The 288,358-nt window shown below is 41.5% G+C and overlaps 9 protein-coding genes across 11 annotated transcripts in view; 8 read left to right on the plus strand and 1 right to left on the minus strand.

The window, feature by feature from the left end:
- Positions 1 to 7,944: 7,944 nt before the first annotated feature.
- On the plus strand, positions 7,945 to 13,598 carry rdm1 (RAD52 motif containing 1). Its single transcript, XM_072674554.1, has 7 exons — positions 7,945 to 8,258; positions 9,626 to 9,805; positions 9,998 to 10,123; positions 10,393 to 10,555; positions 11,707 to 11,805; positions 12,205 to 12,284; positions 12,503 to 13,598. The coding sequence occupies exons 1-7, from the start codon at positions 8,154 to 8,156 to the stop codon at positions 12,590 to 12,592; spliced, it is 843 nt and encodes a 280-aa protein (XP_072530655.1). The 5' UTR covers positions 7,945 to 8,153; the 3' UTR covers positions 12,593 to 13,598.
- Positions 13,599 to 19,770: 6,172 nt separating this feature from the next.
- Positions 19,771 to 22,352, plus strand: ifnphi3 (interferon phi 3). Its single transcript, XM_072674400.1, has 5 exons — positions 19,771 to 19,896; positions 19,975 to 20,058; positions 20,873 to 21,022; positions 22,085 to 22,183; positions 22,263 to 22,352. The coding sequence occupies exons 1-5, from the start codon at positions 19,771 to 19,773 to the stop codon at positions 22,350 to 22,352; spliced, it is 549 nt and encodes a 182-aa protein (XP_072530501.1).
- A 1,844-nt stretch (positions 22,353 to 24,196) lies between these two features.
- LOC140551031 (interferon alpha-1-like) lies at positions 24,197 to 27,070 on the plus strand. Its single transcript, XM_072674401.1, has 6 exons — positions 24,197 to 24,265; positions 26,068 to 26,205; positions 26,323 to 26,409; positions 26,524 to 26,670; positions 26,757 to 26,858; positions 26,969 to 27,070. The coding sequence occupies exons 1-6, from the start codon at positions 24,197 to 24,199 to the stop codon at positions 27,068 to 27,070; spliced, it is 645 nt and encodes a 214-aa protein (XP_072530502.1).
- Positions 27,071 to 29,075: 2,005 nt separating this feature from the next.
- On the plus strand, positions 29,076 to 30,089 carry LOC140551032 (interferon alpha-2-like). Its single transcript, XM_072674402.1, has 5 exons — positions 29,076 to 29,213; positions 29,297 to 29,371; positions 29,457 to 29,609; positions 29,791 to 29,886; positions 30,000 to 30,089. Exons 1-5 carry the CDS (start codon positions 29,076 to 29,078, stop codon positions 30,087 to 30,089), a joined length of 552 nt encoding a protein of 183 aa, XP_072530503.1.
- Positions 30,090 to 31,042: 953 nt separating this feature from the next.
- Positions 31,043 to 32,033, plus strand: LOC140551035 (interferon alpha-1-like). The gene is made up of 5 exons (XM_072674403.1): positions 31,043 to 31,168; positions 31,286 to 31,372; positions 31,487 to 31,633; positions 31,732 to 31,821; positions 31,932 to 32,033. Exons 1-5 carry the CDS (start codon positions 31,043 to 31,045, stop codon positions 32,031 to 32,033), a joined length of 552 nt encoding a protein of 183 aa, XP_072530504.1.
- Positions 32,034 to 81,904: 49,871 nt separating this feature from the next.
- ifnphi1 (interferon phi 1) lies at positions 81,905 to 85,273 on the minus strand. Of its 2 annotated transcripts, XM_072675187.1 has the most exons (6): positions 85,191 to 85,273; positions 84,630 to 84,717; positions 83,416 to 83,484; positions 83,064 to 83,216; positions 82,771 to 82,854; positions 81,905 to 82,155 (listed from the first exon to the last, which is right to left on the minus strand). In XM_072675187.1, exons 2-6 carry the CDS (start codon positions 84,684 to 84,686, stop codon positions 82,069 to 82,071), a joined length of 450 nt encoding a protein of 149 aa, XP_072531288.1. In that variant the 5' UTR covers positions 84,687 to 84,717; positions 85,191 to 85,273; the 3' UTR covers positions 81,905 to 82,068. The 2 variants fall into 2 exon arrangements, with proteins under 2 accessions (XP_072531288.1, XP_072531287.1); XM_072675186.1 differs by lacking the exon at positions 85,191 to 85,273 and having other exon boundaries at positions 84,630 to 84,780.
- A 16,644-nt stretch (positions 85,274 to 101,917) lies between these two features.
- On the plus strand, positions 101,918 to 142,050 carry arhgap27l (Rho GTPase activating protein 27, like). 2 transcript variants are annotated; one of them, XM_072675184.1, is made up of 18 exons: positions 101,918 to 102,231; positions 111,383 to 112,296; positions 128,474 to 128,899; positions 128,995 to 129,204; positions 130,466 to 130,546; positions 130,714 to 130,830; positions 130,999 to 131,088; positions 133,103 to 133,170; positions 133,879 to 133,966; positions 134,474 to 134,575; positions 134,758 to 134,856; positions 135,075 to 135,159; positions 136,357 to 136,479; positions 137,920 to 138,018; positions 138,147 to 138,224; positions 138,518 to 138,652; positions 139,268 to 139,373; positions 139,688 to 142,050. In XM_072675184.1, the coding sequence occupies exons 2-18, from the start codon at positions 111,433 to 111,435 to the stop codon at positions 139,863 to 139,865; spliced, it is 2,949 nt and encodes a 982-aa protein (XP_072531285.1). In that variant the 5' UTR covers positions 101,918 to 102,231; positions 111,383 to 111,432; the 3' UTR covers positions 139,866 to 142,050. The 2 variants fall into 2 exon arrangements, with proteins under 2 accessions (XP_072531285.1, XP_072531286.1); XM_072675185.1 differs by having other exon boundaries at positions 131,002 to 131,088.
- Positions 142,051 to 150,135: 8,085 nt separating this feature from the next.
- wnk4b (WNK lysine deficient protein kinase 4b) lies at positions 150,136 to 230,677 on the plus strand. The gene is made up of 22 exons (XM_072675188.1): positions 150,136 to 150,309; positions 151,808 to 152,618; positions 184,827 to 184,999; positions 186,036 to 186,256; positions 188,178 to 188,335; positions 204,069 to 204,157; positions 205,407 to 205,626; positions 205,802 to 206,216; positions 208,250 to 208,455; positions 209,122 to 209,195; positions 210,610 to 210,736; positions 210,883 to 210,999; positions 212,555 to 212,728; positions 214,670 to 214,724; positions 214,861 to 214,989; positions 215,547 to 215,675; positions 220,199 to 221,088; positions 222,979 to 223,078; positions 226,173 to 226,683; positions 227,167 to 227,372; positions 227,909 to 228,003; positions 228,228 to 230,677. The coding sequence occupies exons 2-22, from the start codon at positions 151,917 to 151,919 to the stop codon at positions 228,228 to 228,230; spliced, it is 4,794 nt and encodes a 1,597-aa protein (XP_072531289.1). The 5' UTR covers positions 150,136 to 150,309; positions 151,808 to 151,916; the 3' UTR covers positions 228,231 to 230,677.
- A 14,552-nt stretch (positions 230,678 to 245,229) lies between these two features.
- Positions 245,230 to 288,358, plus strand: part of tanc2a (tetratricopeptide repeat, ankyrin repeat and coiled-coil containing 2a) — a 160,363-nt gene continuing 117,234 nt past the window's right edge. Inside the window, exons 1-2 of the mRNA XM_072675189.1 lie at positions 245,230 to 245,529; positions 284,728 to 284,845. The gene's annotated coding sequence lies outside the window, so the exon portion shown is untranslated. The remainder of the gene's footprint in view (positions 245,530 to 284,727; positions 284,846 to 288,358) is intronic.

Consider the following 288,358-nt stretch of genomic DNA (forward strand, 5'->3'; position numbering starts at 1 on the left):
TGCTGCTGTAAACGTTACTTCTGAAACATGATTCTAGACACAACCTGCTGATTCCACCTGCCTCAAACACCTGTCATTTAACCCCCATAGCCAGGAATCCAGCACCATCCACTGGCCGCTTGCAGCACATTGCACACGGAAATCATTCCTATGTTCTGAGAGCGTATTCAAGTCGGCCTGAGCAACAATGAACTACATTTTGAGACTTGATTTTTTTAGATTGTTGGTGCATTCTGGTGAGATGTTAGAGTTAGAAGGTGGTTAGAGAAGAGATGCATAACTTTAACAGATTAGCATTATAAGGCCTTAACGGTGCTGAGATAAACAAGCACTGAGCTCTGAGAGAAACACGCATGCAGACTAATGTTAGACTGGAATTGACACCAGTAGTGATGTAGTGGTGAGTCTGGTTATGTGCATAAAATACAGACAAATAACACATCCTAGATCTGAATGAATGAAATATTCTCACTGAATACTTCTGTTCTTATGTTCTGTACAAAGTTGAATGTCATGAAAACAAAATCACACAAAAATCATAAATGGAAATTAAATTTATTAACCAGTAGCCTGGATTTGGAGTCACACACAAAATTAAAGTGGAAAGACACACTACAGGCTGATCCAACTTTGATTTAATGTCCTTAAAACAAGTCAAAATGAGGCTCAGTATTGTGTGTGGCCTCCACGTGCCTACAACGCCTGGGCATGCTCCTGATGAGGTGGCAGATGGTCTCCTGAGGGATCTCCTCCCAGACCTGGACTAAAGCATCCGCCAACTCCTGGACAGTCTGTGGTGCAACTAACGTTGGTGGATGGAGCGAGACATGATGTCCCAGATGTGCTCAATCGGATTCTGGTCTGGGGAACTGGCAGGCCAGTCCATAGCTTCAATGCCTTCATCTTGCAGGAACTGCTGACACATTCCAGCCACATGAGGTCTAGCATTGTCCTGCATTAGGAGGAACCCAGGGCCAACCACACCAGAATATGGTCTCACAAGGGATCTGAGGATCTCATTTCAGTACCTAATGGCAGTCAAGTGCGGCCCTCCAAAGAAATGCCACCCCACACCATTACTGACCCACTGCCAAACCGGTCATGCTGAAGGATGTTGCAGGCAGAGCATGCACAGCTTGTTTTATTGCCTTAGAAAAGCACTGCCAATATAACAGGACGCTGTGGAGGAGCCATGCAGTCATGAGTCTAAAGCCACCACCATGCCCAAGCCTTGCAGCACTGGGAGCACTGGGATGTGGAGCAGTGGACCTGAGAGCTTGAGCTCCAGACCATTCCTCTGGGGTAAGCCTGAGTTGCATTTTTCATCTAGAACTAATCATCCTGACCTCACTAATGCTCTCATAGCTGAATGCCATCAAATCCTCACAGAAACATTCCCAGGTCTAGAGTTAGGCCTTTGCAGAAGAGTAGAGGTTGTGACCCTTGATTTGAAAAGCACCCCTGGAGCAGCAGGTGTCATGGTGTGTGTGCTGCGCCACACTTCACATTTTAGTAGCTCATTTCAGTGTGAGAAACTGGCGCCACCTGGTGATCCAGCTCAGCAGCGTCTATCAAAATCTCATATCCAGAATAACAGTGACAGTTTCCGACCTTTATGTTTTAATATTTTACAGTTATGTCCAAGAGTTGGTGATGCCTAACTGCCTTTCAAGATCTCCAAGTAGTAAATTATTGATTTGAATTCATATGTTTTCTTTTTATCTTCTTTTCTTGGTACGTTCAAAATTTCAGATGTGGGAATTTGAGTGTAGTCTACACTGTTGAGCTGTGCTCTTGCAATGCCAATCAGAACAATATCGGCACCATGTCCCAGACCAGATCAGGAAGCTCATTCTGGACTATTACAACTGTTTCAGTCTGAGAGTCACATCTGGAACAACAACATCTGCGGTTCATCGGGTGGAGAAGGGCATTATCACGATATGAACCATTTCAGTGATTTTGTTTGCGATGGCTATGAATATGCTAGTGTAGTCATCGGAGGTGGAGTGTAGAGATCCGCTCACCTAGACATCACTCAGCACCTTCTGCACATCACTGTGACCAGGATGCACAACTTCCTGAAGGTGTGTAGGAGAGCGCCTAACTCCAGACCCAGCCGTCACCTCTGGATCCGATCCAAGTGGATCCTCAAGACCATGATCGTGGGCATAAGGGACGTGCCACTGAAGTACCAGGTTGCAGTTGGATCCTTCAAGGCCTGGAATGTCTCAGCTGAGGATTAGCTGAGGTTTCTGCCTGTTTCACACAGTTTAAGACTTTGAGAAGTTTCTTAGTTATGGTTTCTTCCAGGACTAGAGTCAGCACTGAGCAGCTCGCTGAGGTCCAGGGTGGACCGATATGCCTGAGCCCCAGTGACAGTGTGGCCATCAGTGAGCCTTTTACGGATCTGTTCTGGGTTACAAAGGGCAAAACCCTTAGATCCGTCTTCATTATGGTCAACGCCTACATCAAAGTAGCGCTGCCCCCAGAGAAGAAGGCTTCTCTGCCCGAGGGGGCACTTTTCACACTCAGCTCTGCTATTGTGGACGCTGTGCTGAAGCAGGTGAGACTCTTCACTGATCAGCCGGAATTTTCCCTCCAAAACTGGTGGGTTTCTACTTTATTAAGTAGTATCATCACTGTGACCAGGATGCACAACTTCCTGAAGGTGTGTAGGAGAGTGCCTATCCAAATCCAAATGGATCCTCAAGACCATGATCGTGGGCATGAGGGACGCACTACCAAAGTCCAACATCAGTGACCCAAAAGGACGGATGCTATGGAGTCTGCATAAAGGACGTCTTTAAGAAGGTCCTGACTGAGCTTCAGGTCAACAAAGACCCAGTCACACAGGTGTCCAGAGAGGATGGTCCAGCAGATGCTTCTTCTCCAGCTGAGATTCCAGAGGTGAGATTCAAGGTACTGTTTGTATTCTGATTCTGAGACAGATCTTGAACCGGTACAGTAGTCTGATTGGTCAGTGAGGCATCTTTCTGCTTCTTCTGTGGAAAGATAATGTTATATCTTTAAAGATGCAGCAATTTCATTCAAAGTCTTTTGGTGTCATCTCCAACAGCGACACTTTCCTAACTTTATCTTTTCATCTTTTACAGTTATGTCCAAGAGTTGGTGATGCCTAACTGTCTTTCAAGATCTCCAAGTAGTAAATTATTGATTTTAATTCATATATATATATTTTTTTTCTTAGCATCTTGTCTTGGTACATTCAAACTTTCATGTGTGAATTTGAGTGTGGTCTACACTGTTGATCCGTGCTCTTGCAATGCCAATCAGATCAATATCAGCACCATGTCCCAGACCAGATCAGGGAGCTCATTCTGGACTATCACATCTGTCACATCTGGAACAACATCTGCGGTTCATCGGGTGGAGAAGGGCATTATCACAGGATTAACCATTTCAGTGATTTTGTTTGTGATGGGTCAGGTCAGGGAGGGTCGATGGGTCTGGTCAGGGAGCTCATTCTGGACTATTACAACTGTTTCAGTCTGAGAGTCACATCTGGAACAACATCTGCAGTTCATTGGGTGGAGAAGGGCATCATCACAGGATTTATAATTTCAGTGATTTCGTTTGCGATGGCTATGAATATGCTGGTGAAGTCAGCAGAGGTGGAGTGTAGAGGTCCGCTCACCAGGTCAGGTGTGCGACAGCCCCCCATCAGAGCCTATATGGAGAATCTGATGGTGACCACAACATCAGTACCAGGCTGCAGATGGATCCTTCAAGGCCTGGAATGTCTCATCACCTGGGCCGGATGGACTTTAAGCCGGCTAAGTCCCGATCCGTGGTACTGAAGAGGGGGGCGGTCACTGACAATTTCCGCTTCTCCCTTTGAGGTGTCCAGAAACCTTCTGTCAGCGAAAAAGTTTTTGACTGCACCCTAAGGGACATTTCCCGATGTTAATTATCATAAATTCTCTGCCCGAGGGGGCACTTTTCACACTCAGCTCTGCTGTTGTGGACGCCGTGCTGAAGCAGGTGAGACTCTTCTGAATTTTCTCTCCAAAACTGGTGGGTTTCTACTTTACTAATGAGAAACACATATGCTGACCAATCAGGATAGAGCATCTCTGAGGCAGCTCTATTCACTGAACCAAGCTGGAGATCATGTGAAGGTGATGTCACTGAACCCTGTAGACAACCCATAATATGAAGAGCTCGTTTCTTGTGTCGTTGCTTTTCTAGATGGTCTCCGCTCTCGTGGACGTCCATTACTGAGCCGCTGTGACCAGGATGCACAACTTCCTGAAGGTGTGTAGGAGAGCGCCTAACTCCAGACCCAGCCGTCGCCTCTGGATCAGATCCAAATGGATCCTCAAGACCATGATCGTGGGCATAAGGGACGTGCTACCGAAGTCCAACATCAGTGACCCAAAAGGACGGATGCTCTGGAGTCTGCTGAGTTGGGAGGAACACCTGGAGCTGCTGTTTAGGAGGCAGCTCGTTACATCTCCGGGCCTGGACAATCTCTGCAACATCATTGTTAAGGACGTCTTTAAGAAGGGCTTCAGGTTAACAAAGACCCAGTCAGACAGGTGTCCAGAGAGGATGGTCCAGCAGATGCTTCTTCTCCTGGTCTGATTGGTCAGTAAGGCATCTTTCTGCTCCTTCTGTGGAAAGATCTTCTCCCAGTGTGAAGTAAAATAGAAGAAAATAAAAGGGTGGTTCTGAGATACCTCAATCAAATGTGAGGCTTGAGTCGTTTCTGGCTCCTTCCCATCACCTGCCCACTCTCCCACTCTCTGTCTCTCTCTCTATATATATATATCTATCTATCTATCTCGCTCTCTCTCTCTATATATATATATATCTCTCTCTCTCCCACTCTCTCTATATATCTCTATCTCTCCCACTCTCTCTATATCTATCTCTCCCTCTATATATATATATATCTCCCTCTCTCTATATATATGTCCCACTGTCTTTCTCTCTCTCTATATATATATCTCCCACTCTTTCTCTCGCTCTCTCCCTCTATATATATATATATATATCCCTCTCTCTATATATATGTCCCACTCATGTCTTTCTCTCTCTATATATATCTATCTCTCCCTCTCTTTCTATATATCTCCCACTCTTTCTCTCGCTCTCTCCCTCTATATATCTCTCTCTATATATATCTCTATCTCTCCCTCTCTCTATTTATATATCTCCCACTCTCTCTCTCTCCCTCTCTGTCTCTCTCTCTCCAGCTCCTGCTAACTGTGGAGTTGTGTATCCCACTCTCTCCAGGAGAAAGTCAAACTCTCAGTTCTTGCCACTCCGACTAAACCAGTTGATCCACAGCACAGCGACAGTCCCTTACTGGTAGCAGACAGTGAACCTGCTCTCCAACCACACTGAAGCCCAGGCCAACCCGGCTGCTACTCTCTCTGAGCTCTTCTGGTATATACATATACATATACATATATATATATATATATATATATACCACTTCTGGAATAACTGCGCTTTTAACTCCAAAATCCTCTGAGCTAAACTACTTTCCTGCTGTACTTCTGCCGTTTATCAGCCCTCTCCCTGAAGCCCCGCCCTTCATTCTCAGGAACCAATCGAATACACTCAAAGCATGGGATCCTGCTAAACTATCCAATCAGAAAGAAGATCTTGGAAAACTGACAGATTCACATAAAGTTTTATGGCACTGAGCACATGTTTACCCTGTCCGTTTCAACCAAACTCTGGACCTTCTTTTTTCTCCTTTTTCAACGATAGACTTCCTTTAACCATTACCTGAACACACACACTATTAAAACATCAGCTTTCCCACCTTTGACAACTATTTTTTTTTTTTTACAAAAGAGCCACAAAGATTTTATTAGCACTATAGCTGAATCAAACTGTAAAAAATAATAATTTCACAAAGAAAAGAAAACATATCATTACTGCTTTTTTTTATTGACCTTTTTTCCCAAGGGGCTACATATAAAAATAGAAGACTTTTTACTAGGAGAAAAATCAGCCGAAAAAAATCTACTGATTTTTAAAGCTTGAACATGGCCGATGAAACTACAGATTTTTACACCATCGTAACAAAACAGCAACGTTTGAGGACGATGAAGGTATTTGCTAAATTTGGTGAATCCACAGTGTCTCTCTGGATAACTGCATGGTAGGGGGGCTCATTGCGGTCTCCAGTGAAACCATATAACTGTCCATGTCTGTACTACTGATCTGATTACTGTCAATAAACCATGGTCAGATTCAAGTGAATCTATCAATCAATTGAATTCAATTGCAATTGATTATTTTGGGTTCTGCAGTAATCACAGAAAAACACACCCACAAATGTTTCATTTTAGAAGGTCTCTCATGTGCGCTTGTGTTTATCCTATAAAGATAATGTTATATATTTAAAGATGATATTTTTGATGTTATCTCCAACAGCGACAGTTTCCTAACTTTATCTTTTAATCTTTTACAGTTATGTCCAAGAGTTGGTGATGCCTAACTGCCTTTCAAGGTCAGGATCTGTTCTGGGTTACAAAGGGCAAAACCCTTAGATCCGTCCTCACTATGATCAACACCTACATCAAAGTAGTGCTGCCCCCAGAGAAGAAGGCTTCTCTGCCCGAGGGGGCACTTTTCACACTCAGCTCTGCTATTGTGGACGCCGTGCTGAAGCAGGTGAGACTCTTCACTGATCAGCCGGAATTTTCCCTCCAAAACTGGTGGGTTTCTACTTTATTAATGAGAAACACATAAGAAGACCAATCAGGATAGAGCATCTTTGAGGCAGCTCTATTCACTGAACCAAGCTGGAGATCATGTGAAGGTGATGTCTCTGAACCCTGAAGACAACCCATGATATGAAGAGCTCTGGTCATGACCGTCCTCCTGCTGAAAGTAAGGACATCACTCAGCACCTTCTGCACATCACTGTGACCAGGATGCACAACTTCCTGAAGGTGTGTAGGAGAGCGCCTAACTCCAGACCCAGCCGTCACCTCTGGATCCGATCCAAATGGATCCTCAGGACCATGATCGTGGGCATGAGGGACGTGCTACCAAAGTACAACATCAGTGACCCAAAAGGACGGATGCTCTGGAGTCTGCTGAGTTGGGGAGCCTTGATAGAGGTCCGGGGAGCTACAGACGGGTGGGGAGTTATTTGGCAGCACCAAATTGGGAGAGAAAAAAACAACAACAAATATATAGAGCTGATATCATAACTGTTTGAAAATAATAGTTTATATAAAAATTCGAATTTTTAATAGAAAAAAATCAGCTGAATTATCAACACGCCATGGGGTAATTGTTATGACCTGGAAGACTAGCTTTTCAGTCTCCTCGACCATTACAGGCTAGTTTAGACCATCTACATTTTTCAGCAGGGTAAATCAAAATTACACAAAATACCCTCTCAGATTAAAATACTTTTCATATTTGGTGAAAATTAACACTATAAAGGCAAAGTCTAACTAATGTGTTCTGAGATCTGAGCAAATTACTTGGAGGACAACCCCCCCTCCCCCTGCAAACATTATCCCCACAAACCTCTGCCCTGTAAATATTTAATAACATCTAACACACACACACACACACACACACACACACACACACACACACACACACACACACCTCCACATATCCATCTACCCATCTACCCTACAGCAGATTTACAGATGTACTTCACCCATTTAAACACTAGGTGTCAGTAACGCGCAGCAGTAGGAGTTGTTTAGCTTCGTTTTGGCCATTGCAGCGTTTTCTGCCCAGAGGTTCGCCTATTTTGCTTCAACTTGACAACATAAAGCAACAGTATTGCTCCTTAATGCAGTTTTGACTCTTTTTCCCGCATGTGATTATAAAAAATACAGAAAATGTGTAGTAAACGCTGGAACGATTCGATACGTTCTGCGCATGCGCACACGCTCTCTCTCGCTCCCTTTCCCTACGTACGTGTGACGTATGTTACGCGTGGGAAATCCCGTTTGTTTACGGAAGTCTCTGAGCGGAGAGATTCTCAGTGCTTTTTCTGGCCTTTTTAATAATAATAACACTGATTTATTCATTTACCTTTTTTAATTTATACCAAGGCACCGCGATTCACACGGATGCAGCTCTGTAATTCTGGTAAACTGTGAAAATAAGGCTGTGACAGAAAGTAAGGCTGGGGCTGAATGGCCGGCGAGGTGGAGGTGGTTGAGTTCAGGGTTCCGGTCGAAAATAACAAAACGATTTTTATCTGGGACATTCATGCATCCTTTACAGAAGCTTTTATTTATGTAAGTAGCCGGACTCTGCTCCTGAAATGTGATGGTAAAGGTTGGATTAACCCCATTGTTTCCACCTCGCTTCCAGCACAGCACTCAATACAAGCGGAGGGCCAGCTGAGCCTGGTGGGGTTTCCAAACAGTCACGTGTATCATATTTTAGACCTCTGCAACATCAGTGTGATCATAAAATAATCGTAGGATATGATAACTTATCTTAAATAAGAAAAAAAATGCATTTATAATTACATAAATAATAAAATCACATGATCACCTGGTGGGTTAACCGTACACTGCTTGCACCAGAAAAATGCACATATTTCTAAAAGTATAAAACCTTAAATATTACTTAAGTAAACTTTTAAAAGTAACTTTAAAATCCAGTTTTGGGTCCAGTGTAGTCGGGTTGAGCGAGCATCACTCTGAGCCCTCTCCACCAGTTAGCTTGAAGATGCTTTAAGGAGACTGGGCCCTGAGCTACACTTGGGTTGAAGTAGATGCAGTAGTAGCTACCTTAGTAGGTGTTTATAGGTCCACTACAATTCAATTAATGTAGGATTTATTCAATTAAAATTGTATATTGTTCTTATTATCATAAGGACTCTTTTTTTTTTAATTTCATTCATGTGTGAATGGCCATCAGGCTTGCTCTGTCTATCTTTCTATCTATCTGAAAGTATTCCATTTGAAAAGCATGATAAAAGTACTTACTTTTATATAAGCTTTAATATAAAACAAAAAGCTGTGGATTAATTATTTTACTTCAATAACCAAGTTCTGTGAAATTGTGGTTCTGAACGTGAACAGCTAACTCAGTCATCATGTGTCTGCAGCCACACAGATCTCCTTAACAGATGCTTGTCATCAAAATAAATTAAAAACTGCTAAAACTAAAAGTAATAAAGTACTTTTTATATATTTTTTAATTTAAAAGTAATCAAATTTGACTTACTCGAGAACTATAGATTGAATACTATATTTAAAGCAAATATTTAAATAGTACACCGACTTTCTACTACCAAAAACTTATTTTCAGGACTACAGGACTGAACCTAAATGTAGGCTTGATTTCATGGTAGCTTTGACTATTAGGCAAGTTCAGCAAAAATCCTTTGTTAAATATCAATATTTTAGCCCATTCCGTCTAAATTAGTGACCAACTAGCGCTAAATGTATTTAATACTAATTAACAGGATGTTTAGATCTAAAATTGCTATAATAGCCACAGGATTAAACAGGGGTTCATCCAAGCTAATTGTGCATGTGATCTAGACGCAATAAGCACTAGTTTACAAAAATGACATTTTTTGCTCAGATAAAGTTCATATGACCAAAGTATGGCATTTAATCCAAATGTTGACTTTCTCTGTGTTCACCAGGAGGCCCTGTGGAAGGTGTACTCAGCTTTTGGAGCACTCTACCTAGTGAAGGTGTGTCCCAATGCTGCAGTGGCCACCCCAGGCTTCTATGCAATTGTCAAGTTTTACTCCTCTGCTCATGCATCCAAAGCCCTGAAAGCTACAGACAGACAGTGTCTCTTCCAGAACTCTCCCCTCAAAGTAAGCTCCACCATTTATTAGTTGTGTGTGTGTGAGAGGTCAGCAAAGGCTCTCCTAGAGGAAGCCCAGTATTCTCAGTTCCCAGTTTATCTAATTCGTAAATCAGGTGAGCTGCTGGGGTCACCAGTGGTTACAGTGTATTCTTCTAACTTCTAGCCAACACCACCATATTCTTCCTTTTCCACTTTCCAGGTGAAACTCAGCACGAAACAGACCCCAAACTTCCTCTTTAGAGGTCAATCTCTCAGTTTTGCTAAATGCCAGGACTTGGCCAATCACTACCTGGGCTTCAACGGCTGGTCCACTCGCATTGTCACTGTACGTACATTAATTTCCATTTTAAAGAAATACATTTTTATAAATATGTGTCTTATATGTATATTTTTACTGGAGAATTCCATTTGTCTCATTATGGAATGCTTCTTTAAGGCTTTGCATATTCAGGTTGATGATTGCAAAGAAAATGTAGCAGATTCTTCAGATTCTCTGAAAATCAGAGGCAGAAACAGGGTTTTTATACCATTTCAGCTTCAATAGGACGACTTGTCTTCTAATTGAGGCTTATTTTCTTCCCTCTCCACCTCCAGCTGAAGGACATCTCAAAATGCGCCGATGCTGGCTGGAGCTTGGATGCAGGCAGTCAAGGAGAGCTGCTGAAATACGGCTGTGTTGTGGAGCTGACTTTCCCACAGTACGGAGTGACATGTCGTGGAGTTGGTGTCGCTGAGGATGTTGTAGACCTGGAGAAAGGTGAAGTAGAAAATAAGAATAATGTGACGAAACGGTCACTATTTTGCTTGTAACAGCTTATTTTTTTTATATAAAAATAGAAATTATTAAACCCCCTTTTGCAAATAATGTTTTTAAGAAACGAACCAATCAAACAACACTAATTTAAATATCTTAACACAACTAATAGAACAAAAAGCACCCTTCTGCCAATATGACCCAGACACCAGCTTCTGGCAGCGTTTCTGAGCAATCTTACCCCATTCCTTACAGGCAGTGGCCTCCAGTTCACTAATACCACCTTCTTCAAATCCTACTCATGATTTTCTGTGGTGTTCAAGTCAGGCAGCTGTGACGACCACTCCAGAATCTTTCAGGACTTCTTCTGGAACCAGTTCTTCTGAATACCTCGAAGTCCACCAAGGCTTGGTTTCAGAAGAAGTCCTGGAAGATTCTGGAGTGGCCATCACAGTCGCCTGACTTTAAAACCACTGAGGATCTCGGGACTTGTGGTGGGAGCGGCTGCAGCAGCGAACCCAGGAATATTGGAGCTGGACTGAACTGGAGGCCACTGCTAATGAGGAATGGTTTAGGATGCTGGTGTATCACATTTGCAGCAGGTCAGAACAGCAGAATTGTGCTTTACTAAGTATTAAAGACACTTGTTATTGAGGCGGTTGAACAATTTTGAGACTGTGGTTGGGGGCATATTGTGTTGAATTTGGTTTATTGCAAACAGCTGAAATCTACTAAATCTGCTTTGCAATGGGAGTTGAATAATATAAATAAATAAATAAATCCCCCCATGTGCAATTAAGAGTCTTTTGCTGTAAATAATATTGTTTATTGCTTTTTTAATTCTTATTTATATTGTGTATATAGTGTAAATTATTTATCTAAATTTTTGTAACTGAGTGCTTGCTATCCCTTTCTGCTGTTACACTGGGAATTTCCCCATTGCGGGACTAATAAAGGACTATCTTATCTTATCTTATCTTATAAATATATATTTATATATAAATATAAATATAAATATATATATATATATATATATATATATATATATATATATATATATATATATATAATCAGTGTTCCTCCAAGGGATTGAGGGATTTGTGTGTTTTATCCTCTACATGTAACATTTTGGTCTGTTTTGTATATGTTTTCAGGTCAAGAGGAAAAACTCTGGAAAAGGGGGAAGCTAATGAAATGGGCCAGAAACAAGGCAGTAGTTGGAGCCTTTGAGAAAGTGCTTCTGGTCGTTTTTGGTACATATCACAATGACATTCATAGAAGTTTCATTCACAGTGTATATTTAAACATATTAAGTAATGTGTTAAGTGGTATTTAGTGGTTGTTGAAGTTGAAGCAACTTGTTGTTGCTTCCAAAGAATGTTTTCGGAAGTCCTTCAGCACACAAATGAGTGCTGTGAAAAAGGGAAAAGGACAGTGTGTTGGGAAACCCCACAGGATAAAATGACCTTTACATCATGTTACTTTTGCGTGGGGAATCCCGTGAGCATAAAATTACCTGTACATAACTTTATATAATTTTACATGGCCATATTCTGGCATAACTCTGTATTATTTAGTGTTACTCTGGACAGTTAAAGTAATGGTTTATCAAAAAAAAAGGGTTTCTTTAAAGCCTGCTGAATTTTCTACAGGCAGTGGAAAAGTAGCAGTGGAATGTAGATTTAATCAAGAGGAAGTTCTACCAGATGACAATGTTGAGGGAGCCATCCAGGTAAATGCATATTTTTAGGAATTTTGTGAAATACGATTTTATGGAATTTATTGCACATTATTACATACATTCGTAGCACACATTTAATAACCCAAACTCAAACTAATGTTTTATAATCCTATTTATTCCATTTTTTATAGCCCATTATTTAACACAAACTTTGTATCTTTTTTATGGTTGGATAATAAGAGTCTTTTCTCTGTGTATGTCTCTCTCAGGTGAATGACATCTCATGGACCGATTTTGAAGCTGATGTTGGGGAAGAGGAAGATTTGCCGTGGGATTTCACTGTGGATCTCTCCCATTAGCTTTCACTGGCCGTATTCCCGGTTGTTCTTAAGGTGCTTAAGGTCAAAGTTGCACTCCTTTAGGAACAGCACTATGGACCAAATTTAAACCTCTGTAGCTGGACATCCAGTATAGTTAATTCATTTAAATTTCCATCCAGAATATTTGAGATGTTTTGAGGTGGTCTCCTTTCAGACAGATGTTTAAAAAACCCCAGTAACAGCGAGAAAATCCCCAAATGTGCTGCACATTTTAGTAAACTGATCAGAACAGCTCACTGTTTCTGATAATGACCAGCAGATGTCAATCTTCACCATTGTGTTACTGACATTGTATCTCTTCTGGAGTGAAGTAAGGTGCTTTTTCATCTTCTTTCATATATATATATATATATATATATATATATATATATATATATATATATATATATTTGTAAGTTTAAAATAAAGCAAGTCGAAGTTTCACCTGATAAAGACCATATTTAATGAGTGCTGCCTGTTTTTTTCTCTCCTCTTCCTTCAGAGGTAGACAATATGTCCAAATGTTTGTGGACACTCTTTATAATGAATGCATTTGGCCCTTAAGTCGCACCCATAGCTGACGCAGATGTGCACACACACAGAGCTTGTCTAGTCCCTGTAGAGAAAAATTGTGCTTTACTATAACTGCCAATAGATTAATAGGAGACTCTGGAGTCTCATGAATCTACTGGCACCATGCCTAATGCCAGGCGTGGTCTAGAGGGGTGTAAAGCCCTGCAGAATTGAGCTGTTGAGCTGTGGAGGAACTGTGTTCTCTGCTATGACAGATGATGGTGCTCCATCCAATGCTTTTGGCATTTTGAGTTGGGAAGTTGGGGGATCATCAACCAACATCCTGACTTCACTAACAGTCTTCACTGCAATCAAGTCCTCCCAGCATATCAGAAGAATCAGTGAATAAACGGGTGTCCCAATACTTTTTTCCCTGTAGTGTCTATAGGTTGCACCTAGTTTTGAGCTGTATTTAAATAGTAGTTTAAATAAAGAGTATTATTGTGTACATTATATGTGTTCTTCTAACTGTTCTTTTACCCAACATCTCAATAACTAGATAAGAGCAGTCTGTGTGGCATATTGTTGGCAAGTTAATTGTAATTGTATTGTTTTGGATGACTGCTAGTCTAATAACGGAGTGTTCATGGGGAATTCCTGAGGTGCTGATTTACCTGTACCTGTTAATGACAATGTGTCTGTGTTTATCAGTGAGGCATGTGTGTGTGTGTGTGTGTGTTCTAGTGATGAAGAATGACTAATGAACATTTGTGAGTGAGCAAGTGAATCATGAATCAGAGTCTACTGACATCCCGATTTACCCTGCGGGTGTTTTAAGAGTAGAGCACGGTTTATACACAGGTGTGTCTATGAATGTGTGTGTGTGTGTTTGTGAGAGTGAGAGTATGACACTCTAGGCTGCCAGTCACTCTTTGAATTAAGAGAACATGTGGTTATGTGCTCTCTCTCTCTCTCTCTCTCTCTCATTCTCTCACTCTCTCGGTCAGTTTCATGCATACTTCTTTAATCCAACTTGCTCTGTCTCTTCTATCACTTTCATATGAAAGTAAGTGGTCTCGGCCGAACACCTGACCTGAAGGGGAAGTAAAATTACCGCTGTAGCCACCAACCTGTTAGTGCCACGTGCATCGCCATCAAGCTCTCTCACAAACAGAACACTGCATGTCTAAACCTAGCATTGGTGAAAGCTTGTAGACACCCTTTATCCAACGTTACTTCTAAAAATGAAGGGGACGAATGGAATGGGGCAAAAAGTCATCTGGCCAATTTTCTCGTATTTTCCCTGACTGCATGTAATGGGACAATGGGGTTGTTGTCCAGCTCTTACTACCTTTAGAGCTATAAGATGGATGTAACTGGCAACTCCCAATCTGATTGCATTGGTGCATCTTCTCAAGAACATTCTTCTCATTCTACTGGCAAAGCTTTCCTATGGAGATTATAGACTGATCTGCCGTAACATTAGCACCACTGACACTGGTTTCAAAAAGGTTTCAAAAATAAAACGCTTATAAAGCCCACAGTGCTTTATAAGACCCACTACACTCTACAAAATAAAGGTGCTGCAAAAGGTTCTTTGAGCGATGCCATAGAAGAACCCTCTTTTGGTTCCATAATGAAGCATGTGATCTTTAAATTGATCAAGAACCTTTGGTCAAGAGAGTTTTTTGGGCCTTTTAAAGGTTTAAAGGTTCTTCACACTCCCTCATCTCAAACGGTTGGGTTCTTTATGGACCAAAAATGGTTCTTCTATGGCAACACATCATAGAACCATTTGTAGCACCTTTATTTTGAAGAGTGTAGGCCCTAGCAAACGTCAGGGGTTTCGTTGGCAAATGCCCAAAGTAAGGTGAGATATAGCAATGGCGGGTTGAGATAACTACACAAAGCAGTAAAGAGGCCCAATGAAACTATCTGGTGTGCCCTGACCATGGGTCTGATAAGCATAGGGCTGGAAAACTGTTGATGCTGCTTGAGCAGAGGGAGGGACACAAAGGCCTAGTGATCTGGGCTTGAGAAGAACAAGTTTGGCTGATTGGCTTATAAGACACTCTTTGGTGTGTTATCAGTGGTCTATCCTGTGTCTTTGATTACCTTCACAAACTGTTATTCATAAAGTCATCCTTGAAATGAGATAGAGGTGTTACCTAATTGTCCTAGGAAACTGTATAAATTGTGAGGCTGTGAAGTCATTGTATGGTACATTCATCAGAAGACAGAGAGACTCTTCCAGAACTGTCTTCAATAAAGCTGAACCAGTGCTTCTCCTGCACCAAAACTTCTTCACTATCAATAACTAATACTTTACTATCAATTGTTACCCCATTTTCTACCCAATTTGGAAGCTCAATTAACCAATGTACATTTGTGTGAATTGCCCCTATCACTAGCAATGTCATCAACATTAGGAGGGTCTACGTCTACGTCCCCTCAGGCTAATGACCTGGGATTCTAACCAGTGATCCTTAGATCATAGTGGCAGCACCGTAGACTGGTGGACCACTCAGAACCTTGCGATTTTTTAAAGTATATTTGTTATATTTATTATAAATAATGCTGAAGCAAATAGACGATTAGTCCCAACAAGTGCAGAACTAAGGAAGCAAACACCAGACAGAATATTTTGGCTGCTGGACTTCTTTTGAGATAAGGTGTAAATGTACTAGTTAATTTAGATTTTCTTGCTGAATCACTCTGCTCTTTTTTATTGGGGCACCACTGACAGCTGAAGTCATCTACGGTCTTCATCCACGGTGGGATCTGTCACGGGGTGGGATCTACATATTAGTCAGCAGGTGAACCGTCAGTTCTTAAGGATTATGTGTTGGAGCAGGAAAATGCTAGATAACTAGACAATTGGCTCAGATATTACTGGACATCTTCAGTTTACCGGTCTTTTAGAGTCCATGCCTTGAAAGGTACAGGGGCGACAGGCAAGTGTATTGATCTACCATAACATCTCCATAAAACCGCCTCCCTAATGTCCCCAGAACAACTCTGAATCTTCGAGCTGTGGCCTGAATGTGACCTGTGGTACACTATACGCATAAAAGTGTTGGGACATCTGCTCTTTCCACAGCCAACATGCTGTGGAAAGTGGGCTCGGTGGCTTCCTGAAAGGGCCTTATTATTGCTGCCCATATGGGGCCACTGTTTAACGCTGCTTGGTCCCGTCACTGACCCTGGTGTGCATCGATATCCTGATCAGGCTACCTATACACCTAGGTCATTGTTTCTTCTAAAATCAAAGGTATTAAAAAGAGCTTCTCCTGCTTTGGTTGGAGTAACTGCCTCACTAAGAGCATTAGTCAGATCAGGATGTTGGATGATCACCACCCTACCTTATCCCCACCTCATCCTAAAAGTATTGGATGGAGCTCCATGAAACATTTTCACTGCTCCACAGCTCAATGGTAAGCCCCTCTAGTCCTCACCTGGCATTAGGCATTATGGTGCCAATAGGTTCTAGTTTATCTGCTCCAGGGCGTCCTATTCTATTGGCAGTACTCAGCTGTTTGTGTGCATTAGCACATGTGTGTCAGCAATGGGTGCAACTTAAAGCAGCTCAATACAATCATTAAAAGGGGTGTCCAAAAACATTTGGACATATAATGTACCTGGCAGACAAGACTCCATTCTCTCTCTCTCTCTCTCTCTCTCTCTCTCTCTCTCTCCCTCCCTCTCGCTCTCTCTCTCTCTCTCTCTCCCTCTCTCTCTCTCTCTCTCTCTCTCTCTCTCTCTCCCTCTCTCTTTCTCTCCCTCTCTCTGTCTCTCTCTCTCTCTTTCTCTCTCTCTCTCTCTCTCTCTCTCTCTCTTTCTCTCTGTTGGTTTCATGCATAGTGTTTTTTTTTAACCCATCCAACTTGCTCTGTCTGTTCTATCACTTTCATGTGAAAGTGGCGGTCTCAACCTAACACCTGACCTCAAGGGAAAATCAAAAGATTAAATCGTACATCTTCATCAAAGTGTGCTGATGAATTTCAGTAAATACCCAGGTATCAATATTCTTTCCAATGTGCAAATATACATTTTTAACACAAGACAAACAACCCTTCCAAAAAAGAATGCAAATAAACGTATACAGGATGCCACATGGCCTGGAATATCTGGAAAAACATAGGCCATATGGCCAGAAGAATCTGGAAAAACAGGACATTTAAATGCCACATGACCTGGATAATCTAAAAAAACTGGAAAATTAGAGGCCACATGACCTGGACAACCTGAAAATTAGAACCCTTTTGCTAAAAATGTCCTGAAAATACCAAACGAGCCTCTTTAGCCATTGATGCCTTATTTATCAAAGTTTGTAATGCTGTCCTGTTATGTGGATAGATACACCACCACCATGTTTGACAGTGTTTAATGCTTATAAATTGATGCATACATCACATTAGAGTCACATTAATTATATTACATGTTTTTAGCATTGATGAACACTGTGGATAAGATTTGCGTATAGTGCTAGTTGTTGAATAGTACATTCAGTAACAATTCGTGTAAAACCAGTTGATACCAAGAGACGTTTATTATGCCTGTTGTGTAAATTATTTCAGGTATAGAATTCATGGAAAATGTTTATTTTTTATATAAAAAGGAGTGGGAGCCCTGCTTTAGCTTGGTCTAGACAGGAATGATCCAGTCTGTAATTTGCTGATTTTTCAGACAAATACAAATACAAGCATCTGTCGGAAAAACGTCTGTGACTAAAAAAGAGCTCTTATTGTCGGCCCACCAGGCCCGAGGTATTCTGAGAGGTGATGTTTTGATTTAGAGGAGCATTAGCTATTAGCCCTGAGGGGTAAACCAAAACTCAGGTGACTCAACCACTGTTACTCATGCATGCCAAGTTCTTTGCCTTGGAATCCATTTATTTTATTATATAAGGAGGTGGGTGTGTTGTGTTTTTGTGTACGGTTGGCTCCTGGTAAGCCCATAATATCCAGGAGATTTAATCAGAGTTCACCTAGATTAACAGTTTTAACTCTGAAGGTAGCATGTGACACAGTCTTATGACCCTGCATGAACCTACATGAACCTAAATGAGCTGAATTTACTGATAGGAGTGTGACAATGTTTGTGTTTAAGGTGCACCCATTGCTGACACAGATGTGCAAATGCTCACACACAGCTTGTCCCTGTAGAGAAGAAGTACTGCCAATAGAATAGGACTCTCTGGAGCAGATAAACATAACCTTTTTGGCAACATAGTGTCTAATGCCAGATGTGGGCTAGAGGGTTATAAAGCCCCTCAAGAACTGAGCTGTGGAGCAGTGGAACTGTGTTCTCTGTGTGGTGGCGATCATCCAAATTTCTGACCTATGCTATTATTGCTGTAGTAAATCAGGTCCTCACAGCGATGTTCCTCCAGAATCTAGTGAAGAGCCTTCTTCCCTGGACAGTAGAGACAGTTACTCCAACAAAAGCAGGATCAGCTCTTTTTAATACCTTTGATTTAAGAAGAAACAGTAAATGAGCATTATGAGTATTGTGAGAAATTGTTTGAACAGAATTGTAACATTAGAATTTAATATAGGTTAATGAAACTCCTATGTTCTTTTTTAATGGTGAGTTTGATCTTTTCTTAATGTGTAGCTAACTGTATGTCCTTCTTTAGATGAGATAAGATACTTTTATTGTCATTGCACAGTGTACAACGAAATTGAGAAGCAATCCAACAGTGCTTACACGTACTATATGTAAAAATATAAATACATGATACATTTTAAAGAGTAAAAAATATGTATATATATATATATATAAACAAAAAGTAAAAATAAAAGCAGAAGTTCTATACATATACACTCAATTATTACACATTAATACACAAATAATTTAAAAAATGTATAAGAATAAGACAAACATTTTATTACGGGAAATGCTAGTGAGGTAGCAATGAGGTATTCCACATGTCCGGAGTCATTTAAAGAAAATATTGCACTGATTATATTGCACAGTCTATCTAAAAACAGTAGTGCTGTCATGATAATGAAGTGTTGTTCAATCACATTTTAATAAAACCTTTAAAAAAAATGAACAACACACAGATCAAACAGATCAACAGAGTTATTACACACTAACCAGCTGTAACATGAAAATCACCTTCCTAATATTGTGTATGTTACCATTGTGCCATCCAAACAGCTCTGGCTTGTCAAGGCATGGGCTCCACTAGACCTCTGATGGCTTCCTGTGGTATCTTGCACCACGATATTAGCAGCAGATCCTTTAAGTCCTGTCAGTTATGAGTAAGGTCTCGGCTGGCTTCAATGATCCCTGGGCGCCCGTTACTCTGTCACTGGGTCACCAGTTGTCTTTTCTTGGAGCACTTTTGGTAGGTATTGACCACTGCATACTGGGAACACCGGACAAGACTTGCCTGACGATTTGGAGATGTTCATCATTTGAGTCAGAGAGATCATTCAACTTGGGCTACAAATGTGTTGATTCCTTTTCTGATTCAGGAAATAAATCTTGAGACAAAGGCTATTACAAAAGTTACAAAAGCTACAGGGATCTCAACAGGCTTTAATGGTAGTCTTGAATGAGTATTGCTCATAATGAATGACTCATCGAGACACCTTAACTTAAGTTTGCGAGGTGTTCTCTGTCTCGGATCATTTATCCTCAGGAGAAGATGAAGCATGGCTCACCAGCGTTTCATCTGGCTGAGCACACTTCTGTGCATGGCACAGGTCTACTCCATGCCCACAAAGTGCGAGCTCCAGCGGAGACTCGTAGAGACTTGTCACCATCTCCTGGAGAGCATGGTAAGCTAAGGTTTAGTTTGATTTGGCTGTATTGGGTTACAAGCTTTGTGTTGCAACAGTTCTTTTTTATTTATTCAGGGGGGTGCATTTCCTTTTCGGTGCTTTAAGGACTATGTATTGGTCCCATTTCCCAAAGATGCGTTTGAGTCCAGCAAGCAAGAGGTAAAGTTTAGCTATTTACTGTTTACACTGGTTTACATTCTTACTACATTCTTACTCTATCCAGTGCTGCAAGGCTTGCCTGCATAATGGCTGCATAATTACATTGCTTTTATAGGCCTATTACCCGCTAATGGAATCTAATGAAATCTGATTAAACTCAATTTTATTCACAGCTTGAAAGATTCATCTATTAGGAGGACCATGTATATCTATGTAGAAGCTGGGGATATATTTATGTGTAGGCTGCATTTCATGCTTGACAGAGCTAAATGTCCAACACTGAACAATCACGGTGTCAAATTGACACATACAATGCTGAGTGAATTCGTAAGGTGTGTCAATCTAAGTAAACCATGTGTGGAAATCCAACTGGGCCCAAAAGAAACATTTTCGGAGCATCAGCATTATTTACCATCAGAGTTTTTGCTGTGCTGTTCCCACACTGGTACCGAGAGCGGTAAACATTTTGCTAGTGTAATGAACTGCAGGATTTGGTTGGGAATATACAGACTAGTTGTTACTGCATGAATAGGTACAACAGATAAGTCCAAACAAGTCCCCAGCATCATTTCTGTCAGAATGGTGCCAGAATTGCCTTTCCTGGTAAGAAAGTTCTGCAAGCCATGCATTATTTTTCTGTGTCTACTTGTCTGTATCTCTGTCTGATCTATTTCTGGATGTGTTATATTATATCATTTGCTCTTTTTGAAACATGCAACAGAAACATATAGGTCATTCATGATTATTAATTATGCGTCATGTTGTTGTTATTGATGATGTTACTGTAACCTTCACTATTATTTCTACAAAACAGACCATTGCAATGGAGAAGTCTATTTACATAACGCTCGAGTACATCGACTCCATGTTGAACAATGATGGACTCCCTGACCAGTGGACTGCCCAGGAGGAACTGGACTATTTTCAACACATCGTGTTTCGCCTGATTGAGGAGAACAAATGCGTAAGGATGTTTGTTCTCCAACAACACTTTTGTCTGTTGTCTCAGACCAAGGGCGGGGAACTCCAGTTCTGGAGGGCCTGATTCCTGCTCAAACACACCTGATTCAACTTAGCTGTTAATAGCCAGGTTTGGCAGGTGTGTTCAAACAGGGGAATCAGCTAACTCTGCTGGACTCCGTCCCTCAGTTCCCCATCCCTACCCTAGGCCCTTATTCATCACAGTTGTACATCGTTGAAATATCATTGTAGACTGAGTACATATACTTCACTGACAGTAAGCTCTCATATACATTTCACCATGGTCTCAGACCTTAATTAGCTTGTTCGGACTGTGGCTTGTTTAAAGTAATTTTTAGGAAAGGCCAGGTGATGCACATTTCAAAGCTTTCTGATACTATGACTCCTCAAATTGTGCCCCAACAATCAGCAGCTATCCAACTGCCTAGTACTCTAAATATTAGAATAATCTACCCACAAGCAAATGAAGCCTATAAAAAGACATTAAAGCACAGCTGGTAGTTGTTTCCTTAGTAGATAATGTAATTAAGAAAGTTGAGGTCTGAAAGACCACCAAAACAGTCTAAGAGAACTGAATTTCGGATTTAACCCCTATTTGATTGCAAAAGACCTTCAGGAAGATTTAGCAGACTCTGAAATGGTGGCGCACTTTTCTACTTTACAGTTATCACCATTTAAGTACCCAGTGTAGTCGAAGGTACATATGACCTTCTACTATAATAATATCTGTGTCTTAAAAAAATAATCATACTATTAAATAATAATATTTCACAGTATTTTCTGTCCAGTTTTATTGCTTCCTCCTCTTCAAACTTTGCCAAGAAGAAAACAAATCACCAAATCACAAATCACCCTACTCATGGTCTAAGTTCTGGCCCAAAATCATCTGCTGTCTTTATCTGTCCTTCACAACTTTAATAAATAAGGGCCAGTATTTCCAATGTTTACACTGACTAAGATGTATCCTACTGCAGAATGTTTTAACTGCAGTGCAGTTAACTACTGATATTTCTTAACTACTTCTGTTTTTGTTCCACAATTTCAGGTCATGAGCAAAACGCAGGACTCTCTGGATGACTTCCTTAACCGAGAAGCCTCCCTCAGAGCATACTTTCAGAAAATAACAGCTGTTTTAATAGAAAAGGTAGGTTATATATGAAGCTTTAGCCACTTTTATTTACTTGGTGGAGGACAGTCTTGCTAACTGGCATTTGTCCCCTCAGGACTTCCAGTACTGCGCTTGGGAGTTTGCAAGGATCAAAATTTTGCGTGCCCTACAGTTTATACTGAATGATGGCTACAGGACAACATAGGAAATTGGGTGCCTCTATGCATAATGATTGCCATGATTTATTAATGTTTGAATATTTATTTATTTATAATGTTTTTCCTACATTTGTAATAAAATAAAATAAAACAACAACACCTTTGCCTTTTTTAAACATAAACTTTATGGATAAAAGTATTGGGACACAGATCATTCAATATTTCTTTCTAAATCAAGGGTATTTAAAAAAAAGAGGTTTTCCTGCCTTTGTTGGAGTAACTGTCTTTACTGTCCAAAGACGAAGGCTTTCTACAAGATGTTGGAGAAGCACTGCTGTGAGGAATCAACATGTAGCTCTTGCCACATTGAAAGTTCATTGTGTCAAGACTAGATTTATTTGTCAGGAAACACCTAGACAAAGACCAGGACTTCTAAAACAATATGCTTTGGATTAAAATCTTCTGGATCAGGAGGTCTGGATCAGTGACAAGCTGTGCTAGAAGGCAGTAATCTCAAGACATGTCTTCTGATGCTGTTGTGTGTTTGGATCAGCCAGAACCACATTTTAAAATTATAATAGTCTGGTGGTGCTGCTATGCCGGGTATCTTTTTCAGGACAGAAAAATACCAATCCAAATGTGCATTGTCGTGCTGCAGTAGAAAGTACTAGAACCTTTTTTATACAACATACATGCCTTTTTAGTTTTAGGTTATTCTTACTATTATTACAACTGTTTTGAAGACAGACAGACATCCATCCCTGATGGAGAACGACGGCATTCCACAGTACTGGGATTCTGAAAAGCTGGAGAACTTTGAGAGCCTCGTTTATCAACAAATCTAAAGTTTTAACTGTGAGAGTAGGAGAACATCATAAATGATATATAGAGTTCTGGGCAGGAGGTAAATAAGAAATGGAGGAAAAAGGCACATTTTTAGTAATTAATTCCCAAACTTTCACTTCACACCAGTTTATCTGAAGTTTCTTTACCCCGTTAAACCGTTAGGAAATGATTCTATTTTTACATCATATTAAACTATTCATATGAAATGAATTGCGGTTGGTGGTTTACTCGCAGGCATCAGTGAATCTACTTCGGTTTCTATTGGCTCATTCTTAAGAAGCAGGGAAATACCACAATCAAAATAGAAAGCTGCGCCTGAGATTTCGCAATCAGTATCGTAATAATGACGCAATTACTACACATTTCACACTGCAAAAAATATGCATTTTACTGTATTATACAATGTCTTAAAAAACTCTACGTCGATTTAAATTCTGAATGAGAATAAAACAAGTCTACATTTCCAAGTGTTTTACACTAATGTGTTCATGAAGCTTCCAAAATAAGAAAAATATGTCAGCAGAAGGAGTAAAGTACAGAATTCAATCATGCTAAAATCAACATTCAGACAGAATATAGGATCTTCAGATACACACTGATATCATATCAATATCATTATATTGATATTCATATCAATATATTTTCTTACCCAGAGGTATTCATACGTATTGAGGGTTTAAACCACAAACCTGCATAAACAATAAAAAGAGGCAGGCTGGTGCCACTCATCATTCTTACTGGTTCAGTGGAGGAACGAGTTCATTTACTACTTCTCCATCATCTCCAACATCTCCTGCTTCAGCAATGGATGCACTGAAGGTCTTAAGCATCGTCGTCCTTGTGGTGCTGCAAGATGCTGATTGATGCTGATGTTGCTGTGGAAGTGTAAATCTGTGTGTAGGAGCTTCATGGAGGAGAGGATGAATGAACGAATGCATGAATGAATGAATCCACTGAATCACAATCAGTAGACCACATCAGTATCTACACCATAAAAACATCAGTTCACTCTTTATAGGTTGAGGGAGATACATCCCAGAATGCAATGGGAAGCAGCTCAGCAAATGGTCTGAAGTCCTATTTTGAGAAGCTGGAGGAAGAACTGAAAAGCAAGGTGAGTTCAGTTCATACACTTCATGATTATCTATCAACAATATCAAAAGTGAAGGTCAATATCATCGTTGACATGAAGATTAATACAGGAATGTTGATTTGATTTCTGTAAAGGAATTGAGCGAGTGCTCCTGGGAAATGGTGAGAGATGAGGTGCAACACGTCCTGATTAAGTTCCAGACTTTTCTCCAGAGCAGAAAGTAGAAACATCTCCTCAACAGCTTCCCTCACGACATTTCCTGTTGTTTCTCAGGATTAAAAATTTTTATTTATTTATTTATTAACGTAAATATTTATTTATTTAATTAATTATTTAAATATTTGTACTTGTTATTTATTTAAAGCATTTTCAATTGATCTTTCATTTTTTAACGTTTTGATAAAATCGTTATGTCATGTATAATTGAGGAGCTGATCTCTTGATATTTCAGTGTCTTTCAAATATTGACCTAATAATTAAAAAAAACGCCATTGTCATTAGTTATGTGCTGCACTTTTTGGACGCATAACATAAACAATACATGTTAAACAAAGGTCAGTTTAAATACAGTGACATCACTATATAATACGTGTAAAAACAGTAAATACTGTAATCTGTTTAAACAATGAAGGCAGGGTGTCCAGATGAAAAAAAGAACAGGAAGGTTAGGCAAAGAAAGTTATTTATATATTGTTACTGCATGAAGCTATGCATTTTTTTTTTTATCTACTATTATTTAAGCCTTCATTTTAATTTTTTTGATTCAGTGTTGATTGTAAGAGTGGGAAATGCTTAAGTATATGATTGTTGGAACATTTGTACTTTGTCTTTACCCATTATTAAAATTGAACAATAAAAATCCCTGAATAATTCAAATTTAATTCAATTGCATTTAAAAGGAGAAATTAAAATGGAACAAAGTGATTCAAACAAAGTAGAAACATCTCCTCAACAGCTTCCCTCACGACATTTCCTGTTGTTTCTCAGGATTAAAAATGTTTATTTATTTATTTATTAACGTAAATATTTATTTATTTATTTAAATAATTATTTTAATATTTGTACTTGTTATTTATTTAAAGCATTTTTAATTGATTTTTAATTTTTTAACGTTTTAATAAAATCGTTGTGTCATGTATAATTGAGGAGCTGATCTCTTGATATTTCAGTGTCTTTCAAATATTGACCTAATAATTAAAAAAAAAACGCCATTGTCATTAGTTATGTGCTGCAATTTTTGGACGCATAACATAAACAATACATATTAAACAAAGGTCAGTTTAAATACAGTGACATCACTATATAAAACGTGTAAAAACAGTAAATACTGTAATCTTTTTATAACTGACTTCCTGTTCAGGTGGGTAGATATAGATAGATAGATAGATAGATAGAAAGTTAGATAGATAGATAGATAGATAGATAGATAGATAGATAGAGAGATAGACAGATAGATAGATAGATAGATAGATAGATAGATAGATAGATAGATAGATAGATAGATAGATAGATAAATAGATAGATAGAAGAAGGAACCAGCAGTGGAAACGGAAATATGATGCAAAAAGGTAAATGGCCGAATTGAAGGGGTTTCTGCTCTAATTGCTATTTTCACTTATAAAACGTGCTTTTCGTTTTTCAAACACACATAGATCCACACTACAAAAGCCACAGCATGGGCATCACAATCAATAGACCTTCTGAAGATCCTCCTATCAGTCCTGAACGTAGGTAGCTCCTGCGGTTATCATTAGAGTTCAGGTTCTTGCTGATAATATAGCTCATATTTAACCCCACTGTGATCTCTTCTCTCCCATCTCCAGTCCGGTTTCATGATGGCATTCCAGTGTTTGTTTTGGGTCAGCACTCTTCTCTGCACTGCCCAGGTCTGGTCAATGCCCATAAAATGTCAGCTTCAGCGGAGGCTCGTGGAAACAACCCACAACCTGCTCGAGACAATGGTATGTAGACATTTAGAAGTGCTCACGGGAGACTGATGCAACATCTCACACAGTTTAAATGTGATAGTGTCCTCAATTGTGGTCAATTAGTTATTGACCCTCTTTCTCCTCTGACAGGCTGGTCCATTTCCTTCCCAATGTTTGGACGACAGATTTGAAATAAGTTTGCCCACCTGGGCTCTGCAGTCCAACGACTCTAAACAGGTGAGTTCTTCCTGCTCAGGTCTTTTACTCATGTTTGAATGGTACTCTGCAAAGGCACATCTTTAGGTTTTAGGAGCAATTTGATAGACAGGTCGTATTTGTGATGCATTGCAGGATGTGGGGCTCACAAAGGCCGTGTACAAGACCCTAATGGACGTGAGCTCCCTGATGGAGAACGACGGCATTCCACAGTACTGGGATTCTGAAAAGCTGGAGAACTTTGAGAGCCTCGTTTATCGACAAATCAACGAGAACAAATGTGTAAGAACATTCACTGCCCTGTTCAAAGTGTGTGAAATGAAGTTGTGTGTTGGATGAAAGTCGGACTGTATTGAGTTAAATGTAAGCTGTTGTTGCAGAATTTGGTCGTGGATGAAGATGGCTTTCCTGCGAGAGACGCTGCTCTTACACACTATTTTCAGAAACTCGCAGCACTTTTGAAGGAGAAGGTTTGAGCTCTTTCTAACGCTGAAGAAAATGTTCTGATCCACAAATGAATGATGTGTGTATTTCTCTATAAATGAGACTGAGGTTATTTGTGTGTGTCTTTTCTTCGCAGGAGTTCAGTGTGTGTGCGTGGGAAAGAGTTCGTCATGAACTTCTGCGCGCTCTACAGATCATTCTGGTGGAGAATTCCAACATCTGGTCAACATCAGTCTAACCTGTGGACAGAAATGATTTTTAATACCATGCTTAGAACAGACGTTTTTTTACAAAGATAATTGTGTGTTATTTATTTATTTATTTATTTATTTATTTATGTGTTTATTTATGCATATTTGTTCTCCAATGTTCTATTTGACATAATAAAAAGCGATTTCATTTCAACTCTGTGTTCTGAGTGTGTTTTAACAACTTATCTAAAACATATCATAGAAACATCTTTATACTTACACATAAAACTTAGTCCTTAGATAAACATCAGATTCAAGCTGTAGTCATTGGATTTAGCTCTTTAATGTCTCTAACCACGCATGTCCTTCTACAATTCAGACACTTAGATAGCTCAATCACTCTGAAGTAAAAATATGGAAAAACAAAGCACATCTCCATAGATTCTGGGTGGCACATCTGTCTAACTGCACAACAACCAAGAAATTATAAGATCAGTTCTAACTGTAAGAAGAAGAGAACATCACAATGCAGATTTTTAAAGATCTGTGCAGGAGGGAAAAATCTGTCATTTTTATTACTTTAAATACGTTTTATTAATACTTGATTCATTTATATAATAAGTAAATATATTATTAAGTAAATTTATTATTTTGAACTGAAACCAATTAAATATTTTGAAATTAATTAAGTTTTAATTATGTGTTGATTAATTGAAATCAATTATTTAGCTGAATAATGGGCCTAAACAAGAAGGTGTGTTATGGTTTTTGTGTGTTTCACACAAATGAAGGCAGGGTGTCCAGATGAAAAAAAGAACAGGAAGGTTAGGTAAAGAAAGTTATTTATATATTGTTACTGCATGAAGCTATGCATTTTTTTTTATTTATCTACTATTATTTAAGCCTTCATTTTAATTTTGTGATTCAGTGTTGATTGTAAGAGTGGGAAATGCTTAAGTATATGTTTGTTGGAACAATTGTACTTTGTTTTTAACCATTATAAAAATCCCTGAATAATTCCAATTTAATTCAATTGCATTTAAAAGGAGAAATTAAAATGGAACAAAGTGATTCATTACAGTTTTAAAATGTCAAATTCCTGGAGAATTTAAAAGCTTTTGATTTTATTTTTTTCTATTAAGGCACTGACTGAACCATCCATGTGAAATGTATTCTCCCTAAAATATGCTAATATATATTCATGTAGGGACCACTTCCACACATTTGTCAGACATTACGAAAAATTGAAGAGTTGTACTTTATTAGTTAAAGCATATACTGTAAATAGAAACCTCTGTAACTGCATTTTTGCTCCATGTTTTCACATTTAACCGAGTAAAAGTTTCAGTTCCCAAACTTTCACTTCACACCAGTTTATCTGAAGTTTCTTTACCCCGTTAAACCGTTAGGAAATGATTCTATTTTTGCAACATCATATTCAACTATTCAAATGAAATGAATTGCGGTTGGTGCTTTATTCGCAGGCATCAGTGAATCTACTTCGGTTTCTATTGGCTCATTCTTAAGAGGCAGGGAAATACCGTGGGTGGAGTCAAAATAGCTGCGCCTGAGATTTCAGTGTCGTAATAATGACACAATACTGCCAAGCTATGCATTTTACTGTCTAATACAATGTTTAAAAAAACTCTACGTCGATTTAATTTTAATGTGAACAGATTCTGAATGAGATTGAAATAAGTCTACATTTCCAACTGTCTTCACATGAAAGTGTTCAGGAACATTCCATAATAAGGAAAGTATTTAAGTAGAAGGAGTAACTTACAGAATTCGATCATGTTAAAAATCAACACTCAGGCAGAATACAGGATCTTCAGATACACACTGAGTAAAAATCATTTTTCATTCTGGACCACAAATGCATATTTCCCCTCCTTACCCAGAGGTTTTCATACGTATTGAGGGTTTAAACCACAAACCTGCATAAACAATAAAAAGAGGCAGGCTGGTGCCACTCATCATTCTTACTGGTTCAGTGGAGGAACGAGTTCATTTACTACTTCTCCATCATCTCCAACATCTCCTGCTTCAGCAATGGATGCACTGAAGGTCTTAAGCATCGTGGTCCTATTGGTGCTGCAAGCGCTGGATGCTGCAGTGATCCCATGCGCCTGGACGCAGTTCAGACTGAGAGTCATGAATGAGGAGAGCATCGAGCTGCTGAAGAACATGGTGAGAAACCTTCACGTGGCAGAATTAAATACCTTGCAGATCTGAAAGCATCTACTTAGAGCTTCTTGCTTTCTCATCTGTAGGGTGATGTGATGCCGCTGAAGTGTTTGGAGAAAGGAGGGCGAGCGTTCCCAGATGACACATTCATCAAAGTACAGGTAAATAATAAAAATCAGGAAAGAGGAAAATAACTTCACGCGAGACACATAACAGTACATCAGTGTGATTCTTGCTGTGGTTCAGGATGAAGATCTGGTCGTGGTTGCTCTTGAAACTTTGAGGGGTGTGGAAAGAATCTTCAAAAATGAGCCAACATCTGTGACGTGGGACCGGGAAAAACTAGGACTCTTCAGGAATGTCATATCTTACAGACAAGTGGAGAATCTGCAGAAATGTGTAAGGAACGAGTGTGTGACTGATTGATGCTGATGTTGCTGTGGAAGTGTAAATCTGTGTGTAGGAGCTTCATGGAGGAGAGGATGAATGAACGAATGCATGAATGAATGAATCCACTGAATCACAATCAGTAGACCACATCAGTATCTACACCATAAAAACATCAGTTCACTCTTCATAGGTTGAGGGACATACATCCCAGAATGCAATGGGAAGCAGCTCAGCAAATGGTCTGAAGTCCTATTTTGAGAAGCTGGAGGAAGAACTGAAAAGCAAGGTGAGTTCAGTTCATACACTTCATGATTATCTATCAACAATATCAAAAGTGAAGGTCAATATCATCGTTTACATGAAGATTAATACAGGAATGTTGATTTGATTTCTGTAAAGGAATTGAGCGAGTGCTCCTGGGAGATGGTGAGAGATGAGGTGCAACACGTCCTGATTAAGTTCCAGACTTTTCTCCAGAGCAGAAAGTAGAAACATCTCCTCAACAGCTTCCCTCACGACATTTCCTGTTGTTTCTCAGGATTAAAAATGTTCATTTATTTATTTATTAACGTAAATATTTATTTATTTAATTAATTATTTAAATATTTGTACTTGTTATTTATTTAAAGCATTTTCAATTGATTTTTAATTTTTTAACGTTTTAATAAAATCGTTATGTCATGTATAATTGAGGAGCTGATCTCTTGATATTTCAGTGTCTTTCAAATATTGACCTAATAATAAAAAAAAAACCGCCATTGTCATTAGTTATGTGCTGCAATTTTTGGACGCATAACATAAACAATACATATTAAACAAAGGTCAGTTTAAATACAGTGACATCACTATATAAAACGTGTAAAAACAGTAAATAATGTAATCTGTTTATAACAGACTTCCTGTTCAGGTGGGTAGATATAGATAGATAGATAGATAGATAGATAGATAGATAGATAGACAGATAGATAGATAGATAGATAGATAGATAGAGAGATAGACAGATAGATAGATAGATAGATAGATAGACAGATAGATAGATAGACAGATAGATAGATAGATAGATAGATAGATAGATAGAGAGACAGATAGATAGATAGATAGATAGATAGATAGATAGATAGATAGATAGATAGAAGAAGGAAACAGGAGTGGAAACGGAAATATGATGCAAAAAGGGAAATGGCCGAATTGAAGGGGTTTCTGCTCTAATTGCTATTTTCACTTATAAAACGTGCTTTTCGTTTTTCAAACACACATAGATCCACACTACAAAAGCCACAGCATGGGCATCACAATCAATAGACCTTCTGAAGATCCTCCTATCAGTCCTGAACGTAGGTAGCTCCTGCGGTTATCATTAGAGTTCAGGTTCTTGCTGATAATATAGCTCATATTTAACCCCACTGTGATCTCTTCTCTCCCATCTCCAGTCCGGTTTCATGATGGCATTCCAGTGTTTGTTTTGGGTCAGCACTCTTCTCTGCACTGCCCAGGTCTGGTCAATGCCCATAAAATGTCAGCTTCAGCGGAGGCTCGTGGAAACAACCCACAACCTGCTCGAGACAATGGTATGTAGACATTTAGAAGTGCTCACGGGAGACTGATGCAACATCTCACACAGTTTAAATGTGATAGTGTCCTCAATTGTGGTCAATTAGTTATTGACCCTCTTTCTCCTCTGACAGGCTGGTTCATTTCCTTCCCAATGTTTGGACGACAGATTTGAAATAAGTTTGCCCACCTGGGCTCTGCAGTCCAACGACTCTAAACAGGTGAGTTCTTCCTGCTCAGGTCTTTTACTCATGTTTGAATGGTACTCTGCAAAGGCACATCTTTAGGTTTTAGGAGCAATTTGATAGACAGGTCGTATTTGTGATGCATTGCAGGATGTGGGGCTCACAAAGGCCGTGTACAAGACCCTAATGGACGTGAGCTCCCTGATGGAGAACGACGGCATTCCACAGTACTGGGATTCTGAAAAGCTGGAGAACTTTGAGAGCCTCGTTTATCGACAAATCAACGAGAACAAATGTGTAAGAACATTCACTGCCCTGTTCAAAGTGTGTGAAATGAAGTTGTGTGTTGGATGAAAGTCGGACTGTATTGAGTTAAATGTAAGCTGTTGTTGCAGAATTTGGTCGTGGATGAAGATGGCTTTCCTGCGAGAGACGCTGCTCTTACACACTATTTTCAGAAACTCGCAGCACTTTTGAAGGAGAAGGTTTGAGCTCTTTCTAACGCTGAAGAAAATGTTCTGATCCACAAATGAATGATGTGTGTATTTCTCTATAAATGAGACTGAGGTTATTTGTGTGTGTCTTTTCTTCGCAGGAGTTTAGTGTGTGTGCGTGGGAAAGAGTTCGTCATGAACTTCTGCGCGCTCTACAGATCATTCTGGTGGAGAATTCCAACATCTGGTCAACATCAGTCTAACCTGTGGACAGAAATGATTTTTAATACCATGCTTAGAACAGACATTTTTTTACAAAGATAATTGTGTGTTATTTATTTATTTATTTATTTATTTATTTATGTGTTTATTTATGCATATATGTTCTCCAATGTTCTATTTGACATAATAAAAAGCGATTTCATTTCAAATCTGTGTTCTGAGTGTGTTTTAACAACTTATCTAAAACATATCATAGAAACATCTTTATACTTACACATAAAACTTAGTCCTTAGATAAACATCAGATTCAAGCTGTAGTCATTGGATTTAGCTCTTTAATGTCTCTAACCACGCATGTCCTCCTACAATTCAGACACTAAGATATCTGAATCACTCTGAAGTAAAAATATGGAAAAACAAAGCACATCTCCATAGATTCTGGGTGGCACATCTGTCTAACTGCACAACAACCAAGAAATTATAAGATCAGTTCTAACTGTAAGAAGAAGAGAACATCACAATGCAGATTTTTAAAGATCTGTGCAGGAGGGAAAAATCTGTCATTTTTAATACTTTAAATACGTTTTATTAATACTTGATTCATTTATATAATAAGTAAATATATTATTAAGTAAATGTATTATTTTGAACTAAAACAGAAATTAGTTAAGTTTTATTTACAAATTTGGCTTTTCGTTATTATTCCTAAATATCTGGACTTTTAATTGTGTGTGTTGATTAATTGAAATCAATTATTTAGTTGAATAATGGGCCTAAACAAGAAGGTGTGTTATGGTTTTTGTGTGTTTCACACAAATGTCCAGATGAAAAAAAGAACAGGAAGGTTAGGTAAAGAAAGTTATTTATATATTGTTACTGCATGAAGCTATGCATTTTTTTTATTTCTCCACTAGTATTTAAGCCTTCATTTTAATTTTGTGATTCAGTGTTGATTGTAAGAGTGGGAAATGCTTAAGTATATGTTTGTTGGAATATTTGTACTTTGTCTTTACCCATTATTAAAATTGAACAATAAAAATCCCTGAATTATTCAAATTTAATTCAATTGCATTTAAAAGGAGAAATTAAAATCGAACAAAGTGATTCATTACAGTTCTAAAATGTCAAATTCCTGGAGAATTTAAAAGCTTTTGATTTTAATTTTTTCTATTAAGGCACTGACTGAACCATCCATGTGAAATGTATTCTCCCTAAAATATGCTAATATATATTCATGTAGGGACCACTTCCACACATTTGTCAGACATTACGAAAAATGGAAGAGTTGTACTTTATTAGTTAAAGCATATACTGTCAATAGAAACCTCTGTAACTGCATTTTTGCTCCATGTTTTCACATTTAACCGAGTAAAAGTTTCAGTTCCCAAACTTTCACTTCACACCAGTTTATCTGAAGTTTCTTTACCCCGTTAAACCGTTAGGAAATGATTCTATTTTTGCAACATCATATTCAACTATTCAAATGAAATGAATTGCGGTTGGTGCTTTATTCGCAGGCATCAGTGAATCTACTTCGGTTTCTATTGGCTCATTCTTAAGAGGCAGGGAAATACCGTGGGTGGAGTCAAAATAGAAAGCTGCGCCTGAGATTTCAGTGTCGTAATAATGACATAATACTGCCAAGCTATGCATTTTACTGTCTAATACAATGTTTAAAAAAACTCTACGTCGATTTAATTTTAATGTGAACAGATTCTGAATGAGATTGAAATAAGTCTACATTTCCAACTGTCTTCACATAAAAGTGTTCAGGAACATTCCATAATAAGGAAAGTATTTAAGTAGAAGGAGTAACTTACAGAATTCGATCATGTTAAAAATCAACACTCAGGCAGAATACAGGATCTTCAGATACACACTGAGTAAAAATCATTTTTCATTCTGGACCACAAATGCATATTTCCCCTCCTTACCCAGAGGTTTTCATACGAATTGAGGGTTTAAACCACAAACCTGCATAAACAATAAAAAGAGGCAGGCTGGTGCCACTCATCATTCTTACTGGTTCAGTGGAGGAACGAGTTCATTTACTACTTCTCCATCATCTCCAACATCTCCTGCTTCAGCAATGGATGCACTGAAGGTCTTAAGCATCGTCGTCCTTGTGGTGCTGCAAGCGCTGGATGCTGCAGTGATCCCATGCGCCTGGACGCAGTTCAGACTGAGAGTCATGAATGAGGAGAGCATCGAGCTGCTGAAGAACATGGTGAGAAACCTTCACGTGGCAGAATTAAATACCTTGCAGATCTGAAAGCATCTACTTAGAGCTTCTTGCTTTCTCATCTGTAGGGTGATGTGATGCCGCTGAAGTGTTTGGAGAAAGGAGGGCGAGCGTTCCCAGATGACACATTCATCAAAGTACAGGTAAATAATAAAAATCAGGAAAGAGGAAAATAACTTCACGCGAGACACATAACAGTACATCAGTGTGATTCTTGCTGTGGTTCAGGATGAAGATCTGGTCGTGGTTGCTCTTAAAACTTTGAGGGGTGTGGAAAGAATCTTCAAAAATGAGCCAACATCTGTGACGTGGGACCGGGAAAAACTAGGACTCTTCAGGAATGTCATATCTTACAGACAAGTGGAGAATCTGCAGAAATGTGTAAGGAACGAGTGTGTGACTGATTGATGCTGATGTTGCTGTGGAAGTGTAAATCTGTGTGTAGGAGCTTCATGGAGGAGAGGATGAATGAACGAATGCATGAATGAATGAATCCACTGAATCACAATCAGTAGACCACATCAGTATCTACACCATAAAAACATCAGTTCACTCTTTATAGGTTGAGGGACATACATCCCAGAATGCAATGGGAAGCAGCTCAGCAAATGGTCTGAAGTCCTATTTTGAGAAGCTGGAGGAAGAACTGAAAAGCAAGGTGAGTTCAGTTCATACACTTCATGATTATCTATCAACAATATCAAAAGTGAAGGTCAATATCATCGTTTACATGAAGATTAATACAGGAATGTTGATTTGATTTCTGTAAAGGAATTGAGCGAGTGCTCCTGGGAGATGGTGAGAGATGAGGTGCAACACGTCCTGATTAAGTTCCAGACTTTTCTCCAGAGCAGAAAGTAGAAACATCTCCTCAACAGCTTCCCTCACGACATTTCCTGTTATTTCTAAGGCTTAAAAATGTTTATTTATTTATGTATTAACTTAAATATTTATTTATTTAAATAATTATTTAAATATTTGTACTTGTTATTTATTTAAAGCATTTCCAATTGATTTTCAATATTTTAACGTTTTAATAAAATCGTTATGTCATGTATAATTGAGGAGCTGATCTCTTGATATTTCAGTGTCTTTCCAATATTGACCTAATAATTAAAAAAAACGTCATTGTCATTAGTTATGTGCTGCACTTTTTGGACGCATAACATAAACAATACATGTTAAACAAAGGTCAGTTTAAATACAGTGACATCACTATATAATACGTGTAAAAACAGTAAATACTGTAATCTGTTTAAACAATGAAGGCAGGGTGTCCAGATGAAAAAAAGAACAGGAAGGTTAGGTAAAGAAAGTTATTTATATATTGTTACTGCATGAAGCTATGCATTTTTTTAAATTTATCTACTATTATTTAAGCCTTCATTTTTATTTTGTGATTCAGTGTTGATTGTAAGAGTGGGAAATGCTTAAGTATATGTTTGTTGGAACATTTGTACTTTGTCTTTACCCATTATTAAAATTGAACAATAAAAATCCCTGAATAATTCAAATTTAATTCAATTGCATTTAAAAGGAGAAATTAAAATGGAACAAAGTGATTCAAACAAAGTAGAAACATCTCCTCAACAGCTTCCCTCACGACATTACCTGTTGTTTCTCAGGATTAAAAATGTTTATTTATTTATTTATTAACGTACATATTTATTTATTTATTTAAATAATTATTTTAATATTTGTACTTGTTATTTATTTAAAGCATTTTTAATTGATTTTTAATTTTTTAACGTTTTAATAAAATCGTTATGTCATGTATAATTGAGGAGCTGATCTCTTGATATTTCAGTGTCTTTCAAATATTGACCTAATAATTAAAAAAAAACGCCATTGTCATTAGTTATGTGCTGCAATTTTTGGACGCATAACATAAACAATATATATTAAACAAAGGTCAGTTTAAATACAGTGACATCACTATATAAAACGTGTAAAAACAGTAAATACTGTAATCTGTTTATAACTGACTTCCTGTTCAGGTGGGTAGATATAGATAGATAGATAGATAGAAAGACAGATAGATAGATAGATAGATAGACAGAGAGACAGATAGATGGTAAGATAGACAGATAGATAGATAGAAGAAGGAACCAGCAGTGGAAACGGAAATATGATGCAAAAAGGGAAATGGCCGAATTGAAGGGGTTTCTGCTCTAATTGCTATTTTCACTTATAAAACGTGCTTTTCGTTTTTCAAACACACATAGATCCACACTACAAAAGCCACAGCATGGGCATCACAATCAATAGACCTTCTGAAGATCCTCCTATCAGTCCTGAACGTAGGTAGCTCCTGCGGTTATCATTAGAGTTCAGGTTCTTGCTGATAATATTGCTCATATTTAACCCCACTTTGATCTCTTCTCTCCCATCTCCAGTCCGGTTTCATGATGGCATTCCAGTGTTTGTTTTGGGTCAGCACTCTTCTCTGCACTGCCCAGGTCTGGTCAATGCCCATAAAATGTCAGCTTCAGCGGAGGCTCGTGGAAACAACCCACAACCTGCTCGAGACAATGGTATGTAGACATTTAGAAGTGCTCACGGGAGACTGATGCAACATCTCACACAGTTTAAATGTGATAGTGTCCTCAGTTGTGGTCAATTAGTTATTGACCCTCTTTCTCCTCTGACAGGCTGGTCCATTTCCTTCCCAATGTTTGGACGACAGATTTGAAATAAGTTTGCCCACCTGGGCTCTGCAGTCCAACGACTCTAAACAGGTGAGTTCTTCCTGCTCAGGTCTTTTACTCATGTTTGAATGGTACTCTGCAAAGGCACATCTTTAGGTTTTAGGAGCAATTTGATAGACAGGTCGTATTTGTGATGCATTGCAGGATGTGGGGCTCACAAAGGCCGTGTACAAGACCCTAATGGACGTGAGCTCCCTGATGGAGAACGACGGCATTCCACAGTACTGGGATTCTGAAAAGCTGGAGAACTTTGAGAGCCTCGTTTATCGACAAATCAACGAGAACAAATGTGTAAGAACATTCACTGCCCTGTTCAAAGTGTGTGAAATGAAGTTGTGTGTTGGATGAAAGTCGGACTGTATTGAGCTAAATGTAAGCTGTTGTTGCAGAATTTGGTCGTGGATGAAGATGGCTTTCCTGCGAGAGACGCTGCTCTTACACACTATTTTCAGAAACTCGCAGCACTTTTGAAGGAGAAGGTTTGAGCTCTTTCTAACGCTGAAGAAAATGTTCTGATCCACAAATGAATGATGTGTGTATTTCTCTATAAATGAGACTGAGTTTATGTGTGTGTGTCTTGTGTTCGCAGGAGTTCAGTGTGTGTGCGTGGGAAAGAGTTCGTCATGAACTTCTGCGCGCTCTACAGATCATTCTGGTGGAGAATTCCAACATCTGGTCAACATCAGTCTAACCTGTGGACAGAAATGATTTTTAATACCATGATTAGAACAGACGTTTTTTTACAAAGATAATTGTGTGTTATTTATTTATTTATTTATTTATTTATTTATTTACGTGTTTATTTATGCAAATTTGTTCTCCAATGTTCTATTTGACATAATAAAAAGCGATTTCATTTCAAATCTGTGTTCTGAGTGTGTTTTAACAACTTATCTAAAACATATCATAGAAACATCTTTATACTTACACATAAAACTTAGTCCTTAGATAAACATCAGATTCAAGCTGTAGTCATTGGATTTAGCTCTTTAATGTCTCTAACCACGCATGTCCTCCTACAATTCAGACACTTAGATAGCTCAATCACTCTGAAGTAAAAATATGGAAAAACAAAGCACATCTCCATAGATTCTGGGTGGCACATCTGTCTAACTGCACAACAACCAAGAAATTATAAGATCAGTTCTAACTGTAAGAAGAAGAGAACATCACAATGCAGATTTTTAAAGATCTGTGCAGGAGGGAAAAATCTGTCATTTTTATTACTTTAAATACGTTTTATTAATACTTGATACATTTATATAATAAGTAAATATATTATTAAGTAAATGTATTATTTTGAACTAAAACAAATTTAAATTAGTAGAAATTAGTTAAGTTTTATTTACAAATTTGGCTTTTCGTTATTATTCCTAAATATCTGGACTTTTAATTGCGTGTGTTGATTAATTGAAATCAATTATTTAGCTGAATAATGGGCCTAAACAAGAAGGTGTGTTATGGTTTTTGTGTGTTTCACACAAATGTCCAGATGAAAAAAAGAACAGGAAGGTTAGGTAAAGAAAGTTATTTATATATTGTTACTGCATGAAGCTATGCATTTTTTTTATTTCTCCACTATTATTTAAGCCTTCATTTTAATTTTGTGATTCAGTGTTGATTGTAAGAGTGGGAAATGCTTAAGTATATGTTTGTTGGAACAATTGTACTTTGTCTTTACCCATTATTAAAATTGAACAATAAAAATCCCTGAATTATTCAAATTTAATTCAATTGCATTTAAAAGGAGAAATTAAAATCGAACAAAGTGATTCATTACAGTTTTAAAATGTCAAATTCTTGGAGAATTTAAAAGCTTTTGATTTTTAATTCTTTCTATTAAGGCACTGACTGAACCATCCATGTGAAATGTATTCTCCCTAAAATATGCTAATATATATTCATGTAGGGACCAGTTCCACACATTGGTCAGACATTACGAAAAATTGAAGAGTTGTACTTTATTAGTTAAAGCATATACTGTAAATAGAAACCTCTTTAACTGCATTTTTGCTCCATGTTTTCACATTTAACCGAGTAAAAGTTTCAGTTCCCAAACTTTCACTTCACACCAGTTTATCTGAAGTTTCTTTACCCCGTTAAACCGTTAGGAAATGATTCTATTTTTGCAACATCATATTCAACTATTCAAATGAAATGAATTGCGGTTGGTGCTTTATTCGCAGGCATCAGTGAATCTACTTCGGTTTCTATTGGCTCATTCTTAAGAGGCAGGGAAATACCCTGGGTGGAGTCAAACTAGAAAGCTGCGCCTGAGATTTCGCAATCAGTGTCGTAATAATGACATAATACTGCCAAGCTATGCATTTTACTGTCTAATACAATGTTTAAAAAAACTCTACGTTGATTTAATTTTAATGTGAACAGATTCTGAATGAGATTGAAATAAGTCTACATTTCCAACTGTCTTCACATGAAAGTGTTCAGGAACATTCCATAAAAAGGAAAGTATTTAAGTAGAAGGAGTAACTTACAGAATTCGATCATGTTAAAAATCAACACTCAGGCAGAATACAGGATCTTCAGATACACACTGAGTAAAAATCATTTTTCATTCTGGACCACAAATGCATATTTCCCCTCCTTACCCAGAGGTTTTCATACGTATTGAGGGTTTAAACCACAAACCTGCATAAACAATAAAAAGAGGCAGGCTGGTGCCACTCATCATTCTTACTGGTTCAGTGGAGGAACGAGTTCATTTACTACTTCTCCATCATCTCCAACATCTCCTGCTTCAGCAATGGATGCACTGAAGGTCTTAAGCATCGTCGTCCTTGTGGTGCTGCAAGCGCTGGATGCTGCAGTGATCCCATGCGCCTGGACGCAGTTCAGACTGAGAGTCATGAATGAGGAGAGCATCGAGCTGCTGAAGAACATGGTGAGAAACCTTCACGTGGCAGAATTAAATACCTTGTAGATCTGAAAGCATCTACTTAGAGCTTCTTGCTTTCTCATCTGTAGGGTGATGTGATGCCGCTGAAGTGTTTGGAGAAAGGAGTGCGAGCGTTCCCAGATGACACATTCATCAAAGTACAGGTAAGTAATAAAAATCAGGAAAGAGGAAAATAACTTCACGCGAGACACATAACAGTACATCAGTGTGATTCTTGCTGTGGTTCAGGATGAAGATCTGGTCGTGGTTGCTCTTGAAACTTTGAGGGGTGTGGAAAGAATCTTCAAAAATGAGCCAACATCTGTGACGTGGGACCGGGAAAAACTAGGACTCTTCAGGAATGTCATATCTTACAGACAAGTGGAGAATCTGCAGAAATGTGTAAGGAACGAGTGTGTGACTGATTGATGCTGATGTTGCTGTGGAAGTGTAAATCTGTGTGTAGGAGCTTCATGGAGGAGAGGATGAATGAACGAATGCATGAATGAATGAATCCACTGAATCACAATCAGTAGACCACATCAGTATCTACACCATAAAAACATCAGTTCACTCTTTATAGGTTGAGGGACATACATCCCAGAATGCAATGGGAAGCAGCTCAGCAAATGGTCTGAAGTCCTATTTTGAGAAGCTGGAGGAAGAACTGAAAAGCAAGGTGAGTTCAGTTCATACACTTCATGATTATCTATCAACAATATCAAAAGTGAAGGTCAATATCATCGTTTACATGAAGATTAATACAGGAATGTTGATTTGATTTCTGTAAAGGAATTGAGCGAGTGCTCCTGGGAGATGGTGAGAGATGAGGTGCAACACGTCCTGATTAAGTTCCAGACTTTTCTCCAGAGCAGAAAGTAGAAACATCTCCTCAACAGCTTCCCTCACGACATTTCCTGTTGTTTCTCAGGATTAAAAATGTTCATTTATTTATTTATTAACGTAAATATTTATTTATTTAAATAATTATTTAAATATTTGTACTTGTTATTTATTTAAAGCATTTTCAATTGATTTTTAATTTTTTAACGTTTTAATAAAATCGTTATGTCATGTATAATTGAGGAGCTGATCTCTTGATATTTCAGTGTCTTTCAAATATTGACCTAATAATTAAAAAAAAACGCCATTGTCATTAGTTATGTGCTGCAATTTTTGGACGCATAACATAAACAATACATATTAAACAAAGGTCAGTTTAAATACAGTGACATCACTATATAAAACGTGTAAAAACAGTAAATAATGTAATCTGTTTATAACTGACTTCCTGTTCAGGTGGGTAGATATATATAGATAGATAGATAGATAGATAGAGAGATAGACAGATAGATAGATAGATAGATAGATAGATAGATAGATAGATAGACAGAGAGACAGATAGATGGTAAGATAGATAGATAGATAGATAGACAGATAGATGGTAAGATAGATAGATAGATAGATAGATAGATAGATAGATAGATAGATAGAAGAAGGAAACAGGAGTGGAAACGGAAATATGATGCAAAAAGGGAAATGGCCGAATTGAAGGGGTTTCTGCTCTAATTGCTATTTTCACTTATAAAACGTGCTTTTCGTTTTTCAAACACACATAGATCCACACTACAAAAGCCACAGCATGGGCATCACAATCAATAGACCTTCTGAAGATCCTCCTATCAGTCCTGAACGTAGGTAGCTCCTGCGGTTATCATTAGAGTTCAGGTTCTTGCTGATAATATAGCTCATATTTAACCCCACTGTGATCTCTTCTCTCCCATCTCCAGTCCGGTTTCATGATGGCATTCCAGTGTTTGTTTTGGGTCAGCACTCTTCTCTGCACTGCCCAGGTCTGGTCAATGCCCATAAAATGTCAGCTTCAGCGGAGGCTCGTGGAAACAACCCACAACCTGCTCGAGACAATGGTATGTAGACATTTAGAAGTGCTCACGGGAGACTGATGCAACATCTCACACAGTTTAAATGTGATAGTGTCCTCAGTTGTGGTCAATTAGTTATTGACCCTCTTTCTCCTCTGACAGGCTGGTCCATTTCCTTCCCAATGTTTGGACGACAGATTTGAAATAAGTTTGCCCACCTGGGCTCTGCAGTCCAACGACTCTAAACAGGTGAGTTCTTCCTGCTCAGGTCTTTTACTCATGTTTGAATGGTACTCTGCAAAGGCACATCTTTAGGTTTTAGGAGCAATTTGATAGACAGGTCGTATTTGTGATGCATTGCAGGATGTGGGGCTCACAAAGGCCGTGTACAAGACCCTAATGGACGTGAGCTCCCTGATGGAGAACGACGGCATTCCACAGTACTGGGATTCTGAAAAGCTGGAGAACTTTGAGAGCCTCGTTTATCGACAAATCAACGAGAACAAATGTGTAAGAACATTCACTGCCCTGTTCAAAGTGTGTGAAATGAAGTTGTGTGTTGGATGAAAGTCGGACTGTATTGAGCTAAATGTAAGCTGTTGTTGCAGAATTTGGTCGTGGATGAAGATGGCTTTCCTGCGAGAGACGCTGCTCTTACACACTATTTTCAGAAACTCGCAGCACTTTTGAAGGAGAAGGTTTGAGCTCTTTCTAACGCTGAAGAAAATGTTCTGATCCACAAATGAATGATGTGTGTATTTCTCTATAAATGAGACTGAGGTTATTTGTGTGTGTCTTTTGTTCGCAGGAGTTCAGTGTGTGTGCGTGGGAAAGAGTTCGTCATGAACTTCTGCGCGCTCTACAGATCATTCTGGTGGAGAATTCCAACATCTGGTCAACATCAGTCTAACCTGTGGACAGAAATGATTTTTAATACCATGATTAGAACAGACGTTTTTTTTACAAAGATAATTGTGTGTTATTTATTTATTTATTTATTTATTTATTTATTTATTTATTTATGCATATATGTTCTCCAATGTTCTATTTGACATAATAAAAAGCGATTTCATTTCAAATCTGTGTTCTGAGTGTGTTTTAACAACTTATCTAAAACATATCATAGAAACATCTTTATACTTACACATAAAACTTAGTCCTTAGATAAACATCAGATTCAAGCTGTAGTCATTGGATTTAGCTCTTTAATGTCTCTAACCACGCATGTCCTTCTACAATTCAGACACTAAGATATCTCAATCACTCTGAAGTAAAAATATGGAAAAACAAAGCACATCTCCATAGATTCTGGGTGGCACATCTGTCTAACTGCACAACAACCAAGAAATTATAAGATCAGTTCTAACTGTAAGAAGAAGAGAACATCACAATGCAGATTTTTAAAGATCTGTGCAGGAGGGAAAAATCTGTCATTTTTATTACTTTAAATACGTTTTATTAATACTTGATTCATTTATATAATAAGTAAATATATTATTAAGTAAATTTATTATTTTGAACTAAAACAAATTTAAATTAGTAGAAATTAGTTAAGTTTTATTTACAAATTTGGCTTTTCGTTATTATTCCTAAATATCTGGACTTTTAATTGTGTGTGTTGAATAATTGAAATCAATTATTTAGCTGAATAATGGGCCTAAACAAGAAGGTGTGTTATGGTTTTTGTGTGTTTCACACAAATGTCCAGATGAAAAAAAGAACAGGAAGGTTAGGTAAAGAAAGTTATTTATATATTGTTACTGCATGAAGCTATGCATTTTTTTTATTTCTCCACTATTATTTAAGCCTTCATTTTAATTTTGTGATTCAGTGTTGATTGTAAGAGTGGGAAATGCTTAAGTATATGTTTGTTGGAACAATTGTACTTTGTCTTTACCCATTATTAAAATTGAACAATAAAAATCCCTGAATTATTCAAATTTAATTCAATTGCATTTAAAAGGAGAAATTAAAATGGAACAAAGTGATTCATTACAGTTTTAAAATGTCAAATTCTTGGAGAATTTAAAAGCTTTTGATTTTTAATTCTTTCTATTAAGGCACTGACTGAACCATCCATGTGAAATGTATTCTCCCTAAAATATGCTAATATATATTCATGTAGGGACCAGTTCCACACATTGGTCAGACATTACGAAAAATTGAAGAGTTGTACTTTATTAGTTAAAGCATATACTGTAAATAGAAACCTCTTTAACTGCATTTTTGCTCCATGTTTTCACATTTAACCGAGTAAAAGTTTCAGTTCCCAAACTTTCACTTCACACCAGTTTATCTGAAGTTTCTTTACCCCGTTAAACCGTTAGGAAATGATTCTATTTTTGCAACATCATATTCAACTATTCAAATGAAATGAATTGCGGTTGGTGCTTTATTCGCAGGCATCAGTGAATCTACTTCGGTTTCTATTGGCTCATTCTTAAGAGGCAGGGAAATACCCTGGGTGGAGTCAAACTAGAAAGCTGCGCCTGAGATTTCGCAATCAGTGTCGTAATAATGACATAATACTGCCAAGCTATGCATTTTACTGTCTAATACAATGTTTAAAAAAACTCTACGTCGATTTAATTTTAATGTGAACAGATTCTGAATGAGATTGAAATAAGTCTACATTTCCAACTGTCTTCACATGAAAGTGTTCAGGAACATTCCATAATAAGGAAAGTATTTAAGTAGAAGGAGTAACTTACAGAATTCGATCATGTTAAAAATCAACACTCAGGCAGAATACAGGATCTTCAGATACACACTGAGTAAAAATCATTTTTCATTCTGGACCACAAATGCATATTTCCCCTCCTTACCCAGAGGTTTTCATACGTATTGAGGGTTTAAACCACAAACCTGCATAAACAATAAAAAGAGGCAGGCTGGTGCCACTCATCATTCTTACTGGTTCAGTGGAGGAACGAGTTCATTTACTACTTCTCCATCATCTCCAACATCTCCTGCTTCAGCAATGGATGCACTGAAGGTCTTAAGCATCGTCGTCCTTGTGTTGCTGCAAGCGCTGGATGCTGCAGTGATCCCATGCGCCTGGACGCAGTTCAGACTGAGAGTCATGAATGAGGAGAGCATCGAGCTGCTGAAGAACATGGTGAGAAACCTTCACGTGGCAGAATTAAATACCTTGTAGATCTGAAAGCATCCACTAAGGGCTTCTTGCCTTCTCATCTGTAGGGTGATGTGATGCCGCTGAAGTGTTTGGAGAAAGGAGGGCGAGCGTTCCCAGATGACACATTCATCAAAGTACAGGTAAATAATACCAATCACGAAGGAGGAAAATAACTTCACGCGAGACACATAACAGTACATCAGTGTGATTCTTGCTGTGGTTCAGGATGAAGATCTGGTCGTGGTTGCTCTTGAAACTTTGAGGGGTGTGGAAAGAATCTTCAAAAATGAGCCAACATCTGTGACGTGGGACCGGGAAAAACTAGGACTCTTCAGGAATGTCATATCTTACAGACAAGTGGAGAATCTGCAGAAATGTGTAAGGAACGAGTGTGTGACTGATTGATGCTGATGTTGCTGTGGAAGTGTAAATCTGTGTGTAGGAGCTTCATGGAGGAGAGGATGAATGAACGAATGCATGAATGAATGAATCCACTGAATCACAATCAGTAGACCACATCAGTATCTACACCATAAAAACATCAGTTCACTCTTTATAGGTTGAGGGAGATACATCCCAGAATGCAATGGGAAGCAGCTCAGCAAATGGTCTGAAGTCCTATTTTGAGAAGCTGGAGGAAGAACTGAAAAGCAAGGTGAGTTCAGTTCATACACTTCATGATTATCTATCAACAATATCAAAAGTGAAGGTCAATATCATCGTTTACATGAAGATTAATACAGGAATGTTGATTTGATTTCTATAAAGGAATTGAGCGAGTGCTCCTGGGAGATGGTGAGAGATGAGGTGCAACACGTCCTGATTAAGTTCCAGACTTTTCTCCAGAGCAGAAAGTAGAAACATCTCCTCAACAGCTTCCCTCACGACATTTCCTGTTGTTTCTCAGGATTAAAAATGTTCATTTATTTATTTATTAACTTAAATATTTATTTATTTAAATAATTATTTAAATATTTGTACTTGTTATTTATTTAAAGCATTTTCAATTGATCTTTTATTTTTTAACGTTTTAATAAAATCGTTATGTCATGTATAATTGAGGAGCTGATCTCTTGATATTTCAGTGTCTTTCAAATATTGACCTAATAATTAAAAAAAACGCCATTGTCATTAGTTATGTGCTGCAGTTTTTGGACGCATAACATAAACAATACATGTTAAACAAAGGTCAGTTTAAATACAATGACATCACTATATAAAACGTGTAAAAACAGTAAATAATGTAATTTGTTTCTAACTGACTTCCTGTTCAGGTGGGTAGATATAGATAGATAGATAGATAGATAGATAGACAGATAGATGGTAAGATAGATAGATAGATAGATAGATAGATAGATAGATAGATAGAAGAAGGAAACAGGAGTGGAAACGGAAATATGATGCAAAAAGGGAAATGGCCGAATTGAAGGGGTTTCTGCTCTAATTGCTATTTTCACTTATAAAACGTGCTTTTCGTTTTTCAAACACACATAGATCCACACTACAAAAGCCACAGCATGGGCATCACAATCAATAGACCTTCTGAAGATCCTCCTATCAGTCCTGAACGTAGGTAGCTCCTGCGGTTATCATTAGAGTTCAGGTTCTTGCTGATAATATAGCTCATATTTAACCCCACTGTGATCTCTTCTCTCCCATCTCCAGTCCGGTTTCATGATGGCATTCCAGTGTTTGTTTTGGGTCAGCACTCTTCTCTGCACTGCCCAGGTCTGGTCAATGCCCATAAAATGTCAGCTTCAGCGGAGGCTCGTGGAAACAACCCACAACCTGCTCGAGACAATGGTATGTAGACATTTAGAAGTGCTCACGGGAGACTGATGCAACATCTCACACAGTTTAAATGTGATAGTGTCCTCAATTGTGGTCAATTAGTTATTGACCCTCTTTCTCCTCTGACAGGCTGGTCCATTTCCTTCCCAATGTTTGGACGACAGATTTGAAATAAGTTTGCCCACCTGGGCTCTGCAGTCCAACGACTCTAAACAGGTGAGTTCTTCCTGCTCAGGTCTTTTACTCATGTTTGAATGGTACTCTGCAAAGGCACATCTTTAGGTTTTAGGAGCAATTTGATAGACAGGTCGTATTTGGGATGCATTGCAGGATGTGGGGCTCACAAAGGCCGTGTACAAGACCCTAATGGACGTGAGCTCCCTGATGGAGAACGACGGCATTCCACAGTACTGGGATTCTGAAAAGCTGGAGAACTTTGAGAGCCTCGTTTATCGACAAATCAACGAGAACAAATGTGTAAGAACATTCACTGCCCTGTTCAAAGTGTGTGAAATGAAGTTGTGTGTTGGATGAAAGTCGGACTGTATTGAGTTAAATGTAAGCTGTTGTTGCAGAATTTGGTCGTGGATGAAGATGGCTTTCCTGCGAGAGACGCTGCTCTTACACACTATTTTCAGAAACTCGCAGCACTTTTGAAGGAGAAGGTTTGAGCTCTTTCTAACGCTGAATAAAATGTTCTGATCCACAAATGAATGATGTGTGTATTTCTCTATAAATGAGACTGAGGTTATTTGTGTGTGTCTTTTGTTCGCAGGAGTTCAGTGTGTGTGCTTGGGAAAGAGTTCGTCATGAACTTCTGCGCGCTCTACAGATCATTCTGGTGGAGAATTCCAACATCTGGTCAACATCAGTCTAACCTGTGGACAGAAATGATTTTTAATACCATGATTAGAACAGACGTTTTTTTACAAAGATAATTGTGTGTTATTTATTTATTTATTTATTTATTTATTTATTTATGCATATATGTTCTCCAATGTTCTATTTGACATAATAAAAAGCGATTTCATTTCAAATCTGTGTTCTGAGTGTGTTTTAACAACTTATCTAAAACATATCATAGAAACATCTTTATACTTACACATAAAACTTAGTCCTTAGATAAACATCAGATTCAAGCTGTAGTCATTGGATTTAGCTCTTTAATGTCTCTAACCACGCATGTCCTTCTACAATTCAGACACTAAGATATCTCAATCACTCTGAAGTAAAAATATGGAAAAACAAAGCACATCTCCATAGATTCTGGGTGGCACATCTGTCTAACTGCACAACAACCAAGAAATTATAAGATCAGTTCTAACTGTAAGAAGAAGAGAACATCACAATGCAGATTTTTAAAGATCTGTGCAGGAGGGAAAAATCTGTCATTTTTATTACTTTAAATACGTTTTATTAATACTTGATTCATTTATATAATAAGTAAATATATTATTAAGTAAATTTATTATTTTGAACTAAAACAAATTTAAATTAGTAGAAATTAGTTAAGTTTTATTTACAAATTTGGCTTTTCGTTATTATTCCTAAATATCTGGACTTTTAATTGTGTGTGTTGAATAATTGAAATCAATTATTTAGCTGAATAATGGGCCTAAACAAGAAGGTGTGTTATGGTTTTTGTGTGTTTCACACAAATGTCCAGATGAAAAAAAGAACAGGAAGGTTAGGTAAAGAAAGTTATTTATATATTGTTACTGCATGAAGCTATGCATTTTTTTTATTTCTCCACTATTATTTAAGCCTTCATTTTAATTTTGTGATTCAGTGTTGATTGTAAGAGTGGGAAATGCTTAAGTATATGTTTGTTGGAACAATTGTACTTTGTCTTTACCCATTATTAAAATTGAACAATAAAAATCCCTGAATTATTCAAATTTAATTCAATTGCATTTAAAAGGAGAAATTAAAATGGAACAAAGTGATTCATTACAGTTCTAAAATGTCAAATTCTTGGAGAATTTAAAAGCTTTTGATTTTTAATTCTTTCTATTAAGGCACTGACTGAACCATCCATGTGAAATGTATTCTCCCTAAAATATGCTAATATATATTCATGTAGGGACCACTTCCACACATTGGTCAGACATTACGAAAAATTGAAGAGTTGTACTTTATTAGTTAAAGCATATACTGTAAATAGAAACCTCTGTAACTGCATTTTTGCTCCATGTTTTCACATTTAACCGAGTAAAAGTTTCAGTTCCCAAACTTTCACTTCACACCAGTTTATCTGAAGTTTCTTTACCCCGTTAAACCGTTAGGAAATGATTCTATTTTTGCAACATCATATTCAACTATTCAAATGAAATGAATTGCGGTTGGTGCTTTATTCGCAGGCATCAGTGAATCTACTTCGGTTTCTATTGGCTCATTCTTAAGAGGCAGGGAAATACCCTGGGTGGAGTCAAACTAGAAAGCTGCGCCTGGGATTTCGCAATCAGTGTCGTAATAATGACACAATACTGCCAAGCTATGCATTTTACTGTCTAATACAATGTTTAAAAAAAACTCTACGTCGATTTAATTTTAATGTGAACAGATTCTGAATGAGATTGAAATAAGTCTACATTTCCAACTGTCTTCACATGAAAGTGTTCAGGAACATTCCATAATAAGGAAAGTATTTAAGTAGAAGGAGTAACTTACAGAATTCGATCATGTTAAAAATCAACACTCAGGCAGAATACAGGATCTTCAGATACACACTGAGTAAAAATCATTTTTCATTCTGGACCACAAATGCATATTTCCCCTCCTTACCCAGAGGTTTTCATACGTATTGAGGGTTTAAACCACAAACCTGCATAAACAATAAAAAGAGGCAGGCTGGTGCCACTCATCATTCTTACTGGTTCAGTGGAGGAACGAGTTCATTTACTACTTCTCCATCATCTCCAACATCTCCTGCTTCAGCAATGGATGCACTGAAGGTCTTAAGCATCGTCGTCCTTGTGGTGCTGCAAGCGCTGGATGCTGCAGTGATCCCATGCGCCTGGACGCAGTTCAGACTGAGAGTCATGAATGAGGAGAGCATCGAGCTGCTGAAGAACATGGTGAGAAACCTTCACGTGGCAGAATTAAATACCTTGTAGATCTGAAAGCATCCACTAAGAGCTTCTTGCCTTCTCATCTGTAGGGTGATGTGATGCCGCTGAAGTGTTTGGAGAAAGGAGGGCGAGCGTTCCCAGATGACACATTCATCAAAGTACAGGTAAATAATACAAATCAGGAAAGAGGAAAATAACTTCACGCGAGACACATAACAGTACATCAGTGTGATTCTTGCTGTGGTTCAGGATGAAGATCTGGTCGTGGTTGCTCTTGAAACTTTGAGGGGTGTGGAAAGAATCTTCAAAAATGAGCCAACATCTGTGACGTGGGACCGGGAAAAACTAGGACTCTTCAGGAATGTCATATCTTACAGACAAGTGGAGAATCTGCAGAAATGTGTAAGGAACGAGTGTGTGACTGATTGATGCTGATGTTGCTGTGGAAGTGTAAATCTGAGTGTAGGAGCTTCATGGAGGAGAGGATGAATGAACGAATGCATGAATGAATGAATCCACTGAATCACAATCAGTAGACCACATCAGTATCTACACCATAAAAACATCAGTTCACTCTTTATAGATTGAGGGACATACATCCCAGAATGCAATGGGAAGCAGCTCAGCAAATGGTCTGAAGTCCTATTTTGAGAAGCTGGAGGAAGAACTGAAAAGCAAGGTGAGTTCAGTTCATACACTTCATGATTATCTATCAACAATATCAAAAGTGAAGGTCAATATCATCGTTTACATGAAGATTAATACAGGAATGTTGATTTGATTTCTGTAAAGGAATTGAGCGAGTGCTCCTGGGAGATGGTGAGAGATGAGGTGCAACACGTCCTGATTAAGTTCCAGACTTTTCTCCAGAGCAGAAAGTAGAAACATCTCCTCAACAGCTTCCCTCACGACATTTCCTGTTATTTCTAAGGCTTAAAAATGTTTATTTATTTATGTATTAACTTAAATATTTATTTATTTAAATAATTATTTAAATATTTGTACTTGTTATTTATTTAAAGCATTTCCAATTGATTTTCAATATTTTAACGTTTTAATAAAATCGTTATGTCATGTATAATTGAGGAGCTGATCTCTTGATATTTCAGTGTCTTTCAAATATTGACCTAATAATTAAAAAAAACGTCATTGTCATTAGTTATGTGCTGCACTTTTTGGACGCATAACATAAACAATACATGTTAAACAAAGGTCAGTTTAAATACAGTGACATCACTATATAATACGTGTAAAAACAGTAAATACTGTAATCTGTTTAAACAATGAAGGCAGGGTGTCCAGATGAAAAAAAGAACAGGAAGGTTAGGTAAAGAAAGTTATTTATATATTGTTACTGCATGAAGCTATGCATTTTTTTTAATTTATCTACTATTATTTAAGCCTTCATTTTTATTTTGTGATTCAGTGTTGATTGTAAGAGTGGGAAATGCTTAAGTATATGTTTGTTGGAACATTTGTACTTTGTCTTTACCCATTATTAAAATTGAACAATAAAAATCCCTGAATAATTCAAATTTAATTCAATTGCATTTAAAAGGAGAAATTAAAATGGAACAAAGTGATTCAAACAAAGTAGAAACATCTCCTCAACAGCTTCCCTCACGACATTACCTGTTGTTTCTCAGGATTAAAAATGTTTATTTATTTATTTATTAACGTACATATTTATTTATTTATTTAAATAATTATTTTAATATTTGTACTTGTTATTTATTTAAAGCATTTTTAATTGATTTTTAATTTTTTAACGTTTTAATAAAATCGTTATGTCATGTATAATTGAGGAGCTGATCTCTTGATATTTCAGTGTCTTTCAAATATTGACCTAATAATTAAAAAAAAACGCCATTGTCATTAGTTATGTGCTGCAATTTTTGGACGCATAACATAAACAATATATATTAAACAAAGGTCAGTTTAAATACAGTGACATCACTATATAAAACGTGTAAAAACAGTAAATACTGTAATCTGTTTATAACTGACTTCCTATTCAGGTGGGTAGATATATATATATATAGATAGATAGATAGATAGAAAGACAGATAGATAGATAGATAGATAGACAGAGAGACAGATAGATGGTAAGATAGATAGATAGATAGATAGAAGAAGGAAACAGGAGTGGAAACGGAAATATGATGCAAAAAGGGAAATGGCCGAATTGAAGGGGTTTCTGCTCTAATTGCTATTTTCACTTATAAAACGTGCTTTTCGTTTTTCAAACACACATAGATCCACACTACAAAAGCCACAGCATGGGCATCACAATCAATAGACCTTCTGAAGATCCTCCTATCAGTCCTGAACGTAGGTAGCTCCTGCGGTTATCATTAGAGTTCAGGTTCTTGCTGATAATATTGCTCATATTTAACCCCACTTTGATCTCTTCTCTCCCATCTCCAGTCCGGTTTCATGATGGCATTCCAGTGTTTGTTTTGGGTCAGCACTCTTCTCTGCACTGCCCAGGTCTGGTCAATGCCCATAAAATGTCAGCTTCAGCGGAGGCTCGTGGAAACAACCCACAACCTGCTCGAGACAATGGTATGTAGACATTTAGAAGTGCTCACGGGAGACTGATGCAACATCTCACACAGTTTAAATGTGATAGTGTCCTCAGTTGTGGTCAATTAGTTATTGACCCTCTTTCTCCTCTGACAGGCTGGTCCATTTCCTTCCCAATGTTTGGACGACAGATTTGAAATAAGTTTGCCCACCTGGGCTCTGCAGTCCAACGACTCTAAACAGGTGAGTTCTTCCTGCTCAGGTCTTTTACTCATGTTTGAATGGTACTCTGCAAAGGCACATCTTTAGGTTTTAGGAGCAATTTGATAGACAGGTCGTATTTGTGATGCATTGCAGGATGTGGGGCTCACAAAGGCCGTGTACAAGACCCTAATGGACGTGAGCTCCCTGATGGAGAACGACGGCATTCCACAGTACTGGGATTCTGAAAAGCTGGAGAACTTTGAGAGCCTCGTTTATCGACAAATCAACGAGAACAAATGTGTAAGAACATTCACTGCCCTGTTCAAAGTGTGTGAAATGAAGTTGTGTGTTGGATGAAAGTCGGACTGTATTGAGCTAAATGTAAGCTGTTGTTGCAGAATTTGGTCGTGGATGAAGATGGCTTTCCTGCGAGAGACGCTGCTCTTACACACTATTTTCAGAAACTCGCAGCACTTTTGAAGGAGAAGGTTTGAGCTCTTTCTAACGCTGAAGAAAATGTTCTGATCCACAAATGAATGATGTGTGTATTTCTCTATAAATGAGACTGAGTTTATGTGTGTGTGTCTTTTGTTCGCAGGAGTTCAGTGTGTGTGCGTGGGAAAGAGTTCGTCATGAACTTCTGCGCGCTCTACAGATCATTCTGGTGGAGAATTCCAACATCTGGTCAACATCAGTCTAACCTGTGGACAGAAATGATTTTTAATACCATGATTAGAACAGACGTTTTTTTACAAAGATAATTGTGTGTTATTTATTTATTTATTTATTTATTTATTTATTTATGCATATATGTTCTCCAATGTTCTATTTGACATAATAAAAAGCGATTTCATTTCAAATCTGTGTTCTGAGTGTGTTTTAACAACTTATCTAAAACATATCATAGAAACATCTTTATACTTACACATAAAACTTAGTCCTTAGATAAACATCAGATTCAAGCTGTAGTCATTGGATTTAGCTCTTTAATGTCTCTAACCACGCATGTCCTTCTACAATTCAGACACTAAGATATCTCAATCACTCTGAAGTAAAAATATGGAAAAACAAAGCACATCTCCATAGATTCTGGGTGGCACATCTGTCTAACTGCACAACAACCAAGAAATTATAAGATCAGTTCTAACTGTAAGAAGAAGAGAACATCACAATGCAGATTTTTAAAGATCTGTGCAGGAGGGAAAAATCTGTCATTTTTATTACTTTAAATACGTTTTATTAATACTTGATTCATTTATATAATAAGTAAATATATTATTAAGTAAATTTATTATTTTGAACTAAAACAAATTTAAATTAGTAGAAATTAGTTAAGTTTTATTTACAAATTTGGCTTTTCGTTATTATTCCTAAATATCTGGACTTTTAATTGTGTGTGTTGAATAATTGAAATCAATTATTTAGCTGAATAATGGGCCTAAACAAGAAGGTGTGTTATGGTTTTTGTGTGTTTCACACAAATGTCCAGATGAAAAAAAGAACAGGAAGGTTAGGTAAAGAAAGTTATTTATATATTGTTACTGCATGAAGCTATGCATTTTTTTTATTTCTCCACTATTATTTAAGCCTTCATTTTAATTTTGTGATTCAGTGTTGATTGTAAGAGTGGGAAATGCTTAAGTATATGTTTGTTGGAACAATTGTACTTTGTCTTTACCCATTATTAAAATTGAACAATAAAAATCTCTGAATTATTCAAATTTAATTCAATTGCATTTAAAAGGAGAAATTAAAATGGAACAAAGTGATTCATTACAGTTTTAAAATGTCAAATTCTTGGAGAATTTAAAAGCTTTTGATTTTTAATTCTTTCTATTAAGGCACTGACTGAACCATCCATGTGAAATGTATTCTCCCTAAAATATGCTAATATATATTCATGTAGGGACCAGTTCCACACATTGGTCAGACATTACGAAAAATTGAAGAGTTGTACTTTATTAGTTAAAGCATATACTGTAAATAGAAACCTCTTTAACTGCATTTTTGCTCCATGTTTTCACATTTAACCGAGTAAAAGTTTCAGTTCCCAAACTTTCACTTCACACCAGTTTATCTGAAGTTTCTTTACCCCGTTAAACCGTTAGGAAATGATTCTATTTTTGCAACATCATATTCAACTATTCAAATGAAATGAATTGCGGTTGGTGCTTTATTCGCAGGCATCAGTGAATCTACTTCGGTTTCTATTGGCTCATTCTTAAGAGGCAGGGAAATACCCTGGGTGGAGTCAAACTAGAAAGCTGCGCCTGAGATTTCGCAATCAGTGTCGTAATAATGACATAATACTGCCAAGCTATGCATTTTACTGTCTAATACAATGTTTAAAAAAACTCTACGTCGATTTAATTTTAATGTGAACAGATTCTGAATGAGATTGAAATAAGTCTACATTTCCAACTGTCTTCACATGAAAGTGTTCAGGAACATTCCATAATAAGGAAAGTATTTAAGTAGAAGGAGTAACTTACAGAATTCGATCATGTTAAAAATCAACACTCAGGCAGAATACAGGATCTTCAGATACACACTGAGTAAAAATCATTTTTCATTCTGGACCACAAATGCATATTTCCCCTCCTTACCCAGAGGTTTTCATACGTATTGAGGGTTTAAACCACAAACCTGCATAAACAATAAAAAGAGGCAGGCTGGTGCCACTCATCATTCTTACTGGTTCAGTGGAGGAACGAGTTCATTTACTACTTCTCCATCATCTCCAACATCTCCTGCTTCAGCAATGGATGCACTGAAGGTCTTAAGCATCGTCGTCCTTGTGGTGCTGCAAGCGCTGGATGCTGCAGTGATCCCATGCGCCTGGACGCAGTTCAGACTGAGAGTCATGAATGAGGAGAGCATCGAGCTGCTGAAGAACATGGTGAGAAACCTTCACGTGGCAGAATTAAATACCTTGTAGATCTGAAAGCATCCACTAAGGGCTTCTTGCCTTCTCATCTGTAGGGTGATGTGATGCCGCTGAAGTGTTTGGAGAAAGGAGGGCGAGCGTTCCCAGATGACACATTCATCAAAGTACAGGTAAATAATACCAATCACGAAGGAGGAAAATAACTTCACGCGAGACACATAACAGTACATCAGTGTGATTCTTGCTGTGGTTCAGGATGAAGATCTGGTCGTGGTTGCTCTTGAAACTTTGAGGGGTGTGGAAAGAATCTTCAAAAATGAGCCAACATCTGTGACGTGGGACCGGGAAAAACTAGGACTCTTCAGGAATGTCATATCTTACAGACAAGTGGAGAATCTGCAGAAATGTGTAAGGAACGAGTGTGTGACTGATTGATGCTGATGTTGCTGTGGAAGTGTAAATCTGTGTGTAGGAGCTTCATGGAGGAGAGGATGAATGAACGAATGCATGAATGAATGAATCCACTGAATCACAATCAGTAGACCACATCAGTATCTACACCATAAAAACATCAGTTCACTCTTTATAGGTTGAGGGAGATACATCCCAGAATGCAATGGGAAGCAGCTCAGCAAATGGTCTGAAGTCCTATTTTGAGAAGCTGGAGGAAGAACTGAAAAGCAAGGTGAGTTCAGTTCATACACTTCATGATTATCTATCAACAATATCAAAAGTGAAGGTCAATATCATCGTTTACATGAAGATTAATACAGGAATGTTGATTTGATTTCTATAAAGGAATTGAGCGAGTGCTCCTGGGAGATGGTGAGAGATGAGGTGCAACACGTCCTGATTAAGTTCCAGACTTTTCTCCAGAGCAGAAAGTAGAAACATCTCCTCAACAGCTTCCCTCACGACATTTCCTGTTGTTTCTCAGGATTAAAAATGTTCATTTATTTATTTATTAACTTAAATATTTATTTATTTAAATAATTATTTAAATATTTGTACTTGTTATTTATTTAAAGCATTTTCAATTGATCTTTTATTTTTTAACGTTTTAATAAAATCGCTATGTCATGTATAATTGAGGAGCTGATCTCTTGATATTTCAGTGTCTTTCAAATATTGACCTAATAATTAAAAAAAACGCCATTGTCATTAGTTATGTGCTGCAGTTTTTGGACGCATAACATAAACAATACATGTTAAACAAAGGTCAGTTTAAATACAATGACATCACTATATAAAACGTGTAAAAACAGTAAATAATGTAATTTGTTTCTAACTGACTTCCTGTTCAGGTGGGTAGATATAGATAGATAGATAGATAGATAGATAGACAGATAGATGGTAAGATAGATAGATAGATAGATAGATAGATAGGTAGATAGATAGATAGATAGATAGATAGAAGAAGGAAACAGGAGTGGAAATGGAAATATGATGCAAAAAGGGAAATGGCCGAATTGAAGGGGTTTCTGCTCTAATTGCTATTTTCACTTATAAAACGTGCTTTTCGTTTTTCAAACACACATAGATCCACACTACAAAAGCCACAGCATGGGCATCACAATCAATAGACCTTCTGAAGATCCTCCTATCAGTCCTGAACGTAGGTAGCTCCTGCGGTTATCATTAGAGTTCAGGTTCTTGCTGATAATATAGCTCATATTTAACCCCACTGTGATCTCTTCTCTCCCATCTCCAGTCCGGTTTCATGATGGCATTCCAGTGTTTGTTTTGGGTCAGCACTCTTCTCTGCACTGCCCAGGTCTGGTCAATGCCCATAAAATGTCAGCTTCAGCGGAGGCTCGTGGAAACAACCCACAACCTGCTCGAGACAATGGTATGTAGACATTTAGAAGTGCTCACGGGAGACTGATGCAACATCTCACACAGTTTAAATGTGATAGTGTCCTCAGTTGTGGTCAATTAGTTATTGACCCTCTTTCTCCTCTGACAGGCTGGTCCATTTCCTTCCCAATGTTTGGACGACAGATTTGAAATAAGTTTGCCCACCTGGGCTCTGCAGTCCAACGACTCTAAACAGGTGAGTTCTTCCTGCTCAGGTCTTTTACTCATGTTTGAATGGTACTCTGCAAAGGCACATCTTTAGGTTTTAGGAGCAATTTGATAGACAGGTCGTATTTGGGATGCATTGCAGGATGTGGGGCTCACAAAGGCCGTGTACAAGACCCTAATGGACGTGAGCTCCCTGATGGAGAACGACGGCATTCCACAGTACTGGGATTCTGAAAAGCTGGAGAACTTTGAGAGCCTCGTTTATCGACAAATCAACGAGAACAAATGTGTAAGAACATTCACTGCCCTGTTCAAAGTGTGTGAAATGAAGTTGTGTGTTGGATGAAAGTCGGACTGTATTGAGCTAAATGTAAGCTGTTGTTGCAGAATTTGGTCGTGGATGAAGATGGCTTTCCTGCGAGAGACGCTGCTCTTACACACTATTTTCAGAAACTCGCAGCACTTTTGAAGGAGAAGGTTTGAGCTCTTTCTAACGCTGAAGAAAATGTTCTGATCCACAAATGAATGATGTGTGTATTTCTCTATAAATGAGACTGAGGTTATTTGTGTGTGTCTTTTGTTCGCAGGAGTTCAGTGTGTGTGCGTGGGAAAGAGTTCGTCATGAACTTCTGCGCGCTCTACAGATCATTCTGGTGGAGAATTCCAACATCTGGTCAACATCAGTCTAACCTGTGGACAGAAATGATTTTTAATACCATGCTTAGAACAGACGTTTTTTTACAAAGATAATTGTGTGTTATTTATTTATTTATTTATTTATTTATTTATGTGTTTATTTATGCATATTTGTTCTCCAATGTTCTATTTGACATAATAAAAAGCGATTTCATTTCAACTCTGTGTTCTGAGTGTGTTTTAACAACTTATCTAAAACATATCATAGAAACATCTTTATACTTACACATAAAACTTAGTCCTTAGATAAACATCAGATTCAAGCTGTAGTCATTGGATTTAGCTCTTTAATGTCTCTAACCACGCATGTCCTCCTACAATTCAGACACTTAGATAGCTCAATCACTCTGAAGTAAAAATATGGAAAAACAAAGCACATCTCCATAGATTCTGGGTGGCACATCTGTCTAACTGCACAACAACCAAGAAATTATAAGATCAGTTCTAACTGTAAGAAGAAGAGAACATCACAATGCAGATTTTTAAAGATCTGTGCAGGAGGGAAAAATCTGTCATTTTTATTACTTTAAATACGTTTTATTAATACTTGATTCATTTATATAATAAGTAAATATATTATTAAGTAAATTTATTATTTTGAACTGAAACCAATTAAATATTTTGAAATTAATTAAGTTTTAATTATGTGTTGATTAATTGAAATCAATTATTTAGCTGAATAATGGGCCTAAACAAGAAGGTGTGTTATGGTTTTTGTGTGTTTCACACAAATGAAGGCAGGGTGTCCAGATGAAAAAAAGAACAGGAAGGTTAGGTAAAGAAAGTTATTTATATATTGTTACTGCATGAAGCTATGCATTTTTTTTTATTTATCTACTATTATTTAAGCCTTCATTTTAATTTTGTGATTCAGTGTTGATTGTAAGAGTGGGAAATGTTTAAGTATATGTTTGTTGGAACAATTGTACTTTGTTTTTAACCATTATAAAAATCCCTGAATAATTCCAATTTAATTCAATTGCATTTAAAAGGAGAAATTAAAATGGAACAAAGTGATTCATTACAGTTTTAAAATGTCAAATTCCTGGAGAATTTAAAAGCTTTTGATTTTAATTTTTTCTATTAAGGCACTGACTGAACCATCCATGTGAAATGTATTCTCCCTAAAATATGCTAATATATATTCATGTAGGGACCACTTCCACACATTTGTCAGACATTACGAAAAATTGAAGAGTTGTACTTTATTAGTTAAAGCATATACTGTAAATAGAAACCTCTGTAACTGCATTTTTGCTCCATGTTTTCACATTTAACCGAGTAAAAGTTTCAGTTCCCAAACTTTCACTTCACACCAGTTTATCTGAAGTTTCTTTACCCCGTTAAACCGTTAGGAAATGATTCTATTTTTGCAACATCATATTCAACTATTCAAATGAAATGAATTGCGGTTGGTGCTTTATTCGCAGGCATCAGTGAATCTACTTCGGTTTCTATTGGCTCATTCTTAAGAGGCAGGGAAATACCGTGGGTGGAGTCAAAATAGCTGCGCCTGAGATTTCAGTGTCGTAATAATGACACAATACTGCCAAGCTATGCATTTTACTGTCTAATACAATGTTTAAAAAAACTCTACGTCGATTTAATTTTAATGTGAACAGATTCTGAATGAGATTGAAATAAGTCTACATTTCCAACTTTCTTCACATGAAAGTGTTCATGAACATTCCATAATAAGGAAAGTATTTAAGTAGAAGGAGTAACTTACAGAATTCGATCATGTTAAAAATCAACACTCAGGCAGAATACAGGATCTTCAGATACACACTGAGTAAAAATCATTTTTCATTCTGGACCACAAATGCATATTTCCCCTCCTTACCCAGAGGTTTTCATACGTATTGAGGGTTTAAACCACAAACCTGCATAAACAATAAAAAGAGGCAGGCTGGTGCCACTCATCATTCTTACTGGTTCAGTGGAGGAACGAGTTCATTTACTACTTCTCCATCATCTCCAACATCTCCTGCTTCAGCAATGGATGCACTGAAGGTCTTAAGCATCGTCGTCCTTGTGGTGCTGCAAGCGCTGGATGCTGCAGTGATCCCATGCGCCTGGACGCAGTTCAGACTGAGAGTCATGAATGAGGAGAGCATCGAGCTGCTGAAGAACATGGTGAGAAACCTTCACGTGGCAGAATTAAATACCTTGTAGATCTGAAAGCATCCACTAAGGGCTTCTTGCCTTCTCATCTGTAGGGTGATGTGATGCCGCTGAAGTGTTTGGAGAAAGGAGGGCGAGCGTTCCCAGATGACACATTCATCAAAGTACAGGTAAATAATACCAATCACGAAGGAGGAAAATAACTTCACGCGAGACACATAACAGTACATCAGTGTGATTCTTGCTGTGGTTCAGGATGAAGATCTGGTCGTGGTTGCTCTTGAAACTTTGAGGGGTGTGGAAAGAATCTTCAAAAATGAGCCAACATCTGTGACGTGGGACCGGGAAAAACTAGGACTCTTCAGGAATGTCATATCTTACAGACAAGTGGAGAATCTGCAGAAATGTGTAAGGAACGAGTGTGTGACTGATTGATGCTGATGTTGCTGTGGAAGTGTAAATCTGTGTGTAGGAGCTTCATGGAGGAGAGGATGAATGAACGAATGCATGAATGAATGAATCCACTGAATCACAATCAGTAGACCACATCAGTATCTACACCATAAAAACATCAGTTCACTCTTTATAGGTTGAGGGACATACATCCCAGAATGCAATGGGAAGCAGCTCAGCAAATGGTCTGAAGTCCTATTTTGAGAAGCTGGAGGAAGAACTGAAAAGCAAGGTGAGTTCAGTTCATACACTTCATGATTATCTATCAACAATATCAAAAGTGAAGGTCAATATCATCGTTTACATGAAGATTAATACAGGAATGTTGATTTGATTTCTGTAAAGGAATTGAGCGAGTGCTCCTGGGAGATGGTGAGAGATGAGGTGCAACACGTCCTGATTAAGTTCCAGACTTTTCTCCAGAGCAGAAAGTAGAAACATCTCCTCAACAGCTTCCCTCACGACATTTCCTGTTGTTTCTCAGGATTAAAAATGTTCATTTATTTATTTATTAACTTAAATATTTATTTATTTAAATAATTATTTAAATATTTGTACTTGTTATTTATTTAAAGCATTTTCAATTGATCTTTTATTTTTTAACGTTTTAATAAAATCGTTATGTCATGTATAATTGAGGAGCTGATCTCTTGATATTTCAGTGTCTTTCAAATATTGACCTAATAATTAAAAAAAACGCCATTGTCATTAGTTATGTGCTGCAGTTTTTGGACGCATAGCATAAACAATACATGTTAAACAAAGGTCAGTTTAAATACAGTGACATCACTATATAAAACGTGTAAAAACAGTAAATAATGTAATTTGTTTCTAACTGACTTCCTGTTCAGGTGGGTAGATATAGATAGATAGATAGATAGATAGATAGACAGATAGATGGTAAGATAGATAGATAGATAGATAGATAGAAGAAGGAATCAGGAGTGGAAACGGAAATATGATGCAAAAAGGGAAATGGCCGAATTGAAGGGGTTTCTGCTCTAATTGCTATTTTCACTTATAAAACGTGCTTTTCGTTTTTCAAACACACATAGATCCACACTACAAAAGCCACAGCATGGGCATCACAATCAATAGACCTTCTGAAGATCCTCCTATCAGTCCTGAACGTAGGTAGCTCCTGCGGTTATCATTAGAGTTCAGGTTCTTGCTGATAATATAGCTCATATTTAACCCCACTGTGATCTCTTCTCTCCCATCTCCAGTCCGGTTTCATGATGGCATTCCAGTGTTTGTTTTGGGTCAGCACTCTTCTCTGCACTGCCCAGGTCTGGTCAATGCCCATAAAATGTCAGCTTCAGCGGAGGCTCGTGGAAACAACCCACAACCTGCTCGAGACAATGGTATGTAGACATTTAGAAGTGCTCACGGGAGACTGATGCAACATCTCACACAGTTTAAATGTGATAGTGTCCTCAGTTGTGGTCAATTAGTTATTGACCCTCTTTCTCCTCTGACAGGCTGGTCCATTTCCTTCCCAATGTTTGGACGACAGATTTGAAATAAGTTTGCCCACCTGGGCTCTGCAGTCCAACGACTCTAAACAGGTGAGTTCTTCCTGCTCAGGTCTTTTACTCATGTTTGAATGGTACTCTGCAAAGGCACATCTTTAGGTTTTAGGAGCAATTTGATAGACAGGTCGTATTTGTGATGCATTGCAGGATGTGGGGCTCACAAAGGCCGTGTACAAGACCCTAATGGACGTGAGCTCCCTGATGGAGAACGACGGCATTCCACAGTACTGGGATTCTGAAAAGCTGGAGAACTTTGAGAGCCTCGTTTATCGACAAATCAACGAGAACAAATGTGTAAGAACATTCACTGCCCTGTTCAAAGTGTGTGAAATGAAGTTGTGTGTTGGATGAAAGTCGGACTGTATTGAGCTAAATGTAAGCTGTTGTTGCAGAATTTGGTCGTGGATGAAGATGGCTTTCCTGCGAGAGACGCTGCTCTTACACACTATTTTCAGAAACTCGCAGCACTTTTGAAGGAGAAGGTTTGAGCTCTTTCTAACGCTGAAGAAAATGTTCTGATCCACAAATGAATGATGTGTGTATTTCTCTATAAATGAGACTGAGGTTATTTGTGTGTGTCTTTTGTTCGCAGGAGTTCAGTGTGTGTGCGTGGGAAAGAGTTCGTCATGAACTTCTGCGCGCTCTACAGATCATTCTGGTGGAGAATTCCAACATCTGGTCAACATCAGTCTAACCTGTGGACAGAAATGATTTTTAATACCATGCTTAGAACAGACGTTTTTTTACAAAGATAATTGTGTGTTATTTATTTATTTATTTATTTATTTATTTATGTGTTTATTTATGCATATTTGTTCTCCAATGTTCTATTTGACATAATAAAAAGCGATTTCATTTCAACTCTGTGTTCTGAGTGTGTTTTAACAACTTATCTAAAACATATCATAGAAACATCTTTATACTTACACATAAAACTTAGTCCTTAGATAAACATCAGATTCAAGCTGTAGTCATTGGATTTAGCTCTTTAATGTCTCTAACCACGCATGTCCTCCTACAATTCAGACACTTAGATAGCTCAATCACTCTGAAGTAAAAATATGGAAAAACAAAGCACATCTCCATAGATTCTGGGTGGCACATCTGTCTAACTGCACAACAACCAAGAAATTATAAGATCAGTTCTAACTGTAAGAAGAAGAGAACATCACAATGCAGATTTTTAAAGATCTGTGCAGGAGGGAAAAATCTGTCATTTTTATTACTTTAAATACGTTTTATTAATACTTGATTCATTTATATAATAAGTAAATATATTATTAAGTAAATTTATTATTTTGAACTGAAACCAATTAAATATTTTGAAATTAATTAAGTTTTAATTATGTGTTGATTAATTGAAATCAATTATTTAGCTGAATAATGGGCCTAAACAAGAAGGTGTGTTATGGTTTTTGTGTGTTTCACACAAATGAAGGCAGGGTGTCCAGATGAAAAAAAGAACAGGAAGGTTAGGTAAAGAAAGTTATTTATATATTGTTACTGCATGAAGCTATGCATTTTTTTTTATTTATCTACTATTATTTAAGCCTTCATTTTAATTTTGTGATTCAGTGTTGATTGTAAGAGTGGGAAATGTTTAAGTATATGTTTGTTGGAACAATTGTACTTTGTTTTTAACCATTATAAAAATCCCTGAATAATTCCAATTTAATTCAATTGCATTTAAAAGGAGAAATTAAAATGGAACAAAGTGATTCATTACAGTTTTAAAATGTCAAATTCCTGGAGAATTTAAAAGCTTTTGATTTTAATTTTTTCTATTAAGGCACTGACTGAACCATCCATGTGAAATGTATTCTCCCTAAAATATGCTAATATATATTCATGTAGGGACCACTTCCACACATTTGTCAGACATTACGAAAAATTGAAGAGTTGTACTTTATTAGTTAAAGCATATACTGTAAATAGAAACCTCTGTAACTGCATTTTTGCTCCATGTTTTCACATTTAACCGAGTAAAAGTTTCAGTTCCCAAACTTTCACTTCACACCAGTTTATCTGAAGTTTCTTTACCCCGTTAAACCGTTAGGAAATGATTCTATTTTTGCAACATCATATTCAACTATTCAAATGAAATGAATTGCGGTTGGTGCTTTATTCGCAGGCATCAGTGAATCTACTTCGGTTTCTATTGGCTCATTCTTAAGAGGCAGGGAAATACCGTGGGTGGAGTCAAAATAGCTGCGCCTGAGATTTCAGTGTCGTAATAATGACACAATACTGCCAAGCTATGCATTTTACTGTCTAATACAATGTTTAAAAAAACTCTACGTCGATTTAATTTTAATGTGAACAGATTCTGAATGAGATTGAAATAAGTCTACATTTCCAACTTTCTTCACATGAAAGTGTTCATGAACATTCCATAATAAGGAAAGTATTTAAGTAGAAGGAGTAACTTACAGAATTCGATCATGTTAAAAATCAACACTCAGGCAGAATACAGGATCTTCAGATACACACTGAGTAAAAATCATTTTTCATTCTGGACCACAAATGCATATTTCCCCTCCTTACCCAGAGGTTTTCATACGTATTGAGGGTTTAAACCACAAACCTGCATAAACAATAAAAAGAGGCAGGCTGGTGCCACTCATCATTCTTACTGGTTCAGTGGAGGAACGAGTTCATTTACTACTTCTCCATCATCTCCAACATCTCCTGCTTCAGCAATGGATGCACTGAAGGTCTTAAGCATCGTCGTCCTTGTGGTGCTGCAAGCGCTGGATGCTGCAGTGATCCCATGCGCCTGGACGCAGTTCAGACTGAGAGTCATGAATGAGGAGAGCATCGAGCTGCTGAAGAACATGGTGAGAAACCTTCACGTGGCAGAATTAAATACCTTGTAGATCTGAAAGCATCCACTAAGGGCTTCTTGCCTTCTCATCTGTAGGGTGATGTGATGCCGCTGAAGTGTTTGGAGAAAGGAGGGCGAGCGTTCCCAGATGACACATTCATCAAAGTACAGGTAAATAATACCAATCACGAAGGAGGAAAATAACTTCACGCGAGACACATAACAGTACATCAGTGTGATTCTTGCTGTGGTTCAGGATGAAGATCTGGTCGTGGTTGCTCTTGAAACTTTGAGGGGTGTGGAAAGAATCTTCAAAAATGAGCCAACATCTGTGACGTGGGACCGGGAAAAACTAGGACTCTTCAGGAATGTCATATCTTACAGACAAGTGGAGAATCTGCAGAAATGTGTAAGGAACGAGTGTGTGACTGATTGATGCTGATGTTGCTGTGGAAGTGTAAATCTGTGTGTAGGAGCTTCATGGAGGAGAGGATGAATGAACGAATGCATGAATGAATGAATCCACTGAATCACAATCAGTAGACCACATCAGTATCTACACCATAAAAACATCAGTTCACTCTTTATAGGTTGAGGGACATACATCCCAGAATGCAATGGGAAGCAGCTCAGCAAATGGTCTGAAGTCCTATTTTGAGAAGCTGGAGGAAGAACTGAAAAGCAAGGTGAGTTCAGTTCATACACTTCATGATTATCTATCAACAATATCAAAAGTGAAGGTCAATATCATCGTTTACATGAAGATTAATACAGGAATGTTGATTTGATTTCTGTAAAGGAATTGAGCGAGTGCTCCTGGGAGATGGTGAGAGATGAGGTGCAACACGTCCTGATTAAGTTCCAGACTTTTCTCCAGAGCAGAAAGTAGAAACATCTCCTCAACAGCTTCCCTCACGACATTTCCTGTTGTTTCTCAGGATTAAAAATGTTCATTTATTTATTTATTAACTTAAATATTTATTTATTTAAATAATTATTTAAATATTTGTACTTGTTATTTATTTAAAGCATTTTCAATTGATCTTTTATTTTTTAACGTTTTAATAAAATCGTTATGTCATGTATAATTGAGGAGCTGATCTCTTGATATTTCAGTGTCTTTCAAATATTGACCTAATAATTAAAAAAAACGCCATTGTCATTAGTTATGTGCTGCAGTTTTTGGACGCATAGCATAAACAATACATGTTAAACAAAGGTCAGTTTAAATACAGTGACATCACTATATAAAACGTGTAAAAACAGTAAATAATGTAATTTGTTTCTAACTGACTTCCTGTTCAGGTGGGTAGATATAGATAGATAGATAGATAGATAGATAGACAGATAGATGGTAAGATAGATAGATAGATAGATAGATAGAAGAAGGAATCAGGAGTGGAAACGGAAATATGATGCAAAAAGGGAAATGGCCGAATTGAAGGGGTTTCTGCTCTAATTGCTATTTTCACTTATAAAACGTGCTTTTCGTTTTTCAAACACACATAGATCCACACTACAAAAGCCACAGCATGGGCATCACAATCAATAGACCTTCTGAAGATCCTCCTATCAGTCCTGAACGTAGGTAGCTCCTGCGGTTATCATTAGAGTTCAGGTTCTTGCTGATAATATAGCTCATATTTAACCCCACTGTGATCTCTTCTCTCCCATCTCCAGTCCGGTTTCATGATGGCATTCCAGTGTTTGTTTTGGGTCAGCACTCTTCTCTGCACTGCCCAGGTCTGGTCAATGCCCATAAAATGTCAGCTTCAGCGGAGGCTCGTGGAAACAACCCACAACCTGCTCGAGACAATGGTATGTAGACATTTAGAAGTGCTCACGGGAGACTGATGCAACATCTCACACAGTTTAAATGTGATAGTGTCCTCAGTTGTGGTCAATTAGTTATTGACCCTCTTTCTCCTCTGACAGGCTGGTCCATTTCCTTCCCAATGTTTGGACGACAGATTTGAAATAAGTTTGCCCACCTGGGCTCTGCAGTCCAACGACTCTAAACAGGTGAGTTCTTCCTGCTCAGGTCTTTTACTCATGTTTGAATGGTACTCTGCAAAGGCACATCTTTAGGTTTTAGGAGCAATTTGATAGACAGGTCGTATTTGTGATGCATTGCAGGATGTGGGGCTCACAAAGGCCGTGTACAAGACCCTAATGGACGTGAGCTCCCTGATGGAGAACGACGGCATTCCACAGTACTGGGATTCTGAAAAGCTGGAGAACTTTGAGAGCCTCGTTTATCGACAAATCAACGAGAACAAATGTGTAAGAACATTCACTGCCCTGTTCAAAGTGTGTGAAATGAAGTTGTGTGTTGGATGAAAGTCGGACTGTATTGAGCTAAATGTAAGCTGTTGTTGCAGAATTTGGTCGTGGATGAAGATGGCTTTCCTGCGAGAGACGCTGCTCTTACACACTATTTTCAGAAACTCGCAGCACTTTTGAAGGAGAAGGTTTGAGCTCTTTCTAACGCTGAAGAAAATGTTCTGATCCACAAATGAATGATGTGTGTATTTCTCTATAAATGAGACTGAGGTTATTTGTGTGTGTCTTTTGTTCGCAGGAGTTCAGTGTGTGTGCGTGGGAAAGAGTTCGTCATGAACTTCTGCGCGCTCTACAGATCATTCTGGTGGAGAATTCCAACATCTGGTCAACATCAGTCTAACCTGTGGACAGAAATGATTTTTAATACCATGATTAGAACAGACGTTTTTTTACAAAGATAATTGTGTGTTATTTATTTATTTATTTATTTATTTATTTATTTATTTATTTATTTATGCATATATGTTCTCCAATGTTCTATTTGACATAATAAAAAGCGATTTCATTTCAAATCTGTGTTCTGAGTGTGTTTTAACAACTTATCTAAAACATATCATAGAAACATCTTTATACTTACACATAAAACTTAGTCCTTAGATAAACATCAGATTCAAGCTGTAGTCATTGGATTTAGCTCTTTAATGTCTCTAACCACGCATGTCCTTCTACAATTCAGACACTAAGATATCTCAATCACTCTGAAGTAAAAATATGGAAAAACAAAGCACATCTCCATAGATTCTGGGTGGCACATCTGTCTAACTGCACAACAACCAAGAAATTATAAGATCAGTTCTAACTGTAAGAAGAAGAGAACATCACAATGCAGATTTTTAAAGATCTGTGCAGGAGGGAAAAATCTGTCATTTTTATTACTTTAAATACGTTTTATTAATACTTGATTCATTTATATAATAAGTAAATATATTATTAAGTAAATTTATTATTTTGAACTAAAACAAATTTAAATTAGTAGAAATTAGTTAAGTTTTATTTACAAATTTGGCTTTTCGTTATTATTCCTAAATATCTGGACTTTTAATTGTGTGTGTTGAATAATTGAAATCAATTATTTAGCTGAATAATGGGCCTAAACAAGAAGGTGTGTTATGGTTTTTGTGTGTTTCACACAAATGTCCAGATGAAAAAAAGAACAGGAAGGTTAGGTAAAGAAAGTTATTTATATATTGTTACTGCATGAAGCTATGCATTTTTTTTATTTCTCCACTATTATTTAAGCCTTCATTTTAATTTTGTGATTCAGTGTTGATTGTAAGAGTGGGAAATGCTTAAGTATATGTTTGTTGGAACAATTGTACTTTGTCTTTACCCATTATTAAAATTGAACAATAAAAATCCCTGAATTATTCAAATTTAATTCAATTGCATTTAAAAGGAGAAATTAAAATGGAACAAAGTGATTCATTACAGTTTTAAAATGTCAAATTCTTGGAGAATTTAAAAGCTTTTGATTTTTAATTCTTTCTATTAAGGCACTGACTGAACCATCCATGTGAAATGTATTCTCCCTAAAATATGCTAATATATATTCATGTAGGGACCAGTTCCACACATTGGTCAGACATTACGAAAAATTGAAGAGTTGTACTTTATTAGTTAAAGCATATACTGTAAATAGAAACCTCTTTAACTGCATTTTTGCTCCATGTTTTCACATTTAACCGAGTAAAAGTTTCAGTTCCCAAACTTTCACTTCACACCAGTTTATCTGAAGTTTCTTTACCCCGTTAAACCGTTAGGAAATGATTCTATTTTTGCAACATCATATTCAACTATTCAAATGAAATGAATTGCGGTTGGTGCTTTATTCGCAGGCATCAGTGAATCTACTTCGGTTTCTATTGGCTCATTCTTAAGAGGCAGGGAAATACCCTGGGTGGAGTCAAACTAGAAAGCTGCGCCTGAGATTTCGCAATCAGTGTCGTAATAATGACATAATACTGCCAAGCTATGAATTTTACTGTCTAATACAATGTTTAAAAAAACTCTACGTCGATTTAATTTTAATGTGAACAGATTCTGAATGAGATTGAAATAAGTCTACATTTCCAACTGTCTTCACATGAAAGTGTTCAGGAACATTCCATAATAAGGAAAGTATTTAAGTAGAAGGAGTAACTTACAGAATTCGATCATGTTAAAAATCAACACTCAGGCAGAATACAGGATCTTCAGATACACACTGAGTAAAAATCATTTTTCATTCTGGACCACAAATGCATATTTCCCCTCCTTACCCAGAGGTTTTCATACGTATTGAGGGTTTAAACCACAAACCTGCATAAACAATAAAAAGAGGCAGGCTGGTGCCACTCATCATTCTTACTGGTTCAGTGGAGGAACGAGTTCATTTACTACTTCTCCATCATCTCCAACATCTCCTGCTTCAGCAATGGATGCACTGAAGGTCTTAAGCATCGTCGTCCTTGTGGTGCTGCAAGCGCTGGATGCTGCAGTGATCCCATGCGCCTGGACGCAGTTCAGACTGAGAGTCATGAATGAGGAGAGCATCGAGCTGCTGAAGAACATGGTGAGAAACCTTCACGTGGCAGAATTAAATACCTTGTAGATCTGAAAGCATCCACTAAGGGCTTCTTGCCTTCTCATCTGTAGGGTGATGTGATGCCGCTGAAGTGTTTGGAGAAAGGAGGGCGAGCGTTCCCAGATGACACATTCATCAAAGTACAGGTAAATAATACCAATCACGAAGGAGGAAAATAACTTCACGCGAGACACATAACAGTACATCAGTGTGATTCTTGCTGTGGTTCAGGATGAAGATCTGGTCGTGGTTGCTCTTGAAACTTTGAGGGGTGTGGAAAGAATCTTCAAAAATGAGCCAACATCTGTGACGTGGGACCGGGAAAAACTAGGACTCTTCAGGAATGTCATATCTTACAGACAAGTGGAGAATCTGCAGAAATGTGTAAGGAACGAGTGTGTGACTGATTGATGCTGATGTTGCTGTGGAAGTGTAAATCTGTGTGTAGGAGCTTCATGGAGGAGAGGATGAATGAACGAATGCATGAATGAATGAATCCACTGAATCACAATCAGTAGACCACATCAGTATCTACACCATAAAAACATCAGTTCACTCTTTATAGGTTGAGGGAGATACATCCCAGAATGCAATGGGAAGCAGCTCAGCAAATGGTCTGAAGTCCTATTTTGAGAAGCTGGAGGAAGAACTGAAAAGCAAGGTGAGTTCAGTTCATACACTTCATGATTATCTATCAACAATATCAAAAGTGAAGGTCAATATCATCGTTTACATGAAGATTAATACAGGAATGTTGATTTGATTTCTGTAAAGGAATTGAGCGAGTGCTCCTGGGAGATGGTGAGAGATGAGGTGCAACACGTCCTGATTAAGTTCCAGACTTTTCTCCAGAGCAGAAAGTAGAAACATCTCCTCAACAGCTTCCCTCACGACATTTCCTGTTGTTTCTCAGGATTAAAAATGTTCATTTATTTATTTATTAACTTAAATATTTATTTATTTAAATAATTATTTAAATATTTGTACTTGTTATTTATTTAAAGCATTTTCAATTGATCTTTTATTTTTTAACGTTTTAATAAAATCGTTATGTCATGTATAATTGAGGAGCTGATCTCTTGATATTTCAGTGTCTTTCAAATATTGACCTAATAATTAAAAAAAACGCCATTGTCATTAGTTATGTGCTGCAGTTTTTGGACGCATAACATAAACAATACATGTTAAACAAAGGTCAGTTTAAATACAATGACATCACTATATAAAACGTGTAAAAACAGTAAATGATGTAATTTGTTTCTAACTGACTTCCTGTTCAGGTGGGTAGATATAGATAGATAGATAGATAGATAGATAGACAGATAGATGGTAAGATAGATAGATAGATAGATAGATAGATAGATAGATAGATAGATAGAAGAAGGAAACAGGAGTGGAAACGGAAATATGATGCAAAAAGGGAAATGGCCGAATTGAAGGGGTTTCTGCTCTAATTGCTATTTTCACTTATAAAACGTGCTTTTCGTTTTTCAAACACACATAGATCCACACTACAAAAGCCACAGCATGGGCATCACAATCAATAGACCTTCTGAAGATCCTCCTATCAGTCCTGAACGTAGGTAGCTCCTGCGGTTATCATTAGAGTTCAGGTTCTTGCTGATAATATAGCTCATATTTAACCCCACTGTGATCTCTTCTCTCCCATCTCCAGTCCGGTTTCATGATGGCATTCCAGTGTTTGTTTTGGGTCAGCACTCTTCTCTGCACTGCCCAGGTCTGGTCAATGCCCATAAAATGTCAGCTTCAGCGGAGGCTCGTGGAAACAACCCACAACCTGCTCGAGACAATGGTATGTAGACATTTAGAAGTGCTCACGGGAGACTGATGCAACATCTCACACAGTTTAAATGTGATAGTGTCCTCAGTTGTGGTCAATTAGTTATTGACCCTCTTTCTCCTCTGACAGGCTGGTCCATTTCCTTCCCAATGTTTGGACGACAGATTTGAAATAAGTTTGCCCACCTGGGCTCTGCAGTCCAACGACTCTAAACAGGTGAGTTCTTCCTGCTCAGGTCTTTTACTCATGTTTGAATGGTACTCTGCAAAGGCACATCTTTAGGTTTTAGGAGCAATTTGATAGACAGGTCGTATTTGGGATGCATTGCAGGATGTGGGGCTCACAAAGGCCGTGTACAAGACCCTAATGGACGTGAGCTCCCTGATGGAGAACGACGGCATTCCACAGTACTGGGATTCTGAAAAGCTGGAGAACTTTGAGAGCCTCGTTTATCGACAAATCAACGAGAACAAATGTGTAAGAACATTCACTGCCCTGTTCAAAGTGTGTGAAATGAAGTTGTGTGTTGGATGAAAGTCGGACTGTATTGAGCTAAATGTAAGCTGTTGTTGCAGAATTTGGTCGTGGATGAAGATGGCTTTCCTGCGAGAGACGCTGCTCTTACACACTATTTTCAGAAACTCGCAGCACTTTTGAAGGAGAAGGTTTGAGCTCTTTCTAACGCTGAAGAAAATGTTCTGATCCACAAATGAATGATGTGTGTATTTCTCTATAAATGAGACTGAGGTTATTTGTGTGTGTCTTTTGTTCGCAGGAGTTCAGTGTGTGTGCGTGGGAAAGAGTTCGTCATGAACTTCTGCGCGCTCTACAGATCATTCTGGTGGAGAATTCCAACATCTGGTCAACATCAGTCTAACCTGTGGACAGAAATGATTTTTAATACCATGATTAGAACAGACGTTTTTTTACAAAGATAATTGTGTGTTATTTATTTATTTATTTATTTATTTATTTATTTATTTATTTATTTATGCATATATGTTCTCCAATGTTCTATTTGACATAATAAAAAGCGATTTCATTTCAAATCTGTGTTCTGAGTGTGTTTTAACAACTTATCTAAAACATATCATAGAAACATCTTTATACTTACACATAAAACTTAGTCCTTAGATAAACATCAGATTCAAGCTGTAGTCATTGGATTTAGCTCTTTAATGTCTCTAACCACGCATGTCCTTCTACAATTCAGACACTAAGATATCTCAATCACTCTGAAGTAAAAATATGGAAAAACAAAGCACATCTCCATAGATTCTGGGTGGCACATCTGTCTAACTGCACAACAACCAAGAAATTATAAGATCAGTTCTAACTGTAAGAAGAAGAGAACATCACAATGCAGATTTTTAAAGATCTGTGCAGGAGGGAAAAATCTGTCATTTTTATTACTTTAAATACGTTTTATTAATACTTGATTCATTTATATAATAAGTAAATATATTATTAAGTAAATTTATTATTTTGAACTAAAACAAATTTAAATTAGTAGAAATTAGTTAAGTTTTATTTACAAATTTGGCTTTTCGTTATTATTCCTAAATATCTGGACTTTTAATTGTGTGTGTTGAATAATTGAAATCAATTATTTAGCTGAATAATGGGCCTAAACAAGAAGGTGTGTTATGGTTTTTGTGTGTTTCACACAAATGTCCAGATGAAAAAAAGAACAGGAAGGTTAGGTAAAGAAAGTTATTTATATATTGTTACTGCATGAAGCTATGCATTTTTTTTATTTCTCCACTATTATTTAAGCCTTCATTTTAATTTTGTGATTCAGTGTTGATTGTAAGAGTGGGAAATGCTTAAGTATATGTTTGTTGGAACAATTGTACTTTGTCTTTACCCATTATTAAAATTGAACAATAAAAATCCCTGAATTATTCAAATTTAATTCAATTGCATTTAAAAGGAGAAATTAAAATGGAACAAAGTGATTCATTACAGTTTTAAAATGTCAAATTCTTGGAGAATTTAAAAGCTTTTGATTTTTAATTCTTTCTATTAAGGCACTGACTGAACCATCCATGTGAAATGTATTCTCCCTAAAATATGCTAATATATATTCATGTAGGGACCAGTTCCACACATTGGTCAGACATTACGAAAAATGGAAGAGTTGTACTTTATTAGTTAAAGCATATACTGTAAATAGAAACCTCTTTAACTGCATTTTTGCTCCATGTTTTCACATTTAACCGAGTAAAAGTTTCAGTTCCCAAACTTTCACTTCACACCAGTTTATCTGAAGTTTCTTTACCCCGTTAAACCGTTAGGAAATGATTCTATTTTTGCAACATCATATTCAACTATTCAAATGAAATGAATTGCGGTTGGTGCTTTATTCGCAGGCATCAGTGAATCTACTTCGGTTTCTATTGGCTCATTCTTAAGAGGCAGGGAAATACCCTGGGTGGAGTCAAACTAGAAAGCTGCGCCTGGGATTTCGCAATCAGTGTCGTAATAATGACATAATACTGCCAAGCTATGCATTTTACTGTCTAATACAATGTTTAAAAAAACTCTACGTCGATTTAATTTTAATGTGAACAGATTCTGAATGAGATTGAAATAAGTCTACATTTCCAACTGTCTTCACATGAAAGTGTTCAGGAACATTCCATAATAAGGAAAGTATTTAAGTAGAAGGAGTAACTTACAGAATTCGATCATGTTAAAAATCAACACTCAGGCAGAATACAGGATCTTCAGATACACACTGAGTAAAAATCATTTTTCATTCTGGACCACAAATGCATATTTCCCCTCCTTACCCAGAGGTTTTCATACGTATTGAGGGTTTAAACCACAAACCTGCATAAACAATAAAAAGAGGCAGGCTGGTGCCACTCATCATTCTTACTGGTTCAGTGGAGGAACGAGTTCATTTACTACTTCTCCATCATCTCCAACATCTCCTGCTTCAGCAATGGATGCACTGAAGGTCTTAAGCATCGTCGTCCTTGTGTTGCTGCAAGCGCTGGATGCTGCAGTGATCCCATGCGCCTGGACGCAGTTCAGACTGAGAGTCATGAATGAGGAGAGCATCGAGCTGCTGAAGAACATGGTGAGAAACCTTCACGTGGCAGAATTAAATACCTTGTAGATCTGAAAGCATCCACTAAGGGCTTCTTGCCTTCTCATCTGTAGGGTGATGTGATGCCGCTGAAGTGTTTGGAGAAAGGAGGGCGAGCGTTCCCAGATGACACATTCATCAAAGTACAGGTAAATAATACCAATCACGAAGGAGGAAAATAACTTCACGCGAGACACATAACAGTACATCAGTGTGATTCTTGCTGTGGTTCAGGATGAAGATCTGGTCGTGGTTGCTCTTGAAACTTTGAGGGGTGTGGAAAGAATCTTCAAAAATGAGCCAACATCTGTGACGTGGGACCGGGAAAAACTAGGACTCTTCAGGAATGTCATATCTTACAGACAAGTGGAGAATCTGCAGAAATGTGTAAGGAACGAGTGTGTGACTGATTGATGCTGATGTTGCTGTGGAAGTGTAAATCTGTGTGTAGGAGCTTCATGGAGGAGAGGATGAATGAACGAATGCATGAATGAATGAATCCACTGAATCACAATCAGTAGACCACATCAGTATCTACACCATAAAAACATCAGTTCACTCTTTATAGGTTGAGGGAGATACATCCCAGAATGCAATGGGAAGCAGCTCAGCAAATGGTCTGAAGTCCTATTTTGAGAAGCTGGAGGAAGAACTGAAAAGCAAGGTGAGTTCAGTTCATACACTTCATGATTATCTATCAACAATATCAAAAGTGAAGGTCAATATCATCGTTTACATGAAGATTAATACAGGAATGTTGATTTGATTTCTATAAAGGAATTGAGCGAGTGCTCCTGGGAGATGGTGAGAGATGAGGTGCAACACGTCCTGATTAAGTTCCAGACTTTTCTCCAGAGCAGAAAGTAGAAACATCTCCTCAACAGCTTCCCTCACGACATTTCCTGTTGTTTCTCAGGATTAAAAATGTTCATTTATTTATTTATTAACTTAAATATTTATTTATTTAAATAATTATTTAAATATTTGTACTTGTTATTTATTTAAAGCATTTTCAATTGATCTTTTATTTTTTAACGTTTTAATAAAATCGTTATGTCATGTATAATTGAGGAGCTGATCTCTTGATATTTCAGTGTCTTTCAAATATTGACCTAATAATTAAAAAAAACGCCATTGTCATTAGTTATGTGCTGCAGTTTTTGGACGCATAACATAAACAATACATGTTAAACAAAGGTCAGTTTAAATACAATGACATCACTATATAAAACGTGTAAAAACAGTAAATAATGTAATTTGTTTCTAACTGACTTCCTGTTCAGGTGGGTAGATATAGATAGATAGATAGATAGATAGATAGACAGATAGATGGTAAGATAGATAGATAGATAGATAGATAGATAGATAGAAGAAGGAAACAGGAGTGGAAACGGAAATATGATGCAAAAAGGGAAATGGCCGAATTGAAGGGGTTTCTGCTCTAATTGCTATTTTCACTTATAAAACGTGCTTTTCGTTTTTCAAACACACATAGATCCACACTACAAAAGCCACAGCATGGGCATCACAATCAATAGACCTTCTGAAGATCCTCCTATCAGTCCTGAACGTAGGTAGCTCCTGCGGTTATCATTAGAGTTCAGGTTCTTGCTGATAATATAGCTCATATTTAACCCCACTGTGATCTCTTCTCTCCCATCTCCAGTCCGGTTTCATGATGGCATTCCAGTGTTTGTTTTGGGTCAGCACTCTTCTCTGCACTGCCCAGGTCTGGTCAATGCCCATAAAATGTCAGCTTCAGCGGAGGCTCGTGGAAACAACCCACAACCTGCTCGAGACAATGGTATGTAGACATTTAGAAGTGCTCACGGGAGACTGATGCAACATCTCACACAGTTTAAATGTGATAGTGTCCTCAATTGTGGTCAATTAGTTATTGACCCTCTTTCTCCTCTGACAGGCTGGTCCATTTCCTTCCCAATGTTTGGACGACAGATTTGAAATAAGTTTGCCCACCTGGGCTCTGCAGTCCAACGACTCTAAACAGGTGAGTTCTTCCTGCTCAGGTCTTTTACTCATGTTTGAATGGTACTCTGCAAAGGCACATCTTTAGGTTTTAGGAGCAATTTGATAGACAGGTCGTATTTGGGATGCATTGCAGGATGTGGGGCTCACAAAGGCCGTGTACAAGACCCTAATGGACGTGAGCTCCCTGATGGAGAACGACGGCATTCCACAGTACTGGGATTCTGAAAAGCTGGAGAACTTTGAGAGCCTCGTTTATCGACAAATCAACGAGAACAAATGTGTAAGAACATTCACTGCCCTGTTCAAAGTGTGTGAAATGAAGTTGTGTGTTGGATGAAAGTCGGACTGTATTGAGCTAAATGTAAGCTGTTGTTGCAGAATTTGGTCGTGGATGAAGATGGCTTTCCTGCGAGAGACGCTGCTCTTACACACTATTTTCAGAAACTCGCAGCACTTTTGAAGGAGAAGGTTTGAGCTCTTTCTAACGCTGAAGAAAATGTTCTGATCCACAAATGAACGATGTGTGTATTTCTCTATAAATGAGACTGAGGTTATTTGTGTGTGTCTTTTGTTCGCAGGAGTTCAGTGTGTGTGCGTGGGAAAGAGTTCGTCATGAACTTCTGCGCGCTCTACAGATCATTCTGGTGGAGAATTCCAACATCTGGTCAACATCAGTCTAACCTGTGGACAGAAATGATTTTTAATACCATGCTTAGAACAGACGTTTTTTACAAAGATAATTGTGTGTTATTTATTTATTTATTTATTTATTTATGTGTTTATTTATGCATATATGTTCTCCAATGTTCTATTTGACATAATAAAAAGCGATTTCATTTTAAATCTGTGTTCTGAGTGTGTTTTAACAACTTATCTAAAACATATCATAGAAACATCTTTATACTTACACATAAATCTTAGTACTTAGATTAACATCAGATTCAAGCTGTAATCATTGGATTTAGCTCTTTAATGTCTCTAACCACGCATGTCCTCCTACAATTCAGACACTTAGATAGCTCAATCACTCTGAAGTAAAAATATGGAAAAACAAAGCACATCTCCATTGATTCTGGGTGGCACATCTGTCTAACTGCACAGCAACGAAGAAATTAAAAGATCAGTTCTAACTGTAAGAAGAAGAGAACATCAAAAAATGTTCATTTTTAAAGTTCTGTGCAGGACGTAAAATAAGCTATTTGTATTACTTCATATACGTTTTTATTAATACTTTATTCATGTATATAAGTAAATATATTAATTTGAACTGAAACACATTACAATTATTTGAAATTAATTAAGTTTTTTTTCCAAAATGGCATTTCGTTATTATTCCTAGAAAATCTGCACTTGTGAATTGTGTATGTTGACTAATTGAAATAAATTATTTAACTGAATAATGGGCCTCAACAAGAAGGTGTATTATGTTTTTTGTGTGTTTCCCTCAAATGAAGGCAGGGTGTCCAGGTGAGGAGAGAACATGAAGATTAGAAGTCCAAAAACAGACACATTTTAATCTCATTCAGAATCTGTTCACATTAGAATAGTTTTTAAAGACATTGTTTTATACTATATAATGCATTGTTAGAGTGCATTGTCATTATTACGTCACTTATTACGATATCTCTGGAGCAACTTTCCCTTTTGACTTCACTTGAGTTCACGGTAATTCCCTGCCTCTGAAGAATGAACCGTTTCACGTTCAGCCAGTAGAAATCGAAGGAGATTCACTGATGCCAGTGAATGAAGAACCAGCCACAACTCATGTCATTTTCCAACGTTAGTATTATCGAGAACTGATAGAACGTCGTCATTAAAAGTGGAGCCAAAATACAGTGAAAAAAGTGTTTGCTTACTGTATATGATTCAACTAATGAAGTACAAGAGTGATGTTGTTTTTGATCATTGGTGGGTGATTTCATTTTCATAATAAAATAAATATAAACATGAATTAATAACATACAACATACATGCAACATACAATACCAATATTCCGTATTTGGTTATAGTTAAATATTTTATTAACAGTTAAGTAAAGTAACATTTTCCAAAAAAGGATTTTATATATTTTTTTCTATTTTCCACCTGAACAATATGCAAGCAAATAGATAATCAATAATGCATGGTTGTATATTTGCAGAAACATGATGCATGATGCAAAGAAATGCATGGGTTCAAGTAAGAACCAAGTAACAACCTTCAATAACCATTGTTGCTTAATCTTCATATTCCCTCTCCATTTGAACATCCTGTCTTCCGTTGTATGATAACACAGCAACCTTAAAAACTTCTTCTTGTTTAGGCCCTTCTCTCAATATACAAATTTAATGACGCATAACAGCACACAATTAAAAGTCAAGCAAGTTACAATTTATGAGTATATTTTTACAATTTATGAGTATTTACATTTTATTCAAAAGTTATCTAAAAGTGTACTTGAATTTGAACAACATGACAATTATGTCTTAATACAAAGTTGGCTTAATTTTATCCTCCTATTTAAAATACTCCAACTAAACCAGTGTTCATACAAGGGCGTCAGCATCATCTGGACTCATCCTCTGGATCTAGTGATTGTTGTGCAGTTAGGTTGTTGTGCTACCTACAAGCCATGGGACTGTATACATTTTCATGTGTCTTAAGTTTAGGTGGTCATGAGTGATTAGACGTACTTAACATCAGCATCTACTGATTACAGTTTGGATCTGATTTTGGCCTGCCATCTATTTTTCACTAGAGTAGACAAGACAAAACACATTATTGTGCCACAAAAACAGCCGTTATAAGCATTGTTTGAAGAAGCTTTTCTGTCCCAGGAATAGATTATTATCTATATATGTTGCTGGTGTTCTCCACGCACTCACAAATATCAAAAACACACAACGGAAATACAGCATTTTTACCAAAGTGCTGTAAAATCTTGAAGATTTAACTTTGCAGACTTCCTTCCAAGCACGAACATGTGAAGAAGATCTGAGCTGTCTGAACACAACAGTTTAGAGTCGTTGGACTGCAGAGCCCAGGTGGGCAATCTTATTTCAAACCTGGCCTCCAAACATTGGGAAGGAAATGGACCAGCCAATCAGAGGACAAAGAGGGACAATAACTAATTGACCACAATAGAGGACAGAATCTAATCTAAACTGCGTAAGATCAGTCTCCCTTCAGCCCTTTTATCCATCTTCATGCCATGCTATTGAGCAAGTTGTGGGTTGTTATCACGAGCCTCCACTAAATCTGATTTTATGGCCATTGACCAGACCTGGGCAGTGCAGAGAAGAGTGTGGATCCATTTGAATTTATCAATATCTACTTTTAGAAGGAAGAAATATGCTCAAGCTGTCAGTGTTGCATCATGGTTTAAAGATGTGTGACATCATCACTTTCATGTCTTGTATTACTTGCATTACTCGTACATTTTGGCCTTGGTAACTCCCTTTGTTTCTTAGGAATGACTGGTTTGATTTTACTGAATGGGGCCACAACGTCTTATGGTTATCTGGTGGAAAGTGAAAGAGATTCACTGGTGCCACCAAGGGAGACCACAGACTGCAATTTCCACTTTTAGTTTGAGGACTTTCCAGCACTTCCAGCTCAAACTTTATATTAGACGTTTGTAAATAATATGTATATTATAGTTCTTGTGCAATATAGTCTGTGTATTGCTTGTATTCTGTATACTGTAAACATGGGATGTAGAATACTGTCTGTAAATTATATATACATTTTCTATATAATGTTTAAATGAAAGATAACTCTTTACGTGTCAGCATACTCGACCAATAAAGCTGATTCAGATTCTGATTAGCAACAGAAACAGAAGTCAGGGAATTAAGTAAATGGATGATTTTGGTTGTGACATTTCTAATAAAACAAATACAGACTAGAACACTAAATGCAGTGTAATAAAAACATGTAATGTCTTCATAACATATCTTCATATTAAACAGTTATTGGCATTATTTAATGATAGATTAAACTGTATTGATGACCTAAAGAACTAAAAATGTGAGATTAGAGAATTAAACTTATTTTCTCTGACAGTTTGAAGTACACATCACTTCAGATCAATATTCAGACTGTTACAAACTATTTTACTTTTTCCCAGAACTTTACAACCCCCTCACTGTGTCCCAGAACTTTACAACCCCCCTTAATGTGTCTAATGACTTTACAACCCCCTTACTGTGTCCAAGAACTTAACTGGTCAAAAAAGCAGTAACCAACATAATTTTTTTACCCCCTTACAGTGTCCCAGAACTTTACAATCCCCTTATTGTTTCCCAGAACTTTACAAACCTTTATACTGTGCCCAGGAACTCCATGCTTTAAATGTATTTTTGCACAATTAAACTTTAAAAACAAACAGTAAAACATAGATTATGCTTTTGTTGACTTACTTTTAAGGATTTAACGGAAAAAAAGAATTTTTGCTGATCAAAAAAATGCTTTTTTGACAGATTGAAGGTTTTCAAAAAAACTAAACAAAAATTTATTAAGGACTGAGAGTTAATGACTCAAATGTGTAAAAGTAATTTTAGCAATATTACTTTTCTTTCAGAAACATACTTGAGTGGGAGAAAAGTATTATACTTTGAAAATAGGTTTTACCTCCCTCTAGCCCCAATTTGACAAGAATCAAGTCAAGTCAAGTCAAGTGTTGCAGATCTGATGTCTATGAACAGCATTCATTGAGATGCATTGAGTGGCCATTGAGATGCTAAGTAATATAAGGCTATTCGTGTCTTTCTGGTATAACAGTCTACTTGTGTACACAATCTAACAAAATAAAAAATGAAGGAAAAAAGAGACAGTTTATGTTCTTTAAGTTTTATTTTTTAAATTTATTTTATTTTATCAATATGATAAACATTTTTGTCATTTTTTATCTCAAAAGAGTCAGAGAGCAATAACAAACTTGTAAAAAACTAAAGTTCAACAAAACAACCTGTTTTGTAAAGCATTACAATCCAATACAAAATAAATACATACAATAAATAGTTTTTAAATAAATTAAATAAATAAATAAACAAAGCAACAAAATACTAATGTAAAATGATCACAAAGAGCAACAACAGTAACAATACTGCTAGATTAAGCATTATGAAAAGGTCAGACAAACATCAAAAAGACACTGACATTCACACAAATAAAGGCATGATAATAATGAAACATAAATGGCAATAAAAATGGTGCAGATTTATGATGTAAACTTTTTTTTACATTTTTAATTTGCATTTTAACACATTGGTCCATTATGTCTTTGAGCCCCTCCGCAATCTCTACACATGGCCAGCAATGATGCCCATCCTTGTTAGGTGTAACAGCACTGCTCTCCTGATTTTCTCCCAAGATTCACGACTGTAATTCTGCCAATGAAACATATAAACAAAACACAGATGTTAAGTATCTCAACTTTGCTTTCAAGTAAAATAATTTAACAGTATATATCATCACTCACTTCTAAATTAACGAAAAAATCACTAATTACTGAGAACTGGATCTACTACATTTGCTGGAAAGACTCTTGTTTTTACTGAAATGTGTTTAATATATTCATCCAAGTAAATATGCATAATATGTTTATATCCAAAATACTACAACAGGTTGAAAGATGGTCACTGTAGGTGGAAGTTCTAAAAAATTAAACAATATATTTATAAGCTATCCGCTCCTCTAATTAGTGCATTCAGCTAGTTTAGGGTGGACCCAGTGAGATGCTCTGGAGCAGACAGACACTACACAGCACTGGGCTACAGAACAGTTAAACTGTGTTCTCTTAAGTAATGGAGCTCCATCGAGTACAAGTGGGATGAGCTGAAGTGCATAAGCAATTCGCAGCACTACTCCAGCATCTAGATTAAAGCTTTAAAAAAGTTCAGGTCTACACTTGAACATACAGTGTATTTTCTTCTCTTTCCTTCTCTTTCCTAGTTTGCATCATCACCTCTTTACACAATAAATCACCAAATAAAAGCACTTACGTTCTTTCTGAGCATTTGCCTCAGCTCCCTGAAGTGTCTTCGGACTTTAAGTGGCCTTCTTCTTGTGTTCGGGTAGGCTGCTGCCTGTTGGAGATAAGGGAATTAACATTAAAGTTACATCAGATCACATCATTTCAGTGGAAGTTTTGTCATGTTGTGATCTTAATAAGGTACAGGAGCAGCCTAATTTGGCTGCAACATAAACAAATTCATCACATGACTGCTAAATTCACTTTGTGGGTATATATTAAAGTATATATATTAAAGCACATGCATAATTAAAGAACACTTACACAGCTTTCAAGTTCTTTCAGCTGCCGGGTTTGGAGAATGTTCAGAAAATTATCCAACGCCCCAGTGTCCCATCTCGCTGCGGCATAGTCATCATCGAAGAGCTTGACAATCTGCTCTGTGACCTCAGCCATTAACCTCAGCTGGTCTGCATCCTGTAGGCACATGATATATTTTGTGAATATGATATATATTGTAAGATCAAAGAAACATGCAGTTTACTCAAAGTGGCTTTCTTTCAATGCATTGCTACCATAGGATTACCATCAGTAGTAATATATATATATATATATATTATAATAAGTTATATATATATGTTATTATAAGTTAACAGTTTGTAATATTGCAGATTACCGTGACATTTTCCATTTTCTTGTAAATCCTCTCTGGAAAGGGTACAATCTCTGAAGAAAACTTTCCTCCCTAAAAAAGACACATAAAAATGGTTATACAATACGTCTTTTTAATCAGGTACATATTCAACTTACTTAAAAGCATATGTCTGCTCTACACCTACTGAACAAGGGCCAATGTTCTTACAGTCCCAATCAGAATTAACTGTCCAGGTGAACTTGTAGTACCACAACAGAAACATTTGAATAACATATATATTTGGACCTAGTACCAAAAAAGCTGAATAGCACTTTCAGCATTTCCTAACTTGTGCTTTATTATGTTGTTGTTATCACCATTCTGAAAGAAACATCTTAAGATAAAAATGCCAAGCTCAAGGTTCAAGTTCTAGCAACCAATGTCAAACTCAAGGGTTCCCAAAACCACACATTGTGCACATTTTTAAACTTGTTGGAGTAAAGAATGCTTAAAATATCAAACATAATATTACTACTACCTGTCTAATACTGAGTAGGTCCCCCATGTGCTGCCAGATCTGACCATTCAAAGCATTGAGAGAACCCCTGGTCAAATTCCATTGACGTCATAAGACCACTACCTTACACAGTGCTAACCTCAAGATGATTTCGTTTGTTATAGTCTTAAAAACGAAGAAGCTGGATGGTTCTTTGAGTGATGCCATAGAAGAACCACTTTTGGTTCCATAACGAACCATGTTTGTAATGGAGATGTGTGTAGGGTGTGTAGAACCTTTCAACTGGTAAAAAAGTTTTTATCTCAGGTGAAGCTTCTTTAAACCCTTAAAAATCAAAAAACAGCTCGATTTATCTAAATTGTTACGTCAGTCTAATTCCATCTGATCCAAAATATGGATTATTACCATGCAAGGAGGAACACATTACTAGAAGCTTTGCTCCATCCCTTTAAAAATAAAAGTAACAGCTGGTAAAGGCCATATATCGCCATGACAAAATTGCTTTCAACAGTACTCCAACTACCATCACACCATAATTCTGCCAATTGAACACTGTGCTGCAAATGCCACCTAATGTTGATAGTAAGATGCCAACTGTCTCCACGCTGTCTGAATATGGAACATGAGCAGCTACTGTTCACGTCTGCAATTAAATTAACCTCAAGGACTCTCCCCAAAAACTACCACACGACTGTCAATCAACATGTTAAGCAGAAACTTTTTTATTTGCATTACTCACCATTTGTCTCAGCAGTGAGAGAGCCTCCCCATTGACAATTCCATACTGGCTGGTCATCCACTTGCAGTCGTAGCCATGGCTTTGAGCACTGCAAAAGACCAAGACAAGGTAAGTCCACATTTGCACATCGTTCATCTTCTTTGAGCTCATGCTCTTCTTCGCTAGAGACTTTTTGGAGCGACATGTTGCTGTGCTCTGGATTTATGCGAGAGTATGGAAAGGGAAAACGAAGTAAGGAGAAAATTCCCACTGTAGTTTTTGCTTTCACTTTCCGTAAGGATCTCACAACTCGTTTTCTTCAGTTATTCGGACCAGTCACACTAAACTGACGCCGTGGACTACAGTATTACGCACAGCAATATGTAAAATCAAAAAAAGCAATTATATTATGTGAGTATTCAGTACTTATATGCAGTATATACACGTGAATCTACTCTATACAGTATAACCACGTGGGCAATTCTGTTTGAGCATTTAAAGCGAACGAGACTTTTAAATATGCTTTAAGAAAACATGAACTGGAGCTCAATCGACAGCACTCGGTTTAACATGTAGGCTTACCTGATATCCGTATGCCATAGGTTATTAGATATATTACGTGCTTTGTCGTTTGCGTTTTGAATAGAAAGCGAAAGCAAGGTGGAGTGACGTAATGCACTGATGCAATGTTATGATTTCTCAACAGCAGCACTCATCACTTTCTCTCTCTCTCTTTCTCTCTCTCTCTCTCTCTCTCTCTATATATATATATATATATATATATATATACAAATGTTTGTGGACACCCCTTCAAATGAATGCATTCAGCTACTTATAGCTGAATACCAAGATATATTGATAACAAGACAACAATATAGAAATAAAACCCCTACAAAAAGTGGTGGTTATACATCACTGTGTTCATAAAAACACATCCAAAGCTCTCCTCATGGAAGTCTAATATTAATTTATAGTTATAGTGAAATATCACAGTTGTTCTTTACATTGTGTCTAAAGTTCCCAATGAATAAATCAGTAGAAATTAAATAAATATGTTACATTGGCCTTTACTGAAGGTAAAGATAAAGGTAAAGGTGATCTTGCCATTGTGGAGATACAAGCAAGATTGGCACTGGGCACGGACACTTTCTTCTGACAGTGCTTTCTATACAGATTATACAAGCAGTGTGTGCGCAATTAAACATGTGTCAGCCAACTTTTAAAGTCAATACTATGATCATGCTGTCAACTGGAACAGCATTAGACCGTTTGCCAGGCACTACCTATGCAATGCATTACTGTGTACGATTACATCAACTGAATGAGCTCAATTTTGTCTTTCAGTTCTGCTTTTGGTAATAAGTGCATTGATGTAGGCTACTATTTTATTAATGTGAACATTCCCCATCATTTTCTGTTTATAATGAAATGCCTCAGATTGGAAAGGGTTATAGGAGAAAGGCATTTTGAGGGCTTACGTTAATTCACATTACATACAGAGCTTGTTCTGTGATTGCTTGTCTTTCTCAGGCTGTAGCCTGTTGGGCCTTCATAGAAGCCACAGTGACGCTTTGATACATTACGTAAAACACTTGAATGAAACGGTTAACAGTTGGACCAGTTGGACCAGTTGCAGAGGTTATTATGATTGTCTTCAGATCATCAACTGACAAATATTTGTTTAAGATGTGTGTCCTAAAGCTACCCCAAGATAAACCTTGCAGCCAAGGTGCATTGTATATATATATATATATATATATATATATATATATATAAAATATGGTAAACAATACTAAATATATAAGTGAAAAGTCACAGTGAGAATATCAGCAATTTTTAAGTGACAGTAAGAGTTGTGTATAAAGTAATATGTGGAAGGTACATTGCAGCATTGATGATTGTGTACACAGTCGATTAATGTTCCCTTAAAAACTCAATGGATAGTTCTTTAGCAATTTAAAAAAATTTTGGAAATGTTTACTGCACACGAAACCCACAAGCCCAGTAGATGGCGCTGCAACTCTATCCACAAAGCTCAGAGACGAGTTGACACATGCTTCAAAATAAAAGTCCCAACGGGGTTCTTTGGAGGGTGCCACTGTTGGATCATTAAACCCCCGACGGATGGGTGTTTACTATATATTTACTTGTAAATGACATGTAGGCGTGAATGAACCTTTTACAGTTTGAGGAACCACTACATGGCGTGAAGGTTCCAGGAATGATCTACACTTACTATGTTAAAGTTATTCTAACTTTTGAAGCGTCCATACTGCAAACTCTCAAGTAACACAGGGACCCAAAATGGTTCTTCTATGGCTTTCGTGATTGCTGAATTCAAGATCAAGATCTACTGAAAAAAAGGTCGTTGTTTACTCAGACCTCCTGGAAATTCACCTTTCTTCAGTATTCACTTTTTCATCAGACGACCTTTTTTAAACTAATCCAGCTAATACAGAACGTCTGGAGATGTTAGTTAGAGTAATAAAGTGTGGTGGGACACTTTGGAAGAAGGGCCGATGATCACTGTTGTTGCAGGTCACTATTGCCAGGTAGAGTTCTTCCTAAGAGAGGTGGGATATTAAGCCGCTCATCTGCACGTCCTACTGCAGTTGGACTTGATGGTCAGGAATCTTACCAATATCTGCTACATATATTTAAAGATGCCTAATTTACTGATTTTATTATTGTTTACATAACTCAAAGTTGGCATGTTTTTGTGTAAACAACCCAAAACCCAATTTTACCTTATTTGAGAACTAAGAATATTTTAAAGCTCTGAAAAAACAATTTACTCTCACACATCTCCATTACAAACATGGTTCTTTAAGGAACCAAAAGTGGTTCTTCTGTTGTATGGCCCAAATAATCATGTGAATAAATTTTTTAATAATGTAGGTGTGGTGGTCTCATGTACATGTATAATTCAAATAAATAGCACCATAAACTGCTAGAAATTAGAATTTAGGCATTTATTATATTTTCACATAAACAGTTCAGAACCATATGAATGTAACAGAGAATAGAAAAATAAATAAATCTAATAAATACATAAATTAATTACATAAATTACATATTACATTACATTACATAAATAACACAATTTAAGTAAGCTCATATCCCAAATCATTTTAAACACAAAATAAAAACAAAACATATAATTTTATACAATCTGAATATCTTAAATAAGTTAATTATTCTTAATTCATCTGCAATAAATAGCAACGTATATTAATACGCGTAAAGACAACTAAATGCTTTATAAAAATATAAAAACTAATATTTAGTCTGCAATAAATATCACAATAGAAGCTGAATAACTGACGTAGACAATTTCATTTTTTACAAAGAAGAGCTTGTGATCCTTCATGAAATTAAGAGGTTGTAAGAGATCTATTTTAAAGGCTGGGGTCCTGTTTAGTCTTGGTGGCCAGGATGTCGAGTCTGCTTAGATGTTGAAGCACCATTCCAGCCACGTCTTTCCAGCCATTCGCGCTATACTCCTGCAATAATAAAAGGTTGTAGAAACATGTCGCATTGAATAGATATTATATCTATTTTGAGATATTATATCTTATTATGAGTGCCCAAGAGATACGTTTAATCAAGTGTGTTTACGAGGGAAAATCATCACACTACACTACCCTGGAGCCCTCCAGGACCGAGTATGTATACTATTGCCCTAGAGTGCAGCAATAACATCAATATTATTATTATTATTATTATTATTATTATTATTATAACGATAATAACAATAAGAATTAGTCGAATTATAAAAAGTGAAAAGTTATGACGTTATGAATTATGATTTTTTTTATTTCTATTTTTCTAAGAAATGAACTTTAAATATTTTTAAATATTGCAGGATAAAACATTAAATGTGGCCTATTTTACGTAACTTTTCTACGTTACGTAAATACTGAATATGTTCAATTAAGAAACATGCAGGAACATATATTTTTAATTAGTCATGTTAATAATAAAACCAAACATATTGTAGTTTTGCTAACTTGCTATTAAAGGTTCAATTCATTAAGATATCAGTCAGAGCACCCATTTTCAGGCTGTCTGGAACTGATCTAGTACAACGTTCATTGTTTGAATGCTCACCGTGTGTTTAAGGTGGGAAATTAGACTTTTGAAGTGCATTTCCATCTTCTTCGTGATCTTCTTGTTCACTTCACTGACGACTATTTTTGTTTCCTATAGAAGAAACCATAAAAGTTAGAATCCTTTGAGGGACCCTTTCCATCTGCCACTGTATCCCTTGACTGTAGTGACTTACACATCTCTCCAGCTCCGCAATCTGACGATGGATGTCGAGAATGAAAGTCTGCAGCTTCTGTTGGTCGCAGTCTGCCTTCTCGTATTTGCCATGATAGAGCCTCATCACGTTTTTCAGAGTGCGCAGGATAAACACTATGTGGTCCTTGGCCTGGAAAGAAGTCATGCGGATTGGCATAAATAATGATCCTCAGTATCTTCATGTAGTTGTGCTTTACTAATCAAAGCTATTGTTTAGGTTATCTTTGCGATATCAGGGATTCAGTGTTTAAAGATTCTTCAAAATCAGGTACGTAAAATGACGTAACATTCTGATGTAAATGTTAAGCGTATTAAAAACTGAACTCACTATTATTTAAATGTATATTTAATAATTATATTGAATAATATTTATATTGTAATAATATTTAATAAATATTATTTTAAACAAAAAAAATGATTTATAATTATTACAAAATTCTGATTTTTACGGGGTACATTTTTCTGTCCCACTTTACCAGGAGCATCTTGTTACACCAGTATAGCATATGTTATAGCATATTGCCACATATATTACATATTATAATAGCATATACTATTACACATGGTCACATTAGATCATTTCTAAAATCAAATACCTATATATTACGTTATCAATCAGTATACCAGCAAATACAATAGGTTGATTTGACGTGTTGTTTCTGACAGCAGGGCACCTTTAAGAACACGGCTAATAAACACGTGCTTCCTTGTAGCCCTTTCCTTACCTGTAGCTGATTGACCTGGTTATAGAGCTTGTTTGGGAACTCCAGAGTAAGATTTGCGTGATGATGATGCGTGGTAGCTCTGCACTGAAATTCAAATTAAATACAAATGTCACCATCCACGTCAAAAAGCAACAAATCTACTGTAGGTCATTCTCTAAAACATGGTGTTCGTTGCCTATAGGTGTTCCAATGCACTAAGTAGCAATGACTGCAGCAATGGCAGACAGGTCGTATTCTTTTATAGTGTCGTACTCACCGCTTGCTTCAGATTCCCAATGGACCTGTTGCTTAAATCGTGGAAACTGCTCTTCATCCACGTGCATCCATTCACTGTGTTCCAGCAGCAGAACATCAGAAAAAAACAGGTTTTTATGGCTTCCATTTCTTAGTACCAAAAAACAGCAAACTAATAAAGAAATACGACTGGAGTCAACAGGAATAATAAAGAATGAAGAATGATCAGGTGTCCAAGGTGTTCGTTCACTTTATGGCTCAGTGTGGAGCACCTGCATTTAAACCAGGTTAGATTGAAAAGCGAAAGTTGTGAGTCACGTTCATCTAGCTTTGTATTTCGATTGAATGTCAGGTTTGCTCTTTCGTAGAAAAATTCACTGGGAAAAATCCCACTTTTCACTTCTTTTTAATCACTTTCCAGATGCTGCTTCATCTGTGACGTTATTTTAGCAACGTAGAAACAAGAAATCATATGTAAAGGCCTATTTGGGGCCCATGAGCGATTTAGTGTCCCCTATTCCCCCACCCCAAGCACACTATTTTGCCTGGAAGACATGAAAACTTGAAGAACGCATTGGACGCAATAAAACAAAAGATTTATCCCAATGTTACGATCAGAAAATTAACTTTAATATGTACTCCAATGAAAATACTTAAGTAGACACGTCTTTGTGTCCAGTTATGGACCATACCCTTTTATAACGCAACCTTTATAACAAAACGTAATTTTATAATATCATTTTATAATATATGGATATATATATGTGTGTACTTTTAATTAGTTTTGACCACCTGTATGGCTTTTATTCACTCCTGATTTGTCTGATTCTTTTTCTGATTCTGTTTACCGTGTGTAGACACACGTCCCGACTTTTTATGGAATTTGAAATAACTTACTTTTTAGGTGAATTAATTTCCTGAATGACTTTTACTGATTCATTTTCATTTCTTGCTGAAACTGCGTTTCGTTTCGACCAAAATCTACGTATGTAAACACACGTCCCGAATGTACCTCCTTATATATCTAAAAGCAGCACTGGATCTGAACCGCAACTAATTAAACGATTCAAGTTCAATGTACAATATTTATTACGTTCATCTACATTATTAGGTATTTCTCTTTCCAGTTGACCCCCTGTTGGTAGGTCTTACCTGGTGAGGCGCAGCGAGGAGAGGAGAGGCAGAAGAGGCACAGAGGAGTGAAGTAGCCCATCGCTTTCGCTTCTCTTAGTGAGCAGTGTGGCTAGGTTCGCTAAAAACTCATGTCCCTTCCACCCCCAGGAACGAAAGACTGACTGGACTATTAGCAGTATCAGCAGATAATAAAATATTCAGGCTTAAATTCAGCGTTTCAGAGCTTAGCCCCCACAGCACTTCTCCTTTTGTGTTCCCAGAACAGGATTTACAACTGAAATCCATTTTTTATTTAAACAATGTCTGATCTTCTTCTTTCGAAGCTGCTTTGGTTCAGCAGCTCTAGGAAAGCATGTTCCCAGGAGAACATAAGGAGAGGTATGCAGTGTTGGCACGGTTGGTGTCTGTGTTCAGTGTACACTAAGACCGCCATAGTTTGACTATTCACACATAAATGTTCCCTGTGCAAATGTTCATTATAAAGCTGCTTATCTGAGCAGTAAGTGTTTATGTCCTCAGTAAAACACTGATATTACTACTACTACTCATACAACTAAGGAAACAAGGAAACTAAAATACAGCACAACTGCCAATACGCATTAGAGCTATTTTCTTCAGTGCATACTTTTTGGCACTATTGGGAAAAGCCCTTTTTAACTCTTCATTGCATAATCAGTGCATTTATGTTTTGGATGATACTTGTGGGGTTTTCGGCAGGCGTGCATTCCAGGATATAATAATACATTTTAATTTACCATGGTCCTTTTATTTCTTTCATTTGCAATTGTGGGCAATCTCTCCAGACCGCCCATCCTTTACCAAAATGTCCAAACTTAAAATTCCACATTTATATGTGTATTTTTTTTTTAAATATCTATCTACTGTAGTTCCTTAAATAGTGCGGACATGAGTAGACATACTTACTGCCCTCTAAGATTTCTTCCTTTTAAAAAACTTTAGAGGAGAAGTAAAAACCGTATAAATATAACAATAAATAAAATATAAATAATACATCATTTAAATCTGTCAGTGGTTACATTGCATCTACATTTCATGATGAATGATCCCATTGAATTGCTCTAATATGATATTATCATTATTTTTATTATCATTATTGATGTTGTTTTTGTATATTGTTATTGCTATATATTATTGCTGAACACACTCATTTGTGGACATATTTATTTCTGATCACATTTACATCACTATTAAATCATTCCTAAATAAGTAGCATTATGCAGCAAAATTAAATAGTAGAAAAACACATGATCATGATTATCAGCACAATCTGAGTGAATTACTGCATAACATACTTATAAGACACATCAAAACATTGAAGGTAAGCCATTACTATTTATAATCGTATAAATCAGACACAAGAATGTAGTCAGCGTTTGCATTTGCATTTGATATGTCTTGGTTGTCTTCTTGATTTGGTGGATACACACATTCTGCGCATGACTGTCAGAATGACGTGGCGCACGCTCTCCCATGCGCATTCACTGAAATCCTGCAGAGAGCAAACGAATAAAAAAGGTCAACAGCGTGAACAACAGCCAGTGAATTACTATTTACTATTCAGGGGTCCTTCAGTTGCTATCATACTGTATCAGGGCGTCCTAGAGAAATTTTTACCTTCTCTTCCAGAAATTGGTCCAACGTGGTCCAGAAAGTTCTCCACTTCTCCACCTCCTCACCACCACCAGCAGCAGCAGCAGCAGCCTGGAACTAAAGGAGACGTACAGAATAGAGTGAACCCCGTGTTTATAAATCAGATGCTGGGATATCCTAAACTAGCTGGTTTATGTGGTGGACTTACACATTGGCTCTGCTGGCCCAGTAGGTCTTGCAAATGCTGTAGCTCCTGACGTTTCCATCTGGCGGCGTTTGAGTTTTTCTGGAAGAGCTCGGAAGCGAATCGAAAGAGGGTTTTCATCTCCAACGTCCGATTCGTCTGCCCACGGAAACACAAGAACAAGGACATGCATGAGTGAATCAAACTGGCGTGACTGGCGAAGTAGTTGAATGGTAGAAGATGGTGATAGGGAATCACTGGAGATATAACAACCTGTGCCAGAATGGACTGACCAAAACAAGAGGAATAGCATGGACCAAGCTTCCAGTCTTCGCAACAAAATAAGCTTAAAGTAAAAGTAAGAGTATTTCTCTCCTATTTTTGGAATTTTTTAGGCAAATTATGATGTTATATATCTACACATCTACGGCACTTTTCTTTCCCACAATTTAATGTGGTTTCAAATAAAAAAAAGTGCTGCATCAGCACAATTGCTTTCTTAAAGGCCAATAGTATATATACGAAGTGTATTAATGGAGTACGTTGTATTTCTTTGATGCCATTTATTATGTGAATATGTAAATTTCATAATTGTAATAGTATTTTGCATTATAAGTTATAAGCACGTGTAGTAATATTGCTTTTTTTTCATATATGCTGTATTATGTACATATTATATATAATATTTGTATATATATATATATATATATATATATATATATATATATATATATATATATATATATACATCAGATCCATAGCATCAGATCCTTTAAGTCCTGTAAGTTGTGAGATGCGGCCTCCATGGATCACTTGCTGTCTAATACCTAACAACCCTAGATGCCACTGTAGATGAAGATAATTAATGTTTTCACTTCATCTATCAGTGGTACTAATATTATGGCTGACCGGTGTTTACCGTGGCTGTCACGCAAAAACGTATTTAATTGAAGTCTACATGACATGTATTATTTTGTTATTTCAGAGCATTTCTTGGTTTCTTGGTTTCTTGAACCCTTGTAAGAATCTATACGTATTACATAGATTTACGTGTAAAGTTTACTTTAGCAACCGTTACATGTTTAACGTAAAAACGACAAATGTGCCTGCCTTTGAGCTGTTTCGTTTGCCCGGACAAGCTTACAGCACCAACCCTAGGAAAAACTGAAATTACGACCACAACCGGAGCATTAAACGTTTTAGCCACCGCGCGCATTAACATCGTTATGATTTCACCATAACGGACACGCATGGAAACGCACTTCAGTAGTAATGGCACCGAAAGAGAGGGACAACTGACATACAGTATTTTACACTGATAGAATATATATTAAAAGTTAATTCCACAGGAAATGTCGCGCACGTGGCAGGGGGTTTTCCTTTTCTGCCCCACCTACCTCGCTGGGGGTCTTGGGTATGATCACCTTCAAGCTCTCCGCTTCGCTCAAGCACTTCCTTGGGTTCAGTTCCCCCTGGAACAAGATCAACATCACAATGTATTATTGCAGTACACACATACATACATTTATATTGCCTATTATACATTGAATTGCAACGAAAAGTGTATTAATGCGTTAAAGGTTTAAATGTATTGGGCTGTGAAAGGACCCAGCCTGTTAACCAAATACACCAATATAAATGAACCAGTATGAATTGTCACGCTTCTCCACGCTGATATTAAATGACACTAAACCTGGTCACGCTCAGAACGAATCTGTTAATGTTCTTAGTTGTTCTGACAGATCTTACCAGCCCACAGAGTTTCTGGACGATTTCAGACATTTGATTGTGCATCCTTTCCTCAGTGCATTTTGCGCATGCAAATACATAAGGGTTTAGCAAAACGAGGCCCAGCAAATAGCCCACACTGGCCATGTCTGCTCTTCTCACCAAGGTCGAGAAATACAGAAGTGAGCTCGTGGCAAGGACTATATAAGACTAAAAGGCCAGAAGAAGCTGTGTGATTTGCATGCCGCTACCCACCGGGAACCCCGTCCCTGATGGAGTCGGAAATTCTGGGATGAGAAAATGAAAGAAGGTCTAAAAGCATGTTAATTGGTGCGTGTTGAGCTGGGTGTCTAAAACTGAATATGCAATATGCATAACGTGTCTACCTACATCACTGTCACATGATAGCATAATGATGAAATGACATCATTGTAATAATTCAGGACATTCTGAATTACTGACTGACAAACAGTCTTGAATCACAAGGAAGCGACGTGCAAAAATGATAATAGTGAGTTAAGCTGCCTGTGTTTCTCGTTGTGTGTCCTGCTGTGTATAGGCTAAGCATTTATTTGTGTGTGTTTGTTGTGCTAAGAAAGTGTGTGGATGTAAGAACTTCCCCCGGCTTTTACAGCCCACTGCACTTTCCACTTTCAAACGCAAGTGAAAGATGCTAGACAAACAGCAAAAGCAGTGATGAAATTCGAGTGAATTAGAATTCTCTTAACGTGTGTGTGTGTGTGTGTGTGTAAACTCTGACTTGACGATGTGTGTATTCAAATATTTTTGAAACGCATTAAACGCATTTAAAATAAAATTATAATTTTAATTATTATTTACTATTACTTATATTACTTATTTGGGCTCGATGGTTTAGCTGGTCTGTCAGCAGTATTACCAAGCTTGTTGACCAGCATGGACAGCATGATCACACTAGTCCACCAGTACTAGTCAAACAGTATGACCAGCTTGATAACCTGTTTGGTCAAGTTGGTTATACTGGTGGACCTGTTCGATTATGATGATCTTGGTGGTCATGCTGGTCAACAAGCTTGGTAATACTGGACCAGCTAACCCATCGAAATATAATGAAACCATATGTTATGCTTGTCTGCTGGTCAAGAGCTAAGCTGCTCACGCAGTTCAACCAGCTGCCCTACCTTGACCTTGACCTGGTCCTGATTTTTCAGCCTGTTCAGGAGTCATTTTGGGCAGTGTTGTTCTAATTACTGGTGTAATTGTGTATTTAGTAGTAGTTGATCTATGACCCTAATGACGAAATGAAGATGACTTCACGGTGGCTACGGTTGTGTTACACTTTCGAGTATGATGACGTAATGTAACTCACATAAACAACTCACCTTAGCCGTGCATTCCCATGCATGTGTTGAATCATCATTGAAGAATTCGAAGGTGATAAGGTGAGCATGTGTTGTTACAGTGTGTGGCTAGATAGTGAAAGTGCGACGTTTTCACTTTCGACTAAATGGGTGATGTAACGTAACTCACTACATAAACAATGCAGTTAAATGTTACAGTGTGACAGTATAAACATTTAGTCATCGTCGAGACATTTATGACGACGTGGAGCTAAGTCTTGCCTCATCATTACTAGGACTGATTGGCCTGATGTCGTGGGGGCCTGGATCTTGAAAGTGAAGGGGTTTTCCCTTTTGACTGGACTGACCAGCGTATGAAGCTTAAGTCCTAAACAATGTGACGTATATTCAGTCTTACGTCAGGCCTTTATAACGAAAGGCAGCTACACGTACTCGCAATTTTTCATGGACGAATGGACCTTAATGACCTTTTATACGCTGGACATTAACCTACACTCTCAATCTTTAGGCTGGCAAAAATGTTGGGATTTATCTGCAAAGTAGACATGATTGAGCCTAGCCTCTTATAAATAAAGGTTTTTCATAAGGTTCTGAGTTTTGAGTGATGCCATGGAAAAGCACTTTTGGTTGATTAAAGAACCATGTTTAATATGTGTGTCTATAAAGGTTCTTCACACCCACACCATCTCTGTTACAAACATGGTTCTTCTATGATATTACTAAAAGGATCCCGTGAAGCACATTTCTTTTTAGATGAACTTTACTGACCATGATGGACGTTTGGACTTCGGACATGGGTGGTGTTGCTCTTCAAAAATCAATACACATAAGCAAAGAAAGGCTGGCTACGCAGTTCAGTATATGGGTCTTATGGAGTTTCATACACACGTGCACACAGGGCCAATTAAAGTAAGCCAGGTTTTAATTTAAAGCTCCATTAGTGGATCCATTAAATTCATTAATTACTTTCTGAACGTAACGCCAAGATCAATGTATGCCATTTAACGTCGCCACCGATAGGGGTCAGCAGTGTTCCTTAAGCTGCAAATGGACCGAGCAGACCCACAGAGCATACCTATATAACAACGCTGCAGGCTAGAACACCAGGAGGCGGAGCGGGACACCCGTCAATCATTTTCGCCTGTAGCCACTCGCCTTCGCCGTTCTCCAAAAAGTAGGCGGTGCCTGAGTTTGAAAAAAACGGTTGAAAAGTGTGTTATTTAATAGTAGATAAAGTAGATAAAGTAGATAAAGTAGTTCTTATATATTATAGTAACATTTGACTACCAACCTGTGGATTTTCCAAACTGCTGTGTTGACAGTCAAAGTATTTTTTAATGCCTTGTTTAAGCAATCTCGAGGGAAATTATACATTTTATAAGTTGATTTCATGGCAACCTACTCAAATGAAGGCCTGCTGTCCAATGTGTAAGGGCGTTATGGTTGCGAAGTTTTTTAACCAAGAACCCACCAACATATTTATTTATTTATTTGGCATGTTTTTCATTTGGCAGACTCTTCTTTGCATTGGCATTATGTTAAATTAAGCTGCTAAATAGTACTTAAATAGTGGCAGTTTGTCCCTGTAAAGGATATAACAAGATCTATGTGTTACATCTATGTGTAATTTGACCAGGGGTGCCTAAACTCATATTTTTTGCATAAGAATATTTATATATTATTCTACAGTCACAAGGTTGGAAGATCAAAGCCCACCATGATCTGATCTACAAACTTTACCACCTATATACCACCTATATTTACATATATATATATATATATATATATAGCCTCACAACTTTCAGGACTTAAATGATCTGCTTCCAAGATATTGGTGTTGCTAACGTAAGGGGGATCTACACAAAATTAGGCAGGTAGTTTTAATGTAATGGCTTATATCCCATGTAGGGGTCTCAGCATTCTCAGAAACATTTCACTTTATACTATAAAGCCTGCATTTTAAAGACGTTTAAAACTATTTCACAGGCATGTTCAAGTCAAATTCATTGGAGGTTGACTGTCAAACTAATGCAACACAGATACTTATGTCTAGAAATAGGAACTCTGCATCTCCAAAATGGTAACTTTATTATAAAAAAATATTCTTTTTAATTTTAATCTAAAGTAACACAATTGGTTTCAAAGACACATTAGACTGTTTCCCTTGGTTCATTCGTCATGAAAATCTTACAAAATGTGAAGACCAGCTGATGTTGAAAAAAATTATTTATTTTCAAATTTGAATCCATACACACGAAAGCACTGGCCTTCACTAGAGAGAGAGCTCCGGGTGAGGATGTGTGAATCCTGGTCAGGAAATGAGATAGCCAGAGCAGGGGAAGAGCTCTGTGGCTGCCCTCAGTGGACAGGAAGGAGGCAGCTTCCTTCCAGGGGATGAAGAGAAAGAGAGATGGAGAAGGACAGGCAGTCAAGTCAGTCAGTTATACTCAGGTGTTGTACCCTTCCTGAGCTTTCTCAGGTGTTCAGTGATACTCCTCAAACTAAGACGCCAAAAAGAAAGAAAGAAAGGAATTCCTTGAGAAGAGGAAACCCTTTCAGTAAACGTTTCTCTGAAGACTCATTTTTGCAATTTTTTGTGGTTCTACGCCAAATTGGATTGCATGTCCAAGTTGAGAATCATTCACAAACCTTTATATTTAAAAGCTTGAGGCATCAGCTGTTGGCTCCTTCTTGAGCCAGTCTAGTCTTCATTCCTAACTCGGGTTGGGTGTTAGATTCCCTAAGCATTTATTCCCATACAACTACAGACTAGTTTTATATGCCTATACTAAGAGTGACAGCAACTGTAGCCACCTCTAGAATTAATGCTACACCTTTGCAACTGGATAAATTCTCAACTGAGGAGTCGACCAATGATCAACCATTTGGAGTACATCAGCAATCACTTGGCAATACCCTGGTATCCACCTGAGACACCATAGCAACCACTAAGTAACACCCTAACAAGCACTTATCAACCCCATAACAACCAACTAGCAAATCACTACACCCAAAACACCATAGCAACCACCAACTTTAAAACTGTAAATTGTTCGGTGGATAGTGTTTCCTAAACACCAAAAACCAACTAGATTCCAGTTCCCACAGTTTGAGTTTTCAATACACCTTGGCTCGCAACTCTCAGCTATGGCTCAAAGTGGACTGACAAAGTGGAGTGCTTGTGGGGGAGCTGGCTCCATATCTCTATAACTAGGGGCAATGTCTGATTGGAGTGGATGTTGGAGAGCAATGATAACAGAAGATCTCAAATAACTGGTCTTATACCCCAGCTTGCCATCAGCTTTGCAAATAACTAATATACCTCAACAATGATTGAGGTAGGTGTAGATACCTTACATCCATTCAATGATTTTAAATGTTTCCCTGTCAGTTTCTGCCTAACCTATGAGAACATATAAAAACACACTCTTTTCCTGTCCTGGAGGGCCAGTACCCAGCACTGTTTGTGACTTTCCTGGTGATTAAACTCATCAGTTAATTATCTAGTTCAGTTGGAGGTTTAGAGCAGGGGACTCATCAGACTGTGCTGGACATTGGCCCTATAAGACCAGAAACGACCGCTGGCATGGAAGAATCACTTTTGGTTGCCAAAAGAACCTTATTCCAATGAATGGTTCCTCAAAGGCACTCTGTATATGAGATGTGCGAAAGTGAAGAACCTGTTTTAAAGAACTTCCCCATGATAAAAAGGTCCCACTCCAATTCAAGGCACTTCCTAAATGTTCTAACCAGGCAAACCAGGAAGCATTTACTCACCCTTATTTATTTTAACCCCTATAGCCTTTTACTACCTGAACAAATCACAAACTGATCTGGTGTGTTCAGAACTTTGAATGGAAATCCACAGTGCTGCTCTCAGCCAGAACAACATTTCCACTTGTTTTCCCTCAACGAGATGCAACACACTCCGACCAAAAGCCAACCAAACACAGGGAGTACAGAGTCCATTTGGAGCGGCACATTTTCTTTCACTCCACCCTGTCAACACATTCCTGACTCTGGCAGCGCGGGTGGAGTGTGTTTTTTTGGCCCTCACCCATTCTATGGGTTTAGTGGTAAAGACACTCCTCCTCTGAGTTCGGCCTCTATAGGAGGCCACCTCGATCCCGTCCAATTCCAGTTTTCTTGAGCCGCAGAGGAATCACTGCAGAGTTTGTGCAACTGCAGGGAGAGGAAAAGCCACTGGAGCCCGAATGGGCGTGATTCAACCACCAGTGGGCTATTATTAGAAAGCACATGGGGACTCTTGGCATTGGTTAAAGGTTCAGTAGCTGACAGTGATAGAAGCGTCAGTCCTTAGACAGGGAGGGAGCATCTAATTATGCTGAGATCTGGCAGTAATTAATGTGCTTTGTCTTTTGCTTAAACTATGAAGTGTCTTTTCTTACTAAATACAATAATCAGCCGACATTATCTTCATCAACGTAGCCCACGTAGCCCACCTCACTGAAGCGTGTAGTCAGCTATTGGTTGGAGAATTGGATAATCAATATCCCAATGTTACAAAACACTGACAAAAATGTATCCATCTATCTTCACATACATCTTCATCCTGATCAGGAATTGTTGAGTGCAAGGTGGAATACCGCCATGGACAGGACACGCCCATGTATTCACACCTAGGGACAATTTAACATTGACAATTCAACTCCCATGTCTGTCTTTGTAAGGTGAGAAGAAACCCAAGTGGACACAGGGAGAACACACCACATTCCTCAAACCGAAAATGGAGCAAGGATCAAACCCACAACCCACAACACGCAACATTAAGCTCATAGCTAATCAAAGCCAAGCAGACTGAATTTACCATCTAATGCATAGTAATGCATATTAACTTCAATACCTATGTCCTTTAAACAAGGCCCTTAACTCTCTCTGCTTCAGGGGTGCTGTAGCTTGGTGGACCGCGCGCTTTCACCCCAGTTTTCTAGGCTGGGATATAAAAAGATAAAAGGTTGTTGTACGGTTTTGCTGCCTTAAACTTATTGCACAAGTAGGATGACAAAAATGTGCTTTACTGGTACTTTACTGATACTATATGGACAGAATTACTGGGACACCTGCTCATTCATCGTTTCTTCCGAAATCAAGGGCACTAAAAAATATATCCTTTTTTGTTGTTGAAGTAACTGTCTCTACTATCTACTAGTTTTAGAGGAGCACTGCTGTGAGGATTTGATTGCATTCAGCAACAAGAGCATTAGTGAGGTCAGGATGTTGAATGATGATCACCTGATGATCACCACCCCACCTTATCTTCAACTTCCCAGCTCATCCCAGAAGTATTGGATGGAGCACCACCCATCATTCAAGAGCTCAATGCTGGGGGGCTTTATACCCCTCTAGCCCACACTTGGCATTAGGAGGCAGCACGGTGCCAATAAGTTAATGTCCTATTCTATTCCTATGATTAGAAGGGGTGTCCACATACGTGTATATATATATATATCAGGTTAGTCATGCACTGTTTATTATATATATAATCAGTGCATGACTAACCTGCCAGTCACATGTTTAGACGGGAGGATAATGCATCACCCAGCCCAAAACAATTCATGGGTATTGCCAGATCAATGCCAAGTTTCCTTCATAAACGTGTGGCCATTGTGTTTTCTCTGGTTAGGATGGATTTCCTGTTCTGAGTAAAGCTGGTAATGTTCTCATAGCAAAAGTGAGCGTTGCTTGGCACCACTTTTTGCATTGCAAACACCTCTTTGTTTATAACTTTTTTATGATATTTACAGTAAACTGAAGCCGTAAACCTGCTGTAGGAACAAACATCTTCAGAACTGCTAAAACAGATCTACTAACATACCTGTTGATCTCTTCTTTAAAGCACAGCTTAGGTAGAAATACACAGTTCTCAAAGCTTTGACAATACTACCAGCCTCAGTCTCTCTCTCTCTCTCTCTCTCTCTCTCTCTCTCTCTCTCTCTCTCTCTCTCTCTCTCTCTTTCTCTCTCTCATGTGTGTTCTGGAACAGGAAATGAGTGCAGACAGAGGAGGCAAGCAAGCTGAAACCGGCACAAAGCTCCAGTGCGCACACACACACACACACACACACACTCTCATACTTGCATATACGCTTTCACACTGGCCCTGTGCTGCTTCTGCCAGCACTGGAACTTTGAGCCCCAGGTGGACAGACAACGCTGTGGAGCTAAAGCGAAGGTGGGAAAAGCCATAAAAAGACATAGTGTGAAAGAGAAGAGAAAAGGACGGGCTACACATGTGTGGTATTCCCTGGAATTGCTGAAAAGAGAGATTGAGGAAGAAAGTGAGGGAGCGACAGCACATGAGAGACATCTAGTTAGGATGGTGCTGCATTCCTCTTCCACCAGGTAAGCTTTTTTTTTTATTTTCACCCAAACTTCCTCTTTTTTGTTTCTGTTCTGTAGTTTTGTGTGATTTGTCATTAGTATCCCCGCAGCTCCGAGTCCCTCAAGATGTTTTTGGGTTGTTTTTCAGCTTTAGTTTACTTGAATTGCTGACAAGCTGAAAAAAGACCTTTCCTCTCTACTCTAGCGTTGAGTGGTTTAGCAGGCGGACAGATGTTCCTCCTGCAGTGCACTCTTAAAAATGAAGATCCTTCAGAGGATTCTTTGAGCAATGCCTGGGAAGAACCACTTTTGCCTCCATAAAGAAGAACTAAGGGAAGCTTCTTTAGACCTTTGAAAGGCTCTTCGCCCTCTACCAGCACCAGTTCATGAGAAAAGCTGACGCTTGCAAGCCACAAACTTTGCTCAAAGGATCTGGAGCTTTGTAGATAAAGCACAACAAGTGGGAGCAGCTACTGCACTTAGTACATCATCATAGCTCTGGGTGTTTTGAGCAGGAACCAAGCAGAAACACATTTTCATGCTCTTCGAAGTCTTTATCTAAAGCCTACACTGAAACGACACCTTTTTAATTATTGCTGCAGCCATATCAGTGTTTCTGTAGTAAACCGGTTTGCAGTTCGGCTCATTGTTTAACCTGGGACATCATGGCACAGCATATGTTACAGTTCTACCAGAATCTTCAAATCCATTCTTTTCCATTCTTAAACAACTTTAAAAAGCCTATGGCCCATCGACGGGCCGAAAGTCTTATTACAAACTACAATTACAAGAGAATAGCCTCACCAGTTTGTACAGAAGACCCTGTAGTTACTGAGTAATACAGCTTTGCGTGTAATAAGCCTTGCTGCGTTAAGGGATTAAAAAAAACAGCCTTAACATTTTGTGAATATTTCATGGACTAATATTTATCTAAAATTACTCATAATTAATCAGTATTAAGCAATTACTATCAACTATTACTGTTAACCATTTGTTTTGTCTTCTCCTGGGTAGTTACGATAGATCTGGTTTTGCTATAACATCATGTTGTGTGAATAATACAAAGAAATCTCATTTAATCTCATGAATCTCAAGTTAAGTTATGTTATATGTGAACTTTAAAGGTGTAGCGATTCACAAATTCAGAATTCAACTCGATACGATAACACAGTGTCTCAATTTGACCCTTTTTTTTTTTACCAATACTGAAAAAATAAGAGGTGCTCAAAAATGTATCTTATTTTAGTATGTGGACAAAAGTACAATATTTGGAAAAAGGAGTGCTTCATAGCATTTAGGCCTTATGTGCCTGATGTCCCAATGATTCTATTTTTGCAATTCAATACTATATTATACATCCTATTGGTACTGCTCTAGTAAATGTCCACTGCGCTGAACATTTAAATCTAAAAAAAATCTAATATATAAAAATAAAAAGCTTTTGACAGTTTGACAGTTTCCTAATTTGTGTTCTGAACATTGTTGTAGCTGTAGTAGTAGTTGTTGTTGTTGTGGCTGCTGTAAATGTTCCCATTTTTCTGGATTAGTGAAGTTAGAAGATGATCTACCTGGCTGTTTGTGGAAACATCTTCAAAGCATGCATTCCACATGACTGTCAGAGGGGTTGTTTTTATGATAGCAGGGATTTTGAAATGTCAGTGTTGTTATGATGTCACATGTTTGTCATACTGGTCTATGAACACCTTTATGGTCGGTATCAGCAGCGTACTTTTTTTTAAAAACAGAAGGTGAAGAGGTAGTCTTGCGGTTCTGGGGGCTTAAGTTCAGCGGAATTTGGTGAATTCCTTGTCTAACCACACCTACTAATCTTAGTTAAAGACTGCGAAAGAAACCACAGAAGAAATCACCAAAGTGTGCTCCCCTGCTGAACGTTTTTTTTTTTTTCTAGATTTTAGTTTTTTTAAAAGAACCAAATTTAACACCCTTTTGTTTTGATGGCTCTTGATTTATGCAGACTAAACAGTCTTCATTTTGACGAGTGTTTTGGCATATTGGCCTTGTTTTGATGTGCATGTGTTGGGTTGGTGTCTGGGCGGTGGGCTGTTTCAGTTCGTTTCCCGTGAAACGTGGTGGCGTGTGGACTGAAAGAGCGGCCAATGATTGCTTGTACTGCATTCCTGAGTGTATGCTGCTGAGGTGGGTGTGGAGCAAGAGCGTAACACCGCAGGCTGCTCCAGCCATGCAAAGGCACTTCACATTCCATAGACGTCCCCTTCCATCTCCTTCTTGTGTCCTCATTAACATCTACAGGCTTCTCTTAATCATCTAGACATTATACAAATATATATGGTTTACATTGTTCCCCTAGTTTTTGAGTTTTCTGCCAAAAGAAGGTTTGATAACATCTACAGCATCTCAACCAGCAGTGATGTTCTTGTGATGTTGACCAGTTGAGAAGAAAAGATGGGATCAGGTAGAACTAGATCTAGTCACTGTTCTAATTAAAACTCCTTCTCAGGTGACGCTGTCCAAGCAGGTAGGGATGGCTCCTCCCTAGTCCTTTGTTCTAGGGAACACCACTGCTGCTGGTTTGAGCTGATTAAAGAAGCCAAGAAGTTGAAAAAAGAAACCTTGGGGAAAAAATCCTGGAAAGAATCAAATCTATCCACCTCTAGATCAGATTTTATTGCAGGGAAAGTGTCAGCCAAAGCCATGGTATCTGGCACTAAGACATTAGCAGCAGATCCTTGACGTCCTGTAAGCTGTGAGGTGGAAGCCTTGGGCGCCCATGACCCTGTCGCACTTTGGTAGGTGCAGACCACTGCATACTGAGAACACCCCACAGGACCTGCCTGATGTTTTGGAGATGCTCTTACCCAGTCATCTAGCTTTCACAGTTTAGCCCTTGGCTTAACTAAAAGTGGCTCAACTTCCAGACCTGACTGTTCACTTGCTGTCTAATATGTTGATCCCACCCATTGTAACCAAATCCTCCATGTAATTCACTACCCTTCAACCTTTATGGCTGATCAGTGTAGTCACACTTGTTGTCAACACCTGTTCCTAGTGGTTAATCTATGCAAAGTGCTTTTGCCCATGATTGTAGCTAGATAACCGTATGCCAGAAACGTCCGAAACCACAAGAGCTTATTACTTAACAGCTCAGCACGGCTTTACAGCATTCATCTGACGCTCTTATCCAGGGTGACTTACATGTGAATCATGTTACACAGGCAGGAGAATGTAGGGTTAGGAGTCTTGCTCAAGGACTCTTATTGGTGTAGTGTGGTGTGCTTCCCTGGCCAGAGAACTGAACCCTAGTCTGCCACAGGGGAGGCGATGTTGTCCACTACACTAAACCACCAGTCAGTTTTGATTTAGGCATGCAAATTGATTTCATTTAATTGATTTCAATGAAGCTTTCATTTGCTAGTATGGACCACGCCCAACAGAGCTGGAAGGGAGAGGCGAACGCTAAAAAGGCTTTTGGGGCTGGAGATCAGGGCGGCTTTAAGGTATGTGCGTGAAGCCGAGCCCACCATATAGCTAAAGTGGTACAGGGTGGTATAGGGTACATATAGTGGAGGAATTCAGGGCATGGTCCTTCTCCCACTATATGTACCCTATACCACCCTGTACCACTTTAGCTATATGGTGGAGGAATTCAGGGCATGGTCCTTCTCCCACAATTTGGTTGTAATTCCATTTACTCATTAGCTACATTAGCCTTGTAGCGCCAGTGCAAAACTAAAGAAGCATGATTTGGCGGATAGACTGCGTTTGGCATATCTGTCATATATTAGACACTCCTTTAAGAGCATATTGCTGCTGTCCAATAAAAACCACGTATCTCCATTTTCGTCTCCGTTTTTGCTTCTGTACCTGGTGTACAAACTTCTGGATGAATGGACCAATAGAAATGCTCTAAATGACTTGTACTAAACTCTTATTTTAGATTGACTTCCATTCAAAGTTAAGAACTTAGTTGCCCTATTTTGGAGATGGACATGTTTTTCATTGGACAGCAACGATATACTCCTTCGTACTCAAGGTTTTAGCTCACAATCCAGCACCCGGCTCTGTCATTCTGAAACCTTGGCCCGGGCTAAATTTGGAAGCTGGTCTGGATCATGCAAAAGTGGTTCAGTTGTTCTAGGCTAAGCTAAAACTTGCAGTTCCCATTTTATCCCTTCTAGAGTGGACATCCTGCCGAAGTATCAGACACACCATGGCGAGGTCACAGAGAGGAAAACAAGGAGGTTTCCGTGTTTAAACAGCAGCTGAATGGAAACGGCCTCCTCCAATTGTTCTCCAACTGTAGCTTTTTCTGCAGGAGGGTGTTCCCTCTCTTCCCCCTTCCAACACCACCACCACCTCTGCCTGCGGCACGCACAGATACCAAGACTATGTTTTTTTTTTTTGAGTACCTGCTCCAACATGATGAATCACGGCCAAGGACGGCATGGGTGTCATTCCTGTCGTGCTGCTCTTCTCCAACAGTAAGAATCACCCGATAGCTTCCAACAGTGGCCAAACAGGTTCTGACAGTTCTCGGCATATATTCAGGTCTATGTGGGTGCACACATACACACACACACAAACACACACACAGACAAGACTTCAGTCAAGTATAGTAAGGTGCAGTAACTTCATATTGGTAGAGCATGCTGTGGAGGAACCAGAAGATCTCTCTGAATGACACATTTCCTATGGAAGACCACAGGGCTGCCATTCCACCCAGTTCATTTCCACCCCCCTGGTTAGCAGAGGAACTGTGGCTTGGCTGTTGTTTGCTCTCGATTCCCTCCCTCTGGAGACTCAGTCTGTGCTCAGGATTGGATCTTCATGTCTACTCACCCCGCACTGCAGTGTCATGCAGACATGTTGAGGCAGGTTGTGGGAAAGAGGCCAGGGCTGTTTTTGCAGTGATGTTTAGTGCAGATCAATGCTGAGTAAATGAGTCTGGAAAGATCTTCAAAAAGGAGGAGAGAACTTACAGACTTAACTACACTATATGTCCAAATGTTTGTGGACACCTCTTCTAATTAACGCATTCAGCTACTTTAAGTCAGACCTATTGCAGCACATAAACAGCTTGTCTAGCCCCTGTAGAGAAGCACTGCCAATAGACCAGAACTCTAGGAAGCAGATAAATCAAACATGAAGCTATTGGCATCATGCCTAATGCCAGGTTTGGGTTAGGGGGGTATAAGGCCTTCAAAGCTTTGAGCTGAGTAGCAGTGTGACTGCAGTGTGTTCTCTAGAAGGAGGATTTGTGCTTCATCCAATACTTTTGGGATGATGAGATGGGGAGTTGGGGATGAGGTGGGGTGGTGATCATCCGTCATACTGACCTTACTGAATGCAATCAAATCCTCACAGCAATGCTTCTCCAAAATCTGGTACAAAGCTTTTCTCCCTGGACAGTAGAGACAGTTACTCCAGCAAAAGTAGAAAAAACTCTGTTTAGTACCCTTGATTTCGGATGAAACAATGAATGAGCAGGCGTCCCAATACTTTTGTCCTTTTTGTGTATGACTTTTGGTATGACTGGTTATTTATTTAGTAGTTTTGCGCTTCTTCTGTGGCAGTGACGGATGTATACACTATATATACTGCAAATATGGTGCCTGAAATGTGAGGACTGGAGACATTTAGTAGCTGGAGGCCCAACACCATGATGATGAATCTTAGGAGGATCGTGTTTTATTAGCACAATCTTTGGAACTAGTTCAACACCCCATAATGGTTCAGCAATGGTTCAGGTCTATTTGTTTTTACCCAGTTTGGTACTGCCAATTAACTGCCACCTGTTCACACCTCCCCCTAGCACTAGCAATGCTCCCAACATGCTGAGGCATCGCAGGGCAGCCGACATGCTCTGAAAAATACACAGGGTCCCCAGCACCTGCTAACAGACACCTGTGTCGGCCTACATCCCTTTAAGAGTGATGAGGGCAGAGATGAGGGCTCCATCTACCCATCTGGACAGAACATGGCAAACTGTGCTCTTTCTGACTCTAGCTGCTGATGGCAAAAACAGCATAGCTCAGGACTCGAACTTGTGACCTTTGGGCCATAGTGGTAGAGCATTAGACTGCTAAGCCACTCTGTGCCCCTCATATTTATAAAAATGCTTTAAGGCTTATTTACAAAAACAGTTTGTTTGATTTTAAGGGATAAAGAAAGACTGGTCATGCTAAAAAAAAGTCTATTATTAAAAACACAGATGTTGTATGCAGGCCTCAGGGAGAAAAACCTCAAACTCAAGAGCAGTGTAGGGCCTTTAAATCGCACCCATGAAGCAAATGCAGTAGCATTACGGCTTTGCCTTCTCAGTTCCCACAAAATTGGAGGTGAGCAACCATTGAGGTGGCGACTGAAACCCCATTTGTAGGAATAAACACAATGGGCCCTCAGCGATGTTTCCGTTCGCACTTTCCTCTAGCTGACCAAAGTCTATTTTTCATAACCTAATCACTGTCTACGTCACTTGATTTTGGGGTTTTGCAGCGACCTGCTAAACAGACTTCCTCTGCCTGTTTCATCTGACGCTGTTGCGCAAAAAGAAGTGCAGGAAACCGCTCTGCTGCCCTCAGCAGCACCAAAACATGGCACAGGAAGAAAATACCCTTCTGCAATCATCTAAGGCCAGCCTGCTCAGCTTCTCTAATAGCGGTTTTGAAGAACGGGATTTGGCTCGACACACGTGTTCCTTGACCAGCGTGAAAAGGGAAACTGGAGACCGAAACAAAGCGCTAACCACAGTCCAGCGCAGTCGGCAAATGTGTAACAGGAAGCTCCTGCTTCTCCAGACCTTGGCCCAGGACTCGTCAAACGAGGCCAGCTACGTCTGTAGTCCTTGCAGCCTCCCCTTAACCCGAGCGTAGCACCAAGTTCTCTCTGAAGTCAGCGTTTGAAGATGAGTGACATCAAAGTTCATGTCCAATTGCAATCAGTTCTCCAGGGAGCTCTTATTTAGCTTTTATCTTTCCGCTTGGGGCGAAACCACATAACAGACCAGTATGGATTCGTGGAGATGGAATCAGGATGTTTCTGACTGCTTTAGCAGACCAGCGTAGCCCCCGCCAACCTTTCTGAGGGTACTCCTGAGACATTTTTGGTTCTTAACTTTGGTTCAGTTTTTACCTGACCAGAGTTAAGACTGAATATGCAAATGAGCTCTGTTCTCATTGGTTCAAACCTGTATTTATAGCTCAGGCTCAAACACTTTTGCGAACTTCAGCATGAACTACAAGCTCTATTCTAAACATGAAACCAATGTTGTGGTTTTTTGAATAACTAAGGCCTTTCACCAAGATTTACCAAGATATGGGGGAAGCGAGACAGTGAGACCATGAGACAGTAGGAGGATGACAGACGTGTGCAGTGCAGTTATCTCCTCCAGTAGGTGAAGAGCCAGAGGATGATAAGAAGATAAACAGGCAATCTCTCACTCAGTTTTTGTTATCATAAAAGAGCTAGTGGATCTCATAAGATCATACTATATGGCCAATAGTTTGTGGACACCAACTCATCCACTGATTCTTTAAATCAGAAGTATTGATTGCACTGATTGTCGCAAGAGCGTTAGCAATCGGTACTGATGCTGGATGATCATGGTCTGGATAAACAACACTCTAGCATGTCCAAAAGGTACTGGATGGAGCTCCGTTACTCCAGAGAATTCCTCTCCACTGCGTTCTCCACGGCTTTATACCCCTCTAGCAGACAGTCTTGGAGATTGTGACCTTAAATTAATGTCAGGCTACTCCAGAGCATCCTGCATTCGTCTATGCATCATGACATTTAAAAATATATATCATATTTAGAATTTAGCAGATGTTCTTTGCTAAATGCCATGATGAATGGACCAGTAGAAATGCGTTCAGAAGGTTCAGAAGGTTCAGAAAGTGGCCATTTTGGAGATATGAGGCTGTTTCACAACTTCATATAATAGAATAATATAATTAAAACAGCTACTTCTATACACAAATGTATATATACACAGTAGTGGAGTTTCTGATTGAGCTTAAATTCATACTTAGGCAAATGTATACTGTAGATATGGAACTTCGAAAACTAAAAAAAAACTAAAAAAAAAATACATATATATATATATATATATATATATATATATATATATATATATATATATATAAGACTTTATAAAAGTCTTTTCCTGAGAAATTAGTAAACACTCAGCCACTCACTGAGAGTTGTTTAGGAAAACAGAGCCAGACTTGTACAGCATGGCAGCAGGTACCTCCCCTGATAGCCTAACTGCCTGCCATGAATTCTTTGAAGTTAAACATTAACTGTGGACTCAAGGTGTGTGTTGAAGCAATGATGAAGTGTTAGTGTTTACTCAAATGTTCTTTCCAAGTGTGTGGGAAAGGAGATCACATGACTCACATGACACAAAATAGCCACTTAGAAGCCACTCAAAACTGCTGACGTGATCAACAATCAATTAAAACAGTGTTTTGTCCAGTCCTAGATGTTTGCATTCAATTAGATGTAGCGAAAGTACAAATGTTCCTTTGAAGGATCTGCATTCATGATGAAAGTAATAATGAGTCATGACAATGCACTGTAATTAACCTGTGCATGACACTCCCACATTCCTTGTGTATGCATCACTGTTCAAAGTAATTAGTGATTGACTTTGTGAATATTGTGAATGAGGTTGCAGTGAGTGTGAAGTTAAGTAAGGATCAAAAGGCTAACTGATCTTATTAAATGTCTAATAAATAGCAGTGACTGACAGAAATGTGAAAAATCTAGATTTGAGTTGTTTTTGGACCAACAGATACCTGGTCTTCATTTCAGTAATATTATTAATAAGTAAATAAATAAATAAATCTCCTAGGCTAAGTTTAAAAATCACCCTATAAAATTATTTCCTGCTGTATCTTCACTCTATAACTAATAGACGAGGAGTCCAGTCCAGAGCCGACGTGCTCCTCAGACTTTAAGAATATTTTTGAGTCCATATTGGATCTGAAACTGGCCGATTTAATAAATATCCACTCCAGCCTTTGGTGTATCCCACACAACTAGGAAATGACACCCCCCCAAGCAACAGCAAGGTCAAGCAGAGGCCACAGGTGCACTGGTCTTATAACTCAAAGTGAAGAATATTAGCTAAAGTTGCTCTTGTGTACCCGGACCTTCTCTAATGCTCTCCTAATTTGTTTTTGACCCTCAGGAGGCTATTGCTTGAGCCGTGACTCCACCGTGACCTCTGCAGGTGTTGAGATGGGTGAGGTGGGTAAGATGACGTCGTCATGCAGCATGGGTCTGGTGCTGGTGGAGTTTGAGTACGAGTACATGGGCCGAGATGGCTGCAAGGTGTGCATCAAGCCCAACGAACGGTACACCCTCTTGTCCAAGACTAATGACCACTGGTGGCACGTGCGCAAGGATGAGCATGCCAAACCTTTCTACATCCCGGCAAAGTATGTGAAGGAGTTGCCCCTCACACTCCCTTCACCCCTGGATTTTGTGGACCCTCCAGTGCCCGAGGCAAGGCCGCCCGTGCCTGATCTGGCAGAGAAGGCCAAGCCCAATGAAGTGACCATCAGGTTGCGCTCACCAGGGAACTGCCGCAAGACAGAGAACCGTATGTCCACATTCGGCGTCCCGTTGGACATCCATGATCCTCCGTCATACTTGCACGGCAGTTTGGCAGACTCCCTTGTATCCCTTCACCCTGTCCCTGCAGCCCCTGCTTCAGATGCTGCCCAGCAGAAGAAGAGGCTCAGCCTTGCACCCAACTTGCTGTTTGGTTCCCGAGGAGCCCAGGTAGAAGACGCGTCCCAGAAGTCTCGAGTGCCCAGCTTCAGCCCAGCCGACCCGGTTCTTCGCCAGGCCAAACCTGTGGAGCCCCCAACAATCAAGAATGTGGTAGACACCAGGCATCTGGAACTGCCACCCAAACCGGAGCCGCTAATAGAGCCAGACGAGGAGTCCAGTCCAGAGCCGACGTGCTCCTCAGACTCTGAGAATATTTATGAGTCCATATTGGATCTGAAACTGGATGATTTGATAAAAACGGAACATCTTCCTACTGCTGTGCCTGAGCCTGCGGCCAGCGTACCTTCATCAGCACCACAGGCCAAGGTAAGCACTAAAGCACCCACAAATTCACAGTGTGGTGAGATCATAGGGTTGTTTTCGCAATACTGGTCTTTGCAGAAGACACCACCATGCCTCTCTTAAAATGAACAGCTAAGAAATGAATGAATGAATGAATGAATGTTTAATTCTATGCTGGGAGCATCCAGACCCTCCTTAGATGTTCCAGAAGGTGTATTAACAAATTAAGGCCTCCACCTGATCCAACGGCATTCGCTTTATCCAGTAAAGCCACGTCATGCAGGCCAGTCTGACACATTGAGGGTTCCCAGTGGATGGTCATGCATTGCAATCCCAACATGTAGCCCATGAAAATCTGTCCATATAGTCGTCCACAGCTCTAGTGAGATCACTGATTTCTCTTGCAAGGGTAAAGAGCAGTACTCATCCATGCATACTGGGAGTGTAAGACAATATTGATCATCAATGCAGTTGCTGAGATAACTAAACAATCTTAAGCTTTTACTCTTAATCTTAACATTTACATTTTTCAGCAGAAAGTTTTCTCAACAATTCATTTTTGTCAGTGTCAGTATCAAACCTCAGAATCACAGAATTGATTATTAATGAATAGTTAAGATGTAAAGATTGTTGTCAGACAGTGGTTCATTTAGTGTTGTGTTTGAACCCTAACTGCTGTCTTCAGACCCCACTTAAAAAGTCAACTTTTTACACTGATTTTTGCACATTATTTTTATACTATGACCGTTTTTAAAAAATCATATCACGCTTGCTTACAATATCGCATCAAATATAAATCATAATGCCTATATTGGGATATATATCATATTGTCAGGTTCTTGCTAATACACAGCTGTAATGTATACTGAGCAGCCTTTCATCCTGGGATTGTAGGTTTCTTGGAGATGGTGGAGATGTTGGTATTCTATGAAACAGCTCCTCACTCATCTGTGTTCAGGTTGTGATGAGAGGCCTTCTTTATAGGGTACACTACTCAAAGTATAAGACCCTTGAGGAACTTTTGGAGGTTCTTCAAGGGAACCTTTAAAACGGTGCTTTGAGGAACCTTTAAGAAAATGTTTTAGAAGAAAAAGGTACATTGGAGGTTCCTTGAAGCACCTTCAGAGGTTTCTCCACAACTGAAGAACCTCCAAAAGTTCCTTAAGGATCTTATACTTCTAACAACAGCTTAGAAGTAGTCAATTACGAGATCTGAGATCACCCACTTTCTCTCTCAGTTTACACTGGAGTTGTTGTTGGATATACCTCACAGACTGGCTGATTGAATACTGCCTCTTAACCTGCTGATCACTGGACAAACAGAATACCAACCAGTGTTTTATAAGCACTGGAATCAAAAAGAATTAGGGCACTGTGTTTTTTGGTTGCTGAAACCACTGGGAGGCGCTGTTTGCACAGCTCCCAAATGCACCTTCTAAAGGGTTGGGTTGTGGCCCTAAGGGCTCAGCACTTACTCTGGTACACGCCTGGTTGTATGACATCTACACTGACCACAAATGGAATTGAATCCAGTTGAGAACAAACAGGGATGAGGGACGAGGGGGGTGGAAGGTTATTACACAGTCTATGATGTTTTCAGCTGTTCCGATGGGTTGCTTATTTAGCTTAGTCACAAAGTTCAGGTCACCTGCTGAATACACAGGGTTGGATGACAGGAATAAAACTGAAACAATGGAGATGGAGGGAGAGTATAGGAGAGTTTGAGTGTGGGCTGGAAACGTGACTTGAGGACAGGATATTACAGCCTTTCCTCCAGCAAGGGCAGGATATGATGAGCTCAAACGAGATCAAACAAAAGCAGTGTGTGTGTGTGTGTGTGTGTGAGAGAGAGAGAGAGAGAGTCTCTGAGGATGTGCATTCAGAGTAAATACTCTTCACTTTTTTATGCTAATGCAGAATTTATCTTTACGATAACAACCATAAAACACCCAACCACTCAACCACAAGTCTGTGCAGAAAAAACCCCAATGTTCAGGGTAGCATTAGCAGCCAGGCACACACCTGTGTGTTCTTCAAGCTAGCATTAGCAGCCAGCCACACACCTGTGTGTTCTTCAAGCTAGCATTAGCAGCCAGCCACACATCTCTGTGTTCTTCAGGGTAGCATTAGCAGCCAGTCACACACCTCTATGTTCTTCAGGGTAGCATTAGCAGCCAGCCACACACCTGTGTGTTCTTCAGGGTAGCATTAGCAGCCAGCCACACACCTCTGTGTTCTTCAGGGTAGCATTAGCAGCCAGCCACACACCTGTGTGTTCTTCAAGCTAGCATTAGCAGCCAGCCACACACCTGTGTGTTCTTCAGGGTAGCATTAGCAGCCAGCCACACACCTATGTGTTCTTCAGGGTAGCATTAGCAGCCAGCCACACACCTGTGTGTTCTTCAGGGTAGCATTAGCAGCCAGCCACACACCTGTGTATTCTTCAGGGTAGCATTAGCAGCCAGCCACACACCTGTGTGTTCTTCAAGCTAGCATTAGCAGCCAGCCACACACCTGTGTATTCTTCAGGGTAGCATTAGCAGCCAGCCACACACCTGTGTGTTCTTCAGGGTAGCATTAGCAGCCAGCCACACACCTCTGTGTTCTTCAGGGTAGCATTAGCAGCCAGGCACACACCTGTGTGTTCTTCAAGCTAGCATTAGCAGCCAGCCACACACCTCTGTATTCTTCAGGGTAGCATTAGCAGCCAGCCACACACCTGTGTGTTCTTCAAGCTAGCATTAGCAGCCAGCCACACACCTGTGTATTCTTCAGGGTAGCATTAGCAGCCAGCCACACACCTGTGTATTCTTCAGGGTAGCATTAGCAGCCAGCCACACACCTGTGTGTTCTTCAGGGTAGCATTAGCAGCCAGCCACACACCTCTGTGTTCTTCAGGGTAGCATTAGCAGCCAGGCACACACCTGTGTGTTCTTCAGGGTAGCATTAGCAGCCAGCCACACACCTGTGTGTTCTTCAAGCTAGCATTAGCAGCCAGCCACACACCTGTGTGTTCTTCAGGGTAGCATTAGCAGCCAGCCACACACCTCTGTGTTCTTCAGGGTAGCATTAGCAGCCAGCCACACGCCTCTGTGTTCTTCAAGCTAGCATTAGCAGCCAGCCACACACCTGTGTGTTCTTCAAGCTAGCATTAGCAGCCAGCCACACACCTCTGTGTTCTTCAGGGTAGCATTAGCAGCCAGCCACACGCCTCTGTGTTCTTCAAGCTAGCATTAGCAGCCAGCCACACACCTGTGTGTTCTTCAGGGTAGCATTAGCAGCCAGCCACACACCTGTGTATTCTTCAGGGTAGCATTAGCAGCCAGCCACACACCTCTGTGTTCTTCAGGGTAGCATTAGCAGCCAGCCACACACCTGTGTGTTCTTCAGGGTAGCATTAGCAGCCACCATTAGCAAGCTAGTGCATGCCACTGCAACAAAAAAGGCCTTCGAACAACAACGAAGCCGTTCACCTACATAGCCGTTACACTATATGTCCAGATGTTTGTGGACACCCCTTCTAATGAAGGCATTCAGCTACTTTAAGATGTGCAAATTCACACACACACAGCTTGTCTCGTAGAGAAGTACTGCCAAAAGAATAGGACTCAGATATATAAATAAACCTATTGGCACCATGCTGCCTAATGCCAGGCGTGGGCTAAAGGGATATAGGGCACCCCAGCGTTAATCTGTGGAGCAGTGGAAGAACTGTGTCCTCTGGAATGATGGCTGGTGCGCCATCCAACACAACTTAAGGAAGAGTTAGTTGGGAGTTAAAGTTAATGGAGGTGGTGGTCATCCAACATCCTGCCTAACTGGATCCCAGTAACAACATATGTACAACCCACTCAGAGCCCATGCCAACCTAAAATCCACCTTGCCCACGTTCCACCCATTCATGAGCATGTCACACTCACATAACGAGGTGTCCGACATCATTCACTGCCAGAGGAATGTGTCGAGTCCTCAGCTCGACACATGACTGTGCCGCCCAAAATCGCTTAAGAGCGCCATCTACCAACCCAGAGAGGGCACAGCCAATTGTGCACTCTCAGACTCCGACTGCTGATGGCAAAGCAGCATGGCTTAAGATTCGAGCGCATTAGACAGCGTATTAGACAGAGTATTTTCCATTTCCATAAAGTCCTAGACCTTTTCCGAAGCCTAGAAGGCCTAGAAGAGTTCTCCTTCTCCTTTGATAGGTACGATTAAGGACCCACTTGGCTTTGTGATCTACAGTAAGTGAAGGGTGTTCACTGCAGTGTGGTAACCATTAGCACTCTGGCCTTTCTGCTCAGTTACTTCCTACCCTGTTTGGAAACTCTAGCCCTTAGCTAAACCTCACAAAGCTTGACTGTGTGCAGCACTGAGGCAAAGAGAAAAGTGGGGCGTTTAACTTCATAACTCTTCTCTAAAACCAGGGATTATTATGCACTACTAAACACCATCAGATACCTGCCAAACTTTAGGAAGGACAATGTTCTGCTGAGGGAGGAAAGCTTTCAGAGCACCCGCATCCGATTACCGAGTAATTGTGAGTGTTTTTGCTTCTCAGCGTTTGACACCAAATCCGCACATACAGAGTCACCAGGGCATGAAGATCCACATGCCTCACAGTTCGCTGACTGTGATTTAATACGGAAGATGAACGAGGAAATGGCCCTCTAGATGCTCTCCAAGATAACCGACAATCACGTCTAATTACGAAGGCCATTGTTTGTGTTTACGTTTGTATGCGGCTTCATTTCAGTAGATTGCCTTCAAACCTGAGGTATTTTCAGGAGAAGAACTGAGGACCGTGAGCCACAACATTAGTACCACTGACATTGTTTATCTTCTTCTACAGTGGCTACATCTGTCAAGGATGGGATCTACATATTAGGCAGCAAGTGACCAGCCAGTTCTTGAAAGTGATGAAGGTGTTAAAAGTAGGGTAAATGGTCAAGCATAAGAATCTGACCCACTTTGAGAAGAACCAATGGCTAGACAACTGGGTCAGAACATCTCCAAAACATTATGCAGGTCTTATGGGTTTTTTTTAGTATGCAAGTGGTCACTACCTACCAATAGTGCTTCCAGGAAAGACAGTTGGTTAACTGGTGACAGGGTCATGGGCACCTAAGGCTCACTGATGCTCATAGAGGTCCCACCTCACAACTTGCAGGACTTAAAGAATCGTCTTGGTGGTGCCAGATACCACAGGACGCCTTCAGAGGTCTTGTAGACTCCATGCCTTGAATGGTCAGATCTGTTGTGGCGTTACTAATGTTATGGCTGATCAGTGCATACTATCAATAATCTAAGCTGAATTTAATCATGTGGAGACAGACGCCCAAGCTTTTCTAATTGATAGCTGACTCTGTACTGCTTCCCTCAGGCCACCAGTGTTTACAGAATACAGGAGGAGTCTTTTCCTACAGTGTTCCAAACCTCACCCATCTGCTTGTATCCCAAACAAGTGTAAACCAATATGCAGGCCAACACAACACACACTAGTATCTCTTTCGCTTTCTGGTTTACTGGGGCTAAATGTGACCATGCTACACCTAACAGACACAGGAACGAACAGCAACTGCTTGGGATCTATCACCAGTCTGAGCTCAGTGGTTGGAGTGCTGGGTTATTGAGCATAAGGTTGAGGGTTTGATAGCCACATCTACTAAGCTACTACTGTTGGGTCCTTGAGCAAGACTCTTAACCCCCCCATACTCCAGGACTGCATGGCTGACCCTGCACTCTCACCCCAGAGAAAATGTTGTTGTATTGGGACGTAACTGTCTCTACTGTCCAGGGAGGCCTCTAGGGGTGTTGTAGCATGGCTGACCCTGTGCTCTGACCTTGGCTTTCTAAGCTGGGATCTGTAAAGAGATAAGTTCAGTAAATAACTCTAAGTTCCTTAAAACCTTTCTGAGCTAGTGCATTTTTGAGCCGGTTCAAGTGTTTTTGAGCTAGCATCTGTTGTACAGATACAGCACAATGCAATAATGTTACCGTCAGCTCTAGAGCAGCATTTACCAGTTTAAATACTCAGCACACCTTCTGATGATGAACTGGTCCTGTTAAATATAGACGGAAACCAGGTAGATAACATTGCTGAGACCACTAACATTGTATGATAACATTTCCTGCTGGAAGAAATCATAGAACCCATTAAAACCATGGCATTAAAACCTACTAATTCTGATTCCTAATTGGAACTGGCTTCGTAGATGTTTAGATCCCATTCCACCAGTGGTTTCCAACCCTGGTCCTGCACATTTCAGGGGTTTTCTGGTCTAGTACACCACCTTCAGCTCCTTCAAGGACTTGTTAATTAGCTGTTAGCTTGATCAAGTGTGTTGGGAATAGGGTAAACACTAACATGTGCAGGGTACTAGTACAGGGTGTGTAGTAGAGGTAGTGTGTATTAGTACAGGGTGTGTAGTAGAGGTAGTGTGTATCAGTACAGGGTGTGTAGTAGAGGTAGTGCATTAGTGTAGTGTATATTATTAGTACAGTGTGTGTAGTAGAGGTAGTGCATTAGTGTAGTGTGTATTAGTACAGGGTGTGTAGTAGAGGTAGTGTGTATTAGTACAGGGTGTGTAGTAGAGGTAGTGCATTAGTGTAGTGTATATTATTAGTACAGTGTGTGTAGTAGAGGTAGTGCATTGGTGTAGTGTGTATTAGTACAGTGTGTGTAGTAGAGGTAGTGTGTATTAGTACAGTGTGTGTAGTAGAGGTAGTGCATTAGTGTAGTGTATATTATTAGTACAGTGTGTGTAGTAGAGGTAGTGCATTGGTGTAGTGTGTATTAGTACAGTGTGTGTAGTAGAGGTAGTGCATTGGTGTAGTGTGTATTAGTACAGTGTGTGTAGTAGAGGTAGTGCATTGGTGTAGTGTGTATTAGTACAGTGTGTGTATTAGTAGAGTAGTGTGTATTAGTACATGGTGTGTAGTAGAGGTAGTGCATTAGTGTAGTGTATATTATTAGTACAGTGTGTGTAGTAGAGGTAGTGCATTGGTGTAGTGTGTATTAGTACAGTGTGTGTAGTAGAGGTAGTGCATTGGTGTAGTGTGTATTAGTACAGTGTGTGTAGTAGAGGTAGTGCATTGGTGTAGTGTGTATTAGTACAGTGTGTGTAGTAGAGGTAGTGCATTGGTGTAGTGTGTATTAGTACAGTGTGTGTAGTAGAGGTAGTGTGTATTAGTACAGTGTGTGTATTAGTACAGTGTGTGTGTATTAGTAGAGTAGTGTGTGTGTTGTGAGACGAGCCATGAAGGGTTAAGGGCGCGCACTCAGCCACGCCCTCTACATGCACTGTTTAGCTCTCGCGCTGCCTCAGGTGGGTCTGTCAGAGAGGGAGCGAGAGCTGAACAGGAGCTGAGAGGCGCTTCTGTCCCAACAAACGCATGGAAGTGATTGAGTTTCAGCGCTGAGGAGCCTCTGACCCAACACAGGTAGCTTACAAACTTTGCTCAAATTTCTCTTTTTTTATTTTATCAAACACAACGTCGAGGTAAGTCAGTAGGTTTGGCTCGACCGGAGCAGCGATTAAAAGGGTTAGTGTTGCACTTCTTGCGGCTCTGAAGCCTGAGGGACATGTTTGGACTGACCCTGACCGCAAGTATTACCTGTGGTTTAACTATTCTACCTACAGACAGTCTCTAAAAACCATAGCTGAAGTGCATGGCTTATTAAATCTGCCCTATCTCCAATATTTAAAATAAAAATATGCTAAGTATTTTATTTTAAATAAGTATTGACTGAATCACAGACTATATCTACAGTCTGTGTCTGCTGTTTGCTCTTTTTTTTTTTTTTTTTTAACTCTCCGTTCCACCTTAAATGGCAGTGCAGTTGCGTTGTGGCCAAGGAGCTGCCTATGGGCGCCGCACTGGAGCTGCTGCCGTATTTAAGGTGGAACGGAAAATTGGGACAAACTGGTGGATAAGAGCCCAAACTCATCTTTTTTGAGTATCTAAATGTATCTAATGTATCTAATCCTAATATTCTCAAACTGAATATTATATTTAAGGAGGAATTTTAGTGGTTGCGATGTAAACAGTCGTTCAGAGTGGGTGTGGGTGAAATTTACCAGGTGAAATTTCTTGGTGGTGGTGGTGGTGGTGGAAATAGGAACCAGGGGTTGTACACCACCAGTGAGGGTACCAGCACTGAAGCTAGTGGTCTTCTGAGTTTAATATGTAATGATGATGGTGGTAAATCTGAAGGGACTATTTTGCCGTACAGCACCCTGCGTGTACTTTTCCACCATAACTAGATTTTAAAAATAAAAAGTTTTATTTTAGGCCTAATTTAATACTGAAACAGGCTCATTTATATGCTCTGTATTAGTGAAGTTTTTTGGGGGGACTATTTTGTGGTACTACCCCACGCATGTATCCCTCCACCCAGAATGGTTTTCGTGATCTGCTTTAGGCCGAAACCTTCCCAAACCTATTAGCTGTGAACTACATCTGGTTGCCAACATTACTGGTCGTTCATTGGTGGGGTCGTTCCATCAGCCGAACTACAACTGCTTGTAACCTAGTGAATATTTATGCTCTGTTTGGAGTGCAGGCTTGTGTTTTAGAGGTGAGAGCGAAATGAGTGCCTGCATTGTTCCAAGAGCAAAGTCCTCATATTGATTTGCTCAGTTTTCTCCGATGACCTTTTGCTCCTCAGTCATCTTTTCTTTTCTCTGCCCACGCATACACCCGCATTAAAATCTCCTATTGATTGCACTGTACCTTAGATGAGTCAAGGCGGCCTATTTCCGATTCACTAAGGGTTATTTTGGGGGTTGAAGGCTGCTAGTGTAGTCAGTGCAGGAGGTCAGAAAGCCACTGGGTTTTGTTTGTAGGTGCTGATACTTCCTTCAAGAGTTGCTGGGATTTGAATGAATTGGTCCTTTACATATTTATAGAACCTGATTATCTGTGTTTTCTTGAGGAAAGTCAGCCAGGCAATATGAATGCCCCACGTGATTATAAGTACTATTAGTTTCATTACCACCTTACTTGTATAACATCAGCTTCATAGGCCCTAAGATAGAACCCTGTGGAACTCCACAAGATATGCTCAACCAAACGATTACCAAGTAGGGCTGGGCAATATGAGCATATTTCATCATATTGTGATGACATGATGACTTTTCTAAGCATGTGGAGGAGACTTTTAGTGCTTAATTAACACTGATCAGCTGCAGATTTCATTACAAACAGTGTAATTAGGCTGAAGAGCAGCAGGTGTTGAGGAGAAATCACTGTATTCAGTACAGGAGAGGATCTGAATAGTTGTTTATAAGGATCTGTCGCTTCTGATGTTTTTAGTCTTAAGATTACATGTAAAAATGACATGGAAAAAGTCTTTAAATATTGTGATGTAGGATTTTTACCATATCGCCCAGCCCTGTGATTCACACTAGTTTGTGCGTTAGGATTAGGGACTGGGCTGTATGGGGTAAATATCTCAGTGTCACACACAAAAAAAATGGTACACAATATAAACACTTGCTGTGTCTATGTCTCCGTTGCAAATTGAAAGTGCTAGTCCAGAGTTGTTAGCACACAGGTACACAAGCCCATATTAGCTCCTTCCTGGTTCCTGTTACTTCAGGAAGATGTGGCCAGGGCAAATGGCCTAATTATGGCCTAGAAAGGGGTCAAAATACAGCGGTGTTGTGTCCTCAAGACTTCTCGCAATCTGCTATCGGAAATCATTGACAGAACGTGACAATCAGAGATCAAAACAGTGGCCTTGCCAAGTTATGCAGTCTGGGTTTTTGTGGATGTGCAACATGGAACCCTTTAAGGTTTCACAGTGAGAGGATATTGCTAGATATGACCGTGTTCAGGCCTGCTTTAATATTAGCTACACTCAGACATTTGAATCAGCACTTTACTGGGAGTGGACTAGTATACTAAGGCCAGTAGGCCACTATACAACCTGGCTAGGCCACCAAGTGGTGAAGAGGGCATTAAACTAGTACACTGAGGGATGTAAGTTTGGTAGGTTTAGGCTAATACTCCAATGGGGGCCAGATGGTCAGTTGAACTGGACTGTGAATTAGACTAGTACACTGAGGGATATTGAAGGGGACCCTAAGGTAGGTTACTGCCAGTTTGGTCTGAACTGTTCCAGGGCAGTTGGTGACCAACGGGCAGTAATTGAACAGGTGTCTATGTGTTAATCGTCTCAAAGGTGCATTAGAAGGAATGCTCTGCATGTTTGGGGTCTGAAATTTGCAGCCGATATCGCTACCATCAATGGAAGCTTATACTCAACCAATTAATATGCATGTTTGTAGAAAATACACTATATAGACAAAAGTATTTGGACACCAACTTTATTCAGTCTGAAAGTGTATTAAAAGAGTTTATCCTGATTTTTTTTTTTTTATTCTTTGGACTGTCTACTCTAGCCCATGTCTGGTATTAGGCATGGTGCCAGTAGCTTCATAGGTTGGTCTGTTCCAGAGAGTCCTATTCTATTGTCTGTGTGGACATGTTGCAGATCTGCTACCAACACTGGGCCGTACACGCTTGAAAATAAAGGCACTACTTTTGGACCCACCAGGAACTATTTCTGGAAATAAGACCTGTGTGTAAACCCTTAAAGGTTTAAATGGATGCAAAGGTTCTTAACTAATTTGAAGGTTCACATTCGCATCTCTCTGGTTCTCCAGTGGCATCACCCAAAGAACCCCTTTGTGGCAATTCCTTTGCTATCTGCGTGTTAGCTTTTCAGCTTAAGCACAAAAACTAAAAAAAGCTAACTTCAGACACTACCAAGTCTTCGCTGCTCGACTACATTTGCAATAAGGAAGGGAAGGTGTGCAAATGTGACTTTACAGCTATTCTTTAAGTTCTACAGTGCTTATATTGTACCTGCCATGACCAGATGAGGCCTCAAATGAAACGAGACGACTATGAGATTCGTGGGAGAGCGAGGGTGTGTCTGATCATCGCTGTCGAGCTGCAATTTGAATAACAAAGCCACTGCCGTAGTGCTGAACTAGTCCCACTTCTCTGCTGTTCAAGTGTGCAGTACAGGCCTGCCTAAAAGGGAAAGCTAGGCTTTCTGCTTCCTCCTGCTGTGTTGGGGGACATATTCTGTTCAGAAAGTTCCAAAGAAACAGTCAGAATCCAGGTTTTGGTGTTTCAGGGAAAGCGTTTTCGTTTTGCGACCATTTCAGTTTCTGTCCTGTGTTTGAAAAGTCCCGAGCAGCATGTTTGTTTATGTCCAAATCCTCATTACTCCTCCTAAAGAGGAAATTGCTGTTGAACCGTGTGCCCTCCACCCACTAATAGCATCTGCTGTGTGCCCCTGTGGGCCACGGTTGTGTACGAGCGTGCGTGTCTGTGTAATGCTCAGGGGAACCCCCTAATAGCATCCCCATTGAAAATGGGATACCCTTCTTGGCCTGGCAGAGTCATGCCCCCCCCCCCCCCCCCCCCCCCCACACACACACACACAGAAACAGAAATGCAGTTTCACCTTGTGGACCTCACTTACGGCCAGTGAACGTGATGTTCTGCAGAAATGAAAAGTGAGAAAGGACCTGAACTTCTGTTTTTCAGCCCACGCCAGCTCTCGGTGGAGAATAGCTGTGGTTGAAACACTTCATGCTCTTTCGATTTGACTTTCAGATAATTTTTCTTTGATCCACTTTTCTCATGTATTTGGCTCTTCTGGCCACAAATGGCAGTGGACAACGTGATCCTTAGCGCCTTCCGCAGGTTCGTTCCCAGGCTGGTGACCCTCTTGAGGTTTCCAAAGGTAAGCGTTAAGGTGAGCGCAGGGGCGCACTGAGGTCAGGAGAGGTTGTAGGAACGTCTCCGCAGGCAGACAGTGTTCCATTAGTGTTTACGCAGTGGGACACTGTCTCGTCTCAGACTCTGTAAGGCTTGCTGGCTATTCTCTGCTGGCATTTAAGAGTGCAACACGAATGCATAAATGTGGTGATATTAATAGTATATGTTTAGTCGTACTTTCAGCGCTGTATGACTCTAACTTTGATTTTGCTTGAATTTAGATATTTTTTCCCAGTTGCTGAAGACTGTGGCTCCTGGTATGAGCATAATTGACATAAAAAAGAATTAATATGAAGACAAATTTACAGAAAGTCTAAATGTTTTAGGTTTTAATTAATTTATTTATTTATTGCAGTATAAGTCTCGTCGACTATTGCTTGATGCTGAAAATACTGTTTTTAAGTTCATCAATAATAACAGGGCAGAAGATCTGCTCTGTAATTCTATTATTATGATGCTCATGTAAAGTTATTTATTACGACAGTAGGCTAAAATGGAAAAAAATGACATTAATGACATCACAGAGTTATATTTAAAAATTTTTGAAGAGAATTTTATATTCTCACAATATTTAAATTTTAATTGAATGAATACAGATGACTGCATATCAATATTGTTATATGATCAGTTTAACTTTTTCTTTATTATCAGTGTATTAATACGGGTTAACACTGTTAAGGCCAAGTCTCTGGTGCAGAATAGGTAGGACGTGATACGGTGCAAGGACAATTGAAAAAACACGAGACCGGTTGGGTTAATTGGCATTTCCAAATTGGGAGAAAATGTTAAAAATTCGACAAATAAAATGAAAATAAAATATGTGCGTCAAAACCTCGCAAATAAATATCGCCCAGCCCTGGTGGAACTAATCATTCAAAGCCAGTGCCTGATTTAACCCATTCTGCTGTGGCTAAACACAGTCAAATCCTCATAGCAATGTTCTTAAGTCAGTACTGCAGCAAAGGTGGATGAACCTTCTAATAACACCTCTAATTTCAGAGTCTGCAAACTTTTGGACACTGCATTATTAATTTTTTTTAAATCAGACTTTTAATGCTGTAGTTTAGGCTGGCAGGGCTGATCAGCGAGTGTTCGGAGCTAGCTGGTCTTTTTTTGGCTTTAAATGGCTTCGTGTTTGGACAGCATGCCACACACACACACACACACACACACACACACACACACACACACACACACAGTGGAAAGTTCATCCCTCCACTCTGCACTGTTTGGCTCTCAGCTTCCTGTCCCCTGAGAGCAGCCAGGCTTTTGGAAAACACATCAGCTGGACGTTTCCCCATTTTGTGGGGGCCCTTCTAACGAGGTGATATGGCTGCAGTACTTTCGCTCTGACCAATCACGCTCACTGGATGATGGAGCTTTGAGAGCTGATGGAGAAGATAAGCACCACTGCCGGATCTGCTACACCCAGTGGCTGGAGGCATCAAAACACTGTGTTAGGACTATGATGGAACCCTTTGCTTGCTTTAATGGCCCCTGTTTTAGACAGAACCGTCTATAAACTTGTCCCGCCGATTTGAAGAACCGTATAAGCGTCCAAAAGTGTTGTAAAAAACCCCTGAAGATCCGTGGCACATGTGCATCTAAAGGGACCAGTCAGTCAGTAACTCACTGTCAGATACAGTGATTCTTGTAGGGAGGCCTAGTGATGGATGGTAAAGCAAATCCAGGGTCTAAAGACCTATAATCTGTGAAGGCATCTTGAACTGATGCACTATGTGGAGATACACTTCAAATACTGACAAGTGCAGTGAACACACACACACACACACACACACACACACACACTGGAGAGCAAGCAAAAGTGCTCTGAGCGGTAGGCAGCATGCTTGCTCAGGAGCCCATCAGTGGCAGCTTGGTGAACCTGGGTACCTACAACCCTACAACCCAGTTATCGATAACCCAGTACTCCCAGCTGAGCCACCACTGCCCCATATATGCTTTATGCTGTATAGGCCACTATATACTCATATACTGCATATATAATCCAAAGAAATGTAGGAATGCTGCCTAGAACCTTACACATGCCCTAAAGTTAGAGGACAGTGCTGTCTATGTGGGTGAGATGTCGGATAGTGGGATAGGAAGTTGGGATGAGGTGTAAACACAGTCATTCTGAGTGGGTTTATGTTCTAGACAACTAAACTTATAAGAATGTAATAGAACCAGGGCCTAATGCATCTATAGGCTGCATTACATACAAGATATTGCATTAAATAGATACATATATTACATAAATTAAAAAAAAAAAATTATTTAGTTTATGGCGTAGACGGTGATATATAGCAAAATAGTCCTTAAGGAAGTGTTTTATTCCTTCAGTTTTACCTCTATTTTACAATCAACATCACATATAATAGTCAGAAGACACGTGTAGTCGGGTCAGGGGTGGGTTTGGCTAGTCAATAAATGGCTGCATTTGAGTTGTGGTCATGGTGACCTCCGGTTTCCATTCCCCACCACCACCGTGGTTATAAAGTTGGTCGGTTTCTCTGCAGTGAGCCATTCACATAAAAAAACACCCACCCTGAATAACTGACTTCCCAGCCACTGAATTATGCAGAAATTTGGAGAAATCTGTAGAAATTCCCCTTTTAAAACTTTTACGAATGGACTTATTGAATATATACGCTACATGGACAAAAGTATTGGGACACCTGTTCATTCATTGTGTTGGTGAGGTCAGGATGTTTGATGATAGGGTGCCGATTTCATCGCTGAGTCCCCAACTCGCCATCTCAAACGTATAGGATGGAGCACCACCGTCACTGCTCCACAGCTTAGAGCTGGGGGGCTTTCTACCCCTGTAGCCCACACCTGGCATTAGGCATCATGGTGCCAGTAGGTTCCTGTTAGTAATTTCCTTTGGGATTAAGCGTGGTTTACACGCTTACATAAAGCAGCTGAAAGTGATTCACAGTGTATGTGAATAAATCTAAAGACCAAGACGTAGGTGGAGAGGGGTTGGTGGGTTTACATGGCGCGAGCTGAAAGTTTGAACAGAGGCTGAACTGTGTCTGAGGCTGAACTCCGGAGGGATATCTGATTTCCTTCTGTCTCTTTTGTTGCTGCTGAATAAAGGGGAAAGGCTCAGGCCGGGGTGATGTGTCCGCCTTGCCGCTTTTTTGTCCTGCCCAGGTTTACGCAGCCTTTTGTTTGAGCTGGTGATGGGAGTACTAGTGCTAGTATAATAGTCCCACAGAGAGCAGGAACTGTGCTGAGGTCATGAATCTGCCAGTGTGCTTGATGTTACACAAGGGCCACATTCAGAGGTTGTGTTTTTCTCCTTGAAATAATGCATTTTCATTTTAGGCTGCGGTTTAGATAGCGGTCAAACTAACAAGTCTGACAAGTCCTGATTTGGAAAGTATGTTAGCCTGGGTGACAAGTCTCAGCACAGCCTTAGCCTGCCAAGAGTGTTGGTGTTTTTAGTGGTGTCTTGTTGCCTATAATGCCGTGTTGTTTTCTGGAGGAAGCTTCTTTAGTTTAACACTGGAGCTTAGATTTGCTGTGAGGCTAATGTAGCTAGCTAACAAGTAATGGGAGCACCATGTAAACTGCATTACATTTTTAAATAATCTCAAATATACTTGCTTTTGTGTCTTTTTAAACACCTGTATAATAAAAGTTGTCTTGAACGTTGCCTGAACTTTTCCCGGATTTGGTTCAGTACACAGTTTCTAGTCTTCTAGCTATGTGGCTAATGTACCATTTGTAGCCTGATTAGTATTAACCTTAATTCAGTCCTGCAACACCTTTCCATCTACTAAATTTACCTGTAATCGATTTAATTCACAAAGATTTGGGCATGTCCAAATGTTTGTGGACACACCTTCTAGCGAATGCATTCAGTCACTTTAAGTGCAAATGCACACGCACAGCTTGTGTAGTCCCTGTAGAGAAGTATTGCCAATGCAATTGGTCTCTCTGGAGCAGATGAACCTATTGGCACCATGCTGCCTAATGCCAGGCGTGGGCTAGAGGGGTATAAAGCCCCTCAGTATTAAGCTGTGGAGCAGTGGAACTCATGACCTGCTGTCAGTGGATGAGTTGAGGATGAGGTGGGGTGGTGGTCATCATAATCATCCAACCTCCCAACATGATGAAACCTACCCGAGCTAGTATTGGAAGATCTCCAACCCTACAGGGTTTATCACACCCAATCCTGATAATAAAGGCCAGATGTGTGGAACCTATACTCTTCTGAATGGTACCTCTCCAGGACCAGGATTGAACCCTCCCCCTGCTTTAGGACTGCCTTAAGGACTGCCTGCCTTGTCCCCCAGTACACCCTTAAATTGCTAGTGGTATAGGTATAGGCCTTAAATTCCTTTTATGCCAACCATTTATTAATGTTCTCATTTCTTTCTCTTTTCTGAAGCCAGAGAATGACAATCCCACCACGGCGGTATACGCGAACGTCACTGACCTGAAGAAGACCACACGCTCAGCTCCTTCGTCTTCCTCCACCTGCTCCTCCCCCGGTCTGTCTCTCAGCCCGGCTCCAGACTCTGCCACGCCCACTGACCCAGCCGGGTGGGAGGTGCACACTGACCAAGGCAGCGGTAAGGCCTTTTACTACCACCCTGCCACTCAGCAGAGCAGCTGGGCAGACCCCCGGAGCCCGCCTCCTACCACTGGAATGGAGGCCTCTGCCCTGCCCGCCCCCGTCGCCACCTCTCCGGCTCTCTCGCAGAGCTCTGAGTGGGAGCAGCTGCTGGACGAGACCACGGGCAGGCACTACTACTACAACCATGCCCTCAAACAGACCACATGGGTAGCGCCAGAGCCTCAGACTGATGGGCCGGTAAGACACTCTAAATAGGCTGTATCCGGCTTGATGATGTACTATTTACAACTTACTGCATTTGTAACACCTTCTTTTTCCATACCTCTCTCCAGCCGCCGTTACCTGAGGAGGACTACCCCACCAATAACCATGAGCCTCAGACTGCACCACATCCCCCCAGGGACACTCAACCCCCCCAGGGCAAAATCCATGCTTTGCCCCATGTTACTCTGGACCCGGGGACCCCTGTACCTGCAGGGTGGAGCTGTGCCACGGAGCCTGGTGGTAAAACTGTCTTTACCAGCGATCTCACGCACCAGCAGGTAAACCTGTTCTCACAAACACACACACACACACATACACACACACACACACACACACTCTCTCTCACTCACTAAGACTAACAAGGTAACACTGTAACTGACTTGACAGTTAGGCCTGCTGATTTCAGTAGAATTGCAGTAGATAGTAAACAGACCTCTACTTGATTAACATGCATTCCAACTAACTGAGCCATTCAACTGATCCTGGATTATGTAGGCAGGGTGAAGTTGTGTAACCCAGGGTTACACAACTTCACCACTACCTGCAATACATGGCAGTTCTATAAAAGAACTGTAAATGGAAAAAAGATACTGTTTACAAATGGAAAGTGATGGGATGACTAACAGATATTCAAATATATTTAATCATGTATAAACAAATCAGTATTGTATATTAATTTACTATGATTTTCTTAAGACACTTTCTGATTCATGTAAACTATTTAAAAATGGCATTTTAAAAGTTTAAGCCACATAAAATGTCAGCATTTACACCTTCCAGCATCCCTGTTAATATCTGTGGAATGTCTGTAAATATTCATTTGCTTTCTGCTCAAATTTTGGTCAACACTTTCTCACTAAGGTGACAGACTTTTCTATACCTTTTAAATGGCACCACCTATTGGTCAGTTCTGGTGTTACCAGAAAGAAACCAGGAAATAAGGACTTAATGTTTTGACACATGAAATAATAATTTTTAATTATTTATTTAAATAGACATTATTATGAATGTATATGTTAACATTATTCTAATATATATATATATATATATATATATATATATATATATATATATTGTTTAAATACTTATTTTTATTTATTATATATTTTTATCTCAATAGTGTCTCAGTGCTCAGACTACTTGCTGCCATTTTACTGCTTATATAGTCAAAACAGCCACATTCGCTTCAGTTCGAATTTGTTTTTAAATATTATTTTTTATGAGACGCTTTTCACAGCGAAAGTTGTTACGAAGCAGCTTTACGGTGATCCGGGTCCGAGTCTCTCTTTTTGCAAGCCAAGCCAAGGTGACAGTGGCAAGACTCAAAAGTCAAACCCATCCTTCTCTGGTCGACAGGGGATGGCACAACAGACTAACAAGCATAACTGGACAGAAAGCTAATGAGCTAATGAAGAGCTTTGGCTCCTGTGACAGCAGCTCCTGAGCTCATGTCCATGCTTGTGAATGCTTGTGAAACAGTCTCAGTAAATCAATGAAGGGAATAACACCCACATGAACAAACTTTTCTTTCTTCCCCAGTGGATCCAATCAAAAGATGACAAAGGCAAGACATATTACTACTCCAAAGATGGCTCCAAGTCTCAGTGGACTCTTCCAGAGGTGTGTATGCACATGCTCAGTAGGAGCCTTTTGCTTAAAACTCCATTGGACATTCATTTCTTCCATTGGACAGATTGTTCTTTGAGCTTATTACCACCTCTAAACCTCCTTAACGACCTGAGATCCACTCTGGAAACTGTGGGTAAACTCTGATACTCTGTCTGAAGGCTCCGGTCCCACCTGGACAGCCGCCTCTGGGGAACGGCGTGGAGCCTGACGCCCATCCAGTCATGAAGAACTGGAGACACACCATGGGCCAGTTCAGTGCATCACATGAGGACACGGTGAGCAAGCAGCTACTTATTAAAATTTCTACGCCAATGAGGATCTTGGACGGCCTGCTGCTGTGTGAGCAACTATTACAAACAGGTGGAACGAAGCATGTAGTGGTTTGCTGAAGCGCTGGGGCATTTCCGCCATCTCATCCCTCTGCTCTTCCTTTTTTCTTACAGCAGAAGTTCTTCCCAAGCCACCGGAGGATTGCTTCAGATTACGCTAGCGATGCGTCAAGTGCAGGAAATTCACCGGAGATTCAGCATCAGGCAAGCAGCAGCCTCTTCCTTCCACTTATTCACCACAGCATGAGGCAAATTAATCGATCCATTAAACCGACACTGTATGGCCAAATGTTTGTGGACACCCCTTTTAATGATTACATTCAGCTACTTTAAGTTGCGCCTATACACACACACACAGCTGTGTCTAGTCACTGTACAGAAGTACTGCCAATAAAATTGGATTCAGATAAACATGAACCTATCTGCACCATGCGGCCTAATGCCATGCGTGGGCTGGAGGGGTATAAAGCCCCCCAGCATTGAGCTGCTGTGGAAGAACTGTGTTAACTGGAATGTTTGACGGTGCTCCACCAAACTCCACTTTTAGGATGTTGAGTTGGGGAGTCGGGATGAGATGGGGTGGTGATCATCCAACATCCTGACCTCACTGACGCTCTCGTCACTAAATGCAATCAAATCCTCACAGCAGTGCTCCTCCAAAGTGTAGTAGAAAGCATTCCCTGGACAGTAGACACAGGTGTCCCAATACTTTTGTCCAAATAGTGTAGTTCATTTGCCACCATCAGTACTTACTCCTTCAGTGCCATTATCTAGAACTCTTCTGTTCTGTTAGCTTTTTTGGCATAGCTCTGAAGTGAACTCTGTTGGGATTCTGAGAGTGGTGTCCCAAAACTGTTGTGTTTTCCCTAAAAGGACAAGTCGAAGCCGGGGAGGAACCTGCCCAGCACAGACGTTCACCACCACCACCACCACCACCACCATGTGCGTGCAGGTCCACGGGCCTGAGTGTAGAGTTAGAATAAACAGAACCGACACAGTTCTAATCCTGTCATCCCAATAGTCTGGGGTTGTGACCCAATTGGATCCATATTTGTTTTTTTAGGCTTCCATTAGTTGTATGTACTTACTGTGCAAAACCTTTAGAAACCTGAATGAAAAAGTACATAAAAAGCTGTTGTTTATCTGCTCAGTAAGACACTGATATCAGAACAAACACTCCTACAGAAAGTGGTGGAGGTTCTCCATCACGGTGTTCATCATTAGAACATCTCCAAAGTTCTCCTCTCTCATGGAGTCTAGTATTATTTAGAGTTCTCCTCAGATCAACACCTGGTTTGGTGGTAAATCAGGGCTTAATGATGGTAAATCAGGTGAGCTGCTGCTGCTGCTGCTGCTGATGGAGTTGAACTCATCCTCCACGCTGTGCTGGCTGGCTGGACTGGGGGGCGTCCAGGAGAACCCTGGAGGAACCAAGCTCTGTTCTTTAGACTAGCTCACCGACAAGATCTCACTACTTTCTTTCTTCAGAATGAGAAGCTCTTGTTTCTCCTTTTTACTGGATTTATGTCCAGCTGCATCTGATCTGATGAGATCTGGAGCTTCTACAGTAAAAACTCTCTCACTGCTGAGAGACTTATAAGAGATTTATAATAATGGGATCAGGGGGCTAAAACTTTCGCACAGTGCTGTATATTTTTTCAGTTAGTGTCTGAAACGTAAAGTGGAATAATTTTTCTACTGTGCTTTGTAAGGAAGTCGGATCCGTTTTGGTCACAGCCTGGATGTTTGTAGTGTTCTGTTCTAGAGTTTATGGGAGGTTTTTAATACTCATATTGACACGACTAACAAAACCTGACTCACTGAACTGACTCATGTGCTTCTAATTAACCACTGAACCACTGTTTCCAGTAAACTACTGCTACTAAAACTAACTGGGGTAACAATGGTGGATTGCTTCCAAACGTAGAGGGTTTTATGAGTCAGTCCGGCCTAAAAAGGTTCATTTTTTTCGGTCACTGTTACTTGGAATAGTTTTAGCCTGAACAAATAGTGGGTGTACTTATCATTGGCTTCATGAAAACCTAGCTTCAGCTGCATGATCTAACATGGTGGATGGCACTGGAACACCACTAAGATTCACCTACAGGTGTAGTGTGGAGTTGGGTGGCCTTGACTGTTCTGTAAGTCTCGTATCCCCTATTCTATTGGTGGAGTGTGTTCAATATTTTGACCTCTGGACCTTTCTTTCCTCTTCCAGGCCTCATTGCTAGAGAAAGCTGGCATTCTCAACAAGACCAAAATAGCAGATAATGGAAAGAAACTAAGGTAGAGTAAACCTGTCCAAAATGGCAAATCAGGCAGGATAGTTCAATTGTATATGAGTGCATCGAGCCAAAACATTATGACCACTCATATGAAGTGAAGAACATTGATTATCTATTATTATTATTATGATGAGCGTCGAGGTCCGGAATACATGTTGGAAATTTTTGTCAGTTCAGCCCAGAAGTGATAGCCTCTGTTGCCCTCAGCATCAACAAGCCTCGGGCTGTTGGGTGCCCAGATCTCATCAACGCATGAGGGCAATGTAAAGACTGTCCCCTCTAGGCTGAACCTATAAAAGGACAGCAGTGGCACAAGTCATAGAAATGTTCAGTGATGGTTTAATGATGGTCATAGAAGGACCCTGTCAGAACAGAGTGAATATATCTGATTGGCTGATCAGCTCTTTGTCGTTTTCTTATTTTATTTAATGTTTTAACCAATATAATGAATCTAATAATTTTGCAAGCATATAAATAATTAATACTATAGATATACCTTTTTTTTTTTTTACCTATTTATATGTATAAATCAAATGTCACATCAAGTTCAAATGTTTTTATTTATTTATTTATTATATTTGAATTATTTTATATATATATATATAAAATATTTATTTATTTAGGTGTATGTGTTTTGTTCTTTTTTTATTCTTTTTTTTAAATGTATTTATTGTTCAGTATTTAACCTTGCACATGTTTATATACACAGGAAGAACTGGGCACAGTCATGGACTGTTCTTCACGGAGGCATTCTCACTTTCCACAAAGACCCTAAAACCACACCTGGTGGAAATGTGGTAAAATCACTGATTCCTTTTTTGTATTGATGTTTTATCCACACTGTACATCACTGAACACTGAAGCAATGCTTCAGTTGCCCAAATTGTCTTTTTTACATTTTAATCGGTCAGCCAGGAAATGTTTGGTGTCAGAATTTCGCTTCTTAACTGATGCCTGGAGCTACAAGGCAAACGTTGCTAAAAAAAAAACAAAAAAAAAAACACTAGAAGCCAATAGTCAGCCTCTCAGCCTGCATGCAGGCCTTCATTTAGGTCAAGCTGTCTTGTCTGTGGGGTTTGGGAAATAGAATTACTTGCTTACATTTGTACTTCACAGTAAATCATAATGTGGGTTTTCTGGGTGACAATTTTGGGTATTTGTTTGGCCGAGTTGGCCTGATGGCTCCAGTGCACATTCTTTAAGCCAGACATGTCTTGGCTGATCAACCTCATCTAGGGAAAATTAAAAATGGTACAAATCCCATTTAGGGAAACGCTGCCTGATTCTCCTGTTTTTGATTCTAGACAAAGACCAATCAGATCGTCCCAGAGTACACAGTGGAGCTGAAGGGTGCCATGATCTACAAGGCCTCTAAAGAGAAGTCCAGCAAGAAGAATGTTCTAGAGGTGTGCTATTACAGCAAAGTGCACTAAAGGTCTTGGTGCTGACGTCACCCTGAACTGTGACTTTTGTAGAAGTTTCATCTGGTTGTAACTGGGTTTAGTTTTATTGTAATTAATTGTACTGGAAGTAATTTTACTGAATTACTTTTTTTACAAGTATAACATCAGTCCTGTTTCCCGTGCAGCTAAAGACTCGCCATGGCTCAGAGTATTTAATACAGTACGACACTGACAGCATCATCCATGACTGGTACAAAATCATTCAGGACACCATCAAACACCTGGTGAGTGAGCACCCTCTATGGCCACTACGTTCAGTAGCTGTTTAGGACTCTTGTACAGGACCATGTATCAGAATGTAGTGATTTTGAAGATGGATACACTTAAATTGGCACTTTTGGAAATCTGCATAATTGTGTGTGTGTGTGTGTGTGTGTGTGTGTGTGTGTGTGTGTGTGTGTGTGTGTGTGTGTGTGTGTGTGTGTTTTGTGGGTGCACGCAGGATCATGACCATTACTCAGAGGAAGAGGAAGATGAGGTAATGGAGAAATCCCCACAGCCTGCAGACAGAGACAGGAAGAGCACCGGTGAGTATTAACACACTGTCTCATACCCTCAAGAAAACACTCACACATCCTCATCACTTAAATATGCACAAAGTAATGAGATTGATCACTGATGTCCGCAGCTGTGCTAATAGAGAGTCTCCATGGCAACCTAAATCCTCTGACCAAGCAAACACGGATCTATCAGATCCGAAGTTAAACTGATGATAAACTGGATGTCTAGGTCTGACTCAGCCCAACAAAAAGGAATTGTGCTGCATAGTAACCCATTGTTCTTCAGATGATGATAATATTAATAATAATTTGCAATTATAAATTCAGCTCTGTCATAATTTTGCAGAAATCAGAAATGACATTAGATTATTGCTGTTTGTGTTAAATTATTGGGCTATATAATAATATTATTCCATTAGATTATATTAGCTTACATAAAAATATTCCAACAAATGATCCTGGAATTTGGATATTACTGAAAAAAGCACAAAACGCATCTAAACCAGTTGTAAAATCTGATTGAGTCATTTTAAAAGCCTAATCTAATGTTATTCTGTGTTCAGCTGTAATGTACAGGTTAATGAACTACTCTGCTCAGCAAAAATGAATGTAACCATTAATTGAACACTGGCGTATTTGAATATATGGTGTTTTGTGGGAGTTTAAATATGGATGTCCATGTCCAAGCTGTGTATTACAGTGATTTCATCATGGTTATGTAGTGTTGAGTTTGAAAAAGATGGTAAATATGACAATAATTTTAAAATATTATAATCAGTTTAGTTATAATGACACACAATATACTTTTCTGAGCATACTGTTGATATCTGTGCTTAAAGAGACTTGAATTGTACTAAATAAATATCATGAAAATATCTTTAACTATGGTGATATAATAGTTTCATTATGTCGCCCATCTTACATCTTACATCTAACATGAAAAGAGGTGATGGGGAGAGTTGGATACAGTTTCACTGGCTATTCCTTTCCCTCACTTACCAGAGCCTGTGCACAATTTGAGTGGTTAGTAGTGATTAAAGTAGGTGAGACTGAACTATGTTCATTATAGAAAGTTCACTGGTGTAGTTAAGGCACCACAATACATTAAGAAAACTATATCTTCTATATTTAAATTTCATGATGCTTCACTGAGCTAATTACAGTAGGGTTTCCGGTTTTACTCTAGAACCGTTCTAAGTGTGTGTCGTTTGTGTTCTCACCCAGCTGTGAGGCAGAGTTCCACAACCGCTGCAGACACGGAGCAGGGCCGCGTCCGCACCAAGCTGCGCAAGTTCCTGCAGAGACGACCCACACTCCAGTCTGTCAAAGACAAGGGCTACATCAAAGGTGATTTATCTTCAAAATCAGCTGTTTTTAGTTCATGTCAATAAACGTAATTTCTATAAAGTACATTTCATACAGAAAAATGCAGCTCAGAGTGCTTCACACGAACATTAACAACAGAACCATATAGTAAAACAATAAATAGCAGCAATAGTTATATAATTGTTCAAATTAGGGATATCCCAATGCGATCCAGTGGATTGGGATCAGAGCCTATCCAGGCATATTTTGATTCAGAGCGCCACCTGGTGGCCTCAGTGTGCCATTAACAGTCAACGGAAGGTAAATAAATAAAGGAGCTGAGGTTCTGCAGTGTGGAGCTATTTTACAGTGGACCATTACCACAGACCATAATATCTGACCCTTTATACAACTCTTACTGAAATGCTCTGTTTTACCAGCGGTAGAACCGCAGAACCGCTCACTCGCCTTTCTGTTTATAAACCACCACTGAAGAACCCATTCAGAACCAAGTGGAGACTAAAGCTAATGCTAACACACATACACACACACTATAGAAACCCCGGTCTCACACACAGCACATTCACCCACTATAAACCAGTTATTACACACCAGTAGACCAATAACCACAGATATCAGTCCAGAGTGTGTACCACTACACACTTACACACACACACACAGAGGAAGTGATTAGACTGCAGTGTTGTAAAGGAGCTTGGATCTGATTGGTCAGGGAGGAGAGTCAGACTGGATTAGAAGATATTAAACACTATAAAACAGTGATTTTAAGAAACTAAATGATAAGAAACTAAATCAGTTAGTCCAGAATGTCTAATTATAGAAACTAATACTAAAAATAAAGGGATTTTACTGAACGGATTAGCCAGCAGCTCGTCTGATCTAAACTGCATGGCTGGATTATTTATACAAACGCAAAGATCGGATCAGAATAACTGAATTATTCTGTAACTCAGTATTAAGAGACTTTGATTGAATCAGGGGGCAAAATAACTTGATCGGGACATCCCTAGTTAAAATAATATATTACACTAAGCAGTAAGTTGTAAAAAAAAAATAAACAACTGAAAGTGTCTAAAATAGTAATTATTAAATAATAAATCCAAATAGGAAACTGATGTACATAAATACTTAAACAGACAGACATACAGACAGAGCTGGAAAATACTAAGCTAAATAAAACCGTTTTACCTGCTTTTTAAAACTAGTAACAGATGATCCCTGATGCCTAATTTAAACTCTTCTCTTAGGATGAGCATTTAAATATAGACTATGGTGCTCCAACTGCTCAAACACTCGGCTACCCCACAAGAAGCACCACCAAGCAGTTCACAGTGTGACGGAATTCAATTATTTTTCTTCTGATTCATTCGATTCAGCATTTGCTGCTGATATTACCCTGATCTGAGACCAAACACACTATCTATAATTTCTCTGTATCTCTTGCTCCCCTTTTGCTCCTAGATAACGTCTTTGGCTGTCACTTGGACACGTTGTGTCATCGGGAGAACACCACCGTCCCCAAATTTGTGGAGAAATGCATAAAGGCTGTGGAGAGGAGAGGTAGGCTGCTGTGGCCTTGTTCTTGGGTTGCTGTTCTTAAATGAGGACGATGGAACCAGTAAGAGAAACTCTATACTCTCTAACATGAGCATTACTCTGAGGTGTCCTGTGTGCTCTGATTTCGGCAGGTTTGAACATTGACGGCATCTATAGAGTGAGCGGGAACCTGGCAGTCATCCAGAAGCTTCGGTACAAAGCTGATCACGGTAAACAACAATCCACTGATCCATATGTTGTCAATATTCACAGACATACCACGGAGCATATCGTTACTCTCACAGAGAAACCTTGTATCTGCAAAACAGGAGAAGGTGATAAAACTTCTTAACCTTTAATGGAAAAGATTTTGGAGCATTTCTATTCCGATTCACATGATATTAAAAAGTGAAAATGGCAAAAATGGAGATTCAAGGTTACCCCAGTCAGGAAACCCTAATGACCTATTTACCCCATCTTCAAACTCTTCCATATTGTATCATTTGGTCTCTGCTTTCTTCAGAGGAGGATCTGGATCTGGATGATGGTCAGTGGGAAGAGATTCACGTCATCACTGGAGCACTGAAACTCTTCTTCAGAGAGCTTCCTGAGCCTCTCTTCCCATACAGCTTCTTCGATAAGTTCATCGCTGCCATCAGTGAGTGAAGCAGGCCTGCAGTATCTGCTGCTGCTTTCGATCTTTTAAGGATGTGCTGGGAGAATGACTGAGAGCATTTAGCATTTTGAGCACCTCAGATTAAAAACAAGGTTGGATTACATTAGAGGATAGTCTAACAAATAGTCTAATCATTTAACACCCATAAAAACATAAATCAGTAGGTGGCAGTTCGGAAATCCAGCCACAACATGGGCTCCGTAATCATTTGGAGATCTAAAAGGAAGCTGTTTACCTCATTGCTCAAATTGGCAAAGGTGCAGTTGTTCATGTTTACGTCAGTGGTGCTCACTTGGAGCTTCCCAAAGAGTCAAGACTAGGGTTTGCTTTAACATGTTGTGAGGGGATGGTGTACATGGTACAGTTTTTACAGTATAATGGTAGATAATCTTTGCATAGTGTAGCTTTGTAATACACAAATTGCTCAATTACTCTTTAATTACAGGCAAGCATCTATGAGGCATTTACAATGGACCATCTAAGTAGTTATCGAAGATCCTTCCAATTAGCTTTTTGACCAGTGTTTTAAATTATGAGGTAAACACACAGTCTAAGATGCATAGGAAGTTTTATCCCCTTTGCGTTTTTGTTTTGCAGAAATTACTGACTATAGTCAGAAGGTGTCTTACATGCAGGACCTGGTGAGAGCCTTGCCTTTGCCTAACCACAACACCATGGAAGCGCTTTTTAAGCACCTACGCAAGTAAGCCAGTTCTCCTGCTCTGATTCCCAATCCAGTCTGTGAGCTTACTCCGACTGCCAACACGTCTGAACCCAAGAGTGGTGAAATAACCTTAAAGGAGGAGGGTTCTGCAAAAGGTTCTTTGAGTAATGCCATAGAAGAGCCTCTTTTGGTTCCTTAAAAAAAACCATGTTTGTAATAGAGCTGTGCAAAAGAGGTTCTTCTATGGCATCGCTCAAATAACCTCTTGTAGCACCTTTATTTTTAAGATTGTAGTTGCCCTAAATCCCTACTGTCTAAATATGTCCTGGTCCTCCTCCTCCTCTGTCTTGCAGGGTGATCGAACATGGAGATGCGAACCGTATGTCTGTCCAGAGCACGGCCATAGTGTTCGGCCCTACCCTGCTCCGGCCTGAGGAAGAGTCGGGCAACATCACAGTGCACATGGTCTTCCAGAACCAGATTGTGGAGCTCATCCTCAACGAGTTCACCGAAGTCTTCCGCCCCAGATGAGCCCTTCGGCCTGAGTGTCACGCCATCAGCCTCTGACCCCTAAGCCCTGGAGTCTGAAACTGGTGACCACTGCTGGGTGTTCAGGCACAACTGAATTCTGAAAACCTGTTGCTGAATGTAAGGGTACACGAGGGAGCTCATCGGAGTATGAAAAAAATGGATTCGGTCACTCTTCGCATCCTACACCAGCAAGATTGGAGTGTTAGGGCTGCACGATACCTCATTTGTGAACAATTATTGCAATATTGGCCTTTTCCATAGTAACATATCCTTCTGATGCATGGACCAGTAGAACTGCTCCAAAATGACTCCAACAAAAGAACCCTAATACTTGGTTACCCATCCACTAATTACAGCATCAGCTGGTCAGGTAATCCAGTCCACGTCAGCCGTTTAATCCACTCCTTCACAAACTGGGAGCCCATTTACTGGTTCCATCATGCCTGTTGAGTCAGAAATGCACACATTTGGACCTGTGCAGCTTGCAGTGGTCATTGTGAAGGAATATGGGACCGTCCGCATTGTGTTCAGCTTGGGCCGAAAAGGTCTAAAATGGACAGGAATAGAAAACACTGGTGTAATTCTTACCTGATCACATTGCCACTATTAGTAAGACAAGATAATCCATACCCAATAAGAGTGCCCAATTTAATATATTGATTTTGGCTGATTTGTGTTTATTTCTTGTATTATTACAATTTTTTAAATACTAGTTTTACCCATGAAATGCCAAATAATATTACTTACATTTGGGTTAAAAAGCAAATAAATATTGCCCCAAAAGTAGTTAGTAAAGAAAATGGAAATAAATATATACATTTCCATTTAAGAAATAAATTATTTGTGCATGGTTACCAAGGATTAGAGAAGAAATGATGCTGGTTTCCTATTTTCTGGATCAGGCAGCCCTAAAAAGTGACAGGTGCCATTTATCTATTTGCAGCTTCACCAACATGCTTGGCTTTTATTCCAGCTACAGTGAGCTGCAAGCAGTGCTTCTTGCCAAGTCACCAGTTTACAGCAACCTTTCTTTATGTCCAAGCTGCGGCGTTTACAGTTTCAGACTGCTGGGGGCCGAGAAGCCAGCAGCCAGAATGCGGACACTCAGGCTAGAGATGTTTAGCACCACCGGAGGAGGTTGAAGGAGGGCACCTGGATGCACAGCACTCATGGGCTTCTTGGCTGACCAGCCTTGACTTCTGAAATGGGACCTTTGGGACTTGTAAAGAGAAGTCCTATGCACCACTATGAGGGTTCTTTAGTGGGCTCTCTTAAAAACAAGAGTGGTTTTATGTGCCAAAACCAGTTGAAGACAAATACGTAGGCCTTCTGTTATTTAACCCATCCCAGTAAGCGATGACTTGTAGGTGACTCAGGGGAGCCGTTCTGAACCTGCATGCAGGAGAAGAATGCTGCAGTTGTGAATCATAAACATGATCTCATTACAATCCCGTGTCCTGTGGAAGCTTTAGCTCTTAGTTAGGCTGAACAGTCATTCAGTCAGTGGCCGTCTGCAGAGGTGTTTGCCATAATTCTGTTCATCTTGTGTCCGTGCCGGTTTGCTGCCATACCTCATTAGGACACTCTCTGTTGATCAAAAAGCCATGATGAACGCCTGTCATTTAATATGCGTGACATCTGGGTGGCCCAACTGAGACCAGAAAGTTTTGTCCTCAGGTTCCGCACTGGCCTAACATATGGATTCCTCCCGGGGTCCCACCAGGGTCGGTGATGGGACCAGGAGAGGTTAAACATGGGCCGCATCTGGGTTGTACACTGCATATGGGGCTTAGATGGGATCCATGTGAGATTAAGGTAGGCTGTAACTGTGAGCGCTCATTTGGGAAGCCCACCTGGGTCCCAATAAAAATGCATGTACAAACCCTCTCCGAGCCCATGCCCACCTGGAGCCCCACATGAGCATTAAAAGCATGCTAACCATGGAAATACACCAAACATTAGCTATTCCAAATATTGTACCTCCATTGTAAACAACAGCGTCCATCCATAACTTCGAACATCCATATTACTGCTTATTATGGATGAATGTTAAGTAAATATCCATAGATCTTGTACATATGTTGCTGTTTATAGGAAGAGAGGTTATACATTTCATAAATAAAGGCTCTGTAAATAGACTACAGTAGATTTACTTTACAAATAAATATTCAATATAATAATTTAATCATTTTAAAAGCGTTGCTATGGTTTTATCACTGGTATTCTGTTGTAAAGGGACCTTCATCATCAGAAATCTTTCTTGCTGTGTGAAACCCCCCTAAAAAAAAGCCAGATCCAAGTAATTACACTCGTTTTCGTTGTGTTGTTAGGTCTGTTCTGTTCCTTCACTGACTACAATTAACAAACTATTGACTAAACACTGATTTAGTCCATACATGCTTTTATTACCTCTGTTCAATCTGTTTTTACTTTTAATAAACCTTTTAGTTTACCTTTTAGTTTTAACTAATAAGTATCTTTAAAAATGGCGTAGCCTTTCTAGTGCCTGGTTCACACAACAAGATAATCAGGCCGATTTCGAGGCCAATTTACTCGTCCAGACCATCGATAAACGATGATTATCCTGTGTCGTATTTCGGAATCACGATCAATTAGTCCTTAAACCTCATCCCAGAGAAAATCTAAAGACCTATAATCCAGTCTTCTGTCCTCTGAGCTTCTCCCAGAGCAGTCAGGGACGCCCTGATCGTGTATCGTAATCGTAAGGCCTGAGTCATGGGACCTATCTGGGTTAAACACTGCATATAGCTAGTCCTGATCTTCTCCCAGAGCAGTCGGGGCCACCCTGCTCCGAAAAATACGACACGTTTAGTATTTACGACTCAGTATCATGTAATTTGGGGCAGATGACGATTCTCTTGTGGGAGAGAATCGGGGCTTTGACCCCATTTCTAAGAGACGGTCAACCAATGAGAGCCAGGCTAAGCAGAACTCGTCAACGTGTGCTGAAGAAGTTAGCTAGCTAGCTAGCTAGCTAACCTATAGCTAGTGCTATATGTAACCTGCAATGTGGTACAATGTGTAGCTAGCTAGCCATATAGCTACGTATTCACCTCCAGCTCGCGTTGGAGTTTTTCTTGGCTTTTATCCTGAGCAGAAAGCACGCCCCACTAGCATAGCAATGGGTTCGCTGTCATCCGCCATGTTTGCGAGAGACTCCCGACTCCAAACATTTGTGAAAATGTCGTTATTTGTGGGTTCTCACGATTTCAACATCGGTAAGGGTTTTTAAAAACCTGTAGTGTGGACATGGGTAAGGGAAATCTTGACGGCTACGGGGACCTAGCACTCTACCACAGAGACAAGACAGACACAGGCCTGGAGGAACTCAAACCGGCCTTAATTCCCACAGAACCCGTCACCAACACCCACATAACTGACGGACATGCCTATGTCCAGCAGGGCTCTAAGGGCAGTACTGAGCAGTGTGATAGCTAAGTTCTGTAGTCCTGTAGAGGTTCTCAGCCCTGAAGCATGTTGTCCTATTCGACTTCAGGTGGCCACAGTGGTCACAGGTTCAATGCCCTGGACCGGAAGGAGGTGGGGGATGTGGGCAGCGAAGTGAGGTGCCCTTCGGCAGGACACGACCCATAATTGCCTCGCAGCGGCACAGGGGTTGAGGTTGCTGCCCGCCGACTGTTTTTTCCAGTCTAGTGGTCACTACACTCTTCAAAATAAAGGTGCTTCAAAGGGTTCCTTGAGTAATGCCACAGTAGAAGCATTTTTGGGTCTATACAGAACCAAAGAACCAAAACTGGCTCTTCTATGGTGTCGCTCAAGGAACCTTGTGAAGCACTATAGTCTTGATTTGGATGAAAACCATGTACTGAACTGTGGACTAATTGTCTGTGCTACCACCAGCTGACCTGCAGGTGGCAGTGTGTGAACAGCTGGTGGATTTGCTGTGGGTGTCCTTACAGGACATATGCATCCATACATACGTTGATAACTCTACAGAACACAGTGTGCCAGTCTGCACTGTCACATGTATGATTCTGCACCATGCGCCCATAAGAACACACACACACACACACACACACACACATACGTACCTCTCTGGGAAGCTTATCAAATCCCCCAGCCCTTCAGTGCTGCATGTTTCTATTTAATCACTCTATCGTCACACCAGGCTTTCCTAGAAATCAGTTCTGCAGCCTTGGTTCTGTTGCATAACTCGCACGGGAGAGGCTGGCGAAGCACTGCAAGAACCTTCATTTCCAAGACGTCTCCATGTCCTCCCTGGCATGTCCTCATTACCGCTGTGTTTAGACACAGTCATAAAAGTCTGTTTACAGCGTTTACAGCTTCCCTGCCCTTGTCTTTATCTTTGCCCTGGAATGTGTTTAGAAGGTGCTGCAGCAGGTCTCCCTGGCTTTAACCCACAACTGACTGAAAAATCCCCTCTCCAGTTCACGCTCTCTGACCTCTGGTCAAAACACCTGTGTTGTCGGCTGTTTCTGCAACTAGGGGCAGTTTTGTCTGTCCACAGGCTGAGATAAACAGTGAGAATGACTTTACCATAGCTTATCCTTACTGCGCCATTGCTGTATGTATGTGAGACATTTTGACTATTTTTCTGACGTTTTGACCAAAGAAATGTCTTTACTGGGACATGTCCTTTAGCACGACTATGTCCCAGTAAGGACATTAAGTCTTATTACACATGATTACCAAAGATGTTGTTACTGTGATGTCCTAGTGCTAAACGACATGTCCCAGTAAGAACATATATTCTTTTTTATACATTATTACCAAAGATGTCTTTACTGTGGCACTGATGAGCTAAAGGACATGTCCTGGTAAGAACATATAGTCTTTTTTATACATTATTACCAAATATGTCTTTACTGTGGCACTGATGAGCTAAAGGACATGTTGCAGTTGGGACATTTGTACTACTTTTCTGACAATTTGACCAAAAATGTCTTCACTGGGACATGTCCTTTAGCACGACAATGTCCCAGTAAGGACATTAAGTCTTATTATACATTAATACCAAAGATGTTGTTACTGTGATGTCCTAGTGCTAAAGGACATGTCCCAGTAAGAACATTTAGTCTTTTTTTTGACATTATGACCAAACTTATCTTGACTAATTGAACATACCCTAAGGAAATGTCACAGTAAGGATATTTAGTCTTTTCTACACATTATTATCAAAGATGTCTTTACTGTGACACTGTTAAGCTAAAGGACATTGCAGTAAGGACATTTTCCCTACTTTTCAGACATTTCAGCCAAAAATGTCCACACCCTAAGGACATGTCACAGTAAGGACATTTAGTCATGTTTTTTTTTTTTTTTTTTTTTTTTTTTTACACATTATTACCAAAGATGTCTTTACTGTGACACTGTTGAGCTAAAGGACATGTCCCGGAAGGGACATTTTCACTACTTTTCACACTTTGGCTACTTCCAGCATGACGATGCACCACGTCACCCAGCATATCACCTCAAATTGGTTTCATGAACATGATATTGAGTTCCTCTGTGATCTGACCTTCCCAGTCATCAGATCTGAACCAACAGATCACGGTTGGGATGTGAAAGATTTGGAGATGCAATCATGCCAACATGGACCAGAAACTCAAAAACTCCATGCCATGCAGAACTGAGGGGGTTTCGAGAGCGTGCGGAGGCCCAAACCCGTATTGGAATCATTTTGCTAATACCTGTGTGCCTGATAAAGTGCTAGGTGGGTGTAAATTGCTGCACATAGGCTACTGACTACCACTGCTTCCAAAAAAGTAGACTTGTTTGGCTTTTATTTTTTTATTTGATTATTTTAGGTCGTCTAGTCAGCATTTGTATGCTTTTACTGAAAGCATATATTCAAAAAAAATCCACACCTGGGACCTAAAAGTGCCTGAAATTGCAAAAACAACACAAAAAACACCCAAAAGTCCAGATTTTAAAAAATCCTCTCATGCTAAACCAAGACCTGTTTATCCCCTGCCAGCTCCAAAAGGCTCCCCAGGGGCTGTAATGCTAGTGTGACAAACGTCTGCTTAGATGCCGTTTTGTAGGAACCTGGCTAATCACACGTTTCCAGAATTAGCCTCAAAGAAAAGTACAGCTCGCGGGCTCTATCTCTGACCACAGACAGACAGCTGAGCTGATCCCAGATCAGCACAAGAGGGCACCTAACATTAGCCATGCTTATAGGTCTTCTGCAGGGCATGCTAGTCTCTGGGCCTGGGCAGGGAGATAACCCGGTAAGGCTAGCTAGCAGATGCCCCCTTTTCCCCTGGAAGCCCCTTTCCCTCGTGGCCTCCGTGTGACCCACTGTTTGCGCGAGCTGCACGGCAGTGGAAATAAAGGCGATTCTGCAGAAGCGGTAAGGGGCGTCGCATCTGCACGTGCAGAAGCAGAGAGGCCCAGCAGCTCGCGGCCGATCAATGTGTTGACTCACTGATAAACGGTACACACACACACATGCGCGCGCACGGTGCACGCAGCGCACACACACACACACGCACGCTTTTCAGCTCTTGTAAGGGGACGTTCAGAGTCTCGCGCGCTGCACGCACTGCAACTGCAACACGCAGGACAGATTTTAAAGGGGAAGTCCAGCGAATTTTCCAAATTTCGGCAGAATTCAGTGGGTGAGGTGTGAACTCAGAGTGGGGTTCACTGTCGAGACACCTGCCTTCCTACTCAGGTTTCATACCACACATTACAGTGGTGGTCAATGGAACCAGGCATCATCAACAGGTCCATCAGCATGGCTGTTAAGAAGGTTGACCAGCATGTCAGTGCTGTGCCACCAGTATGACCAGCTTGACCAAACTGATCAACCAGCTGGTGTCAAGCCCAAATGAAAACTGGCCATAGGGTGTGTTTTCAACCACCTTGACCACCAAAGAGCATCAGTTCAGGTCATTATCCTAATTTAACACCAATCATCTAACACCATTCGACCCTTCAACCCATCCACAGTAGTGAAGCTCAGCCCAGCTGCTCATGTGCTCTTTCCACGACTTCTTCCAGCTTCTCGCATCCACCTCCATCCCGTCTCCTCGCCGTCTTCCATCACTGATTGCCGTTCTCTTCTCAGAGCCTGATCCGCACCAGCAAAGCTGTAGTTTTAGCACCTTCAGAAGACGGCTCTGGACAGCCCTCACAGAAAACCTAGCTAACTAGCTAGCTTAGCAGCAAAGTGGAGCTCCAGCAGAGACAATATAACTGAGGGGTGCGGCCACTGGTTGAAATATATACGGGAGTTCTCATAACGCTCAACATGCCGTTGGTTTATGTATAAAGTCCCGCCCTCCAACAAAAGAGCTAATCAGCTTGCTGGGTTACACTGAGCCCACCTCGACGTGGAGACCTGCGCTAGCGCAGTAGCCAGAACAAGAAGAAAAATCAGGGTTTTTGTGGATTTCAGAGCCGAACGCTACAACAAACTATTCAGGATTTCGGTTAGATCGGCAGTGTTCAGTATTTTCGAGCCTCGTCTTGTGTGACTGGAAATAACTGCCGGGCGGTGTTGCAAAGCTGGCCTCTGAGTGAACAGATGGGCCTATAGGGCCCTTCACAACAGAACTGTGTTTACTCTGGAAATCAAATGGTTTCCAGGTTCAGGTTCATGAAATCTGAGATCAAACCAGTAATTAAAGTAATGTAATTAAGTTACGGTAAGATACAGTAGTAGTAGTAACACTGTAACACACAGTAAAGCGTATGATGATGCCTGATAAATAATGAGATGGGAACGTTAGGTAAAATCTTTGACGTAGACCCCGTCATCAGAGGCAGGGGCAGGGGGCAGAGCCAACACCTGGGCAGAGGTTGGGACCAAATTGATGGAGGTGGGAAGGAAGGAGGCTGGTGATTGGCTAAAGAAAGGCGAGGCTACATTAGAGTCTCCTGGTAGAGCTTTCATTATCATTATAAGATATGGGGATAAACACAGTGCTCTCCGGCTTATGAACCTTACTGAGCAGAATCAATCTCTCACAGATGTCTAGATAATAAAGGCTACAGGACCGTCATTAAGAGTCAAAAGTTATTAACTTATTAACCGGACTGGATTCATGTTGCCAAAACAATGAGCAGAGTTAATGTCCAACCCTGTACTTACAAGTGCCATGTGACTGTTAAAGGTATAAGATCTGTGAGGAACTGTTGGAGGTTCTTCAGTTTAAGGCTGTGGAGGAACCTTCAGGAAAAGGTTTTTAGAAGATAACGGGTTCTTGAAGGTTCCTTAAAGCAGCTTGAGTGGTTCCTCCACAGGTTCAAACCTCCAAAGGTTCCTCAAGGATCTTATACTTCTAACAGTGTCCTTGATCTTGTCAGTCAGGAACCAGTGCATTGCCTCATTGGCTCTGAGGCGCAGAGGGTCCAGAGCCTACCCGAGATCATTGGGCTTAGTCTATTACTATCTAGAGCGAGGTGTTCTAGCCTGAAGACTAAAATCCCCTTCTGATGATGTACATGTGGACATAACTATGTCCAATCTAATGAAAGAGCTCAGCTACTTACAGTAGCACTCATCGCTGACACAGATGAGCCAATGCACACACACACAGCTACTTGTCTAGTCCCTGTAGAGAAGAAGTACTGCCAATAGAATAGGACTCTATTGAGCAGAGAACCCTATGAAGCTATTGGCTCCATGCTGCCTAATGCCAGGCGTGGGCTAGAGGGCTGTAGAGCCACAGCATTGAGCTGTGGAGGAACTGTGGAATGATGCATGGTGGAGCTCCATCCAATACTTTCTGTCATGCAAAAACCTAGTATATGCATTTTTATTGGTTGTTGATTTTTTTCTGATGTGATTATCTGTCTTTTTTATATTGTGTAAGATTTCACAACAAACGGACCAATAGAAATGCTCCGAAATGACCTGGACCTTTTTTTTTCTTCTCCAGTAAAAGTTACCATTTTGTAGATACGAGGTTTCTGCCTGACAGTGACTACATTAAGAAGCATCCAGATGGTTCTCTGTGTCATCAGAGGTCTATGTAGGACCATTCCTTACAGCTTGAGGGGCTTTATGTAACCCCCTTCTTATCTCAAGATTTCCAATCACCATACAGAGCTCTTTGTGTCATTGCAGTAACCGCATGGCTCTCTATGGCTCTCCATCCCAATCTCAATCAACTGCTTTGACCTACTCAGTGATCCGCAGGTTGCCCAGCTTAGCGGCGTCCTCAGCTGACGTTTGTGTGCTGGTGAACACAGTCTGGCTACAGGCCAGAGCTTACAGCTACATGATGTACAGACTGAACTCGAGTGGCCTGCTTGTGTAGAACACACACAGTGTCGGTTGTTGAGCTATATTAGTCAGGCGTGGGTAACGTCATCTCTCTATTGGTAAAGGAGGGTCTTTATTTTCCAGCAGGGAGCTGGAGAGTTACTGAGAGCCCTTTATTTACTCTACCTGTCTTACACCTGTACTCCCACATTCTGGGTTTTATATGTAACGCTAATGATGGTTACATTTGGGCAGATCTACAGAGAATAAGCTTTATTTGGGGACTATTTTGCCTTGCACCCTTCATGCACCCTTCATGTCTCCTTCCACCATTGATTTCCCCATGCAATTTTCCTAATGTTTATGGACACCCCCCTGCACACATTGCTGACACATGTGTAGATGTGCACATGCAAACAAATACAGCTTGTCTAGTCACTGCAGAGAAGTACTGCCAATAGAATAGGACTCTCTGATGAGCAGATGGCAGCTATTGGCTCCATGCTGCCTAATAATGCCAGGCGTGGGCTAGAGGCGTATAAAGCCCCCCAGCGTTGAACTGACTGTGGAGCTGCGGACGAGCTGTGTTCTCTGGAATGATGGATGGTGCTTCATTCAGTACTTTTGGGATGAGTTAGGGGATCATCCTGGCCTTCCTTCCTAAAATTTAGGAGAATTTCATTTTAATTAAATTTTTAAATGAGCAGGTGTCCCAATACTTTTGCCCAGTCAGTGCAGTACGTTAGTGAATGGATTCCACTGTAAATTGTGTAGAGTAAGGAAGAGGTAAACAACTTCAGAGAGAGAGAGAGAGAGAGTGTGTGTGTGTGTTCAATGTGATGCTCGCTCGACCTTTGATGTTTTTACTAGTCTTGCCTTGGCTAGCTGAGTGTCCTGCAGCTTGTTGTCCATCCCACAGCAGCTCACACCATTGGAGAGGTGCCTCACTCGGAAGGGGGAGGTGTACACACGCAACACACACATATACACACACGCTCTCTCTCTCGCTCACACACACACACACACACATACACACGCACGCGCGCTGTCAGTGTCAGACAATCCACAGCTAAGAGAGAGAGAGAGAGAGAGAGAGAGAGAGAGAGAGAGAGAGAGAGCACGGCTTAACCAGAGGAGTCCACTGGAGAGGCGATCATGTAGGCGAGGTGCTCGCTGGACAACGACCATTAACCTGGAAACTGGAGTCACTGGGATTCGTTAATGGTGAGCGCGCGCTTCGTTCAGACGTTTCGACTCTGAAAGCAGGACAGTAGCAGGAGAGGTCGCTTTGCTGGTGGAGGTATCAAGCTACAGTCCTCTTTAGAGGTGCTTTACCTCTCCGGAGTCCCTCAGAAACAGCTGGTGGCGCTTCTGACGTGTAGCTCGACGTGTAGTTCATGCAGATACGCGTTACGAGGAAGCCTGTGCGCCTTTAGCGATGGTTTATTAAGGCAAATCTATGGAAAGTGCTCAAATACTTCTGATGTTTTCCTTTACTCGTATTGTAGCTGTGGCATATGCTGCTCCTGAGATACTTCCCTCAGGAATAGGGCTTTATAAACATTGCATAAAGCTTTGAACATTATATTGTACTTTATAGTAAACCTATCCATAGTAGATTACTGAGGGCAGCCACCTGAATTGCTGAATTGCTGGCCATCGTTTAAATCGACACCTGATAGATTTAGGTCGCTTATATAAATGAACCGAGTCTATAAACTGTTTATAAACACATTTGCACGTTAATGTTTTGCATATTAGCCTTATTCGTCACTTTAGGATTACTTTTCTCCTCAAAAACAAGCTTTTATACGCTGTTTATTGCCCCGTTTGTTGGTTATTGTTTCTATTTTAACTTTAGTCTTCTTTATGATCATGATTTTTTCCTCAGAAATGATCATTTATATGGTTAAACTACGTTCATGTACATTGTTTATATGCCCAAAAAGCTGTAAGATCTTCAATATTTAATTTTAGCACTCTTGAGAGCTACATTTTCTTCAGAAATGATCATTTATATGGTTACACTTAGTATATGTACATTGTTTAGATGCCAAACATGCTGGATAGTCTTCTATATTTAATTTGAGCACTTTTCATAGTTACATTTTCCTCAGAAATGATCATTTATATGGTTAAACTTAGTATATGTACATTGTTTATAAGCCAAAAATGCTGGATAGTCTTCTATATTTAATTTTAGCACTCTTCATAGTTACTTTTTCCTCAGAAATGATCATTTATATGGTTAAACTAAGTACATGTACATTGTTTATAAGCCAAATCTGCTGTAAGATCTTCAATATTTAATTTTAGCACTCTTGAGAGCTACATTTTCCTCAGAAATGATCATTTTTATGGTTAAACTAAGTGTATGTACATTGTTTATATGCCGAAAATGCTGGATAGTCTTCTATATTTAATTTTAGCACTCTTCATAGTTACTTTTTCCTCAGAAATGATCATTAATATGGTTAAACCACGTATATGTACATTGTTTATAAGCCAAATCTGCTGTAAGATCTTCCATATTTAATTTTAGCACTCTTCATAGTTACTTTTTCCTCAGAAATGATCATTTATGTGTCGTCTCTGCTGTTTCCCCAGCCTGTAATGTATCTGGATGTAAATGGCCCCTTTAGATTCATGACCTAAATGGTAGCTTAAAGTAGCTAAATGTTTCCTACTGATGTTTTATGACTTTTACTCCCTCATTCCGCAGGAGTTCGCATTGCTCCCAAGCTGACTTCACCTTCAGCCAGGCTGTGATTATGGACTAGCTCGAGCTTGTGTGGTAAAGCTCAGTCTGAGGTGCAAAGCTTCCCAGCATCATGTCCCAGGCGCAGGTGGACCTCGCCGGGCTCGGCTTCCCCCCGTTCCCCCCGGCCCGGGACGCGGCGGCGGACTCCTTAAACTCTTTCTTCCCTGCTCGCCTCCCTCCTAGGCGGCGGAGGCACTCGGCGAGTTCGCGGAGAGGCACCGGCTACCGGCGGGGCAAAGCCGCCGGAGAGAGCCCTGCGGCCGGCCAGCTCAGCAAGACGCTCTCGTGGTCCGCCGACAACATCTTCAGCGAGGAAAGTAAGAAGGAGCACGAGCCGCTCGCGAGCTCCAGTTCCAGTTCGAACTTGCATTCGAATTCGAATTCCAGCTCCACGTCTAATTCGAATTCCAATTCGAATTCCAATTCGAATTCCAATTCGAATTCCAATTCCAATTTGAACGCAAACTCAAAGTCGAGTCAGAACTCGTCCAGCCCTGGCGCCGAGTCTCCCAAGGCAAGCACAAGGGCGCCTGAGGACGGCAGCACGGACTCCGAGGAGGGCAGGAGGAGCAGCAGCAGGAAGAAGGAGGAGGCGTTGGAGACAGAGCGGGAGCGCGAGAGGGAGGAAGAGGTGGAGACAAAGGCCGTGGCCACTTCACCGGACGGCCGCTTCCTCAAGTTTAACGTGGAGATCGGACGCGGCTCGTTCAAGACTGTCTACAAGGGGCTGGACACGGAGACCACCGTGGAGGTGGCCTGGTGCGAGCTGCAGGTAAGAGGCCAACCAGTATGGACGAGGTCAGCAGCAACACTGACCTCTTTGCTATAATCCCCTGCAGTGATGTCACTACTTTTTTCGGTGGGGGGCTTCACTGGACCCTCATATAGATACTGACGTGGTTGTACACTCATGACTCACGGCCTGACCTGTAGTCTGTCCTGCAGAAAAAAGCTGGTCCAAAAAGATGGTCTAAGCTGGTTTTTGAGATCCACCAGTATCGACCAAGCTGGCCAAGCTGGTCATACGGGTGGACCAGTATGTTCATGCTGGTCAGCAGAAACTTGGTCGTGCTAGTCATGCTGGTCGAACCCCTGGTCGACCAGCTTGGTCATACTGGGTGACTCATGTCTTGATGCTGGTCATACTGGTCATCAAGCTTGGTCATATTGGTTGACTCACTTGTTCAGGTTGGTCATGCTGGTAGATCAGCTAATCCTGCTCCACCATCTCACCCTTCATCAGTGGTCAGGCTGGATATTTCTCTGTGCCAGTCCTCTCTCAACTGAGCATGGACACTGATCTGTACAACACAGCTGTTTTACCTGCATCAGTGTGTCGGATTACAGCTGGACATCGATCCATTGAACTCCTCTAGGCCACCTTCAGAAGCATGGCTAGACCTCCATACTCTATAGCGTTGTGTTTTCCCTAGGCTTGAGTCACTATGGCAGCTGATTACTTCTGCTCCAACACAACTGTTGTCCAAGGCCAACTGTCCTCAATGACCCCGTTTACAGTGTCTTGACCTCCTTCTGGACGTGGTGTACACCTCGACACTTGGCGTTGCAAGTATCTGGATTGTATCCTGAATACGAGCTTGCAACCACATGCAACAGACATTAGTCTTACTGAAATCAGATTGCTGTGTGGGACGGAATATGCAAATTAGCTCGTTGCACTGCAATTATTGCTGGTGTTCGGGTTGGAATGGGAGGGGTCTTGGTTGAGACCGTGCTATGACAGGGCTCAAATGCGACTCAGATCAGACCACCTCCTGATCTGGTCTAAATGAGTCTTGGGTGTGTTCACACTTGCGGTTTTGTGAGGTTCGGCCACATCCAGATATAATCTTGATCCTAGGAGTAAACAGGGTCAGTGTGTGTATGGGATCTGTCAGGTTTGGCTTTAGATATGCTCATTAAGACTCCATTCGGACATTGACGGCATAATTATCCTACAGAAGGCCACCAGTGGTATACCAGTATGCTCCTGTTGATGCTGATAAATGTAATAAATATATGATATTTATGATATTTAGTCCAGAATACACAAAATAAAATTGGATTAAATGAAGTGAGTGAGTTTTTCCTCACATATGGCAGGAATAATAGACTGGAATCTTATCAGATGGGACCGTTACATCAGTACAGTCATTGCTGGTGCACTGACTGTGAAAAGGAAGTCAGGTGTTAGATAGGCCGCTGTTAATTTATTGGTAATATGCTAAGCCAAGATAAGGAGGTGGGTCCATATGCCTGTTGTGTATCTGACTCCACGCCTGACTCAGCTCATGACAAATAGCCGATGAGCTAAATCTGATCGAAGGGAGCGAAGGGAGCCTCAAGCCAGTGTTGGTATAGTGTTCCTAATGAAGTGCTCAGTGACTGTATGAATCAATACATGAATAGAAGATGGCATGGTCTGTAGTTAGTCTGGAGGGTGGATTAGATGGTATCCACCATGTCTGTGATATGCTGTCTTCCTGGGATAACTGAGATTTACTGGCTTCTGATCTGTATGTGGAAGAAAAAGCAGAAAATACCCCGTTTTTTTGATCATGGCACAATATCCCCCGGATAATCCTCATAGGCTTGACCTTTAGTTTGAGCCATGGGTCAGGCGAACGTACAAGCTTACAGCTCCAATTCTCTGGCCTGATCCCCGCTAATCTCTGTTTTCATTGACGACGGGCAGCGCCAAGCATCAGAGCCTGGGGTTTGAAGGCCTTTCTGCCATTGGCAAAGGCAGTGATAGGCTGTAGATATTTGGAGTTCGGGCTAAGGGTGGAGTTTGCATGACCCTGTTGCAAAAGTATTGAAACAGGACACCAAGCCATGACATGAACATGAGACGTCCATGGAAGGGGAACCCTGGTGACAAAAACTAGTCCTTCTGTGCAGCCTTTGACAACGTCACAAAAGCATGGACTTCAAGGAGCACCTTTAGGGCTCAGAGCTAGACCTGGGACGGGGCCTAGGCGTCTGTTTTCTAGATTATTGCCCAGAGCACTTATTAAGGCTCTGCTCTCAGGTCTAGGGGAGCCGGGTAGGGTTGTATTCCGCTGATCCGCCGTGAGCCAGAAGGTGCTATGATTTAGCATCTCTGACCATGTGCTTCATATTAGCTGCTCTGTGATGCAGTGTTGCCATCGGTATCATGTGTTGGTATTTCTCCATTCTGTCCTGGAGCCCAGCCTGCGCTGACAGCTCCTGTGGAGCGTGCTCAGTTATAGCTACATCCCCGGCTTCTCCAACCTGTGCAACATGAGCCTCCTCCAAACCTCCCAGAGGCTCTTCTGGGTCGCAGTAAACAGCTAAAATAGGCTGGTGTTTGAGGTCACAGTGGGTAAAAGTGTGAAGTGTGACAATCTGTCAGGGTCAGGGTTGTTTCTCTAAGACACTGGAGACTGAATGTCTTTTGCAGCTTTTATAATGTTCTTTAATTATATCAGAACATTATGACCACCTAGTTAGTGGCTTCTGAGATGCTGAGATTACCCTTCTTGCACATTGACTGCCTCCCAATGGGCAAACAGATGGTGCAGAGCAGTCAACATGCCTCTGTGGACCAGCTAACCTCTGTAATGAACACCTTCCATCATCACTATTGTCATCCGAGCCAAGGGTGGTTACTCCCACTATTAGGTAGGTGGTCATCATATTCTGACATGACTGTAAATAGATAATTATATAATAAATTCTTTGGGGAAAGGGGATCTTTGCACACCTCCAGAGTTTAGTCTTAGAAGCATCACAGCATTTTCTTATTTTTACCATTGAAATCATCCCATTGAAACACATTCAACGATGTTGAGGCCTGGACTCTGTGGCGTTCAGACCATTGTTATGGGGGCAGCATCAGCTTGATCAGAAGTTCTTTATCTTAGTCTGTCTGTTTCCTTTCCTCAGTAAATACTTCTTGATTAGGCCTGCAGTGTTCAACGTCTTCTCTGTCTTAAAGATGAAAGCTTTAAATGTTGTTTATTTGACAGCACGGTTGTTAGGGATCTTCAATTTAATTTTTTTCTTTTTTTATCTATCCATTCTTCTTAATCTTAACCTGACAGTACTGTGTGATTACACTTCACCAGTTACAAAGCTGGTTTCCATTTCCATCCAATGTGCATTCTATATTAACCCTTTAAGCAGCCTATGGGCTGCCGGCGGGCTGATTATCAAAGAATAGCCCCCACCAGTTTCCACCAGCAGTAGTACACCTTAGTGTTAGTGTTATAAGCCTTGCAGTGTTAAGGGATTACCATTTTTTCCAGGTTATTTTGATGTCAAAACTGGAGAAAAACATAGAGTTGGTCTTTCTTTTCTTTCCTCTCTTTCAGTATTTGCACCACATTAACATATTAATATATCAGTGGATGCCAATAACTTCTCTTCCACTTATGAACACATAGAAGTCTGGATTAGACATTTAAACACATTTTCTGTACAATTTCTGAGCTCGTTTCATAATAAACCATATGAACAAACTGTATGAAAAGCCATTCCGAGACATAAGTGCCTTGAGTGATCCATGAGAGTGAATGAATGGGAACAGGAGGCCTTGTAGCTTTCAGTTATCCTCAACATGTACCCATTTACCTAAAACTGTTTAGCCTACATGGGATTATTAATAGGCAGACACATTCCTGAGTGGCGCTTTTGGCTGGTCCTTTGCTCATTTCAGAGTGTGGCATTTGCTCTCCATGGACTCCCCGTTGAGCTAATCTCCTCAAAAGAGAAGGATGTTTATTTTACCCACAATGCTGTGGTTAATTAGCTCGGTAAATTGTTGGCCAGCAATAAAGAGCTTCCATGGTGATTGTGCCTCGTGGCCCCTCCCCAGGCCAGATTCCCTTCTACGAAAGCGAGGCAAAGGCAGCCCGGAGCTTAGCGGATTTAATGGGATTGACCGAAAGGCTCTGCTCAGTGGTGGACACACGGCCACTGACGTGTAGTGGAGATCAAAGATAAAGAAAGCTTTGGCCCTTGATGCTCAACCCTGCTGTTGCCATGCCTGACACCAAGGCCTTTCCTGCACTCTTTAAAAAAGGCTTCTTCAAGGGTTCTGTAATAAACAGTGACACCCAGGAACCATTTGGGTGCTTAAATGCTTCTGTGCCTGGTTAAAGGGTTCTTCCCATTCCTTGAAAAAGGGATGTAGATGGTTATGTTTAAGGCCTTAAAAGTGGTCCTATGTAGCACCAAAAATGGTTTCACTATGGTTACGAGTCAAAACCCCTTTTAATAAGCATGCAACAAATAAAACAGAGCCAACTTCAGCAAGAGCTGATCTCATTAAGTCCTTTCAGCCTGCTCTAGTCCCTTATATTGCATATCAAAATTAGCATCACCTTTTCCGAAAATATCAGAAAGTATCCTTCTGCAGATTAGCAAGTGGCCACCATTCCAGCTTGTTATTTCCATTAATAACAAGAAGCCTCACTGATTTTGATGCATTTGCTTGATGTGAAGAACTTATCGATCCAAAGTGCACTCTGGAAGAAAAAAAACATAGCGCATCCAACAAGAAACAAAGTCTTGTGCATTTTTCATACAGCATTAACAACAAATCACAGATCTGTTGATGTATTTTACGGTGTGCAGCATGAATGAACATGCATATTCAAACCGCTAACAAATATTTCAACATTTTACCTCTTGGTGGAATGGCCACTAGGGGGCCTGCGGAAAAAAGTCACCTTAAAATTACAATAAAAATAAGAATTAGACAAAAGTTTCTAATACGTGTACTATAATTGTACTAATACAATTAAGTTTCTAATAATTCTAATACGTGATAGCAAAGTAGAAATATAAACACTCTAACTAACTCATACTCATACTAACTAACTGGGGTACAGCTAATAACATTACATCACATAGTGAGAAAAATGGCCACTCTCAATATGTGATTTATGTTATTAGCTGTACTGCACTTAGAATGTTTATATTTCTATTCTGTCATCACTTATTAGAACTATTAGGCAGACATTTTTGTCAAATTTTTCTTTTTATTGTTATTTTAAGTTGACTTTTTTCCGCAGGCCCCCTAGTGGCTGTTTCTCCCTAGATTTGTTTCAGGACTAGAATCGTGAAACGTAGACTTCCGAGAACACATTCCTGTGAAGATGATTTCTGCTCATCCTTTTTTAACACATTCATTAAGTGCGAGCCATGGTGTCCGTGTCCACTTTTCGTCTGCGCTGGGGATGAGGGGTGGAGGGGTTAGCATGCCAAACGGTTCTGGCATGCCGTTGTCATGTCTGCAGCCATTGTTTAAAGCCTGAGCGCATGACAGGCCTGAACACCAGCCCCTCGGTGAGGGTCACAGGCTGCTGGTGGAATGGAGAGTTCCACTAGTTATAGTTCCACTAGTTATAGACATGAGTGGTGACCGCCTGTCCCTGGGGATGAGGCGGCACTGGGAGCGAGGGACGGAAATAGATATGTGCGTTTATGTCTGAGCTTGTGCAGCAAATAGTCTCCAGAGAACATATTTGCTTAGATTTAGCACTTTTACCATCATCAACTTATATACATATAGACCTCAGAAGACATCTGTAGGGTCATAGGTGGGTTTGGATAGTAAATACTATGGCTGTATTTGTGTTGTTGACATTGCGACCTCTATCCATTCTCTAAAAATGCAAAGAAATTTACAAGTCTACAATGAAGTCTCTACGATAAAGTATTTCGTCCCAAATCCACTCTGAATGACTACATCTCAACTTCTTCTTTATTTATTGACCTTCTGTCCAAAACATCTGGCTGTGTCAGTAACGTCTATGCCAAAAGCCTCCAGCTTCTTAATGGTGGAAAGTTGCTGGCAAGTTTTGTGACATTTGGACAACCACTCCCTTTAGACTTGAGCCACAGGTTGCAGAAAGAGCTTCTAATGCTTAATGAAGTACTTCAGAAACAAAAAGTTCACATGGCTAACAGTGAGCTACTGTTCTATTATGGAATGCCAATTATCCAACAGTCCAGCACTAGATTTTCTTAGTTGTTGATGAATAATTACATAGAAAGTATACATATTGCATACATTAACGTAAATATTGCTCATTTTAAAATTGTATATAGGGCTTAATGATAATTTACATAAGTGTCATTCCCTTAGGATGCAGAAATGTAGAAAAGCTCCCTTCTTATAGGATTGCTTCAAAGGAAAAAGACTAACATGGCTAACAGTGAGTTGTTGTTGCTTTATGGGATGCTAAGGAAGTGCAGCACTACATTTAGTCAGCTGTTAATAAATAATTACATAAAAACATGCCCATATTGCTCATTTTAAAATGCGTATGAGGCTTAAAGATAATTTACATAATTGTTAAACATGCATAAGTTGAACTTGCAAAATAAATAGTCTCTTTTAATTTTGCTTTGTGCCCCAAAACCCACAAGATATACCATATTGTGATATTTGTGTACTGATATCTCTTTACTAAGGCTGCAAAAATTAATAAAAGCTTTTAGAAACCAGTTGAAGATAATCTAGTTCTGACCTGCATTTGCTATTAGCAATGTTAGCATTTTTAGGCCTTGTGCTCTGACGTAGAAGACTAAGCTAATGCATCTTTTATCAGAGCTGGAGGAGAGACTCATAAACACTTCCAGTTGTCTTATTGTGATCCTGCCTGGACGTTGAGCACCTTGTTAGAGATTGTGAATCAAAAGTTTGAACTGTTTATTATTTATCTGCTCTTCAGTCATGCCTTTCTTCAGTCCTAGTGGTCAATAGCAGAAGGTCAATAGTGGTCGGTCACGCTGTGTAACGTGGAAAGATGTCATCAGCATTGTGATAAAAGAGGATTAGTAACATAGGTGTGCAGGGCAGGAGTGGGTCGGCCCTACCTGGGCACACACTTTCTGAATGGTTTCCATCTTATCTTGCATTACAGCCAATAAGGACACACATATTAGCCCAAAACCCTGTGGACTACTCTGTGGACAGCCACAGTGCTGACTGGAGCTTTTGCCCCATGTCACCTATTGTTATCCACCAGCCTACTTTCTCATTCTGGTCCAAGTCTTTTAATTGAGCTGGTTCTCACACTGAGCAAAAACAGTAAGAGAACTCCCTGTGCTTGAGTCTTCCTTGGAAACGTGAACATGTGCAACAAGAGCAGCTGAGGATGTGTTGTGAAAGTGCTCACAGATGGCCCTCAGGAGCGTCTAACTGATGTGTGTAATAGGCAGGCTGTCAGGAAGGCTGAAAGACTTCCTTGCCTGTTCTGCATTTCTGTTTCCAATGACCTCTTGACCTTAGGAATTAACTCAGGATGTAGTTTCTGAATGCCTATGTTGACATCCAGGGGGTCGAAGATCTTACCACTAAGAATTAAGATTGTCAGCATGTGTTTACCTTAAATTAGTGATTCAGTTCATCTTCACAGCTGGAAAACACGATTTCTGGTGGTGATGAGATGCATATGTTCTCAAATACCTGCTTATTATCATGTGGAACAATAAACACTTGGTTTATATGTATTGTGGAGGGTACTTTGAAATGTAGGCTTTTTAAAGATGACATGGTGTACCCCTTTTTTTAATTAGTCAGTCGAAATACCTCATGGATCCAGCACCAAGAGCACCCTTCGCCCAGTCTAAGCAAGTAGCTAGCTAGCTAACATTTACTTCACCTTGAGTTCACATCTCTTCATTTTTATTGTAGCCCAAAAAAAAACCTCACCTCACAACCTGACAATTTTGACCTTTTTTGGAAAACCCTGCAAAGGTAGTGGGTGGAGCTATTCAGGTGGATTCTAATGAAGCGGCTTGTGATGTTGAAAGCTGATCCAAATCTGAACGATGCGTTGAATGCCCTATTTTCTGACCTGGGCAGCCCAAAATACACTGGGTTGACTGGGTTGTCGTATTTCACAGTGTGTGGCTTTCACAATTTTCTGTGTGCCCCCTTTTAAAATTAAATAATTGTATTCTTTGTAAATCAAAGCTTTTTTCTAAATGACTTTGGTTCAGGTTCTGAGCAGAGCACTTCTGCTAATGCCTTAATACTGAAAAATGCACCCTTTGGATGTATTCTCAAAGTCTGAGTAAGGGTGATTTTGTTTTCATTATCCAAAGCTTAGCTGGCTGAACCTCAGAGCTGCAACTGAGATGCTAAGAGGCTTGTTACATGACTGCTTGGTACACCCAACCATACTTACTGCAGCTTTGTTGGTGAACACCTTAAAGCTAATACACTAATTAATATCCGTAGTGGTTATTTTTTTATTTGAGTGCTTATTTGTTTCTTTTTAAATATGTTTTAATGACTATTTCAAAATACACTACATGGTGCAGATGCACACACACAGCTTGTTGAGTCCCTGTAGAAAAGTATTGCCAATAGAATAGGACTCTCTGGAGCAGATAAACATGACCATATTATCACCATGCTGCTGCCTAATGCCAGGTGTGGGCTAGAGGGGTATAAAGCCCTCCCCCAGCATTGAGCTGTGGAGCAGTGAAAGAGCTGGAATGACTCCATCCAATACTTTTGAGATAAGTTAGGGAGTTGGGGATGATGAGGTGGGGTGGTGATCATCTATCATCCTGACCTCATTAACATTCTTGTTGCTGAATCTAGTAACAAAGCCTTCTTCCCTGAACAGTGGAGACAGTTACTCCAACACAAGCAGGCTATTTTTGTAATCCTCTTGATTCCGGAAGAAACAATGAATGAGCTGGTGTCCCAATACTTTTGTCCCGTCCGTTATTTGATCCTTCACACTGGTGCAGTGCTACTGTACGTTCTGTAGGGGTTTGATCTTGTCACTTCCGGTCATTTTAGCACTGAACGTGCTTCCTCTGAACTGATCATGTTTCACATCCTGTGGACTGAATGCCTGAATGCCCAACTACACTTTTGACCTTGAAACTTTCATGAATTACTACAGCAACGCCATAGAACCATAAAGAACCATGTTGTAATTGAGATGTGGCCTTTACAAACAAGTTGTTCATCAGTGGCATTGCTCAACCATTTTAGTCTGGTGTTGCAAATGCATTGGCTACATCCTGCAGTGGTACCTGCCAGGGAGGTCCTCAAGACTGCAGCATCTGAGAAACCTCATACTATATAATCACTCAACGAGTCGACACCACTTACCCTGAAGAACCAGATATAACTATAACTCATTAAATCTGTGACTCTCTCTCCTCTCAATCCAGGCCTACAGACCAGCAAGCAAGTCCTTAAAGACCTTTTGTTTGGTGAGATGCTGTAAGAACCCACCTACAGTAAAACTGCACAAACAACATTGTTGCAACCTGTACCTTTTCAGAGCGATCCCCATCTAATCACTAGCTGTACACCGCCTGAATAGGAGGCCAGCTGTGAGAAAAATGCACCATGATTACAGACGTACAGGACTCACCCCAGGTACTCTGTAATGCCTTTAGGCTATTTTGCGTCGATTAAGAGCTAAGTCTGGTAACGTGACCCGAAGGTGCATACAAACACGGGCACACTGTTGAAAAACTGGTTGAGGAGAACTCTTAGCTAGTCTCAGCCACGACCGGGAACACATCTCCAGCCTTAAATCAAACAGGTGTCATTACACGTCAAGACAAATGCATTGTTTAACAGGCACTGCAAGTTTTAATGGCTCGTCTCTTGCCATGTTCCTCTATTAAAATATGCCTGACATTTCACTGTGTATTCCTCTGCTGCGGGTGACATTCCCCAGACACCCCACGTAGATGACAGCAGATCCAGCAGAACTAGTAATGGAAGAACAAGCTCCCTGATGTCGTAGACACACTATTATTATTACCGGCTTGTATGAGTTTCGGCTTTCGGCTTCACACGTGCCATATGCCTGTATATTATTCGATTATTAGAAGAGCCCTTCGAGCTTCAAGTACGGCTCAGCTCGACCCGCCATCCCCTCAAAAAACTACGGAAGACAAGCGTGCAGGCTTTATTCTGTCCTGGCACCAAAGTGGTGGGACGAGCTTCCCCTGGGAGTCCAACGCTCGCTGTCTTCAAACGCAGACTGAAGACCCTCCTCTTCTGAGAGCACTTGGGCGAATGGCAGAGTGGTCTCCTTATTGACTTGTCATTAATAGAGTCTAAACCTAGAGGTATCTTTGAATTTTTAGCCTATTCAAACTAGCTGAGGTCATTTTTGAGTAAATAGCCTCTGCTAAATGCCTTAAATGTAAAAAAAAAAAAAGTAAGAATGTAAGACAAGAAAGCTATAATATGACATCTTAACCAATAAGAGATGTCCCAGATATTTAAATATTTAAATAAAGTTGCAAGGCAATTCATAAATGCTGATTCTGATATTCTAATATGTCCAATCTCATATATTGTACATATTCTGCAGCTCTGGTTGAACAGGACAGCTTGTAAATGGCATGTACCAGCATGCTGAGCATGCTACCTCAGTTGCAGTGTGTCATTTTCTCAATGTATTCAGCTGTGATCTGTACTAAAGGTAAGATTCTTTACGTCTGTCCAGAGAGTCTCTCTTTGCTGATACAGTTAGAGCACCTGGAACGAGGACATATCACTCCAGGATGCTGTGTTGGTGTTGTTTTGTACCTGGCAAAGCTGTATAGTCCCCCCGAGCCCCCCTGTTGGTGTGTATTTCACTGAGGGAGAATGTAAGAATGGGATTTTCAGAGCTGCCTTCAGATCAGCCTGTCTGCTGCCCTGTTTTCTACCTGTCTGAACAGGCCAGTGCTTTGGAGGACAGGTGTTCGCTGTATGCAAGTAACCCGCTGATATGTGATCAGCTCGTCTTTATGAGATGACAAAGGTTAATCACTGCGCTGTCATGCTCATGCACACTGCTTCATTTAGCGTGGCTTAAAAGCTCTTCATGACCTCACCGCCTCTTCCCACCACACCCATCTCCCACTCGCCCAACACACCCTTGCTTGATAGCTCGGCTGACGTGCTTTCTTCTGAAATAGTATTTTAGACTAATTTCATTCGTTTACGCTTTCAGACCAGCCTGAATGTTTGTCATGTCAACAGTGCTTGATGTGTGTGAGTGGCTCAGCAAAGGTCACAAGGCTGAAAAGGACGAGGCCCCTATGGGTCAAATATCTTTTGAATCACTGAACCACACTGTTCCTCCCACCCCACCACCTGGTATTGTGCTCTTGGTATCCACCACATCGCCGCTGAAGCAAAATCATTGGCACGTTTCCTGTAATCTTATCTGTCTTGGTAGCAGCATAGTGCTTCCGAGATGTGTTTTGATTTTGATATGATGGTAACATATTATACATTGTAGATAAATTGGGATTTGACAACAAGACATGCAAGATATTTCTATCGTAACGATGAATAACATAGATAATCAGAAAAAGCAAAGGGCCCAAAACCTTTTTAATACTGATTTTTCTGTAGAACTGCAGCATTGAACCTCCCATTTTAAATTTAGCATTCTGCTGATATCAACTTGATACCTATACCCATTCATACTAATGGTGGCAGATTAGTGGATGTGGGTATCGAACCCACAACCCTGTGAACAATAACCCAGCACTCTAACCACTGGCCAGATCCTATGAATTATTTTTTACCTCCCATATTAAATTTACCATTCTTCTGATATCAACTTGATACCTATACCCATTCATACCATTGGTGGCAGATTAGTGGATGTGGGTATCGAACCCATAACCCTGTGATTAATAACCAAGCACTCTAGCCACTGAACGGATCAGATTATTATTTTTTCCTCTCATATCCATCCCAGCATTTTCTGCTGATGTCTGTCTGATATCCATATGCATCCATACCAACAGTGGCAGCTTGGTGGACCTGGGTATGGAACCCACAACCCTCTAAATAATAACATAGCACTCTAACCACTGAATGAATATGATTCATTACCAGCTTGTTTTCAGCTGATACTCATACCTTTTCATACCAATAGTGGCCGCATAGCAGATGTGGGTATCGAACCCACAACCCTGTACACAACAAACACAGCAATCTAACCAGTCATGTGACCCACATTGCATAGCCATTGGTCTCAGTTTATGACAGTAAACAAAGCAAGTGTTTGAGTTCTAGCCCGGCTCGTTAGATATCCAACAAAGCAGCGTACACTAGACTGGGCATTGTGGAAGATCTGGAATTGTCCAGGTGGGCCAGTCTTATAAGGACCGTCATTTTTCCCAACCCCAAAGTTATATCGCCTATATAATATTCAGATGGTAATCTTAGCTGTTGCGATGCAGTTGGTACAATCCAATGCTATCATAATTGAAAGTGTCTAAAGCATTCTTTAAAGGTAAAAAAATATGTAAGGTAGTCATGAGGGCTGGAGGAGGAGATACATAATCTATTGATCTGCTGATCTGTTGACAGATCATCTATTGATCTGCTGATCTAGTGATGGATTAGCTCTTGGTCTGTTGTTTTGTTAGTAGATCATTTATTTATCTGTTTATCTAGACCTTAATTACTGGTCAGTTTCTGGTCATGTATCCACTCCCAACCTTAGCATTGGCATTGGTACCTGATATATATACGTGCCAGCACCACACACACATACACACACACACACTACTATACCAGCGTTACTCTACTGTGCTGAGGGTGCTCCTACCACCCAAATAATATTTGGTCAGTTGTGGTAGCACCGTTGCAGGATCCCTCCACTTGGGTGGTCTATTGATTTTGAAGACTTGAGTCTTGAGGGTTGGAGGAGGAGATACAAATCACTGATAAACACTGGGTTGTTTATTTCATGACAATGATATTGATGTAGGTGTGTGTCTGTACAGTAACTTGGCTGGGTGGTTATCTATAGTGGTTGGGTCATTTGATCTGACTCTAGATGTTACTAATTAAAGCTTTCCTGATAACACTTCTGAACTCAGCTTGACACGTGATTCTGTTACAATCTGCTGTATTTACCTCGATGTATCAGCAGCTGCTGTCCGGTCTTATCATTTACAGTAACAACTGGTGTGTATTAGAAAGCCAAATGACAACATCCTGGTGCTGTCAGCATCCAGTGAGTAACTCTCACATGCAGCCAGAAATGATGAGACAATACACTCAGTACACTCAGTCAAGGGTTAAGGGCCCTGCTCAAGGACCCAACAGTGGCAGCTTAGCAGACCTGGGTAGTGAACCCACAACCCTGGTAATAATAACACAGCATTGTGACTCTAACTCTCATATCCAGTCCAGGATTTCCCACAGATATCTCGACATGATGTACATACTTACCAACAGTGGCAGCTTTAGTGGATCTGGATAGCGAACCCACAACCCTGTGAACAATAACCCAGCACTCTAACCCCTGGCCAGATCCGATGAATTATTTTTTACCTCCCATATTAAATTTAGCATTCTGCTGATATCAACTTGACACCCATACCTATTCATACCAGTGGTGGCAGATTAGTGGATGTGGGTATCGAACCTATAACCCTGTGATTAATAACCAAGCACTCTAGCCACTGAACGGATCAGATTATTATTTTTTCCTCTCATATCCATCCCAGCATTTTCTGCTGATGTCTGTCTGATATCCATACGCATCCATACCAACAGTGGTAGCTTGGTGGACCTGGGTATGGAACCCACAACCCTCTAAATGACAACATAGCACTCTAACCACTGAATGAATATGATTCATTACCAGCTTATTTTCAGCTGATATTCATAACTTTTCATACCAATAGTGGCCGCATAGCAGATGTGGGTATCGAACCCACAAACCTGTACACAACAACCCAGCAATCTAACCAGTCATGTGACCCTCATTGCATAGTCATTGGTGTCAGTTTATGATAGTAAACAAAGCAAGTGTTTGAGTTCTAGTCCGGCTCGTTAGATATCCAACATCAAATCAGCAAGCACCCGTTTAATCAGCCTGGCCATAACGTGAAGGCAGTGTGTGCACAGCAGAGACAGTCAGTGCCCTTAAATTAACCAGCTTGAGCTTGAAGTGTAGCTCAAGATAACGCTGAGCTGAGACCTGACTGAGCTTCACTGTTGGTAAAGGAACACTGCAATCAGAACTGTGGCTCAGAATCACATGTCTTTATTAACCTTTGTTCATTATGAGCAAGTCAAACTAGTCAAACTATGGTGTTTTTTCAGGAAAGCTCATCATCATCATCAGAACCTTAGAGCCACTGTGATCGTAAGGCTGATGGAGACGCGATACTCATGACTGATGAGCACATGTCTTAATGGATGATGTTTTAAGTTAAAGGAATTAACCCTTATCAGCAGAATTTCCACTCTGGTCATAGTTTAAGGTCACATTATATGTAAATGATGTAGCAGTGATTCTTTCATCACACCCATTGATGAATATCATCTCAGCGCTGTCATGCGAAAACCTTGTGTCTCCAAACTTTACAGGAGAAGGAAAAAAACCCTCTGAACTTTCAATGGAGGCCAATGTAAAAAAAAAAAAAAGATTTTATTCCAAGTCATTTTGGAGCATTTCTATTGGCCCATTCATCAAGAAATTTTAATACGATGTAAAGAAACTCAAAATGTGAAGAAAATCTAAATTGGCAAAGGAAAAAAAAGTGTTTCCATGACCCAGTGATTAATATATATATATTTTATTTTATTTTATATATGTTTCCCTTTAAGGAATAGTTGATATTATTTATCAATGATCCTACATGGACTTAATCACTTAGGATCTGTTTGGCATCTTTATTTGCTCATTTAGTTTTAGATATTTAGAGATGCTAGAGATTTTTGAGTTTTGCACAGACAAAAAATGTGGTTTAGAAAACAAAATACACATAAACTGTAAAATTAGGTTTATTATATATATAATATATAGCTGTTAAATATCTGTTAATAATTATATATATACTTATTAATAAACAGAATTTTTAACAGAAGGCTTTTTTCCTTCTCCTGTAAAGTTGCATTTTGGAGACACACGGTTCTTGCATGACAGCACTGAGATGATATTCATCAATGGGTGTGATGAAAGAATCACTGCTACATCATTTACATATAATGTGACCTTAAACTACCACCAGAGTGGAAATTCTGCTGATAAGGGTTAATTCCTTTAACTTAAAACATTATCCATTAAAACATTAATACACATAAACATTACAATTCTGTTGATTATATATATATATATATATATATATATATATATATATATATATATATATATATATATATATATATATATGATTAATAATAAACTGCATTTTAAATTTTATGTGTATTTTGTGTTCTAAACCACATATTTTTATCTGTGCAAAACTCACACATCTATAATGTCTGTGTCTTTTCAGGATGTCTAACTAATGGATATTTGTTGGATATAATGTATATAATTTCTCAATAGATTTTTGAGGCAAGTATACTAAGATTTTGTTGTGTATTTACCAAGGTGAGATTGGTGACAGTCAAAGTCCAGTGTTTGTTAGCAACATTAGCCTAGCATCTTCCATTGTGAGCTGATTTTGTCTGACGGACTGCCTCTGGGGTCAGTGAAAGATCATTTCAATTGCACATGTGATGCAGCTCATGACTGGCTCTCTAAAGAGTCAATGACTTGACCATAGAAAATGTAAAGCCATGACCCCCGGGGCTGCGAATGCCACCTCAGATTAAGGAAGCAACCACTCAGGCTAACCGATTGTGTGACGTCGGTGGCCACAGGTTTTCATTCATGCTCCATTAGTGGTAACCCACTGGAAGACACTTAAGAGTTTTCATCCATCCAGATGGAGAACATATGGGTTTCATATGGGTATCGTTTCCAGGGGGTTGATTATTGCATTTTGCTTGTTCCTTGTTCTATACACTCTTTGTCGCGTTGTACAGAATTGTCCTTTTGCTTGACCTGAATAACACAATTCTGGGGAATACAGGGATTAAACAGAGAAAAAGATCTCCGCACTGTGAGATCTGTGTCTTTTCTGATTCTCCATACGTCAGGAACCAAGGAAGGATTTCGTCAGCAACTGTCTGTCAACCCTGCTGGTGTTTGGGGTTTGATAAATCGCATGGCTTCCTCTTTTTCTGTTGTAAATACGCTGTGACTCACAGGACAGTTGCTTCCTGCACGGCCGGAACACGTTGTAGTAGGTGACGGATGGCTGTGTTAAGAGTCATTAGTGAAATTGTGTCCAAATCATTACCAGGAAGTGCCTCTTCGGGCCTATAATGCATTGATTTCTACCCAGGGTCTATTATGTAATGGCCCAGGGTGTTTCGACACGGATTACTCTGTGTGTTCAGAAATAAGTCAAGTAGACCTTCATCCACGACTGTAAAGAAGTTCTGCACGTTCACTGAAATGTTCTTCAGAGCATAATACACTACATAGACAAAAGTATTGGGACATCTGCCCGTTGTTCATCTGCCCGTTTATCCTGCTTTTGTTGGAGTAGCTATCTCTGCTGTCCAGGGAAGAAGGAAGAGATAATGTATGACTAAAAATATCTAAGAAAAGATCTGTTTTGAAAGGATTTTGATGTCCAATCAAAAACATGTATCTCCATTTTATCCCTTTTTTAGTTTTCTCCAAGGTTTGAACCCTGTAGCTGCTCGGTACACTGTGTAAATAATTCTGGATGAACAGACCAATAGAAAAGCTCTAAATTACCTGGAGTAAACTTTACATTTTACATTGACCTCCATTCGAAGTTAAGAAGTTAAGTTTTGCCTTCTCCTGTAAAGTCACCATTTTGGAGATACGTGTTTTCCATTGGACAGCGACGATATACACTAAATTATACATAATATAGAAAAGAAGAATTAACAGTAGAGAAGAATTAACATCGACAATGCTAGACCAGGAACAGAGCAAACACAGGGGTATTAGAGCACAAGACACAAACAGGATAAGTAGAGGGCGGGGCTAGGCGGGACTAGGGCGGAGACCAGAACACAAAACAGAGCCATGTGCTGCAGATCACATGGGAAAACCAAAACACATCATAGATACAGAGACCAGGAAGAGAAATAATAAGAGCAAGACGGAGACACCTATTACATATAGATCCTCAGAAAAATGCTAGATGCTGCTGCTAATAAGAATGCATAGGCTACAAGCTAAGACGGCCCAGTTAGCATCAGAGATAATACTGCACTCACTGGTGCTTTATTTTGCATGAAGAAACAAGTGTCTTTGTATGGTTTTGAACGGGTGGGTTAATAGGTAATAAATAAAAACAAATTAGGAGACACACTTGATACACAAATTAATATTTAAAAATGTAAAAGACCACAGCGTCTATTTAGATGTCAATGACATGCCTGGAATGGTTTTTTTCTTCTCCAAAAATGAAACGTCCTTCGACAAGGAGAAGGAAGTAGCTCAGGGCATCTGCAGAATCAAGCCTTCTTGTCCCGGCACCTGTAACCTTTTAAACCACTGGTACAACCCATAAAGATTTATGGTTGTCCGACAGTAAAGGCTAATGTGATTCAGCGCTCTCTTCTCCCAGAGGGAGTTCTAACTCTTTTGGAGACCAACCTGGTAAAACTTGCTGTAAAGTGAGGCAAAGTCTGAAGTTTGGTTTGGTTCCATCAGGAAGTGATAGGATCTTGTTCAGTGTCACAGCTAACTGGCCTATACTACACTCACAAAGTAACGACGCTACGGTGAGTTCTTTGAGTGATGCCTTGGAAGAACCACTTTTAATAACTACATCTTAAAAAGAGATATATGTGTGTGAAGCACAGTTTAAAGGTTTAAGGGAGTTAATGTAAAGGTTTTTTACTCATTTAAAGGCCAAAATAGAGGCCTGCGACTGGTCATTTTGCAGGTGCCTGTCAAAGTAGGCGGTTCTTGGCCTTGTTTAAGTGGTGAAAAGTTCCAGAGTCTTGACAATAGTCAAGAGGAAACCAGGCTCGCAAGACCAGAACTGTGTTCTCTGGAATGATGGTGGTGCTCCACTCAATCCTTTTAGGATGAGGTGGGGTGGGGTGGGATGGTGATCATCTGACATATATACATAAACAAATATATATATATTATGTATTTGACTTCTTTGCTTCCTCCTTACTGATTTGGAAGTTCGGCCTTGTGCTGTGTTGAATCCCCAGCTTTAAGGTCAATTCTAGAGGAGACAAAAACCCCAATCCAGACATTTCCATGACGTGAATACATCCATCAGCCAAACCATTAACAGCACTGACAGGTAAAGTGAACAGCATTGATTATCTGGATTATCGTTGATATCTGTCAAAGGGGGATGGGCAGCAAGGAACAGTCCGTTCTTGAAGGTGATGAAGGTGTTGAAAGCATCTCCAGCAGAACATCTCCAAAACATCAGACAGGCCTTGTGGGTTGCTTCCGGTATGCGGTGGTCAGTACCTACTGAAAGTTCTCTAAGAAAGGAAAACCAGACAAGCAGGGTCATGGGTTTTTTAAGGCTCATTGATGCTCATGGAAGCCCCACCTCACAGCTTAAATGACTAACGTCTCAGTGCCAGACTCCACAGGACACCTTCAGAGGGGGTCTCGACGGGTCAGAGCAGTTTTGGCGGCATAAGTGAAACCTATATTATGCAATATTAGGCAGGTGGTTATAATGTTATGGCTGATCTGTGTATATTTGATCAGTTTATGGCTTTTCAGCTGGTTTGACTTTGATTAAACAATGACAAAAACATGGTCCTATGAAATGAAATGGACCAATTAGTGCCAAATAATCAGGATTCTCTTCGCTCTTAGCTTGTGTGTATTAATATTAACAGCATTATCTAACGTTATGTGGAAGATCTACCGCAATCCGTGCAACGTTTCAAAGTACAGACTTGTGCTGTGTTTTATCCCCTTGTCTTTATCTGATATGCAGGAGTGTGCCGTAATCCGGTGCCTCAAGGCTGCCAGAGGCTCTCCTTAAATCTCAGGACAGAGAACATCTGGGCGCAAACAGGCGGCCAGGCTTCTCTCTGTATTTGAAAGCTTTATGGAGGAGAGGCTGCCTCACTGAAACATTTTCCACAGTTACAGCGCCACCGCCAACCTCCCCCTCCCCCTCCGGAGGCAGCGAGCGTATTTGCCCACGGCACATAACAGGGTGATTCATACGGCAGGCCCCGAGCAGTGCTTTCTTATCACCATGCAGCACAGCACATCTGCTGGGAGACGCCGAAGGTTGGGGACAGCTCTTTTTTATCGCAGGCAAGCAAAAGAAAACATGACGTTAAATGATGGATGTTTTCTTTAACATGAAGCGATAGAAAATAGCCGAGATGATCAGAGATTATAGATAGCTGGTGCTGCTGGTGGGCTTTTGTCCCGTTTCACTGGAAAATAAACACTGCACATTTCGTAGGCGTTTAAATGTTAGCATAGACGCTATTAAAACTTCCCTTTTTTTAAAAAGGATCAAAAGGGTTGCATAAGGCTAGAGATATACTTGCCGTTAACTACATGTTCACGTACACAAGCTGGCTGCTTTGTGTATCTTGTGTCCGCTTGGTTCCTGGGTTGTGCACATCCTCCGAAATGAATGCGTAAGCACACACAAAGCGCTAGGTAGTGGAAAGTTTTGAAGAAAGGCTTTTAGCAGCAATTACCCACATCTGACAAACATGCTAGTCAGAACAGCTGACCAGAGATCAGTATTATTCAGTGTTCTCTGATCTGCCCTCTAGTGGAAACCTCCAGTAACACAAATAGCTCATAGGTAAGTATGTGGACAGTGTTGCTCGCTATGCAATTAGTTGCCTATGTGAACCCATGGCCAACCAGCAAGTATATCAGCTTTTTTTGCTGGTGTTTAATTAAATCCATCCTTCCCTCTACCAGTGAAACGTTCCCAGTGCCACTGGCTGCAACACAAACCCAAAGCTTGAGTCATTTACCCCCATGCTTAACAGTTGGCGAGGTGTTCTTTTCATGAAATTGTGCACCTTTTTTCTCCAAACATAACATTGCTCATCGCAACCAAAAGGTTCAGGCATGTGAAATAACTTTCCAAAAGTCATCAGGCTTGTTTAAACCTGTCTTCGAAAACTTTTGATGCTGTATTTTGTGGTGAGGACTCAGGATCGAGTTTCTTCTGCTGACTCTACCATTATGGTCATATTTGTGCAGGTGTTGCTGCACAGTAGAACAGTGCATCACCCCTCCAGAGTCCGCCACATCTTTCTGAAGGTCTTTCACAATCAAACTTGGGTTTTGGGTCCCACTGAGAGTCATCTGAACATGAGATCAAGGCCTTAACATGGCCTTCAGACTGAGTATTTCACTCGACTTATAACTATTCTCTACTCTAAAACTCTGTTTCTTCGTAAATCGAAATGTTCAATGTGGTCTGAGACTTTTACTCACCACAGTAGTGCTCTTTTATCCCTCCATGCAGCCAGCTCTTTGAGACATCCCATAAATCTACATTTCGTAAGTGATCAGGGAGAGGAGAGGGGAAGGAAGCCGCTGGCGAGTCTTAAAGACTGTGAAATCTAGATCGATTCCTCTGTTACATAACTGAGAGATCATCCATCCTTCTTCTGGTCCCCCTGAGCAGACAGGCCTTTTTTCTGACAGAAGATTTAGAGCCAGAGAGCAAAGTGTGCTCGGAGTCGTGAGGTTAATGGGAACAGAGAGAAAGAGGAGTCTCTCATGTTTTTAAGACCAAGTACAAGAACATGGCTTTGGGTTTTGGCCCTCTGGCCGCCTATTGAGTATTAGATTCCTTGCTCCACATCCAGCCAGAGATGAGCTATTTTGATCATAGTTTATCAGCATAGTTGATATTGTCATGGCGATGCTCTACAGCTTTATTAAAAAATAGTAATTACTGTGATATTACCTCATACTCAACCACACTGTTAAACGCACCTTAAGATCCTTAAGGAACCTTTTGGAAGGTTTTTCAATTTCAGACTGTGGAGGAACCTCTCAAGGTGCTTTGAGGAAACTTTTGGAAGAAAAAGGTTCTTTAAAGGTTCCTCAAAGCACCTTAACTTCAAACTACAGAACTTCAAAGGGATCTCATACTTTTTACAGTGCGTGGCTATAATATAATGAAGCTCATGAAGCCGAGTGAGGCCAAAGTCACATAAACAACGTCAGTGGGTGATTAATGTACAGTGTCTGGCGGCCTCATTTTGCACATCTTTATTATAGTGAAATGGCTCAAGTGGTCTTTTTGGCAGGGGGCATGTGATTTGAGCTGCTAATATAAAACCGTAGGCTAACGTTGAAGCCTGACGCCATCAGTTAGACATGCTTTGCCTCAGTTGAATCCGCCAACCCCAGCCCGTGGCTCAGAGCATACATACAGAACCCAGGTTAGATGTTTTTAGATGTTTTCTCAGTTTAAATATCATGATTTGCTGGTAGAACATGTCATCAGCATAGATAAGGTGGTAGGAGAGAGGAAGGGAACTATAGGCTGGATTTCAGGTGGCTTCTGCTTTGAGCTAGAAGCCAGAAGAGCTAGGTAATGGGGTGGTCAGGGACTCTGAAGGTGGTGATGGGAATTTAAATAACATTAGATTTGAAAATAGAGGCATGTTCCTCATTCCAAATGTGAAATAACGTGAACTTCCCCTCAACACGGTATCTGGAAAAAATTAATATAGCCATCTCTCATGATCCCAAAGATCACTGGTTGTACCACAAATAAAAAAATAAGGGTTCAGAGACACAAGCTATCGTCGGGCTTCTCGTCTTACGTCCTGCCTCCAGAAGATGTTTCTCCGAACCTAAGGGTTAACCTTATTAACGTGTTTTTCTATAATAACATCAGAACGTCATACAGCTGATTATACCTTATATATGAAGAGAGGGCTAAATGCAAATCCAATTAGCCTGTTAGCCTGTTAGCCCATGTTGTGGCAAGTAGCTTGCAAATAGCAAACTGCATCATGCTAACTGGAAGCTTCTATGTAAAGCCTATTCTCGCTGTTTATCGCATTGCCTGCTTTAGCTACGCTCTATGAGATAAAAGTGCTTTATGAACTAGCCGGTTGATTTCCTCTGAGAAAGCAGCAAATTAGCCTCTGACTCACTCTCTGCCTAATCTTGTAAAGATAACTTTTTTAATTTCACCAATCAGGCTAATGCCGTTGAGACTTTCCATCTTACTCAGTCGTGACTGCCATGTCTGGGGAACAGATTGTAACCACAAAGGGAAGGCAGCAGAAGGACAGGCCATTAGAGAGTGTATGATGCCGAGGTAGGTTACATTATGTCGACATTCCAGTGTAATTTAATGATCTAATGTACTCATTAATGATCAGTAAATTTGTGAACCCAATAACGCTTGACAGATCAGTTTTATTGGCTGAAAACACATCACTGGAATTCTTGGAACCAACGGCCAAATAGCCCTGTAGGTCCTCAGTTTTATTTAGTCACGATCTTCAAATAACCTGTAGGTCCTCAGTTTTATTTAGTCACGATCTTCAAATAACCTGTAGGTCATCAGTTTTTTTCAGCCATGATCTCAAACTAACCTGTAGGTCCTCAGATTTATTCAGTCAGGTCTCAAACTAACCTGTAGGTCCTCAGATTTATTCAGTCAGGATCTCAGACTAACCTGTAGGTCCTCAGTTTTATTCAGTCAGGATCTCAAACTAACCTGTAGGTCCTCAGATTTATTCAGTCATGATCTCAAACTAACCTGTAGGTCCTCAGATTTATTCAGTCAGGATCTCAAACTAACCTGTAGGTCCTTAGTTTTATTCAGTCAGGTCTCAAACTAACCTGTAGGTCCTCAGTTTAATTCAGTCAGGATCTCAAACTAACCTGTAGATCCTCAGTTTTATTCAGTCATGGTCTCAAACTAACCTGTAGGTCCTCAGTTTTATTCAGTCATGGTCTCAAACTAACCTGTAGGTCCTCAGTTTAATTCAGTCAGGATCTCAAACTAACCTGTAGATCCTCAGTTTTATTCAGTCATGGTCTCAAACTAACCTGTAGGTCCTCAGTTTTATTCAGTCATGGTCTCAAACTAACCTGTAGGTCCTCAGTTTTATTCAGCCATGTTCTCAAACTAACCTGTAGGTCCTCAGTTTTATTCAGCCATGTTCTCAAACTAACCTGTAGGATCTCGATTTTTTAGTCACAATATCAAATTAACCTTCTCATGGAGATGTTATTATACACATTTTGAGGGTCAGTGCTGTACTTTTTGTCCTCATCCTGGTCACTTCTCCCAGCCCACATTCTAACATATGTGCCATAATGTGTCAAAAATGGCTTTTTGGCTCTACAACATGGTAAACATTAGCTCTACAGTATTCAAGGGCTTCTCTAGCAATACTGTGATATAGACTAATACTGTTGATATTGCATTCTGCCCATAGTTACCTCAGTTTATGCACATGCATACATCTGATCCATAGCTATTGTATCTGTCATTAGGTACGTTTCCATCGACTTTTTGTGCAAATTACAAGCGATACAATGCAAATAAGTTAAAAACAGTGTTTGTGATTTTTGTTTCCCAGACGCTTGTTTCCATCAAACTGACTTTTTTGCATTAAAAGCAATTTACAGTTACTTTCTGCAAAATAAAAGTATTGCAAAGTATTGAAAGTATATATTGCATCGGCAAATATGATCTCCAAACCAAAGAGTTTACATGTTTTTAATGCTAATTTTCATGTCGTTTAAAAAGTCGAAGAAAATTCCCAGTAAAACTGGATTATGCTGGTTCCCAAATGAGGGAAATAGGTAATAACTATATTATAAAATTTATTTTATGTTTTGCGTAATATTCGCTAAAATGCATAAGTCTGAGGGAGTGAAAAGCATTTCGACTCAGATTTTATTTATTTGTTTATTTATTTATTTTTGTCATAGTAACATTGTGGGTGCTATAATACTTGGGACATGGTATCTGTACTGCTGTCAAAATTTCGGTATCATGGCAGCCCTACAGCTGACCTCAGCTTGTATAAAAGGGCAATCAGCCCAGGAGTTCTTACACTGATGGCATTCGGCCCCTTTGCCAAATACTCATGGATCTTGCTGAGCCACAAGTGGGCTAATAATACACTCCTCCACGTCCTGGAAAACAGCATCGCAGCCCACTGCATTTCTGCAGGCCTGACCCATGTGATCTAAGGACATTGTTGCCACTGGGTAGACTGCAGATGTCCTTGGGTGTCTTCTGCTCGCAAAGTACATTCAAGTAAATACAGAAATACATGCTGCTCCGCCCTGCTCGGGTGGATGTAGCCTTCTAAACTGATACAGCACTGTTAAGCAAGGGTTACACTGGAATTCAGCAGGTTTGTTTACATACAGCACTGTTATCTCTCTGTATACAGCACTGCTACAGGAAGTGAACAGGATCGGTTCTGATAGAGTGTATCAGCTGAGGCTCAGTTGTCACTTCTACCCATCAGCCCTCCGCCCGCTCTCATCTGTAAAGTGCTGTGGCCTCGAGCAGACACTGTTTGTTCCTGATAAGACATTGGCCTCCTCAATAATTCCCTCCCCGACCCCAATTCACACTAACACACACATATGAAGTACTATTCCTACACACGAACTGAAGCTTATTGCGTATTCGGCCGTGTCGAATCATCACATGCTGTGAATAATAAATCTGATTAAACTTCCATTATTCCAACATTTTTCAACCTCCTCTCTGACAACACCACTGACCTGTCTCCTGTCTTTAGAAGCTTTCTTATTGTGTAATTGAAGCCAGTACACAGTTATTGAATATCTGAGCAAAGTGCAACACATTCACAGCTGGACAGAAATCCTGGATCTCCAAAACATCAACAGCAACCTTCACAGAAGAAGGAAAAACTTCTTCATTTTCTATGAAAGTCAATGTAAAAAGAATTTATTTCATGAAATTTGGACATGATGGAAGAAGCCGTCACATTACTATATTCACATTATGTCAAAAAGTCAAAAATGGACGTACAAGGTTTTTGTTCCGACAGCAATGATATGTTTTCTTTATTGTTTTTCTTTATTTCCTATAAAGGCCTAAAAAATTTAATAAAAATATTTATTTATATATAATTTATATAATATACAATTTATATAATATATTTATACATTTTAAACAAAAGATAATTGAAAAAAATACAAAATATATAGGCCTACAAATTATTAACACATTTTTTTCTGTATATCCCAAGAATAATAATATATGTTATATAAATTTATAAAGGTGCACGTATGTCACTGTACAGTGTACACTGTACAGCGAAATGTGTCCTCCACATTTAACCCATCTGTGGTAGTGAACACACACACACACACACACACACACACACACACACACACACACACACACGTGAACTAGGGGCAGTGAGTACACACACACATCCAGAGCGGTGGGCAGCCAACTCCAGCACCCGGGGAGCAGAGAGGGTAAAGGGCCTTGCTCAAGGGCCCAACAGTGGCAGCTTGCCAAGCCCGGTTATCGATAGCCCGGCGCTCTAACCGCTGAGCCACCACTGCCCCACTGACACATACATATATGTGTGTGTGTGTGTGTATACATAATATATATTGTTATAATATAACAATACTATAAATAATAGTTGTATATATATGTATTTATTTATGTATTTACTTATTTATTTAAAAGATGCATAAATATGCCTACCAAAACAAATACATTTAATTAAGGTTTTCTATACATATGAATAATATATATATTTCTTGTATATGCTCACTTCTTATATAGAACTATATATATATTATATTATATTTTTTATATATATATATAGTTTTTCTTTAAAAGCTCATTCCTTTAAAAGCTCCTCATTGTCATTCAGGTGAATCAGCTTAGTCACTGTTTTGAGTTAACAGTTGTGTTATATAGCCACACTGTTTATTCATAGAATTCAGCATTTATTTATTATCTATTGTATTCCATACTTCAGTACAAAAGGATACCTGTGCAAAACGCTGGAGTTCCTTTAAGCTCTGTGGGAGTAAACCGAACTCAGTACATTAACTAAGTGGAGTTACGGCTGGTGAAGGTGCTGTAGAGGACACATATGCTACACATACGTTTCTGATGTGTTTGTTTCTCACGTTTATTCTCTTACCATACTCCCACGCTCCGTCAGTACCGTGTGGCAACCCACACTATGACATCAGAACGCATTGAAATACCTTCGCCAGGCCTCGCCAGCCTGTAACCGCCATCATAAACTACAATTACAGGTTATAAATCTCTGGGTCTGCTCTGTTTTGACACAACTTTTGAACACCATGGGCAAACGTTCAGAACACACAAGACCGTTCGTCCTTCTTCTCATCTACACTTGCATCTTTTGGCCCTGCCGTAGCATTAGCATTCTCCAGCAGAGCCTCCTCCTCCTCCACAGAATGCAGCAAAACGCTACAGCTTCTTATATAAAAGGCCTTGTTTTATAATCCCGGCTCAAGCTGCCAGCCCACATTTCATGCACATGAGGTGGATATTCTATAAACCCTGCTGGAGAAAAACAGCCTGGGTATCTCAAACTGGTCAAGCTGGTCAACTGGTTGACAAGCTTAGCTCTTGATCTTTAGTTTGAGGTTAGCTGGTCTTCAAACATTAGCAACCTGATCAAGCTAGTCAACCAGTATGACCAAACTTGTTCACCAGCATGGTCAGCTTGACCTAGTTGGTCAACCAGACCAGGCTGGTCGAACAGGATGACCAAGTTTTTATGCTGGTTGACCAACGTAGTCATGCTGTTTACCAAGCTGGCCATGTTGGTTGACTACCTTGGTCAGGTTGGTCAGCAAGGTGGCCTTCATGCAGCTTGACAAGCATGACGACACTGGAAGACCAGCATAACCAGCTTAACCTGACCATGCTAATAGACTTGTTAGCCAGCTTTACCAAACCCGTCAACCAGTATGACCCACTTGGCAGCCATCCTGGTCAGGTAAATGAAGCTGATAGACCAGCAAGTCTAGTCATTAAACTCTCAAACATATGATATACAGGTCAAGAGCTAAGCTGATTATCCAGAACCAGCTGGTTTACCAGTATAGGGTATATGTTGTCTCTTGGATGACCAGCTTTTCAACCACCCTGACCATTGAAAATTAACTTGGGATGTCTGAAACCAGCTACCAGCAGAAGCTGGTGTTGAGCTGAATGTTTCAGCAGGGTAGTAATGAAGTATGGGCCTAGTCCTTCAGTTCGGTTGATTAGAACATTTGTAGGTATGCTAGTATAACCTACTTGTCAGTACAGGTACATCTGCATGGTGTACTTTCCCTCTGAGGAGGAATTTCTCCCAGCTGTGATTGGCCCTGCTTCTTTCTCTGGCACCAGAGAGCTGGAGGATATTAAATTCTGCAGTGAAAACGTCTTATCAAAGCATGGCCTGTGAGTTAGTACGAATTTCACAGCCTCCCTCTCTCTACTGCGCTTTTACAAAACAATGCTTCCCAGTCTTGTGGACTGAGTCTGTCCAGGAGGCGCTGAGTGGGACTCTTTCAGGGGTGAGGTCAGCACTGCATTGCCGTGCTGAATTGGCAGCTAAGCGCAAGGCTGAGAACCTGTGGCCAACACTGAGCTCCTGTCTGCCAGTAGTTATAGTGATAGAGACTGGATGGAGAGAAGCCATTGCAGACAGCCTGTCTGTGCAGATTGAGAAAGCATTACTTAGCATGAATTTCCATGCAAAGACTCCAACAAGTGTTCTCTACTTTACCCCGTATTACTGTTTGTCATGGATCGTTTTTTAATTATATAATATTAGATTATATGGATGAGCGATATGGCATGAGCATAATATATGCTTTGCTATTATGAGGTGTAATAAGCTGGATAAAATAATATCATCATTATAAAAATGGTATAAAATGATTAAGCCGTCTTAATAATGCAAGCAATCAATATACTCAGAAAAGCATATTTTAATGCAATTTATCATGTAAACGTTACTATCAGTTATTTTAAGTTTGATCCAGTTCCAATCCTTTGTTTTTACCACTGGTTATTTTAAGTTTGATGCAGTTCCAATCCTTTGTTTTTTACCACTGATTAATTTAAGTCTAATCCAGTTCTGTTCCTTTGTTTTTACCACTGGTTAATTTAAGTCTGATCCAGTTCCAGTCCTTTGTTTTTACCACTGGTTAATTTAAGTCTAATCCAGTTTCGATCCTTTGTTTTTTACCACTGGTTATTTTAAGTCTGATCCAGTTCCGATCCTTTGTTTTTACCACTGGTTCATTTAAGTCGGATCCAGTTCCGATCCTTCGTTTTTACCACTGTTTTATATGCCTAATCCAGTTCCGATCCTTTGTTTTTACCACTGTTTTATATGCCTGATCCAGTTCCGTTCCTTTGTTTTTACCACTGGTTATTTTAAGTCTGATCCAGTTCCAGTCCTTTGTTTTTACCACTGTACCACCTTTTTTCCTGCCAAACTACTTGGAGAAATACACTCCCACCATGTCATTACTCTTGAATTATGGCTGGTCTCTGTACTGTACTCTGTCCTCAGATCCCACTGTTCTGACTGGATGAAAGTCAACTTTTCCTTTGATCAGATCTTATGCAGATGATGCTGTGTTGTTTAAACTGTCAGTAGAATAATAAGTCTTTCTTACAGTATCTCAGCATATTGAATCGTAACTCCTGTATCATGATACATATCGTATCGACAGGTTCTTACTAGTACACAGCCCTAATGGCTCGTAACATCAGGCCTCAGTGACCAGAGTTAGCTAACACTGGCACGTGTACCTCAAGGTTAATGATTGTGCGTTGAAGAAAAAATAAATCGATTAAATGAATGAGTTCTGGAACATCCTGATACTGAGCACTTTATCATCACATTAAAGTCTCTGCTGAGTCCAACCCTGGAGATAAAAGCCCACTCTCACTCTCCTGTTATTGTACGGTCGTCTCTATGAAGACCCCTTTGATGTAACTGGAAAGATGCACTTTACTATAAATACCTTCTTAAGCACTTTTCTCTCAAACCTAAATCCTCACTGGACCGACAGTAGCCGGTGGATTGAGATCAAAGATCCACAGTAAATCAAAGTGAGACATCTAATAAAATGGGCTCAGCCTTGTGGACTAGAGCGTCCATGCTGTGAAGTCAGCTGTTATTTGATTGCTGATAGCTGGGAAAACAGAGAGAGAGAGAGCGAAAGAGAGAGAGAGAGGTAGAAGGTAAGAAACATGGCCGTTCAGCTGTCATTCCAGCACTTCAGGAGAAAGGCCTCTGGAAATAGTGCAGACATGGTCAAGCAAGTGTTGCCCACCAGCAGCAAGGCCAGTACCAACAACCCTGAGTAGTGAGGATGTGGGGTCATACGTGCACCTAATCTTCACGCTTCACAACTGGTTTTCCTTCAAATTCAGTACATTTTCGTCCCAAATATGTTCGTAAACAAGCCCACTCACACACTCACACACACACGTACACACACAGCCTGCATGATCCTGCAGTTTCCAGCCACCACCCGCTGACTTGGTTACGCAAACAGGGTGTTCTCACCCTTCATTCTGCTTTGGGTGACTATGTCTGTCTGTCTGTAAACAAGCCATGGCCATTAGCTGCTACGCTATGTGGCCAAATGTTTGTGGACACCCCTTCTAATGATTGCATTTAGCTGCAGCAATCGCTGACACAAATACTGATACACACACATACATACAGCTTGTCCAGTCCCTGGAGAGAAGTACTGTCAATAGAGTAGGACTCTCTGGAGCAGATATACACAATGAACCTGTTGGCACCATGGCGAAGGCCAGGTGTGGGCTATAGTGGGGTGTAAAGTGGGGCTGTGGGGTTCTCTGGAATGATGGATGATGGTGCTCTATCCAGTACTTTTGGGGCCTTGATTTAGGGCCCATCCTTTTGGGCCTTGATTTAGGAAGAAATAACAAATTAACAGATGTCCCAATACTTCTGTCTACATGTGTCTGGTTATCTTATGCTTATCCCATCGAATTCAGAAGAAACACTAGGTGAGCTGGGGTCTACAAATGGCTTGATGTGTAGATCCGTGTATGGAGAACAGTGGCTGGTACTGAAATAGGCACTACTCCAACTGCTGGAGACGAAATGCTGCAATCCTTCTCCGGACTATTAGGAAAACTCTGCATTCAGGGAAGAAAATTGGGTTTTCATATTTAAATGACTGCAGCCAGGAGGCCCAAACCCAAAGGATCCATTAGGAGCATAAGAGAGAACAGAGAAACGTCAGTGTTTCCATTCCCTGCCAGAAACTTCTGGGTTGTGTTGGAGCTCTATGTGTGTCAGGCTTTGAGGTTTGGCAGGGCCTCAGTCCCACTCTAATGGTCTAATGGTGCACATTCCACACTCCAACACTTCCTAAACACTTTCTTCTTTTCCAGACCATTAAGAAGGAGTGAGCAGTCGCTGTTATGGAGCGTAATGGAGTTAGTACATTTGTTCATTGGTTTATGGTGTGCATTGTCATGAAACAGCCCAAATAAATGACCATTCACAGCAAATTGCTCTCCATCTCCATTGCCGTCAAACACAGTTTGTCTACTCCCTCACGGGAAGTGCTGCCAATAGAATAGGACTCTCTGCAGCAAATAAACATGAATCTATTGGCACCATAATGCCTAAAGCCAGGCGTGGGCTATAGAGGGGTACAAAGCTCCCTAGCAGCATTGAGCTGTGGAGCAGTGGAAAAACTGTGTCTTTGTTGGGGAGTTGGGGATGAGGTCCCATCCTAACTAATGCTCTTGTCGCTGAATACAATCAAATCCTAACAGCAATGCTCATCCAATGCCCCAATGCTCCAATTTAAACAAGAGAAACTCATCTTCTTGTTTAAAACCCTTGATTTCTGAAGAAACAATGAATGAATGAGCAGGTGTCCCAATACTTTTGTCCAAATTCCATCAGTGTATTTCACCTGTATTTCAGCATGGGTAGCTGAACTACTTTCCATCTGTTGTGTTCACAACTTCGCTCTACTCCAAAAGCCTGATGTCACCACCAACAGTAAACCACTCCACGGGACAAAATGTCCGAGTCGGCACCTATAAAGTAACAAGTTTCCTAAAGTCATTCGAGGTCAAATTAGGATTCATAAACTCAGACTTCATTAAATTCCATTTAGTCACTTGAAGAAAACACGAGCAGAGCTTAGCACATTATTAAAAGACTAAATTAAACACGTGTGTAAACCTTTGGCCAAGCTCAGGGTGTTCTTAGGACATGCAGTCCCAGCCGGAAAGCTCGGACATACCTACCTGCTCATAGAGGGGCCTTTCATTTTTGTCTTAAATGAATTAGCTGGGGGAAAGATTTCACTGAGTAACTTTTTAATAAGGGGGTTTTAATCGAGGGAGTGTCCTGGCTAGTGTGCAGGAATAGGAAATGACTAAATTGGGGAGGAAAATACTAAATTTTCTGCTCTACATCCAACTAAACTGGGCTAAAGATATTGTTTCTTACAATAACATCAAATACACTAAATGGGTAAAAGTATTGGGACACCTCCACATTCCATCTACAGGAGCATTTATAGCATCTAATTTTAAACCCATAGGAATTAATCAGTCAGTGAGTCAGTTGGAGGCTTTTCTGCACTCTGCTCTGAGCTCAGCACTCGGCCCTGACCCCGCTCTGTAACTTTACGTGGTCTGACAGACACTCGGTGGACGCTGAGCTGCTCTCTGTGAGCTGTTCCTCCTAAACTCTTCCACTGTTCAATAATAACACCACTCACAGCTGATGGAGGAAGATCTAGGAGGGAGGAGATTTCACCAGCTGACTTGTAGTTGTTGGTGCAGCGGTGTCTCCTATTACATACAGAACCACGCTCTTCAGAACCTCCCGTTCTTTCACTGATGTGTGGAGGAAAGACTGAATGGGGCTGAATGACATACCTGAATTTAATGATTAAGAGCTGTGTCCCAATACTTCTGTCTATGTAGTGTGAATAATAAAATAAAATATTATAAAATAAAGTAGTAAAATAACAAAATCAGGGGTGTCCAAACTTTCGACTGTTACCGCGCTCTTCCAGGCAAAGGAGTTGTAATTGAATTTAACCCTTAAAGTCCTAAAGAACACTTTTTTAAGTTCCTCCATTGCTTGTGTTTCTCCTGTCAGACGCGGCGACTGACCAAGGCGGAGCGGCAGCGCTTCAGTGAGGAGGTGGAGATGCTGAAGGGGCTGCAGCACCCCAACATCGTCCGCTTCTACGACTCCTGGAAGTCCACCGTCAAAGGCCACAAATGCATTATCCTCGTGACCGAGCTCATGACGTCAGGAACCCTCAAGACGTAAGTTCGGCACTCACAGCGAGAGTAGAGACACCAGGGAACCATCCTGCCCGAGAATTGCTCACAGATGGGTCAGCAGTTTCCACACGCAGGCCTACCGTGCATGCTTGGCGGCTGTGCTACGGTACAGAGAGAAATGATCATAAACAATGGCGCTTTGTTGAGGGGTATACATTTTTTATTTACCCTGCAGCACTTTTCAACATTTCTGTTTATATAAAGAGGCCCAAAACAGGCCCACTTTTTTATATATATAATTTCTCTCCCAATTTGATACTGCCATTTAACCCACCTGTTCGTGGCCCCCTGTAGCACTAGCAATGCTCCTGACACTAGGAGGCTAAGGACTTGACACGTCTCCTCCGATACATGCAAACATGATGCCTGTGCCGGCCGCCATCGCTTAAGAGTGATGAGGGGAAAGGGTGCCATCTACCCACCCGGAGAGAACACGGCCAATTGTGCTCTCTCAGACTCCGGCCGCTGATGTCAAAGCTGCATGGCTTGAGATTCAAACTCATGATCCCTGGGCCTTCAGAGATCAGGTGCAGAACATCAGCTGCAGATGATCAGAACATGGTTAGAGAGGATACTGGAGGAGTCTGAGGTCGTATTTAAACCTCAGACATTTAGTCTGGTCTGCTCTTGATTGAAGGTGAAGAAGATCACCATGACCAGATTCAAAGAGCTCTCTGAGGCCTTCTTCAGAAAGAAGGTTGGAGATGCAGAGGAGTCTGCAGATGGAAGGGGTTTAAAAAGATCTCAGAACAGTTAGAAATCAGCTGTGGCCAGAGCTCCCTGTAGGTCCCAAGAGGTATGATATTTCAAAATGGTTGAAGGCCTCTTTACTTATTTTGTGGTTCTGATCTGTTCTTGGGCTGAACTCGCTAGGACAGCCTGATCTGGCCATGCTGGTCAGCCATTCCACTTGTAAATGATTTAGTGGACGGTGGAATGACTGACCAGCAAAGTTTGATGTAAAGGGAGATGTGCAAGGAGGAAAGACTTTAACTACTTCTATGTGTTGTGGCTTCAGATACCTGAAGAGGTTCAAAGAGATGAAGCTGAAGCTCCTCCAACGCTGGAGCCACCAGATCCTGAAAGGCCTTCACTTCCTGCACACACGAACCCCTCCAATCATCCACCGAGACCTCAAGTGCGACAACATCTTCATCACAGGCCCCACAGGCTCGGTCAAGATTGGCGATTTGGGTCTGGCTACGCTCAAGAGTGCCTCATTTGCCAAGAGTGTCATCGGTGAGTTCCTGCAAGACCTTGTTGGTGGTATTTTTAGGAGCCCATTCAAAGACCTGTCAGACTGGATCTTCGTCTTTGTAGGGTTGCAGTGTTGCTTTGTTAGGGCTATTCTCTCCTTTCTTAAAGCCTGTTTCAAATTTTAGATAAGCTGAGAAAATGCTAATAAATGAAGCAGCTACAGTAACACAGGCTAGTTAGCATTACGGGCTAGACGAAAAAGGGACGGCCGTAACCACCATACGACCCTTATCATGTTCAGAAATGTGACCGGGTTGAAGGTTTTCTGCTGAAGTGGCTAACGCCGCTCTATGCTAGTGACCAACGTTGTATTGCACAACAGGCTGTTCTCGCATCAGATATATCTGTATTTGGCACTATGTCAAATATTTGTTAGGATTGTTCAGGATTGTGTAGGAACAGGGTTTGAACTTTGAGCTTCACAGATTTGATCTGTATGATATAAAATGCTATATAACATAAGGAGACAAGGGAAGATAATCCTACCTTGGGGTCAAAGAGAATTTGATGATGTCATCTCCTTAGAAATGTTTTTTACAGGGGGAAAATGAAGAAATGACAGTGTTACGGGGGTGTTAGGGAGCGAGAGACAACAGATAATGCTGCAATATATAGAAAAAATATTTTAAGGGAAAAAATTAAAACAAAAACATTAATATACATAAATATAAATATAAATAAACTTAAATATTAAAACAATATAGAATTTTTTTTTTAATGTGATGTCATTTAACCCCCTTAACATTTCAAGATTATTGATTATTATTACACACTAAAGTGTTTGACTAAAAAGTAACTACAGGGACTTCTGTACAAACTGCTAGGGGCTAATCTTTGGTAAGAGACATTCCTAATAACAATTCTAGCCTGCAGACGGACCATAGGCTGTATAAAAGGGGGTTAATGGGGACATTATTCCAAAATGCTGAAATTTGTCAGGAAGCACAAGCTGTAAATGTTTCTTTATTCATTTGTAAATGAAAGTTGAAGCTTTGTTAAAGATTTTTTTTTATATTTCTGTTTTGTAAACGTGGCAAAAAGTAGAAATACTGATCACACAATGAGGCTTAATGAGCCTTGTGCTCTGTACCCTGTTACCTTGGCAGAGAACTGACCTTCACAGTTATTACTGTAAACATACCTTGCACTGCCTACACTACCAGCCAGGGTATACGTTTGTTTATTTATTTATTTTTGTCATATTTATGCCGCCACAGTGCTTGACAGAGATTAGCCTCAAAGACGTCAGCAGCCACGGTGTGTTTGTGGTGCTCTTAATAAATCTTTCTCAAAAACTCGTAATTGTTGGCTGTCCGAGGCTCAAAAAAATGATGTGCAGCCAAAGGATTTAGGGCACTGTGTACAGGCCGGGAGGAATTGTCACCCCCACCCCCGTATTACTGCTAGCAGAACGGACGCAAATCAAAATACAGCCTCATTTTGGAGTGCAATATAATATTTCAAAATGCCCTATTTGTTTCCAAGAGACAGGATTGGGACTACGCTCTTAAGTTCTTTGAGTGATGCCATAGAAGAACCACTTTTAGTTCTATAAAGATCCAGATGTGTGTGTGAAGAACCTTTTAAAGGTTTTAAAGAACTGTGATGTGTTTGATGTAACAGTTACTTTCCCTTTTAAAGGTTCTTCACACTCACACATCTCTATTACAAACATGGTTCTTTATGGAACCAGTAGTGGTTCTTCAGTGGCATCACTCAAAGAACCCTTAGTAGCACCTTAATTATGCATTCATCATATTCTATATACTGTATAGTCATATACATATACTTATATTTCTTAATAGTCCTGCTTAGTATTAAACTATATGTTAGGTGTCCCTCCAGGTCCTATACCGGGCCCTTTATGTTTTACGCCCTCTGGCTATATTGTGTGTTCTCACAGGCACCCCCGAATTCATGGCACCAGAGATGTATGAGGAAAAGTATGATGAGGCAGTGGACGTGTATGCCTTCGGGATGTGCATCCTGGAGATGACCACATCCGAATACCCCTACTCAGAGTGCCAAAATGCAGCCCAGATCTACCGGAAGGTCACCAGCGTAAGTAAAGTCTTTTGGCTCATTTGGGGTGAAGCATCCTTTAAACTGCAGTATGTTATCAGTGTCACGCAAAAACCTTGTATCTCCAAAACAGCAGAAGAAAAGAAGCTTCTTAACTTCTTCAAAGCTTTGCTTTCAGATAATTTTGGAGCATTTCTGGTGGTCTATTCGTCAATAAAAACAATCCCAAGCCCAAAATGGGTCAAATTGAGATACAGGTTTTTTTTCTTGGCAGTGACGATATGAGATTGGGAGCTCTTAGCAGCCCCCTGTTGCCTCTGGTCTTCCTTTTCTACTCTCCAAATCAGGATCTGTTGCGCATTACCAGTGTCTCTGTAGTCATCTCCTGACATAGCTCTCAGTGGGACATTGTGAGTAGCCGCTTGTCCACGTGAAACCACCCGCAGTCTCTTCCTTCACTTATCCGGGCAGACTACCCTAAACCCAGCGGCTGTCTGCGCCGTAATGGTCTCCTCGAAGGCTTCACGAGCCCACTAATGGCCGCCTGAAGCCTATATGAATGTCACGGTGACATTTCTCCACGGCAGAAGCGACAATTAACACGTCTCTCCAGAGCTATAATTCCGTCCCGAAACACAGAGATGCTCTCCTTCATTCACAGCAGTAATCATCCTCTCTCCCGGCTCCCGCGTTCCCACAGGATTGCAAATTGCAGGACTACAATGTGTTATTAATTACGTTGCGAGATCCATAAGTGCAACGCTAGCTTGCCACAGTCTGTTGCAAGTGTCTGCTTCCTTTACTGTTGAGCTCATGGAATTCAGCTCTTCTCCAGAGACCTCAGCAGTCTTCTGCTTTACCCCCCCCCCCCCCCACCTACCCCATCCTCCCCCCAATGGGTCAAGAATTCCTGAATCTATTAAATAGATTGGTGTGTTGATGTGAGTGATATACAGCCTTAAACCACACAAACAGGAACAACACTGGCTGTATTGTTGGATACAAGAGCTTATTATTTTAAGTGAAAAATTGCCGGAGTTCTCCCTCCGCACATGGTTTATGAACTGTAGTGTACTGTACAACCATCCGTTCATTATATCTAACAGTTTGCAGATGTTATGTACAATCTACCTCCACTTAAACGACGACCTCCTTGGAGCGTTAAACAGTGTGAGCCAGTGTAGGATACATTAAGACTTATTTATGAGGGATGTAGTGCGTTTTTAACCCAAACTTTACGTCAGTTGTTTCGTACAAGCTGCAGAGAAGATTAACAAGAGTTGGAATGCTACTTAGCATCATATGCTATCTGGTCACACCTTGTAATCTCACTGATCTGGTAAAGATATCAGTCTTTACTGGTGGCAAAAATGCATCAATTGAGGATTTAAAGTTGGTCTTCGGTGCATAAATAGTAATTATGTGTCCTTGGCTGAAATATGCTTGGTAGCCTATGTACCACCCTGTTATTTTACAGAGGGCTCATGGGAAAAAAAAAAAAAACAATATGCTCTGCTCTTTTATTGACTGGTTTACAGCACTGCCAACAGCTCACAGAACCCACATATCATAGCATAGTTTTTAAACTGAACTAAAAACACTGTAATTACTGCCAGGTCTTACCAGATAGTGCTGCTGTCCTCTCATCGTGTCCTCTCAGTGCAACGTGCTGTTAGCAAGCTGAAGAGATTATAGCTAGGTTAGCTGTTAGCCTTGCGAGCCTTGTTTGCCCCAACTCGCTTCCCCGGGATTGGCTTCTTCGAGTCTTACTGGTTTATGTTTTTGGATAAGCCGTAATTTTCCCGTCTAATGTTTAGATCCTCGATCACCTCCACTGCTTCCTTTTGTGTGAACGCCAAGAGGCCTGGTTAGCAACCAGTATTTCTATAAATAGCAGATTCTGGAGGTAATGAGCTGTGTTCCAGTATCAACATCAGCATATTCTCTTAAATTCACTGCACTTTCATATTTTACAGTATTACAAGCTGTCACTATAGCTGTCACTACTGGGCAGTGTGCATGCAATTGTTTGGGGGGAGGGGGATAACGAGTCAAGACTGTGATGTAACAGTTTTGGGGTTTTGGAATTGGTTCATTTTCCAGTTCTGTTTTGGTTCCTCTGGATTTTTCCAAATTTTTGGCTTCTTATAAGTGTGAACACCTTTGCCTGGTATTTTCCTCTTCCTCAACTCAATTCAAGGACAGGTGAAGTTTGCATAGTAGGGCACTGATGACCTCTTTATCAGCGTGCCCTTGAGTCATGCTTTGTTCCTGCTCTGGGTCATATATTTATATTATGACCAGAACTGGCCTTATCTGATGCACTTGATAGTGAAAGGGGAAGAAGGAAGGGCTTGATTATGGGGAGGCACATTATATATTTCTCCTTAATGAAGCCAGCACTGAGAGGCTTTAAGATGATGCAGATGATCACTGGTGTTTGAACCCCAGGAATGAAGCCCTGGCCAATGTTCGGCCATGTCGCATTGTGGCTGTGCACTGTAAAGCCTAGCGCAGTTGCCATATGCAGCTGTATAATCACAGTACGTTTTAAATTTGTCCAGCCCTAATTTTATCCCCATTGTGTGAGACCTTGTTGTTCTGATGGCACAGCTGTGGTGGTGGAGCGGTCAGATGTAGGCGAGGTCACTGTGGGAAAGTGCAGTAGGATGGAATTGGAGCAGCAGTCTGTGCATCAGCTGATGGGGAAATTCTCCTGATAGACAGATTGACGCATTGCTTGGGTGGGCTGGTAAGTCGGGTCCAGCTAACAGAACCTCAGTAAAAGGCTAAATAACACAACTTCCTGGTCTCGAGGCTTTATGCGTAGCCATGGTAGCATGAACTAATGCTGTTCGGCAGTTATAAAGGGCTGTCAATCACGCGCCTTTATTAGAATATTAAGACCACGCCCAGACCGTTCTCAGAGAGGCCTGATGATAAGTGCATTTTGGTGATTTTTGAGAAGTGATCACAATTCTGCTTAGCTGAAAGCTTCACTGAACACCTAAATTTAGGAACATACAAAATAAAAGTCTTCCCAGGGCTTTAAATAAATTATACGATTACAATAATACGATTTTTACAGCTAATATTGTTGATAAAGTAAAACTGTGCTATTAGTGCAAGTGCATTATTAATGCCTCTGTAATGTTGAGGAGCTCAAACCGGGCAGCTCAACCAGCTGGTTGACATCAAATGTTCACTGTGACCCAAATAGTAGAAGATGACTCCCACATTTGACTAGTTTACTGTGTAAACTGTATCAGAGCCGATCAGTGAGTTCTGAGTATGGAGACAATGTCCTGAAAAAAAAAAAAATTGTCCGTGTTTTTGGACGGCGTGTGAGTACCGTCAAAGGGACAGGGCCGTTTTGGGGTGGAACAGAACATACCAGCTAGCTGAAGTGTTCAGTTCTGCTTCAATGTCGCAGAGCTGGATCGCTTACGCATTTCCGGGCTGGCACATTTTACTCACAGCCTTGTGCTGTGCAGAGTGTTCCACTACAAATGCCAGTGAACAGGTGAGTGAGGATATTCAGGCCTGTGGACACCATTGAATCAGGGGTATTCAGCTCACAGCTCTGCAGTCTCTTCAGGTTTTGTTTCGTAGGCCGGGTTTGATTACCTTGGCTTCGCACCATGTTCTTTTTTTTAATACCTTCTCTCGAGGCCCTGACATGGTCATCCATGAGTTCTGCAGGTACACCAGAACCGGGACGTCACGACTGAAACCGAGGTCGCATGTTTAGCCACAGGGTTGATTCAAGTCACCTTGCAATTGTTTGATTACACTTCGAGTGGCTCTCGTGTTACCCTCTTATCTTCACCCCCAATCTCTGTTTGGTCCTGGCGTGCAGCTGGAACAGCTGAGCGAGGCTCTCCGTTGCAGACCTCAGGGACCCTTAGCTAGACAATATCTCTGTTCTACTTCCGCTTCCACACCTGAGCTACAGGACACCTGGATCAGCTGTGTTTGTGGGTCTAGACTGGCTGCCAGTCTGCGCATACTGGATCAGGAACCTCTATGGAGTAAGATCACCACTGTGGAATCTCACAAGAACAGCAGTCCAGATTGGTCAACAATACATCCTGAGTTGAGCCTCAAAAACATGAGTAAATGAGCTGCAGCTGAAACTGATTAAATGCTGGGGAAGATGTGTAGTCTGTGGCTCCGCCCCCTCCATCTGTTTACTGTTTATTCACATCTGCAGGCTAGGACCCCCTCCATCACATGACGTCCCCAGACTGAGAGGCTTTTAACAGAGAAGGTTTGAGCTGTCGCTGGGATTTACACTTATGATCTTCTCACACTTCTTGAGCAGCAGTTAGACCGTAGGGCCGGTCTAGAGCTGTGAATTTACACTACATAAAAACACAGTTTCTGAGTTTTGAGGAAATTTACCTTCCCTTCTTTCTCAGACACAGAAATGTACACGGCTTCACAGCTCCGGAATGGAGCGACTGTCTAACTGCCTGCTCGTTAATAGGCTTGGGGAATGTGTGTGTGTGTGTTTACTGTGGGGGCGAAGTATTGTGAAACACCTCTGCTCATAGGTGGCATTATAATCATCGTGAGGAGCCAGAGCTGTAGTGAAAACCAGTGCCCCCCTCACACCGTCGGCCCACTCACTAACAGATGAAATGTTAATGAATTGTATCAAGTGGTCATGAAATATGGATGGAGCTTGAGGGGTTCGAATTGTGCGGCCTTGAGTGGCTGTTTTGTGTGTGTGTGTGTGTGTGTGTGTGTGTGTGTATGGTAAATAAATGAGAATAATGATGCCCTCTATTTTGTTAGGACCTAACCAATATGTCAGCCAGTATCAAGACCTGTGGCTTTATCAGTATTAGCAAAGGACTGGCATTGCCGTAATTCCACCTCATGACCTCTTAATGATATAATTTTTTCTCGTTTGTGTGTGTGTGTGTGTGTGTTAGTTCTGTACAGTGTGTTGGTTTTTAAAGGAGTAGTTTGGTGAAAAACCCCATGGTGTGTTTAACCCCTGACCCCAGATGCCGTCAATCAGCCAGGAAATGTTTGATATCTGACGTGTGCTTCTTCAGATTACAACGGGAGATGCTAGGTTAAGGCTGCTTACAAACACTGTACTTAAACTATCACCAATCTCACGCTTCAAAAAATATACATAAATAAATACATGCCTACAATTTTCATTTGTTTTATCAGAGTTCTGTCAAAAAGCTACATCATCAATTTTTTTATGCTAAAACTGGAGCTACACTATGTGTCCAAATGTTTTTGGACACCCCTTTTTATAAATGCATCTGTGTCAGCAATGGGTGCAACTTAAAGTAGCCAACTGTATTCATGAAAAGAGCTGTCCAAAAACATTTGGCTACTTTAGACTTTGTGTGTATTTGCACATCTGTGTCAGCTATGAGTGCAACTTAAAGTAGACAAATGTTTTTGGACACCCCTTTTTTTATGAATGCATTTGGCGCCATGCTGCATTGAGGAGCATTGAGGAGCTGTGGAGCAGCTCTGGAATGATGGGTGGTGGAGCTCCATCCAGTACTTTTGGGATGCTGAGTTTTGGAGTTGGGGATGATGAGGTCGGGTGGAGGTCATCCAATATCCTGACCTCAGTAACGCTCTTGTCACTGAATGCAATCAAATCCTCACAGCATTCACATCACAGCAAGTTTTCCCTGGACAGTAGAGACAGTTACTCCTGATTTCAGAAGACATAGCAAATGAGTGGATGTCCCAATACTTTTGTCCGTATAGTATACATTAAAATCTACATAATCTATGTCCTGTTTAATGAGGGGGTTTATGAGGCACATGACAGTCGCTATGTTTAGCAGTATATAGCAAATACTTTGTTTAGTGTGTGTGTGTATGAGAGAGAGAGAGAGAGTGAGAGAGAGAGAGAGAGAGAGAGAGAGAGAGGGAGTAAGAAAGCTGACAGAAATAACCAGTGATTGGCTGAGAAACAGAGAGAGTGAAATCAATAGAATTAGAGCTGATTAAATCTGCTCCTGTCAGGCTCATACTAGCTCATGATGTCACATGCTGATAACTACCATATGGCATAGCTCTTTCCACATGGTAGGAACACACACACACACACACACACACACACACACACACACACACACACACACAGACACACACACACACTTCTCCTTCACCTCATTCAATAAGCTTTTCTCTGCTCTCATTCACACAAGCCAGCCTTGTTTCATAAACCCTCATACGGACGCCACTCCATCAGGTGACACCTTAGGAACAGGTGACATCTTAGCTATCAGTGTTTTTTTAGGATCATCTTTTATTGGATATGACACTATACTGTATTTCACCTTGTCTTTATAATGTTTATTATGTATTTTGGGCATTTATTCATTCATTCAACTCATTTGTTGGGATTTTAAAATGAATGTAACTAATTATTGGAAATTATTATATATATGTACCTGATTTGTGGTGATTGAAAAATTCATTCAAATTTTAAAATTTTTGCATTCATTTAATGTATTTTGGGATCTTCTAATTAATTTAACAAATATGTAGGATTAAAAAAAACATTTGTTGGGATTAATTTAACACTTCTTTAAGATTTGTATAAATTCATTTAACTAATATATTGGGAATTTTATCATTAGTTTTGCATATTTAAAAAAATTAATTCATTTTATTTATTGTGGGCTGTTTTAATTAATTAAACACATTTTTAGGATTTAAAAAAAACTGATTCTAAACATTTTTTATATTCATTTAATTTATTTTGTGATCTTTTTATTAATTAAACACATTTTTGGGATTTACAAAATGATTGAACTAATTTGTTGGGATTTCCATCATTAATTTAACACTACTTTAAAATGCTATACATTTATTTAACTTATTTCCGGGTCCTTTAATTAATTCACCAAATTATCTCTTATAAATTATATTATAAATGATCTCTTTTTAAAATAAAATCAAACTTAATTGTTACATCCTGACTTCACTAAGGCTCTTGTCGCTGAATGCAATCAAATCCTCACAGCAGTGCTCCCCTATAATCTAGTAGAAGACCTTCCCTGGACAGTAGAGACAGTAACTTCAACAAAAGCAGGATTCACTCTTTTAAATACCCTTGTGTTCAGATGCAACAGTGAACAATGAGCAGGTGTCCAAATACTTTTGTCCATATATATCGTAGTACATAATTCTGTAGGAACCTAAGTAGTTTTTAGGGCTGATTCTTTAGTATTGGTACAGTAGAGAGTCTGATTAGCTTGTTCTTTTTCTCAAAAGTCAAACGTCTGATAATCCTTTATTACAGCGTTCTGAAGTTGAGGTCATGCTGCTGTTCTCAGCCATGCCTTTTTGTCCCCCAACCTGACCACATACCATCATTTGTGAGCTTGGACTGTACACCTCTGTAATTTCACAGCCACTCTTGCTTTATCGCGTCCAACATCCTGTGCCTTTTTCCCATCAGCCGTGAAAGCAGTTTTTCAGCCCTCACAATTGATTCATTTCATACACACACACACACACACACACTCAGCCACTGCGTCACACAGCCTTATGAAGGGTGATTGAATCTGGGTGATTGAAGTGAATTAGCCCGGGCCCAGCAGAACATTGACCTCGCCTTTCCCCAGTAATTAAAAGCTTTTCAGTTTGTGTTTATCGTGGCAGCCTAATGATCATGATTAATCTAGGCAGCGTAATTTGGAAGTGAAGGGCTTTTCACATCCCATACAGAAGCCCGATATACGGCCATAAACGCACCTACATCATAAAATCGGGCATATACTGCAAAATATATGTGCATATTTAGTATACATATATATTGGACACATGCCAAATATATTTATATCTATATTTTTAGAAAAATGGACACTCCTTGTAATGAACGCCTATAGCTACTTTAAGCTTCACCCATTGCTGACACGGTCCCTGTAGAGAAGTACTGCCAATAGAATAGGACTCTCTGAAGCAGATCAACATGCACGCACACCTATAGGCACCATGCTGCCTAATGCCAGGAGTGAGCTAGAGGGTTATATGGTGCTCCATCCAGAACTTTTGGGATGAGTTGTGGAGTTGGTGATCATCATCATCCAACATCCTGACCTCGCTGACCTCGCTAACGCTGAATGCAATCAAATCCCCACAGCAATGCTGCTCCAAAGTCTAGTAGAAAGCCTTCATTTAGACAGATACTCCAACAAAAGCAGGAGAAACTCTTTTTAATACCTTTGATTTTGAGCAGGTGTCCCAATACTTTTGTCATTTTAGTGTAACGCAAATATATGGCCTGTGTTCGCAAAAACCTTGTCGGTAACTTTACAGGAGGAGGAAAAACCTTCGTATCTTTTAACGGAAGTTCCTCCAGGTCATTTTGGAGCATTTCTATTGGTCCATTCATCGTTATTTTTGCGTAACAGTGATGATATGTTGGATATAAGGGAATTCCATGTGTGTTTTTTCCGAATGGGATGAGAGACGTATTCAGAGCAGTTGATGCGTGTCACATTCTCAATGTTGCGCATCGGTGACGGGTACAAGGTCAGGGCTGGACTTTTAGAAGGTGTAGCCACTAGATTTATGAAATCTGATACATTTTCCTGACCAATGAGGTCGTCTTCCTGACTGCGTCAGTCTGTGCTTTGACAGCAGTCTCTGGAGCTCCTCATTCAGACATGCCAATGATAAAAGGCCGTGGGATCATTTCCAAGGATACAGAGTTACTCTTGTTCCATCTCTAGGCTGCTTTCGTCTCCTTCTGTCCTTGTTCTTGTGAGCAGTTACAGGATTTCCATTCAGCTTTTCATCCCTGAACACAGATTCTCACTACTGGCTGACCGTGGATGGTGAAATATGAGGCTGTGAGGATTGTGAGAAGACGAAAAGATCGCTGACTATTCCCCGCCATTCTTTACTTTGGCTCTGGAGCTCCAGTGAACCTGGGCCAGGAGCACCAACGTGAAGTCATTGGCTTTGTGTCTGGACTGAGAAGGAGAAAGAGCAGTGGAGCAGATCTGGCCAGCTTTGCTTGGTCTCCATTAGGGACGATTTGCCACTGATGTCATTAGTATCCGACAATGTGCTGCTAGTATCTTCAGAGAGCTGCAGTATTACGTGAAGCTAAAGCCCAATTGCCCCCAGCTTTGATGACCAAACCCCTGGAGGATGATGGGAAACGTTAATATTAGGGGTGCCCAAACTTTTTTTCTTAGCTTGGGCAATCATAGGGGTCCAAGCAAAAGCCAGTAGAGCACAAATGACACAGTGTTTTGAGAATGACCTGTAACTGCAACAGATAAAAAGTTTTTTTCCTAAGAAGGATGCAGTCAGAACTGGGGTTGCAGTAATATACTGGTTTTAGGTATCTCCTGGAATGAGATTTGACTGTATTGATGGTTATTGTACCATGCATGTTTACTTAATACTGATATTGGAAAAACAATTGGAATTCAAAATGCAAAAAAAAGCCACCAATTTCATACTATTTTCAGAGTTTTAAAACTCAAACAATCAATTGATTAATCAAGAAAATACTAGAAAATTAAAGTATATGTACTTTAATTAATACATTCTTTTAACTCTAGCAAATGTTTTGTTTAACCCAAAGGGAAGACGAAGAATTGTGATACTGTAAAACAGTGATTATGTTCTTAGAAGGTTGGTCTAGGTATCATAGGTCTTTGTGGTTTGCACAAAATAATAGATACAATAAAAAAAGACAATAAATAGAGATAATAAAAGAATGAAGAATGCGGAATAGGTTTTTAAAACTGTATTTCACAACATTTTCTTTCATTAAAATGCTTAATATTAAATTTCTTGGTATTCAAATACTATTTAAAAAGGAAAATAAGAAATGTATGTTTTTTTGCTGAAACGTGTCGCCTTTCAGCAAAATTCACTGTTCTGAATGATGTACATGCCAATTACGAGAATTCTAAGGAACAATTGTCATTTGCCCTATTCATGGATATAGTATTTACACCTTTCCTATATCAAAATGTAATGGCTAATATCATTATTATCATTATTGGTTATCATGACATATTATTCTAATTTTCTCAGGTTTTTCTTTTTAATAGTTTTGAATAAAAATATAAATTTAAATAAATGATCATTGCTCCAAACCAAAACAACCAGCTAATATTAAGCTTTTGTCTGAAACTGATGTGAAACACACTGATTGGTATGGACTGTGGTAATCACTTTGAGAGCTGAGCTTTGAGATTACAAAGTTAAAGGCAAGTACTGGGGGCCCAAGCACTGGGGCCAGTAGAGCACAAATGATGAGCAGTGTTTTGAGAATGGCCTCTAATTATAATAATCTAGGCTTTCAAAAGAAGACGTTTAGACATGTCTTGAATTCACATTGTTGTTGAACTCACAGAAATGACCCCTATGTTTAGATTTTGTCTTCTAGGAACAATGCTGCCAGGCCCTGCTACAGGGGCCTGCTTTCTGAACGTCTCGTGTTTTTAACTGGTTGTGAGTTTTGGCGTCTGGCAGACCAAATCAAACATCTCCTTGGGGAAACTTTGTCCTGTATCTGTATCCTGTAGCCCAAGGCTTTTAACTCTTTAGCTTTAGGCCTGTTGTTTCTCTCGCTCATCCTGAACCGACCTTCTCCTTCTGTTTTTCACCCTCTGTTTGTTTTCAGTTGTTTAGGAGAGGCGATTATCTGATCAAGTAGCCCTTCGCCGCTCTGGTTACATAAACAAGTTCCTTGCCCTTCTCAGAAGCTTGGAACATTCTGGTGACAGGCTGCACATTCAGAAGTGTCCCATTCGCGTAAAGCATGAGGGAGGTGATTCATTTAAAATAGCCGATTGCTCCGTTCCAGAAGCTTGTAGAAGCCCCTCGTCTCTGTTTCCTGCACCTTTCTGATATGAATGAGTATTTCGAGAGAAGAGGTCATTTCTTGGACTAGTGTATCACCTCTTGTCTGTTGTCTTGAATATTTACCCTTCAAACACATGCAGTTTTCCTGGCCCTGTAATTGGTGCAGGTCTGTGAGGACCAGCCTGCTGGCTGGCTGATTTTCTCGCTACGCCTCACGCTTTCCACCTCATAAATTTTACATGGTGGTTTGGACAACTTCATGTTTCCAACCTGGCAACCCAAGACCTTGGCCTTGTTTTCAGTTGAGCCTTTCAGGGGCAGCGATGGAGTGTGAAATCCGTATCCGCTTGGTGAAAATTGGATTTCTTATCGCTGAAGAAACCCACGCTATCGCCGCAGCACGCTGCACTCCCTGTGGGTTAGTGTGGTGTTTGCTGTCTTCCTTTTTCTTCATATATTTCCCCCCCGGCCTGACAAACATTGTTTTTAGCTCAGCCTGTGTGTTTGTTCTCAAACACAGTTAAACTGCACAGCAAACAGGGCTCGGCCAATATATCGATTGGCTGATAATATCGGTCAATTCTGGGGTTTCTACAGTGTAATGCATTGGGAGGAAATCTCACTGATAAATAATAATAAAATAATATTTTATTATTACAAAAATCATAATCATCTTTGTAAGGCATTTTATTTGCAGAAGTTAAATCATTTAAATTAAAAAATAAAAAGATACGCTACAAAATAAATATTATTACAAAAAGCAATGCTGCAATGTGTCATAAAGGAATAAAAAGATATAAAATAAAATATAATATGAATTAATAATATAATAATAAGACTCAACTCATAGAGATAAATATTGTAATAAAAAAAGATAACATTAAAACCAAAGAGATGCAAAACCAATTTTATGGTAATAAAAAAAGGAAAATAATTAGATGAGCACAATCTAAAGTAGCTGAATACCTTCATTAGAAGGCATGTCCACAAACATTTGGACATATAGTAATATGTGTGGCACTGGTGCTCTATTTAACTCCTTCAACCTCCCAAACAATGCATACTGTGTGAGCTCAACCAGTGCCTGCAGAGCGGTTATCTCACTCCACTTTACTGACCTTGATGTTATCATGGAACGTGCTATAAAGGCATGTTCTCATTTGCGAACACACACATGTGGTGTTCACAGGGGGCCTGTGTGTTAAAGCAGAACGTGTGTAACTTCGCACATAGGAACGTTTTATCAGATTTAGAGTGAATTTTATTGTAAATGCGTTAAAGCTGAAAACTGTCTAGTCCCTGTAGAGAAGGACTGCCAATAGAATAGGACTGAACATATTGGCACCATGCTGCCTAATGCCAGGCGTGGGCTAGAGGGGTATAAAGCCCCCCAGCATTGAGCTGTGGAGCAGTGGAACTGTGGAATGATGGATGGTGGAGTTCCATCAAGCACCTCTGGGATGAGTTGGGGATGATGAGGTGGGGTGCTGATCATCATCCAACATCCTGACCTCTTTTTTTAATAACCCTGATTTCAGACGAAGCAATGAATGAGCAGGTGTCCCAATACTTTTGTCCATATTGCCCTTGCCTTCAGCTAACCTCTTAGCTCTCTTAGCTCTTCTAGCACTTGTTAGCGTAGTTTTTGTTGTTGTTGTAGAACCATTCAGGACGTCTGTGGTATGTGGGAGCGTTTTAGCAGCTCTGCAGATCTGCAGCATGTCTTAGCACTCAGTAAATCAGCGGGCCGTCGCTGTACCTGCTGGTCAGGCCTATATGCTCCAGCATGTCTAGAGCTCCTATAGTTTAAAAGCCTTGTTGAAGATACATCCAAGTCATGAATTTACTCAAGAATAACCTCAGCTAGTTTGAATAGACTAATATAAAATAATCTTAGACACTCTTTGCCCAAAGAGGGTCTTCAGTCTGCATTTGAAGATCGTAAGCTGCTGATCGGACTCCCAGGGGAAGTTCGTTCCACCACTTTGGTGCCAGGACAGAAAAAAAAGCCTGAACTTTTGTCTTCTGTGGATTTTAAAGGATGGCGTGTCGAGCCGAGGCCTTCTTGAAGCTCGAAGGGATCTTGGTTTAGATTGGCTTTTGACCGCGATCATTGGTCAGTGGTCAATGTTTATGATAGACATTTCAGCAATATTAAGAGCCATAGAGGAATCTAAAAACACTGGGAAGAAGATCTTCAACACCAAGTGTTACGATAGTTGGGATACTGTGATTGCTTAAAATAGCAAGAGCTACATGTTGATTGAATTGGTGACGCTGGTCAAGCTGGTTAGTGTAGTTGACCAGCTTAGATCTTAACCAGCATGTGGTATATGTTTTTTTACAATGGACTTTAATGGTTTAGCTGGTCTGCCAGCATGACCAACCTAAGCAGGACCAAGCTTGCTGACCAGTGTGACCATCATAATATGCTAGTTGAGCAGCTTGACAACAAACACCAGCATTAGTCCATCAAACTCAAATGAAACACATTGTGCTGGACAAGAGCTAAGCTGGTCAACCAGTGTAGGGTATGTTAGGTATGTGTGACCAGCTTTTCAACCAACTTGACCATCAAAGATCAGCCTAGAACATCTGAAACCAGCTACCAGCACAAGCTAGCCTTGAGCTGGATTTTATTAGCAGGGTATAAATAAACAATTATAGTATTTTGTAATTTAATAATGTATTCCCATAAACCTTGAAGTATCAAATATAAAAATAGAACATATTTTAGTTCATAGCACAAAAACGAGTAAATAAACAGTGTTAGATCTGTTGGAGGGGCCTAGCAGGGAGCGTCTGTGCCCTCCTTGTGTTCAGCTAATCTGTTTATCTAACCCTTGCTTAAACCTGGCCATTATGCCGAATGGATCTACCAGTGCTGTGTTTACCGAGCTCCACCAGACCCAAGAGAGTCTCTATGATAGTGTAAACTGTTCTAGACTTTATGTTCCTTCTGTAACTGCAGATGTTGTTGTTCATGTGGAACAGGGTGTATTTTTAGCCTCTCACAACTAACACAGATTGGCCTGATAGCATCCAGGGAAATGTGAGTTGGCAAATTATTGCCAATAAAAGCAGTAAATGCATTTATTAAGACCTCGGCATGGAGCTTATATAAGACACAATGGGTCTAACTAAACACGGTGCTGTAAAACATCTAAAAGGCGGCCCTGGCGGCTTGTTTCTCTGTTAGCTAGGCTAGCTCCTGATGTGAGGTAAAACTGACATTTCTGAGGATTTCATGGTTTCCCATTTACATGCCTATGTATGTTGGGAGTTTAAGGAATATGAAAATTAGTTTTTTTGGTCAAAGTTATATCTCATATGTTGTCAAAACTTCATAATAGGACCCTAACAATGGTCCTCAATATCGACCACTTTAATTTGAACTCTAAATGATATAGTTAGCAATGTTTAAATAGTTGTTTTCTAATGTGATGTTTTTGCAGGGATAAAGTTTAAATTAGATAAGATTCTCTCAGACGGGAGCTTACGTTTTTTGAATTGCATCCAAGCGATTGGCAAAAAGAGAGAGCGGAAATGAGCAGTGCGCAGAAGTGGGCGATATTGGAGATGGCCATTGTTAGGGGACTCTCTTTGTCAATTGCTTGGATGAATCTCAAAAAACACAAGCTCCCATCTTAGAAAGGCATTTAAACTTTATTACTGCCAAAAATCACATCTGAAAACAATATGTAAACACCAGATTACAACGTTGTAATTGTGCACATCTAGAGCGGAAATGCGTGAAACGCAAAAGTGGGCGATTTTGGGGACAGCCATTGTTAGGGGACTAACTGCAGTTAAGACCTCTCTAAGACGGGAGCTAGCGTTTTTTGAGATTCATCCAAAGACAGCAATTGACAAAGACAGAGAGCGTAAATGCTCATTCCATGGAAGTGGCCGATATTAGGGACGTTAGGGTCGTAGCTAGCTATTTAACACATCCGACAGCATCTCACAGCCATTTAAAGTTATCAGTAATAAGTTATCAGCAAAGTTATTGGCTATCTATCTATATGTCCCTGTTGTTCAGGACTTGATACACAGAGACTTCGGCTGCGGTTTGCCTCAATGCTACCATTATTAAAGCCACCATTAGGTTTACCCCTCCGCTGTGGACCTCTACGGCGGTGTGCCGCCATTGCTGCTAGCAGTCGCTACAGTATGTTCCCTCACTGCTCCATTAAAAACATTAAATATTGTACAGTTTGTCTGTCTGATGGCAAACTGCTGCATTAGACGTCTAGGGTTAACATTTAGTGAAGCCTGAAGGGACCACTTATCACTACATTTCTACAGTTCTCTACAGTTACACACACAAAAAAAATGTTTCTCTTAAGTCTGCAAGTACAAACACTTGCTCTGCTAGCTGGATACAGTAGCTACCATCTCTGCAGCCGTTCTGCATTGAGGAATGACATGTAAATGCAACCTTCGGTTATGAGAGGTTGCGCCATTTATTTCTGTATTTAAACAATTGCTTGATTAATTACTTCAGTTGCTTTTAGTATGGGCGGCGATGGATGACTATCTAAAGGATAAAGGGATCAGTGGGACAGATATGGCCAATCTTCATTCTGCAGTCCATGTTTACATACAAGTGAGTGAATCAGAGAGAGTGAAAGGGAAGAGGTCGAAGGGAGAACGACCAACAAACAGCCGAACCTGCACACAAACACGGACCTCTACGTTATTGATTGCCTGATTGATTTATCAGACGGTCGATTGGCAGGGCAGCATGGACGTGCAGAGAGAGAAAGAGACACGATCTGGGAGAGAGATGATGAGGAAGGAATAGAGAGGGTCATGACCTGGGGTCAGATCTGTTGGGGATGGGGGGACGATGCATGCATTCGGTTTCTCCGAAAATGCTTTGTCTTTTTTCAAATTTTATTGTTTGAAATCTTCCAAAAATTTCCTGTCTCTCTCTCAGGGCATGAAGCCGGACAGTTTTTTCAAAGTGAGAGTGCCCGAGCTGAAGGAGATCATAGAGGGCTGCATCCGCATGAACAAAGCCGAAAGGTGAGTCAGGCACCACCAGAGGAGAGCATGTACCCCTCCAGCACTGGAAAACTCATTAACCTGCGCCCTGTAATGAAGTGTCTGGGTATGTGTGTGTGTGTACCTGTGTGTGTGTGTGTGTGTGTGTGTGTGTCCCTCTCACCTTCCATTACAATGCTTAACACTAGCCAGGCGGCCAGTATCTCCACTTAATGACAGACTAATAACAGCCTCCATGTCCAGCTTTTTTAACACTTAAACAATAGCAGCTGGACTCTGGGGGCAGTAAAGCAGAAAACCCGGCAAGCTGCTATTCCTGTTCCCCGCTGCTGTGACTAGGTGACACAGACGGGATAAAAATAACACTGTTAAACACTCTAGATGAACTCCCTTCAGGGGTTGCCATGTTACAAAGCCTTCTGCTTAGCGGGTTGGCTCTCACACCACAGCTCTAGAGCAGGTTAAGTGCTTTACCCTCAAAGCTGTAGTTCAGCCAGAAGTCGAATGTCATTTTTAACAATGTTCTCCTGACCCCAAGACCTATTCTGGTGTCTGAGGTTTGCTTCCATGGTTCTACATTGGGGCAACAAGGTAAACGTAGCTGAGAAGTAATGAGATAAACCTCTGATACCCCCACCGACAGCATTGTGCAAACTGCATGCCTGAGATAGACTGGCTTACGTGATTTCTGAATGTGAATGGACAAATGTGCTCAGCATAGCAATATAAACAACAGCAGCAAGCAAGACATAATAAGAACAGCCATGTTGAAGCCAAAATATAAAACAAAACATAATGAACAGAAAAATGCAGAAACATAAAGGAAAATAAAAGGAAATTAAATTAATTAAACCAAAAATAAGGGAAATAGCAATAAAATAAATGACAAATTAAATAAATTAAACAAAAATGCAAACACAAATAAAAAGCAGTTAAATAAATGAAACAAAAAAATAAGCAATTAAATATTTAAACCAAGAAAAGGAATGATAAATGAAAAAAAATAAATGCAATAAAAATAAAAAAGCAAAAAAATAAATTAATAAAAACTATTACATATTTAAACAAAGAAAAGCAATGATAAAGGAAACAAATAATTGCAATAAAAATAAAAAAGCAATAAAATAAATTACTAAAAACAATTATATATTTAAAGAATATTAAAATAAATAATGCATGAAATAAATAAATATGAAGTACATTAAACAAAGATCTCATGTATAACTCATGTATTGCCCTCTGCTTCACCTGCTTCATTACCTTTACTCAGGTACACAATACAGGACCTGTTGGAGCACCCCTTCTTCCAGGAGAACAATGGCGTGCATGTGGAGCTGGCCGAGGAAGACGACATGGTGAAGTCCGGCCTGAAGCTGTGGCTCCGTATGGATGACACCAAGAAGCTCCATGGCAAGTACAAGGACAACAATGCCATCGAGTTCCTGTTCGAACTCTACAAGGATGTACCAGAGGAGGTGGCACAGGAGATGGTGAGTGGCTCCCTTTTAGGTCTGGTCAGTTTAATAGACTAGTTGATATGAAATGATATCTTCATGTATTTAATGATTGATTTTTTAAGCTTGGTAAAGAGCTGTATAAAAGGGCAGGATGTTTTGGGAATCACTGGTTTAAATGGTCGTCAAGAAGGAACTCTCTCTCTCCCAGGTGGTGCTTGGCTTCGTCTGTGAAGCCGACTACAAACTGGTAGCCAAAGCCATCCGCGACCGCGTCACCGCCATCAAGCGTCAGCGCGAGAAGCTCCGTCGGCAGGCCGAGGAGGCGCAAAAGAGGCAGCAGGAGGAGGTGATTGAGGAGGAACCTGAGCCCAGTCCTGAGACAGAACCTCCTCCACCCAACCCACCAGCTCTCCAACCTCAACCTAAACCCTCATCTGAGGCCCCCTTATCCACCCCAGTCCAAGCACCCCCCACCGTGACCGTGTCCGGCCCTGTACCGTCCACAGCAAACAGCTCTATGGACTCTGGAATCAACGCCAGCTTCGCCACAGAGCCAGAGGACCCAGAAACCGAGCTGCGGCAGCACTACAACATCCGCCACGCCAGCTACTCCTCGGCCACCTGTAAGTGTGGGCAGTGCACATTAAAAACACATGGCTTTAAGCTGAGGCAGCCATGTTTAACACGACTAACAGTGACTGAAAGCTCAGCTGCTAACCTCAAGCTGACAACTAGCTAGCGTTCATTTGTTGATAGCCACTTTAAACCACAGCAACCGCCGCGCTAGCATCCCCTCAGCCAGGCTGTAGGCTTCCCAATCAGTAATTAATCCTTTAAACCTGGTTCCCGGAGATGAATTAGGCCTAGTTTTGGACTAAATTGCAGCCAAAGATGAATCACCACTGGAGATTCTTTTCAGGGTAGGATTAGCCTTAATCTGGGTCTGAGAAATGAGCCCATACTGTCGTTATATAAACAGGCTTTTGCAGGTATGGTATGTCCTGTCATGAGAAATCAAAAATACTAAATGTTTCCTTGTTTTTAGACATGTCCAAATGTTTGTGGACACCCCTTCTAATAAATGCATTCAGTTGCACCCATTGCTGACACAGATGTGTAATTGCACTCAAATTAACTTAAAAGAATAAGTACTGCCAGTGAAATAGGACTTTCTGGAGCAGATAAACTCCTTCTATTCATTACATGGAGGAGCTTGTAGAGGAGGATGAGTTGTAGAGGAACTTACATGAGCTGCACTTTCATTGTTGGAGAATTCCACTTACCGGACAAACTGGGAATCTAGTGAAAAATCCGTTCTGCTTCTGCGCTGGAAGCTCAGTGAAGGCGGTCTGAGATACGGGTCTACCAGAGGATTGTGCAGACAGTCACAAATTTAACAACATGGCGGACAGTTTTGGCTTCATTTGAGAAGCGATCCCCAGGAATATTGTGAAAGTGGGCAGCCCGGTTTTAGTTAATGGTGTTCCACAGTGAGGGCACGAAGGACTGAAACCCTGACATGTGACTCTGACCCAGATGTAGCACCCGGTGTTCGAGGAATATCGAATATATCCTATATGTGTAGGATTTTGAGGGAGTGAAATGTGGTGTTCCTGTCTCATAAAAAATGCTTCCGCATAGCTCCTTCTCATACTTCATGCCTTGTTAATGGCCTAGTGACCTATAAACAGATGTCAGACTCTGAATTATAATGTTTCCACTGCGTAGCTCGTAGCCTGCTGCCGGCGCAACCCTACACTCACAGCTCATATGGCTTAACAGGAAGCAGACTTGGCGTACATGTAGCATTTGAGCAAACACATTCGGTTAAAGGGGAATTCCAACGATTGTTCAAAATCTCTACGTTATTCAGTGGCTGAGATGTAGAGAGTCATTCAGAGTGGGGTTTGGTGTGAAGTGGTGAATTGACCCAGGGGGCGACATGATTACAGCACAGCTATAGCCATTTTATTTGCTATCCAAAATGTCCAGTTAACCCAATTTCTACCCCACTTTTATACACAATGTTGATGATGGCAAAAAATGGTTGCAAATTCCAGCTCCTCCTAAAATCCTCTTAAAACTGTCCTAATTATTTTTACTTCTATTTTACGTTGCGCCTTTTGCTGACACAGATGTGCAAATGCACACTCTCTCACACACACAGACAGCTTGCCTAGTCCCTGAAGACATGTATTGCCATATGGATGGTGATCTTCCAGCATCCTGACCTTACTAATGCTCTTGTTGCTACATGCAATCAAATCCTCACCGCAATGCTCCTCCAAAATCTAGTAGAAAGCCTTCATCCCTGGACAGTAGAGACAGTTACTCCAACAAAAGCAGGAGAAACTCATTTTAATACCCTTGATTTTAGAAGAAGCAATGAATGAGCAGGTGTCCCAATACTTTTGTCCAAAAAGTGTACATTTTGATGGCAGCGTTTTCCTCCTGATTTCCTGCTTAAGTCCTAAGCCACTCTGTTTGCTTGTGTTGGCCGGCCGCTAGGTCCATTTGTTGTGGTTACTGTGGAGCCTTGCTAATCTATGCACGACATCCCTGTTCATTCTGGTACGCCATTAGCAAAAGTGGCTAAGTGCATGCTAATAAATCTTCTGTCTTTTGTTTTTCTGTTGAATCCGTATCGCCATGGCAGCTGACGGCGAGACAGACGGCTACCTCAGCTCCTCTGGACTTCAAGAGGCACTGGAAAGCCCCTCCTCTGTGATAAACTCCACCTCCTCAGTAACAGCGGCAGCGGCCAATGAGACGGCGCACACAGAGGTTCCAGCTGCTGATGCCCCTCTTACAGAAGCCCCATCTGTCCAGACTATACCAGTCCCAGGCCTCCGCTTCCCCTCGGTGAGTAGGAGGTGGAGCATCACGGGATCCCCACTTTGAGAGTAATGCTTTTGAATCATTAAAGGAATACGTAACTAATAATAATAATAACAATAATAATAAAATTATAATGATTACTTTAAATAATATTAATAAAAGAGGGTAAAAAGGATGAGAAGGCCAGTGGCACTTAGACGGTTGCGCCACTCGGGGTCCCAAAGTCTTTGTATTTTATGATTGTAATAGATGTTACAATACATTGAAACCAATGGTGGTCAACCAGTGATCTCATCAAAACACACAGGCATGCGGAACTAATAATAATAATAATAATAATTAAAATTGATAATTACTTTTAATATTTAATTAATAATATTAATAAAAAAAGGGTAAAAGGAGGGCCACAAATGGCTGTGAAATCACTGGGTATCGAATCTGTGATCTGCTGAAGAGAAGGCCAGCACTTAGACAGTTGCGCCACTCAGGATCCCAAAGTCTTTGTATTTTGTGATTGTAATAGATGTTGCAATACATTAAAACCAATGGTGGTCAACCAATGATCTCATCAAAATACACAGACATACAGTCGCGATTGGTCAGTAAAAACACGGTCCCTGCTGGGACATCCTTCCTGTGCTACAGATCCATTTGAACTAAAATCTCTCTCTCTCTCTTTCTGTTTCTCAGAGCATCGCTGTATCCCAGAATACCGAGCGAGCCCAGTCCAGTGGTGCCAGTGGTTTCTCCTCTCCTGTCGACAGGTAACCATAGCAACTCACCTTTGCTGATGTACATTAGCGGTGGATGTTTTCTGTCATTAACTAGGTTTAATTTATAGCCGTTCTGTCCACAGCTGTTACACAGTGCAGGGTGTTTAGGACAGTCAACACGCTGCATTTCCTCTTAGGCAGGAATCTTCTGCAGTGTTTTATTATTGAGTGTGTTTGGATAACGGCTCCCCTGAAAAAAAACCCCACCGGTGTTCTCCACCCCACCCCACAGGACTCATTTCCTTTTACGGCCCATTGAAACACGGCTAATAGCGTGGAGTGGATGTGGATGTGGATTTTTCCCCCATGTGAAAAAAGCTTGACGTCATCGTTTTTAAGGGCGAAGTGTAGATATGCTCTTAAAAAGCTGCTGGGGGCAGTGGCTTACTTACCCACTGACCGTTCTCAGATCAGATAGACATGCTCTGTGGTGTGGATAATGCTCCAGTTGAGTGTTCTTCCACTCCTGGATGACTCATAGACACCCACCTGCCGCTGCCCCCGAACTCACACACACACACACACACACACACTCATAGTGGCGATTGCATTGAGACCAGGCTGACTGAGGTCAGCAGGTTTTCCTATTTGAAATCCTATTTGAAAAGGAGTAAACCCTTTAGGACAGATGTGAGAAGCTCTAGATATGGGCATGGATATAAACATGAGCACCTCAATAGATCCTAAAAACCCACCCACCAGAAGCTGAAAGTAAGTTCCTGCTCTCACTCTCACATCTTCACCTCAGGAGGGGCTTGCTAATTAGCTAATTGGCTTTTGATCAGGTGTATTGAGAGCAGGGTAAACAGTCAAATGTACAGAGCAGGGGAGGTGATCCTTCAGGACCAGGGTTGGGAACCACTCACTGCTCCAGATCTGCTCCGACAGCTAGCAGATCCTCTATCAGGTCATATTACTCATGACTGCACTCACTGATCTCGTGAAAACAGTGTTTTAAGACTTATGTAGCCCTAAGCTGGCTAAGAGATCCAGAGACTGTCCTTACGCTTTCACTATCATGGCTTTTCTGAGGCTTGACGCAAGATTTGCTGGGCATTCCCCTCCATCTCTTTAGTTCTGGCCCAATGCCTGTGCCTTAGTTGGAACCTATAGACCAAAATGTAGGTTAAGAGGAAAATGAAGTCTTGTGAAATCTTGCACTTTTAAAGACCTGAAACCTACAAAAATGACTGAGAGCACTTTTTTAAAACAAGCAGAGCGTCCTTGGTTGGGCTCCTACTTGGTTGAAATGGACACCTGCAGACACCAGCAGCCAGACCATCCCTTTGCCGTTTAAAGGAGCCCCAGTCACCTTGATATGACTCCATGGATTTCTCCTTTTTGTTGAGGCATTAGAGATTAGAGAGAGCATCTCTTGATTGTATGGTCTATCCTCTGTTAACAGTTATGCCTCTGATGTCACGTCTGGCTTGAGCGATGGTAACGAAGGCCTCTCAGAGATGAGCCCCAACAAGCGCACAGGAAGTAAACTGCTGAGGAAGAGAGCTCGCTCGCGGCTCCGCATCACAGGGGTATGGGATTTGATGGGACTGATCTGTGAAGTGGTCCTACTTCTCCATAGTGTTTCCTATTGATCAGAATATGCTTCTAGTTAATGTTGGTCATGATGCTGATAAAAGACCATAAACACTGGTACCTTGCTTCTCCTGTTGTACAGCTGTCCGACAAAGTGGACAGGGTGGTGGAGTGTCAGCTTCAAACACACAACAGTAAGATGGTGACGTTCAAATTCGATCTGGACGGGGACAACCCTGAGGACATTGCCGCCGTCATGGTAGGTTTCTGCATCCCAGAGCTGAACACACTCATACAGTAGCACGCAGCGAGGAAACCTAATTAGCTTATTAGCTTTGATCATTGACAACCTAAGTCACTTTAACTGTTTTTCAGTGAGCCAGTTATATTCAGTCAAATTAAAGTAAAGAATGAGCACAGTGCTCTGGAGTCTTAACGAAATGTCTGTGACACATTTTGGTCAAAACACCTCAAGGCTGCAGTAAAATACACCCCCCCCCCACCAAAGACATTCATAACCCCTCTCCAAATTCTCGCTTGTCCCTGTTTACACTAGCTAGCTAACCTTTACTCCACCTTGAGTTCACATATCCCTCTCTTTCTCTTTTTACTCTCTTTCTTGCTTGCACGCTCTCCCACATATATACATTCTCTCTCTCTCTCTCTCTCTTTCGTCTAGCTCTTTCTGTCTGTCTCTCGCTCTGATTCTCGATCTCCCGCACACTATATGCATATATGTAGTCTATTTTTCTGTTTTTGGAAGGCGGGCAACATCTGAGCAGTGAGCTAAAAACTGACTGGGTTATCTCATTCCACAGTTTGTGGGTTGGTAGACACTCCAGATTCCCAAATGTTTGCTTTTCTCTACTCCTAAACAAGCAAAAGAGCTACCTGGTAACAATTCCATGATAATTACTGACACAGGTCAGTATCACTTTAGCTTTACTTGCAGGAGGTCTTTCCATAATGAGAGCTGATGTCAGATTGCAGCTAAAAGTCCATCATGAGAAGTTCTAGATTACTGTGTTTTGGTTTATGCCAATCTTTCTTAGATCTGTCAGCCCAGCAGTCTTTCAAAGGAACACACACCTACACACATTTCCAGCTGCCATTAGTTGTAAACTGATCTTTTTGGTGACACCTCTTAACATACCACTCATGTTTACCTGGCTCTTTTGACCTCTTGCTGCTGGCGTAGACTCCGCCTTGTCACAATGTAGACTGGCCTGTCTGCCAGGTCTAAAAGGACAGGTGGCTTTTGACTGATTTTGAACTAATCACAGCCCTGATTGACCAAAACTGGACTGATTCTCACCCCTGGTCAACAAAGAGACCTAAGTTTTGACTGAATATCAACTAAACATAAACCGGTCAGCTTAAAACTGCTATTAAGCAATTAGCATAATGCTAATTATGCTAGTTTCATTTGCTAATTAAGCAAGCTCGATTTCATTTAAGCCATTACATCATGATTTCCAGTGGTTTTGATCCTGATGTTTCTTTAAGTTCTCATACTATAATAGGACATTGTGTTAACTAACGTTCGAATGAAGGCTAAAAGAGTGGTGCTACTCTCCACTGAAGCTGGAGCCGATGATCAGATGATCAGTTTTACAAGCCTCTGTATCTGTCAGGGCCACAGGCTGTTTCTGTTCATCCAGTCCATACCACTGTCTTATGACACATGTAGGAGTGTGTGCTTAGCCCAGGGCATGTGTTTGTATGTGGGTCAGTTCTACGATTCTGTTTGTGTAGGATCAAAGGGGTGATTTCAAATGACCTCAAATGACCTCCTAATTTTTCTCTCTCTTCAGGCGCACAATGAGTTCATATTGCCGTCAGAGAAGGAAGGTTTTATTCACCGAATGAAAGACATCATCCGGCGAGCTGAGGCCTTGATGAGAAGAGAGCCATTGGGGCTGTTGGAGTCTGGGGACTCCGCTCGCTTGCCCTACCTGAGCGGAGCTGGAATGCTCTCTGCCTCCCAGGTCAGTTACACTCTCAAACTCTCAAAACCAACTAAAAGCCCTGATTTGTTGATCAAAACTAACTGGCCAAACCAAAAGGACCTACTTTTGGACTAAAATCAATTCATCACAACCCTGGTTAAGCGCAAGTTTAATTAACAGCAAACTAATCACACCTCTGACCAATCAAAAGGCCAGATTATCCAACTAAACACCAGCTAATACTTACTAATATTACTAGAAGTCAACCAATCAAAAGGCCTAATAAATGACTAAATGTCTGGCCAATAGAAAGGCTGGATTTTTTGTCAAAAGCCAACTAATCACATGTCTGACCAATCAGAGGCCAGATTGTTTGTCAGAAGTCAACTAATCACATGTCTGACCAATCAGAGGCCAGATTGTTTGTCAGAAGTCAACTAATCACGTCTGACCAATCAAAATGCCTGATGTTTTTGTCAAAAGTCAACCAATCACATGGCTGACCAATCAGAGGCCAGATTGTTTGTTAAAAGTCAGTTAATCACATGTCTGACCAATCAGAGGCCAGATTGTTTGTTAAAATCCAACTTATCACATGTCTGACCAATCAAAAGGCCTAAAATCTAGTCTAGACATCAACAAATCACACATCTGTCCAATTTAAAGGTCTGATATTTGACAAAACATTAGCCAATCACAAAACTGACCAACCAAAAGACCTCCTTTTCAACTATAAGTCAACTCATCACACAGCTGGTATTGGATATAGGTTCTTGTTGAGACCCTGGGGTGTTTTGCAGCATTAATATTAAGTTAAGATAAAAGCGAGCACTGTGCTGGACTGGTACAGTGCAAATGCTTTCACATGATGGTGTTTTTGTTGCAGTGTTAAATACAAGGACAAATAACATGTACACAAGCAACAAAGCTAAATAGTTCCCTCACACCATTTCTCCTGATTTAATGCAGTGTATTAATAGCAGTAGATGTGAAAATGGTGCATTTCAGCTCTCAGCAGTGTACAAAAACACTTTTGTATTGGACAGTCCTTCAGGGGGGATGTGTGAGTACTCTGTGTTTTGAAGGGTTATTCCTGCTGGAGCTGGCGTTGTGTTCAGAATAGAACTTCTATGACCCCAGCTATTGATTTGCCCTTCGTGACCCCCAGTAATTAAGACACACTTTCACTTCTCAGGCAAACTGATGGAATCTGTGCTGTTGTTTTTGTCGTAAAGTGACCATATAAGGGAAAATACACTTTTTACAGTAGTAAACTCCACACTTCGTACTGTTGAGATATGAAAATGAAACTGCTAAACAGCTCATTTTGATGTTGTTGTGGTTGTGATGTCTCAACCATGGCCGCATTTCCATTTACAATACCTGCTCTCACAGCCTATGGCTGATTTTAAATAGCTCACCCACTCGTGTTGAAGTGATGTATCTGCTGCTGACACTGCTGCCCTCCAGAAGGCCCAAACACCTGACTGGAGCAGCAGCTGAACCCTGAACTTAGCCATTGCTTCTGTTTTAGACTGGCTTGTTTGAATGAAGCACAATGCAGGGCAGCCAATCCGAATACGGGATATCTACCTAGTATTGAAATAGGCTGTTGGGGCTAAAGGGCTAAAGAGAGGTTGGTCTTGAAAATGGTCATGTAGGATTGAATTGTGCTACATAAATCCACACAAACATGGACAAGTGTCCTCCATCAGGCCTCATTAAACAGCAGGTACTGTCTTAAATAGCAGCTGATTACTAGCTCCATCTGCACTGCAACTTATCATTTGTAAATACTTTGTAAAACGTCAGCCGAACCTCGTAAACGCAGTGCTGTTCATGTACAGACTCGCTAGAAACCTTCAGAAGTCAGATACCACTGGTAAAGAGAGTATACCTTAGAATGCTCTCTCTCTCTCTCTTTCTCTCTAGTAGGGTCTTAAAGATGTCTTAAAGAGTCTGATGTCTTTTATTTTTCAGCCCAATCTGCACACACAGGGACTGTCACGCACAAACTCGTCTTCATCTCTACCAGGTAATGGACATACACAGTTTCTGCATATATGGATTTTATTACTCTTATGATGTAATGTAATGAGGCCTCCCTCTCGTTATTAAGGCCCAATGCATCAGTACTGATCGTGTGTCCATGTGTGCATTTTGTACTGCAGATTACACCGCAGCCAGTGTGGGTCATGTGACTCAAGGCTCCTCCCCTGGAGTGGCCGGAGACTATTACCTTGATCCCGATGCAGCTGTTCCAGTGCGGCCACTCCGTTCGCAGTCTTTCCACACCTCAGGTATACCCTCATATACCCTCCCCCTCATCCAGCTGTCTGTTTATCCAGTCCTCAGCCAACCATTAAGCCACCTTCACTAAACTGCACTAAATGGCACATTACACTAAAGTTTGTGGACAGCAAAATTAAGGGTACTGAAAAGTGAGAGTTTGTCCCCCCTCAGCTATAGCAATTTTTACTTGCAAAGCAAGTTTACTCTTTGGAGAAGGATTTCCACTCAATTTTGGAACACTGGTGTGAGAATTTGATTGTGTTGGTTAAGAGAGCATTCGTGAGGTTAGGATTGAGGTTGTATTGGATGGAGCTCCATTCATCATTCCAAAGAACACAGCTCCACCGCTCCACAGCTCAATGCTGGGGGGCTTTGTACCCCTCTAGCCCACACTTAGCATTGGACATAGTGACCTTAGGCTCATGTGGCGCTCTGATTCCATTTGCAGTGCCCAAAGGTGTCTGTTAATAATAATGTAAATAAAGAAAAAATACTTTGTATTTATTTACATGAACTAATGATATTGATATTAATGAAAGGTGTGTGTGTGTCTATGTGGGTTCAGATTACACAGCAGCAAATGCAGGTCAGGTGACCCGTGGATCCTCCCCTGCATTGGGCGGAGACTTTTACCTCGACTCTGATGCAGGACCGCCTGTCCGTCCACTTCGCTCTCAGTCCTTCCACACCTCAGGTACCCTGTTTTTTCCCTTTGTCCATCCAGTAGTTGGGGCTTAGGCAAAAATGTCAAACAATCATTTAAACCCACGTCTCTCAGCAGTGAGAGAGTTTTTACTGTAGAAGCTCCAGATCTCATCAGAACAGATGCAGGTGAACATAAATCCAGTAAAAATGAGAAACAAGAGCTTCTCATTCTGAAGAAAGAAAGTAGTGAGATCTTGTCGGTGAGCTAGTCTGAAGAACAGAGCTCGGTTCCTCCAGGTTTCTCCCCCAGTCCAGCCAGCACAGCGTGGAGGATGTGTTCAACTCCATCATCATCAGCAGCAGCAGCAGCTCACCTGATTTACCATCATTAAGCCCTGATTTACCACCAAACCAGGTGTTGATCTGAGGAGAACTAGACTAGACTAATACTAGACTAGGAGAACTTTGGAGATGTTCTAATGATGAACACAGTGATGGAGAACCTCCACCACTTTCTGTAGGAGTGTTATTATTAGTGTTTATTCTAATAGTAGTGTTTTACTGAGGAGATAAACACTAAGCCAGTAATCCAGTAAAAAGGAGCAAGAAATTCTTATTCTGAAGAAAGTAGCGAAGATCTTGTGAGCTAGTTTAAAAAAACAAGGCTCACAAGATACCAGAGAATGAGAGATTCAGAAGAACCCGCCCCGATGCAATCATTTAATGGACCAGAACCTCCAGGGAACGTCCATGTCATGAAGAATTCAAGAATTGAAGGTGTTCCAGAGCAAAGGGAGACCATACCCAGTATTAGTATAGTGTTCCTAATAATCAGAACCACTATCAGAGGCCTACATTAGTGTCCTTCTTCTTCTGAGCTCTTGTGCCTCACAGCTCCAGCCTGAGAGCTCTATTCCTCCAGCACCACACTGAGCACGCAGTTAATAATCAAATACCAGCAGCGGCTCAGTTAGATGTTTTTCCATGCAGTCATTCAACACAGACTTGGCAACCTCAAGCAACTCATTTGGTTGCTAATGCTTTTTATTGTAGCTGAGCTAGAGCCGCAAAGCACTTTGAGTGCACCTGCTGTGCACATATAATCTGCAGTAAGATGCTGAAGGTTAACTAGCAGCGAGGCTAAGGTGCTGACGCTGGTTAGCTTGCCTATTGTTTCTGTGATGAGAACAGAGTGAACTGAGGTTTGGGGCTGGCCTCCAGGTGCTTTGTGTACTGACATATAAAGGGTCTGATCCTCTTACTGGGGCTGTCTCTGTTACACCACTTCACCACACAGTGGATTCCTCTGTTACTGGAATAAAGAACAGGACAAACTCTGATGCAACTGTCAGCATGGCAAGGGAAGATCACAGGCAGCTGTGTGAGGTACATGAGCTTTTTAAAAAGCGAGAAATCTAAGCAGACCCCAGGAGACGAGCCACATCCAGTTTTTAGTGAATTTGTCACTGTACCCATTTGTCTATGACCCAAACAAACATTTTCAACAGCTCTTTTATTGCATGAGATGTATCGGTAACACTTCACTGAAGGACAGCATTTGTAGGACTACACAACTCCTACGTAAGCTTTTCATTACAAGTGAAATAAATCTGTAAACATTTATAAAGATTTATTCCAAGAGTCAGCTGTTGTAAAGGCTGCAGTTGTTAACTGAGGAAGAGGTATAACTGACACTGCTGGAATAAGCCATGGAATAAGTTCCTAAAAAATCCATCCATCCATCTGTTCGTCTAGCTAGCCAGCCATCCATCCATCCCTTCATCCATCTAGCTAGCCATTTATCCATCCATCCATCCACGCAGATATCCATCCATCTAGCCAGCCAGCGATCCATCCATCCATCTATTCATCTAGCTATGCAGTCATCAGTCTACCCATCGATTCATATGGTCAGCCAGCCATCCATCCAGTCAGCAGTCCATTCATCCATCTATCCATCTAGCTTCCCAGCTATCATTCTATCCATCCATTAATACATCCAGTCAAACATCCATCCATCCATCTATTAATCCATTCATCTAGCTAGCTAGCCAGCAATCATCCATCCATCTGTCCAGTCAGCCAGCCAGTCATCAGTCCATCTAGTCATCCATTTATCCATCCATTCATCTAGTTATTCATTCATCCATCCATCCATCCAATTTATTCATTCATGCCAGCCAGTTAGCCATTTATTTGTCCATCTAGCTAGCCAGTCATTCAGCCAGTAGTTCATACATTCCATTTTGTCAGCCAGCAATCTATCCATCTATTCATCTAGCTAGCCAACCATTAATTCATCCATCCATCCATTAATTTTTCTAGTCATCCATCCATTCATTCATCCATCTCTCCATCCATCCATCTATCCATCCATCCAATTTATTTATTCATGCCATCTATTTGTCCATCTAGCTAGCCATCCATTTATCCATCCATCCTTTCATCCATCCATCTAGCCAGTTATGTATCCATCCATCCAGCCATCCATCCATCCATCCCTCCATCCATCCATCTAGCCAGTTATTTATCCATCCATCCAGCCATCCATCCATCCATCCATCCCTCCATCCATCCATCTAGCCAGCCATTTATCCATCCATCCAGCCATCCATCCAGCCATTCATCCATCCATCCATCCTTCACTCCATTCATCCATCTAGCCAGCCATTTATCCATTCAGCCATCCATCCATGCATCCCTCCATCCATCCATCTAGCCAGCCATTTATCCATCCACCCATCCAGTCATCCATCCATCCATCCATCCCTCCATCTAGCCAGCCATCCATCCATGCATCCCTCCATCCATCCATCTAGCCAGCCATTTATCCATCCACCCATCCAGTCATCCATCCATCCATCCATCCATCCATCTAGCCAGCCATTTATCCATCCACCCATCCATCCATCCATCCATCCATCCCTCCATCCATCCATCTAGCCAGCCATTTATCCATCCAGCCATCCATCCATCCATCCATCTAGCTAGCTATTTATCCACCCATGTATCCATCCATCCATCCATCCACCTTTCTATGATAGGAACATATGCCTTAATTTCTCTATTTCTAGTAAGGAGCTTTCAACATCAAGTACAATATTTGTTTTGATCTAACACTCTAGCCACATACTAAATTGCCAGTCACAATACCATGCAATACGATCCTTTGCAGCTGTTTGATGAGTATATTGTTATTTCCTTACTATCAATAGGATCCATTTCTCTCTGTCTGTATCTCTGTCTGTCTCGTTCACTCTGCATCTTCTTTATGGCTTCTAAAACATTATAAATGCATCAGTCCATCATTTGTCTGACAGTAGCAGTGAAAGTGACTAAGCTATTGCGCAATAGTCTGTTTTCTCCATCTATGTGAGTGCATCCCCAGGCTTGAGTGACAGACAGCACTGCTAGGGTCCTTCTCTCTGCCCTACCCTCCCTAGCCCGAAGGCCCTGTGACAGGCTGATCAAAACATCTCTGTCTCCATGGAGACCACAGTTTGATGCCAGAGCCCAACCCCACTGACAGTGATGCTGGCTAGTTCCTGATGTGTTTGACACCTGGAGGTTTGAAGTGGAATCTGCTAATTTGATTAGTGTAGAGAACACACACACACACACACATGCTGGGGGGCATTGTAGTTTCTGGTGGGAGATCAAACCCGTTCCAGCAGCTGCCAAAAGCACTGCACTGGGAATGATTTCAAAAGGAGGCAGCATGTTCCCAACCATATGACTGTGTGCTCTGCCTTCGAAAGAGCTATTTGTGGCATACAGTGTTCAAAATGAAGAACAGACACACACAGCAGAGCAGATCCAGTGTCACGTACCGGATATGTCTCCACCTCCCTCAGGCGTAAGGCCACTTCAGGATGTGTGGCAGTGCTCTCAGCAGAAGCACACACTGAGACTTCCTGGTCTTTAACTGTTACCTGCTCACCCTGAACAGGCCTAGCTGTGGTTTAATAACGTCTGAAAGTGTTACAGCCTTCCCCACTCTTTCATTTACATACACCAGCTGATTCATCTAGACTGTCATATTTATGTTATATATTTAAATGTATTATGACTAGCATTTTAGCTTGTGGCTAATATTAGCTTGTGACTAGAGTGTTGGACCATGATTTGCTGGCTGGATTGCTGGATGGGTGGATGGATGGATGTTTGGATAGACAGCTAGACAGACAAATCAATGGATGTAATGGAATCATGGCTGGCTAGCTAGTTAGATAGATACACTATACTTTAAGTTGCTTGCAATGCAGGTGTGGGCTAGAGGGGTATAAAGCCCCCAAGCATTGAGCTGTGGACCAATGAAAGAACTGTGTTCAGTGGAATAATGGATAGTGCGCCATTCAGTACTTTTGGGATAAGTTGGGGGGAGTGTTCATCCAATATCAGTTACTCACAACAAAATGAGCATGTGTCCCAATACTTTTGTCCCTATAGTGTAGATACATGGAAGCATTGCTGCTATTATAGGGAGATTGCCATTTCAGTCCCTGGAAGTCCCTGGGCTTGCATGTTTCTGGTCAGGCCAAAACGTACTCATGTCTTTGATCTGTGTTACAGGCTCCGCCCACCCCTACCATCCTCCTGCCGCTCAGTACCCTCAATACTCCAACCCAGAAGCTCTTCCTCTTCTGCATCCTAACCAGTTACCTGCCATGCCCCAACAATTCCCCAAACAACACTACATGCCTAACTCCCCCTATCCATACATGGTCAATCCGGCACCCATCAACCCATCTCCACTCACCCGAAACCCCAGCAACCCCAACCTTGCCCCCTATCCCTCCCCTGCTTCTCCGGTCCAGCAGGCAGGTGATCCAGCTGAGAGCGGCCCTACCGCTTACAGTGTGCCTCCGAATGCTCCTGCACCAGGCATGTGGCCACCTCAGCAGCCGCTCTTGTCCCTGGCAAATGTGCTGTCACTGGCCATGAGTGTGGCACAGTCCTTCATGCCCCCTACATCCATGCCCAACAGTATGCCCCAGGCTTACATGTCCCCCATGGCACCCCAGTCAGGCTATGCACCCATGTTCGGAGCCCAGCATCCAGCTATGGGACAAAATGAAGGTCCATACAACCAGGGAGCACCGCTAGCGGGGCAGTTTGTGGACATGAACCAGCATCCTGACGCCCACATGCAAGGCCTCAGGACGGATCCACATGAGGACAGTCCTGTGTCCGGTCGGAATATGAGTTCATCTGGTGGAATCCAAGCAAACATGCTTCCCGGTGCGCCAGTGATCACAGAACTGCCCACAGAGGTCAAACAGCCTGTGCAGAATAGCTCAAAGCCAGCTGCAGGATCCCGGACAAGCCCCCAGATGGAGATCCAAGCAAGACCAAGAGAGAAGCTTCAGGAGAAAATCGAAAGCTCTTTATCCCTCAGCTCCACCAGCAGCTCCAACAACAGTTCCCCTGCATCGTCCACTTCAGCCAGCCCACAGAATACAGTGAGTACGGTAGAGGACACTCACACACATTCATACACTCAACAATCAGCGGCCTGCGTCGAGTCCTAGAGTGTAGTCCTTCCTTCAATTGCTTTGAGTTGACCACTTATGAATACTACTTATGCACTGGTAGCAGTGCTCTCTCTCTATCTCTCTCTCTCTGTCTCTTTCTCATTCCAGTATGATTATGCATTTTATTTCATACCTCAGGCAGGCTACTACATCTGCATATTAATAAGTTAAGTTTAATGACTTTATTCACCCATCTACAAGGGAAACTGACCATGTGTTTGCCTATCTATTCCCAGTCTGGGGGCAGCAAAGCATCACCAGCACAGCATCATGTGGCTATGCATGATTAAGGGCTTTGTCTAAGTGCACCCAGTCAGTTCTGGGATTTGCAGATTTGCAGACCCACACCTCTTTTTCTGCTAGGCTGCTCGAAGGCAAAGTCAAAGCAAGCTTTTTTGTAAAAGCTGTAATATGTACAAGACATAACTCTCGCCTTACTCTCGAACCCATGGTGCAGCAATAAACATCAAACATTTCAATAAACATTAAACATTAAATAACACAAAAAAGCATAGAAATGGTATGATACTAATTTGTAGGAATGTAAGAGTTTCAGTGTTATTAAGCTTTTCGTTTGTATAAATAAATCCCTGACATTGACATTGAGTAAAGTGTCATATGCAGCAGTGTAGTTATGAAGTGTATGAATTAAAGAATATGTATTGAGCTCCCTGAAATGTCATAAAAACGTACAGTGACATATGCAGCAGATTAAAACTCTGGGTATGGTCAGTGCAGATATAAACAGTAGTGCAAATTGGAGCTTGCAGACTCTTAAAGTGTCGTTAACTGCAAAGTTAACAGAATTGATTAGTATTTTCATAAAAAAAGTCAACAAGTTATTTGCTTATTTACTTAATAATGTTTGCATGATTGACATGGTCATTCTGATTGAATGTACCCCCTTTTGCATCATTTTGCCCCCTGAAGGGGGAAAGTTAGAGGAAACAGGAGAATGAATAGTGGTTTAATTAGTCAATAGTTTTACTGATTATTAATATAATCAAATTAAGCTAGTGTGTGTAGCTAGTTTTGGTTTCCTTCCAGGTCTTAGCACACATGATTGGCGACACAAACCCATGACCTTAAAGGTCCCATATCATGAACTGAATTTCCATGAGATAAAATGTAACCTTTTTTTTCTAACCAGGCAGCCTGGTTAGACTGTTGAATCTGTGTGACCAATAGGCCACTAAGAAGGAGTTTTAATAGGACAGTCTCAGAGTGGACCCGCCCTGAGGTCTTTTGTGTCAAGAGAACAAAGTGTGTTGACATAGCAACGTATCATCACTTCCTGCTTGTTATATTTTATGTACTAACCTACCACATCTGCTGTATAAAGATGTATATAGTATAGTATAGTATGTATAGTAGTAGGGGGTCTCAGAGTAGTATGTAGACACACTGGGACACACACTGTTTTTTGAATGAGGCACATTACAGAGCCAATCAGAACAGAGCTCAGAACAGAAGAATAAAAACTGTTTAATGCTAAGGGGTAAAGACAGGCTGGGATTACAGTAGAAATGAATTATGAGCCTTTTTGGGACATGGGACACGGGCCTTACCCGTCAGCCTAAACCTGTGTTTAACACACTGTAAACAGTACAGACAAGAACATGCCAATGAAGGCCCTTCCTCAAACCTGTTCTGTACACACAGTGACTGAGGCACACCCCAGCACACACACCGTCACAGCTGTCTGCAGCAGAATGTTGCCTATTATTTCTTTATCTGAGGTGTATGTGTGTGTGTGTGTGTGTGTGTGTGTGTGTGTGTGTGCGTGTGTGTGCATGTTCTCTCCCCTGCCTTACTCAGGTATCTGCGCCCTGCCCCAGAAATTCACCCTTTCTCTCTGTGTCTGAGGCTGTAGCCACTGCCAGCTCAACTAAAGCCAGACTGTCTCCTATAACTGAGGGTAAGGCCTGGACCCTACAAACTCACACACACATACACACACACACACACACACAGTAGCTGCTTTATACACAGTACTTACATATTCAAACATACACAGGCACTCAATAAGCTGTCAAGGCGTGTTCATACACACACACTAACATGCTATAGCGGCCCTGGCAAGGCTATGTAGTGTGTCTGCGTCCTGTTCAAACACAGCGCTGCACAAACATACACATACATATATACATGCACGCCCACACAGACGCAAATAAACACACATTAGCCGCCAGTGTGTGCAGTCTGTTCACACATACCGGGCCTGTAGAGCAAGGCTGTCTCTGAAGGCCAATTACCAGTACAAACACACACATACTGTCTGCAAACAGACACACTCATATACACTTGCCTGAACTGTCACTTGTCGCTGAATGCAATCAAATACTCACAGCAGTGCTCCTCCAAAATGTAGTAGAAAGTCTTCTTAGGACAGTAGAGACAGTTACTCCAGCAAAAGCTGGAGAAACTCTTTTTAATACCCTTGATGAAACAGTGAATGAGCAGGTGTCCCAATACTTTTGTCCATATAGTTCATATATATACAGTGTTGTGCAGAAGTACTACTGTGCACCTTTGCTGGTACATAAACATCATGTGACACTAATGACAATTATGGTGAAGCTCCTCCCTTCACACTATGGCCTTTGGCCACGCCCTCCCTTCGGTCAATCCTTAACTGTATCTGCTTTGCTATCCATTTTCCACACATCCAACGAGACACTCACTGCACCGCACCACCTCTTCTCAATCTATGAGTCCTGTTGCAGGTATTTATAGCCTGATCATCCTTGTGCAGCGCCATCTGTAGGAGCCTGAGGGTACTACCACCTTAAACACACAAGGTGGCTAATGTTTTGTCTAGGGAGCTCAACTAGCAGCAGCAGCTCACCTGGTTTACCATCATTAAGCCCTGATTTACCACCAAACCAGGTGTTGATCTGAGGAGAACTCTAAATAATGCTAGACTCCATGAGGAGAACTTTGGAGATGTTCCAATGATGAACACAATGATGAAGAACCACCACCACCGCTTTCTGTAGGAGTGTTATGATGAGTGTTTATTCTAATATCAGTGTTTTACTGAGGAGATGAACACTAAGCAGCTTGTTAGTTGTGAATGTATTTGCACAGGCGTCTTAAACACTTTGCACAGTGCTGTGTATAAAGGTGGTCATTATGCTACAGGCATAAACCAGTGCACACACAGAAGCACGTACAGAGTCATACAGACATAGAAGCAGTTTGTGATGAAGAAAACTGACCTGCAGACAAACACACTCACACTTACTGGGAGCAGCTTTCCTTTTTCACTTCCTTACTGCTTGTACCTGCTGTTTGCTTAAGCCTGGGCTTCGGTTTATTATTATTACACCCCACAGTCCTGTCTGACGCTGGCAGATGACCAGCCATGATAAGACTGACGCAAGTGAACCTCTTCACCTTCCAAACAGAAGCTTTTTAGGAGATAAACAAACGTTTGACCTTTTTAGTCAACTACCAATTAAAAAATATTTTACTGGTAAAGTTATGAAGATTTGACAAAAGTATTGGGACACTTGCTCATTCATTGTTCCTTCTTCTAAAGTCAAGGGTATTTTGCCTGCTTTTGTCAGAGTAACCGTCTCTACTGTCCAGGGATGAAGGTTTTCTACAAGATTTCGGAAGAGCATTGCTGTGAGGATTTGATTGCATTCAGCGACAAGAGCGTCAATGGGGCTCTGAGTGGTCCAGTGGCCGATTATGGACTAAATGTGGACTGACTGATCACCAGGTCATAGCGCTTTGCCATCAGCACCCGGAGTCAGAGCGAGCACAATTGGCCTCATTCTTGTCAGTGAGGTCAGGATTGAATGATCACCACCCCACCTCGTCACCCTCAACTCTCAATCTCAAAAGTAATGGATCATTTCAGAGAACACAGTTCTTCCACTGCTCTACTGCTTAAAGCTGGGGGGCTTTATACCCCTTTAGCTCACACCTGGCATTGAGCAGCATGGTGTCGATAGGTTCATGTTTATCTTCTCCAGACTAGTCTCTGCAGGGCCTAGACACGCTGTGTGTGTGTGCATTTGCACATCTGTGTCAGCAATGGGTGCAACCTAAAGTAGCTGAATTCATTCATTCATCAGTGTAAATTGTTTGGGTTCCCAGTGCTGAGCAGGAAAAGATGCAGGAAGGAAGGAAGGAACTCTTGCCACAATAATGATGCATGGTTTCCCCCTAGAGGCCGAGAAGAGAACTGCAGACAGTTTCTACATATTAATTTACAATTGGCAAACCCTTAGAAGTCACACATATTGTGGGTGACAGCAAAAGCATTTTTTATTTTTTATAAATAGAGGACCCATGTCCTCTGTGTGTAGTTTTTGTAAATGATTTTGTATGCTTCTGTAAATACAGGGTCCAGTCCACAATACACCAACCCACCCCTGAGAGAGTGAGGCCAATTGTGCTTGCTCTGACTCCGGCAACTGGCCACTGGACCACTAGAAGCCCGATTACTACAGTTTCAGTACATATGGTTGTGATTGGGCTCCGAATGAACTATTATGAAGTAAATGTGGACTCGGTGATCACTGGTTCGAATCCGAGGTCATCCCGGGTCATAGCGCTTTGCCATCAGCAGCCGATGTCAGAGTGAGCGCAATTGGCCTTGCTTTCTCAGGGGTGGGTTGATGGCACTTCCCTACTGTCGCTGAATGCAATCCCTGCTCCTAGTGGGATGTTGGTCAGCCCAGAGGGGTCAGTTAATTGTAACAGAGCTGGGGAGCTGCGCTTTCCTCGGAGCATGTTGGCTACTTTGCAGTGATAGGGGGAGTTCACGTTAATGTGGGCTGGGTAATTGGCCTTGCAAATTGAGTAGAAAGTGGGGTAAAATTGACATAATAATGTACCCTTATTTATTTAATCTTGTTTTGTTTTGTGTCAATAAATGTGCATGTAATAATATGTAATTAATAATGTAATTATCTAATTAAAAAAATAACTAATAACTAATAAATAAATAATCCAAAATTGTCTAAAACCAGATGTAATTTGTTTCTGTTCCTCAGAGAAAAAACCTGTCGTGACTGTGGGACGATTCCAAGTCACTCCAAGCATGGAGATCACCACGCCCACACCTCCGCAGCCCCGCCCCCCAACACCTCCCCCTCCTTCGACTCCTTCCAACAACAGCCAGACAGAAAGCAGCACTGAGGGAGACAGCGAATCAGAGAACAGCCTCAGCACTGTCACCGTGTCTCCGCCTACCAAAGCACCTTTCGAGCTTTCAAACGACTCAAGTAACGGCGCCCCCTGTTGGCCTGGAGGAGCCGGGAACACGGAGAGCAGAGAGGCAGAGGTTGAAGACTTGGAGGGGGCTGAAGACGAGGTCAGGGAAGGAGAGCCGAGGCAGCGGAGGATAAGCGTGAGCCTGTGTGAGGTTTTGACAGGGGGTCCTCAAATCGGAAACGTCAGCCAGCCGTGGATAAGCTACACGCGCAGCGCCTCGTACGCCAGCAGCGATGAGACGGAGAGCGAGGATGAGGACATGTGGGAGGAGCTTCAGGAGCTGCGAGAGAGGTGAGCGGGGGTGGGACACTTGCTCATTCAAGTATTGGGACACTTGGACTAGACAAAGACAAATGAGACAAGCTGAGTGTGTGCATCTGCACAGCTGTGTCAGCAATGGGTGCAACCTTAAGTAGCTGAAAGCATTCATTAGAAGGGGTGTCCACAAACTTTTGGGCATACAGTGTCTGTTATTACTCCGTACCTCAAAACTCTGCTACACACAGCAACAGTTTACACACACACACACACACACACACACACACACACACACACACACACACACAAATCAGAATGCAGTGAGTGGAGTCATCTCTGAGTAAGTGCTGGAATCATTCATCCCAATGATGGATTTGTCTGAAGGGCTCATTTCATGGCGCCAGAGATGATAATGCCCTCATGCAAATCCAAGACCAAACACAGTATCTCATTTTCTCTCTCTCTCTCTCTCTCTCTCTCTCTCTCTCTCTCTCTCTCGCTCTCTCTCTCTCTCAGACACCTGACTGAAGTGCAGGCTCTGCAGGCCTCTCAGAAGCGGGAGATTGAGGAGTTGTACGAGCGGATGGGGAAGGTTCCTCCTCCAGGCATCGTGTCTCCGGCGGCTATGCTGTCCAGCCGCCAGCGCCGTCTCTCCAAGAGCGGGGGATACCCTTCCTCCCGCAGGAACAGCCTGCAGAGACTTGACATACTGCCCCCTACAGGTAGCACACACCCAGAAACATTCAGTGAACTTACTAACTTACTGACTGACTTCCTTACTTACTGACTTACTTCCTTACTTCCTTGCTTACTGACTGACTGACTTACTGACTCACTTCCTTACTTACTGACTTACTTACTGACTGACTTACTGATTTACTGACCTACTTACTGACTTACTTCCTTACATACTGACTTACTGACCTACTTCCTTACTTACTGACCTACTTACTGACTTACTAACTTTCTTACTTACTGATTTACTTCCTCACTTACTGACTTACTTCCTTACATACTGACTTACTAACTTCCTCACCTCCTGACTTACTTACCGACTTACTGGCTTACTGACTTGTTTGCTAATAGTGTTGGTAATACCCTCAGGAGTCTGATCCCTGTTTAAATGTGTGCAGAATGACCTTCAGCAGGTGGAGTGACTGGAGTGAGTGGTTGAGCAAGTCAACATGATGAATTTGCTAATGAAAGTAACATGTTATCTCTCTCTCTCTCTCTCTCTCTCTCCCTTTCTCTCTCTCAGGCATCATGAGGAAGAACTCAGTGAGCGGCAGCAGCAGCGGCTCTCAGGAGCGAACGTCTAAGGGAGTGACCTTCGCTTCAGACTACAGCAGAGTGGTGAGACTGATTCACAGAGCAGCTCAGAGAGGATCTGCACTCTTAAAAATAGACTTAATTACTTAATTACTTACAGACTGACTTACAGACTGACTTACTGATTTACTGACTTACTGACCCAATATTAAGGACTCTTTTCTTTCTGTAAACTTGACAAAGTCATTGTAATACATCACATGATATAAATAGAGAAGCTAATCCATAGTATGTTCTCTCTTTTCCAGTAATCTCATAGAAGCCCTGCTGACCTTCAGCTGGTCAATACTGCCACCTACTGCCAGAGTGTGAGTTTCAGTGGAGCTGAAGAAGTGCTGACTCCTTCCACAACAACATCTCTTCATCTCCTTCAGCTTGATCAACAGACGGCGGTGGCACTAGTGAGATTTCAGCGGAGGAGTGAATATCAGGAGCAGCTTGCTTTCACTTGATCTTACCTTTAAACAGGATTATAAAGGAGCCGGCTGAGCTCAGATCAGATCAGCAAAGTAATTGCACAATTATTTGTCCAGTGCCTGTGTGTCTGCAGGAGAGGGAGCCCCCTGCTGGTGTGCCATCTGAGGTGCAGCTGTTGTGGTTCCTCATTGATTGCCCTTATTGAATTTACCATTAATGTTTGATTGTCCTACGCATCATCACATCTGTGATCATAATAAATGAACACATTAGGGGATGTTACTCTTAGGCAAGGATGAAGAGAATTGACAGATTCATCAGATTCTGCCTGAATTTCAATCAATTGTGCCAAAATCAGATTTTCGTCCTTAGCTTTGAGATCAGATTGCACAGATTCAGATTTGCACAAAGCAGTTTTCTCACTGCTTCAGTTATTTTTAAATCTCGTATCACTTTAATTAGTTTTACATTTGATGCCTTTGGCTTAAATCAATCATGTAATTATTGAAAGGTCATCCAGTGGCAAAGTTCAGTTTGAACTTTAGTTTTTAGAGAAATCTAAAACCTTTTTCTATGATATAATCAAGCATATTGATGCTGCCATTCAAACCTCCTAACTCAGGCCTCCCGAGTGGCACAACCAATTAAGCGCTGGCCCTTACAAGTTCAATCCCAGATCATACAGCAGTCGTCTGTGGATGGGACACCGAGAGGGCATATAAAGCTTTCTGCCTCCCCCCCTTTACTCAGTGTGAGCGTCTGTTAGCTGATGTGACAAATATGGCTGTTGGTGTTCTCCACCAAGCATGTTGAGCTCTCCAGTGGTGTGCGGTGGTGCTGTTTGAGTGTCAGAGCTTTCCATCTCCATCCGTAACATCATATGATAGCAGGTATAATTGGAAATTAATAAATTTGGGAGAAATTGTGTTAAAAACAAAAAACCTCAAATCAAAATTTTAAATTTAATTAAATTTAATTAAATTTAATTAAATTAAAAGTATACATTGATATTAATAATTGTAACCTTTTTAATTTAGAAATTAAAATAAAATAAAATAGAAAACAAAACATAAAAATAAACTGAAATTAACCTATTTCTTTTATTCTTTAATTGGGGAAAGTTTAGTAAAAAATCAATAAAAAAAAATCATAATTATTTATGACATAATAATTATTTATATACATAATTCAGTTAAAATTAACCATTGAAACCTCTTTTAATTGGAGGGAAATATGGGTGTAAATAAATAAATAAAATAATTCTTCAATTTTAATTAACCATTGAAACCCCTTTTGTAGATTGTAAAGAAAGCTGGGTAGAAATGAATAAATAAATATTATAATAAATATAATTAGACCCCTGTAACCCTTGTAACTTTTTAATTGAGGGTAAAATTGGCCAAAAGAATTGACTGGTCTTTGCATTGTTGCTGGACCATTAGATACAGTCCAGAAAATGAAGAAATAATGTAAGGGCTTAGATGTGGATTTAAATACAGTGTTTTATTATGACAGCATTGATGAGGAAATCCGTTTGTTTTTGTTAATTGTTCTCAAGATCTGACACACATCCTTTATAACTGCCCACAGTTACGCTGCCATAGCTCTCAGCTCCACACTGAACATCCACCCGTGTGCATCGGTGTGATTATAGGTCAAACAGCTTCTCCTTTTTGTTTTTCTTTGCCTTCAAGCTTACGGTCACTGTTGTCCGCCTCTTCAGCCGCCTGTGCTCTGAGACCGTTTCCATGGTTGCTTTTGTAGAAATGAAGTGGAGATGCTTCTCTTGTTACTGGCAGAAGTGGTTTCCTTATTCATGAACCGACACAACGCACTTTCCTCCGAGGCGCTCGCCTGTTCACGCCACAGCGTCTCTGCAGATATGAGTGGGATCTGATGGAGGACGCAGTGAACTGGCCGGGGTCTCTACCTCGCAGCTGTTTGAATGCCTTTGCCTATGCAGTGAGGTCAAGTGAATGAATGTGATAAAGTTGATACAATTGAAACTGTGAAATTTGAACTATGGAAGCCTTAAAGTATCAAGGTCATCATGGAGAGATTGCTGAAGATTGTACTCTTTAACGAATCTGGCAAATGTTTTCTATATAAATGCATATAAATATATATATTTAGAGGAAGAGAGAAGCGCTGTATTATACTATGCTGACGAACATGTCGTACAGACTCCGTGCCTTTCTTTTTTTTACCCTAATGTTTTGATTCCTGTTGCAAAATATGATTGTAATGATTGTAAATATTGGTAATAAAATGTGATTATAAAGCGGCCAGAGTCTCTGTGTCTAAGCCAGCTTCCTTCAAGGCCCCACAAATCTAAAGCCCTTCATCACTGGTCAGTTTCCAACCACAGAGCCCCTCTTACCTGGATCTTTTTAGGTGGTGGACCCGCTCTCAAACTCACCGCCTCTGAAGGTGGCCTGTCTCTGGCTCCAACACGTTATGACAGATCCTGTATATTGTGAGGTGAAGCCGTCTCAGTACTTCCAAACTGGTATCAGCCCTGATTTCCCTCTTTTCCCAGTTTTAAAACAGCTTGCTTTTTTGCCATATTCAGCAGCCTGGTTTTAACATTACATGCAGTCCTCACTGGTGAAAAACCAGAGCTTCAACCAAGAGATCTGACTTAGAGAATTGATCAAACCGAGAACCCTTAGGCTATTTTTGCTGTGTTCAATTTTTGGTTTGTTTCAAACTAACAAAGGGTTGTTTAACGGATCTAGAAACTAAGCTAACGTCGGAGTCATCTTATGACCTCAACCCATGAGGACGATTGACCCCATAGAAAAGTTCGGTGAGTGGAAGTACAAGGAAGGAGCTTGTAATAAAGTGGGGAGCGTGGTTTGTATTTTCACAGCCCAAAAAAGGCTACATTACTGTTGATTGAGGTAAGCTGTGAGAATTACAAGTCTTGGCAAGCAAGCTTGTTTTTTCATCTCTAACTGGATTTCCACTGCCTAACTTCATTCTGGGATTTTATGGAATTATTGTGAAGAAAATACCTTCCTCCTTTCTTCTGTTTTTACATGCTAGGAATGTTCTGCTTTGCATCAAGCAGAACCTCTTAATAACTGCTAGCATTCCTCCGCTCGTTCGTGGCACCAGCGCCTGTTATCCTGCTGAGGCTCAGAGGCCGTCTTCACAGCTTTGATGAGGTATAAATAGTCCGGATTGACCCTGCTGGCTATAATCAGACAGAACGTGGAGAGATGTGTGTCTATATTTAGCACACCCATTGTTTTTGAGATTGGGGTCATGAGAGGTCATCCTCATACAGCTTCTACACTCACTTGTCCTACTGCCAAAGCCGAGGACTGACTGGTTGTTCCTCTTTTGTTGCCCTTCAGCTCATGGACTGGTTTGATGGTACATTTGCGAGATTGCGCAGCTAAATGAGCTAATGCTCGGAGCATGTCCTTGTACGGGAATGCTGCCTCTGTTCTCACTGCTTACCCTGCTATTTAATTCCTCTCCGAGCGACGTCACGTCAAATTCAGCGCCGGCTGAAAAAGGCAAAAACCAAGATGATTGGTTCCACCATTGGGGTGCCCCCGATATTACATTTACAAATACACCAACCTATCAGCCATAATATTAAAATCAAAGGATGAGCCCTGTCAAGTGTCTCCTGTGGCTCCAAGAGAGCAGTCGGTTCCTGAAGGTGGTGTGCTGGAAGCAGTAAACATGGACATGGTCATCTCCAAACATCCGGCAGGTCCTTATGGGGTGTTTTGGGTATTCCTCCGGATAGCAAGTTGAGCCAGGAATGAGAGATGATTGACTTAAAGGACGTGACGGGGTGGTGGAGGGTTGCGAAGACTCGTCAAAGACACAGGAACATGGCAGAGATGGTATTTATTGGACGTTAGATTGGAAGGAGGGGTGTGTTAGGTTTGGGTTAGAGTTCAAACCTGTAGGAAGGTGGTTGCTCTTCAAGAGGAGGGCTGGAGACCAGTGCTATAGACTGTTTATGTGGTTTCTGACGTCACTGAAGGATTCCAGGTGGCATGGTGGTACCAGGGGCCTGAAATTGGGGTTGTAGGTTCGATTCGTGCTCTGGTTGCTGTCTGTGATGAGTTTGGGATGTTGTCCACATGGGTTTTCTCCACATACCTCCAAAAAACACACATAGGACCAAGCAAAATGTCCCTACACTCTTAAAAAATAAAGGTGCTTCAAAAGGTTCTTTGAACGATATCAGCAAAGGTTCTTTAGACCTTTAAAAGGTTCTTCAAACGCACACATCTCCAATACAAACACAGGCCTTTGGAGAACCAAAGTGATTCTTCTATGGCATCGCTCAAAGAACCCTTTAGGTGTGTGAGAGACTCTGCGATAGACTGGTGCCTTGTCCAGGGGGAGCTCCCGCTTCCACCTAATGATTCTGGCCCACTCTGACTCACCATGACCCTGAAAGGACCCAGGAAGATGGTGGAGAAGGTGATGAAGGAATGAATGGCAAGAGCAGAATTCCTGATTTCAACATCCAGTGAATCCAGTGTAGTGACCCAATGTTTTTATTAGAGTTCCACTAGTGACCAGCAGAGGGCAGTGAACACTATGTCTTTCCCACTTGTCATATTACCCACTGTGTCACCATGGTGACATGTCTAATCCCCCTGTCTTGCACAGGTACACAAAGTTTTCAGCGTTTCTCAGACTTCACAGTTCAGACAGTTCTGACTTCTTTTCATAATCTTTTTAGTTCTGCTTCACGCCGAGCTGTCTGAGCTCGCTTTCATTTCCCGCGCCGGAAAACTGTACTCCGCACTGAGCTGAGAGCAGCTTAAAGACACAGTTCTACCCCCAAACACCACAGATCTTCCAAAGCATGTTTGGAGACACTGGAGAAATTTGCTTCTTTTGTTTTGCGCAGGAGAAACCAGGCTAATGCCGTTAGCTAAGGCCTGCAGAGCGGTGGTCTTCAACCCTACTCCTGAAGAGCCAACTTCCTGCAGGCTTTGGATCCAACCTCAATCCACCCCACCTGAGCCCACTAAGTACTGCCTTCAGAAGGCCTTGACCAGCTCAATGGGCAGTGTCGAAACCTGCAGGAAGGTGGTTGCTCTCCAGAAAGAGAGTTGGAGACCACTGCTATAGACTCTATCCCACCAGCACCAGCAAGCCGCCTGTGTTCACCATCACAGGAGCTACCGTACTGGCCACATCTGCTTTATGGGGCAGTGGTGGCTCAGCGGTTAGAGCGCTGGGATATCGATAACAGGGTTGTGGGTTTGATTCCCAGGCTCGGCAAGCTGCCACTGTTGGGCCCTTGAACAAGGCCCTTTACCCTCTCTGCTCACTGGAGTTAGCTGCCCACCGCTCTGGGTGTGTGTGTACTCACTGCCCCTAACACATCCGGAGAATTCGACCCTTCCTCTAGAGAGGCCACCCAGGTGCTCGTTCAGTCTCTCGTCACTTCCAGACTTGACTACTGCAACTCTCTTGTGGCTGGTCTCCCTCTGCGCACCATCAGGCCCCTGCAACTCATCCAGAATGCAGCGGCACGGGTCGTCTTCAATGTCCCAAAATTCAGCCATGTCACTCCACTGCTGCGTTCTCTCCACTGGCTTCCTGTAGCTGCTGCCCAGGTCATCAGATTTAAAACCTGATGCTGACGCTGCTGACGCTGGCCTACAAAGCCAAGAACGGACCAGCCCCTCCGTATCTGATGGCAATCAGCGCCTAGAGCCCTTCGAGCTTTAAGTACGGCTCAGCTCGACCCGCCATCCCTCAAAATCCGCGGAAGACAAGCGTCCAGGCTTTTCTCTGTCCTGGCACCAAAGTGGTGGAACGAGCTGCCCCTGGAATGGCCGAGTCGCTCGCTGTCTTCAAACGCAGACTGAAGACCCACCTCTTCAGAGAGTACTTGGACGAATAGTTCTATGGTCGCCTTATTGTCTTGTGTTTAGTAATGTCTAAGCTTAGAGGTATCTTTTGAATTATTGGTCTATTCTAACTAGCGAAGGTTTTCTTGGGTAAATAGCAAAGCACTTTGTAAGTCGCTCTGGATAAGAGCGTCTGCTAAATGCCATAAAGGTAAAAATGTGTGTGTGTGTGTGTGTGTGAGTGTGTGTTCACTACCAGATGGGTTAAATCTGGTGTACACTGTACAGTGACAAATATGTGCACCCTGTGGATATCTGTAGTTATTTCCAGCTTTGATAAAGATGGTCCGCCGCCCCCATCAAGAGACACATGTGGCCTCCATTGCCTATACTGTCGCCTCCACGAGATCACCATGGCAACCCTATAGTGGCATGCAGCAGCTTGGTTGTGGGGGAATTCCTTCGATTGGCACGGAAGCTCACTAGGGGGGCTCGCCTCCGCTTTGGTCCTTAGCAACTGGTTTCCTGTTGCCATGTGAGGAAAAGAGCATGTGAGGATCCATCCATAATCACACACACACACACACACACACACAGAAACACACTCCTACACACATTTTGTAATTGTACCTTATAAGTATGTGTGTGTAGGGTGTTAGGGCGTCTCTAATGTCCAGTGAAGACGTTTGGAGCATTGCAGGATTTGGAGGATTTGATTGCATTCAGCGACAAGAGCGTTAGTGAGGTCAGGATGTTGGAGAATGATTGATCAGCACCCCACCTCATCATCCCCAACTCCCAAAAGTCGTTCCAGAGAACACAGTTCTTCCACTGCTCCACAGCTCAGTGCTGGGGGGCTTTATACCCCTCTAGCCTACGTCTGGATTTAGGCATGGTGCCAGTAGTCTATGCTTTGACGGGCTAGAATTGTTTTGGTGGCAAGGGGACATACACAATATAAGGTAGGTGGTTTTAATGTTATGGCTCATCATATATATAGAGTAATTGGGTTCATTAATGCCGGAGCGAAGGCCAGCTGGGGGCAGGACCACCATTCTGTTTCTCAGCTCACCTGAAAGTCTCATTCAGATCCTCTCACAAAGCATTCCAGCTTTTCAAAGAGCTCGAGATAGGAACCTCAGTGACCAGGCCTCAAATACACCAATCCAATAATCAATCACTGCATTGATGGGTTTATCTGATGTGTTTTCAGTCTTCTCAGAAGATCCAGCTTCAGTGGTCTGAACTTTGCCCAGTGGAGCTTCAACTACAGTCCTATGAAAATCAGCTGGACTTTGGCACTGGGCTATGCTATTCATTGATCTCTCCCCAGTCTGTCTCTCCTAACACACACACACACACACACACACACACACATCTGTGAGCAGAAGCAGCAGATTAAAAATGAGTAATTAGGAGGAAGAGCTCTTGTCTTAGCAGTTGGAAATTGTCAGTGACGATGCTTGGCGGACGGGAGCAGTGATGCCCCGAAGCCGTGTGTAAGCCTCCTATCTCTGGCACCCACAAAGGCCATGAGTGAAGCCTCCCCAGCCTCCTCATCCTCCTTCATCAAAGCCCTCAGACTCCTACTCATACTCCTGCAGGCGTACCCGCCCACCAGCCTGAAGACACGTCAGGGAGAAGGCTCAGAACTAACCCAAAAAGCCTGGCTCCTGATTCAGCACCATCTCTCTCTTTCCTTTGCTGAAAGTGAGCAAGCCGGACGGATAACAAACTGGTCCAGGATCAGCCTTCAGCTAGAGTTAACCAGATTCCCAGAAGCATGGGCATGAAAACAAGCAATAGCATCCTCTTCTATTCACACACGGTTTGTAATAGTGAGTAATTAAGGTCAAGAGAAAGGTCATGGATTGGCATTCCTCGGAATTTGGCCGAACATGCTAATGCTATGGCTAATGTTGAACAAAAGTTAAACTTCTGCTTCTGCCCCCGTTCTGCCACTCCTTTCCCACTTCCCCCTTCCTACCCTGGAAGAACGTGGAGGAGATTGGAGGAGGGTCGTCAGGTCTGACGTTGATTATTTATGACCTCTGCTGGTGACCCAACAACAGGGTCATGGGCACCCAAGGTTCTTTGATGGGATCCATGGAGGCTCCACCTCACAACTCACAGGACTTAAAGGCCCTTGGTGCCAGATACCACAGGACACCTGTACCAGTGAGCGGTTCAATGTTGGGCGGGTGGTTGAACTGTTGGAAGGATTTTCAGCAGCTGCTTTCCTCATCAGTTTCTGGGTCATGTTTCTGAGAACCTGAGGAAGATCAGTAGGAGCTTTTAGGGGCTTTTAGGGGTTCTCAGCTCCAGTCAGTAAGTTCTACATTGGCCTTTAGCTCCAGTGTAAACCTCTTATGTCTTGTCTGATCAACTACACCTGCAATAACGGGGATAAATTGTGAAAAATAATGAATTTGAGTTGAGTTGAGCAGGACTCTGAATAAGCCTAAATGCCACCGTATGATAAATTGGATAAACGGCTCTCCTCAGACCCCAGAAACTCCCAGCTCAATCTCTGATACTTTCTGCCACACCGGTCTACCCACTTTCCTAGCGTGAACTTACTGCTGGCCTTCATTAACGAAACCCTACTTGTGAACTAATTAGAGTCATTGGCCCTATTGGCCAGCTATTTGCCTTTCTCGGGCCCCTTGAGACTCATCACAGAGAGAGAAAGAGAGAGAGACCCCAAACCCACTTGTTTGCTTTGCGGCCGACCAGGAGATCTGGTCCTCCTCGGCTTCCGCTCTTGCTGGCCGAATGAGTGATCGTTCCTGGGTTAGATTAATAGATAGACCCCCCCAAGAGCCTATGCAGGGTGGAGGAGGCAACGCGCAGCGGTGCAGAAAGGAAATCCAATTTAGATTATTGCGCCGGTCTGCCATTGGCACCCGCGGGAGCGAGCGGAGCTAAAAATTGAATTGTTCCAAAATCGCAGACCCTGTGAGGTTAATAACGTGTGTGTAATGGCTCTCGCGGTCCACTGCAGCCTAAAATCTCTCCAGTGATCAAAGCCATGGACGCGTTGACCCGCCCTGCATGTGTTTACTCGTGTACAGCGTGTGTAAAGCAGTGTGTACTGTAGATGGTACACACTCACAAACACACACAGGCTGGGGTTGGTTAGCAGGGCCTGGGAGGGCATGAGATGGAGGGTGGAGTCTGGGCTTTTATTGACGTTTGAAGCCGCTTGGAAGAGACACGCTCATCCATCACCTGAGTCGCGATGGCGTCTCATGACAGTGTCATGTGGTTGCTGGGGAGCTAAGTGGAGGCTCTCCGGAGCCTGATTTACATTAAAGCAAACCTGACCACCTTCTAAACGTGCGGCCGATGACCAACGGCAATCATCTCAATCAGCTTCCTTGTATTTAAAAAACAATGACCTGCAATCATACCGGTTTTAAGGCCTTTACGTACTGAGCCTGATTTATTTGCCAGAATTATTCAGACACCAGTACATTCCTCCACATAGCGTCGCTGTCCGGCAAAAACCTTAAGTCTTAATTTTTGCTGTTTTTCACTTTTTGGCATCATCTGAATCTGGCTGTTGTTCTTTACATTGTTTTAGAATTCCATGAGGAACGGACCAATAGAAATGCTGAAACCAGTTGAGTTCCCTTAGTAATACTGCAGTTACAATCAGATACGATTACACCCTGCCTTGTTCCTCTTTTTGAATCTGGCTGTTGTTCTTTACATTGTTTTAGAATTCCATGAGGAACGGACCAATAGAAATGCTCCAAAATGACTGGGAAAACAATATTGTTCCATTGACTTCCATTGAAAGTTAAGACGGTTTTTCTCTTCTCCTGTAAAGTTGCCATTTAGATGATAGGAGATCACGTGACGATAAGTGATGATACCTCCAAACATGGTCCACTTTTTCCAAACCTTTGCAGGCAACATGAGCCCACTTCTGCATGACAACAACCCGTTGGATCTGCTGTGTCCCAGCAGCTCGCACTTTCTGACCAACATTTGGATTGAGGACCACAGCCTGAAGCGAACCGGGTCGAGGAAGCAAACTCAGACGATATCTGGGAAGTTCTGAGCAGTCCTTGGTGGCTTCGGAGTCATGCTGAAAGCTCTGAGTTACAGAGGTCTGGTCTAGATATTAAAGATCTCATGTGGTTTCTTGCATCGCTACAGACTGTGCTAACAGGCTGTACAATACAGAGGGGGCAGATAGAGATAAGGTAGAGTACCCCTTTAAATGGAGAGGCACTGCTGGTTACTCCCTCTACCTCTCCAGTGACGGTGATGGAACGCCTGTCCACTGTTCTCTGGCAGGTAGCCTTTACGCTGGAGATGAGGCCTCCAGGGAGTCTCAGGATTCAATTCCCAATCAACTAGAGTCTGCCTATGACAGCAGCGCAGCAGGAAAGCAGCGTCCACTTTAGAGACTGTAGGAGAAAGCGTCTCTCAGTGCTTCTGGATTGTCTTTTTGTGGTTTATAATAACTGCAGAGACAATTCTCTTGTCAGATGTTAGAAATAAGTGAATCTATGGAGTATGGCCCAGATATGATTCTGAGAAACATCTCAGTGCACCTCAAAATCAAAGATTTTCACCATGATTGGCTAGAATTAGCTCAAATTCATGCTATATCTCAATAACACCCAACCTACTGTCTGCTCTATTTCAGAAAATGAGGGAATCTTCATTATACAGGCCAGTTTTTAGCTGGACAGTTGGGTGTTCCAATGGCACAATGACCCCAAACACAGATCAGAGCTGGTTGTGGAATGGATTAGTCAGGCTAACATCAAGCTTTTAGAAAGGCCTTCACAAAGTCCTGACCTCAAACCTATCAAAATATGTGGACAGTGCTTAAAAACTCTTGCAATTCCACCAAGTAAATTGTTTAAAAATCAATCCACAGTTCTGTCAGAAGCTTGCTGATGGCTACCAAAAGCATCTGGTCAAGGTTCAACTTGCTTGAAAGAACAGTCCAGAGAAACCTCTGAAAGCACAATGCTATGATATGGCCTTCATGTCTATGATGAGGGTATGTAAACGTCTGACCACAGAGGTATGTGTTATTCTAGTTGATTATAATGGAATTGAAGGTTGTAAAATGTTGATTGAGTCGAACCAATGCTGAAACCAGTTGAGTTCCCTTAGTAATACTGCAGTTACAATCAGATACGATTACACCCTGCCTTGTTCCTCTTTTTCCTTGTTTTGCTAATCTCTGGCCGTTTATGGTTGACCAGGTGCTGGGCCATGTAAATGATACTCTCTAGATAAACACTAAGCGCCACCTCAACTTTCGGTAATGCAGGAAAAACCACAAACATTGAAGGTCGGGGTGCCCAAACTCCCAGCTCCAGTCCTAACCCTAACCCTAACCCTAACCCTAACCCTAACCCTACCCCTAACCTTACCCCTAACCGTAACCTTAGCCCTAACCCTAATCTTAACCCTAACCTTAGCCTTAGCCTTAGACTTAATCGTAACCTTACCCCTAACCGTAACCTTAGCCCTAACCCTAATCTTAACCCTAACCTTAGCCTTAGCCTTAGCCTTAATCGTAACCTTAACCCTAATCTTAACCCTAACCCTAATCTTAGCCTTAGTCTTAGCCTTAGTCTTAACCTTAACCCTAACCCTAACCCTAGCCTTATACGTTAACCTTAATCCTAACCCTAACCCTAACCCCTAACCCTAACCCTAACCCCAACCCCAACCCTAACCTTAACCTAACCTTACCCTTGAATGTCAGGTAAACCTTGCACTGGACACTCTAAGTAATCTGAATCCTTCTAGTCCATTTTTAATTTAAAATGTAAAGTTGGATTAAATGTTAGTCCAGATCATTTTGGAGCATTGTGATTGGTCCATTTGCCATAGAATGTTGACACAATTAGAATAATTAGTCAGAATCACACTATGCCAAATTAAAAATGGAGATACAAGGTTCTTCAAGGGTTCTTCAGTAAAGGCAATGGTTCTATACTGAAGAGCCATTCGAATGTTTGAATACTCATTAGTCTGGTGAAATGGTCCCTCTCTGACAGTGCCATACCGTTACTGTCACCCAAAACCTCGCATCTCCAAAATAGCAAACCAGACAAGTAAACATCTAAACATTTACATGTAATTGGTTCTTGGCATCAAGGGCCTTCACTGCAGAACTCTTGAAGAACCTTTGAGAGCACTGTCTTTGGGCAGCGCTGCTCAGAGTGGGAATACTGAACATGATAAATGAGCAGCTTTGGTCTGAAAATAAAGCACAGTCCTGTTTTTCTAGAGAGGATAAATATAGGGCACATCTGAATTATGCATCAGAAGCAGTGTAGATGATACTGTACCATCTGCAATATGAATGGACAATGACTGGCCAGGCAGACAGTATCGTAGCTCTATTCTTTTGGCTTACTGCCGTGCTTTTGTGTACTAGAACAGAGAGGCAGTCTCTCAATGAGAGTCACAGATGGCACAGCTCATGGACGGATCTGCGCTACTGAAAAGAGCAGATTAGCCTCATGGCTGAAGCTACACTGCATGGACAAAAGTATTGAGACACATGCTCAGTCATTAATTGTTCCGAAATGAAGCCTGTCCAGGGAGGAAGGCTTTCTACTAGATTTTAGAGGAGCATTGTTGTGAGGATTTGATAGCATACAGTGATTAGAGCATTAGTGAGGTCTGGATGATGGATGGATGATGATCACCACCCCACCTCATCAATCCCAACTCCCCAGCTCATTCCAAAAGTACTGGATGGAGCACCACCATCATTCCAGAGAACACCCCCCAGCGTCCACTGCTCCACAGATTAACACTGGGGGGTTTGAAACCCCTCTAGCCCCCGCCTGGCATTAGGCAGCATGGTGCCAATAGGGTCATGTTTACCCTCTCAGAGAGTCCAAATTCATTGGCAGTACTTCTCTACAGGGACTAGCCAAGCTTTACCTTACAGTGGCGGTTCTGTATCTCTCAGCTCGTCCAGAAAAGTGTGCCCTTTACACTTACAGACTACAGGAGGAGCCCAGTAGCAGGAAATGCATTTTTGTCCCCCTTACTGCTGCTTTAAAGTAGATGAATGCTTTCATTAAAAGGGTGTCCACAAACATTTGGACATGTATAGCGTACATCTGACGTCCTGCAGCAGATGTCTCTGGGAACTCCCTTCACTGCTATGGCAAAGTCTTCTATCCGGAATAGGGGGGATTTGTGTGAGGACTAGGCCTAGTGAAGCGTACTTCCCAGAGGTAGGTCAAATGTTTTGGGACTCCTCGGAGAAAGCGCCTGATTAATAACATCCCATCTTCAAGGCAGTGCGTCTTAAAATAGCCCCAGACAGCGAGAGCTTTGATCTGGTCAAAAACAGGAAATTTGATAGGAAATGTTTTGTGCGGAGCATTAGATTCTTCTCCATTTCGCCGGGCTGGGCTGGGCCGGGCCAGGCCGGGCCGGGGCTATTGTGCGCAGCCTTTCCGAGGCCCATCCAGACGACGTATCAATCAGTGCCATTAGACTTTGACTCAATTAAGCGTTGGCACTAAGCAACTGGAAATCGAATCTGTTTCGTGTTAGGCCGTTTTCCGTTAATGCTTCGTCCGATCCGTCCGACAGGCCTCCTGTTCTCAGTGCCAGGCACCATCTGCGCTGTGCATGCTTCAAAGCCGACTAGGCCTATGTTTAGAAGCCTACTTACACGTTGCAGAGGGTTGTGGACGCGGAAATCCTCGTATAGTCTCACCCACATTAAAAATTCTCCACCAAGCACTGCTTTGACTCACTCAATCGTGGAGACCTTTATGCACCTAGTCTGAAATGCAGATAATGGTGATTGGGATGGATTAGATGATCAGTGTGCTCCTTTATTACGTTCTTACAACGGCGCTCCACTCCAGACGTACGTCTGGAGAAAAGGAGCTATTGTTGGGCTCTTTGTTCGTTGTTCTCTGAAAGCAGCCAAAACGAGGGTATGAGGAACATCTCAGGAATGCTCACAGATGAGTTGGAAACCTCTGGCCAGCATTTGCGTCCACACGTCCTCAAACGAGACCTATTTTTGGAATTCTCCAGTGACGCTTCGGCCCAGAGAGATGCCATCTGCATCATCTGTGGATCTTTGGCGAGTGTGTGCATGTGTGTGTGTGTGGAGAGCCTTTTCTCTGGAGGTTTGCGTCTGGGCAAAAGTGGACAACAACAGATGGATGCCGTTCACCGTCTTTAGTTCTGCCTGATCCTCGTAGCTGGATGTGATGAAGCGCTCCTTTGATAAAGATCAGTTCGCTTTTAGATGCTTAGATCTGATGTTTCCAGCGGACGTGATCCGTTGGCCTGTTCCCTGTTTTGGAGACCCCCATCGCAGGCTCAGTGAACAACAAAGATATCCCTCTGACTTTGCACCAAAACAGAGCAGGCCTCATTTAAACAGAACTGCATTTGTTTGCATATTTCAGAGACTGTAGAATTCCTGGCCTGTTCCTGCTTGGATCCCCCAGACCAACAACCTCCCCATGGCTGTTTAGAGCATCAGGCAGGAGCTCTATGATCTGGGAAAGCATGAGTAACTGCACGACTCTGCATTCTATGTCAGCGGAGGGGTTTCGAGGAATTCCTGGAGGTGAGGTGTGTAATACTCAATAAAGATATAGGAGGAGGCCGTCACACCAATTTAGCTGAGGGTCACAAGTGAACTTCTAATGGCGTAAATTAGTCGTGTGAAAACAGCCTATATAACCCTGAACTTGGGTCAACCCCAAGCCCACCTCCTTCATGAATAATCCAGAAGCATAATCCCGCCCCTTACACACTAATAATAAAAATAATAATCCAGCATAACATCGATAACTGCTCATGAATGATATAACAAAACCCCGCCCACAGCATACTAGTTTGTAATATCCTTATTCATAAATACTCCCCCTTAACCCCGCCCATCTACTGAATAATGTATTAGAAGTCAGCTCTGGACTTGAAAAATGCATCAGAACCCTGCCCTATATATAAACAGTCCTTCATGAATAATCCCACATCAAAATCCCGCCCCTTAATCCCTGCTGGAGAGCTTTAGTAAATCAATAATCCAGCATTAAACCAATAACTGCTCATGAATAATGTAGCATAACCACACCCTCATCATACCAGTTTTTAATATCCTGCCCTTTGCATGCTCATTCATAAATACTCCCCCTTAACCCCGCCCATCTAATAAATAATGTATCTGAAGTCAGCTCTGGACATGGACAATCCGTCATTACCATGCCCTGCATATACACACTCATTTGTGAATAATCCCACAGCATAATCCCGTCCCTTTCATGCTATTGGAAAACTTCATAAATAATCCATCATAACTCCACCCATCAAGCATAGTCCTTTTATATAATGCAACATAACCACGCCCTCATCACCCTGTACATACTCATTCATAAATATCCCACCTTAACCCCGCCCCCTAATGAATAATCTATTCACAGCCAGTTCTCGACATGACAAATCCATCATCACCCTGCCCTATATACACTCATTCATGAATAATCCACGCCTGCCCTCCTTCATCAGCTCATCTCGCTTACAAATAATCCAACACTGGCATGTCCAGCACAACACTTCAGGCGGTGTTAGAGAGGCTAATCAATGCTAACTCATGAATAATCAATGACAGCCCCACCCAAAGGAGCCCCAGTCGTGAATAGTCAAGCATACCCCCACCTTCCTTCTTACAGGATGAAGATATAGACTTTAGCTGAGGACTAGGGGGGGCATCACTGGGCCATTTTCTTGCCATTTCCAGCTGAAGCTGTGACAGGATGTAGGCTAAAAACTCGACCTCGTTCACACCTGGTCACTTCATGAGACTAGTATCTGGATTGTATCCTGATAAGACTTCAGACACATGTGTTTACTCATTGTCTAAAGTGTCTCAGGCTGTGTGAGATCTGTGCTCTCAGATCAGACCTGAAGGGGTGTAAGTGATCGGATTTGTATCTGGTTTAAATGGGGCTTGGATGTGTTCCACATTTTAATGTGGTTTGGCCTTATCCAGATATAATCCTGATCCTACTCAAGATGTATGACGTTACCAGGTGTAAACAGGGTCTACGGGAAATAAAGATATGCTTTATTTATTTCTGAGTGAAATATTATTGATAAATTAACTCTACAGTATGAATGCATGGCAAATTAAGGCTAATGCAGCTAACTGGAGTGCTTGCTAAGGGCCTAAGTCAAGTTTTGCTTAGGGTCTTGGGAAAACTAGGACTGCCCCATGTTCTGCACATGTTTACGCTTTCTCACATATAGCATATTTGCTTATTAACTCATTAACCAATAATTAAAAAGCGCCATATGTGTCTGGCATGTCAGAGCAGTTTTTAAAAATGCAGTTAAACATCGTTGTCCAATGAAAAACATGTATCTCCAAATTAACAACTTGTTCTTTACTAGTTTACATTTACATTTACGGCATTAAGCGGACGCTCTTCTCCAGAGCGACTTACAAGGGGACTCGTATTACAGATGTGGGCCAATGCAGTGTTAGGAGTCTTGCCCAAGGACTCTTATTGGTGTAGCGCAGCATAGCCACCCAGACCGGGAATCGAACCCCAGTCTCCTACATGGTGTGGTATTATCTGTTGCGCCACACCAACCATCCAGTTTAGTCTATTCTGAGTAATTTCGAGCGTTCCTATTGGTCCATTTACCCTGAAAGGGTTCAAATTATGGAAAAAACAAAAACAAAACAATGGCCTGGGATGAGCATTAGGGATTATACAGTCTATAAATAATAGTAACTATATATAATTCTATTTTATTATATAGTAAATAAACCCAGCTTTCACTATTAAGCTACTAAATGCACCTTTCTCATGAATAATGCAGATTAGCCCCGCCCGCTACGCGCATAGTAACTCGAAACCCCGCCCTCGCTCATGAATAATTCATGCAGGCGCCGCCCCTCAGATTCTGCTGGAGAGCCAGTGCCGTGCTCACGCTGCTCTGTCCCCCCCGGTGGATGCGGGTTTGGCGTCGAGGCTTCGGGACTGCCCTTCTTGTTTTGCTTCGCTCTGCTCACACACACACACACACACACACACACACACACATTCAGACCGCATACGGCATTCCAGCATTCCCACAGCAGGAATTACGGTGTTGTGGAGCTCCGAGGAGGACGAGGGGGAGAGAGGCGCGGTGAGACCGGAGGGGTTCGCTCTTGGCCCGGGCGCGCGCTGCAGTGCCAGCTGCTCCGTCTGAACGCGGCTGTGGGTCTGACTGGAGAGCGACCAACAGGAGGGAGGGAGCCTGGACGGTAGGTCTGCCTCGCATAGTCACATAGCAGAGAGGTGTGTGTGTGTGTGTGTGTGTGTGTGAGAATTCGCTGTGATGAGCTTATAAATGTAATATAGAAACATTATAAACGCGATACGTGCGCGTGCGTGATCGACCCCTTCCCACTGCGCTCCGGGAACGCGCTGACAGGTATCAGACGATCACGTTCACGGAACGCAGCCCGGTTCTGTTTCCGCGTGAACTGTGGAGCCAAGCCGCCGGTACCGAGCACGCAGGTGTGGGTTTGTGGGATTTGGTGTGAAAGCAGCAGAACCTGGTTTGGACGCGTTATCGCCAACGTTAACGTTCACAGAGTCCTTACAAGTACACAAAAACAAAGCCAGCTAACGTTAGCTACCAACTTCACACACACACACACACACACACACACACACACACACACACACACCGCCCAGTATCTTAAGACTAACGTCTTCCCTCTCTGATACTGTAACGTCTGTCTAAAACATCCCAGCCAGCACTAGACGTCAGAAAGACCTTGGATTGTAACGTTGGACAAAGAGTGAATTTTAGTTGAAAATGAAAACACACAAGACGTTAGTCACATATCTATGAAACATGACTACTGGGTTGACATCAAGCTCCAACGTTAGACAGATGTTGGAATTTTGGTTGGAAATCAGTCACATATCCATTCCAAGCCAACATTGGGTTGATATCAAGCTCCAACGTTAGACAGATGTTGGAATTTTGGTTGGAAATCAGTCACATATCCATTCCAAGCCAACATTGGGTTGACATCAAGCTCCAACGTTGGACAGATGTTGCATTTTGGTTGGTTATCAAAATGACATAGCCCTGAAACACGCCTACTGGGTTGGTTTCAAGCTCTAACGTTGTACAGATGTTGGAATTTTGGTTGGAAATCAGTCACATATCCATCACAAGCCAACATTGGGTTGATATCAAGCTCCAACGTTGTACAGATGTTGGAATTTTGGTTGGAAATCAGTCACATATCCATTCCAAGCCAACATTAGGTTGATATCAAGCTCCAACGTTAGACAGATGTTGGAATTTTGGTTGGAAATCAGTCACATATCCATTCCAAGCCAACATTGGGTTGACATCAAGCTCCAACATTGTACAGATGTTGCATTTTGGTTGGTTATCAAAATGACATAGCTCTGAAACACGCCTACTGGGTTATTATCAAGCTCCAACGTTAGACAGATGTTGGAATTTTGGTTGGAAATCAGTCACATATCCATTCCAAGCCAACATTGGATTGATATCAAGCTCCAACGTTAGACAGATGTTGAAATATGGTTGGAAATTAAAATGACATAACCCTGAAAAACTAACATTGGGTTGACATCGAGCTCCAACATCGCACAGATGTTGAATTTTGATTGGATATCAAAGCCAAACATCCATGAAACACGACCACTGGGTTAATATCAAGCTCCAACGTTGTACAGATGTTAAGTTTGGGTTACTTTCCACCATGTCAACTAACATTGTTAGAATTTCGCATCGTTTAAACCTTAACATTACAAAGTTTAGCCGACGATGGGTTTTCGTCACCATACCTCACAACTAAATGTTATGTTACTTCGGTACGATGTTGGCATATGACGTTTACTAGATGTTGGATTTTGGTTACACAACATTGGTATGATTTAAGATTGCTATGCTGCAAATGAAGTAATACACCAACATATGGTGTGTAAGCAAGGCCAGAGCAGCTCCACTGTGGTTGGCTGGCACATGTTCTCCACATCTCTGAAACTGGGCTGGAGAGGTTGAGCACCATCCTTCCAAAAGATGTTTCCTCAGCTGCTGTTTTAAGAATTAGGGTTCTGGAGAGCGCTGTTTCAGAAGCCTGCACAGATGCTCAACCCAGGCTCAGCTGAGTTGACTGTGAAGGCCGTAGCATATTTACGTTCGGTGACCCCTCATGCCTTTTGGATGAGAGGTGTTTCACCACATAATAAGGAAATAACATGCATATTGATTTGCAGTGGCCTTCAACCATGTCCGGCACCTTCTCAGTGCGGAGGTCAAGCCCTGTTAGATGCAGGACTTACGGCCTTACACCTTCATCTTAGTATTGATGGACTGTCTTATTCCCCACACTAGTGAGTATGAGAATCGTAAGCTACATGCTAATTGACCAACACTCTGTTCCTCTAGTTCTCCAGTTCCTGCATGACTGTGTTCCTTAAAAACACACGGAAATATCAACCTTTTTCAAAGGCGGAAGCAGGAACACCTTCACAGAATTGCTTTAAAGGGTTTTACTGCACTCCAATAACGTAATGTGTGGCTTATAATTGACCAAGCCTCTCATAAAGCAACCTTAGAGGGGTTGAGTAGTTAACATGCAGATAGTCGGAGCTGTTAAGGGTATGCTAAGCTAATTTACGGGTTTAATTGAAAGCTGTGGTTTGCATAATTAATCAAATGGTTGTAAACATAATTGAGATGTCAGCAAGTCATTCAGAGGTTGGGGGGGTTTGGAGAAAAATGGGCTATTGTAGAGAAACGTACAAGTCCATTTTTTTTTTTTTATAATGGGGGTGTACGGATTCAGACGTCACCAGGTCTACACACAAATATAGCCACTTTTTTTTCACCATCCCAACCCACAAGTGAACCTACACACTGGTTCACACAGTAATGTTACCTACACACTAATGTTAATGCCAGTAAGGTAAAGGTAAATCTAAAAACAAAAGAGCTGCCTTGAATTTAGCCTTGCTAGTATCTCCTCGCCTCTAAAATACATGTTAAGAACGACATTTTATGCCGAATTTAATGTCAGAGCTGTTGTAAACCAGCGTCTTGTCAAATATCAGGAAGCATATTATAACTATTTCATGTATTTGTTTTGTAAAATGGAGAATTTAGAGGCGTTACACGCTTTAGACGTTTGGTTCCATTCACCCCCATTATAAACACATCTGACTCGGTGCGTTTCTCTGGAGCGAAATGTTGCACGCCAAAAATACCTGAATGACTTAGTTTGCACTATAACCGTTTAATTAAGTAGGAATTTTGAAAATGAGGTGAAAATTCCCTTTAAGCTTGCCCACGAACCCCAGCCATACTGTATATGGGCAGATTTCACAGCACTGTAAAGCTCTCCGGTACCTTACTGTATCCGACACACTGTGCCAAATCAGAGTCAGTTAAGACTCCCCTCACGCGCGGACTGTCCGGTGGTCTTCGCTCGGGGCGAGTGTGTGCATGACTGACAGTCGGCAGGTCTCTCTAACTGCTGTAAGAAATGCAGCGGGGGCCGCTGTTGAAAAGTGATTAAGGGGGAACGGCGGTGCGTTCAGAGGTTTGAGGGGCTTGATTGAGGCACTTGAGTGAAAATCACTTCAGTAAGTGTGTGTATGTGTGTGTGTGTGTGTCAGAGCACCTCCACCAGCATGAGCCATCCATCCTGGTGTGGGGGTGTCATCTGAGGAAATAACCTAATCATAATTTAGCGCTGCAAATTGATTCGGTTAGGCGGTTCGCTTGTGTGAGTGTGTGTCAGCGAGTGTGTGTGTGTGTGTGTGTAAGAGGGTTGATGGGGGGGGGGTCCTCTTAGGATAAATAGACCTGAGGGTGCTTAGCTAAACATGAGTGAAGGTGGAGGACCCCTGCCCTTCTGCTCTTCAGCAGGCGCTCTTTTTTACAAGGTAGGTTTGAGCTTATTTTGGGGGGGGGTGTTTAGTTTAAGAGGGGCTTTCACTGAAGGGGGCGCTAATAGAGATCTGACGCAGTGTGAATTAGCTCCCCGAGTGTCTGTTTTTAGGCAGTGTTGTCCTGACCTTGAACCAGGCCTTCCACAGCTCTCCTAGTTTTGAGCTGGAAGACCGTCACATCTTTGGTGTTGGTTGGAGCAATAAGGTTGTAGGTGGGCTTTGTAGTACTGTGTGTGTGTTTATATGTGTGTGTGTGTGTGTGTTGCCCAAAATCTGTGATGGGCTCATAATCCTTAGAAGTGGCCATATTGTCATCATGTTGTTATGCTATTTACATGTAATTACATAATTAATTACATAGTTATTGATTGAACAGCTTGCGATCTTCCTTTACGGAATACATACACACACACACACACACACACACACACAATCATGACTGCAAGAGCATGTCTGGAGTGGTGGCCAGCCCGGTTAGCCTTGCTCAAGGGAACCTCAGTCGGGCTGAAGCCTGCTTCTAAGATCATATTGAAATTACACTAAATGGACAAAAGTATTGGGACACCTTGTTTCTTCCAAAATTAAGGATATAAAAATAATTGATCTTGCTTTTGTTGGAGTAACTGTCTCTACAGCCCAGGAAAAAAGGGTTTCAACTAGATTCTGGAGGAGCATGGCTGTGAGGATTTGATTGCATTCAGCAGCAGTTCCACACTTCAGACTCTAAGCTGTTCTGTTATCTTTTGAGAACGTTTCTCACCTCAGCTGGCTGAAGATAACATCCGTAAATGAGGCCTAGAGGACCTCAGAGGGCGCTCTCTTAGAACACAGTGGTAAAAACAAAGGATCAGAACTGGTTCAAACGTCTCCTCTTCTGTTACAAAGCTTTGCGAGAGCAGTAATTGGTATTTAATTACTACATGCTTTTGTGTTATCGCCCGCAATAGCTGCACCTTGTAACCTCCAACAAAAGTTAGGTGTCCATTACATTTTAGAGACATGTTGAGAAATCTAGGCCCAAGATCCTCGGAAGAGCCCACACCTCGGAGGGTTTACAGCCCTCTGTGAGTAACACAAGACGGTAGATTTGTGTAATGTAGCCTGCTCTGTTATTTACAAGGATCCAGCATCCAGCAGTTCCATCCAGCAGTTATTGGAGTCTGGCACTGGGGAGGTGGGGATGGGGGGGGGATCTGTTGCCAGGGCAGCGAGGAACCACAAAAGCAGGCATGCCAGGTGTTGCTTTTTAGTGTGCGGGTCTTTGAAGCATCTGCACCCCCTGTGGGGGCGGCCTCCTTTATGGTGTCTGTTTTCCCTGTTTAGCTGCAGTTGGCTAGACATACAATCTTTGGCCATGAGGATCCCGTCGAGCTGCTGTTGAGGCAGAACAACAGACTTGGACCTGGACATGGACTTTGAGGCCGGGTAAGAGCACCAGAGTTCAGGTGCAGTTCATGTGGAGGGTGTATTTGAAACAGTAGGGCTGTAAATAATGACTGTTTCCTTAATTAATTTATTAATTAATTTATTTATTAATTAATAATTAACTATCCATCAACTGTTCAACAGTATGTTGACAGATCAAACCATTGCATTCTGCCGTTTCCATCAGAATTGGAACTGTCTGGTTCTTCTTTTGTGGTTCAGTGAAAAAAGAGACAACAAAGGATATAAACACATCCTCAGTGTGACGCAAAAGACAAAAACAATACATGCCCAAATGTTTGTGGACACCCCTTCTAATGGTTGCAGACAGATGCTTTCTTTTGAGATGAGTTGGGGAGTTGAGGTGGAATAATGATCACTCACTAATGCTCTTGTCACTATATGCAATCAAATCCTCACAGCAATGCTCCAAAATCTAGTAGAAAGCCTTCTCTTGACAAGAGAGACAGTAACTTAAAAAAAGTAGGATTAAATTTTTTTAAAAGCCTTGGTTTCAGAATAAACAATGAGTAAACAAGTGTCCCAATACTTTTGTCCATTTAGTGTGGGCTCATTTGGACGTACCATACCTTTGTGCTAATGCTAGAATTGTCATGTAATATGCTATGAGGAGGGTTCGGGGTGATCAACAAGGGTTCGCCCAGTGCTTTGCGATTGGGATGCCAGCTAGCTGTGAAGTGGGAGGGGTCTAGAGGTGATTGCAGAGTTACAGAGTCTCAGAGGGTTCACAGTGCAGTGCTGTGGTACTCCAGGACCAGTGGAACTGTTTGAGATACCATTCATACTAAGTATGCTAATGCCGTCTTGCTAAAGTTCTGTCCAATGATTAAACTGCAAGCCTTCGTGGTTAGGTATGTTCATGGACTGGGCGCCCCTCAGGCGATTGGGAAGTGTGTATTCCGAGGAAATACGCTTGAATACTTTGCTACTGGGGTTTCCAGCGCTCAATTACTGTTAGCTGGCAACAGCTCCCTGGCAGTGACGGGGTTGCAGAGCATTTGAGTTGACAGTGTGTCTGAAAGCTCAGACTAAGAGAAGAGTGGGGTCAGCGGTTGGCTACACATGCTCTTAATGAGACACTGTCTGATGGCTTCATTAAATAAATAGTAAAAACAATAGCAAGACCGCCCTCTACATTTTCTGCTGGATACTGCAGTCTGTCAGAATGACCATATGTATCACTTAAGCATTGGGTCTATAAAGTATTATTAATGCTAGAAGAGCAGAATGCTCTTTTATTCATTTTACTATATTTGTAACTGTTTAATTTCGCAGGAATGCAGACCCAGGGGGATTTCGTCACAGTTTCTACATTTTACACGTGTAAAAGTAACGTAAATGACCCATAATCAGTCCACCCATGGTCTTCTACTTAACCAAATGTGGTGTAGTTTGAAACCTCAGAGCTTGTTTCATTAGGCTAGGTACAAGAAGTAATTTAACACAATGGGTTTGTTATCGCCAGCGATAACTGTTGATTAACAAATTCCATCTGATACACTATATGGACAAAAGTATAGGGACACCTACATATTACACCTACAGGAGCTTTTATAGTATCCCATTCTAAACCCATAGGCATTCATATGGAGCTGGTTCTCGTTCTCTGGAGCTTTTCTGCACCCAGCACTCGGCCCTGACCCCGCTCTGTAACTTTACGTGGTCTGACAGACACTCAGTGGCTGAGCTGTTCTCTGTGAGCTGTTCCTCCTAAACGCTTCCACTGTTCAGTAATAACACCACTCACAGCTGATGGAGGAAGATCTAGGAGGGAAGGTCTAAATTTCACCAGCTGACTTGTTGTAGTTGGTGCAGCAGTGTCTCCTATTACATGCAGAACCACGCTGGAGTTCAGTGAGCTCTTCAGAACCTCCCGTTCTTTCACTGATGTGTGGAAGAAAGGCAGACTGCAGGGCTAGGGGCTTGATTTTATACACCTGTAGTAACGGGACGGAATCAAACATTCGTATCCAGTGATCAAGAGGTGTGTCCCAATACTTTTGTCTCCACAGTGTAATTTAGGATCACAGTCATGCTTATATGAATCACATGTAATCCTAATTTCAGTCCTACCTTCCTTAGATGGTCTCGCTTTATGATCCTAATCACCTTAATGACTGTCTGATGCTTGGAAGCTTCAGTCGTCTTCCTTATCTTCTTTCTTTCCTGCAGTCAAACAGAAAAGCGAAAGAAAAAAAATCTGCTGAAATGAGGCTCATGCCAGATGCCTGCTTTTCAGGGGGGCGAGTGGCGTGACTGTCTGGCTGAAGGAGGTTATTTCTGGGATGTTTTTCTGTCCTCTTGCGGCCCGACTGATCCCAGCCATGCAGGTGGTGTGTCGGGAGACGTTCCCCTAGAGTGCTAGTGCGAGAGCTCTTTGACGTTTTCTCGTTGTAGTGGTTCCGGCCGGCTCTAGGATAGAGTACACATGATCCTCGATCCGCACATACCTCCCAGCACAGGTGGGCTTCGGATGCAGCCGAATAGACCTTATCTCCAATCCTTGAGGGAGCTCACGTGTCCAGAACCCCCCTCCCCTCTGCCTCCTTGTGTTTGCCCCTATCCCGCAGGATAGACCTCCTTCTGCAGACCAACCATGAAGGGGGATAGAGTGTGTGTATGTGTGAGGAGGGTGGGGATTGGTGAGGGGGGTTTGAGGACCTCCTGGAATTTTTTTCTCTCTCCCTTTTCCTTTTTCTGGTGCATTCCTGTAGGCCGTATGTAATTACTTGACAGAGATGAAAAGTGGTGTCTAAAAGACAAGGGCCTGAAGCAGGTAGGCTATTTACTCATGTACTACAATACGTCTTTACTTAAACATGCCTGCTCTCCTTCTACGGTGGTGTATAGCCTGAAGAGAGAGATTTTCTGATTTAAGGATCCAGAAAAACCTTCTGATGATTTATCTTGAAGGTGAGAAGAGCTGCCCACTACTTAAAAAAGCAAGCCAGACAGGTAGCAACTCATTTCATTAATACAGCATTAAACATGTACAGCTGTTGCTCTGTAGGTCAACTGGTAGTATCACCAAAAACTGTGGAAAACATTAAAAATGAAGCCAAAACTGTCCGCCATGTTGTCATATTTGCAACCACAGTCTGCACAGTATAGACCAGAGGCAGAGCCAGAATCGCCTACTCTTTGGGTAGACCCGTCCCCTTCTCCCAGACCAAGCTGACAGTGTCTCAGACCATCTTTACTGAGCTTTCAGCGCAGAAGCTGAGCGGATTTCCCCCCTGGATTACTAGTTTGTCCGGTAAGTTAACACTCCAACAGTAAAAGTGCAGCTCATATAAGTTCCTCTACAACTCAGCTCCTCTGGTCCCTTCCAGCCAAGGCTGTCAGTCACTTCATTCCCCAGTGTAGCCACGCCTTCTTACGATAGAGCAGAATAAGGGGGTAAAAATGGGTCTGTGGAAACCAACTGTTGTAATTTGGAGACACTGGAGATGGAAAGACAGTTTAGAGGAGGAAAATGAGGTGGCAAGTGGGCGGGGTTTTGTCACTGAAACATGGGGATGGGCGGAGCTACATATCATACTGCGCCCGACCTGTGGTTGCTTCCCATGTTTTCTACATTCATTGATACAGACCAGGAGGCAAAAAAAAAACATTCCCAGATTCTGTCCCCAGGCCAAAGCCTTTCGATTCATAACAAATATGATGAAATGAATTAAATGGATGGGGTGGAGCTTCTTCTCTACCAGCATTCTGAAATGTTTGGCCCATATGGGCCCAAACCCCTCATCAGGGCCGGCACACAGACTCTGTTTGCTTTGGCTCTCTGGTGGGCCAGTTCTGTCCTCGACTGAATCCTGTAGTTAGGACCTTGCTTTGGGTCATTTGCACTCAGGAGACCAAACGGAGGCGGGGGAGCTTTTACAGCGCGGCACTGTTTAATATTTGATCATATCCCCCAGAGCTCTTACGCCAAGAAGAACGTGTTGACCCAGGTTACGGAGAGCTCAAGCGACAATCACAAGGGCTGGTTACAATGGAGGCTGATAAAGTCTTATTGACTTAACCTGCTGCTATCTCCAGATTTTGCTGTTCCATACACTGGTAATTTGTGGGAAATGCCCAAGAGCGGAGGTTCCCAGTCCAGTCCTGTCTGGTCCTTTTGGTTCCCAGCCAGTGAGAGCATGTGGATTGTGCTGTTTTGGGTGTGGTTGTGTTGTAAAATAGAGAGGGATGGAAAGTCATGAACTGATTGGTGGTTCTGATGGATGTTTTGGGAATGGATTGCACTGTCAGTGGTGAACCACTAGGCTACGTTCACACAGCTTTATTGTAACACATTATTTTAGGGCAGATCAGATTATTTCCAAATCAGATTTGAGTCACTTTCAGATGTGAAAGACTGACTGCCGGGCTCCCCTGCACCTACCTCATTGATACAGACCATCGCATATGCTAGCCATTCTCTGAATCTCTGATCAAATCTAATAAATAAAATAAATAAATGGCAGTTCTGCCCATTGTTCTGGCTATAGCGCTTGTGCGGATCTCCACATCCAAGGTGTAGGGTTGGGTTTCCCTATTAGCGCCGCAACATCCCCACGAAATCTTCTGCTTGCAGCATAACCAGGGCGGGACTTTATTTCAACCAGTGATCGGACACCTCATTTCTAATGTCGTGCACCAATATAAGCCACTTACAGTCAGGAATGTGAACCGTCAAGTTAGCCAAATCTGATCTAAGCCAAAAAAAATGGAATTAATTTATTAGGTTTGCAGTGAGAATGTTGCCCTAGCCGTGGCCTAGCCTTTATCCGAATCTGGGAAACCGTCTCCAAAGTGCATTCAGCTTAATTAACCCCATTAACCTTCTATTCAGCCTCATTCTTATCAACACCGACCTCCTCTGGAGCTGAAGGTGTTCAGAGTCACAGTGTTGAGTCCGGTGTTAAACTGCAGAGCTTATTGAAACTCTACAGATTCCTGTACTGGGAAGAAAAGCCCAGATTCAGCATCTCCCTGCACTGCAAATCCACCTAGTGCTAGTTGCCCTGACCAGTTGCGACACTGTCCCTCCTTTTTTTTCTTTTTTAAACCGTTAAAGGGGGAAACGCATTGTTGAACAAAAGCAGCCTTTCCAGAGCTCCTTTCCTGTTATTCAGGAGTGACGAGTGCATGAACACAACTCTGCCATCCAAGGCATCTCATTTGCCTGCTCGATTTGCCTAATGTATCTGACTTGTAAATGTGAGGTTGCTTCCAGGGTCAACTGCAGTTTATATGCAGGCATGTTGTTGGGCCTTTTGATGTGAACAGTGTAGTAAACGATTGTACTGTGCTGTTCACACCAATGCTCTTGTTGCTGAATGCAATCAAATCCTCACAGCAATGCTGCTCCAAAATCTAGTAGAAAGACTTCTTCTACCCTGGACAGTACAGACAGTTACTCCAACAAAAGCAGGATCAACTCTTTTAATTCCCTTGTTTTTTTTTTAAGGAAACAATAAATGAGCCAGTGTCCCAATACTTTTGTCCATTTACTGCATTGAGGGGGTGGAGCTATCTGAGTTGTAATGTTGAGCGGTCATTTAACTTGCTATTGACCTTTAGGCAAATAATTCATACTAGTTCTAGTTTTAGTGACTACTCACTAGGTCACACCAACACTCTTGTCGCTGAATGCAATCAAATCCTCACAGCAATGCTGCTCCAAAACCTAGTAGTAGAGACAGTAGAGACAGTCACTCCAACAAAAGCAGGACAAACTCTTTTTAATACCCTTGATTGCAGAGGAAACAATGAATGAGCAGGTGTCCCAATACTTTCGTCCATTGATCGCATTGAAGGAGGAGGAGCTGAACCTTTCGTTGTGTCCCTTTCTCCAGGGCCCGGAGCTCTCAGGAGGACAGACGTGTGGTCGAGTCCTAAGCACACACATTGCGTCCACCACAACCAGTTAGTCTGCTTGAACTGGGTTATTCAAGGTGATGTCTTCCCCCAAGGCCACCAGTCGCTGCACACAGCAGTGCCGTGCTCTTCCCTGCTGCAGTTCGCCAAACTCGCTGTTCTGCCACCTCGCTTTGATTCAATCTGATGGCTGATCTCTCTCTCTCTCTCTCTCTCTCTCTCTCTCTCTTCCTCTCTCTCTGTGTCTCTGTCTCTGTGCTTTCAGCACGTTGCACTGTCTAGGCTGGGTATTGCACCAGCTGCAGGTAAGCTTCAGTAGGCCAGAAGAGCCGGACTCGTCTCCCTGTCTGGACAGCTGCTCTCTCTATCCCTCTGTCTGAGCAGTGGACTCAGAGAGAGAGAGGTTGATGTTATTACTCTGGCTGAGCTGCTAGCGCTGGTGGCTTACAGTAAGAGGAAGTGCTTTCCGCCGGGCTGGAGCGTTACAGCTCATTTGACAGCGGTAATATGAGACGCCATTGTCTTCTGTGTATTGTGTACCTGCCGTTAGGACTGTTTTGGGCCTGAACGTGCCCTTTGTGTGCTCTTGACTGCACGTAGGGATGTCCTGATCAAGTGTCTCTTGGTGCCTCTGGGTCTGATCATCAGAGTCATTTAATATTGAGTGTTGGTAAAGTTGGAGGTAATTCAGCCACACGGTTCACATTTCAAATGTGTTGAAGTTAGCAAAGCCACTCAGTTTGCAAAAGACCTGCTATAAGGCCGGCAGTGGCCAATGAAACTAAATGCATTTAGAGGGCGTGTGCAGGGTGACACCATCTGAACAACCTGATAAAACCTACAGGCAATGCCTGGGGAGGCTAAGGGGAAACTACGCTGAACCATAAATGGCTAAGCCGACCAAACCTGACAATGCAGCGTGGAAGAGGGTCGTCTAGCTGGAGCGAGAGTCGTGGGTAAAACCCGGGAGCGAGCGAAAGCGACTCGCTAAATCTGAATATAGCCGGATGGTCCGCTCGAGGACGTGAACAAAGAACTGAAGCTAGCCTAAACACACCGTGATTCGTGTCCTGAACCTCTTGGGCTACCTTGAGTCTCCTTAAGTACCCCCAGTCTCAGGTGAAACACACAAGACATGATGAACCTGGCAAACTAGAAATGAACCTGAATCAAACTCATGAACAAGAATTAAGACACTGAACTGAATCATTGAATCAATACCAGAACGAAAACACAACAAAAGTCCTTATGTGAGCCTGTGGGCAGGGGCTCGGAATCGCCCTGGGGGCGCAACACCGAGGGGCTGACACTTATACTGTCTTGGTATCAACATATGCTTGACTGACTCGACTGATTAATCTGATTAGTTTGGCTGCACCGATCTTTAAGGTCCGTTAAAAACCCGATATTTGACAACGTCCAAGTTCTGATGAGTTTTAGTGCTTCTAGTGCAGGTCCCCTTCATGCCACCAAAAAAACAGCTCCAACCCCTTGGAGGCATGGAGTCCACATGACCTCTCAAGTAGGGCTGGGCAATATGGTAAAAATATTGTATCGCGATATTTTAAGATATTTTCACGATATTACACAATATTCATCAGGATAGACGTGACCGCAGACGAAAGTAGAGAAGGATTTTTAAAAACTGCCATCCGAACAGTGATTTTTATTGTGATTATTTTGTTTACAGTGCAGCACTTTATTTAGGACACAAGCAGCTGATCATTGTTATTTAAGCACTGATCGCGTGAAAATTATGTATCATGATAAGAAAAGTTCACGATTCGATGAAATATTGTGATATTGCCCAGCTCTACCCTGAAGGTGTCCTACGCTATCTGGAACCAAGACATTAGCAGCAGATCCTTTAAGTCCCTGCAGAGAGGGGCAAAACCTTAGACAGCTGTGCCACCAATGAGCCCGGTTTATTCCATCCACCACCTCTTTAATCTTTAATTTCACCGTAATACAGAGGGAGTGAACTGAGGAACCGCAAAACATTATCAAGGTATTAATAACAAACATGTACAGTGGGTCCAAAACTGCAGTGCAGCACCAAATCCAGTTAAACGGGTCTGATTATGCTAGCTGGACAGGTCAGTGTAGGGCTGTGTATTGTCAAGAACCTGCCGATACGATACTGCGTATCACGATACAGGGGTTACGATTCGGTATACTACGATATATTGCGATACTTCGCAATTTTGTAAAAATTAATTTTAGGAAAACTCATAGCATAAAAACTCCATCATCTTGAACACAACACTAAATGAACCCTTGTCTGACACCAATCTTTACATCTCAACTATTCATTAATAATCAGTACTGCAGGCTCCAGAGGGGTCCAGCGGAATAAGGCACTGTCACTATGACCAGAGGATCGCTAGTTCGAATCCAAGTCATGCTGCTAGCCATCGGCAGCCGGGGCCCAGAGAGAGTCTCCTTCATATGCTTGGAAAAGCTTATTGTTCTCACGATATCAAAATTTATCACGATACGATAAAATATCGTGTTATTGCCCAGAATCTAGCGATACTTTAATTTATCAATATTTCCGATATATCAATATTATCTGCACTTAAGGTACTGACAGTATCCATAATACGCTCAGGAAGGAATACGTGACAAATTGTGATGTATTTTATCGTAATAATGCTAATATCGTTATGTCGTTCAGCTTTAGCAAGGAGCTAACCTGTAACACCAGCATAACATAACATGACACAGCATCATACAACAAGACGTATTAAAGGAACTGAAGTAAAATGAGGTAATTCAATGCTAAATTAGAGGTAATTCAGAAACCAAAGAATTATGGGTATCTCCCTTCATTATGCTCCAATATTTACACTATTTATAATATTTTCCATATCATTATTAGTTTCTGTTCTGTTTATTCGAGTATGTCAAGACCGCCCGTCAGATCCCGTCAGATCAGTCGCAAAACAAGCTGAACTGAAACTGAAAAGGTCTAATCTCCAAATCTAAAATTCTGTTGACTGACATCATCAGTAATTGGAACGAGGCCAGCCTGGTATTTGCTACAGCCCGAGCTCTCCTCTTACGTCTGTGAGAGTTAACTAACAGTGTCCTTGGTTTTGCTCCCAGAAATTCATCAAACCTGGCTGATCTGTAGTAGAGGAGCGCTGACCTTCACGGGTCGTTCGGGCTCTGTATTTACATCGGCCTTCAGAGACTTCAGAATCAAGCCATTGTTCGCGGACGCCAGAGGCGGTGCCGAATTGCGCATTAGAGTGTGGACTTCTGCAGGCGTCTTCATCCCTCCTCTGCTGGTGTGGTGGTGGACAGTCTCTGTCATTGTTGGACCAGATGTCTCTACGGTGATCTTTGACCCCTGCTGCCCAGAGGGCGCATTAGCTATGGCGTATGTAGGAGTGCTGGGGTGGGGCAGTTAAGGAGCAGCCCCTGATAGAAGCATGTTTAAGTGAAGCGTCAGGTCGGAGCTGTCGGAGCTGTCGGAGCTGTTTATGGTCCTAACTGGCTCGTACCGGTCCTGGTACTGGCTGTTTCTGCTGGTAGGGCACCTCAGTGGGCTTTCTTCCACTGTGAAGGCCTGTCTTTTCTGCAGGGACGTATTCAGTATACCACTGAGGTCTGAATGTTCTCCACAGTGTACAGTGGGCTGGGAATTTCAGGGTAGCAGTGGGAAATCCTTGATGGGACATCAGAGGGAAATGATGTAATGACTTTGTAGGGGCTGTACGTTGCGTCGCGTCAGTGATTTCTGGGCACCCACAATCCTGCTGCCAGTTCACTGGTCGTCCTTCATCTGAGCACTTTCGGTAGGTACTGACCACTGGTCAGTGTAGGGCTGTGTATTGGCAAGAACCTGTCGGGGTTTAAACACAACACTAAATGAACCCTTGTCTGACACCAATCTTTACATCTCAACTATTCATTAATAATCAGTACTGCAGGCTCCAGAGGGGTCCAGCGGAATAAGGCACTGTCACTTTGACCAGAGGATTGTTGGTTAAAATCCCGGTCATGCTACTAGCCATTGCCAGCCGGGGCCCAGAGAGAGCGCAGTAGGCCTAGCTCTCTCTAGGGGGGATAGATGGCACTTTCTCTCCACATGAGAGCACTTCTGGTAGGTACTGACCACTGCATACTAGAAAACACCCACAAGACCTGCCTGATTTTTCAGGGTGATGTTCTGACCGTCTGTGTTGTCTAGCCAACAATTTGGCTTTAAATCAAAACAGGGTGGTGCAGCAGTCAGTTTTGCTAATGGGGGCGTTTTTACACTCTTTGAATGTGCTACAAGGGGTTCTCTGAGTGATGCCCTTCTCTTAAAATCTAGACCTAAATCCAATTTCCAGAATTTTGTTCTTGCTGGACGTTTATGGGAACAGTTAACGTAACTGATTGGCCTCTTAGTGTTACACCAACCAAGGCCTGGAAACTGGATTCAAGGTCTTTGAAGAACTCAAAGTACCATTTTTAACACTCTAAAAGGTTCCTTCTATGGTGTTGTTCAAAGAACCATTTGTAGCCCCTTTATTGTAAGAGTGTAGGTTTTAAAATAGCCACAGAACTTAATTTTGACCAGAAACGTAGCAGAAACTATTATGATTATTATGATCAATGCTAACAGATCCTTACAGTCCAGTATCGACTCAGTTGAATCACCACCTTCAGATCAATGCACTTTTACACCCGTCGTGTGCAGCTGCATGCTAAAGTGCTGAGTGCTGGGGTTTCTGCCCATTATGTCTCTGCTTAGGCCCAGGATTCTTTATTTATTAGCACTAATTCACCAACTGCTGCTACATGGGCCGGTTGCTGACAAAAGTGTGTGTATGTGTGTGCGGATGGCCAGACTGCAGCACTGAGAGAAACCGTCCGTCACTTCAGAGTAAAGGTCACATCATCCTGTAACCTTTGCCAGCTGCTTAGCTCCCATATGCTGAAATATATACGAAGGAAAAGCCCTAACCCTAAGGTACTGCCTCTAACCATGTTCTGGTCATCTGCAACTGATTCTAATTCTACACATTTGAAGTTGGGGGTCCAACGTTTTCCTCACAGGGAAATGACATGTCTATTAATGATTAGTTATAGTTGCAAACGTAACTCGGTCCTGCAGATTACAACATCCGAAGAATTCGACCCTTCCTCTGCTGCATTCTCTCTTCACTGGATTCCTGCAGCTGCTGCCCAGGTCAGACCCCTGGCCTACAAAGCCAAGACTGGACCAGCCAGCCCCTCCATACTTGACGGCATTGATCAAAAGCTGATCAGTACCAAGAGCCCTTTGATCTTTAAGTATGGCTTGGCCCGACCCACCATCCCTTAAAATCCACGGAAGACGAGCGTCCAGGCTTTTTTTTCTGTCCTGCACCGAAGTGGTGGAACGAACTTCCCCTGGGAGTCCGAACAGCAGAGTCCAACGCTCGCTGTCCTCAAACCCAGACTGAAGACCCTCCTCTTCTGAGAGTACTTGGGTGAATAGCAGAGTACGATGGTCTCCATATTTACTGGTGTTTAGTCGTGTCTGAGCTTAGAGGGAGTCTCAGGGACGAAGCCATTTCCATCCATTTTTAGTTCCAGACACTTTTTTTTGGAAGCAATAATGACTTCAGGTATCGTCCTTCACATGTAACCTTCGCCTCCATCCCGCGTGGCTGAACATGGACTATTTTTGGCTATTCTCATATGTGCGTTTTTTCTTCTCTTCCTCTCCGAAACCGGACTCCTCTGACCTCCACAGCACGTTTCTGTTCTTACGAGACGAACAACAAAAAACACAGAGGAGAGGAAGGAGGAGAAGAAGAAGGGTCCCCTTCAGAGTCTCCTGAAGATCCGCGTATTCCGGAGGACCGGAATCCAAGACCTGCCGTCTCCGAGTCTGACCATGAGAGCAGAGAGAACCTCCGGGAGAACCTCTAAGCCGAGCTGAGCTGGCTGATTTATGGCCTCAGCTCCGACATGACATGAGGCCATCTGACCTTTATCTGCTCTGACAGAGCTGCTTGTTCCAACACTGCAACAACTGCTCAGGTTAGCAAGACTGGTGCCGAGCCGAGGACAGAGCGAAGATCTGGCACCGGACATTTCCCATTTGGGTGCAGCAGTTAGCAAGCTGGCTAGTTCAGCTCTGCAACCATAAACGTGAGTCTATCCACCCTCAATATGGGCGACCTCTTGGTATATTCGGAAAATGCGTGTTACGGGGTGGTTAACCGCTTTGTGGCGACTTGTGGGAGCGTCAGCATGAGACAGAAGGTCGCCGCCCATCTCTGTGTTATGGAGGGGAAATTATTTCATCGTCGACTGAGGCGGAGGTACAGACTGAAATTTTTTAACCTCTAGGGGGCGCACTAGCCAGGTCAAAGTGTCATTAATCTGACTAAATTTATCCACCTGCTGTTACACTGTTCTGACGCATCTCTCAGGTGTTTTAGGAGATCTGATAGAGAGGGAAAGCACACTGGTGGAAGCTCCAGCGCTGGTGTAAAGTGCGGGGCTCGGTTGCACCCTTTTCCTGGCTGCTGCTGCTGCTGCTGCTGCTGCTGCTGCTGCTCCTGTCCTGCTGAGCCCACTAACCACTTTCTTTCATGCCGACCTAAGTCTCACTTAATGAGGATAGCCTCATGTGGGGGAGAACGCCGGCGGTGGTCTTTGCACTGGGTACCGCTCTCGAGGGAAAACTCCTACTGTAAAGACTACGTTAACCCTCTGACGTGGAGAGGTGGTGCTGTCATTTTGCTAAAGATATATATACACTATATGTCCAAATGTTTCTGGACACCCATTCTAATGAATGCATTCAACAAATGCAAACATACACTCTCCAGAGCAGATAAACAGGAAGCTATTGGCACCATGCCCTCTAATGCCAGGCGTGGGCTAGAGGGGTATGAAGACCCCCCAGCAGCATTGAGCTGTGGAACAGTGGAAGAACTGTGTTCTCTGGAATGATGGATGGTGGTGCTCCAGCTAGTACTGTTGGGATGAGTTGGGGATGATGAGATGAGGTGGTGATTATCTGACATCCTGACCTCTTAGCAGCAATGCAAGTCCTCCTCCCTGGACAGTAGACAAAGACAACCATCTGATCAGATCGGATCAGTATCGGCCGATACTCTGATACTGTGGGCAAAATGTCCTGATCGGGACGTCCCTACTAAAGACCGTCAGCTCACTTGCAGCCAGTAGAGCCCTCTAGTGAAGTACCGCTGTCCGCGGTAGCAGAGTGGAACCCGGTTGAGGATGGTGCGTAAAATGATCCAGTGGAGCGTGTTAATCATGTGGCCGTCCCCTCGGCGTGTGACTGCGCTAGAGCGCGTCTCTGCGGCGGCGCGGGCTGGTTATTATGCAGCTGGAGGAAGGCCCAGCCCCGTCATGGCCTCATTCTGTCTACTACGCTGGGAGGGAGAGCCATCACATACTCGCAGAACATCAGCAGCTCGTGCTGAGAGAGACGGGGGGCCGCCTGATAACGCTCAGTGTGGATGGACGGAATACTTGCTTACAGACGGGGTGAAAAGAAGGGTGAAGCAATGGGGGTGGTGGGGCTTGGGATGGGCACATTTTTGCACATCCAGCGTCATTATAGTACAGTATTTTACAACAGTGCGGCATGTACGCCATGTCCAAATGTTTGTGGACACCCCTTCTAATGAATGCATTCAGCTACTTTAAGTTTATGTGCACACACACACACACACACAGCTTGTCTAGTCCCTGTAGAGAAGAAGTACTGCCGATAGAATAGGACTCTCTGGAGCAGATAAGCATGAACCTTTTGGCACCATGCTGCCTAATGCCAAATGTGGGCTAGAGGGGTATAAAGCCCCCCAGCATTGAGCTGAGCTCTGGATACTTTCGAGTTGAGTTGGGGAGTTGGCGATGAGGTGGATGAGGTGGAATGGTAATCGCTTGTTGCTGAATGCCATCAAATCTTCACAGTCATAGAGCAGTGCTCCAGCAGTGCTCCATCTAGTAAAAAGCCTTCTTCTTTTTTTAGTGCCCTTGATTTCGGAAGAAACAATGATTGAGCAGGTGTCCCAATACTTTTGTCCATATTGTGTGTGTTTTATATATATTCCAGGTTGTTCCAGAATGTTTTGTTCAATGTTGTGCATCTGGCCAGCATCACACTGAGTAATGTGGCATGGGGGAGGGCCCACCTACCCACCCAGAGACAGAGAGACCAGCTATGTTGTCTGGGACACAGCTCTGCTTAAAGCCATATGTGAGAATTGGTATTTTTTGCTCATGGGCTCCCCCTACAGGTAAGGAGTGCACATGTAGTTTACTCCACTGCTGTAAATATACATTGTGCTTTGATCGCCCCCTCATTGACAGCTGCATACATGCATTTCTGGACAAGCTGAGAGCTCCTGAAGGTGGAGAAGCATGTGGGCTGAGTCGGTAGTATGACTCGGGTTACGCAGTGCACCCCCAAAGCTCCATAGTGCAGTTGCAGCGTCCCGTAAACGCTAAAAATATAGGGAATATAGAAAATATAGGGTAATATATGATTATATATTAAGTATAATATTTTTTTGCATCTTTTATAACCACTCCTAACACAGCCAGGGGCGAGACAGACCGCGAAAAGAGAAGCTGCGAGAGGAGGAGAGAGAGCCCGAGACAGAGAGATGGGGTCTGAGTGATCCTCTGAGGAGCTAGCTAGTGGATTCCAGCACTGTAGTGGATTATTAATGATGAGTCTAAGAGAGGGAGAGGGCATGTGTGTGTGTGTCTGTCTGTCTGTATGTGTGTGTGTGTGCAGAGATGAGCAGTTGGCACATGTGTACATGTACACACACACACATGCAGGCCTGCTAAAACCCCAGAATCAACAATAAGACACCTAGCAGGCAGGTTTGACAGCAGAGCTCAGAAATGCTCTGCATGCTTTGTGTGGATACATGTGTACACGTGTGTGTGTGTGTGTGTGTGTGTGTGTGTGTGTGTCTGTCTGTCACCAGTGCCTGTCTGTGTCACTGTCTGTCACCCAGGCCTGTTTTTGGGTGTGCCACTCCTTGGAGAGAGGCGGGTTTGCTCAGTAAATATGTGTGTGTGTGTGTGTGTGTGTGTGTGTGTGTGTGTGTTTCACACTAGATTCTGTACACCACTGTGGTTCCAATATTTATGAGCAGGCCTCCTGCAGCTGTGCGATTTTACAGTATTCCAGCGATCCTGCCTAATCCCATCAGCGCAGCTCTGCTGTCTGCGCGCACTTCCTTGAGGTCATGTTACCAGAGGACGTCTGTCATGTTTACGGCCAATTCGGGCTACGCTCTGCACCTTCGTGAATCCAGGATCTGTATAATTTACATCTGCGGGTGCGAGTGTGTCTAATCCAGGGGTGTCCAATCATACATATCCACGCTGGCAGATAAGTCCAAACAGCTTCATCCCTAGCATGATCAGTCATTCCGAGCAGGAAAGGCTTTAGGTCATATTATCATTGCAAAGATCCCTTCATTTTTCGGTGTGTAAGAAGCTAATGAAGGTCTGAGACCTTGGTAACAGAAAGGCCAGATGTTTTGGGGTGTCCAGATGTTTGCATGGTAAAGTATTACTGTGGGTGCAGTAGATGATCACAGAGGTTTTATAGTTCATCTGAATTTCTTTATTTCTCCTACGATTTTTGATATATCGACACCGTTCCGACAAAGCATTCATACAGTAAGTGCCCAGAAAACATACTGTGGCCAAAACACTCCCATAGGAATGCATGGAAATGTGTCTGTAAACTTTACAGGTCCTCTACAGGAACCCTTTACAGGTTTGTGGACACATCTCTATTAACCAAACGTATTAGATGAGCTTTCGGGCCAAACATACACCGTAGCAACACCTTAGCGACCACCTAGCAACACCTTAGCAACCTACTGCTGACTTTATTCAGCAGACTCAAAGGCATCCCTGTACTTGCTTGAAGTACTTGTGGACCATCAGACTCTTGTTTCTTAATGTAGGAGAGCTCATAGGAGGATTGAGCGCCCTCACTGAGTTCTCCTGTGCCTCCACAATCCATACAGGATCGATGTTACCTGAGGCTACATACCGTTTGTGTTGTAGCAGGTAAAAGGCCAGCAGACACAGTCAGCGCCCAAACAGCACGTTGGTGAGCCGCAGAAGGAAACTGCGAACTCCGCTGTTGTTCCTGACTAAAGGATGAGGTCATGCGATAGCAGCTCCACGGCTAAGTGCTGTTTGGAGTCTATAAGAACCACAGCTGCCTCCAACTGCTGACATCACCGAGGCAGCGCAGGGCAGCCTGCCCACGTGCTGATCGCGTTACACCGCAAGCTCCTCGTCAACCTGATATCACACATCTGCACACGGACAGACACACAGACACAAAACAAGCTCCTTTGGTTTGATTTCCCCAAAATTTCCTGCTGTTACAGCACTTCATCATCTGTGAAATTAAAGAAAAAATATACTTAAAAAAAAGACTAGTTTTTCTTTTTCCTCAAATGTCTTTGATCAGCCGAGACGTGTTTGGTGGATGTTTCCTCCTTCATTTTGCACTTTTTCTCGCCTGCACTGTGGATGTTAATCAGTGTGCTGAATAAAAGACTGTTCAGCGGTTTAGTTAAATTTAGACTTAGATAAGGGAAATGGAGAAATCCAGGCAATTCCAAAGGGCTCACTTACTTTTTCTAGCCTGCACTGTGGGCTTTCACTTAGTGTGCTCAATAAAAGGCCCGAACAGTACAACTGCTTGTTTTATTAATGTAGTTAGATCGTGTTTGTCTGGAATTGTGACTTGGATAACGGAAATATGGAAATCCTGGTGCCTCACTTACTTTTTCTATTCTGCACTGTGGATGTTTACTCAATGAGCTGAAAAAAGGCCAGAACAGTACAACTGCTTGTTTTATTAATGTAGTCAGATTGTGTTTTTCTAAAATTGTGACTTAGAAAGTAGAAGTGCAGAAATTCAGGTCATTCTGAAGGATTCACTTACTTTTTCTAGCCTGCACTGTGGATGTTTACTCAATGAGGTCAATGAAAGACTTGAACAGCTGTTTGTGTTTTATTGGTTTAGTAAGATTGCCTTTATCTACAATTAAAACTTAGATAAGGAAAATGGAGAAATCCAAGCAACTCCAAAGGGCTCACTTACTTTTTCTAGCCAGCATTGTGGATGTTTACTCAATGAGCTCAAATAAAGACATGAACAGTACAGCTGCTTGTTTTATTGGTTTAGTTAGATTGTGTTGGTCTAAAATTGAGACTTAGAAAACAGAAATGCAGAAATTCAGCTCATTCCGAAGGATTCACTTACTTTTTCTAGCCTGCACTGTGGATGTTTACTCAATGAGCTCCAATGAAGATATGAATAATACAGCTGTTTGTGTGTTATTAGTTTAGTTAGATTGTGTGGAACATCTGGAATCTGTATCTCTTGGTTCATTTTGGAACTAAAAGCATCTCTCGAGCTACAAAGTAGAGAGCGAGTGCAGGGTCACGGTGTAACGCACTGTCCAAGTGTTCCAGACTGGCATCTGGCTGCAAAGAGAGGGAAAGCATGGAAGGTTAAATTGGGCTGCTAGAGTTGCAGATGTTTCCACTGGGAAGGAAGGAGAGTGACCGGGACAAGAGAGACTTATTGAGACTGGCTCTCAACTCTGAATGTTAACTGAGGCAGCTGTGTGGAGCAGAGTGACCGCGCCAGCACTCTGAACAGGAATAGCGAATAAGAGCTCGGACTGCAGAAGAGCAAGAAACACAAAACCCTGAATCACCCCAGAAACGTCCAGCCTGACCTGCTGAAAGTATTTTGATGACTCCTGGTCATGTTTGTGACCTTTCCCCGACTCGTAAAGCATTCTGGTCAAGATTTCGTCAGAAATCCACTTGTCCACTTGCAGGCCTGATCAAATGTCCTGGGCTTTAATTAGTAAGTGACTGTTAGTAGCTGAAGTTGAGATCTGTATGTGACCTGCTTTCGTAGATCTCAGCAGCTGGCAAGCTTGCATCATATGCAGATCTCCAGGAAGCCTGGAGGAAAAGCATCCTGGGCCTACACTGGAGCTTCAGAGAGTACCAACTTTCACCCCTGGTTTGTATTTTGAAGAAAGTGAAGAACATTGACATGGATGTGTTTGCAATGGTGCCTATCAAGAGGTGGGATACTACACACTCCATTGTTAAAAGTAGATCCTTGAGGAACTTTTGGAGGAACTGCAGAGGAACCTTTCTTCTTTTAGAAGAAAGGGGCTCCTCAAAGGTTCCTCAAAGCACCTTAAGAGATAGTTTCTCTTTTTGAAGAACCTCCAAAAGTTCCTCAAGGATCTTATACGTTTAACATTGTGAGCAGCAAGCGAACAGTCATCTCACACTTCAATAAGGGCCATAGCCACGGTGGCTAGACCATTGGAACATCAGAACATCTCCAAAACATCAGGTGGGGTCATTTGAGTGGCGTTTCCAGTGGTGAGGCGGCAACAGGGTCATGGACTCGCAAGGCTCACTGATCGTCTGGTCCCATCCCATTGAAGTGCTACTGTATACACAATATTAGGCTGGTGGTTTTAATGTTATGGCTGACATTATCAGAATGCTCTATATTGTTAATAATAATAATGAGTTTATTAATGTGTCATTCTGACAAATTGCAGTACACTACATGACCTTTAGTGAATGTGGCTTCTACTGTTTGGAATACCTGCGTAATAGCAATTGCTGACCAATAGAAATACCAATTGCTGACCAATAGCAATTGTTGCACATGATGGGAAATCAACAGAAGGCCATTTTCTCCAGAAAGAGGAAGAGGCCAACTCTTTGGGCCACTCTGACCCCCGTGACTAACTCGGCCTCGACCAGTTCTCCCTGAACTCCTCAAGCAAAAGCCTGGAACTCCACAGCTTAGTCTTTCTCACCTCGTATGTTTTTTAGAGTTTCTGCCATTTGGGCTCATTTTACTTTGTGGTGTCTTCAGAAGTCCAGAGGAGGAGGAGGAGGCTGGGAAAGCCCCTCTAATGAGATTTTTTACACTCCGACCTCAAATCACAGCCTTTACTGTTTACAAAACACGGCCTCTTCCGCCTCCTCCCGTCCGCTGAGCTGCCGTGGCTGTTGCTGACAGACGTGAGCTGAAGTTTGTTTGGTGCTAATGTTTGAGCCTGTTCACTCATCCTTCTCATCTGGTCAGGAGCCAGGGAGCCAGGGAGCCTGGGAGCCAGGGAGGTGTTGATACCAGGTGGTTTCGTAGGGTGTTGTAATATGAACCACTCTATGGAGGATAGAGGAGAACCATCTTGCCAGCTCAGGATGGTCAGGCTGGTTAAGCTGGTTGACCAGCTTAGCCCTCGGCCAGCACAGGGCATGTTTTTGTCTGGGTGTGATGGTTCAGCTGGTCTACGAGAATAATCAACCTGAGAAAGTTAGTCCCAGTAGCTTCACCATCACACCCAGCCTTCACTAACGCTCTTGTCGCTGAATACAATCAAATCCTCACAGCTGTGCGCCAGCCTTCCACCCTGGACAGTAGAGACAGTTACTCCAACAAAAGCAGGATCTTTGATTTCTTAAGAAACAATGAATGAGGAGGTGAGGTGTCCCAATACTTTTGTCCATACCGTGTACCTGTCCTGCTTTCTGTATCGGGCTGCTTTGTGTAGTAGTGGGCTGCTGTGTAATATTCTGTAGTGTACAAGTGAGTGGGTGCACATTCATGTGGAGTGTGTGTTTGATAACGCACACACACACTGCCTGATAAATCATTATGTCGTTACAGTGTAACAGCTTCCTGGAATCTGTTTTCTATAGCTCCCTCTCCTCCTCTATTCTCCATCCCCTCTCTTCTCTTCTGCCCCTCCCCTCTCCTGCTGTCACTATGGCTTACCAGGGGTCCAAGCACCGCTGCTGACTCAGGTCCAGCACAAGAACGCAGCTCAGCAGCTCTGGACAGGAGAATGAAGGGAAGGGAACGGGCGAAGAGAGACTCCGCTGTAAGGGAGTGGGGTCGTTAGGGTGCAACAGTTGATTGTATCGTTCAGGGCCTGAGTCGATTAATTAGGGGACGTGCAAAACAACATGCTGCATGCTAATTTGCATTTGGACTGAAGCTGCGCGTCATCTACGTAATCGACTGTCAGCGAATGTTTGGAATTTTAGTAGTAGGTCAACCCGTTTGTAGCCAGTATGAGCAACATCCTGACCTTGCCGCTGAATGCAATCAAATCCTCACAGCTGTGAAGACGAAATCTAGTAGGAAGCTTTCCACTCTGGACAGTAGAGACAGTTACTCCAATAAAAGCAGGATCAACATCTTTGATTTCAGAAGAAACAATGAATGAGCAGGTGAGGTGTCCCAATACTTTTGTCCACACAGTGTACCAGTCCTACTGTTTGCGCTAGTTAGCTAACATTTACTCCACCTTGAGTTCACACCTCATTCTTTCTCTTGCTCTCTCTCTCTTTCACTTTCTTACTCTCCTGTGCCGCATACACACACTCTCTCACTTTTTCTCTAGCTTGTTTGCTCCTTGATCTCCCACACCACATACACACACACACACACACACACACTGACATTCCTCATTACTGCCACTGCTAGCGCCCCAGTCATCTTATAAGAAGTCCCACTGTATTTGCAAGAGAGGAGTTTGAGGCCGAGACTCTTAGCTGGGGCTCAGCTGTAAACAACCACTTCCAGGATCTCAGACACATTGTTCTTGTTGCGCTGTAGGTGGTACATAGTGTGTATGTGTGTATGTGTGTGTGTGTGTGTGTGTATGAACACACTTATCTAGCTGTAGCTCCTTACCCAGACTCACTACTCACTAAAGGTGAGAAAAAATGAGGTGTGAACTCAAGGTGGAGTAAATGTTAGCTAACTAGCGCAAACAGTAGGACAGGTACACTGTATGGACAAAAGTATTGGGAAACCTCACCTGCTCGTTCATTGTTTCTTCTGAAATTAAAGATGAGGCCTGATAACATCTGGAGTGGCTCAGATCACCTCCTCACCTGAGCTCACTCAGCTTCCCTGGCCTAATGCTGCCGAAAGCATGTTGGGGGTAGAGGGTGGGGGGGTCTCACCTGCAGTGCCCACAATAACAGGCTGTAGGGGAGGTGCCCCTGCTTTTGTGTTGAAGGTTACTGAGACTATGTAGTCTTCCGTCAAACCTACAGATCTCTGCTACTCTCATTGTTCTTCAGGGAACCAAACTGGGTTCTCCTCTGGCCTAACAATATTTGCGAAACCTTAGACTTCAGAGCTATAGCCGAGTGAAATTAGACCAGCATGTGGTGAAAAAGAGAAAAAGGCAGAGATGCTGTGAGTGAGGCGGAGGAGTTAGAGCTGACGTTCCTCAGAGGCGACAGCCTTGCCTCTTTCTGAAAGCCGTTTTGTTCCTGCAGGGGGTGGAGAACCGCTCTCCGGCCCTCCTCCCATCACCCCTCTCTCCTCTCTCCTGGTGGCTGAGGTTTGTCCTTGCTAGGGCACAGAGCTCTCTACTGTTTCAGCACACGGCGCTGGCTAAAAATACCCTCCACCCCTCTGGCCCTGCATCCAGTGCTCAGCGTGGGAGTGAGAGAGCAAAAGAGAGAGAGAAGGTACGAGATATTCAGGATGGGAGAGAGAAAAGGAGAGGGGGTGAGGTTTAGCAGAGGGAGAGGTTTTTTTTTTTTCCCTGTGAGCAACTTTCAAATCCACAGCTGCCCACCTACCTGGTGCCCCCTCCCGGTGCAGCTGCGATGGCCCGTGGTGCCGGTATGAGTTGGGCCCTCTATACGACCAGCTGACTCATATCATCAGCACCACTGAGCTCTAGAACTTGAACGTGGAAAAAATATAACGCTCTATGTTGTATAGATGGTGGTCATTCTGACAGGTTGTAGTACCCCACAGGAAATGTAGGGGGTGATATGGGCATTGCATAGGTGGAACTTGAGCCTTATCCCATACAGCGCACCGCAAAGCCCAAATGGTGTTCTAATTTTGGCCTTTAAGGAAGCGCTTATGAATAGGCCTTGGGTGTGCTGGACCGGGCTGGACCAATGCATCCTTTTTCCCACAATTCCTTGAAATACAGGTGAGGACCAATCTGAGTGGAAAGGTACGTTTACAGCTGTCCAACAAACACAGCAGAGAAGATCTTATAGGTCCTATAGGTGTCGTATGGGTCTGGCGCCTCTGTCCTCCGGGTCTCCTCCGGGTATCTTTCGGGCATCTCCAGAAAACACATAACGAGTGAACTGGCTATGCTAAATTGCCCCTAGTTTTGAGTGTATGGGAGTGCGGTACCCTGTGACGGGCCACCGTCCTGTCCAGGGGGTTTTGCTGTCTTGCGTCCGGTGATTCCGGGTAGGCTTTGGACCCACTGCCTTCCTGACCTGGGAAGAAGTGGATAAGAACATGCATGGATGGATGGATGGATTTAGCTTTGAGCCACTGTAAAAAAAAGGGGGGTCTTCAAGGGTTCTCTTAAGGGTTCTTTAGAGGAGTCACATAATACACATAATACAAACCGATACAATGCAATAGTACTGCAGCGAACTTGCTAACTGAACAGGCCGCAGATGTAGCTAATGCTAAGCTAATAATGCTAAGCTTATAAATAACCTCATGGACAGCATGGAAGAACGTATGGGCAGAAGTATTGTTCTGCAGGTAAGGTGCTGGGACCTGACAGCCGTATCGATTGAAGTTCTGCTCATGTAGCCACATGCTGCCAACAGATGCTGTAGCCTAGCCTTGGTTGCTATATCGCTTGACTTCGGCCTGGCCTCAGTGAATCAGTCTGTGCTATTTTTGCCGAAGGTTAGGCTAACCGTCAGACGTCCTCATGCACATTGAAGGTCCGCATGCTTGATTACTCTCTGCTCTTCTCTTCACATTAGCAAGGGAGCTTTTATTCCCGATGGCTTGCAGTAGTAGCAGGAAGCGTGCCTCAGCCCTGATCGCTTTCATCCTGGAGAAAAATGCAGGCCTGCAGTTGTCATCTGACTTTACAGAGCATACGGTGTAGACCAGTGCTGTGTTTTCTTAATTATACAGTACATAGATGATGTAGAACTATCTGTACTGTGGGGAACATGCATCAGATGCCACCGGATGTCGGGCTTGTTAGAAGATGTGTGTACTAACCAACTGCAGACAATAAGCAAAGGGTCAGAGGAACCTTGCAGATGTTTGCACAGCGATCTGACCATGACGTATACTGAAACTGAATTTCTAGGAATTTCTGGGAATAATAAACAAGACCATTTGAAATAGTACTCAAAATAGTACTGCGATATATACAGAATTACCAGGGACAGGAAGTAGCATAAGCTGCGCAAGTAGCGCAGATGGCACTACGAATTTACGGCTTCCGAACAATCCCATCCTGCGCTATTTTACACCGAAAAACAATCAAATACAAAGTTCAGTTTGCTCACAGGGTCGCAAACTAAGTGAACAAGGGAACACTTTTAAATCATTCAATAAATGATGCTTAACTGACTTACTCTGAACTAGGAGGGAGACGCTAGTTGGCATTAGCACAAAACTAACTCAAGTCTGTCTGACTGAAAGCCCACCTATAAACGTTTAGACAGTAATCAGACTCAGATCAAACAACCGCTGTTAAAAAGACAGAAAGCTAAAATGAATGTTTTTTCATTGGTTTTGGATCTGTAGCCACTTGCTAAGCTAGCTCAGAGTATCAGACAGCCCAGCCCTAGATTAACTGCTGAGCTACAGATGCTATCAAGTGTTGATAAAATGATAAAAAAACTGGTGTCTGAGTGTTTGGACTCGTAGCCGGCTATCTGGGCTTAGATAAGTTAGCTAGCAGGCTAAAAACACCACAGCACAGGCCGTGTTCCAGCTAACTGAGGCTCAAATCACACCTGTTTAGAGGATAAGGCCTCATATCTGAGAGCACAGAGACGAGGGAATGGTCTTAGAATGGTCAGTTTTCAGGCTCACTGAGTAGACTGGCTCATCCAGGTTTGCTTGCTCTCCCTATAATCAAACTCAGCATGTCGCTAAACTTACAACTACAATGAGCTTGTTTTTCCAGAGCTCTCTTAAATGCACATGGGGGAACAAGCTTATTTGTAATAGATAGATAAACACAGAACAGAAATCTGGCACATCACATTTCGTAATTCTGAAATACCGCCCTCATTTTGAGATACCATCATAATTTGTTAAATAATTAAAATGTCACTGTATACAGTATTACAGATGGGTTTCTAGCTATCTTTGAGAAAAGCAACTCTTGCTTTTCCACTTCAATAGGCCACGTTGATAGAGAGACACTTGTGCGACTCAGTCAGCGATTACGTTACTACCCTGAGGTCATTACTGCCGAGTCAGTTAGGCAAACCTTACAGTAACTCTGCTTCCGTGGGAGTTTGTCATCGCTGTGAATTTGCTGTCTCAGGAGATTGCATTCGCTCAGGCTGAGGAAATCAAATATCTGACCAATCGGAATTTGGTGAAATACATTGGTGGTGAACGTGGGCCATGTATCGAATTCCGGCTCGTCGGCTGAACTGAAAGCATTGAAATGCAATTGCCCCCCAACCGTGGGCATGACCTTTCCCAGCAAATGTTGGCTACAGCGGGTGTCACGATTCATGCTGTCTTCCGCAGGTAGGACTGGGCCTGCCAAGTCGGATCTTGCGGGAATGTTTGCATTGTGACTCACATCCTTGTTGCAGAAGTTACTTGAACACCGGCTTGCTGACGTCTCCTTGAAATGCAGTTGCAGAATGAGTGGGACGCCATCCAGACGTGATACATCATTGCTCAGTGGAGGGGCCGTCACGGTTGTTTGGAAGCGTAAATCAAGGAAAAGCGCCTGCGTTGAGAAAGCGGATTTGACGGAATGCTTAGTTAGGATTGCACTATAGGTGGCTGGTAAACAAAGCGATGTCTGAACATGCCCTGCCAACTGCAGCAGATACTGTACAGAGCCTAAACAGAGCTTACAGAGCTTCCTCTCCTTTCCTGAAACACAATGGACAGAGTCTGTCATTCGGACTCGTTTGTCAGCATGTTTGTAGCTGCAAGGCCAAGCAAGTTTATTGAAGATTCTGTTCTCAGAGCTCGTGATTACATACCCGAAAGGAGCTCGCGTATCACGTTGCAGCGAGCGAAGCCTTCGGAGGCTAGAAGTCACAATAGCGGCGGATCGGTTTCTGCAGAGAGTCGTGGATGTAATAATAAGACCAAATAAATCACAATGCCATATGCCAAGAATACCAGGTGACTCAGCCCTTAAGAAACTGTGGAGGGATTATAGGGCTTGGATTACCTCTTTGTGTCATCACCAGCCTCGTCTCTCTGTTTTGATCCCTGCGGTCGGACAACAGTTTCAGGATCTCAAACATGCCATAACAAGACTTCTTAAACTTCTTGTCCGACCTTTCCAGCGTGGTGCACTGTGTTTGGAACCGTGTTGGTCTACTTACCTTCGGTATGATGTTTCCAGATACTCGGGATCATTCGTTAAGAAATTCGTGACTTCTGGAGGGTTGAGGCTGCTGCTGAAGATACCTGTACCCTGCCTGGTGTTTCCATTATTGCTGAAAAAGATGTCTGGTGAAGCAGAGTTTGAGAGTTTGACCTGTTTCCTGAGATGTTACTTTATTTATTTAATAGAAATTAGTTCATACTTTAATTAAAAGGTAAAGGTAAAGGTGCACGTATTTATACTATATACTAAATGTAAGTTTCCCAGCCAAGGATTAAGCCTAGTCCTGGACTCCACACAACTAAAGATTCTCCACTGAAAGAAATATATAGTCCTGGACGAGGGTGAATCCCTGTCCAGGAAACCGACCCAAAATCTAATAAAAAAAAGTAGATCCTTACTGTAGGGGTCAGGAATCAACAAAAACCCAGGCCTAAGCTAATAATGAATCACCTTAGACCTTAGACTAGATCATTACCTCATTAAAAAATCTTGTTATATTGAGAAAAGATTTATTCCCAATCGTTTACTCCCTGATTAGGGGTCAATTGCAGGGGCTTAAGGGAGCAGGCTGTCGACTAGTCTCTTATTCCAAATATTTATTCTGTAGCCTAAAATTAGTTTAGTTTGGTGCCAAAAAAAGAAATAGTTAACATGATTGATCACTGACCACAGATGCAGTCAATCAGCCAAACATGTTTGATATCTGAAGTGTGCTTCTTTAGTTTACAATCGGACATGCTAGGCTAACATTGCTAACAAACACTGGACTTAGACTATAACCAATCACAAATCGCAATATGTTGCTTCAGAAAAAAGCTAAAGTTGGAACTAATAGAAAAGATCTGGATGATTTTGAGTAGATTGAGAGATATTTTGGGTGTGTATTTACAGGAATGAGACCGGTGACAGTCTAAGCCCAGTGTTTGTTAGCAGCATTAGCCTAGCATCTCCACAGACCTATTTCTTTAAGATACATTGCTCTAGAACTGGGCAATTCATCTAATTGACGAACCTGGCCCACGTTGATTATTCTGATTTGTTTAAATTCACAGTCACATGACTCTGTCCTGGCCAAGCAAGACAAGGAGGGGAACTCAGACACTGAGTCAGCTGAGCATCTCGATCAGCTTAAATAATCGTTCTTTAATCATAATTCTGGTGAAATGTTCAATTAATCGCGCTGCTGATTTGAGGTCATATCGCCCAGCACTACACTGCCCTTTCTTTTTCATCATGTAGTTCAGAAAGATTGTCATCAGTTTAATAGAAGTCACCCCTTTTACCCTGTGGCTATGCCATGTATACCCACAGAAGCAAGGCTTGCCTTATTAGCTGGGTCTCTAATCTCCTTCACTAACCTTTAACCTTCCTTGCCACACTGCTTTCCTTACAACTGGGAAAGCAAAGCTCCTAAAATGTGGCGCAGAGCTGGGTGTGAAATTGCAATTTTCCACTTGGGTGGTGCAGCAATGCGTAATTGATATAATGAGTAGGGGGGGATTTGGGAATGGGGTGGGGGAGGGTTTTTAAAACGTTGCCTCTATTCCAGTTAGTCCAGAAAGCCTTTATCCTATTGTCCCTGCTCATTTCCGGCCCATTCCGGCTCCACGTGCCGTCGCCCTTCTGCAAGTACCCTCAGTCAAGAAGACCATCCACTGAACTGTGGAAGCCTTTTCTCTAAAAGCGGTAGACCCCTGAAGTGACCTCTGCTTTAGTACCTAAATGACCTCCACCATGTCAGAAGGAAGGCTGCTTGCAAAGCAGTGATTTTCGACAGGTCAGGCCAACAATTATCCTGCCATCTGACCGAAGATGTGAGGCTTGAGGGACTTGAGTATCTTTTCTGATCATTACAGAACAAGGGAAGCATAAGTAGCTCATTGGGTTACTATTTTCTGCTGCTGTTCATCAAGCCTGTGCATCGATTTCCTGTCAAATAGTCAGAATCCGAAGCGACGGCTTCTTCTTAGCATCCGCTGTTTCCACATCGCTCCAAGTAGCAGTTGCAGGTATTTCAGATTCAGCACTGTCTGACAGTTGCCCTATATACCACAGGGGTGTACGAGGGAGTGCTGTCGCTGGCTCAGGCAGACGCCTCCCCTCGTCTAGATGCTTTCTTTGTTAACAGTAATTAAGTTGGCTTCCTGCTTCCCATTCTCACTCGTTCCGTTGTCAAGGCAGAGTGTAGTCTGTGTGCCTCTGTGTATTATGGTAAGAATTACTCTCCAAAATGACTGAGCTCGGCTCAGCTCTGCTGACAGTGTAATGACAGCCTTTACCTCAGGGGCATTAAACGCACTTCCAACAAACATCAAATATGGTCAACCCCTTAGAGACAACGCACTCTAAACAGTGAAGCTATTCCTCCCTGCTGGACGGCCCCTCGGGAAAGCGAGACGTGAAAAGACGGTATGGGATCACTGGCATTTTATCGTAGCAAGAACCTGGTAACAGGGATCCCAAAATGGGGTGTAGATACACCAGTACATCGTACATGGGCTAAAGATGCAGTCTCCTAAAAAGAATGGACAGATGACCTATAAAGAATATGCATAAATAGAACGTTCTTCCAATTTAGCCTAGTCATTATGGTCACCACTACGTTAGAGTTACTGTAATTACTAGAACTGGTCATTTTTTTAGTCTTTTTACTGCTGCACCCTGCAGATTCACTCTGCAATCATACTCCAAGCGAGAGACCAGAATGACCAGTGAATAGTGAAATATCCAGTGTGGGTAGTTTGGGTAGTGTAGAGTATCCATGTGCAGGTTTCTGGGCCTTCCGTCATACAAATAGACAGAAAATAATGCATCGTCCTCCTGCAAGACCTGGGAAACGGGTGCAAAAGGCAGGGCCTAACATGGAGCTAAACATGAGCAGAAATGCCTCCCACTGGGAAATGCCTAGATTAAACATGCCTGTGCCAGACGTCGGATCCCCAGTGGGGATCCTCGTGATGGACATTCTATCCCCTCTTGAGTCCCTCAAGGCTCCGTCCTCGGCCCGCTTTACAATTCAGAAAAACAGAACGTCGCGCAACGGCCTTTCGGTCTCCCTTAGCTGCGGTGTATGGCAATGACAGGCCCTGATCAGGGGCCAATTGCGGGGGCTTGAGGGAGCAGGCTGTCGGCCAGTCTCTCGCCTGCCGCTGTGCCCTGCTGGCCTGGGGTGTTAACCTCGCTAAGCCCTCAAGCTGCAGCTCAGCAGGAGCCTAGGAGGAGAGAGAGCAGATCAGGCTGCTTTTAAAGGAATGAGGAAGGATGCTGTAGCATTTTCGGTGTGTGTGTGTGTGTGTATGTGTGTGTGGACTGGGTCATTGAGCAACAAATAGGATGCTGTGGTTTTTTTTTTTACATGATGGGATGACAAATGTAACTAGCTTCAGGCACTGTGGATTCCAAATAGTCTGCTAAGAGGGGTGGGGGATGCCTCTGTCCTTTCCTCTTTTCCGCAGAGGGTCCCTTCAGAATCGAGCTGTTTCTGAGAGCCTGGCTGCCATTTTGCTGGTTTTCATTGAGAGGGAATTTGAATGTGTTGACCTTTTATGAAAGGAGAAATTATATTCTCCTTGTGCTTCGAACCTGTCGCGCCATTCTCTTATAATGTGCAGGGTTCTTCTGTCAGAATGCCAAAGCACTGAGTGGGGAATGCTGTTCTTGAGGGATTTTGTAGGATTGTGCCTATGGGTTGGCTAGTGGTCTCGTACTTGTTGGTTTGGCTTGTGAATTGTTGTGGTTTAGTCACAGTAACGTTTTTCTTAGTTACCAGAAGGTGCTTGATTTACTTACATTTACGGTCTGGGTCGGCCTGGGGGGGGGTTGCGAATTCGAGTCCCGAGCCATGCCACTTTGCCATCAGCATCCGGAGTCCAAGTGAGCACAGTTGGCTATGCTATCTTCGAGTGGGTAGTATTGGCGTATGCTGGGGAGCCAATGCTTTCCTCAGAGCGTGTTGGCTGCCTGGCAGTGCTGAAAAGAGGTGGTGGCTGTGTTAAGTGCTAGGGGGAGTTATGGACGGGTGGGTTGATTGGCAGTATCATTATTTGGTATTTAAATGATCAAAATTGGTAATTATTATCGGACGAAAAAAACCCCAAAACGGATCAGAGGGGACATAGGGGGTTATGTCCTTGTCCTCCTAGTGTCGGGAGCATTGCTAGTGCTGGGGGAGCTACGAACGGGTGGAATTGTGAGTACCAAATAGGGAGTAAAAGGGAAGAATTTGACAAGCACAAAAAATATCTAGGCCATGGGTAGGTATTAGGTCATTTTCCTTGAACTGAGACCTAGTACTGAAGTAGGTATAGTTTGGCCACTCTGACAGTTGGGTGATCTCATATGAATAGGATATTTATTTTATTACATTTTGGCCACACTGGTCCCTACACTGGATGGACTATTGCCATCAGTTTTCTCAGTTTGTCATCATGACCAAGGGAACTGGTTTCCGTATGGCACACCATGCCATAGAAAGCTTTCTGAGCTTGTCAACTCAGTTTGTCAGCTTTTGTCAGGGTCCAAGACCATCCGTTATCCCCCCCTCCTTCCTGTGGTCATGTAATCAAGATTTATCTGGGCTGGGGGCAGATGGTTTGCCTGAATCCCCCCTTCCCAGCTTTTCACCCATCCTCCCTCCCTCACTCCCATATCCTCAGCTCTGGCCTGTGAGTTTGTCTAGACTACAGTGATCCCCCCCATCCATGGAATAACCCCCAACCCCTGTCTTTGGCCACACCACCCCCCCCTACAACCGTATCCCTGAAGAATTGGGGTCATCCATTCTTCGATTGAGCACTCATGCAGCGCTCAAACTAGCCTGACGCACGGCCAGAATTGCTGGAGCCTGTGAGTTCTGTGCCAGTGGTCAGGTTTTGAGAAAGGTGTCCAAGAAATGAATGCCGTGCCAGAGACAACGCCATGCTCCCTCAATAGCTTTGGCCGAAATTACATTTTGTGGCCTTTGCTGTCAAGGACCCGCAGCTTTCTAAAGCTTTTTGAGGGAAACTTCTCCCTGACACAAAGAAAGCCTGGGAGAAGAGAAAAGGCAGCCGCCCTTAATTCAAACCACAAGACCGGAGAAGAATAGAAGGGCAGGGATGACGCGTCTGCTCATTATCTGCCGTCTCTTGGTTTTGGCTGGAGAGAGCGTGGGGACACGTGTCTGTGTCTTTTGTGGACTCTGCGCTTGAGACGGGACCTATTCATGGCCGGCCACAAGGCAGCCATTGAAGGCCCCTGGCCTGCTGGCCCTCATTATCTGCATTGTTGCATGCCATTACACCTCATTTTGGCTTGTCCCAATAGAAGGATCGCACAAAGCCGGCAGTGTCAGGGGGACTATTCTTGCAGCACAATGCCCTTGTTCCAAAGGCCCTGGAGTTATTTCCTTTACTCCTTCAGAGGCTCTCGGTATCTGCCTGTTACCTTTGTGACAGCATGACCAATAGGGATATTACATGCTCACATCTTGATCCATTCCCTATTTCAATCAACATCCACCTGCATTGGGTTTTAGTCCTGCAGCTTTGTCCCGAGCTTGAGGCTCAGGATATGAACAAGCTGTGCTAGGTCTTCTGGAGGTAAACTGTATCTTGGATCATGAGCTCAGTCTGAGCCAGTGTCTCCTTTATTTGCCTTCCCCCCTTTTTTCTTCTTTTCCATTCATTGTCTTCCCACTGTCCTCCCTCATTCCCAGCTCTCTAACTGTCCAAATCTGGTTAGCTTAATCCATATGCAGATCTCTCAGGCTTCGCTTTGCATACGTCAGGCATCTCCCGTTCCCTCGGCCTACGTGCTGTGTAGCCCCATCCACAGCCCGAGCGTGTGGGAGTCAAGTGCTGCCCTTAGACTGAGTGAATAACCTCTCCATCTATCTATCTTTCCATCTATCCACCCACCCACTCTCTACAGCTGACTCGGAGGGACAGGCAACGCACCAGCCGTTTCATAACGGTAATGTTAAAGCGAGGACTGTTGGCTACAATTGGAAGTTACTGGAGTATTATCCCAAACACGTACGACTGTGGTGTCGCCACTGATGGCAGATGATTTGAGGAATGGCGCATGAGGAAGCTTAAACGGGAGCCCAGACTTAATCTTAGCACAGCAGTTCCTGACCTTGCTTCTCATGTAGGGATTTAGTAGAGGTTATTTAACCTAGCCTTTGGACGTCTACTGTCAGGCAGGGGTCTAGCCTTTGGACGTCTACTGTCAGGCGGGGGTCTAGCCTTTGGATGTCTACAGTCAGGCGGGGGTCTAGCCTTTGGACGTCTACTGTCAGGCAGGGGTCTAGCCTTTGGACGTCTACTGTCAGGCAGGGGTCAGTAACGATAACCCACTCAGAGCCCATGCCCACATGGAATCCACCTAGCCCACGTTCTATCCAGCATGTTGACTAGGGAGTAGCAACCAACCAGCCAGGCTCATCCGTTGGGGTTGCATCAGTTCTGTGCTGCAGATCTTCGTAGCTAATAACAAGCACCGGGAAGGAGGCTGTGATGTTTCTACCAAAGCTCTGCAAAGGTAGCTGTGTGATACAGTGACCCAGAAAACCCCCACCACATCCCTCACAGTAAACCCTCAGATCATTCTTGTGAGGTACCTGATAGTAAGTGACTGGGATGGCAAGGATTAAAGTCACTCCTTATTCTGACAGCATGAGGGTTCTTCAGAGGAATAGCAGTGTTTGGTTATTGCCTCCATATCCCGGGGTGTGCAAATGTGTGCAGGCAAATCTTACCCCTCCTCACCCCCACCCCACCCCCCTACATCCTGGTGCGCTTGCAAGATCGTCATGGTCTAGATGCAGGGGATTGAAGCATGGGCAGAGAGGGATTCTCTTCTGTATGGAACTGGAACACCGTGTACCTTTTTAGGGCTCTGAATCCCGACAACTAAGTCAGTCTGTCATTATTTCTGTCTCGCTCGCTCTTCTGCTTCTCCCTTTTCCTCTTCCCTTCTGATATCCCCTGACTCAAAGCTCTCCGGCAAAGCGTCTGCCCGCATCGAACAATATGTTCAACCCAGACAGCTCTCAAAAACACCCACTCCGCATGAAATGCGCCTGCAATCAGCAGTTCCTGCCTGCCACCTCAGTGCTAACTGAATCACTTCGCATCTTACTCTTATGTACAGGATATGTGCCAGTTCTTCATCCTCCTGGATTGGGGATACAGTCCAAAAGCCGCTTCGTCATAATGACCCCAAACCTGCAGAGTCATGCAGTGTAGCGTACCTGTACATACCTGACAGGGTGAAAATCCACGGCTGTAGGGCATCACTTCTTCCACGTTCTTCTCAGCAGCTGGGCTGTGGAGCTGTTGAGATACAGCGGTGATGGTTCCCCAATTCTCCAGACCCTGGCAGGGCAAGGACAGACACATGCCTTCTCCAATGCAACCAGCCACTGCCCGATGCAGTGCCAACAGGCTTGGAGGAAAGCACTCTGATGCCCTTGCCCTCAGCTAGCGTCACACTGAAGTGATGGAGGGGAGAAGGGGAGAGCCTCTCAAACCTGGATAAGCCTGAAAACAGTGGAAAACACTCCTCTAAGACCATTCCCTCACCTCTGTGCTCTCAGATATGAGGCTTTATCCTCTAAACAGGAGTAATTCGAGCCTGCTAGCTAACTTATCTAAGTCTAGATCGTCTCGATAGCCGACTACGAGTCCAAACACGGCAGAACCGGCCTTTTAACCGACCTCCCAACATCAGTCGCTCGACTTCGCTCCTCAGACACCAGTTTTTATCATAAACACTTGATAGCATCTGTAGCTAAGCAGTTAGTCTAGGGCTGGGCTGTCTGACACTCTGTGGAGCTGTAGCTCAGCGAGCTAATCCAAGGCTAGCTTAGCGAGAGGCCACAAGGTCCAAAAAAACAACAACCCCTAAAACAACATTCATTTCAGCTTTTTGTCCTTCTAAAAGCGACCGCTCGATATGATATGATTACTGTCTAAACGTTTATAAGTGGTGTTTCAGTCAGACAGACTTGAGTTTGTTCTGTGGAGAGCAGACTGCCATCCTGATAACTACGCTAATGCTAACTAGCTTCTCCCTCCTGATTCAGGGCAGTTTAATGTTTGTAATTGTTGTCAGACTGATGGTGTAACATTTATTGGATTAAGAAATTGTGCTGAATTTTATTGTTTACTTAGTTTGCGACCCTGCGAACTAAGTGGACCTTGTATTTGATCGTTTTTCAGTTGTGAAATAATGCAGGATGCAATTTTAGAGAGGCCACGTAAACGTAGAACCATCTGCGCAACATGGGCAATCCTCCTCTCCCACTTAGTAATTGTGGTACTCTTCTTAGACGAAATGACGGCATGAAAAAAGAGAATATCATCCAACCTTCATTTCTAGAGATATTTAACTGTTTCCTCTCAGAACCTACAGGGCATTGCCTTCTTTAGCTGTGCTTCTTCTCTTGCCCTCGCTCCTTTTTCTTTCCTGCCTCAGTAGAGACACAAAGGGGGTTTATGCCATGCAGGGGGTCTTAGCTCCAGCCTCGTCTGTTCTGACTTGTGTTAATGTTTCGCATCGTGTGTTAATGAATCCGTAGGTGTAGCTTACATGGTGCATTTACACACAATCTGGCCTCTCCTGAGAGTCGGGCTGCACGGAACTGACTCCGGGCCTCCTGACAGATGTGCTGGGCATGCTTTGCATTTAACATCTGACTCTAGTGCGCTTGACTTGCTAAGAACTGGAATCCGAGCATGATGACCGATCTTCTGGTGATTATGCACTTCTTAACGTTTTGTTTTCCTGTGTGTTTTACCCCCACAGATTCACTATCCAGGGAAGAGTCAGTAGGAGATGGGAGCTGGGCTTCTGGCCCCAAGCAAGTGCTACTGCCCGCCGCTGTGTCCGACTCACCCCTGAGACCCACCGCTCCTCACTCATGGTGAGCCACCTTTTTCTCTGGTCTGATCTCAAGGCCGTGTCCATTTCTTGGGTTGTTTGTTTTAGGTGGGTCTATTTTTTGGCTGAAGCAACATTTCATCAGTGGTATGGCCCTACACATCACGCAAGGGGTTGCGTATGTCCCCTTCCTATCAAAGTAGGCTGTGCTTGTCCACGATGAATTGTGATTGGACTCCTGCTCTTTAGATAAACATTCAGAACATGAGATTTTGATGTCTAGGTCTGGATATATTGAACTGTTTTATTCCATAACCCTCAAAGTATGACTCCTACGCCTACCTTGGCACTGCTTCAGCTTGGTAGGGGCGTAGTTGTAGGGGAATGCTAACCGGCGGAAGCTCACAGAAGTGGCTTTTGGCTAGCATCACACTGAGTAATGTGGGTAGATGTAGCAAGACCGATTATGCTCTTTTGGGCTCACAGCCACAGATGGTTGGTCTCAGATGGGGGATCGATCTCACAGTTTCCCATTGATGGGGCCAACACTTAGACAGTTGGGCCACCCGGGAGCTCAATAACCTTTTATGATTTAATGGTCGCTAGACTCAGACAGATTAAAAGATACATAAACTTTTATCTTCTAAAGTCACAGTTGGTATTCCAGGTTGCTGAAATCCCTGTTTCTGTTGTGAGTAGTGGATGGGCAGGATGGGAATTATGTAGAGTGAGGTATATGAGTTATATAAAATAAATACAGAACTGAAGGTAATTTGTTCTTTCAAAAAATAAAGTCCACAAATCATCTGCAGGGATCATGTAAGTAAAGTGTTGTCCAGCACAACAGAACTGGACAGTGCTGTCGTTGGCCAGCCTATTAACCAAGTGATGGGCCTCCTCTGGCCTGACATGTCATATTGAGGTCAAGGATTTTAATGCACTTCTCTCAACATGAACATGACCTCGTTTGTGTGGCTAGAAATAGGAATAATAGCCTGAACGGTACACCACGAGAGGCATGGCATATCCTCTTTTCTCATGGCAGAACGATCAGTCCTGTTTTTTCTTCACTCGTAACACACCTGAGTCATATCATCAGGAAATGATCAAGCCCTTCTTGAGTGGAATCAGATGGCTCAACAGGGTAAACACCAGACTGCTTCCATGAGTGGAGTTGGAGTACATGGTACTATATTTTTTTGCCTAGCATGGGCCAACCTAGTGCTCTGTTGTGACCACAGTATGCTATAACATGGTACTAAATTGTGAGCTTATCATGTTTTAGCTTAGCAATATTTTGTTTTTTTATCATATTGTGGTAAATTTAGTACTGTGTTTTTACGATAATCTACTACAATGTGTTACTCTATTGTTAACTTTAATAGATAAATAGGTACTATATTTTTGTCATACCTAGATTGTATCATAAAGTGGTGATTGATGATTTTTTTTCACAATATTCTGACCTAGCCTTGTGCCATGTTTACATTGTGGTACTATATTTTTCATTCACTTTAAACTGTTTTGACATAATGTGGTAAATGTAGCACTACATTTTGAAATTAAAATGCTATATCTGTAAAATGCTTCAACTTGATACTAAATTACAACTAAGTACTGAATCTTGACAGTAAAATTCTACAACTAAGTATTGAATCCTGACTCTTGACTGTAAAACGCTACAACTAAGTACTGAATCCTGACTGTAAACCTATACAACTAAGTACTGAATCCTGACTCCTGACTGTAAAACATTACAACAAAGTACTGAATCCTGACTCCTGACTGTAAAACATTACAAAAAAGTACTGACTCCTGACTGTAAAACATTACAACTAAGTACTGAATCCTGACTGTAAACATATACAACTAAGTACTGAATCCTGACTCCTGACTGTAAAACATTACAACTAAGTACTGAATCCTGACTGTAAACATATACAACTAAGTACTGAATCCTGACTCCTGACTGTAAAACGCTACAACTAAGTACTGAATCCTGACTCCTGACTGTAAAACATTACAACTAAGTACTGACTCCTGATTGTAAAACATTACAACTAAGTACTGAATCCTGACTGTAAACATATACAACTAAGTACCGAATCCTGACTATACAATACTACCACAGCATTTGTACCATAAAATCCTACATTGTGGTACTACATATTTACTGTAAAATGCATCAATTTGGTACTATATTTTTACCAGAGAAATCTTACAGTTTTGTACATTAAAGTAATGTTAAATCTTGTAACTTGGTACTGAATAAAGTGCTGCGCTGTGGTACTGAATACAGACTTTAAAACGCCTCAATTTGGTGCTAGATCCTGACTGTAAAATGCTGCAACTGGATACTAAATTCTGACCATAAAATACCACAAGCTGTAATTTAACCACAGATTGTGACACCTGGTTGCTGTATATTGAGCTGATCGTTATACAGTGTGATACTTTATCCAGCTCGGCTCTTTGTTTTGGATATCATGTGGTATTACAAAGTATTACTGTGTTTTGACCGTAACATGCCACAACTTGGTTCTGAGAGAGTTCACCCTGCGGGTTTTAGAGAAACAGTAAGAAAGAAAACTGCCTGTTACAGTGATGACTGTATTCTTGGCCTCGGCGGGTGGCAGTGGAACTGCGGCATGTGGTTAGACCTGTCCCTGGCTTTTAGGTGTGCAGCATCCAGCACTGTGCATCCGAATCATCTGGGCTCCATAAAATCTGCATGGTAAAAGTTTTAAGTGGAAAGCTGTGTAATGCAGTTCCCGTCCATTTGGAGCCGACCCAGACATACTGTAGGAGCTGCAGAAATCTGCAGTCCCTCCGTTCCAAACAATTCATTCTGAGTGCAGCCATCAAATGCTTATAGTTCCCAAGACAGGGAAACTTTGGCGAGTGTGTGTGTGTGTGTGTGTGGTGGGGGGTGGGAATGATAGTTCCATATGTTTTCGAGCTGAAGAATGTGTGTAAGCTCTTACACCTATTCAGTAGCACATGCTTTCATACTGCAGAATTGAGTGTGCCTTAAATTTAAGGGACAATTGAAAAGGGAGTGAGGGAGTGAGGGATTCGAGTGTGTGCTCTAATGAAACCATGCGAGAGGTTTGTAGTTTGGCTAATAAATATTTATTTTGGACTTAGTTTCCTGCGTTTAAGTGAACATCTGCAGATACTTTGGCCTAATCCTTGTAATGATGCAATTGTGGTATTTACTAGCTCCGCTGGGTCCAAGGTTTTCTCGGCAGGGAGACATCTTTAGGAGGACTTAGCCTATACTTATCATCACATTTTGAACCGGGACATGTCCAGAAAAGGCATCCTGTATGGTCCAAATACTAGTATTACTACATACATACTGTAATTGTGGTAGATTTTACACAGGTTAAAAGGACTGATTACTTCAGGTCAGTATCGGGTTAATATTGATTTGATAAGTTCCTTTTAAATGACTTTTATTTTAAAGTTATTAAATAATACTAAATAAAGGTTCATAGAACATGTAAACATATGAAATAAAAAAAAAACATCACAAAGTAGTTATTTACTTGTT

This window comes from Salminus brasiliensis, chromosome 3, assembly GCF_030463535.1.
Source record: "Salminus brasiliensis chromosome 3, fSalBra1.hap2, whole genome shotgun sequence".
NCBI lineage: Eukaryota > Metazoa > Chordata > Actinopteri > Characiformes > Bryconidae > Salminus > Salminus brasiliensis.

Coding starts and splice junctions, on each gene's coding strand:
- rdm1 (XM_072674554.1), top strand. CDS start 8,154: ATGGCCGGCGAGGTGGAGGTGGTTGAGTTCAGGGTTCCGGTCGAAAAT. Junction 10,124..10,392: donor GGTCCACTCGCATTGTCACT/GTACGTACATTA, acceptor CTCCACCTCCAG/CTGAAGGACATCTCAAAATG. Junction 12,285..12,502: donor ATGTTGAGGGAGCCATCCAG/GTAAATGCATAT, acceptor TGTCTCTCTCAG/GTGAATGACATCTCATGGAC.
- ifnphi3 (XM_072674400.1), top strand. CDS start 19,771: ATGGCTCACCAGCGTTTCATCTGGCTGAGCACACTTCTGTGCATGGCA. Junction 20,059..20,872: donor TTGAGTCCAGCAAGCAAGAG/GTAAAGTTTAGC, acceptor TCTACAAAACAG/ACCATTGCAATGGAGAAGTC. Junction 22,184..22,262: donor CAGCTGTTTTAATAGAAAAG/GTAGGTTATATA, acceptor TTGTCCCCTCAG/GACTTCCAGTACTGCGCTTG.
- LOC140551031 (XM_072674401.1), top strand. CDS start 24,197: ATGGGAAGCAGCTCAGCAAATGGTCTGAAGTCCTATTTTGAGAAGCTG. Junction 26,671..26,756: donor AAATCAACGAGAACAAATGT/GTAAGAACATTC, acceptor GTTAAATGTAAG/CTGTTGTTGCAGAATTTGGT. Junction 26,859..26,968: donor CAGCACTTTTGAAGGAGAAG/GTTTGAGCTCTT, acceptor TTTTCTTCGCAG/GAGTTCAGTGTGTGTGCGTG.
- LOC140551032 (XM_072674402.1), top strand. CDS start 29,076: ATGGATGCACTGAAGGTCTTAAGCATCGTGGTCCTATTGGTGCTGCAA. Junction 29,214..29,296: donor TCGAGCTGCTGAAGAACATG/GTGAGAAACCTT, acceptor TCTCATCTGTAG/GGTGATGTGATGCCGCTGAA. Junction 29,372..29,456: donor ACACATTCATCAAAGTACAG/GTAAATAATAAA, acceptor GCTGTGGTTCAG/GATGAAGATCTGGTCGTGGT.
- LOC140551035 (XM_072674403.1), top strand. CDS start 31,043: ATGGCATTCCAGTGTTTGTTTTGGGTCAGCACTCTTCTCTGCACTGCC. Junction 31,169..31,285: donor ACAACCTGCTCGAGACAATG/GTATGTAGACAT, acceptor CTCCTCTGACAG/GCTGGTTCATTTCCTTCCCA. Junction 31,634..31,731: donor AAATCAACGAGAACAAATGT/GTAAGAACATTC, acceptor CTGTTGTTGCAG/AATTTGGTCGTGGATGAAGA.
- ifnphi1 (XM_072675186.1), bottom strand. CDS start 84,779: ATGAGCTCAAAGAAGATGAACGATGTGCAAATGTGGACTTACCTTGTC. Junction 83,217..83,415: donor AGAAAATGGAAAATGTCACG/GTAATCTGCAAT, acceptor ATGTGCCTACAG/GATGCAGACCAGCTGAGGTT. Junction 82,855..83,063: donor TGAAAGAACTTGAAAGCTGT/GTAAGTGTTCTT, acceptor TATCTCCAACAG/GCAGCAGCCTACCCGAACAC.
- arhgap27l (XM_072675184.1), top strand. CDS start 111,433: ATGGGTGAGGTGGGTAAGATGACGTCGTCATGCAGCATGGGTCTGGTG. Junction 129,205..130,465: donor GCGATCTCACGCACCAGCAG/GTAAACCTGTTC, acceptor TTTCTTCCCCAG/TGGATCCAATCAAAAGATGA. Junction 138,653..139,267: donor TAAGTTCATCGCTGCCATCA/GTGAGTGAAGCA, acceptor TTTGTTTTGCAG/AAATTACTGACTATAGTCAG.
- wnk4b (XM_072675188.1), top strand. CDS start 151,917: ATGTCCCAGGCGCAGGTGGACCTCGCCGGGCTCGGCTTCCCCCCGTTC. Junction 188,336..204,068: donor TCTACCGGAAGGTCACCAGC/GTAAGTAAAGTC, acceptor TCTCTCTCTCAG/GGCATGAAGCCGGACAGTTT. Junction 223,079..226,172: donor ACTGTCTCCTATAACTGAGG/GTAAGGCCTGGA, acceptor TCTGTTCCTCAG/AGAAAAAACCTGTCGTGACT.